The sequence below is a fragment of the Hyperoodon ampullatus genome (assembly GCF_949752795.1).
Source record: "Hyperoodon ampullatus genome assembly, chromosome: 5".
Classification (NCBI taxonomy): Eukaryota; Metazoa; Chordata; class Mammalia; order Artiodactyla; family Ziphiidae; genus Hyperoodon; species Hyperoodon ampullatus.
The window spans coordinates 61979219-62267576 of record NC_136918.1 but is presented as its reverse complement, the minus strand read 5'-3'; the positions used below and the strand labels follow the sequence as shown (position 1 = coordinate 62267576).

Genomic DNA, 288358 nt, shown 5'->3' with positions numbered 1-288358 from the left:
AAAACTATTTGTGTAAGTTAGTCAGCGCCATTAGGTTTAAAGCATCTTGAGAAGGAACACCTTTTCCTTATTGTTTTGGTGATCCTTGGTGTCTAGTACAGGGCCTTATATACAGTAGATCCTCAGCAAATATTTTTTAAACTGCACTGATGAAGACATCAGGCTGTGAGAACCATGAAGTGACCCTGCCTCTCCATTTTTTATTACATTGCTATCTGAGAATACCAGTGCAATTTCTTTGCTCCTTTGCCTAGTAGAAGCAATAATAAATATTCTGAATCTATTCCTTTCCCTATGTTTGAGCCTTCTGAGTTGTATAGCACTATAAGGAAAAATATCCATATTCATAATGTTCTTGCAGGACTGCTATTACAACGCATTATAGCAATTTGGTAGGTAATACCCTTGAACCAAATTGTACAAATTTGTTTATTATATTTAAGAAATAATTCCAAACTATTGGCTGTTTATACACTCATTCTTCTTAATTTCTCATATTTTCTAAATGTCCCAAATTTATGAACCAGAAGCAATAAAAACTCTTTAATAGTCATTATTTTAACTTTTGTGAAAATTTATCTTTTAAATTATAAATAGGTTTGTTATTATTACCAAAATCTTTCTTTTTCTAGTTATTAAAAGAAATGTCATTTTAAATTTGAAGTTCTACTACATCAGGGACATTCACAAAAATAGGTTTTTACATCTTATTTCTGCTTGCTGAATTTTATCTGTTAGATACTTTTTGTAGCAATACTTACAATGTATGATCACCCAAAAATTCAAGAGCTCCTTTAAGTAACCAACAAGAATTACAAATAGCCTGGAACACGGCAGCTATCAAGTCAAAAAGGAAAACTATAATAAATTTAAGTTCCAGAGCTTTGACATAGAGCATGTTCCACTGGAGAAGTTTAGGTACAATCTAAAGACTCATATGACTACTTCAGTCACTGTCATTAGCAGATCAATACTCTATTGCAAGAAAGAAAGATACTGTATCTGTAATAGGCATGTTTAGTTCTGCTTCCCAGTTTGCATGTATATGATCAAACTGGCACATACCCTAGTTGTTACAAACAAATGACTTATTGGTCTTAGGGTTGGGATGCAGAAATGAGGAAAGAGAACACTGAAAGTTCATTCAGCAGCTGGAGGAACCAGAATAAATCACAAATGGGGAAAACAGGGGATCCAAGAACCAAGCACCCAACACAGGAGGGCAATAAAGAAAATCACTAAGAACACAAAAGGAAAATCCAGGATGACAGCTTGGCTGCAGACTAGGCAGTACTAGGTCAGATAAGTGAAGAAAAGCTTCTGGGATATCACCAGGAAAAAGAAAATTGAGACTGATAAATTATGAGACAAGTTTGGCTTTGTGGAAATCTGGCATAAGAGCAATGTCAAGCAAAGAAAACAAAAGAGCCAATTACTTGCTGACAACAATACAAAATTCTTCAGGAAAGGAAATAAACTCGTAGAATACTGCTTGACTCAGCAATAAAATCAAAACAAAACAAAACAAAAGATATGTCTTCTCGATGATGAAAACCTCTCAACATGGAATTAACCAAAAGTGAGTTACAACTGTATTTCAAGGATAGAGGAGGGGACATATGTTTGGAGGCGATGGATGATAAAAGAGAACTAAATTCTAAACTCTAATTCCTAAATAGTTTTAATATTATGGAAAATTTCTAAAACTGAAAAATTAAGAAATAGCATAATCATTTTAAAGAATAATAATGTAAATAAAGGAGTAATAAATTTAAGAAGTGCAAATGATTGTCAATGGAAATTGGGCTAGGAGGGAACCATTGTCTTTCTTTATATGAACTACTGTTTCCTTTTTAGCACTCAGAAGAGCTTAAAAATAAATAAAATTTAAATATAAACAAGTTTATCAAAATAACCAGACACATGGACACATTCAGCTCATTCATGTCTGTGGATATCTGCCCTCCCAGAGTTCATGGTGCACACATTCTAATGCTATCAACACACGCCCTAAACCCAACAACAGTTATCTGTTCAGAGTTGTCTGCTCTCTGAACAGAGTTATTTATCTGTTTAGACCACCAGCGTCTGTGACTGTGGAAAACTTGGTTAAAAGAAACCCTTAGAAATTAGGCATGGCAGGGCTTCCCTGGTAGCGCAGTGGTTGAGAGTCCGCCTGCCGATGCAGGGGACGCGGGTTCGTGCCCCGGTCCGGGAAGATCCCACATGACTCGGAGCGGCTGGGCCTGTGAGCCATGGCCACTGAGCCTGCGTGTCCGGAGCCTGTGCTCCGCAACGGGAGAGGCCACAACAGTGAGAGGCCTGCGTACCGCAAAAAAAAAAAAAAAAAAAAAAGAAAGAAATTAGGCATGGCAGAGTTTGGGATTGACATATATACACTAATAGGTATAAAAAAGATAACTAATAAGAACTTGCTGTGTAAAAAAACACATTAGGCACGGCAGAGAAATCTGTCATCCAAGTTATCACTTTCATAATTTGACACTTGAATGAGGGCAATTCACCAGATCCTCCTCATAATGTAGATGATATTATTCCCATTTTCCAGATAGCCTAGATGAGGCTGAAGAGATTAACCGATTTGCCTAAAGCCACACCGTTGGGAAAGAATAGTCAGAAAGCTCAACTGAGGTCTGGTACCAAGTTCCTGATTTTGCCTGAACCAAGCATTCTCTCCCCGTGAGGTGGAAGGACCCTTTTACTGTCACTGAGGTCTCCGGTGGTGACTGACACCGGGGATAAAACCCCACGTATTTGTAGAGCTTTACAAAGCGACATTTTGTCTTCACAATAACCTTCAAAATGTGATAAGGAAGGCACTATTGCCTTCGAAATGAGGAAGTTGAGAAGGCTGCCCAAGTTCTCACTGCTGGTTAGAGAGAGTCAAAACTGACACAGATGTTATCCAACTCCAGGGCTGCTCACGCTGGCAAAATCACATCCAGTGTGAGAAAAAGACCCATGGCCCTGAACTGAACCAAACATAACTTGCCCAGATAAAGCAGTAGTTTGGGATTATTATATTTGAAAAGTGCATCTGTTTCAAATTTGGATCAAATTTTAATCTAAGCATTTTCCCTTGTCTTCCCTTGCAATAAAAGGTCAACTTCAAATTCCACTGAAGTGAATTAAGCACGTATTTCTTAGGCAATTGGGCATAAAATATCCCAGTTACTCCTCTGAACAGTTCTGTGGGACCAGCATTGTCAAATGGAGGTATGGAGGGGTTAATTGACTTTCCCTTTACATTTCCAATAAACTCATGGCATTGGGATTGCCATGGTTTATAATCTGAACGTTTATTAGTCTATAACATCATGTGCTTTATACAGAGATCTCAAACTGCAAATGGAAAAGGAATAAATACAATGTGTTAAAGAGCTCAAGCAACTTAGATTTGTGTCCCACCAGTTTAAGACATAAACTACCTCCTTCTTCAAAAAGACAATGATAGACTTGTCAATCATCTGAAGTTTCTAGCTTATGTCCTTATGTAGTTTATGGTAATAAATAGAGTATATACAATATGCCAGGCACAATTCCAAGAAATTTATGTCTATCAATTTACTTAGTCATTATAACAATCCTATGATATAGCTACTAATGCTTTATACAAGAAGAAACTGAGTCACAATTACAGGGGAATTAGGGAATTTGCCCAGATCCTCACAGCAGCAGGTAGCAAAAGGATTCAGACCCAGTTTTCAGGAACAAAGCTTTTAACCACTACCCTCTACTAATTTTCTATGTAGAGTGTGATAAGCACACATCAACAAAATAGCATCCTAACTGCTTTTTGTACTTCTTTTGTGTACCAATTTCCCTTTATTGAGGTGCTTCTATGGTGCAGCTAAGGGAAACATCTTTTTTTAAAACACAGATATGAACATATAACTCAATTGTACAAAAGTAATTGAATAGCTCCACACTAACTCACTCTTTAGTACGTAAAAAAATTTCTTTCACAATCTATCCCACTCTCCCTTTGTCATGCTCCATCCCTTTAAGACATAGTGCTACTCGATGTTCCAGGACCACCTGAAGGCAGTAGAAGGTTACAGGCCCAGGGCACTGAGGATCTATTTTGTTCCAGTGCTGGGCTACGGACTTAGAGATCCGGACATAAATAGAGCTCTGAATCTAATCCCAGCTCTGAAACTTCATTTTGATTATGTTTCAAGGAAAATCACACAGCCAACCTATTTCTTCCACCAGGGCAACGGTTTGCTGTTTCTACATAATGCAATTCAAGATCCTAATGATTTTTTTAAAATTTAGATTAACTTCCAAAATTAGCCAGACCCATGCAACCAGTTACAGATAAGGTTTCCTCTTGGATGTTTCCATAAACTGTATGTGTATGTCTGTGTGTGTGTGTGTCTGCATGTGCATGTGTGTGTCTGCATGTGCATGTGTGTACACATGCGTGTTTGTGTTTGAGAAAGAGTCCAGTTAACTATGGAGTACTGATTGCATTCCCAGTACCCTGCTAAGGTTTTACTTATTCTATGCTTTCACAGCCACCCAGTGAAGTAGATATCAGTGTCCCCATTTTGTAGATGAACAAAGTAAAGCTCTGAGTACCTGAGATGACAGAGAAGACAAAAATGATACATGCCAAAGGGCTGAAAAATCTTGACAGTCTCTGTATTTTTATTGTACATAGATACCTTGGTGATGACTAAAAGTGTCAGATAATAAGTTATTAGCAGCTAACAGTGAGATTTTCATTCATATTAAAGTAAACATCTCTATCACACAATTCAAGTTTAAGAGTGTAGTTTTAAGGCAGCAATACATCTAAACAGAAGGCATCTGAAGATGCTGAATTAAACATCTGTATTTTAGGCAACCTTGAGATTTGCCATTAATAAATGACAAAAGAAGTCATTTTACTGTTCAATAATTTAATTTAGAGTGCATTTCTGGTTTTGGATTTTTATACTTTGTCACACAGTTCTGGAATCTTTTAAAGACTTCCATTGAAACTATTTCTGTTCATGCGATAGGCATAGGGTTTTTCAAAATGTGTAAGGGAAAGCACTCCCCTACCTGTTATTTAAACCAGTGTGTCCTAAAGCACCTCTCATTCTCTTTGATGCTACACTGCAATGTGTCTCATAGAACAACCTTTTTAAAAACATTCAATTTCTTTGGTCAGAGATTAGGGCATTTGATGTCATATATAGACAATAAAATCCTTTTTATCTCAGTGGTATTTCATTATACCTTGTGACTTAGAAACAAAACAGATTTAAAGTCAAGCCAAGGCACATCTTTAAGATTGCTATGATAATGCTAATATGCCTTTTAAAATTGAGACCAGCTGGGAAATTGAAAGGGTGACAAGTGGAACCAACTTGCATCTAACTGGCATGACACCAGACATTGGCATAGCCTAAGTGACAGCTGCAGCATCTGGAGGGAGCTTGATAAGAAAATCCTGTTATAATACTGAGCTGGTTTTCCTTAAATTACATCTTATATGATTTCATAGGTGCCATATTTTATTTTAGAACAAAATTCATTTCTTTTTGAAACTGAAACTCTCTTGTCCTTAATCAAAGGTGAAGGAAGTGGTATTTGGCTGTCCTTTGGCAAAAGGAAGACTCATGTATATTTAATTAGGCCCTTTACCTGAGGGATTTTCATTATGAGAACAGTGTCAGACTATAATTCTGGTGGCACCATAAATGCTATCAGAGCATTCAGAGCAGAGTTCAACAAAAGATCTGCTGTCTGTTACAGTTGTTGCAATGCACAGAGAAGTCCCGGACTGCAAGTGATGAAGTAGAACCAAGTCTCATTTTCACTCCCAGTTGAGCATTTTCTTTGGACAGAAAGTCAATGGGTAACTACTCAGGTGTCTTGCTCCAGCTTATGGACCACCCCCGTGAGCCTCTTTTCATTGCAGTGGGAAATACTCTAGGCAAAGACTATTCCATCACCATCTCAGCCTATAGCTTCAGGCTGTGAATCTGCACCGAAGGAGATGGCTCCTTTTAGCAAAATGCCTCTCCTTCTGGGGACCAAAAGGACCAGTGGTCTCTCTTCTCTTCTTCATTTATTCCATGTGAGTTTATTAAACAACTATTCTATGACAGGCACTGTGATTCTGTGATTTGGACTCCTGAAATATAAAATTAATATAATATGGACTCTCCCCCTCAGCTCATACTGCAGAAAACAGTCAGCTATATAAACAGACAATTGCAATGTGATTGATGGGAGCATCAGTAGAAGCAGGTACAAAGAATTCCCACCACTGCAGCCCTTCTTGGCTTTCCCACCATGCAGAAGGTACACACTCTGGTTTTTGAAGTTTTCAAATCGCTTCTCCTAATTTCAGGGAGACTCTTCTCTAAAATGTGTGAGCATTCTATGACCCTTTTGAATTTTGACTGATCCTTTGTAAACATTAATAGTTCATCTGTCACTTCAATGAAACAGTTCAAACTCAAAAATTAGAAAGTATACAATCTAAAAATAAAATGAAAATGAGGCTGGAAAATTTCTAGTAAGTGATATGACATATTTTACATTTTTTAAAAAGCACAAACCTAAGTCATAAGAAGGAAGTAATAGTGTTTGGAATATGTAAATTTATTACATTAGTTTCTTAAATCTTTTCTGAAATAAGGTGGAGTATACAAAGGAAACAATGAATACAGGATTGAGATATAATCAGTGCATGCATAGAAAGATGATAAAAAGGGAAAATAATGTAATAGAACAGACAGCTAAAAATAAATATTTACAGATGGCATATCTGATATTGGCAATAAATTATCAGCTGGCAGCAGTTCACCTCAAAACCAGAATTGACAATGATCTCCGATATACATATAATAATATTTAATAGCATCGATAGATATCATAAGCATATAATCTTCCACAGAATCATAAGTGGAGGTAGTTGGTGTCATGTGGGTGATTTATCATTAAGTCTCAGTGAGGATCCTAGGAAATGCTAGCTTCGGAGATGAGCACCATCTTCCCTTCCCACTCTACATTCTGGACTCTACCACCTTGGCAAACCTTATGCCAATGTTCAAACACTTCTGTTCCATGTGCTCTATGTCCTCTATTTCAAGGACGTTTAATGATGCTTGTTCAATTAGCTAGTTGATCCAAAAATATAGCACAGGAATTAGAACCAACATAGAAGGTAACTGCCTCCCACTAATATGTGAAATGTTGCCCCTCTGCATTGTAATTTTCAGATTCACAAAAGAAAAGGGGGCATTTTCTAGACACTTGGCTCACAGGCCTAATATTTTAACCTATTTCACTTGACTGTTGACTATGAATACTCCTCTATAAAGTATTTATCACCTACTGCAGGAATTTATTCATCTTAGTATGTCATGAATGTATTACAATTATATGTTTTTCTTTTTACTAATACTCTTTGTTTCTACCCTGTGGTTCTGAAAGAGAGAGAGCTCACTAGAGAGAGAGAAATAGAGAGGCTTCTTGTCATCCCAATTTTCATAAATTCCTGACTATAAATTTTGCTTCTGACTTTAAAGTGTCTTGTAGTTCTCACATTCTGTCAACTAGCATGGACGTCCCAGCTCTCTGCCACTAGAGGATCACAATGCATCCCAGTTCTTGCATTAAAATACATGCAGAGCAAATGAAATTCCTGGCACCGGAAGTTTTCCCCTGCTCTCTCCGTTCCCTCTTTTTTTCCCTTTGTTATATTTATTTTATTTTTATAGTAGAATCATCTTGCTATATCACCAATGGGACTGCTACACTGTAGCAACAAAAGAAGTATCTGTCAAATAATGTACACTGGCTAAGAATGAAAAAAAAACATCAGCTAAGTTGGGGGTATTATCCAGATCCTTTACGGTGACCTAGTCTCATTCATTGTTTTGTCCTGAGCCAATTATTCTCTGCCTGAGCTTATGACCAACTTCCTCTCTTGACCAATGCATATTGCATGACTCCAACCAATTTTAGTTGGTTGTGTCCCCAGGCAAATCCACATATTGTTTGTTCCTTTGGATGAATGGTCATTCAGCAACCATTACTCAGTGCTTTAGTAGTGCCTCAGGATAGGAATCATATCCAGAAATAAGTGTTGACATCCCACACACTGCCAGCTGTTTATTCACTACATGATTACAAGACTGTGTGTTCTAATCCACCATGCCAATTCTAAAAGAGTTTAGTCATATCAGTGTGGGGGAGAAAATACCTCATTGGTGATGGATACAGAGATATAAATATAAAGATAGAGATGAGATAGACGTAGAGATAGAGATAGGGATAGGGATAGGATACATAGAGATAGAGATATAGAGATAGAGATAGAGATAATTATTGCCTAATCAACAGCCATTCCCAATTCTCTCCCTAACAGACCCAGATCCACTCTTGTTATCAAGTATCCATGATCTTAGTAGAGTTGAAGGACCCCCAATTCCCAAGACCCAAGATGAGAATTTGATTGGCTTGTGTCAGTTGTGGTGACTTCAGTTACCTTAATTAATTGTGAATAGTTGAGTCGTGGGCATGAGACCCAATTCTGGTTAGTGGACACCAAGGGAGTTTCTGTGGGACTTCTGGGAAAGGATAGCTCGTTTAAAAAGGAGATGTATAAGAGGAAAATCTTCTCTTCTAAAATATGTCATCAAGTCTGCATATGGTGCCTGGAAGTGCTACAGCCATCCTGTAGCTATGAGGGGAAGCTCACTGACATGCTGAACAAATCAGAGTAGAAACATGGATGTGGGTCCCTGATGAGGTTCTTCAACTTCTGAATGAACCAATCATGGATACTGCTTACCTCTAGTTTTATTATCATGTAAAAATTTAAATGGCCTAATTTTTGTAAGTGATAAAAAGTGGGTAAATATGCCACTTTTAGTTGGATTTTCTAGAACTTGTAGCTGGAAACCTTCTAGCAGGCACAGCCTGCATATCTAATTTACAATACTCTTTCTTCTCCTATTATCAAAATGTCAAAGTTAACCCATTCTCAGTGTAGTGGGAGTTAAGGATGAGCAATTGCCTACTTCTCTAAATTTTATTAACCAAATATTATATCTGTGTCTCCTCTCCTATTATGACAGCTAGATTAAAAATGAAACTCTTACCTTTGATAACACTGTATGAAATTAGAGTCTGAAAACTAGAATAAGTCACTAAGAAAGATGCCGACAGTGGGCAGAAAAAATGATCCAAAATAAGTCAGCCTGTACAAGAACATATGAAGCTCTTGCTAAAGAAGGAAACCCTAAGAGGCTGAGAGAAGCCAGTAATAATGAGGAATAGCAAGGTGGAATTGGAAAATTTCACAGTAGGTGGAACACAATGAGTGCTTTTATACACGTGGGGAGGAACTGGGCTGGATTAACTACATAATTTGTGGTTCCCAGCGAAAAGTAAAAATGCTGGTCCCTTTGTTCAGAAATCATTAAGAATTTTAAGATGAGATAGCAGAGCACTAAACAAAGCATAGAGTTCTAGAAGGATTCTTAGAAAGAGTGGGGCCCTAAGCAACTGCAGGGGTGGCACATCCATGAAGCCAACCTGAAACCTGGATACACCTAAGAGGTATGGTTCTTTCCAGCCTGTGTAAAGGTATTGGGATGGGGTGGACATGGTAATGAGGTTGTTGGCACAAAGTGGGAGTGAGCCCCAGAAAAACTTTCTTAGGCAGAGTTGATTTCCAGCCCAGAGTTAGGAATCAAGAGGCGGGTGGTACATAAACAGTTCTAGAGTTAAACCTACCATAGATTCTTTATGAAAATCATAAAGTTAAATGCTATTTAAATGAGAGGGAAATACTTGATTACAATGTTAGCAAAGGTAGCCAGATATAAAAGTATATGACTATATCTGTATTTGTGGGGTGTGTATCTTAATAGACTCAAATAAGTACACCAAAATATATTAATAGTGTGTGTATTTGTTTACTAATGTACCGTAAAAAGTACCACAAACTGAGTGGCTTAAAAACATAAATGTATTTTCTCATAGTTCTGGAGGCTAGAAGTCTGAAATCAAGACATTCATAAGGTTGGTTTCTTCTGAGGGCTGTGAAGAAGAATCTGTTCAGGCCTCTCTCCTTAGCTTGTAGTTGGTTGTCTTTATGTTCACACGGCATTCTCTCTGTATGCATGTCTGTCTCCAATTTTCCCCTTTTTATGAAGACACCAGTCATACTGGATTCGGGCCCATGCTAATGAGCTCATTTTGCCTTGATTACTTCAGTAAAGACCCTACCCCCAATAAGGTCCATTCGACATTACTGGGAGTTAGAACTTCAGCATATGAATTTTTGAGGGACACAGTTTAACCTGTGTTTTAGGTTAACCATATGAAAGAATATCACTTCTTCTTTATGTATTTTCATAGCTTTCACAGATTGTTAAATCAGTTTTTAAATGAGAAGAAAAGTTATGAAAATATGCATCTTAACAATGTTCTAAATAACAGACTAAATAAAATATCACTAATAAGATATTGACTGATTAAGAGTCTTGGTGAGGAATATGGAGAACTAACAAATGATGCATAAGAAAAAACTATCATGTAGGGTGAATCAATCTGTAGTACCTATACAGGTAATTCATTAGAGTAGAGGACTTCTATGAAAATAATCTTACACCCTTAAGAATAACAATCTCAAGTCTCAACTTTTACCTTTTACCCTCTTCCATACTTCTTCCACCACTATGTTGATCCAAGAGTCCGGCTCTACATATCAAACCACACCATACACCTATCCATTCCAACTTCCAGAATCCCAAACCAAGTGCATCTAGCACATTCTAAGGAACAATCTCAAACTCTGATTAGATTGAAATTGCAGGACAAGCATCTATTCAGAAATATATTTTACTCTTTAGTATGCTTTAGGAGTGCAACAAGCCCACATTCTCATAGACCTTAATCACTTTGGAGTTGTGGATTCATAGTAACTACTTTGTAAAGTCATTGTAACAATCACTATTAGTTATTATTTTCATTTTTTTATTGTCTGTCAATATTTTTATTCAAAACTCATAGTGTATACAACACAATGTAGGATATATTTGTTCATGGTTTTTTGAATGGAGCAATCTATGAATATATTTAAGGCAATGGCTCAATTGTTAGGGGAACTAATTAAGCTTTGCTGTATTCCATTCATACAGACTCAACCCCCAAATCCCCATTTGACTACGTGGTATCTTACAGGAAACAAACAACATTGTCCAAGAATATAAACTAACCAATATAATCCCAAGGAGGAATTACACACACACACACACACACACACACACACACACACACATCAAACATATAAAATTTCAGCAAATGCCAAGATTACTAAAAAACATTTTGGAAACACTTCAAAGGAAGTTACAAGAACATGTCACCCATCAAAATCAAAACTCTTAGCTGTCACTGAAATTTCACAAGACAAATTGAAGCTGCCAAAATCTTCTAGAAATCCCATTCACTTCAAAGATTAATATAGTCTTTGCATTGCTTCTTAATAACAACAAAAATATAGATGGAAACTATAAACATAAAGTTAGACTCTTCTAAGGGCTAAATTGCTTAACATTATGATTTTCTAGATACTATCATATATTTTAGCTGACATTAACAACGGTTTTCTTCAAATTAACATTCATAATATAAAGCAGCAATTATAGCTAGAGATATCATCTATTAAATCATACCCTGACAATGCCAAGTTGTTTTTTGTTTGCCATTATGGAAAATAACATTCTCTTGTTAACATTTATTTTTTACAAATATGATAACAAAATATCAAATATATATTTCCATAGCAATGTGAAAATATAGAAGTTGACATGCCTTCTACATAGGGTTTCAATATTCAAAGTCAGGAAATACTACTGTCTTCAGAGTCTGAATTTGGATAACATCATCATGTTGAATCAATGTCATTTACTTTTCAATGGAGGTTGAAATGGCTACCATGTGTAAATTCCTGTTACATATTTTGTGTGAGTTAAAAATATACAGCCCCATCTCCATTCTTCAACAAAATCACAGTCTAGTAGAAGTTATAAGGCATAGGAAAATTACATTACCAGGAAACACAATCGCTTTGTAATTGATACAAATAAATAACTATGAAGATTTAAATGATGGAGAACACTTTTCTGTGCAGCATGATCATGAAAACTTTCAAACAGAAATGCTGAGTCTTAAGAGATGGGAAGGATTTCCATAGGAGTCCATGACTAAGAAGGAACTCCTGAAAAATGGAATATTTTCAGCCAATTCATAGAGAGAGCAAAGTACAAGAGGTATTTGAGAAACAGCCAGAATTATAGTTGGACTAGAAGGAAAGCAGGCTGATAATTAGGAGGACCAGCATCATAGGATGGGAAAAGGAGAGAGAAGGCAAAAGACCAAGGGATGGCTGAAGCAAAGAGGGGAAAAAATGCATCTTCCAAGAGTATATTTCATTTTAATATTTGGCATTTTGTCTCTTGTTTTTCAAGTGGGGCTGGCCTTGGTTGCAGAAAGTACTGTCAACAAGCAATTCAGATTTCTGAAATTTCAAAAGTTATGATTTCTTTTTTTCCTGATGAAAATACTTTATAACAAAGGAATATTTTATGTATTATTGATCATCTTGGTGAAAGTGAGTTTACCAGTCATGGGAGTTTGAGCTAGAATAGAATAAGAGATAATGACTAAAATAGCATAACTGAAAACAACTGCTCACTTTCATTAGTTCAGGTTTTAGAGAGAAACTCATGTCTAATCACCTGGACTCAGAATTTTGATTTTTTAGTAGATTAATCAATTTCATTTTCACACAGGTACATACACACGCGTGCACACAATATCTCTGTTACCATTACTTTTAGCCTTAAGATTGAGCAGGGCTTGATAAATTTGACACAAATCAGCAGGCAGTTCTGAGTTTCAATAGAGAGCCAAAATGTTTGACACTTATTTACTGTACAACATTTAAATCAGCATGACAAAGATTGCCTGTTTTTATGCTAACAGTCAACTCAATATTTAAAAGAGAATAAAAAAATAATAATGGGCACTGTTTTTTCAAAAATGTTTAAATTTTGTCTCATCTCATACATTATCTTGTATTTTTATTAGATATCTCTCCTACTAGATATCTTGTATTCCTAATACTATAATTTCATCCCTCCAGTACCAAATTAGTTATTTACAAATAGCTCTATGACCTTGGGAAGTTACATAAGTTTTTTTGAGCCTATGCTTTCCTATTTAAAAAAAAAAGTTATACTATTTAAATGAACCATTCCATGCATCATTCCACGATTCTGAATTTCTACATTTTACCTTCCTTCTGTGAAAAATGACAGTCTCAGTTGCCCCTTTGAGTACCAGATTGCACCATTTATACATTATGATAATTAAAGTAATGATTAGAGACAAAATTTGCAAGTGCACATTTCGGTCAGAATACATTTCTCAATCCTCCCCTTCTGGCTTGGGAGGACGCACCAGCGTGCTCATGCCAGCCGTTGATCTTAGGATGTGTTCTGCCTGTGAGGAGCCTGGATTTTCACTTCACAATGGCTTTATCAGCTTCCACAGCTGCAGGATAATGCAAGCTCCTAAGAGGCACTAAGAGACGCTTAGACACCTGTCAAACCAGGTGCACAGGGACAGCAGTTGCCCAAGAAATATCTCGGCTGGCATACAGCCAACTCCTTCTCCACCCTAAAAAAAGAGGCTAATATGATCACATTTAACTAAGAGGACCCTTTCCCATCCAGACACTTTTACAGGTACTGAAAATACAGAAAAGTGTGCTTTTTAAAAATCCGAAGCAAGGCTAAGTCGCAATTCAGAAATGAAGCTTACTCAGCCTGTTCTGAAGTATTACCTAGTTGTTAATCATTAATGAGACTCTCAATTTATGAAACCTTGAAGTGAAATGGAAGACTAAGATTTTGGCATCAAGTTTCATTTGAATCAATTTTCTGGAGGAAAAACAGCCCAGTAAGTTGGACTTTAGGCTGCTAGGGCTACCCCAGGGCATCTGGGTTGTTCTGGGGGGCTATATCAACAGCATACATGTGTGTAAGGGAGAAAACACGTTCGACTGTAAGATAATCATCAAGCAGAGAAAATAAAATACTCCCTCAGGCGTCCCATTTGTAATTCCCTTGATTCTATGCTCACAGAGCTTTCTTTCCTGTACAATTTCTCAAGTTAATGCAAATCACCTTATGCAGTCTCTACAAGGCCCCAAATTTCTGAAGTTTCGTAGGGGTAATTTATGGCCTGCTAAAACAAATGCCTTAGAGAGGTCAACAAAAATTGTTCCTATCACACAGTCTTCATCCATTGCACTGGAGGTACCTCGGGTGTCACATCCTGGATGATTGGTTTGCTGTGAAGCCTGACCAGAAAGGAGTCAGCAAATCCTTTGGCTGCAGTAGTTTGAAATGTGTACATATACTTTTTTATTTTTCAGAAACAGAACCCAAATAGGCCTTTGCTGAAGCAAGTCTCTTAATTTCCCTTCTGCAGACATGAAGTACACTGGCACATCTCCCACACTGAATAAGGAAAGACCTCATATCAGAGATCTTTTACCTCAGTTGTTAAAGGAATTGCCAAGTATAGAAATTTGGGCTTTTCCCTGAGATTGTATCTCAACTCAGTGTTCACCAGGAAATAATTTCAAACCTTCCAGTGCATGAATTAATCTCCCTCCACCAGGTATCCACATTCCTGACTCTTGTGTGCATTTATGAGCATGAGGTCACAGTTCCCACCACTATCACCAAAAGAGGAAATTGATCAAAGAAAGAACAGCAATAAAATCTGTGTTTATTATCAGAGGTCTACTGTTATAGGTGTTTATAGTTAGATAGATAGATAGATAGATAAATAGATAGAGGTATAGATATAGATATATACCCCTTAGGCATGTATCTCCATTTTCTAAGAAAGACTTTCCAGATGTTTCTGGAGATGAATTCACTAGTTATGTATGTATTAGACAGAAGAGTTGGCAGGTTTCAGTCTTCTGACTACAAACACGATGTATATTAGTCAGTGTTCTCCAGAGAAACCGAACCAATAAGAGAGAGAGAGAAATTTATTCTGGGAATTGGTTCACAGTGATTATGGAGGTTGAGATATGCCAGGATATGCCATCCGCAAGTTGGAGAACCAGAAAATCTGGGTGTATAATTCATTCTGAGATGTAAGGCCTGAGAACCAGGGTGCTGCTGGTGTAAGTCCTGGAATCCAACAGCCTGAGAACCAAGAGCTTCGATGTCTGAAGGCAGGAGAATATGAACGTCCCAGCTCAAGAAGAGAGAGTGAAAATTTATCCTTCCTCACCTGCTTGTCCTATTCAGGCCCTCAACAAACTGGATGATGCCCACCCACATTGTTAAGGGTGGATCTTCTTTACTCAGTTTATCTAGTCCTACTTAGTGCAAAAGAAAGCAAAGTTATGCATATTCAACATTAGAATGGCTAAAACACAAAAAAACCAACTGAAACACCTGACAATACCAACTGCTGCTGAGGAAGCAAAGCAGCAGGAGCTCTCATTCACTACTGCTGAGAATGCAAGATGGTACAGCCACTTGGAAAGGTATTAGGGCATCTTCTTATGAAACTAAACATAGTCTTATCATACAATCAAGCAATCACATTACTAAATATTTACCCAACTGGTTTGAAAACTGGTGTCCACACCAAAATCTAAATGTGAAAGTTCATATCAGTTTTATTCATAATTGCCCCAAACTAGAAGCAATCAAGATGTCTTTCAGTAGATGACTGGATAAACATGATCCTGTAATGGTGAATACAAAACACTATGCATTTGTCAAAACCTATATAACTGTACAGCATGAAGAGTGAATCTTAATGTATACAAATGTTTAACATCATTTCAGGGATTAGAGGAATCCAAGGATGGAATACAGAAACTGAAAAAAAAAAAAAACCTAACAGTATTAAAAATGTGTAACATACTTTCACTGAACAGGATGGGGAATAGGGTATTAACATAATTAACTAAGGAAATTAATAGTCTGAAAGACTAAAGGCTAAAGAAATGTACATAAGTATTACACTCTAGTTAATAAAGTTGTCTTCCATGGGGATACAGGTTAACAATTCAGATATCACTATACCTTCATGCTGGAATTAAATTAAGTGAATGGATAGTTTCTCATTGCTAGAGTGGAAATTTATAGATAAGCAACAGGTGGAGGTTATAATGATCTAAACGGTGATGGATTAGAGTTGAACAGATCAATATGAAATCATGTTTACCTTAATATTAAGATAGAAATATTTATAGATATTGGGTTAGTATAGACATATATTTCCTTGCTCTGTCAGCTGAGAGATCCTAGAAGTAACTACATCTCAGAACCAATGAGCACTCCTAGTGCTCAGATCTTTTTTTCTAATATCATTTTCCAGTAGGGGGAACTAGGTTTCCTTAGAGAAGTGTCTGATTCTAAGACTAGACAGAAAATACAAAAGATGAGCCAGAAGTATCTTGTAATGCCAGAAAGTAAAGAAGTGCTTAAAAGATTCCCACAGTGATGGAGTTACGTCAAAGGGATGTAGGATCCAAATTTCCAGAGTTACGTCAAAGGGATGTAGGACTCAACTAAAATAGTTTCCAGTGGCCAAATTTGGAAGAATTTAAGCCACAAAATCAATAAAGTAGTATTGGATTATAACCCAAATATCATAAAAATATTTCTCCAAGAGTCCATACTGATATAAATGATTGAATAGATAGGTGAGAACAGACAAATCTCCCAAATAGAATAATTCCAATGTTCAAGACATTCAATGAATGGATTGAAAAAATAGTGCAATGAACTGAATGTTTGTGTCCCACCCAAAATATATATGTTGAAATCCTAACCCCCAAGGTAGGGGCTTTGGAAAGTAATTAGGTCATGAAGGTGGACCTCCATGAATGGGATTAATGCCCTCATAAAAGGGACACCAGAGAGTTCTCTCATCCTGTTTCCACTATGTGAGGATACAGTGAGAAGACGGTCAATAGACAAAGGAGCTGACATTTTTCCAGGGATGATATATAAATGGCCAATAAGCATGTAAAAAGATGTCAAACATCTTAGTTACCAGGGGAAAATAAAACCATGGTAAGATACCACTTCACATCCATTAGGATGTCTAAAATCAAAAAGATAGACAATAACGATGTGGAAAAATTGAAACCCTCATACATTGCTGGTGTGACTGTAAAATGGTTCAGCTACTTTGAAAAATAGTTTAGCTGTTCCTCAAAATGTTAAATGTAGAGTTGCCATCTAAATCTGATTATGTTGTTCTGATAATTTATAATATAAAAAACAAAATAGGGGCTTCCCTGGTGGCGCAGTGGTTGAGAGTCCGCCTGCCGATGCAGGGGACACGGGTTCGTGCCCCGGTCTGGGAGGATCCCACATGCCGCGGAGCGGCTGGGCCCGTGAGCCATGGCCGCTGGGCCTGTGCGTCCGGAGCCTGTGCTCCACAACGGGAGAGGCCACAACAGTGAGAGGCCCACATAACGCAAAAAAAAAAAAAAATAACAAAATAACTTTAAATTATATGTTTCCTAAGTATCTCAATGTTCTCCAGTTTTCATTAACATCACATTACATGCTGGGAAAATATTAAATCAACTTTTGGACTGATATAAGACCATCTTGAAACAAAGCTAGACTATCTATCAATATTGGAATGATTCCTTACATGGAATAGGGAAACCATTATTTTGGTTTAAATGTTCTTTTTCTCCACATTCACCAAGTATTAAATAAATAATGATGCTATTTACAAAATAACAAGAAAAGTAGACTATACGTGTACTTGTACTCTCCATCAGATTTCAGATATATACTTTCAACTAAATGCAGGTTGGACACATTAATATGAGCATCAAATTTTACATATTCAAAACAGAATTCATTATCTTTCTTATGAAATTTGCTTGTCTTGCCATCCTATCTAAATTAAGAGCATAGAATTGGTTTAGACAATTACCCATTTAAGTCACAGAGTTCTAGTTATTTCTTACATGTCTCTTCATCACCTCTGCAGGCAAGAGGTGCAGGGCAGTAGCTATGGAGGTAGGGTAAAGTCATCAGATCCCACACATGATATGTAGGTAGGAATACTTATTTTCTGTATGGATATTTTAAGGAATATCATTTTATTTACATGGCCATGAAAGTTGTGACTATGTAAAACATAGTCATGGATTTTTAAATATCTGATTGGTTTTTGTTTTCTTTACTATATCAACAAGTTTAAATACTCTTCCCATTTCCCCCAGCTATTCATTCTAACAGTTTGATCTGAATAGGTATAGCCCCAGGTACGGCTTATTTTGCTGGCAAGCATTTGTTTTAAAGATCAAATGTGGAGTTTTAAATTTTGTTTTCATGTTCAAAGGCTAAGGTGTTTCCTTTTTTAAATTTTATTCAAAATGTACTGAAAATAACATATCACCTTCAATTTTCTCATTTCAAGTTTCCTCTTATTTTATTGATACTTTTATAATCCCTACAGGGAGTTTAATTTTCTTGATATCAAAAATACTTTCAGGATACTCCTAGTATTCATAATCTCTTTTGGACAGACAACTTACCCATGATTTAATTAATGTTAACCCTCATCTTACAAACTCGAGCATCTAGAAGTTTTCTTCATGTAAAAAAAAAAAAAGAGAGAGAGAGAGAGACATGGCCATTTTCATGATACAAGAAATATTATGTCCTCTAGAAAAGTAGACAAGTATTTTCATCTTTAACAGGGAGACAAATACTACCATATCAAATTTTTTTCTTCACTGAAGTTGTAGCTTAGAGAACTATAAATGGAATAATGTTATTTTAAAATAGTTAGACACCTATAATATTTTCAAAGTAAATATCCAATGAAGTAGACAAGTAAACATATCATTATTAAATTCACAGAGAAGTATGCTCAAGAAAATGATAAGTGAAACTGGGCAATATATAGAGAGCATTTACCATACCAACGCATTGTTCCAGGTATCATTGAGATATAGACAGGATCCGTCACTAAGACAATGTGGAATATGATAAGAATCAAACGAGAAAATACTTAATCATTCAGAACAACTGTAGGAAAGACATCATTTGAAATGAACAGATAAATATTGCTCTAAGAAATAATTGAAGGAAATTATCACTTCAGACTAAGGTCATCAAGGAGAGCGTCAGGAATTTGAATTTGAATCAGGTCTTTGAAACATTGGATTTGTACAAGAACCAAAGAAAACAAGGAAATAGAAATTTAAGAAAAATGATGGTTATATACAAGTATTTAGCAACAAACAGCAATGTAATATGATAGATGTAGAAATGGAGTGAAATGATAAAAAGAAATTTAGGGATGAAAAATTTAGGCATGTACCTGGCTATACACTTTTAAACAACCAAAGTCACTCACTGAGGTGAATGGGTTATTAGGAAATTTAAAGCAAAAATGGACTGAAGAACAAATGTAAAGATAAAAAGCCTTGACTGTTATTAATAACTTTAACAATTTCCAGCCAAATCTTCAACTCATTTCTTCTTTTTCATGCAACACTCACAGATTCAGTGGGATTGTGTTGCCTATGAGAGTGGAGGCTACAGATGGGGGGGGAAATGTAGGCTGCTCTCTACACAATCATTGAATCAGTTGTTCCTCAGCTGATATTTTTCCTCCCTATAGTCTCAGAAATTTATTTCTATACAATTGCATTAATAATACTGTCTATCATTTCAGCAAGGAATCAACAATTTTAATCCTGTTCATACTTCTTTATAAATAAAACAGTAGAGCAGCAAATAGATTTTATAGTTTCACACATCTGGATGTTCCAAAGCTCACTTTTCCTTTGGATATTCCTCTTGGACACTTGATTGGCATCCTTTTCAAGACGGGAACTTATTTTCTCAAGTTTCAAATAATTGGTATTTTGAATCACAGGATACCATAATTCTCAAACTAAATATTGGAAATTCAAATCTACACACTGGTATTGACCTCTGTTGCAATCCCATAGTACAGAATGTTTGTTGAAATTATCTCATAAGTGTAATACTTTGATAATCTGAGCATAACTTTCTTTTTCCTCCAATTTCTTTTTTATTTTTCCAAAGAAATTATGTTTTGTTTTAATAAGATAACATCTCTTACATATGTATTTTAAATTTTCCTAATATGTTGTAGAAAGAAAAATATTGACTCTTAAACATGCTTTGCTTTTTACTAGTTTAAAGAAGTAAATTATCAGCTCAAATTAATATGCAGAATTACTTAGAACAGAATCTCTGATGTATATATCATCACAATGGGCTTAATCTCATACTAAATTCAAAAATCAGTTCAGTTGTGCTGAACTGATCAACTTTAAATAAGTCTATATTTTAAAATACTATTAAATTAAATTCAAAATATACAATTAGGTTGATCATAGTGGATGCCTCAATACTAGTAACTAACATTTGGATATTGGGTTTTGTTTTGTTTTATTTTTATATATAATTTCCAAAGTAACTTCCACAAGATCTGCTTGCATTTTTGCATTCATGTGATATCTTCATCTAAAAGCATCTCATTGAAGAAAATCATCATTTCTTATAGCCTTGATTCTCCTCTACCACCAATATTATAGATTTTAAAATGCCAGAGGCTTTTTTATAAGTCCAGAATTACTCAGCACACTTATTGTGAGATCCCTAATTTATTTGAGTTTTTCACATGGGAAGCAAAGTTCAAATCTCCTTGGACCTATCTGAAAGCAATCATATTATGGACCTTTGGTGGTCTAGGTTTCAGTTCTCCTTCACAAATGTGATGAGTTAAGCCTCTGTGGGTATGTTTTATGGTACTCAATAAATACTTGAAACTGCATTTGTGCTCACAGGCAGTATCAGGAAGGTGAATACATAATAAAATAAAAAATTTAAGAAAGAACTCTCCAAGCTTTTATTGTAAATGATTCCAGTGAAGTGACAAGAGTAAAGACACAGATGTAGAGAACGGACTTGAGGACATGGGGAAGGGGGAAGGGTAAACTGGGACAAAGTGAGAGAGTGGCATGTACATATATACACTACCAAATGTAAAACAGATAGCTAGTGGGATGCAGCCACATAGCACAGGGAGATCAGCTCGGTGCTTTGTGACCACCTGGAGGGGTGGGATAGGGAGGGTGGGAGGGAGATGTAAGAGGGAGGGGATATGGGGATATATGTATACATATAGCTGATTCACTTTGTTACACAGCAGAAACTAACACACCATTGTAAATTAATTATACTTCAATAAAGATGATTAAAAAAAGACATAATGATTTTTAAATGTTTCAAAACAAAAGCCTAGAAACAAAACATTTACCAATGCTTATCTAAATAATTACATCTGGATATAGAATAAATTTCATGGAAAAGAAATATGAACCAAAAAATATATATATAGGGGTGGAAAGCAAAACAATAATTGTCAGGGATTGGGAGTGGAATGAGGGGGTGACTACAAGAAGACAGCATTAGGCAATTTGGGGGGTACATGGAACTATCCTGCATCTGACAGAGATGGACACCTGGGTATATGTATTTGTCAAATCCCACAGGACTCCACCCCATAAATTGTACATTTTATTGTTAAATGAAAAATAAAAATAGTAAAGACAGATTTCTTAAAAGTAGAAAATCTAATGTCCTTTGTTAGTATCAGCTACTATTACATGTATCAAATAAGTCATTCTATTTTTTGTGTTTTGTTCATATTTTTACCCACAGCCTCAGGATACAACACGTTAATTTTGAGTGAAGATAGAAAAGCCTGAATATGAACGTAAGCCAGTGAGATTAAAAATCAAAACCACCATTAAAAAAACCCTGTCTAATCATTCTCTTCATGCATCTATATTAAGTCTCCTGAATATAGTGCAATAATGACATTGTAATAAGTAAGCGATCTACTTATTGCTTTTCTTTTTAAAGTGCTAAAAGTTAGCTCAACTTCAGAATAAAATATGATTAGTTATACTTTGTATAAAAACAAAAACCATTTCAGACTTTCATGTATTTTTGGTTGGAGCATAAAATGGAACAACCATGTTGGACAATACGTTTTTTAAGAAACAATATAGTTTTTTAAAGGGTTAAACAAATATCTATCATATGACTGAGAAACTTTAGCCCTAAATTTACCCAAGAGCAATAAAGTTACCTGTCCACACTAAGACTTATAAACTAATATTCATAGCATCTTTATTTGTAATAAAGAACAATCCAAATACCCACTGATAAGTGAACGAGTAAACAAATTGTGGGCTATTTATACAATATATGATAGAATACTACCCAACAATAAAAAGAACAACTTACTGATACATTATTCTAAAATTACGAATTCTAAAACCATTGAGCTGAGTGAAAACATTCAGATGCAAAAGAGTACATACTATATAACTATACTTATATGAAAGTCTAGAAAATGCAAACTAATCTATAGTGACAGAAGAAGATAAGCAGCTGTCTAGGGACTGGAAGTGGGGAAATTGGCCTTAAAAGAGCAGACGTATTTTGGGAGAGATAATGGAAATATTCTAAATATTGATTTGAGTCATGGTTATATATATATATATATATATATATATATATATATATATATATATATATTTGTCAAAATTCATTGAACTGCATATTTTAAATAGGATCATCTTAGTGTATATACTACACTTCAATAGAGTTAATTTCAAAAGTTCAAAAATTAGATCTTGCAGTTAGATCTTCATTTCTAAATACCATTTTCCAATAAAAGGAAATTATGGCTTATGAAAAAGTGATTGATTTCAGGTTTGGGATATTTTATAGTACCAGAAAATAAGAAAGTTATAAAATGAAAGAAAGGAAGAAAGAAGCATTAAGAACCAACCTTAAGGTATTCACCACAATGATCAAAGTTTGAATTTGAGCAACAAAATAGTAACCTATAGTACTGAATATAACCCAAAGAATTTTTTAAGAAAGAGTCCATACTGATATAAATAAATAATAGACAAATAAATGGAAGATAAGTGGCAACTTTTCCCTACAGAAGAATTCCAATTAATAAATATGGAAGGAATGAGGGAAATAGAAAATATCCGTTAGAGTACCACAGTAATAATTGTTGTAGACAATATATACTGATAAATGCTAAAACGAGTGGGCAAAAGTTCAAGTAGAAACAAGATGTTTACATAGTCTCAAAGTACCTCTCCCAATGTATTTAGTAATTACAAAGGGAAAATTGATAAGCTTATGGCATAGAATCCTGGCAGACACCCCATTAGCCAAAGGATGAAGTATAGCATCAAGAGTATGAGGACATTCTGACATCGTATGCCTTCTGATATAATGCACAAAGAAAGACCCCTCGCCCCTGTGATGTCCTTCCCGATAATACAGAACCTCAATTTAACTATAAGAAAACATCAAACAAGCCCATATTCTGCAAAAGACTGACCAGGACTCACAAAAGTGTCAAAGTAAAACTGAGGAAAGGTCATAGATTTGAAAAGAGTAATGAGACAAGGCAACTAAAGTGTGAGATCCTGAATTGGATCCTGGAACTGAAAAAAGATATTAATAGGAAGACTGGTGAAATCTGAATAAGTGCTGTACTTCAGTTAGTAGTATTGTGCCAAGGTTAATCTGCTAGTTTTGATAATTTTTTTATGGTTATGATAAGATATTAACATAAGGACAAACTGGGTAAAAGCATATGAGAATTCTGTTTTATTTTTATAATTCCTCCAAAAGACTAAAATTACCTTAAAGTGTTTATTGTTAAAAAGCATCAAATATTACTGATGATATTTCATGTTTCTAAAAATACATAGAAAACTAGATCCTTAGCAAATATTCAGTGAATTAGCTTTTCATCTTTGAATAAAATTAATCAATTAAAAATATATATTGAATTCTTACTCTGTTCTAAGTACAGAGCCAGTTTCCTATAGACAAGAAATAAAACATCCCAACTTATAAGATTCCAGTATTGTTCATTTATTCATAGTTACCTAACATCTACTATAAAAAATATACTAGTAAAAATATGTATAGAAAAGCTAACTTAAAATATCAGCAAGTATGACAGGACTTGATGAGTCTCCTGGATATCACTCAAAAGCTATCATAAAAACATTTTTCTTAAAATTTTTCCTTTAAATTGCTTTAAGAAAACTGGTTATAATTTTTTTATAAAATTATGTTATTAAAATTATTATTTTATTCCAAACAAATGCCTGACCATATACATGGTGAAATAATATGAAATCATTATTCTCACCAATTTAGACTACTTGAAAGAGGTTCCATTCTCTAAAAATTAATTTTTAGAAATACCTTTACATTGTACCTAGATTTGGTTAGAGAACATCAAATAAACAACAAAAATAACTACAACTACAGAAGAAAAAAGTAGGACAAAGCTTGTGCATTATTAGCTTTTCTTTAGTTAATAAACTTAAAAGGGCACAGAAACTTGATTGCTTTTAAGGGTTTTTTTTAGTTTTGTCTAAGTGTATTTCTTGTATGCAATATGCAGCTGGGTTTTATTTTTCAACCCAATCTGACAGTCTCTGCCTTTCACTACAGAATTTCAGACTATTTGCATTTAATATAGCAATTAATCTATTTCTTTCAAGTGATAAAACATTTCACACTTTCTTTGTTATTCCTTTTTTTTCCATTTTCCTTATTTTTATAACTCCTTCTTGAATGTGAAATTCCTTGCCAATGAAACATGAATACAATAAAAATGAAAGAAAAGAAGTGAAGAACTACTTTATATCTATGCATCAGATATTGAGAAATTTTGTACAATAAGAAGGTTCATATTAAACAGCCTTGAACTTTACCCCTTGATTTGTCAAAAAAACAAAAGTATCCTCATTAAAGTATCCTATTACATTGGTTATTCTATTATTAAACAAAATAAATAACAGTCAGTGTTAAATTATGTACCATGGAAAAGGTTGAACTCATTTGTAGCTCTGAGCAGAGGAAAAATGATACAACTATGTTCCTGTATAATGCCATCCACTTAAATATCTCTGAAGTTTTTCCCACAACTTTGAAGCAAATTATCAAGGAAGCTGGCATCTCTGCCATTTTCCTGCAGTGGGCAATAAATTGGAACTACTGATTTCTCCCAATGTAGCCACTTCTTGGGTTAGTGCATTGTGTGCTGCTGATGACATCACAAAAGCCTCCCTATTTTAAGAGCTCCTTTTTGAAATTGCAAAGATTGTCAACTTCTTCAATATTGTAATTTTTGTTTATTTTAGCAGTCAAAATTTACTGGAAAATATCCCAGTACTCTGAAGATAAATCTTCTGTGACAACATCTGGCTTTTCTGCTTTGGTAAAGAAAGAAGATTCAAACTTCATTTTTTTTTCTTTTTCCTGTTTCAGGCTTTGGTACCAAAGACTGCCAACATTCCTGAAAGAATGTATTCACTGTGCAGAAAGGATTCAACTTTATCAGAAGCAGGGTCTACACAAATCATCTTTTTGAGTTTTGTCTAGAAAAGAAATCATAGTATGAAGTTAAATACCTACCACACAAAACTGTATCATTAAACTGACCAGAAATGTTATTATAAAGAGAGAAAGAGGAATCTATGCTCAAAATAATATGACAGAGAGAGACTGAGGCATAGCTTCATTTTCTTAGTAAATATTTTATAAGACTTTGGTTGCAAGGTAAATCACTAAATCAAGACTCTTCTGAAACCATTAGAGACATTGAAAAATCATGAGGTTTTTAGCCACATTGTGTTAGATATTGGAGGTAGACAAATCTCAAAAAAGAGTTTCCGGCTAGCTGATGTACAGGGTGACAAATCTATGTCAATTTATCCCCAAGTGGAAATCCATAGAACTTGTAAATGCTGAAGAAATTTTACTTCTGTTCAGAAAAAATTAAAAATTGAAATATGGATTTGTGATTATTTACTGATTGATCTAGATAAGCCACAACAGTGAGACAATCCTTTCCAAACATGATGTCACTGACTTACAAAGAAAATTGTTCAACATAAATCTATGGCTAAGAGTTAAAGTCCAATATTTCTTAATACAAGTCTTCCTTCATTTAGTAAAGTTAGACACATGAAATTTGGGAGCTATTTGTTTTCCTATTTGTATAAGATTTTGCATTAGTACTTAGTATGATTGAAATGCAAAGTTAAAATTTATGTGATTTCAAAGATGTTATGTAAGAGATTGGTCAGTAATTTTTGACTCTCCCACTTTTCCCCATCTCAGGTGTCTCAACCTTCTCTGGTACCTTTGAGGAGTCTGATTTCTCTAATTCCATCTAGGAATTAATTTGCAGTGATACCACAGGCAAAGTATTGCAAAGCCTGATTTATTTTCACTAAAATGTCAAGGTAGTCAATGAGAGAAACAATGGGCCTATAGTATCCCAAAAGTTCTCAAATACACAAACTTGAATTTGCATACTTACACAGTTTTAAAAAACATTCGTTGGGCTTCCCTGGTGGCGCAGTGGTTGAGAGTCCGCCTGCCGATGCAGGGGACGCGGGTTAGTGCCCCGGTCCAGGAGGATCCCCCGTCCCACATCCCACATGCCACAGAGTGGAACAGTGAGAGGCCCGCGTACCGCAACAAAAAAACAAAACAAAACAAAAAAATTGGTTTCTCTTTTGACTTAGATAAGCCACCTCAGTAAAACCATATTTCAATCAGTTCTCCTCTTAACTTGTTACTTCCTTAGGGTGGTAGGTTTCCCTGAGCACCCACGTTTATTCACACTGTCTCTGCATACTCTAAAAGTCCACCTCAAATGATATTTGTATGTCTGTATCTTTGTTACCACATGATTAAAGAAATGAAGAATGGTTTTATGTCTTTGTCTTCTGTTTGACACCTGCACAGTCCCTAATAATGGTAATCCTATAGCTGCTTGATTTTCTTCCCTAAAGCTCTTCGATTTTCTTCCAAGTATGTGAATAGCATATTGTAGTTCCTTAAAATATAACATTCAAATGGAAAGGTTATTTAAATTAAAGATAAATAAATCAATTAAAAGTGTGCTTACAACTGACAAATGATTAATCTCCAAAATTTATAAGCAGCTCATGCAGCTCAATAACAAAAAAACAAACAACCCAATCCAAAAATGGGCAGAAGACCTAAATAGACATTTCTCCACAGAAGATATACAGACTGCCAACAAACACATGAAAGGATGCTCAACATCTTTAATCATTAGAGAAATGCAAATCAAAACTACAATGAGATATCATCTCACACCAGTCAGAATGGCCATCACTAAAAAATCTACCAACAATAAATGCTGGAGAGGGTGTGGAAAAAAGGGAATACTCTTGCACTGCTGGTGGGAATGTGAATTGGTACAGCCACTATGGAGAACAGTGTGGAGGTTCCTTAAAAAACTAAAAATAGAACTACCATATGACCCAGCAATCCCACTACTGGGCATATACCCTGAGAAAACCATAATTCAAAGAGTCATGTACCAAAATGTTCATAGCAGCCCTATTTACAATAGCCCAGAGATGGAAACAACCTAAGTGTCCATCATCGGATGAATGGGTAAAGAAGATGTGGCACATATATACAATGGAATATTACTCAGCCATAAAAGAAACAAAATTGAGCTATTTGTAATGAGGTGGTTGGACCTAGAGTCTGTCATACAGAGTGAAGTAAGTCAGAAAGAGAAAGACAAATACTGTATGCTGACACATATATATGGAATTTAAGAAAAAAAAATGTCATGAAGAACCTAGGGGTAAGACAGGAATAAAGACACAGACCTACTAGAGAATGGACTTGAGGATATGGGGAGGGAGAAGGGTAAGCTGGGACAAAGCGAAAGAGCGGCATGGACATATATACACTACCAAACGTAAGGTAGATAGATAGTGGGAAGCAGCCGCATAGCACAGGGAGATCAGCTCGGTGCTTTGTGACCACCTGGAGGGGTGGGATAGGGAGGGTGGGAGGGAGACGCAAGAGGGAGGGTATATGGAAACATATGTATATGTATAGCTGATTCATTATGTTATAAAGCAGAAACTAACACACCATTGTTAAGCAATTATACTCCAATAAAGATGTAAAAAAAAAAAAAGGGAGGGTATAGAAAAAAAAAGTGTGCTTAGACAGACATTTATTTTTATAATAACACCAACTAGTGTTAAAGTAAGCTAACCATTTTCTTCACTGTCTGATACTTTTCATGCTGTTATTTTGTGCAGACAATAAGTCTGCTTTTTCAGATATAGGAGATGAAAATACATGCCAATATATCATGCTGTTCAAATATACTCCTCATCATTGTCCTGATCCAAAATTTCAAATACTTTTCATGCTAAATAAAAACATCTTTATTATTGTCATTTACTTTTTAATAGAATTAAGTTTGGGTTTTGGCTTATTTTCATAGTTTGAATTTCATCTTATTCAAGAAATTGCAATTATATTTTGCTTGAAAAGTGAGAAAAATTGAATCCTTTGTAAAGATTGTTTTTATACCCTATCTATGTAAAAGGAAATATTTTTTACTTTTTATGAAAACTTTCCACTGAATCTTTTAATTTTACATTTACCATGACAGATTTGTCACTGTTTTTAAAATATATCATTGTAATCCAACCAGTCATCTTATTCTTCTTAGATAAAGTTGACCTGATGTCATGGTATATAATTTTAAAAACAATTTCAGTTACATTATTTCATTTGATATTGACAGTAAACCTACAAGTAATGGGCCAAATTTTCATTGGCTAACTCTTCCAGCTGCCTTCCCCAATTTCCCAATTTTGCAGTTGATGACACAGAATCAATGTGATTATTTATAGATATTTATAAATATTTATATTAGATATTTATATTAGATATTTATATTAGAACTTATTTATAGATACACAGCCACTAAAAAAGGAGTTAAGACTAATGTTTATCCCTCTGGGACGGAATGTTCCCTTTGCCACATCCCTTTTTATTGTGAGAGAGAAAGGAAGAAATGGGGTTCATTATTCATTAATTATCCCAGCATATTAAAGATTTCCCAGAGTGAATAATTTAATTACTTTTAATATTTACTTAACATCTACCAATGTTACAAATGAAGAAACTAAAGGAGTCAACAGACACATTTTGCAATTTTATATAAATCCTAAAGTATTTTATACATGAAATGAAATCCTTTTACTATCCCTGAATATGAAAACTATTTTTCATACAAATTATCAAAATTACATCAAAATCTTTATTACCTCAGCCTACGTATGTGAGTCAGTTGAGATGTTTCAGCCAGAAACATGTCATCATCTAGATAATTTATTTGATTTAAAGAATGTTATTGATTCTCAAACTGTACAAAATCATTGAAGACTAATCCAGAAGATTATTATTAAAAAGTTTCTAAATCTCTATTATCAGAATGTATTCACATTTTGCTTTTTATTATATTTAATAATACTTTGCATCAATATGCAACCTATTCACAGAGGTTATTTTGTCTAATTGTTACAGAAGGATTATTGGTTTGTTTTACTGGTTTGCTTAGTTTTGGAGGTAGAATGGACAGTCAGATGATTATATTGTCTTTGTTACTTACTTTCAGAAAGGCCAACCAGAGGTCAGCAGACTTTTTCTGTAAAGGGTCAGTAGTAAGGATTTTAGGTTTTGAGGATGAAAAAGAAAAATAGAAGATATCATGTGGGTTTTTATATAACCATTTAAATGGAATCATTTACAAATGTAAATAGGAATCTTAGCTTTCAGGGGCAAAAGCCCACACAGAGCTAGATTTGTCCTCAGTCATAGTTTGCTGGCCCACCACTTTAGGAAATTAATTAAATGTCTTTGATTCTCCAGTTTTCTAATCTGTAAAATAAAAGAATGATAAGGGCTCAGTGACAGGAAAGAGGGAATTTGAAAGCAGCATGAGATTCAGGTTTGAATACTACTTGTACCGCTGACTTGCAAAACCACTCTCAATTAGAGACCCCCAGACCCTCCTTGTTTCTAAATCCAGTGTTTGTTTCCAATCCTTGTCTGAGCTCTAGGCAGCCTTTGTCTTCACTGATTAGCCTTTCATCCTTGGAAAGCACTCTTTTCTTGGAGTCTAAGGCTTCATCTTCTCTCTATGTTTTTTCTTCCTACAACCTTAGAAACTCATTTGTAAACCCTACAGTGAACCCCTCTTTCACTATCTAGCCCTTAAGCAGTGGTGTTTCTCCATGTTACTTCCATCCCAGATCTTCTATGTATTTCATTCTTCCTTAGCGATCTCATCTACTCCACACAGATTCCATCATCATCTTTTTGTCTACTAGTGACTTGAAAATTCTGATCTTCAGTCCTGATGCTCCCAAACACCAGATCAAAATGTCCCACAAAGACATCAAGTTCTATCTAGGACTGGGACTTCCCTGGTGGTCCAGTAGTTAGGACTCAGCACTTTCAACACCGAGCCTGGGTTCAATCCCTGGTGGAGGAACTAAGAACCCACAAGCCACGTGGCACAGCCAAAAAAAAAGACTCTAAGACTAAAAGATTGTATATCCCTACCTCCCAAAACACCTCCTTATGCTTTCTTGAATTGGAAATGTTACCCCTTTATTCCATCATGCCTTAATCCTCAAACTCCTTCACCCCTGGTATACAGTTGATCACCACATCTGACGATTCTACTTCTTAAGTTTTACTCCATCTATCTCAAGGTTCCTGGAATCAAGACACACCCTCCTGGTAGCTACGGCTTGGATGCTAACTCATACCTTTTTGTTTTCCAGATTCCTTTTACTTCCCTACAAATTCAGGTCTGTGTTTAAAGGACATTAGTGACATTTTCTCTAGGCTTTCTATGTATTTTGCAGACGGAATATTTTTGTTCCTGTGTTTTTTTCCAGTTTATTTCATATGCCAAAGTGCCTGAAGTAGAATCTCTACACTTATTTCATAATCACTGAAAAGTCAATTTCATTTGTTGTGTATGAACTATCGGCACAGATCTCTTTTTCCTCCTTAACTATTTATTTATTTATTTGTTTAGTAGAGTCATTCAAAGAAGCTCAGTCCTGGGGATTCTCCATAACATTCACTTCGACCTTAGGAAAATTCTCAATCTTTGCCACTGCAACCTGTGGAAGTGCAGGCTTCTCCCACTATTTCCCTCTCATTTCAGGCTACCATTCATTGCAAGACTGTTTCAGCCTGCCTGCAAGATTCAGACACAGGAACTCAGACTACAGGTATACAAGCTGAGCTCTTCCAAAAAATCTCTAGAAATGCACTGACAATAATAAGGAGTGGGTCTGAACAGGAATTTAGAAGAAAAGCATTTTCTGTCTGAACTTCCCCTCATGTGGGTGTGGGTACAGGAAAAGTACCCTATCCCATTCCCCAGAGCACCCTCTGCTCCCAAAAATTTCCTTCAAAGAAATCTGCTCTGGTCTCTGAAATTTTCACCTTCTATTACATAAGCTGCATATGGGGTTCCAGTGATTCCAGATCCACCTTATTATGTTTTACTAAATTATCTCTTACTAAATCCCATGCAGACTCATGACCTCTGGGACTTTGCATTTCCCTTTAAAGGGAGAGTAAAAGTATCTTTATTTGCCATAGGAGAGTTACATCTTGTCAGGCAAGAGCTTAGTGTTATAATTCCTGTTATATTAAAGTTTAAATATCTATAAAGGGGTATTTAAGGATGTTCTGTAGCCAGATATTTGGCCATAGTGGCCATTAATCTATTATTTCTCAGCTCTAAATCCACCCATCTAGACTGTGCTTTGTAAGGTTGGTGACAGGACTCTGCCAACTATATTTTTCTTTGGACTACAGCCGAGGGCACTAGAGGGAAATGAGAAAGCAACAGCAATACTCGACTGCACCCTCCAGCTTCTTTTAAACTCTCAGAACCAGCCTCATTGCCTATGCTGGGCATAGCAGCAGCAGCAGTGGCAGCACCCTTCCTCAAAGGTCTGAGTCCCAGCTTCACTGGCCCTTCCCCCAGGAGTCCAGGTCTGTGCAATCCAATCTGTTCTCTGGGGGTAACAGCTGCTTCCTGCTATTTATACCTCAACATTTCCTTTTTACTTTTTCAGCTCTCCATACCTATGTTCCTATCGTTCCTTCTATCAAAGATCTTTGTTGAAATGTCGAGTGTGGTTTTTATTTTCCTGTCAAAAACCTGTCTGATGTAAAGGACAGGCTAGACTTTAGTTAAATTGAGGTTGTAAAGAGATTATTAATGGAAAATAACAAGATAGTGGTAGGTTTTTTGCTTTTTTGGGGGGGGCGGTGCACGGGCCTCTCACTGTAATTGTCTCTCCCATTGCAGAGCACAGGCTCTGGATGCACAGGCTCAGCGGCCATGGCTCACAGGCCCAGCCACTCCGCGGCATGTGAGATCTTCCTGGACCGGGGCACGAACCCATGTCCCCTGCATCGGCAGGCGGACTCTCAACCACTGCACCACCAGGGAAGCCCCTAGTGGTAGGTTTTTTGAACATAGAGCAGGAGGCATATAGTAATAATCATAATTTCAAAACAGGATCTACACTGTTACATGTCTACTGATGGCTGACATTGGTCTAAGAGTTCTATGTTTATTAAATCTTCACAAAAGTGCCACAAAGTAGGGTCACTATCTCTACTCCACAGGTGAGGAAACTGAGAGTCACAGATTTAAATGATTTGCACAAAATCACGAAACAAGTAAGTGGCAGGGTTAATACTGAAGTCCAGTTCTATCTGATTCCAAATTATATCATTCTACCTCCCAAGGAAGACACCATTAGAAGGACAGACAAAAGGGCTATGAGAGTGCTTAGTAAATAATGCCACATAGCTAAAGAGGGATATGAGAAGAAACAAATGTTGATGAAAAAGTTTGTTTCTTTGCAGTAAATATATGTAATAAGTTTGGAGAAAGCAAGACATGTACCAGTTGGAGACTGTGAGAATAGAAGTCTGCAAATTCAAGAAACACACTTGAGATCAAAAGGGCATGTCCTATTTGGGGACACTTATTTGAGTCAATTTGAAGAAGCAATTTTGATTTTAATATTGACTACCTCAGGCGTATATTCATGTTATGCTACAAAATATTGTAACATAGAAAGAATTAATCTAATTTTTAGGGGATTTCTCCCATTACTTAGAGGCCAGATTTTCTGTAATAGGTCAAAAGAGCTCAATTAATTAAGGGGGGTGGAGGATGTAATTTCAAATCTAGGATCAGGGACTTGGAAGCGAGGGGCAGAAATGGGGCATTAGTTGCGGTGACGATAGTAAGAGAGCCAGCCAGGGTATTGGTTCAGAACAATAATGGCTGTGGAAAAGCCATTGCAGGGCCACTGGAAAGCAAATGGATCAGGGCATTTTTCCATAACAGTAACAGCACTGAGTGATATAAAGTAACAACATTTGTGATATTTAAGCACTTGGTTGTTCTGATGGCTGGTATGAATCATAAGGTATGATAAAAGGTAAGCTATTTAGAGTGTAAAGTCTATTCTGTCACATATCCTACATTCTGGCCATTTTGACCTCTCCCCTAAGTATAAAATGCATCACAGGTTCACCTTAAGCAGTCTCTGAGTAGAATGTTATGAACAAATCCTCCATCTAATAAACATTTACTCATCCTCAATGCCAAATCAAATTTTATCTGTTTGATGAAACTGTTTTAGGAACTATCAGGAAAAATTCATTATTTCTCTGTGTTCCCCGAGCAGTTTGTCAAATTCCTTTAATTCTACTTAAAATGTTGTACATATTTAATTACTTCTATGTCTTCCCCCAACTCTCCAGCTATGGACAGGAAACTTGTTTTCTTCATTTTCTAAATCTATCTAAAATGATGTCTTGCAGAAGATAGTTGGAAAAGAAGACAGAACTCTTCCCTCACCAAGAAATATTTGTTGAACAAATTAATAGCATGAGTTGATAAGTTGATTAAGCACACAACTGCAAGTTGGTTATCTGATTACAAAGAACAAACTATTCTACTGTCAATTAAATATAAAGTCAAGGGGAATGAATAATCACAAAAACCCAGGAACAATTACTCTAAATGCCACAATTTTATAATTTTGAAATATAACCAATTAAAGCAGTGCTATACATTAAAGATATCTGGTAAATTAAGCAACTTGGGTATTCATCCATGCTGTTTAATTACCTGTGTCCTTAAGCATTACCAATTATCTATCTCCTTTATGTGAAAAAAATATGGCTGTAAAGCGTCACTCCTTCTGGACAAGGAAAGTGAGTAGTTAATTAGTGAAGAAGACAAAACTGCTTCCTTTTGGATGAGCAAAGTGACATTCAGGAGCATCTAGAGCATGAACTGAGAAATAAGTAATTTTAGGTAAAAGGGCTCTTGAACTAGTGACTTCCACAAATTAACACCCCAAATGTAGGCTATCGTATACTTTGGCAGGTGGTAGACAATGAAGGAAACTAACAAATACTCAACTAAATGTAGTTTATTTGTATGATTTTTTGCTGCAACTGAATATGCTTTCTCCCAGGTTTTCAATGATACTATAATTAGTGATCAAACGGAAATACTAATGTTACTCCAGGTGACAAATATATTGATATCTGAACCATGAGATTTCTTCAGTGATGCTTGCTCAGGTCATCTTTCTTCTGTTTTGCATATGTTTGTCCTCTTCATGCCTAACAACATTTCCCCCTTTCTTAATAGCACAAAATGTGCAGTTCATCAAAGATCAAAGTTGATCAAGAGGTTTAATGTATAACTTTTTGCTGGAAATTATGTTTTATTTTACCAATCCTTTCTTCCTTGTCATCGTCCTATATCCTAAGTCTTTTGGTTTCTGACTTGGCAATTGAAAAATTTGGATAGTAAGTGTGTTCCTTTCATGGTAATGATGTATAAGTGAATACGTAAATATTCTTTCTGAAAACTGGTTATTTCCTGATGCTAGGCTACAACTATGAGATTCTCAAATACAATTAAACCATCCCCCTTCACACCTGACTAATGATTCATCCATTTATCAACCTTTTTTTGAGCATCTAAAAAGTTTAAAAGGTAGTCCCTACCGGAAGAAGCAGCATGTGTTCAAAAGGAAGAATAAAGTAGCAGAAAGCATCAAATGCGGGCTGAGAACAACGAAGTTATGGAGATATTTAACCTCTCTAATGTTGTTTGTTTCATGTTCTAAAAATGAGGGTATTAACATCAACTTTACAGGGTGTGTTTGAGGGTTAAAGATGATAATGTTTGTAAAACATTTGGCTTGACAGAGATTGTGACTTATTATAGCAGCCATTTTGTTCCGGGCATGCTATATTTCCCAGACTTCTGCAGAGTAAGATGTGGCCACAAGCCTATCTTCCGAGCAATGAAGTTAACTAGAAATGCTATGTGTGGTTAATGGAAAATAGTGCTTCCAAACACTCCTCTTCTTCTTCTCACCTCCTGGTGTCTTGACTGTACCTATGTTGGGTATAACTCAAGCAGCCATCTTGGCTCATGTGGTGGCTTACCAAGAGTGGTAAAGCAACAGTAGAGAATGAATCTAGTTCTCTGTAATCATGATGTTCTACACCCTACTCCTGGACTCCTCCTATGTGCAAGTAATAAAAACTTCTGCCTTTATTTTGCACACACTTATTTGTTTGTTTCCTTGTCCCTATACATTCAGCACAACCTAGCATAAAGTAATACAACTTACAACTCCTATAATCTCAGGTGATTTTAAAAGAACAGAAATTGAAGGCAAAGAGGCCAGATAAGAGACTCTTACACTTGTTAGGACAAAATATCCTAAATGCACAAATAGGAACAGTGGCGATGGGATTGGAGAGTACGTGGCTAAATAAAAAATATTGCAAAGGTAGAGTAAACAGGCACAGCACTGAACTTTGAAGGGGCTAAGATGATGCTATGGAGTAATATATGACTGAGAGTTTACCTGGAGTGTCAGGGAACATATAATGACATTCATTAGAACAGAAAATTAACAGTAATGAAGGTATTGTTGAAGAAAATATTAAGTTTGATTCTAGAGATGTTGAGCTTGGTGTGCTGGCTTAGTATCTTGGTGAAAATGTAAAGTAAATATCACAGTCTTATACTTTTGCATGGTACAAACTTAGGTTGTAGTTGATTTATTATAATTATCCATTAATTCATTCAAAAGTTTTTCTTAAGTGTCTACTTTATTCCAGACATCATTTGGGGCCTTTGGGATACAGTGGTGTCCTTGTTCTCAAGAAGGCTCATTCTAGTAAAAAGCATATTTATCTCTGTTCTAGGACATGAAGAAGGTAACTTCCTTTTACAGAATTCTTTATTGTTAGGGTAGCACAGTAATTGCATTGATACCTTTACATTATCCAATACCTTAGCCCAAATTTTACTTTTTTAATGTAATTTCATTTTGATTGTGTCATACCATGAAGGAGCTAGTTGCTTAACCTTGAAATTTTCAAGTTGAAAGAGTAATAGAAGTAAGGTGCAGGACAGAAATTAAGGGAAAACAGTCTTACACATTCCACAGATTTTAAGCAATAACGTCCTGAGTAAAATCTGGAACAGCACTTTGAAATTGTAGACATTAATAAAGCCCATTTCTTGCCCTTGTTAGCAATTTGGAGCATGTACGTGTATTATTGCAAACATAAATTCAGCTACAGGACCATGTAAACAGCTCTATTAATATTTATTACCTTCTTTCTTTGTTTCATGAGGTTTCAGCAAAGGTCCTTATTTTGGTCATGGGAAAAAAATATTTCAAGGCATATAATCCTGAGATTCCTGAAAAGTAAATGATTATTCTTCAGTTAAATGCAGATGTTTATATTGGTTTTATTGGTTTTTACTGGTTTTACTAATCATCTCTAACAATTTTCACATTCTTTAACTATCTTAGCTATACAGAAGTATCAGTAATACTATGTTGCTGCAATTGTATAACAGAAATATTAAACTATAGGACTAGCTTCTGACTAGATAAATGGTTTTGAACCAAGTCATAAACTCCAGATGACTGAGCAGTTCAGTTCACTAAAATATTTATTTCTGGCTTTAAACATTCCATAAAAACACCAACTTTGGTTCCCTGAACTCTTCTAACATTTTAAAGGTTTACATACCAGTTAGTTTGGGAGGCTTTCGGTAAACTTTTTTGTAAACTTTTTTATAACTACCTAAGTTGCTCATTTTACACACAAACTATGGGTCACAAAGTCACTTGTATCGATATAGCACTGCCTATGCACTTACTAAGTTGTCTGTTGTGGGTTTAAATAATTAAAGGAGAACAATTAGTTTATACATCAAGGTCAATAGACCATACACACTGATTCAGATTGGCTGCCAATCTCATCATTTTTGAAGGACATCACATGATCTTGAGGATAAATATTAATTTTAATTGCAATACTTGCCACTTACAGGACAAACTTATGCTTTTCAAAGTGCTTCATCATTTCTAACCCTACGACATTCTGTGAGGTAACATTTAAAGAGAGCCAACAGTCAACGGATATAACTGAGAACTTCATCTTTATAAAAATGTGAAAATCTTATTTACCATATAATATTTTTACATCACTTATGGAAATAAGTGTGTGGGACCTGTTTTTTGTACTTAAAAGATGTTTTCTTTGATACATTGTTCATGTTATAATGTTTAGTTATGCCCACCTGCTATGTCCATTCAGCAGTTAGTGGCTGTAAGACAAATGCATAAAACCTGCATGGGTAATATTGTTTTTCTTAAAACGTCAAGAAACAAGAACACAAGTTACAAACCATTCATTTATGTATATATTTGTTTTAAATTGATTCGTTTTTTAATAATTTACTGAATTCAAGAGGGTATGATTAGGATAAACTAGATTGTGTATTTTATGAAGTCTGAAGACAAATCAGCAGCCTGCATCAGGACTCGGCTATGATGGCATTGATCAGAGGAGGTGCGAGCTGAAGGGTTGGGCACCTTGGTTCAAGTGCCAGCTTTGCCATTTAATAGATGAATCACCTTGAGCAGTCTTTCCACAGTCAGGAGTATCTGTTTCCTTCTTAGAAAATATATTCTTCCCTACATCACAGGAAGAATATGGCACTCAATTAGGATAATTTATCCCAAAGCACTTTCTATTTCAAGCACATAAAAAAATGCAAGTTATTAATACTGATGCTGGGTAGTTACCACATTTTTGTGGATCACTGGAGAGTAATCAAATGCCACATGTTCCAGAAATGACAGCCAAGGTCACCTCTACTCTATTCAGTTCATTGGGAATTGAAGTTCCTCATCCATGGATCTGATCCTGTTCATCTTCTGTTCACACACTGCTTGTCTGTCTTTATAGTACTTGTCAGGGAGATGATAAGTCAGTTAACTTCGATGGTTCCAAAATAGTGATTCTACCCCAAAACGTCAGTTCTGAGATTTGGGTGATACTCCCTAAGCTGTTCCCTGGAATATATTCCCTAGCATATTATCAAGGAAATAACAAGTATACTGAAAAACTGAATTGGGATTTACAACCCAGCAGTGATTCTGCATCTCCATTTGTCTTTTTCTACCCTCCTCTTATATCTCCATCATTCTTTGATATAGGTCTGTTCTTGAGTTAATCCTGAAGGAAAAGTTAAAGCATTCATAAATTCTGAAGACATTCCACTCACTATCTTCTCACTACTTCTGCTTAAAAGAAAAATAATTTCAATAGAATTGACCAACAGTGTTAAATGATATTTGGTTAACATTATATTTATTAGGAACGTCGTTTTGCCCAGTTTTCTTTTTTTTTTCATCCTTGTGGTTGAGAATATAGAATTTGAGGTCTCACTCAAACATTAAGATCTTAGATCTTTGAATATTTCCCTGTTCAGGCTTTTTCTGAAGCATGGGTTCACCAGTTAATTGTTTAAGAAGAAATTAGTAAACATTGATATAAACAATCAGATAATCTCTCAAATTACATTTTATTGTTCCCTAACAGTGAATCTCTTTTAACCTGTCATGTTTTTTCTGCCTCAAATTTTTTCCTACTGTCAAAAAGTCAAAAGTGTTTTTCAGAACACTTTTCCTGAATCAAGAGCTTTTTAAATTGATTCCACTGCCTCTATTATTATCATTTTCCTTAAGCCTTTTATGCAAGATGGCAATAACCATTTGAAAAATTAATAAAAATGCATACTATATAAAATATTTTCCCTTATTAGCAGTAAAATAATTTGGGAGTGCAGACAGATGATGAAGGGCTGATTCCCAAATTATCAAAGACCTATCTATCTAAATATATGGTCATATTCTTTATCTAAGCATATTATGTTTGCTATATATCCATTTTAACAGAGAGCTAAAAACTATTCATTCAATCTTTTCAAGATATAGTTATGGAACACTTATAGGACTGTATAATATAGGGGCTAAATGGGATATAGCAAAGTTACAAAATATGACCTTTACCATTTGAGAATATACAATATACATGGAGAGAAAATACAAACAGACACACTCACTCATGGAAAATTTTTGTTCATTTTTTGTTCACTACTTCCTTACACGGTGCCTGACACATAGTAAATAGTAAGGACTTTGAATGAGTAAATATACAAATGTCATAACCAAAGGAGCATGTATTCTACAAAGAAAGAAAAAAGGAGATAGTTATATGAGTTGAAGTCAAAAAATACTACATGGAGAAGATAAGACACACAAATAGTATTTGTCTAGGTGCAAAATGGCAAAATGCATTTCAAGTAGAAATTATTTCAGAGTACTAGGAGATGGTGAAGTGTTTCTACCGCTATTTATGTCAGCCAGTGAAGTTGTCACTACTCAGCCTCTTACCACAGCGAAATTCTGAATATCCTCTTTTCTGACCCCATTGCTCCCACTTCCCATTTCCTGAACTTTCCAATGCACTCCCTGGAATTCACAGACAAATCCCTTATATGATTATCAGCTTCTCTGGATGCTCCCTTCACATCCTTGCTCTAACTTATCTGGCTTTCCCCTGAAGATATTATTACCCAGAAACCCTCCTAAGTGTCTCCTGATTTTCTCCCTTCATCACTCATACTATCAAGCTTAGAGATGGGATAAAAATCATCTTTGCTCCTCATTGCTACTTCCAAACCTTCTTCTAGGATTTTAAAAAAAAAAGCATTCAATCTAATGTTTTTACATATTACTACAACCTCTCCTTGTTACAATCACCTACAGACACCTTGGGTCCCATCTATGAAGATTTTAGCTCCAATATCATTGTTTATTTGACATAGTTCTTATAATTATTAGTGATTCTAATATTCATATACATTATATTTCCAGTATGCTGTGTTCTTAGCTCACTGGTCTCTTCTGATAAACAGAATCTTTCCTTTTCTCTTAGCTTCTCACCTCCATTATCATACCCTACACTTTGTCATTAAGAACAAGTTAATTCTTTCATAGTCTCAATTTCCATCATCTCATTTTCTCTTCCATTACTGTCTAATCCTTCTCAGTGTCTTTTCTGATTAATCCTTATCTACTTGCCCAGAGCTTGGTCCACATATATATTATCTTGTCTCTCTACGCTTACTTCCCTGGTGACTTCATCCAATCTCACAGTTTTTAGTACTACTCCAAACTCTAGAATCAAATATCCAAGAGTCTTGACACATTTACATGAAAGTCTAATAGACATCTCAACATCAACATGTCCAGAGCAAGATTCCTAATTTCTTTTTTTTTTTTTTATGTAGCTCCTCTCCTCCAGTGTTTCCTATGTTAATAAATGTCAATCACATCCTTCTGGTTACTCAGGCCAAAAACAGTGCAGTTATTTTTGATTCTTCTCTTTCTTTCGAGCTCCATATTCAAGATACTGAACATTCAAACCATATTATTTATATTACAAAAACTATGTTTCTCTGTTACTACCATCTCGGTCTAAGACAACATTTTTTTCCTGAATTACTCAAATATTTCCTAAATGGTGCCCCAGCCCTGCTTTCACTGCTCTATAAACTAATATCCAGAATGATTCTTTCAAAATTTAAGACAGATCACGCTATTGCTCTACTTTTAAAAATCCATTTCTTTTTCTATTTCACTCAGAATGAAAGCCAAAATTTTTACAAAGGCCTACAGGGCCTTAAATTTAATGGCCCCCTACTATTTATATAACCTAATCAACTCTAGTCCCCTGTCCACTCCATTTCAGCCATAGTGAACTCATTGCTGTTCCCCAACCATGCCAAGCCCGTTTCCGCCTCAGGGCCTTTGGACTTGCTATTTTTTGACCTGAAACACTACTTTCCAGGTAGTCACATATCTCACTCCCACATCTGCTTCAGGTATCTGCACAAAAATCTCCTGAGGATATCTCCACTTCTTGTCAATGAGACCTTCCTTACCAGCAATCTGAAATTCTACTCTCCTAGAACTCCCTAATCCACTTCCCTGCTATTTATTTTCTCCATAAATTTTACCACCATTGACATAATATCTTTATTATTTATTAAATTTATTGTCTTTTTCTTCCCAGTTGGAATGTAAGCATCACAATGGAAGGAAGGTTACCTGGTTTTTTCTCCTGCCATATCCTCAGTGCCTCTTACAGAATCTGGCAACATAATAAATATTCTCTGTTGAATAAATGAATGAATGAGTGAATGAAAAAATAGTGAATAGTAAAAGGCTAGCACTACAACAGGGTAGAAAGGGTCTTTACTACCAGGCTAAAGAACTAAGATTTCATATCTTACAAAACTATCCATGCTGCTACATTTCTGGTGCTTTCATCATTTCTCACTCCTAAGATTGTCTCCAGGCTTCTTTATTTCAACTACCATTAAACTACCAAAGTCATTTTATTTCTAAAAGAAAAATGTGTCTGTGTCATTCACATTCTTAAAGTCTTTCATTTGTTTCCTATTTCCCAGTGGATTAAATCCAAATTCCTTTTGGCACTTCAGGACAGAAATAAGATTTATCTAAGACAGCATCCTGTAAAGATATTTTTACCAAGTTGGACATCAGAATATACCAGAATACCTAATGTATCCATTAGGAAACTCTATCTGGTCTAGTTAACTATATATAGTGCTACCCTAATCTGTTCTTTAACTTAATTATTTATATGCAATACAATTTTATGTGAGATTGGTATTATGGAATGAAATTTCTCTATAATACTATATAGCTAACTGCATAAACAGTTATTTTTATGCAGTTATAAACAACTATTTTTGTTATACAGTGCAGTTCTGATATTAATTATAAGAAATTGATGGAAATGTGGCTGAGGAAAATTTCTATTCTCTTCCTTCCTTCCTTCCTTTTTTTGTCATTTTTCTTCAGTGTGTCCCACTCTCTACTGGTCCCATTGCACCCTGTCTAGAGTCTTTGCTTTCTTTCATTGCCAACTATAAGAATTTTACCATGAATTTAATTTACCACCTCAAACATCTCTTATAATTGCATGATACTGTAGCACTAATTTTTCTCTTCCTAATTTGAAACCATATTTCCCTGTACATACTTTCTTTTTTCTTTCTTTTTTTTTTTTTTTTTTTGTGGTATGCGGGCCTCTCACTGCTGTGGCCTCTCCCACTGCGGAGCACAGGCTCCAGACGTGCAGGCTCAACGACCATGGCTCAGGGGCCCAGCCGCTCCGTGGCATGTGGGATCCTCCCGGACCGGGGCACGAACCCGTGTCTCCTGCATCAGTAGGCGGACCCCCAACCACTGCACCACCAGGGAAGCCCTATACTTTCTTATTATCCTTGATCTAACCTTTGCCTAAGGGACTCTACTCATCTTTTCTAAGACACTGGACACTACTACATTTCATTATCATCACAGGTCTTTTGCTTATTTGTTACTCATAATGTACTTGATCCTTTATTGCCCAATTCCACTGCAAAAAACAATGCTTCGATCAGCTCGGTGCTTTGTGACCGCCTGGAGGGGTGGGATGGGGAGGGTGGGAGGGAGGGAGATGCATGAGGGAAGGGATGTGGGAACAGATGTATATGTATGACTGATTCACTTTGTTATAAAGCAGAAACTAATAAAAAAAAAAACAATGCTTCATACTTAGTTACATCATTCTTACATTTTACCTGTATTACTCAATAACTTTATGTTGGTACTGTTAAGGATTTTGTCTATTAATCTCTGGTGCTTGGCATTATACCAAACACATAAGTACCTCAAAAGTATTTGTTGAATTATCTTGTAGAAAGTAAGGAATGTGGAGTTTCTATTATTTCTAATGGCTGACTATGTAACTGAGACCAACATCCCCACTATGGACAATTAGAAAAGATGTCCAAAAAAGAAAACAAGAAAAAAACTTTTTTAAAAAGTCAAATTAAAAGCAGGAGTGTACTAACTGAGTACCAATGAATTGAGCCAGAGGGTTAGACCTCCATTTTTCCCTGGGGCTATATGGTAATTCAGGAAGGTGAAGCTGATATGTCAAGAAGCTGGGCAGCTTCTTATCTAGTCATGGGACTAAGCCAACTGGAAAGGGTGTATAAGACCTGCCAAGGTGGGTAGAAATGTTCTGGGCAAGGAACTAGAATAGCCAAATCACAAAAGAAATTATTGTTTGCCAATGGGAAAACTAAAAGCACAATGAATTGCCACATTTAATTTGGCCTACCTTTAAGGGTCAAAAGTAAAAACATTGGCAAGAATGTGCAAAATAATAACTTTCACACATGCTGCCTAGGAGAGCAGACTGCTGTAACTACTTTAGAAAAGTTTGGGATTATCCACTCAAGTTGTGTATATGCAGCCCAGTGACCTCAAATATGCTATTCTTATATACCCAACAGAATACGTGTACACAAAGAGACATATAAAAGAATCTACATAGCAATATTATTTATACTGACCTCAAACTAGAAACATCCCTAATATATATTTAGTGTATAGTGGAGAAACAAATTCTCTAGAGTGATAAAATGGACTACTATGTAGTACTGAAAATAAATAAATTACAGAAAAGTGCAACAACAGGGATGAAGCCGACAATGCTGACTGAGAAAAATAGTCACAAAAGAACACATTCTGTATTATTCTATTTATTGAATTTTCAAACAAGCAGGCAAAACAAAATCATAGTATTTAGGAATGCAATCAATGAAATAATAACTGTAAAAGTCAAAATAGTAATTACATTTATAGGTGGGAATTGGGAGTAGAGATTGCAAGTTTGCAAGAGAGAGACTTCTGACATGCAGATACATTTAAAATTTTTGAGCTGATGTTGATTACAAGCTTGTTGGTTACAAGTTAGTTACATGTCTTGTAACAACATTTTTGCTCTGTAAACTCTTTTATACATGTTTTGTCCCCCATCTCAAATAATTATTTGTGAAGTAGAATGTGAGGATCCATTGGAATATTTTATGAAAGGCAATCATATGTTGTGGAGACCAAGAATAGCAGCCTATTTAAAAGACCATTAGCAATGCCCAGGTCATCATGAGAGTAAGGTTCTTGTTTTCTTGGAGAGAAGAAAAATGAAAAGAAGAGGAAGAAAGGAAGGAAGGAAAGAAGGAAAACATATTCTTGAAGTACATGAAAGTCTGTATCTTGTGATCTTAGCCACAAGTGTGACATCAGATGGGAAAAAATGTTATATTCAGAAATGTGTTAGAACAGTCAAAAAAAATATGAGCTACATTGTGAAACAGATGTTATAATTCTGTTTTGTTATGATGATGAAATCGCTATTCTCCCTTAAAAAGGAACTTTTCAAAGAAAAAATTGGTGGTGGGTCTGCATTGTGCCATCTTGTAGAGAAACTAGCCCAGCTGAGTCCAAATTTTCTGTGCCTACCCCCTACACTGACCCACACCTTCCACACAAACTATTCTTTGTAAATGCTGTGCCTATATTTTAAATACAGAATAGTTTCCCTGAGTCTTCCCTGAAATGATCTGCATAACATTTTGGTATGATCTAAATGGTGTAATCGATAGAAAAGTAGCTGGAGCAAAGCAAGAGAGTCAAGTGTTTTGTTAGACAGTCCGTTTTGAAGCAGGAAGTGTGATTGTCACAATAGGATATAATCCATATGATATTTATTCCTCCAAAAACCACATATTCAACAATAGCTAGAAAATTACAAAAATTAAAGAAAAGTATGCAGATATTATTTAATTGATCCTTTCCTTGCTCAGAACACCTCAAGTATTACTGCTTAAAAATAAGTAATTTTATATGTATTTAAAATCAGTACCATGAAAGAATAAAATATAGCACCCATAGAAACTCAGTGATTATCCTGATCTCAATTTCCTTCCACAGTTGTGAAAAATAATACTGCTTTTAGGTAATCCATGTCACAACCACAGCAGGATATCAAAGTCCTTAGTTTTTACTTCTTCTGTCATAGCAGAACTTTAATAATATGAGATAAATTATAATGTTTAAATGCTGATATGCCTCTAATGTAAGTCAGGGGTAGATTAAACTTATTCTTCTCCTTCAGAGCAAAAGCACTATAAGTCTCCCATGGAGAAAAATTACAAATAATGTATGTACATACTCGATCCTTAGAGAAAGAACATAACTGCCCACTCTAAGTGTGGGTTTTGCATAGTGACTTTCTTCCAAAAAGTACAGTATGGAAAGGGGGATGGGGAAAGTAACTTTGCAGCAGAGAAACGCAAATGCGTCTAGCCGTCTGACTAAGGTTGATATCAATGGTTTCATTGACAGTGTGCAACCTTGATATGATAGCATGAGATGGAACTTCACCTTTGTGGTCTCCCTCCCAAAAACATATACTCTCGTCATATTATGAGAAAAACATTAGAAAATTCCCAGTTGAGGGATAGTCTGCAAAATACCTGACTAGTAATCCTCAAAACTGTCAAGGTCATCAAAAACAAAGAACATCTGAAAACCTGTCACAACCAAGATGAGCTCAAGGAGACATGATTAATAAATGTAATGTGGTATCCTGGATAGAGTTTTCAAATAGAAAAAAGTTATGGCAAAACTGACGCAATTTGAACAAAGTATAGAGTTTAGGTAATGACAATGTATTAATATTTTCCGTTAATTGTGACAAATGTACTATATTAACTTAAGAGTTAATAACAGGGAAAATTTGGTGTGGGGTTTAAAGAACTCTTTGAACTATCTTTGCAATAATTCTATAGGCCTAAAATTGTTCTAAAATTAAGATAATTTTTTAAGATAATTTAAAAAATAGGTATAGTTTATCCCAAGTCCAGACTTTTCCCTAGGGCTTTGCCATGTGCAGGAAGTGGAAGTGGTCTTGAGGAGGTGGGGATGAGAAGGATTCACCAAGTCTATCGGCCGTGGTCATCGAAGGTCTTTTCCAAACTCCCTGAAACTTCGAATTTTCTTTCACTGTCCTGAAAATGAGGACACTGAACCAGTGTCTCTATAAGAAATTAAAATATAATTTTATTTTAAAATAAAATAAAAAATATTTTGTAACTCTAATGGCACCTAGTTAGCATTAAGTAGAAGAGCATAAAAAGACAGCAATTCCGTTTGAACTCTCCTTATAGAATGTACTTTACAATTTGACTTTCTCAACTAATTAAAATCTTTTATGGATCCCCAGAGACTCACAGACCTGTCCTAATCTGCTAATTAGGAGGCAGCAATGTGCTGCCTAGGTTTTTTGGAGTGCCTGCCCTGAGCAAGTGTTTAGTACCAAGTGTTTCCCTTGGGGCTGTCTACAAATAAATTTTAATGAACAAGATATTATCTGTAGTGCTCCTATGAAGACCTGATGAGCACTAAGTTAGTTTAAGAAAAAGCACATCAGCTCGGTGCTTTGTGACCACCTAGAGGGGTGGGAGGGAGGGAGACGCAAGAGGGAAGAGTTATGGGAACATATGTATATGTATAACTGATTGACTTTGCTATAAAGCAGAAACTAACACACCATTGTAAAGCAATTATACTCCAATAAAGATGTAAAAAAAACTCCAGTGTACAAAAAAAAAAAAAAAAAGAAGAAGAAAAGAAAAAGCACATTTTCATTGATATCCATTGGCTTGATTTAGAAAAAGGAACAAGAAACTCTGCACTGGGAACTAGGAAATCAAAGGCATCAGCTTAATTCTATGACTACAGACTTTTTATTTTTTTCTCAAAGATTCAGTGTTCTCATCTGTAAAATGAGGGGATTGAACTAAATATTAGCAAACTGGGAGCAAACTGGGAACCCTGAGATCACATGGGTGTCAACTTATAATATTTTACATTTGACAAAGATTTTTTTTTTTTTTCAGTATGTGGGCCTCTCACTGTTGTGGCCTCTCCCGTTGCGGAGCACAGGCTCCGGACGCGCAGACTCAGCGGCCATGGCTCACGGGCCCAGCCGCTCCACGGCATGTGGGATCTTCCCAGACTGGGGCACGAACCTGTGTCCCCTGCATCGGCAGACGGACTCTCAACCACTGCGCCACCAGGGAAGCCCTGACAAAGATTTTAAATTGGTAGATTTAACTCAATAATATAAATTAGACAATTTTCTTGAAACATTGGAAGATATGGTATTATTGGCTTCATTTCTCCATGTGACAACAGCCAGCTGAAATTGGGTAGCAGCACAGAAGGGTTATGATGATGCACTGTTCAGAGTCCCTCTTTGCAGTTGACATAACCATCATACCTCTTCACCCTGCATTCAGTCTCCACTAGGAATGTCAACTGCTGACAGCTCATAGTTGTGTCCCATATTCAGAATTGCCCTTGACCAGCTGCAAGGAACTATCTAACTCAAGACTGTATTCCCTCCCAGTAAGGGCCCTTAGCCATTGACTGGCTCCTTTACATTAGTTGAGGACAATTCTAAGGGGTCATCCCAGCCCCTCAGAACTCTCCATGTAATCAGATGAGATCTTTGCTCAGCCCTGCCTTCCTCATTTTCTTACAAATGCATCTCTTAAGAGCACACCCCTGTGAACCTACATGTCATTCTCTTCCTCAGAGTCTGTTTCCAGGGATCCAATGTAAGGCATGCATCTCCAATTTGCCCAACTTGCCACCACACACTAACTTTTCCTAGTTATAGAAACTAAAGTTCCATTTCTATTTATCAACACTCTCCCACTCTTGTTTTCCTCATAGTAAAAAAATAAAATTAAAATATCCATATTCAAGTTTCTATCACATATGAGAAAATTAAAGGCAAGAGGGTCACAAGACTCTATATTCATCATTCTTCACTCATGCCTAGAAATTTGAATTTATAATTCCGGGAATGGATGTTTTCTCAGATCCTTTCCAGGGCAACTATTCTGTGTTATAAGATCCCATGCCATGTTTTTCTAGCAAGTAAGAGCAATTTTTATACAAAGAGTTGACTGTAACTGTGGAATTTCAAGACTAAGCAAGAGGCAACAGCCTACTTGCAGAGTCAGGTAAGAGCAGAGTAAGAACAGAGTCAAGGTTGAGCAGTAGCATCTAGGATCATAAAGAATAAGCACAGGGGATATTCTATACAACACTTGTTTCAGTACTAATTACATAATGCAGCTGGAACATATTTTCTCTTTCTTCTATATTATATAAGATCAATGAAAATTAATAAATGACCTGGTAATATAGTCCAAAGATAGAGCCCTTGCTATATCCAGTAACTATGTCTCTAACCCATTAGTACTCACCAACATTTTATCAAATAATTTTTTAAATAATTTATTTATCCTATTATTATTATTATTATTTGGCTGTGCTGTGTGGCATGTGGGATCTTAGTTCAACAACCAGGGATCGAATCCAGGCCCCCTGCATTGGGAGCATGGAGTCTTAACCAGTGGGCCACCAGGGAAGTCCCTCAAATAATTTTTAAATATGAATGCACATTACATTTTGACAACAGCCATGTCAGGAAGGTATTTTTAGCCCCACTTACAGATGAAAAATCAGAAGTTCGGAGAAATCAAATCTCTTGTGCAGCTGGTAAGTAGCAAAGCAGGGGCTGGGTGTGCAGATCCCAACCTTATACTATTTGACTCATTCTCAGTCATGAAAAATACAATTCATGGGATGCTAGCATTCATCAGAATCACTTTGGAGTTGTCAGAATTTTCCAGACTCAGTGTCAGTATATGAATGACCAAACTGACATTGTGGCAAATCTTAGACCTTGTGTCTTTGTTTCTTCTCCACGTGTCCAGTCTAGTATATGGGGAAGTTTGGTTGGCCATATGAGATTTTCTTTATAAGTTCTACAGTTCTGTTCAAATATAAGACATTATCATTACCACTCTTTCTAATCTGCTCAAAATAATTACATAAAGCCAGCTCCAAGAAGAGTTTATTCTAGGACTGAACTCATTGCCTAGAAACAGTACTAGTTTCCCCGTATCTTTGGTAAAATTTAGAGAGAAAAAATTGGACCAAAAAAGCTAGAATAAGAAACTCTCTGTACAACAAAACACACACATATATACATATATGTGCTCCAAATAAGTGAATAAATAAATCTATATATAGAGAAATATAGATATCTAAACATATATATATATGTTTGTATATAATATATTATATACATGTTTTGTTATACAGAGAGTTTCTTATTCTGGGTCCAGGCAATGAGTGCCCTCCTAGACTAAACTATTCTTGGAGCTGACTACATTATATATATATATATATATATATATATATATATATATATATATATATATATAGAGAGAGAGAGAGAGAGAGAGAGAGAGAGAGAGAATATTTCAAATTGAATATATGTATCTATTATTATGTATGTATATATTTATATATTTTCATATATGTATGTATATATTTTTACATGTTACCTATGAATATATATGTATATATATAAGATATATATTTGTATATATGTATCTGAATGAGCAAATCAGATTAGATAGTGCTACCCTCAAAAATGTTTATCACAGTTTTATTCAGAGTAGTGAAAAACATAAAATGATCCAAATGTTTGGCATAAGAGAATGAGTTTGTAAATCATGTCACACCCACAAAATAGATTATCATGTAGTTCTTAAAATTATATTTATGAAGAAAACTTCATGACACGAGCAAAGAGAAAATGATGAGAAAAAGAAAACATGAAATTTGTGCAAACTATGTGATTTCAACTTGTTTAAAGAGCAATTAATAAAAAGCTAGAAAGAAATGTACCAATTTCTTGTATACCCTCAGTATCCTTACCTTTAAAGAGTTATAATAACCTATTTCATCAGGCTGCTGAGAGAATTAAAGGAGCCAGGGAGGCAATATGGTGGAGTGGATGTATCTTCAGGGTCCTAACAGGAAACAGATAGCACTTTCAAATTGGGTAATTAGAGATAATTTGAAAAGGAACTATTTACCAAAATGCTTCAAGGGTATAAGAAAACACAAAGGAGGGGCTTCCCTGGTGGCGCAGTGGTTGAGAGTCCACCTGCCGATGCAGGGGACGCGGGTTCGTGCCCCAGTCCGGGAGGATCCCACATGCCGTGGAGCGGCTGGGCCCGTGAGCCATGGCCGCTGAGCCTGGGCGTCCGGAGCCTGTGCTCCGCAATGGGAGAGGCCACAACAGTGAGAGGTCCGCGTGCCGCAAAAAAAAAAAAAAAAAAAAAAAAAAAAAACATGTGGGCGGTCATAGACAAGGCTGAAAACTTTGAAATTATAAATGTTGAGGCTCCCTTGCCAGTTGGGGTATAAACAACCACCCGGTCAGGAGACAATCTTCCATCATTCTCTTGCATTTCCACATGCCTTATGAGCAGAGACACTGACTACCTTTGTTCCAGATTATTTTTCAATGGATATATATATATATATATATATATATATATATATATATATATATATATAGTGAACAGCCTTGGAAGATAGAGATAGTGTTTCCTTTTGGAGAAAAAGGCAGGAATACTTACTATCTTGTATGATAAAGTTAATGTCTCCTGCTAGAGCAAAAGGCAAGCAGGTTTGCTGCTGTGAATGATTTGAGTTCTCAGAACTCACAGTTCTTCTCCTATGCCTCAAACCACTGCTTGAACATGTATCATTTGTTCCTCTTCCCAGCACCAGGGGACTAGAACAAGAAAATGTTAATACTCTGATGATTGTTATTGTTGTGGGTAATAAAGCCTTTTGTGCCTGACACAGGAATCTCCTGTCTTCTGCCCACCTCCATGGGCAGGCAAACTTGTTAGCTTGTAAGTGAGGTAAAATCTCTGACAGTTACCAGTTCTAGATAATTTTATCAACAAAGATGAGATGCTGATAGAGGTATGGCTTTCTAGAAGGGGAAAAACGAGGATCTTTCAAGTCAATAAATGAGATTTGAGGCAAGCCCATGGGGATTGGTAATATTGGGTTGGCCAAAAGTTTCGTTCGGTGTTTTCCATAAGATGGCTGTAGTAGCACTTAGTTGTCTTTAACTTCATTCAAAACAGTTTTTTTTGGGGGGGGGGCCTCTCACTATTGTGGCCTCTCCCGTTGTGGAGCACAGGCTCCGGACGCACAGGCTCAGCGGCCATGGCTCACGGGCCCAGCAGCTCCGCGGCATGTGGGATCCTCCCGGACCAGGGCACGAACCCGTGTCCCCTGCATCGGCAGGTGGACTCCCAACCATTGCGCCACCAGGGAAGCCCCCAAAACAGTTTTGTCAGGTTGTATTGTGACAGCTGTCATACCAGCTTGCATTAAAAAAAAAATCAAAATTGGTGAATTTTTGTGTAGCCATTTTAATATTGAAGGTGGAAGAAAAAAAAGCAATATTTTCAGCATATTATTCTTTATTATTTCAAGAAAGGTAAAAAAGCAACTGAAACATAAAAACAAGATTTGTGCAGTGTATGGAGAAGGTGTCATGACTGATCCAACGTGTCAAAAGTGGTTTGTGAAGTTTCATGCTTGAGATTTCTTGCTGGACAATGCTCCACGGTTGGGTAGACCAGTTGAAGTTGATAGCAATTGAATCGAGACATTAATTGAGAACAATCAATGTTATACAATGGGGGCGATAGCCGACATATTCAAAATATCCAAATCAAGCGTTGAAAATCATTTGCTCTAGCTTGGTTATGTGAATCGCTTTGATGTTTGGGTTCCACATAAGTTAAGGGGAAAAAAACCTTCTTGACCATAGGTCTGCATGCGACCTCTACTTAAACATAATGAAAATGTTCCGTTTTTAAAACAAATTGTGACAGGCGATGAAAAGTGGATATTGTACAATAATGTGGAATGGAAGAGATCGTGGGGCAAGTGAAATGAGCCACCACCAACCACACCAAAGGCAGGTCTTCATCCAAAGAAGGTGATGCTGTGTATATGGTGGGATTGGAAGGGAGTCCTCTATTATGAGCTCCTTCCGGAAAGCCAAACGATTAATTCCAACAAATACTGCTCCCAATTAGACTGAAAGCAGCACTTGACGAGAAACGTCCAGAATTAGTCAACAGAAAACGCATAATCTTCCATCAGGATAGCGCAAGACCAAGTGTTTCTTTGATGACTAGGCAAAAACTGTTACAACTTGGCTGGGAAGTTCTCATTCATCCGCCATATTCACCAGATATTGCAACCTTCGGATTTCCATTTATTTCGGTCTTTACAAAATTCTCTTAATGGAAAAAATTTCAATTCCCTGAAAGACTGTAAAAGGCACCTAGAAGAGTTCTTTGCTCAAAAAGACAAAAAGTTTTGTAAAACCGATAGCTAGTGGGAAGCAGCCACATAGCATAGGGAGATCAGCTCGGTGCTTAGTGACCACCTAGAGGGGTGGGATAGGGAGGGTGGGAGGGAGGGAGACGCAAGAGGGAAGAGATATGGGGATGTATGTACATGTATAGCTGATTCACTTTGTTATAAAGCAGAAACTAACACACCATTGTAAAGCAATTATACTCCAATAAAAGATGTTAAAAAAAAAGTTTTGGGAAGATGGAATTATGAAGTTGCCTGAAAAATGGCAGAAGGTAGTGAACAAAATGGTGAATACATTGTTCAATAAAGTTCTTGGTGGAAATGAAAAATGTGTTTTTTATTTTCACTTAAAAAATTAAGGAAACTTTTGGCTAACCCAACACATATGTTGACCAAATCGTACTGTCAACCAGACAATAACCGTTTTTCCAATTCATTGTTGTAACTGTCCTCCAGGTGGCAGTATTTCCTCACCAATATGGTGGCCAGTCTCAGGACCACCACACTGTAAAAACTAGTACTAACATTTGTCCTGGGGTGGGGGGTCGGACAGAAGTCTCTGACGCCCTTCAGAAAACAGTTACAGAGAAACACACCTAAACTAAGAGTGCATGAAGGGAAATCTATGACCACTACTGGCCGAAGACAGGTGAATCATTAGAACTTTGGTTGGTTTGCCTGAAAGATGAGGGAGTGGAACGTGTAATATAAAGAAGGTAACAGCTAGGTTATTTTAGGATTCAACCCCTCCTGCAGTCTATCCTGTTAACCTTCAATCCACTTGCAGAAGTCAGCAAAAGTTCTCCAACACTTTTACAGTAGATATTGGCTGCTTTAAGAAACCTTTGACCTTCAGATTTCCCTGAGGAAAACCCCCATGGTAAACCATAGATGAGGCACTGAATACTAAGTTCGTACTGCTACGGATTGAGTTTAACTGTAGATGAAGATGACCCACTAGAGAGTGAGAAACTGACTCAAAGAAATCCAGATAAAATTTTGCTGTCAGTCTCACCACCCTGGAAATCTTAGCTTGCCCTTATGTAAAAACTAGGCAATAACTGAAGAGGAAGAGTTGTTCTCATGACAATAGGAAAGAAAACACCTCAGATTTTAAGGTGGACTGTGTTAAAAATAAATAACCACTGTGCCAATCAAACCCATGACAGCCAAATGCGACAAAGCCCAGAGCCCCAGCCAGAAAGCAATGTGACTTTGGCTGCTGAGTCAAAGGGTCCCCAAAGTAATAAAGACCTTGCTGCCCCATATAGAGCTGTGAGTAAACTGAAAATATTGGCAGTTTTTGTGGCTGAGTTGCAAGCAGCAGCAATATTGCTGGAAATCAGATGAAAATATGACTGGTTTACTGGTTAGAGCCCCTCTCTCCCTCTGTCACCCTTTATCCCAAGTTCAGTTAATTTAAGAAGAAAGATGATTAAGGGGCAAGCTGAAGTCTCTTGTACCAAGAGAAACCAGAGACTCTAAGCACCCGTTTGAGTATGCTTGGGAGCTCTGGCGAAGGGAGAAATTGAAACTTAACTTCCCATCACAATATAGTCTGGAGGAACCTTGATTTTCTTGATGTTTAGCATAGTATTTAAGTTTGGACTTTGGACTCAATCAGATCTTTAACTAGCTGTTTGACCTTGAGTAAATATTAAACCCTCTATGTATCACTTTTCCTCCTTGTAAACTGAAAACATTAATAGTACCTATTTTATAGGCTTATCGTGAAGATTAAATGTGATAATGTATATAAAGCTCTTATCATGTTGTCTGGCATACAATATAGTCTCTTTTCAATCATTATTAGCTATTGCTGTCATGTATATAAAATGTGTTATGGATATAGCATCATAATCATTTTGCCATTGATAGTTATGCGAAACAGTCTCCTAACACTGCTATAATAAAAATGCAGTTTGTACTACAAATTATCATGTGTAAAATTAGTATAACTATAAACTCCAAAGATTTAGTGCAGACATTTTGTTAATACTTAAGTTTACATATGAATATAAATTTAGACTCCCTAGGAATGAAAAATTAGGATTTAGATCAATTTATATTCACATATAGACAAAATATTGGAGGAAAAAAGCAAGTTGCCGATTATAATTGATAATATAATAGTATTTATATACATATAGAAAATTATCCTGAGAAAGAGTAAGAGATGATGCAAGTCTGCATGTATATATATGCAGTCTAAAAAGATATGCTGTAGATTTTAACTGGCTATCTCTGGGAATAGAACTAAGAAATATTTGTACTTTCTTTTTTATTGTCTTATAACTGTTTACTTTACAACAAGCATGGCTCATATACCAAAAAATGCAATGCTTTTTTCATTGTGGAAAAAGTAAATTTTTATTTAGTGTACATCTCTCTGAAAATTGAACAGTAAGCGAGATGATAAGTGTACAATATATAATACACCTTTTATTATTTTTCATATATTTCTGCTATATAACTCCCCAAATCCTCTGAATACCCAGGACACGTATAATCCCAATGTAACAGATAAAGAAAGGACTGAGAAATATTTAGATTACACTTTCTTATGTAATCCTCAAAAGAACCTCAAAGATTTTTATTAACATGCACAAGGTCAGGACGAGCACAAGGATTCCTGTTCCTGAATGCTCGTCCAACACTTTTTCCATTACTTCACAAGGATCAGTTTATCAGAAGTTTACATGAAGGTGCAGTGAGAAGAACAGAGGAAACTGACATGTCCAGGTACAGGTTGCTATGTTAACATGTTGTTAAACAGAGAGGAGATTTGGGAAGAAGGAGTCAAATCAGCTGTGACCCACCAACTCCCTTAACTGGTGAGATACTCCTGAGAGAAATAAAAGAAGGCAGGACATCTAGTCTAACGTCCTTGCCAACAATTTTCTGCACCTCTAGGTAAATAGAATGATAATATTTAGTAAAAGGAAGATCTTTGTTCATAGAATATTCTTTACAGGAAGCCCATGGCTTAGGATTGCTTGTAGTTAATAAACCCAGAATCTACAGATTTACGAAGCTTGGACAATATTACATAAGCAATGGTATAAAATGGAGAGAACTAAAATCCTTCTGCTGTGTGAGGGGATAATCTCTCACTTGGAGACCATATCAACCCTGGCCAGAGAGCACATGTCAGAGCACATGTCTTATGCAGGAACAAAAAGGACCTAGGAAGCCACCCTTCATGTCCCAGACTTCTCCCTACTTTGTCTGAGCCTCCCAAATACCTTTAAGATTAATAACAGGCAATATTTTTGGTTCATATGAGTCAGATTCAAAAATAAAATCCTTTGCTTTAGCTCAAAAAGAGTGTTAAAAGAACTAACAAACAAAAATATGTACTTAGCAATACATTTCTCCAAATAACAGGTATGATTTAAAAATGCAAGGGGAAGTGAATATTAACTTACCATGTGCCAGGAGCTTTCCTTATGTTACTTCCCTATACTACCTACCATGTGAGGTAGGTAGAATCATTCCCAACTTCTTATAAAATTAACAAGACATAAAGAATTCTTTTACATGTGCAATTATTCTCAGCTACTAAGTCAGGAATCTGGTGCTCCAACCTAGATCCAACTCTCCTCTACTTACTGCTGCCTCCTAGGAGGAAGTTAAGTCTTTGATTACCCTTTTCATGGGTTGAGTTTAAGAACCAGTTCTCTGGTCTTCCCTGGTGGCGCAGTGGTTGAGAGTCCACCTGCCGATGCAGGGGACACGGGTTCGTGCCCCGGTCCGGGAAGATCCCACATGCCGCGGAGCGGCTGGGCCCGTGAGCTATGGTCGCTGAGCCTGCGCGTCCGGAGCCTGTGCTCCGCAGCGGGAGAGGCCACAACAGTGAGAGGCCCGTGTACCACACACACAAAAAAAGAACCAGTTCTCTACTTTAGAACCTGATGTGAAATCCCAAATATATTAAAAAACAATACTTTCCAGGTTTGGCGGCCCTGTAATTATACCCTTCTAAGCTTCATATGTTCAGTAACTAACTTCATTGCCTTTGCTTAGATGTCCAGCAGTAGGGTCCAAGACTCAGGAAGATGAAACGATTCTTCATCTAATAGAAGTTCCTTTGATGGCACTCAGCACCCTCTCTTGGAAAAGTCACTTTTAATTACACTTTGACATTTATTTTACTTTACACCAAAAAAACTAAATAAATAAACCTCATGACTTTTAATGAAATGGATATGGGTTTTGCCCTGGTAGTAGGTCAAAATTTAAAGAAGTCATCTATGAAACTTTTCAAAGAGTTTGAATGAAATTACTTCATGTTTCTTCAGCTAAAACTAAAGAAACTAAAGTGATACTTCAGTGCTCCACAAATAGAATGTTTTCTTCTTTTTTGACATATGATCCAGGGGGATTTATAATGCTTCTGCAGAAAAATGAATTCTAGAGAGGCTGAGACGATGAATAGTTACAAGTAACAGTGTTTTCCTTTTCATGTTATTCCCAGTTACTCCTAATTCTGCATAAATAAATATTCCTGGGAACAGAAGGGCAGTGAAAGAGTAGGAGCAGGTAGGAGTATGTCACATTCTACAGCTCCAGCATGCATCTGCAAGTAGGCATTATGCCCCGAAACAGAAATCCACAGGTGAGCAGATGGCATCAGTCCACAAGCAAGGTCATTCAGGCCACCTCTCTATAATTACACTTAGAATATATAACTCACAGGGAAACAAAGATAATTTTCTTGTTGCTCCATGATTTTTAATATTTTTCCAGCATTTACAGAGCCTATTTGTGTTTTTAAAAAAAAGAAAGAAAGAAAGAAAGAAAGAAAGAAAGGAAGGAAGGAAGAAAGAAAGAATGAAAGAAAGAAAGAAAAAGAAAGAAAGAAAAAACACACAGTCAACACACACAAATGGCAGAAAATCTAAAGCAGAGGTGATCAAAATATCTAACTTCTGGATGATCTGTTTTAAACCCTTTTGAAAAAATGTGTCTAATATGGTAAAATTGATTATTTTGGCTGCAATTATTGTTTTTGCATAAATTAATAGTGATGTGCAGTTTATCTCATCCAAAGCAAGCTGGTTTAATTATTGGTATGATTTTTCTAGTTTGAAAAGTGGTTAAGAGAAGAATTCCTGGTTCCATGGCTGTCTACCCCAATGAGGGGATGCATTCACATGCTGACAGTTCATTTATAAATACCAAAGTAATTGACTCAATTCATTATCAGGGCATGTAGGACTTGCTTTTATGAAACAAGGAAGAGAGTCCCTCTGAGGTTCAGAAGTTGAGAAGAGCACTATCAGGGCAGATGCACAAGTCTCTGCTTGTAGTAATCCATATTCTGTAGACTTTCCCTTGGTATACACCCTTAAAGTGTGATATTTGCCAAAAAAATTTTCTTTTAATTCATTCGGTATTTATATGCCAAGTTATAAAATGATGAGGGAAGATACATTGCCCATATTTTTCAAATAGACAGATGTGAATTTATGAAATACATATATATTCATTTGTAATATATAATATAAAATATATTATAGATAATAGATAATACATTATATAGAGATATAGAATGTAAAAGAGAGAGAAAGAAAGAGAATCTTGTTCAGTGCTCCCCTTGGTAAACTAAAGAGAATTTAATTCAAGACTGAATGATGTTTTCTTTGAGGCAACGCAGTCAATATCCCCAAATACCTTTTACCTTATTGCCTAACTTTCTTACTGCTTCAGTTCCTATTTGGAACTGAAATTAGTTATGCTACTAAATGTGACTGTCAGTAACCAGATAATCAGGTCTTCCCAGTGCTTTTCTGGGGACCCATTTTAGACCAGAATCTTTTTGCTGTAGAAAATTGATACATGTGCTCAAATAAAGTTCCCATCTGAGTTGACTGGTTTGAAGACAGCAAGTTTGGGAACCATAGAGAGTGGGAACAAAGAAAGAGATAGATAGAAAAGATATTATGTCAAGTCTGAGTAATACTACTTATTTTTTACAAAAGAAAATAAACAAAATACCTTGTTGTTTCTAATACACGAGTCAAAGTAATCTCTCCTCTCTCATTCAAAATCACTCCATTCCCTCTAAGCACCTTTTGTTGAAATTCAGCTGTCTAAAACTGATTTATCTTTCCTCTCTAGCCTACTTCCCCTCCAGTTATCCCAATCCGGTGAAGAACATCACCATTCACTCAGACAGCCAACAGATTTGGAGAACTCCACTTCCTCTCTGATTCCTCTCTCTCCTTCCTGTGTCATATCTAATCACCAACTAAGTCCAGTGCTTCTCTCTCCTGCATGGCTCTGGAGAGTGGCTCAACCACCACTGCATCAACTGTCTTTCAAACCCAAACACTTCTCACCTGGGGAAAAGCAGCCTCTGAACTGGTACTTCTGTATTTCCCTAATCCCTCATACCCTTAGTGGTCAAAATAATTTTTCTAAAATCATATTCTGTTACTTCCTCTTTAAAATTATTTAGAAGTATTGGAGAGCTTGCTGTCTAAAATACAGGTATCTTATATGTTGTACATTATCTTCTGGGCTCTGCCTATGCCTACAGGCCCCATTGCTTGAGGGAAATATCACTCTTAATTGGCTTATCTTTCTAGAAAACGAATTGTGTAAAAAAAGATGTTGACACAATATATGCAAATATTATCCCTTTATTATAGGTCATATGAAATATATTTTATGATGCTAAGACTTTAATGCAGAAGTTATCAGGGATGTGGAAATAATACCTGTGAAGGATGAATTAGGCAGAGGAAGAGGTCAATCTGTGAAGCTGTTGCATCAGAACCTTGGCCAATCCTACAGTGAGTTTTGAAGCTGGAAGTGCCTTCAAAGTTTTCCATAATGGAGGCGAGGGGCCAAGTTTTTATGCCCCCACATGGTCAAGTCATTGAATATTGGCTGTCCCTGGGGAGACACATGCCGGGGTGAAGCAGCTGCCTTCCAGTGAGGTAATTCCTGGTAAAGAATTTACCTTTGAGTCATTAGCTGTCAATACTAGCCAGAGCTGGAGGAATTGGGTACCTAGGTGCCAAAGGGGCTCCTGGGTGGAGCATCCCAATCGCCCTTACATCTTACCAGAACTTCTTTATTTTAGTAGCTATTGTGATTTAAAATTGGTCCTAGCATGACATTAATGAAAGCCAAATTCTAAATTTAAAATGGGGAGAAATGCTAAAGATGATCATCCTGAAACCCTATATAGCTTAAACACGATTTCCAACACAAACAGAAAAATTAAAGTGAAAATAGAAGAAACAATTTGTTCATAACCACTTGTGTTGACTTCAGGATGTGGATTGTTAATAACATGGATTTTTCAGATTTCCTCTCGTCTTAGGATTTTTATAAAAATAGAATGAGAACTCAAGCTTTCAAAGAGCACTTGAGAAAGTCAAATATCCTTGTCCTTTGGTCAGTCTCATTAATATCACATATCTCATTATTGCTGTCTACAAGAGATTTTCTGCAATAGTTGGTGTTACATTTAAATTACAGAAATAGATTAAAATTTCAAAGTTTCTTCTGAATTTATTTTCTGTGCTGAAATATTTTCTGAAAATATATAAATAAATATGCTATTTTAAAAATTATTTATTATTATTATTGTTCCCCATTGAAACAAATGCAATTAGGATTTACGTAGAATTACTACCACTCACATATCTTAAGCCAACCATACCTACAAACCAAAAATGCAGAAAATTCTCTCTAAGTGATTGTGCAAAAGACAGTAGGAATGAACAAAGCCCTTTCCCCAATACATACACACATTCCTCCATGAAGAAGAAATGAACAGTCAGTTGCCCTTACAGTAAGTGCTGTAGGACAAAGGGACACTCCTCAGAGTCTACATGTAAAGACGGCTACTAATGACAGGGAGTGCAATAAACTGCAGCAAGGGAATTGGGGGAAGCAGAATGAGTGTGCAGATTTTTTAAAGCACTGAGATTAGAGCTGACGTGATACTCTCAAATTTTTAAATAAGGACAAGAGATACATCTTTTATTTTTCAACCTCTTCTAAGAATAATATTCACAATGACACCCATATTTCATTAGCAATACATAGCTTCTCTCAGTCCCTCTCAGAGCCTGTTCAGACAAAGCTCACTGAAGCTGTTGAGACAAAGATCACCAATGCTGACCTAACTTGCAAGTCCAATGAACTTTTCTCCACCTTCATCACATTTTACCTTTTATTGAATTCAACACTGTGAATGTATATGTAAACACACATATACACACATACCTGCATACCTACATAGAGTTTGGAATTTTTGTTGTTGTTGTTTTTACAGTTGACATTCGAGCCTTTATTTATTTATACATGGTAAAAATGACTGAATATAACATAATTAAAATCAATTGCATTAAAATATATACATGTATTTTTTGGAAGAACATATAACAAGGAGACATTTAAATTAAATTGTGAAGTATGTCTTAATTCTGAGATTTAAAAAAAAATAAAATAAAAACCAAACAGATAACAAAGCCCAAAAAAGTATGATAAACTCATGTTCTCCTTTGAAGGCTGAGCTGGTTTATTACTCTATTTAGTTTGAGCCGACCCCCACATCTTTCATTACTGGATCAATCTTTCAAAGAAGCCAACACAGTCAGTAAAGAAAAAAGAGAAAGCCACTAGATTTGATGTCATAGACCCAGAAGTTCTTATTCACTCTATGGATCACTGACCAAAGGCCACAAAATTTCCAAATTAAAACAATGAATGAGAAGAAAAGTTAGCCGCTGACTGGGACACCTTTGTCCTGATTCACAGCAGCTCATGGCTCTCGGGTTTGATGTGCATCAGCAGTGTTATTTTGGGTTAGTTACTAGGCAACTCCGTCTATGAGTCATGGGAGAGCACTCAGCAGCACCATCATCCGTGTCATCTTTCAATAGACTTAACACAATAGCTAAACACCAGTCACCTTTTTTCCACAAAGACCCATGTCAGGAATCAGGAAGCTAGGTTGCGTAGGATGGTTTTATATTGTAGCCCTCATAATTGGCTTTCATGTAATTTCAGGAAAAAAATGCCATTAAGACTGTTATGGAAATAAATGGCTTACTAAAAGTCAACCACAAGGAGTACAAGGTAAAAATAAATAAAAATCCCTGAGTTGGGTAGATCAATAAATAAGATACCTTTAGAAGATTATTATCGATTTCAAGTCTCCAGGATTCAGCCTGGGAGAATAGTTACTGTCTTCAGTGCCTTAAAATAATCAACTGGATTCTCTTTCCCAGCGTTTAGCACAATATACCCTGTAATCCTCATGGAGACAAAAGCCTTCTCTTTGTTACTTTTAAGCAGATTCAATTATTCTTTGGTTTAAAATTTTGATTCATCCTAAAATATAAAAGTTACTAGGGATTGTGGATGTGGGACCTGAGAAGGAACAGGTAGGTAATGAAGAAAATAAAAGCAGATTTTTTTCCAGGCAGATATTCAAATGCTCACTGGACACTACCTGATCAAAGTGTCACAAATAACTAAATTTTAGCAGTTCCAACATTTACCTAAGTCTGCTCCTCTCTCTCGATTAGTTTTCTCAACCATAGGTACCTCCCATCTTACCCCTGTGCTGAAAATAACCCTCATCTCCACGCCCTCCCTTCGCCAGGGCTAGCTTCAGGAGTATATGATCTATGCAGGTACAATGGACCCCGTTCAGTGAAGGGCCTCACACTTGATCAAATGCTTCAATGTCACCATTTGAAATTCTTAATCATTCATTAACAATGTGCCCTGTGTTTTCATTTCGCACTGGGCCCCACAAATTATTTAGCCAGCCTTTGCCTTTCATTTGTCATATGAAATTAGCCACCATCCAGTCCATTCTACCTCCTAAGCTAACCTAAAAACCTGCCAGCTCTTTACCCAACTTTTATGGTTCAGGACTTCAGCATCCTAACCCAGGAACCTCACTGTGACAAGTATTTTAGGGAAAGTGTCTCCTTAGAAATGAACAGAGTCTATATGTGTATGTATAGCCGATTCATTTTGCTGTACAGTAGAAACTAATACAACATTGTAAAGCAACTATACTCCAATAAATATTTTTTAAAAAGTAATAAAGTTGCTTAAAAATGAAAAAAAAAAAAAAAGAAATGAACAGAACCATGAGTAGGAGTTAGCCGAGAAGAATAGGGGAAAGAACATTCCAGGCAATAGATAGAGCCCTGGACAGTTTTGAGGAGGGAAAGAGGAGCGCAACTGGATGGAGAGAGGCTCAGAAATCCCAGATGTTCTCCCTTTATTGCTTTTCCTCTTCTCTCAGTCTCCCCCTGCATATTATCCAGGTCTAGGATTCCTGGTTGGAATTCCTCACTCCTAGCCCCATGTACATCTAGATCTAACGTGAGATTTTATTATAGCTGTTTTTAATTTGTGGCACAGTCTTTAAAAAAAAAAATTAGAACTCTCCCTTGGAATCTCTATACATCTAAATACTCCACTGTTAGGACTATCCTACTCCTTCTAGTAAGGGGACAAGGTCAGATAGAGTTTTATCCTTTAGCATTTCTGTGCTCATTACCTGTGATACAACAACAAACTACATGTCTCTGTGCCTTTGCACAGGCTGCTCCCTTGGCCTGTAATTCTCAAACGACACAACTTGCCAAGGAGTTTAACTAGCAAATTTCTAGCCAACCAGTATCTTCCTGGAAAGACTGAACTTCAGGAGAGAATCACCCCCTTCCTTTTCTGTGTTCATGTAGTTGGTTTGTACATGTCTACTATAGAACCAGTTAAATTGTTTATATGGTTAGAAGAAGAAAGGAAGGGAAAGAGGGAGGAAACAAGAGTTCATAACTTCTAAAGAGAGGGTCTGCAAATTAGCAAGCCAAGGCATTTGAAATGGAAACACTATAGCCACCAAAGACAATTCACCTGCTTCTCAATTTCCCCTACATCTCTTCCCTAGGAGAAATCACCACAACTTTCCTAAATGGGTTGACGCTAGTCTGGTTTGTGCCAGCATTTCTCAGGAGAAAAGCCCGAGTGCTCTCCTTCTAGCCTTAAGAGAGAAAGTTAACCAGAAGTCAGCAAGATCAGCCACCCCAGCCTCCTGTATGCCTATCTGCTCCCTGCATGTATAACAGAAGACCTCAAGAGTTGTTCCTTCCTTTCCCACTGGAAGTGACATTGGCATTTATGCTAGTTCGCTGATTCTAAAGGGACAGGATGAGAGAGCCACAACTCCTTCCAATTACCCAGAATAGCTGAACTCAGCAGACAGTAGAAGACTCCCTCCACAGACTCTTTTACAAAGAGCCAGCTATAATCCAGTCATCTATGTATGTACAAAAGACTAAAATAAAAGACTAAGTCATTTTCAAAGAACAAAACACTTAGATCACACATGAAAGACCTCTCACCTTCCTCCTCCTCTCCAAGTAAATAATTTCAACTAGATAAACAGTTCTAGAACTAGGAATTTGGATATACAATTAAATAACACCTTAAAATGTTATAAATATGCTCAATAACAGTCCATGCATACTAGTGCATGACTTTAATATCAAATTGAAATATGAAAGAAAATCATTTTGCATTATTTTTGTACTTTAGTTCCTAGCTTAATGTAGTGTGTGAGAATGTTCATTTTATCCCTAGGGACAATATGGGGAAGAAAAGAAAAGGGAATCACCCCTCTTCATTACCCATTTTATCTTTACTCTGAATTTATAAATATATAATGTGAATAAATCTGGCAAATTAACATTCAATGCCAGGAAAACATTACTTGATTTCTGTTATTTTGCTGTTTAGCTCTTTATTCCTATTACATTTTCAAGTTTTTCCTAAATTTTTTATCTCTTTTGAGTTTAAATTTCTGATTCTAATTTTCTGTTTTCAGTTTGCCTTTTGCAAGATTTTTTTTAAGTTTATACACCATGGCATTCTGTGGCCATTCTGTAGTGGATAAGAATGTATAGTCAGAAGCCAGTTTTATCTTTCAGACATGAAATAACATGCTTATTACCACACACACACAAAAAGACCTTGATGAAATTTTCTTTTGTTTTTATGGTCACACCACCTGTGACAATGCAAAGTGCATTAAAATGCAATTGCATTATGCTACACCATTAATGACTTAATATTAGAAATATATTCCAAAGAAGCAGAAATGCTTTACTTAAGTGCTTTTGATATTCCCTTATACTAGTGACATCTGTGGAGAAAGGATGCACTATATTTAATAGCATGAGCTATTCAAGATGATTGAAATAAGCCCTCCTGCGTCCTTCCATGCTCAGTGCCTAATGGTGTGTGCCTTGTACTGTCTCCAACCTTGTTGCTGTAGTGAAGCATAATGTCTATATTTTCTAAATTCTCCTCCTGTGGATAACTTGATTATAGCTTAAGTTTTTATAGAAATTTAACTCTCATATAGATAAGGTATAAAGTTAGATTTAAAGAACTGAGATGTAAAATGTATATCCTTATTTTCTACTTTACAATTCAATGCAGAAAAATGACCTCAGTATCACTTCTCTCTACTAATTTCCTTATTACTAGTAGACATTCATGCCCATCCACAGTGCCCTAAACCCCCAAACCTATTCATTTTGCTTTTCTTTTACTTAGAATACTAAACTTAATTTTAAACTATGTAGAAATAAGATGAATATGGGACAGGAACTATAACAATAGTAATAATAACAATATAGCAACTAACAGTTATACAGCATTTGCTATGTGCCAAGCATTTAAATAAGCCTTTTATTGGCAATCTGTATGTCTTCTATGGAGAAATGTCTATTTAGGTCTTCCACCCATTTTTGGATTGAGTGGGGTTTTTGTTTTTTTTTTTTTGATATTGAGCTGTTTGTATATTTTGAAGATAAATCCTTTGTCAGTTGCTTCGTTAACAAACATTTTCTCCCATTCTGAGGGTTGTCTTTTCATCTTGTTTATGGTTTCCTTTGCTGTGCAAAAGCTTTTAAGTTTCATTAGGTCCCATTCGTTTATTTTTGTTTTTATTTCCATTTCTCTAGGAGGTGGGTCAAAAAGGATCTTGCTGTGACTTATGTCATAAAGTGTTCTGCCTATGTTTTCCTCTAAGAGTTTTATAGTGTCTGTCCTTACATTTAGGTCTTGAATCCATTTTGAGCTTATTTTTGTGTATGGTGTTAGGAAGTGTTCTAATTTCATTCTTTTATGTGTAGCTGTCCAGTTTTCCCAGCACCACTTATTGAAGAGGCTGTCTTTTCTCCATTGTATATTCTTGCCTCCTTTATCAAAGATAAGGTGACCATATGTGCATGGATTTACCTCTGGGCTTTCTATCCTGTTCCATTGATCTATAGCTCTGATTTTGTGCCAGTACCATACTGTCTTGATTAGGGTTAGGACAGGAATAAAGACTCAGACATAGAGAATGGACTTGAGGACATGGGGAGGGGCAAGGGTAAGCTGGGATGAAGTGGGAGAGTAGCAATGACATATACACACTACTAAATGTAAAATAGATAGCTAGTGGGAAGCAGCTGCATAGCACAGGGAGATCAGCTCGGTGCTCTGTGACCACCTAGAGGGATGGGATAGGGAGGGTGGGAGGGAGACGCAAGAGGGAGGAGATATGGGGATATATTTATATGTATAGCTGATTCACTTTGTTATACAGCAGAAACTAACACAACATTGTAAAGCAATTATATTCCAATAAAGATGTTAAAAAATATATAAATAAATAAATAAGCCTTTTACATATGTTAACTGATTTACTCCTATAAGGTTGGTACTACAGATCTTTATAGAGTTCCCTGTTCAAATTTCATTCTTTGTGAAACAGTTGTGAAACTCACAACATAGGGTCCACTATTTCTTCCATAATCTCACTACTCAAAGCAATGCCTACAATAGACTTCAAATGGCTCTGCAGTTCTGAGAAGGTACCATTCTATCTTGGGCCACAGCAGTGCTCTTTCCTACTAACTAATGGCTAATTCCACTGGCTACTATGCTCACCTTCTATGCATCACTCTCAGTCAATTTCTACTTGTCCTGCTTACAGTTACTTCCACTAAGACTATCACCTCTGCCAGGCAGCAGTGCTGGTTCCATTAGAGCGTTAGCAGGGATATGTCACATGGGACAACATGGACTGCTGAAATTCATATGTTGAATGTGTGTCTAAATATATCTGCATGTATATGACTCTGGCATAGGTTTATTACTTTTACCAAAGGTTAAGAATTATTGCAGAGGTATGTCAAAAAGTGGGTAAAATTCTTTTCTCCTCTTCTGCATTTTACTCCCTTAGCAGGAATCTAAGGCATCATAGTTTGTGCTCCAATATTTTATACAATGTTGATACAAAAAAAAAAGCTTTTATTGGCTTTATTTATTCTTCTTCTTCCTTCCTGCAAACCATAAATATGAGTTCAGGCAGGCCTGAGATGACAGCCATCTGAGGAACAAACTCCCTGTTTTTCCTCTAAAAGCTCCTTTTTGAGATCAAGGATTTCTATATTTGGCCAAATTCGAGGACTTATTCCTTCTTCCCTTAGGATAAGTTCTTTGTCACAAGGCTCAAGGCTCACCTGGAAAACATCATCTCAGGGGACCTATCTCATCAGTTCAGGATGTATGACTAGCCATCTTCATCCAAGAAGTAGATATGAATTAGATTACAGGTAATTTCACTGCATCAGAATAATCATTATTGATTATTAGCAAACTGATTTTCTCAAAAGCAATAGAATCTATAAATAAGAATTAAGGGTTATTAAATTTAACATTTAACCATTATCCATGGCATAAACTTTGGTGCTCACAAAACATACCATGTGATCCTCATTATTCCCTTGCTTTCTTGCATTTAAGCTCAGCCATTTACTTAATTCGGGACAATGGCTGTGAGTGGAAGCCAATGCATAGAAAAGTAATACACAATCTTCCAACTGTTCTTTCTCTGCCATGGCTAAGGTACCATGACACAGATACAAAATGGTAGAACTTTCATGAGCCTGAAATCTTGATTTATAGCATTTGCTAATTTCCTTGGTGTGAATATTCCCAACATGGTTTATTTCAAGCTCTTAACATGAAGTTACTAAATTGGGACTTGGGAAAACATGAGGAGAATTGACTCTCAACCATTACACACCATGTCTAGTACACTCTATAAACTCCAAAAGAAGACATACCTATAATTTAGGGACAGAGGAAGAAAACATTGCCCTGTAAAACCTAAGTAAATAATATTCAATATAGACTTAGTTGAACCTAGACATCTACATAGGTAACAGTAAGGAACTGAGAAGGTATAAATGTGTGTTGCATTTGAGATAGTGAATCTATCAAAGGGAGATGTTTTCTTAAATATATTAAAGATAAAACAGGATGTTTCCTACATCCTGTAAAGGTGATCTGCATGAACTCAGGTTCAATCAACACTTTACTGAATTCACATTATGTGCCAGGAGTAATGCCCCTTGTTTTTACATATGTTATCCCATTTCACCACAGTCTCCTTTGCCTTATCTCTATTTTGCAGATGAGAAAAAACAAGACATAGGCAATTAGCAAGAAATACAAAGGGGATTTGAATCCAAGCACTCTGACTCCAAGCTCAACATGCTGCTTCTGGGATCAGAGTGTCTCTATAGTCTCAAAACAAAAGCAAAAACAACACAACGAAAAGGTGACTAAAATTTAATTGAAGGAAAAAAAGTTCTATTCTGCTCAAGCATATCATAACATTCTGAAGCAAAGGGTGATCACAGCCAAAGAACTTAGAGACCAAAAAAAAAAAAAGGAAAGAAAACATTAGATCTTTTTCATTTCTCTCCCTCACTTTTGTGCAATCAGTAAACATTTAAGAATTTCCTACATGTTACTTTCTCCATGTGAAACAGGGAGTGGATTCTAAAGAACCAATATTCATTATTAATTATAATATCACTAGCATAAAGAATGATTTATTTGCAGTTACTATAGTTTGAGAGAAATATCCCTTAAAAAAAAATTCTAATTTGTTTTTTGTCCATCTGAACTCTTGTGCTCATGGAGTCCTGAGTGTACCGCCCCAACAAAAGGGAGACTTCCTCAGCAAATGTCAAATATTGGTCATCTCCTAAGATATATCTCCCATTACAATAATAATTTGATGCTCTAATTTATAAATCAGTCCCGTTAGGGTGTTTCTGTTGTGTAAGTCATTCAGAAATTGATACTATCTAGAATACTTAAACAAAATAGTTTTGTGGGTTTTTTTGCGGTACGCGGGCCTCTCACTGCTGTGGCCTCTCCTGTTGCAGAGCACAGGCTCCAGACGCGCAGGCTCAGCGGCCGTGGCTCACGGGCCCAGCCGCTCCGTGGCATGTGGGATCTTCCCAGACCGGGGCACAAACCCGTGTCCCCTGCATTGGCAGGCGGACTCTCAACCACTGTGCCACCAGGGAAGCCCTGTTTTTGTTTTTGCTTTTTTTTTATCCTGTTACTTTGGGAGACAGTTTGTGGACCCACGGTGGCCCACCAAAAGTGTCTGACTCTTTCTCTATACATCTCATTAGCAGCAACTGCAGTATAAGCATATTTAACTATAAAGACATGTTAAAAGTTAATTTTAATTTAATTTCCTTACTTTTAAGTTAAACATAGCTAAAGAATTGACTTGACAACTGAATTAAATTTTCTTGAAAAATAGTAGATTTTATTCTCTCATGGTATTAGAGACATTTTTCACAATGTCTACTAAGAGCATCATTTTACAATTTGCGGAACTGCCTTGAATTAGTTTTATTTTCAAAGGCAAACAGAAGTTTTCTTATTCCCAAAACTCTTTTTAACTTCAGCATGCCAAATAGCAAATTAGTCTTACCTGTGCGTAAGAAGACAGGATGAGCAGTGAAAAGTTCATTAGATTGTTCTTTTTGAAGTTCTTTGAGGTGAAGATTATATAAGGCTGCCTGAAGATGGTATAACTTGGCATAACGTCTAAAATGCATTTAGCAAATGACTATAAAATGCCTCTTCTGTCTATTCGGTGTTTATATCGGATGTTGTTGCTTTTCTGAGCTATCCCCAGTTTTTCTCAGGCTTTGAGCGTGCCCACATATAATGACTTTCAGAAGGTTACTGTCCTTACTAAATATTTTATTTTTGAATGACTATTCAAAATAGACTTATATTCTGTCTATATGTTTCCCTCTGGGACTTCTCAGACTGATAAAAAATTGGTGTAGAACAAGACTGACATTCAGCCTCTTAGGTCCCTAGTCAAATACATTTTAATATCTCCTTATCCCATACAGAGGGTTTCACTCCTTAAATAGCTTTGAATAATACCTAACTGCCATCAGAGCAATAATTCTGCTACTGTCAATGTTCCCTAGAAGGTTATGTATGAATGAGAACATATACTTCCCAAATGGAGTTGAAGTCTTGAGATTATTGGAAATATTAGGATTTATAATCAGGAGTTCTTCATTTTTAGACTCACCTTTGCCACCATTTTTTCTGAGTTTATGCAAGTCATTCTTCCTTCCAGCACTGTTTCCTGACATGTAAAATAAGAAGATTGAACTGAAGTTCTTTTTGTATCTAAAATGCTAGCAGTTAAAAAATTGATGAAGCAGAAACAGATGATGTTTCTAGGCGTAAACAAGTCCAAAGAATTCTAGCTATTTTAACAACTGAGAAAGAACAACAGCTACCAGTCTGCTCTTCGTCCATGTACACTTCAGAAAATCTACCTATCAATACATTCCATTTACTCACACCAAGCTTACAGTCCCCCTCACATTTGGTGGAAAGGCCCAATAGAGAAACAAATCATCACGCTGCAGAGGAAAATCTCACACATACTATTCAAACTGATTCATCATAATCATAACAGACCACAAAGAGATCACTGGACATTTGAAGAAAATCTGTATCATGTTAGTGAAAGGCTGAGATGAACAAACAACACAATTCATGACACTGAAGGAAACAATGCTAATTTAGGGAGCAGAAGAAGATTTTCATGAATTTTAGTTTAATGGATTTAAAGATATTAGAGGTAATATTCTATTGACAAAAGCAAAAAAATTTTTTAAGGATATTATATATAAAAGAAAAAAATTTTTAAAGAAGAGAATCACTTTCTCCCTCTCTTCCACCTCCCCACTCCCCAAACTAATTCTTTTCTACCTGTTTTGAATATTTGATGTGTCTTAAATCCTTACTTGATATCAATGTCCAGAGGTTTTGCCAGACATTGTTTTACCTCATCTTCTATCTCTAACCCCAGCATGCAGCAAAAATTTAATCTATAATGGGAAAAAAGTAAACATTCAATAAATGTTAATTAAATAATTTAAGAAAAATGTTCAGAGCCAAAAAAGGACAAAAGTGTTCAGATTGATTAAACCCACCTAGTACCAAGCAGAATAAATGAGGAAAACAACAACAAAAACAAAATTATACCAGGAAATTTTCTGGTAAAATTTCATAATCCAAAGTACAAAAAAGTTTTTTTTTTTAAATAATTAACTGACTTTATTGGATATCCCATTAATAACATTCAAAATGATACATAAGATCATCTTATGTCACTAGAATTCTATACCAGGGAAATTATCAAGTATGCATGAGGGCATTATCAGGAATGCAAAAATAATCCTAAAATTCCTTACAAAATAAATTGTTCAAAGAGATGTTCCAGAATAAGAGCAAGGAATCTAGAAATCGGAATGCCATAAGACATAAGAAGCAGTGGCAATATGACACTGAAGAACTGTAGAAAGTTTCATTTCTTTGAGATTTTTTTTTCCTGATCAACAGATTCTATTAGAACAACAGTTAGAATATTATTTTGAAGAAAAAGAATTAATAGTACAAGAATTTATTTTCTTACATCTGTGTCTACTTGTTCTACTACAGTGTTATAATATTTATATAATCATAAATTGCAAAGGAGGTATTGGGGTTTTGTGTTTAGAATCTACCTATTGACAAAGGAATGGATGATGAGTTAGAATTACAGAACGTAATGCATTGTCTTCAGCTCTGACCATGTAAAAATAATAACAGAAACAAGAATGGGAAGCAGAAGAGGCAGAAAAAAAGGTAGATGTGCTAATTTCCTTGTTTCAGAACAGGAGTCAATAAATAGTGCCTACATTTGTTAAGTCAAGACACATAGATTCAAGAAAGTTCAGATAAACAACCACAAAAGAACCCCTAAAACTAAAAATATAATTATTAAAAATTATGTAATGAAGAAGAGAACAGGATATAAAATAATGATACCAAATTTCTTATACTTCATGATGAGCAGTCAATAGATATGATGGCAATTGATCAATTTAGGTGTAGGTATAGTGTCAAATTGACGATAATTACTAGAAAAACCAAATTCAGAAATCCTCAGTGGTTGCCTCTGGGCACTGGGGAAGAGGACTCGTGAGTGGGACAGTGGGGAGCGAGATCATTTTAATTTATACAACTTTACATCACTTGATATTTCTTTAACATACATTATTTCATAGTATTTTTCATGAATACCTTGTTATAGAAAAAGTCTAAAGTGATGTAGATAATATTAATAGCTTATATTGGTGAATTACTTAGTTTATAAAAATATATTCTTATTAATTGTCTTATCTGTGCCTAACAATACTTAAGAAAGTAAGGTTCTGGTCACCAATTCCAGTGTGTGGGGGTTTTCCCTACAACACCAAGAATTCTCTTTAACACCAGTTGGCTGTCTTACAATTGAACTCAGTTCTGACACACTGTACCAAGAGATAGCATCAGATATCTCAGTCTAGGGCTCAGAGCTACAAGACTCCTCCTCCCCAACTCCAGCCACCAATTACAAATCCAGGTTGTCACTTGTGCAGCTACAGATAGAAGATTCCAATGACTCCCTCCTTGGTTTGATTAATTTGCTAGAGCAGCTCACACAACTCAAGAAACCAGTTTACTCACTAGATGAACAACCAAGGACACAAATCAGCAGCCAGATGAAGAGATACAGAAGGCAAGGTCCCGAACAAAGGAGCTTCTGTCCGCCTGGGGTTTGGGACCTGGCACAGTGGTACATGGAAGCAGTCTGCTTTGGAAGCTCTCCAAACCCCCTCCTTTTGGGTTTTTCTGGAGGCTTTATTATGCACGGGCACTATTGATGAAATAATTGGCCATTGGTGACTGATTCAACCTCCAGCCCTTCTTCCCCACCCTGAAAGCAGGTGTGGCACTGAAAGTTCCAACCTTCTATTCAAGGTCGGTTCCCCTGGCAACCAGCTCCCACCCTTAGGTGCTTTCCCAGTCAGCTCATTAACGTAACAAAAGGCACCTTTATTGCTCTCAGCACAGGAAGTTCCAAGACTTTTAGGAGCTCTGAACCAGAAACAGAGACAAAAAACCAAATACACAAATATATTACTATAAATCACAATGTCAAAGAAAGATTCTGTTATTCTTACATAAGATTGAAGAAAAAAAAAAGGTAACAATTGTTGGTGAAGATATGGAGAAATTGGAACACTTGTAGACCATTGATGGGAATGTAAAATGATGCAGCTGTATGATCCAGCAATCTCATCCCTGGGTATACATCCAAAGGAACTGAAATAAGTATCTCAAAGAGATATGTGCAGTCTCATGTTCACAGCAGCATTATTCACAATAGCCAAGGCATGGAAACAGCAAGGGATGGATGGATAAACCAAGTGTGGTCTATAAGCACAACAGAATACTATTCAGCCTTTTAAAAGAAAGAAAACCTGCTATATACAACAACATGGATGAATCTATAGGACACTATGCTAAGTGAAATAAGTCCGATACAGAAAAACAAATACTGCATGATTCCACTGATACGAGGAAGCTAAAATAGTCAAACTCATAGTAACAGAGAGTAGAATGGCAGTTACTGAGAGCTGTGGGGAGGGGGAAATGGGAGTTGCTGTTCAAAAAATATAGTTTTGGGCTTCCCTGGTGGCACAGTGGTTAAGAATCCAACTGCCAATGCAAGGGACACGGGTTCAAGCCCTGGTCCGGGAAGATCCCACATGCAGCGGAGCAGCTAAGCCTGCGCTCTAGGGCCACGAGCCACAACTACTGAAGCCCACGTGCCTAGAGCCCGTGCTCCACAACAAGAGAAGCCACCGCAATGAGAAGCCTGCGCACCGCAACGAAGAGTAGCCTCCACTCGCCGCAACTAGAGAAAGCCCACGTGCAGCAACGAAGACCCAATGCAGCCAAAAATAAATAAAATAAATAAATTTATTTAAATATATATATATATATAGTTTCAGTTATGGAAGATGAATAAATTCTAGAGATCTGCCCTTCAACACTGTGCCTATAGTTAACAACACTGTATTATGTACAAATTTGTTAAGAGGGTAAATCTCATGTTGTGTTCTTACCACAGCGAAAATAATAATAATAACAATAAACTAAAAGGAGAATAAAGGCATGGGGAAAAAGTTTAGAGAAAAAAATCATTGACTTGCCCAAAGTCACACAGCTATTAAATGACAAGACTGAAGTCTCCTGATGTCAATTATTTTTTGAAATTTTAATATTAAGCCAACTAAGTGCCATTTAACTGAGTTGTTTTATTGTTTTTGTTTTTTTTTTTTTAATTTACAACATAATTTGTAATAACTCTGTCTTATTCAGGTTCCCCCAGAACCAGATTCTGAGACAAGGATTCAAGTACAAGTAGTTTCTTAGAGAGGAAATATCAGAAAACAGTAGTACTGTGGAGCAGTGCTGAGATGGGGGAAAGAATGAAGAAAATAAAAGATGTGTTAACTAGCAAGTTACCACTGCAGAAGACTGGAGTGGGTTCCTTGGAGACCCAGGAAAGAGTGTGAAATACACACCTCAGAGTACTCCATCAATGGGCAAAGGAGTCTGAGTATTTAAGTACTAAATGCTCCTGGGGGCGGTGGTGGGGAGGGTGGAGATAGGTTGGAGATGTTTATTACTTGGCATTTCCAGTTGGCCCTGCAAATAGGGCAGGTTTCTGTGGTTTCCATTGGGAGTTGGACCTGCAAAGTACAGAAATGGCTGTGCTAAGGACATATGTGTAGGACTCTGCTACAAACTCCCAGCTAAATTATAACATTCCTTGTAAGCAGAACCTATATCTTGCTCTTTATTTCTACCAGGTAACATGGGACTAACGTTGAATAAATATGTTACAATTCATTTGAGTTGAGAATACTCAAGCACTTTGAACACATGACTGGCTTAGCAGACAGTCTTATTTTCCCCAAAGTGAGAAGAGTTTTGTACATATTCTGCCACCAAATGCAAAGATTTTCCCTATGGCATCAATTCCCAGATGTTGTTTTATAGATGAGTGCTGGTCTAGAACAAAGTTTTTACCAGTACATGGTAAAAGAAGAAAAAAATGATAATTTCATACTTGTGTGAGATTTATAAAAATTGGATTCAAGAACTATAATTTGAAATTATCTCTGTCCTGTATTTTTGGTATTAAAATATCATTTTTCTTATGAAATTATAGTGTGAACAAATGATACTTTATTTTTCCCTTTCAATGCCTATGTGTTCTCTTTATTTCCCCGGACAAAATTTTAAGTGTGGTTATATGTTGTATAAATCAATTTTTAATTAAAATCATACTACTCTATAATATAAAAAAATCTGGAAATATATAGGCTATTCCTTAATAAGATTTTGTGTACTCATATTATCCTATCAGTTATTTTTCAAACCTAAAATAGCCTTAAAGCCATTGATGTGATTTCATCATCAGCACTTTCAAAAATGATAAATATAAAATTTGTTTACTTATAAAGAAACAAAAGTATGAACATCTGATTGGCTATTTTAAGATTACATGGTTAAAAATTAATGCTGTTTACTTTGTAATTAATTACCTTTATTGTATATTATGTAAATTAAATGCTTCATTTTAAACATGTTATATATGGATTTATTGAGCAAATGATTTACAAAGTAAAACAAAGGAAAATGATATTTGACACAAAGTCTTGTTTAAAACTCGTATATATAAGATTATAATAGCCATATTTTACATGTATAAGAAGACATTCTGTGGTCATAAATATGGTTCTGAGATCACATCCTCCTTGACTTTAAAACAATAACTCTTTGTAGCCCAAAATGTTTTGTACACATTTATAGATCTTCCTATATACATATTTGAATTCCTGTATAATTCCTTTTTATTTATGGAATGTTGAATATGACATAAATAATTTGATTGGAAGATTTGAATAAGTGGTTAGCAACAATCTGCATGATATTTGGGGATCTGGCAGGGCCCTCTCTAGTAAATGATGGAGCAAGGGCCACCTGGAAACAGATCACATTGCAAGGCTCTAGCCAAACAAATGCAGACAGAAACAGGTTAAAGTGAACAAACATACACACAAACACACACACAGAGACACACACAAAACTTTGAAGGAAAAAGAAAGCCACCATAAGGCAATTTATAGCTTGGGAATATGTCTTAAAAGGAGGCTCCATCTTTGTGTTTGTAAAGGAACATACTCAAAATCCCTTTTCCATTCATGGATATTAGTCTTGATTCACTATTTAGCATACATTCCAGGCTTCCTTGTCTTTAGGCAGTTCTGTTTCGAACTTACCAGATATGTCCTTATTCAATTTCTCCTATGTTTTATATGTTAACTCACTCATGAGGCAGTGAGCAGAGCCTATCAGGCAGAGTTTGAAGATGTATGGTGACTTGGCATCACCTCTGTTTATTTTTTTCAGACATGTGGCACTCCTTTTCCTCATAGTTAGTATTTCTTATGAATCCACTGGAGTATGTCAGAGTCTGAGAAAAAGTTCACCAAACCTGTCTCTAAGTAACTTCCACATATTAATGTGAACTTATAACTCCATGTATGGCCTCGTTTGCATGAGGGCACAGAGATTGCTATTATTATTACTCCTATACTAATTGTCAAAGTCATCTAAAAGATTTAATTATCCTCCTAATACATAACTTACTGCCAAAGATTAAAAATTTAGAACCCATTTAGTTTTGAAATAATGAATTTTTAAACCCACAAAAGGTACTTGAATAGATATTTCTTATGAATATTCTAATAAGAAATTATGTTAATAGCAACTGCTAAAGCTAAAAATTGTTGAGATTAATTACTTATAATATGCCATGAGCAACATGAGACAAAAATAGATAATTCTTCAATCTTTAATGCTCAAGAATTTTATTGATATATTCTTGATAAGAAAAGAAACAATGATTAACCTTCAGAAGTTTAGAAAAATATTTTAAGAAGAAACAAAAAAATTTTCAATATGTGTTTAAATGTTATAGCTTAACTTCAGCAAGTGCTATACAATCTATGAGATGCTTTTGTAAAAACTAATGACTTGGTTGTAAACCACTAACATTAAGAAGAAACAGAGGACTTACTCCACCGGCTATTAAGATTTATTATAAAACTAAAGTAATATGTGTGGCATTGTTGCAAAATAGATAAATAGGCCAGTGGAACAATAAAGAAGGTCCAACAACTGACACACATATATAGATAGATGATTAATGACAAAGCCTATACTTGATTGAAAAGGAAACGACAAAAAATGACCTTTTCAAAAGATGGTATTGGGTCAATTATACACCCACATGTAAAAGAAAAAAATAAAATTGACTCCTACTTTCAAACATGCTCAAAAATTAATTCCAGGTGGATTGTTACTCTAAATGTAATGTACAAAACATTAAATCTTCCAGAAGTTAGGAGGGAAGAATATTTTCATGAACTCAAGATAGGTAAGAATCATTTTTCATTATCACTAACCATAACAGAAAAAATTGATAATTGGATTACATTGTCAGAACATCTGTTCAACTAAAAACACTATTTTTAAGAAAGAGAAGATACAAGCCACAGAATGGAGAAAACATTTTCAACACATAAAAGTAACAAAGGGCTTGTATATAGTATATATATGTATACATATATAGGAGGAAAAAAAGCTCTTACAAGTCAATTTTTTTTAAATGGCAGATAATCCAATAAAATGGGTGGCTGGGCTGCACCCTGCAGGCTTGCAAGCCCTATACTTGTCCATCTTCAAGACACAAGGAAGAGCCTGAGTCAGTAACAGAGACATCAATGGCTTAATGGATAGGGGGATCTTACATGTCTGAAGCAAGGTTCTGGAGCAATACCCCTCAGTGCAGATGGCTAGCAGGATGAGAGGGAGGGGAAGGTTACCAGTTATAGAGGGAATTGACATCTGGTTGGCTCATCTGTTACCAGGGAAACAAGCAGAGGGGCATGCCTCTTTGATAAAATATCATCGTAGAGATAGTTCTGACCTAAAGATTAGAACAATCACTAGCTGGGGCCCAGGGCAAGTATGTAAGCATTTACTGATTAGGCTCTATGATTAAGAGGAAAGGTCAGTCAGCTGAGTAAGGTGTGGGCAAGGCAGGGACTGGTCAGCAGGGGATGTACCAAGAGCAAGAAAGCAGCCATCTTGAGTGGCCTGTATGTAAACAATAGCACTATATAGTTCTATAGGGAAGAAATGGAAGTACACTGTTGACAGGTTCTTGTATTGGGTTGGATAGTGTTCCCCAAGTTTTCATGTTCTTCCTGGAGCTTCAGAATATGACCATGTTTGGAAGTAAGGCTGTTACACATTTAATTAGTTAAGATAAAATGAGATCATACTGGAGTAAGTAGGGTGGGTGGGATCTTAACTTAGTATGACTTCTGTCTTCACGAGAAGAGCAGAAGAGCCACAGAGATAGACAAACAAAAGAAAAATGAATGTGACAACAGAGGCAGAAACTGGAATGAGACAGCTATAAGCAAGGAACACCAAGGACTGCCAGGCACCACCAGAAGCCAAGGACAGGCAAGGAAAGATTCTACCTGGAGTCAGAGGGAGCATGACCCTGCTGACACCTTAATTTTGGACTTCTAGCTTCTAGAACTGTGAAAGAAGAAATTTCTGTTGTTTAAAGTCAAACAGTTTATGGTACCGTTACAACAGCCCTGGAAAATAAAATATAGTTCTTACACTACATGTGAAATGTTATATCACTCCAAAGTAGTCTGTGATAAGTTAAAGATGCATACCATAAATCCTAAAGCTACCACTAGAAAATGCACTTGACAAAATCTAACATTCATTCCTGTTAAAAACAGACAGAAAGCTAGGAATAGGAGAAAACTTCCTCAGTCTAATATCAATAAAATTCATCTGTGATCAACCTAATACTAACATCTCACCATGAAAAGTTTCCCCCTAAGATTAGGAACACAGTAAAGATACCTACTATCACACTTCTAGTCCACATTGTGCTAGGGGGTCTAGCCAGTATAATAGGGCAAGAAATAAAAATAAAATACCCTATTTATATAATAAAGACAGAATTTAGAATGTCTTTATTCATAGACAACATGATAATGTATGTGGAAAAATTGATTAAAAAACTACCCAAAAAATGCTATTCATACTAATAAGTGAGTTTAGTAATAGTTACTTAGCAAGGTTCATTGAGCTTCTTGCTTCCAGATACAAGATCAATATACAAAATTTACCTGCATTTCTATATACTAATAATGAACAATTGGAAACTGAAGTTAAAAGCAACAATAATGCCATTAAAAATAGCACCAAAAATATGAAATACTTAGAGACAAAGATCTGTATAGTAAAAACTACAAAATACTGCTGAGAGAAATTAAAAACTTAAGTAAATGGAGAGACATACCTGCTCACAGGGTATATCTCAATGTTAATGTTAATATTAATTACATTGATATAATGAATATTTGAGTCAGTTTTCCCCAAATTAACTATAGATTTGTTATATTCCCAATAAAAAGTCAAGAAGTGCTCTATTAGCATAAAGATAGATGTTTGGCATCCAAAAGATCAAAGAAACAATATAGAGTGTCTAGAGATAGACCTAAACATATGCAATCAACCAATTTCTGACCATCCAAGAGAGGCAATTCAGTGAAGAAAAGATAGAGCTTTTTTCTTTTTAACAAATGGTGCTGGAATAATTGTATCTGCATATGCCAAAAAATGACTTTGATTCGTACCTCACCCCACATAAAAAATTTTAACTCAAAGTTGACCATAGTCTTAAATAAAAAATGAAACCACACAACTTCTAAAGGAAAATATAAGATAAAATCCTTGTGAACTTGGGTTAGATACAACAAACACAATCTATAAAAGAAAATAAGTGTTGAATAGTATTACAACAAATTTAAAACTTCTGCTCTCCAAAAGACACTATTAAGAGACTCTTGTGTCCCGCAGAGAGGGAAAAAATATTTTCAAAGCCTATATCTAAAAAATGATTTCTTTCTAGAGTATATAAAGAACTTTAAGAACTCAATCCTAAGAAAAGACAACCTAACTTTAAACAAAAAATGGACAAAAAAAAAAAGTAGACACCTCATGAAAGAAGGTATACTGATGACAAATATACACATAATAAATGCTCAAAAACATTCATCATTAAGGAAGGGCAAATTAAAACCATAATGAAATATCACTATATACTTATTACGGATGTCACTACATATTTCTGTTAAAAGACTAACATTAAAGACACTGGCAAGTTTGTGAAGCAACTGAAACTCTCGTGCACAACTTCTCCTGAGAATGTATATTGACACAACTGTTTTGGAAAACACTTTGGCACTTTTTTTTTTTTTAATTGATCATCCATTTTATACACATCAGTGTTTACATGTCAATCCCAATCTCCCCATTCATCACACCACCACCCCCACCCCTGACCGCTTTCCCTCGTTGGTGTCCATACGTTTGTGCTCTACATCTGTGTCTCTATTTCTGCGCTGCAAACTGGTTCATCTGTACCATTTTTCTAGGTTCCACATATATGCGTTAATATGCGATATTTGTTTTTCTCTTTTGGACTTACTTCACTCTGTATGACAGTCTCCAGATCCATCCACGTCTCAACAAATGACCCAATTTTGTTCCTTTTTATGGCTGAGTAATATTCCATTGTATATATGTACCACAACTTTTTTATCCATTCATCTGTTGATGGGCATTTAGGTTGCTTCCATGACCTGGCAATTGTAAATAATGATGCAATGAACACTGGGGTGCATATGTTTTTTGTTTTTTATTTTCCCTGCAGTACGTGGGCTTCTCACTGTTGTGGCCTCTCCCGTTGCAGAGCACAGGCATTGGACACGCAGGTTCAGTGGCCATGGCTCACGGGCCCAGCCACTCCGTGGCATGTGGGATCTTCCCAGACCGTGGCACAAACCTGTGTCCCCTGCATTGGCAGGCAGACTCTCAACCACTGCACCACCAGGGAAGCCCCATATGTCTTTCTGAGTTTTGGTATTCTCTGCATATATGCCCAGTAGTGGGATTGCTGGATCATATGGTAATTCTATTTTTAGTTTTTTAAGGAACCTCCATACTGTTCTCCATAGTGGCTATATCAATTTACATTCACACCAACAGTGCAAGAGGGTTCCCTTTTCTCCACATCTTCTCCAACATTTACTGTTTGTAGATTTTCTGATGATGCCCATTCTTACCGGTGTGACGTGATACCTCATTGTAGTTTTGATTTGCATTTCTCTAATAATTAGTGATGTTCAGCAGCTTTTCATGTGCTTCTTGTCCATCTGTATGTCTTCTTTGGATAAATGTCTATTTAAGTCTTCTGCCCATTTTTGGATTGGGTTGTTTGTTTTTTTAATATTGAGCTGCATGAGCTGTTTATATATTTTGGAGATTAATCATTTGTCTGTTGATTCATTTGCAAATATCTTCTCCCATTCTGAGGGCTGTCTTTTCATCTGTTTGTAGTTTCCTTTGTTGTGCAAAAGCTTTGAAGTTTCATTAGGTCCCATTTGTTTATTTTTGTTTTTATTTCCATTATTCTAGGAGGTGGATCAAAAAAGATCTTGCTGTGATTTATGTCAAAGAGTGTTCTTCCTATGTTTTCCCCTAAGAGTTTCATAGTGTTCAGTCTTACATTTAGGTCTTGAATCCATTTTGAGTTTATTTTTGTGTATGGTGTTAGGGAGTGTTCTAATTTCATTCTTTTACATGTAGCTGTCCAGTTTTCCCAGCACCACTTATGGAAGAGACTGTCTTTTCTCAATTGTATATCCTTGCCTCTTTTGTCATAGATTAGTTGACCATAGGTGCGTGGGTTTATCTTTGGGCTTTCTATCTTGTTCCATTGATCTATGTTTCTGTTTTTGTGCCAGTACCATATTGTCTTGATTACTGTAGATTTGTAGTATAGTCTGAAGGCAGGGAGTCAGATTCCTTCAGCTATATTTTTTTCCCTCAAGACTGATTTGGCTATTCGGGGTCTTTTTTGTCTCCATACAAATTTTAAGATTTTTTTGTTCTAGTTCCATAAAAAACGCCATTGGTAATTTGATAGGAATTGCATTGAATCTGTAGATTGCTTTGGGTAGTATAGTCATTTTCACAATATTGATTCTTCCAATCCAAGAACATAGTATATCTCTCTATCTGTTCGTATCATCTTTAATTTCTTTCATCAGTGTCTTGTAGTTTTCTGCATACAGGTCTTTTGTCTCCCTAAGTAAGTTTATTCCTAGGTATTTTATTCATCTTTTTGCAATGGTAAATGGGAATGTTTCCTTAATTTCTCTTTCAGATTTTTCATCATTAGTGTATAGGAATGCAAGAGACTTCTGTGCATTAATTTTTTATCCTGCAACTTTACCAGATTCATTGATTAGCTCTAGTAGTTTTCTGGTGGCATCTTTAGGATTCTGTATGTACAGTATCATGTCATCTGCAGAGCGACCCTTTTACTTCTTCTTTTCCAATTTGCATTCTTTTTATTTCTTTTTCTTCTCTTATTGCCATGGCTAGGACTTCCAAACCTATGTTAAATAATAGTGATGAGAGTGGACATCCTTTTCTTGTTCCTGATCTTAGAGGAAATGCTTTCAGTTTTTCACCATTGAGAATGATGTTTGCTGTGGGTTTGTCATATATGGCTTTTATTATGTTGAGGTATGTTCCCTCTTTGCCCACTTTCTGGAGAGCTTTTATCATAAATGGGTGTTAAATTTTGTTGAAAGCTTTTTCTCCATCTATTGAGATGATCATACAGTTTCTATTCTTCAATTTGTAAATATGTTTATCACACTGATTGATTTACGTACATTGAAGAATCCTTGCATCCCTGGGATAAATCCCACTTGATCATGATGTATGATCCTTTTAATGTGTTGTTGGATTCTGTTTGCTAGTATTTGGTTGAGGATTTTTGCATCTATATTCATCAGTGATATTGGTCTGTAATTTTCTTTTTTTGTAGTATCTTTGTCTGGTTTTGGTATCATGGTGATAGTGGCTTCATAGAATGAGTTTGGGAGTGTTCCTTCCTCTGCAGTTTTTTGGAACAGTTTGAGAAGGATGGGGGTTAGCTCTTCTCTAAATGTTTGATAGAATTCACCTGTGAAGCCATTTGGTCCTGGACTTTTGTTTGTTGGAAGATTTTTAATCACAGTTTCAATTTCATTACTTGTGATTGGTCTGTTCATATTTTCTATTTCTTCCTGGTTCAGTCTTGGAAGGTTATACCTTTCTAAGAATTTGTCCATTTCTTCCAGGTTGTCTGTTTTATTGGCATAGTGTTGCTTGTAGTAGTCTCTTAGGATGCTTTGTATTTCTGTGGTGTCTGTTGTAACTTCTCCTTTTTCATTTCTAATTTTATTGATTTGAGTCCTCTCCCTTTTTCTTGATAAGTCTGGCTAATGGATTATCAATTTTGTTTATCTTCTCCAAGAACCAGCTTTTAGTTTTATTGATCTTTGCTATTGTTTTCTTTGTTTCTAATTCATTTATTTCTGATCTGATCTTTATGATTTCTTTCCTTCTGCTAACTTTGGGCTTGGTTGTTCCTCTTTCTCTAGTTCCTTTAGGTGTAAGGTTAGATTGTTTATTTGAGATTTTTCTTGTTTCTTGAGGTAGGCTTGTATAGCTATAAACTTCCCTTTTAGAACTGCTTTTGCTGCATCCCATAGGTTTTGGATCATCGTGTTTTCATTGTCATTTGTCTCTAGGTATTTTTTGATTTCCTCTTTGATTTCCTCAGTGATCTCTTGGTTATTTAGTAACGTATTGTTTAGCCTCCATGTGTTTCTGTATTTTACGTTTTTTTCCCTGTAACTCGTTTCTAATCTCATAGTGTTGTGGTCAGAAAAGATGCTTGATATGATTTCAATTTTCTCAAATTTACTGTGGCTTGATTTGTGACCCAAGATGTGATCTATCCTGGAGAATGTTCCATGTGCACTTGAGAAGAAAGTGTAATCTGCTGTTTGGGTAGGGAATGTCCTATAAATATCAATTAAATCTATCTGGTCTATGGTGTCATTTAAAGCTTCTGTTTCCTTATTTATTTTCATTTTGGATGATCTGTCCATTGGTGTAAGTGAGGTGTTAAAGTCCCTCACTATTATTGTGTTACTGTCAATTTCCTCTTTTATAGATGTTAGCAGTTGCCTTATGTATTGAGGTGCTCCTACGTTGGGTGCATATATATTTATAATTGTTATATCTTCTTCTTGGACTGATCCCTTGATCATTATGTAGTGTCCTTCTTTGTCTCTTGTAATAGTCTTTATTTTAAAGTCTATTTTTTCTGGTATGAGTATTGCTACTCCAGCTTTCTTTTGATTTCCATTTGCATGGAATATCTTTTTCCATCCCCTCACTTTCAGTCTGTATGTGTCCCTAGGTCTGAAGTGGGTCTTTTTGTAGACAACATATATATGGGTCATGTTGTTGTATCCATTCAGCAAGCCTGTTTCTTTTGCTTGGAGCATTTAACCCATTTACCTTTAAGGTAATTATCGATATGTATGTTCCTATGACCATTTTCTTAATTGTTTTGGGTTTGTTTTTGTAGGTTCTTTTCTCCTCTTGTGTTTCCCACTTAGAGAAGTTCCTTTAGCATTTGTTGTAGAGCTGGTTTGGTGGTGCTGAATTCTCTTAGCTTTTGCTTGTCTGTAAAGCTTTTGATTTCTCCATTGAATCTGAACGAGATCCTTGCCAGGTAGAGTAATCTTGGTTGTATGTTCTCCCCTTTCATCACTTCAATTATGTCATGCCACTCCCTTCCGGCTTGTAGAGTTTCTGCTGAGAAATAAGCTGTTAACCTTATGGGAGTTCCTTTGTATGCTATTTGTTGTTTTCCCCTTGCTGCTTTCAATAATTTTTATTTGTCTTTAATTTTTGCCAGTTTGATTACTATGGGTCTCAGCGTGTTTCTCCTTGGGTTTTTCCTGTATGGGACTCTCTGCACTTCCTGGACTTCGGTGGCTATTTCCTTTCCCATGTTAGGGACGTTTTCGACTATAATCTCTTCAAATATTTTCTCCGGTCCTTTCTCTCTCTCTTCTCTTTCTGGGACCCCTATAATGCAAATGTTGTGTTTAATGGTTTCCCAGAGGTCTCTTAGGCTGTCTTCATTTCTTTTCATTCTTTTTTCTTTATTCTGATCCACAGCAGTGGATTCACCATTCTGTCTTCCAGGTCACTTATCCATTCTTCTGCCTCAGTTATTCTGCTATTGATTCCTTCTAATGTAGTTTTCACTTCAGTTATTGTATTATTCATCTCTGTTTGTTTGTTCTTTAATTCTTCTAGGTCTTTGTTAAACATTTCTGGCATCTTCTCGATCTTTACCTCCATTGTTTTTCTGAGGTCCTGGATCATCTTCACTATCATTATTCTGAATTCTTTTTCTGGAAGGTTGCCTATCTCCACTTCATTTAGTTGTTTTTCTGGGGTTTTATCTTGTTCCTTCATCTGGTACATAGCCCTCTGCCTTTTCATTTGTCTATCTTTCTGTGAATGTGGCTTTTGTTCCACAGGCTCCTGAAGCCTATTTTTGAACATCTCTGAGGATGATGTCTTTTCCTGGCTCCTTAGGCGACACTGTCACCAGCTGTGGCTCATTAGATGTGCTGGTTTTCTGAAGTCAGGCTCTGTGCGGGTGAAAGATCCCATGGGATCCTGCTTTCTGCTTCCCAGTCTGTCCTCCTCTTTGCTAATCAAAATTATCTCCTTCCCTCAAGTCCAGCTCAAGTGCAGAAAGTTCTTCTGACCTTCTAGAGGAGGGGAGAGGCTGCTAGTGTTGGAGGGTCTCCTGCAGAGTTGGGGGGTGGCTCTGTCTCACCATGAGGACAAGGATACTGGCAGCAGAAGTTCTGGGAAGTACTCCTTGGCATGAGCCATGCCAAAGTCTACTTTGGCACTTTCTTAAAAATTAAACATATGACTACTTCTTGACCCAGCCATTTCTCTCCTAGGGTATTTCTTTACCTAAGAGAAATGAAATCATATATTCATACAAAGACATACACAAATATTCATAGACACTTTATTAGTAGCACATCCAAAAGTAGAAACAACTCAAATATCAATTAATAGGTGAATGAAGAAACAAATCATGGTGTATCTATACAATGGAATACTACTCAGTAACAAACAGTGATGAAAGTGATGAAATATCAATTCATACTACAATGTAGATGAATCTCAAATAACTATGCTAAATTTTTAAAAGGCAAAAAAGAGTGCATATCCTATTATTCCATTTATATGATATTCTAGAAAGTGCAAACTACTTTTTAATGACAGAGAGCAGACTAGCAGTTGCCTAGTTGGCAGAGGGGGAGGAGGAAGAGATTACAAAAGAGCAAAGAAGCATGAGATAACTTTTGGTGGTGATCAGCTTGTTTACTATCCTTACTGTGGTGATGGCTTTATGGGCTATACATAAGTCAAAACATATTAAATTCCATAATTGAAACATGTACAATTTGGTGTATACCAGTTATATCTCAATTTTAAAGTCTTTGTAGCTTACTAAGTTATGTCTCTGTAATATTTGCAAATATATTCTAGAGGACTGATTGTTTACCAGGACCATATCTTTTGAGACTACATATTCAGTGGCAGAAGATTACCTTGTTATTTATAACACTCCTTTTCAATCAATAAAGAGTAGCCTCTCTCTCCAATCAGAGCTACTGCTAAAAGTATGTTCTTTTCAAATATATGTAACTTAAATATTTGGATTAAGAATGTTATTATTGGGCTCCTCATTCCCTTTTATCAACATTTATACAAATTTTCTACTCTTTCCTCTCAATGAGAATATATTATTCATTATGAGAGACAGCCTGGGTGACAGAATGAATGTCACATCAGACAGCCAGAATTCCCCATTTCCTCAGTTTCATTTATTAAGTGACCATGGGCAGTCCCTTAACCTCCCTGAGCCTTGGTTACCTACTAGAAATATCAGGACATTAATTCCTCCCAGAACTACTGCTACAGCAGATGATTTGTTAGGGGCACTTCTAGTTCAAACAGCCATGACACTGCATATACTACCAAAATTTTAATCAGACTTTTTAATAAGTCAAGGTCATACAATGATTTTTTTAGAATAACATAATAAACATCAAAATTATGTAAGAATCCATAGAAAATTCTTTCTACTTAGGAAATATCCTTCTTTGAAAGATGACCATTTCTCCTAATGTTTATTTTATGCACCTTTCAATGAAGTCATACAGAGAATACAGGCATTTTAAAAATATTGATTTTAAAATTCTCCTTGGTAATATTTCTAAAAATTACCATTCTAACCAGAAAACACACACAGACACACATATTTAGCACTTTCAGCTGATATTCATAGAGTTTTGTAGCACTTTAGGGCAGTAAAGGACTTGAGAGATCATGATGTTTTAACCTTCTCATTTTAAAGTAGAAGAAAAAAACAAAAAATACTGAATCCCAGAAGTGTTAAGTGACAAATCAGAAGCACTCTGCTATATAGCCGAATTTGGTGTGATGCTCTCTTCTACAGAGAATTCCTAGGGCAACAAAAACCCTATTTGTCCCGAGGAAATGTTCAGATAAAGATGTTCAATTCTTACTTTCTAAAAATAAAGAATTGTCTTATTGAAATTATCAAAATAGACTTGATCCAGTGGCCATATTTGTCCATTCAATAGGGATTCACTTTTAAAATGTATGATTTGTTGTTATATTTGACCAAAGATAGCTGGAATGTTCTAAAGGTGTCTTCACTTTTGTCATTGTGAATAGCATGTTTCATCGATTGTTATCTATGAGAACAAAGAGATATCTCCCATATGGATCCCATATAGGCAGATAATCTTTTAAACTAATGCTCTAACTTTGTATCCAATACTACTTCATGTGTTTCCTGGAAGCTCTTAGTAATTACAGTATTTTATTCTGTCCCTTTAGGAAAAGCATGTAATGCCAACACTAGACATAAAATACTAGGATTGATAGCTAGTTAGATTTTTCCAAGATATACTTATATTTCTGATTAATACCTCTAAGCTGACTAGTATTTAATGCCTTGTTGGGATGAACAGAGATAAAGTAATCATATAATCATTCATTGTTTTGTTGCTTTCAAGAAATAGAAAATTCAAGTTCCTTGAATTCCTGCTTCTCATAAATTTTGTTCAGTCAAAAAAGTCTAGCACAAATTCAGTACATAATGCAAGGCCATTTTTTAAATATAAATGTTACATATTTCTTAATCCCTTAAAAATGTTGTTATCCATCAAAATTGGGTAATGTAGCACGTATTGTGTCTTTCCATTACTCTGTGCAAAGATTTCAAAATGTAACTTTCCCTAGCCTAGTCTGTTTCTTTCTGTTCAGCTTCAACAAGAGGAAATGTTCTGATGTTACAAAAAGATGTAATAGTGTTCTCTTGAGTTTCTTGAAGATCATCTGCTCTGTCAGGCATGACGTAATTCATCAATGATTACTGTAAAGTCCACTGCAATGAAACAACATTCACCAACAGCCATGTTGTATCAGTATGTTGCAGGAAAGAGAGTGGGGCACGAGAGGATGGTCATGTCCCAGGTCTCAAGCACGTCCCTGGGATGGCTGCCAAGTGTGGGTTCTTGGCTTTGCACAGGAAAGAATTCAAGAGAGAGCCATAGTAAAGTGAAAGAAGGTTTATTCAGGGAGAAACACATGCCACAGACAGAGTGTGGACCATCTCGGAAGGTGAGAGTGGCACCAGGGTATAGGGTTGTCAGTTTTTATAGGGGTGGGTAATTTCATAGGCTAATGAGTGGGAAGAATATTCCAGCTACTTTGGGGAAAGGGTGGGGATTTCCAGGAATTGGGCTGCTGCCCACTTTTTGACCTTTTGTGGTCAGCCTTGGAACTGTCATGGCGCCTGTGGGTGTGTCATGCTGATGTGTTACAATGTTGTTGTGTTACAATGAGTATACTGAGGCTCAAGGTCTAGTGGAAGTCGACTTGTCCACTATTTTGGACCTAGTTGTTTCTAACCAGTTTATGTTGTGTCCTCAGGCTATGTCATTATTTTAAAGGTTGTGCCATGCCCCCTTCCTATCTCAAGTAGGCAAACAAGCCACACAGCAACCATAACCTGAGTCTACAAAAAGCTTAGATTTCAACATCAAATCAAATGTAAAGATAATTAACATAATGTGCATTGACATTTTTCAAAAAGAGTAAATACATTTCATGTTGACATTGTTTCACCAGTGTGCAAAAGGATTTCTTAGGCCAGATGGGCAGTTTTTCTTTGTCTATTATTCTTTTGTGGTAATATTCTATCCCAGCCTGAATTAATACAAAAGTCAAGGTTATAACTTTTCTCTTCCCTTAGTTTATTTTTCAGTGTTTATATACCATATCAGAATAAACAGATTTCTCTAATGCAAGTCTGTTTGCTTTTTTTTTTTAATCCTCTATACAGCAACGTATGTGCAAATTTACAGGTGTTAAACTGCATACGCCTTTATTTCTAAGAACTATGATTCCCAATCAGGCTGAGTTTCCTCAGGCTTTATCACATTTTCCCTTTGTTTTCTTCTGTTGTTCATACTTGTGTGGTCTTGGCTAAATACGTTCACCTCTTTCCTGCTCCCCTATTACTTTGCAAAAGAACCAACCTTATTTTCCTTGGAATCTGTAAATGCCTAGGTTTCTATTGAGAGGTGGGAAAGAAAGAGCTTCTGGAGGAAGGAAGGAGTAACCCCACCCAGATACACTGGTTTGGAAGGAGAAAGAACTTCCTGACATTTGGGAGAAAACAGGAACCTTTCAGATAAGAAGAAATATACTTCTTCATGTCTCAATTACTGGGACCTTGAATTAGTGGTAGCCTACAACAGTTCCCAGTAAAAGACCTTCATCCACCTAGAAAAAGATACATACTCTTACCTTGAGTGGAAATAACTCCTCTTAGAAAACTATTGATTATATGGAGGGAATAATATTAGAATGCTAGGGGGAAAGGGTAGGGATGAAATGAAAAAAAAATTTTATTTATAAATTAGTGATATCACTGGTCTCTAGCCAAGACTAGAATATGCAACAGTTAACAGAATAGAAATTCACAAGGTACCATTTTTAATGCATTTTATTTAAAATTTTCAAGGTATATGTACACACTTTGAAAAATGCATATCATGTCACTGTGGGTTCAGTCATACTCAAATAATTCTTTAGTTTTGCATATTTCCCAAATCCTTGATGTATTACTACTGGTAGATATCAGGACGGAATGCTTATCACCTAAAAATATAGGATTCTGGCACTCAGAACAGGAAAAGACAGGTAAAGGAAACCCCCAAACTTAAAAGCAAATGAAAATGGTATTTAAAGGAGTTTTCTATTCATGAATTATTCAAACGGGAAACTTAAAAAATTACTTATGCAAAGGCACGAATCAGTTCTGCAATATCCTGCCTCACTCAGAGGGTCACTGATTTGTTGAACCATAGAAAAAAAGTCACCAGAAATGGCAAAATCTATGACAATTTTAAACAATTGTTTTATCAAACGACGGTCCATGAACTACTTGCATGAGAACCATTGGTGTGCTTTAAAAAAAAAAAAATACAGAGTCTTAGGCCTCATCCCCAGAGATTTGATGTCTACCCAGGAAGAGGCTCAGGAATCTGTTATTTTATCCAGCTCTTCAGCCTATTTTTCAGCTACCTTAAAACTTAAAAATCTGTGCCCACCACCCAGTTCAGAGGTCTCCCTGTGAAAATATAGAAAGCATCCTCTATTCTAGGACCCTACAACCTCAGGGACATGTCTTTTAAAAAACTATCAAAACCAGTCTCCCAACTCTATCCCCATCCCCAACTCTGTAACCTAGTATTCTCTTTTTCTTCCTCCAGAGTAATTATTCTTATCACATTTTTTCTAACTAAAAGCTGAGGTCCATGAGAACAGAGATATGCCTGACTTAGTCACCTCTATCCCCAGTGCCCGTAACATAGGTACTCAAAAGTTAGTTGTGGATTTAACCGATGGATGAATAAATAAACAAAAAAGGCAAAAGGATCCATTGATCGTAACTGAAATGACACTTTAGTGATATGCTTTTTTTTTTTTTCGGTACGCGGGCCTCTCACTGTTGTGGCCTCTCCCGTTGCGGAGCACAGGCTCCGGACGCACAGGCTCAGCAGTCATGGCTCACGGGCCCAGCCGCTCCACGTAGCACGTGGGATCTTCCTGGACCGAGGCACGAACCCGCGTCCCCGGCAGCTGCAGGCGGACTCTCAACCACTGCGCCACCAGGGAAGCCCTAGTAATATGGATTTTATTATGGAGTTAAACTAGATGTTAGTAATGTGTGTGTGTCCAATTACAAATGAAGTCTTCCCTTTGTGGGTGAGAAAACTGAAGTACAAAAGCCTTGTGCAGTTAATTCCAGTTTATCCTGTGAAGATGGCAACATTTGGGGTGCCATCTCCACTGCGGATCTGTTATGCAATCAACTCCCTGATCATCACTCATAACATCAGGAATAAGGATGCCCTTGGTGCCCCTTTCACACCAGATTCAGAAACAGAAATATGAAAGTTTGGTAACTTATGAAAGAAACATAATCAGCAAACAACAGAGAAATAAAGAATACACATTTCACATGGTGATCAAATGGTCTTCATTCTCCAAACACTAGCATAACTCCTCATTAATTCATGGAACCATTTTGCAGGGCTCCAGCACTGCTGTGAAATCCTACTACATTTTCTTTCTGTAGCATCAATATGACAATTATACACTTTCTGCCGTATACTGTTGTTATTTAACATAGGGTGTTCCCCATAAATAAACCTTGAGCTGCTTTAGAGGTGAAACAGTGTATCTTACTTATTGGAATGTTAATTTCCCTACCCACAAAGAGTTTAAAACAGTGTTAAGTTTGTAGTTAGCTTTCAAGAAATATTTGTTGAACAAATAAATTAATAACTGGACTGCACTGGGTTGAGTCAGACAAAAAGAAACACAAACCACTGAGCAGATTGTCCAGAAAAAGAGCTATTAAAATTGAGAAAGAGCTCTATTTCTTTGCAGTTAAATTATTCAATTAAATCAGGGTAATTAATTATAATTAGACAGAAAAACTATTCAAAACTGTACTTTACTTTGTTTTAATTTTTCTATGTTAATACTTTATAAATAAAAGCTCTCCTTCTTGACTGCAGTAAATTTAGAGACCATATGTAAAATGTCTCATATTCACAGAACTTGGTCATAATAATAATTAATTCTCTCCACATTTCTAAAATTCACACTTTCACTATTTCCATAGAGAACATTTTTAAATAAAGTTTCTTAAGAGCTGATATGGTTTATATTAAGTTAAATAGAAAAGGCCCAAGGCCTCAGACACAAAGTAAAACTCATCTCTGTAAAAGAAGAAGATGTGTCTGTCCACATTTCTTTACACAGAAAAATAATCTAAAACAGAGTTAAAATACATTTGGGGCCAAGGAGAGTTTCTTCACCAAATGCTGTGAGTGTGAACATTTTACTATAAGGCTTTGGGCCTTCATTTTTGGTTGTCATGAGCCACTTTAAAAGGATCTATTGAAAATTACAGATTTCTCCAAGGCAAACCACACCTATACACAAAATCTTTATACAATTAGGAGACATTGCTCAAGTCAAGACCCACACCCCACCTTAGGAAAGCCATTCATTTGTAATTGCTAAATAAGCATGTTTCTACATACTCTGTTGGAGGCTATAATAGGCCCTATTTTGAGGTTTCTCTTTTCTCTGTTAGCCTGTTCCCACCTGCACAGCCTGCTTTGCATTGCTGCAAGGCTGCCACCTCAACTTTGAACTGCATCTCATTCATGGTATTTATCTGTATGTCTTGGTTTCCACTCACTAAAATCCTCCTTTTCTTCCATCATTGCTCATGGTCCCACATGATCCAGCTGCACGAATTTATATTCACTATGACAAATTATTCACCTTGGAAATTGTAATATCTTATTATTTTTCATTTTTAGAACTAAGGTAACATGCTAATGACTGATGAATGGACATATGCCAAAGTTCTCTGGTGCAAAGTCCTAATGTAAACCATGTAGCATAGCCAAAATAGAAATTTCTACTTCATTTGAAAAAATTGTCCCCATTGTGCAACCATAACATTCTAAAGGGGATACACATTGAATAACATGAGAGTAAGGAAGCATTTCCCTAACTAACCACAGCAGAAAATATTAGAGATGGAAGGGGGTGTCAAGAGCAGATTCTCTTCAGAACTTTTTTTTTAATTCTATTTAATTTTCTTTTTATTTTTTTATTTTATTTTTAACATCTTTATTGGAGTATAATTGCTTTACAATGGTGTGTTAGTTTCTGCTTTATAGCAAAGTGAATCAGTTATACATATACATATGTTCCCATATCTCTTCTCTCTTGCGTCTCCCTCCCTCCCACACTCCCTATCCCACCCCTCTAGGTGGTCACAAAGTACAGAGCTGATCTCCCTGTGCTATGCGGCTGCTTCCCACTAGCTATCTATTTTATGTTTGGTAGTGTATATATGTCCATGCCACTCTCTCACTTTGTCACAGCTTACCCTTCCCCCTCCCCATATCCTCAAGTCCATTCTCTAGTAGGTCTGTGTCTTTATTCCCATCTTGCCTCTAGGTTCTTTATGACCTTTTTTTTTCTCTTAGATTCCATATATATGTGTTAGCATACGGTATTTGTTTTTCTCTTTCTGACTTACTTCACTCTGTATGAAAGGTTCTAGGTCCATCCACCTCACTACAAATAACTCAATTTCATTTCTTTTTATGGCTGAGAAATATTCCATTGTATATATTTGCCACATCTTCTTTATTCATTCATCTGTTGATGGACACTTAGGTTGCTTCCATGTCCTGGCTACTGTAAATAGAACTGCAATGAACATTTTGGTACATGACTTTTTTTTTTTTTTTTTTTTTTTTTTTTTTGCGGTACGCGGGCCTCTCACTGTTGTGGCCTCTCCCGTTGCGGAGCACAGGCTCCGGACGCGCAGGCCCAGCGGCCATGGCTCACGGGCCCAGCCGCTCCACGGCATGTGGGATCTTCCCGTACCGGGGCATGAACCTGTGTCCCCTGCATCGGCAGGCGGACTCCCAACCACTGCGCCACCAGGGAAGCCCACATGACTCTTTTTGAATTATGGTCTTCTCAGGGTATATGTCCAGTAGTGGGATTGCTGGGTCATATGATAGTTCTATTTTTAGTTTTTTAAGGAACCTCCATACTGTTCTGCATAGTGGCTGTATCAATTTACATTCCCACCAACAGTGCAAGAGGGTTCCTTTTTCTCCACACCCTTTCCAGCATTTATTGTTTGTAGATTTTTTGATGATGGCCATTCTGACCAGAGTGAGATAATATCTCACTGTAGTTTTGATTTGCATTTCCCTAATGATTAATGATATTGAGCATTTTTTCATGTGTTTGTTGGCAAAACGTATATCTTCTTTGGAGAAATGTCTATTTAGGTCTTCTGCCCATTTCTGGACTGGGATGTTTGTTTTTTTGATATTGAGCTGCATGAGCTGCTTGTAAGTTTTGGAGATTAATCCTTTGTCAGTTGCTTCATTTGCAAATATGTTCTCCCATTCTGAGGGTTGTCTTTTCATCTTGTTTATGGTTTCCCTTGCTGCGCAAAAGCTTTGAAGTTTCATTAGGTCCCATTTGTTTATCTTTGTTTTTATTTCCATTTCTCTAGGAGGTGGGTCAAAAAGAATTTTGCTGTGATTTATGTCATAGAGTGTTCTGCCTATATTTTCCTCTAAGAGTTTGATAGTGTCTGGTCTTTTATTTAGGTCTTTAATCCATTTTGAGTTTATTTTTGTGTATGGTGTTGGGGAGTGTTCTAATTTCATACTTTTACATGTACTTGTCCAGTTTTCCCAGCACCACTTATTGAAGAGGCAGTCTTTTCTCCACTGTATAGTCTTGCCTCCTTTATCAAACATAAGGTGACCATATATGCATGGGTATATCTCTGGGCTTTCTATCCTGTTCCATTGATCTATATTTTTGTTTTTGTGGCTGTACCATACTCTCTTGATTACTGTAGCTTTGTAGTATAGTCTGAAGTCAGGGAGCCTAATTCCTCCAGCTCCATTTTGCTTTCTCAAGATTGCTTTGGCTATTTGGGGTCTTTTGTGTTTCCATACAAATTGTGAAATTTTTTGTTCTAGTTCTGTGAAAAATGTCAGTGGTAGTTTGATAAGGATTGCATTGAATCTGTAGATTGCTTTGGGTAGTAGAGTCATTTTCAAAATGTTGATTCTTCCAATGCAAGAACATGTCTCCATCTATTTGTATCATCTTTCATTTCTTTCATCAGTGTCTTATAATTTTCTGCACACAGATCCTTTGTCTCCTCAGGTAGGTTTATACCTAGATATTTTATTCTTTTTGTTGCAGTGGTAAATGGGAGTGTTTTCTTGATTTCCCTTTCAGATTTTTCATCATTAGTGTATAGGAATGCTAGAAATTTCTGTGCATTAATTTTGTATCCTGCTACTTTACCAAATTCATTGATTAGCTCTAGTAGTTATCTGGTAGCATCTTTAGGATTCTCTATGTATACTATCATGTCATCTGCAAAGAGTGACAGCTTTCTTTCTTCTTTTCCGATTTGGATTCCTTTTATTTCTTTTTCTTCTCTGATTGCTGTGGCTAAAACTTCCAAAACTATGTTGAATAATAGTGGTGAGAGTGCGCAACCTTGTTTTGTTCCTGATCTTAGTGGAAATGGTTTCAGTTTTTCATCATTGAGGATGATGTTGGCTGTGGGTTTGTCATATATGGCCTTTATTATGTTGACGAAAGTTCCCTCTATGCCTGCTTTCTGGAGGGTTTTTATCATAAATGGGTGTTGAATTTTGTTGAAAGCTTTCTCTGAATCTACTGAGCTGATCATATGGTTTTTCTCCTTCATTTTGTTAATATGGCGTACCACACTGATTGAGTATATTGAAGAATCCTTGCATTCCTGGGATAAACCCCACTTGATCATGATGTATGATCCATTTAATGTGCTGTTGGATTCTGTTGCTAGTATTTTGTTGAGGATTTTTGCATCTATGTTCATCAGCAATATTGGCCTGTACTTTTCTTTCTTTGTGACATCTTTGTCTGGTTTTGGTATCAGGGTGATGATGGCCTCGTAGAATGAGTTTGGGAATGTTCCACCCTCTGCTATATTTTGGAAGAGATAGAGAAGGATAGATGTTAACTCTTCTCTAAGTGTTTGATAGAATTTGCCTGTGAGCCACCTGGTCCTGGGCTTTTGTTTGTTTTTTAATCACAGTTTCAATTTCAGTGCTTGTGATTGGACTGTTCATATTTTCTATTTCTTCCTGGTTCAGTCTCAGAAGGTTGTGCATTTCTAAGAATTTGTCCATTTCTTCCAGGTTGTCCATTTTATTGGCATAGAGTTGCTTGTAGTAATCTCTCATGATCCTTTGTATTTCGGCAGTGTCAGTTGTTACTTCTTTTTCATTTCTAATTCTATTGATTTAAGTCTTCTCCTTTTTTTTCTTGATGAGTCTGGCTAATCATTTATCAATTTTGTTTATCTTCTCAAAGAACCAGCTTTTAGTTTTATTGATCTTTGCTATCATTTCCTTCATTTCTTTTTATTTCTGATCAGATCTTTATGATTTCTTTCCTTTTGCTAACTTCGGGGGTTTTTTGTTCTTCTCTCTCTAATTGCTTTAGGTATAAGGTTAGGTTGTTTATTTGAAATGTTTCGTGTTTCTTAAGGTAGGATTGTATTGCTATAAACTTCCCTCTTAGAATGCTTTTTCTGCATCCCATAGGTTTTGGATCATCGTGTTTTCATTGTCATTTGTTTCTAGATATTTTTTGATTTCCTCTTTGATTTCTTCAGTGATCTCTTGATTATTAAGTAGTGTATTGTTTAGCCTCCATGTGTTAGTATTTTTTACAGATTTTTTCCTGTAATTGATATCTAGTCTCATAGCATTTTGGTCGGAAAAGATACTTGATACAATTTCAATATTCTTAAATTTACCAAGGCTTGATTTGTGGCCCAAGATATGATCTATCCTAGAGAATGTTCCCTGAGCACTTCAGAAGAATGTGTATTCTGTTGTTTTTGGATGGAATGTCTTATAAATATCAATTAAGTCCATCTGGTTTAATTTATTATTAAAGATTGTGTTTCCTTATTTATTTTCATTTTGGATGATCTGTCCATTGGTGAAAGTGCGGTGTTAAAGTCCCCTACTTTGATTGTGTTACTGTCTATTTCCCCTTTTATGGCTGTTAGTATTTACCTTATGTATTGAGGTGCTCCTATGTTGGGTGCATAAATATCTACAATTGTTATATCTTCTTCTTGGATCGATCCCTTGATCATTATTTAGTGTCCTTCTTTGTCTCTTGTAATAGTCTTTATTTTAAAGTCTATTTTGTCTTATATGAGAATTACTACTCCAGCTTTCTTTTGATTTCCATTTGCATAGAATATCTTTTTCCATCCCCTCACTTTCAGTCTGTATATGTCCCTAGGTCTGAAGTGAGTCTCTTGTAGACAGCATATATATGGGTCTTGTTTTTGTATCCATTCAGCCAGTCTATGTATTTTGGTTGGAGCATTTAATCCATTTACATTTAAGGTAATTATCGATATGTATGTTCCTATTACCATTTTCTTAATTGTTTTGGGTTTGTTATTGTAGTTCTTTACCTTCTCTTGTGTTTCCTGCCTAGAGAAGTTCCTTTAGCATTTGTTGTAAAGCTGATTTGGTGGTGCTGAATTCTCTTAGCTTTTGCTTGTCTGTAAACGTTTTAATTTCTCCATCAAATCTGAATGAGATCCTTGCTGGGTAGAGTAATCTTGGTTGTAGGTTTTTCTCCTTCCTCACTTTAAATATGTCCTGCCACTCCCTTCTGGCTTGCAGAATTTCTGCTGAAAGATCAACTGTTAACCTTATGGGGATTCCCTTGTGTGTTATTTTTTGTTTTTCCCTTGCTGCTTTTAATATGTTTTCTTTGTATGTAATTTTTGATAGTTTGATTAATATGTCTTGGTGTTTCTTCTTGGATTTATCCTGTATGGACTCTCTGTGTTTCCTGGACTTGATTAACTATTTCCTTTCCCAAATTAGGGAAATTCTCAACTATAATCTCTTCAAATATTTTCTCATACCCTTTCATTTTCTCTTCTTCTTCTGGGACCCCTATAATTTGAATGTTGGTGCGTTTAATGTTGTGCCAGAGGTCTCTGAGACTGTCCTCAATTCTTTTCATTCTTTTTTCTTTATTATTCTCTGCAGTCATTATTTCCACTATTTTATCTTCCAGGTCACTTATCCATTCTTCTGCCTCAGTTATTCTGCTATTGATCCCTTCTAGAGAATTTTTAATTTCATTTATTGTGTTGTTCATCACTGTTTGTTTGCTCTTTAGTTCTTCTAGGTCCTTGTTAAACGTTTCTTGTATTTTCTCCATTCTATTTCCAAGATTTTGGATCATCTTTACTATCATTATTCTGAATTCTTTTTCAGGTAGACTGCCTATTTCCTCTTTATTTGTTAGGTCTGGTGTGTTTCTGCCTTGCTCCTTCATCTGCTGGGTGTTTTTCTGTCTTCTCATTTTGCTTAACTTTCTGTGTTTGGGGTCTCCTTTTCACAGGCTGCAGGTTCATAGTTTACGTTGTTTTTGTTGTCTGTCCCCAGTGGCTAAGTTTGGTTCAGTGGGTTGTGTAGGTTTCCTGGTGGAGGGGCCTAGTGCGTGTGTTCTGGTGGATGAGGCTGGATCTTGTCTTTCTGGTGGGCAGCACCACGTCTGGTGGTGTGTTTTAGGGTGTCTGTGGCCTTATTATGATTTTAGGCAGCCTCTCTGCTAATGCATGGGGTTGTGTTCCTGTCTTGCTAGTTGTTTGGCATAGGATGTCCAGCACTGTAGCTTGCTGGTCATTGAGTGAAACTGGGTCTTGGCATTGAGATGGAGATCTCTGGGAGATTTTCGCCATCTGATACTACATGGAGCTGGGAGGTCTCTTGTGGACCAGTGTCCTGAGCTTGGCTCTCCCACCTCAGAGCCACAGCCCTGATGCCTGGCTGGAACACCAAGAGCCTTTCATCCACACGACTCAGAATAAAAGGGAGAAAAAGTAGGAAGAAAGAAAGGGGATAAAATAAAATAAAATAAAATAAAATAAAGTAAAATAAAGTTATTAAAATAGAAAATAAAAAATTATTATGAAAAAAAGGTTTTAAGTAAAAAAAAAACAAAGAACAGCAGACAGAACCGTAGGACAAATGGTAAAAGCAAAGCTGTACAGACAAAATCACACACAGAAGCATACACATACACACTCACAAAAAGAGAAAAAGGGGGAATATTTATATATCTTTGCTCCCAAAGTCAACCTCCTCAATTTGGGATGATTCGTTTTCTATTCAGGTATTCCACGGATGCAGAGTACATCAAGTTGATTGTGGAGATTTAATCTGCTGCTCTTGAGGCTGCTGGGAGAGATTTCTCTTTCTCTTCTTTGTTCGCACAGCTCCCGGTGTTCAGCTTTGGATTTGGCCCTGCCTCTGCATGTAGGTCGCCTGAGCACGTCTGTTCTTCGTTCAGACAGGACGGGGTTAAAGGAGCAGCTGCTTCGCGGGCTCCGGCTCACTCAGGCCGGAGGGAGGGAGGGGTACAGAGCGCGGGGCGAGCCTGCGGCGGCAGAGGCTGGCATGACGTTGCACCAGCTTGAGGCGCGCCGTGTGTTCTCCCGGGGAACTTGTCCCTGGATCCCGGGACCCTGGCAGTGGGGGCCTGCACAGGCTCCGGGAGGGGCAGTGTGGAGAGTGACTTGTGCTTGCACACAGGCTTCCTGGTGGCGGTGGCAGCAGCAGCAGCCTTAGTGTCTCATGCCCGTCTCTGGGGTCCGCGCTTTTAGTCGCGGCTCGCGCCCGTCTCTGGAGCTCCTTTAAGCAGCGCTCTTAATCCCCTCTCCTCCCGCACCAGGAGACAAAGAGGGAAGAAAAAGTCTCATGCCTCTTCGGCAGGTCCAGACTTTTCCCTGGACTCCCTCCAGGCTAGCCGTGGCGCACTAACCCCCTGCAGGCTGTGTTCACGCTGCCAGCCCCAGTCCTCTCCCTGCGCTCCGACCGAAGCCCGAGCCTCAGCTCCCAGCCCCACCCGCCCCGGCGGCCGAGCAGGCAAGCCTCTCGGGCTGGTGAGTGCCTGAGGGCACCGATCCTCTGTGTGGGAATCTCTCCGCTTTGCCCTCCGCACCCCTGTTGCTGTGCTCTCCTCCGCAGCCCCGAAGCTCCCCCACTCCGTCACCCACAGTCTCTGCCTGCAAAGGGGCTTCCTAGTGTGTGGAAACCTTTCCTCCTTCACGGCTCCCTCCCACTGGTGCAGGTCCCGTCCCTATGCTTTTGTCTCTGTTTATTCTTTTTTCTTTTGCCCTACCCAGGTACGTGGGGAGTTTCTTACCTTTTGGGAGGTCTGAGGTCTTCTGCCAGCGTTCAGTAGGTGTTCTGTAGGAGTTGTTCCACACGTGGATGTATTTCTGATGTATTTGTGGGGAGGAAGGTGATCTCCGCGTCTTACTCTTCCGCCATCTTGAAGCTCCTCCTTTTTCTTGATTTTCAAAAAGACGTCGTTTCCTTTAATTGACACTGAGAACAACATTCATGCCTTTAAATTACCAGTTTTTCCCTGATAGCAAAATGAATCATCAAAGAAAATTAATTGTTGCACTATCAATGTCTTATTTCATTTATTTTACTATTGGAAATCTCATATTTTAAAAAAATAAACAGCTTATACTAAAACATAATGATGAATCCTTGGTGTTAAAATATTCCTGCCTTTGCTATCAAGTGGTTTGTGATTACTGGAAGATAACTTTGTTTATTTTTCCCAAGCCTCTGTCTCTCAGATTAAAAAAAAAATGATAGTATTGAGTGTCAAAGATATTGTATTTTGATTTTCTTCTATGTCAATTTTATTGATGAATAAACATGGAAACATTCATGATGAGGAAAGAATCCTAAACCACTGATACAGAGAAGGGAAAAATGAAGGGGTTCCGAGCACAGGAAAGTTGACATCTATCTCTTATGTAACCTGCATGGGAAAATTCATTTCTTTTCTTGCTTTGGGACACTGAAATTCTAAGCAGATCAAGTACCAAACCAAAAAAAAGACATTTGGTACATCTGTTCAGCTGCTAGGCTTCAGCTTCTTGACCTGCAGGATAGGAATGTTCCAGGAGCCAGCTACCCAATGTGCAGTCTGCAAATCAGCACCATGGGCATTACCTGAAAGCTGGTTGGAAACAGGGACATTCAGGCCTCCACCCTCCAGAGACTTTCAGAATCAGAGCATATCTTGTAATAAGATCCCCAGGTGATTGTTTGGTACATTCCAGTTTGACAAGCATTGATCACGATAGTTTTTCCCCAAGACCTGAAGGAAACCGTACTGAAAACAAACAAACAAAAAATAGATGGAAACTTTCCCTCTGCATTTTAAAATCTCCCAAATATTTCACAGAAGTAATTATAGCCCCAGGTTGTCTGTCTCTGGGAAAGCACATGTGGCCACTTGTGAGTTCAGTTAAGAAATAAAAGACATGGTTTTATAATCAAAAATTGTATAGAAAACGTAAAGAAAAAGAAAGAGCGAGACTGAGTAAGGTTCTTTGAAAATTTGCCCATTTGTTTTCTGTGACAGGAGAAGATGAAAATAGATTGACTTCTGCAGAAAGATAATAGGGAAAATTTGCCTAAGAGCATGCTATTGAAAATAAGATACAGATGCAGTGAAGGAGAGCATTGACAGGTAACAAGAAAACAAGCACAGTGTAAGAAGGATGTTTATTGTAATGCCTGGGTATATGTAACACTGTCATGAATCCCAAAGTCGATTTTCCTTTCTTCTGAGGCAATGGTAACTTGAATAAAACAAAATAAAAAGGAAGAGAACACTCATAGTCCAAAGCTGGAATGAGATGCAGAAGCAGCACTACTTGGCAACCGTGTTGCTTAATGATATTAGGACAATATCACTTGAAGGGAGAAATATGCTCTTTCCACTTGCTGAGTCTCTGAAATGTCTATAAGGGTATAAAATGTGAGTAATAATGGAGCAGATGCATCTGAATTTGTCAGAGAAAATGCCCCACTGCACATAGCTCAGAAAATTAGAGCTATATTTTCCTCAAATGTTTCAAATAAGAAAATCCAGTTGAATGCTGTGGTTTGCTTAGTAATTTTTCAGTGTAAGTTTGGTTTTTTTCCCCCCATTTTTTGGCTGTATACAGCCTATGGTTTTTTGAAAGAAATAACATTGCCAGAGGAATACAAACAAAGTGAGAGGAAAGCCATTCTCGGTAAAGCAAAGGAAAAAGGGTGCTTTTTATAAGCACTGATAATGTTCTCCATCAACAAATGTGTCTGTGATAGATGGATACAAAATACTTTATCCTGAAAAAAAAAAAAAAAAAAAAAAAAACTTTATCCTGGGACTGCATGGTAGGTTTTTGCTTCCCTTGCCTAAGCTGAGAAGTTCGGTATGTCTTTTTTTCATGATATCAGCAATATGAGCAAATCAAAAAATTTGGATTAAGTTTTAATAAAAGTAAAGAGACTGGGGGAAAACCAGATCTGTCACATTCAGGACAGGCTTATCCCAAGTAGATACCTAAGCAGCTCAAAAATAGCAATGAAAATTAAACTACACAATGATATTTTGGGAATAGTGATTGTGAATGTCTAACAAGTTTCTAACATCCCCAGGGCAATGCTTCATTTTCTAATATGTTCAAGTTACTTTTTGGAAGTCTTTTTAAGAATGGCACAAGCTGTTTGCATATGCAGAGGATTCTAAGACATTATGTCTATTAGCAGGAGCTCCAGGATTCTGTGAGGAGGTCATTCTGAAGAGTGTTTAAAAGGCACACAGAAAGAGTGAAGGCAGCATGTCTTAGCCCCTTTGAAGAGTAAGTAAATTTGGAACAACTTTACGCAAATCATGGTACAGACCCTGGAAACCAATTATCGAAAATACATAAACTTAAAGCAACAATGCTTTCTTGTAAAAAGCAAATCTTCATTAAGTCTTTTGGCATTGATTACTTTCACATGATTCATTTTGAACTCTTCTTAATAATGTGAATTTAATGCATAATTTCTTTGTAATGACATTTTTTAATTACCACATAATCACGGGTGAAAAAAAGTATCTTCTATTTGGTCCATTTTATGAGGCTAAGCAAATAAATCTATAAAATAATTTATTCTGCTAGTGGCTTGGAAACCTTATTGTTGATATGACAACTATAGCATAATAAATCAAATTACCACTTTCTTTCATTTGCATGTAGAAATCATACAATTTCAGAAGAAAAGTGTTCTTTCGTTTTGCTGTGCTACAGTGACATCTACAGAAAGAAAAATCGAAAGGAAAGAGCTTTCTTTCTTTTTTTTTTAATATTCTAACATAAAGTACATTAAAATTCCCAGCTTTAAGAAATAAGTTTAATGTTTCCAATACAAAATCTTTTTTATAAGTACCATAAAAATCTCAGTGGGCCTAATTTATAGAAGCTTGTAACTTGTGCTTCCTGAAAAATCTAGCTAATAGCAATTTTCCAAGCAAAGTTAGTCATGTTAATTGCAAATAGAAGACATTATTTCCTTCATGAGGATCAGTGAATACTTGAATTTTTAGAAAATCAGCATTTGTAATCAAGTATAAATAATCACTTGTCTTCACAGCTTTTTTCAAAATGTCTCATTCTACATGCTGCAATCCATTACTACAGATTACTATAGTTTTTTTTTTTAATTCCCTGTCCACTTTAAAATAATTTGAACAAGTAACCCTCTGGGCTTAGAGCTGGGGGGAGAGCAGGGATAAGTCCTGATCTCCATATCAAATAAATTATAAATGAGACCTTCTTTTATTTCTCATTCAACCAAATATCTATCTTCTCTGACTACAAAGAGTGATGGAGAGGAAAAAGATCTTAATTTCTATGTTCTAGCGTCCATAAGTTATTCCACCTACACCTCATTAAAAGGAACATGAATGGAAATAATTCTCCTTTTTTGTCAGGGTCACTACCACGCAGCGATGTTCAAAAGAAAAATGTCATTTTGAGAGGAACCTATTGAAACAGCCCCCTTTCCTCCAGGGCTTCAACATGTCCCACAATGACAGATCTCAGTGTAACTTCGAAGAGGTAGTAAAGTTATGTAAAGCAGTACAACAAAAGTTTTTGTATTAGTGGAAAGGAATCTTTCAAAGATCCTGTGTTATGAATACTTTCTCATTGTCTGTACTTCCCTTATAAAACAGATCAAGGGGAAAGGAGATTATGACATTGTCATTGTCATCATCATGATCATCATCATCATCATCATCATCACCACCACCACCACCATCACCATCATGTTGTTTTGTATGGGGGAGAATGTAACTGCATGCTATGGTCCTGTTTGATAGGGTAGTAAGGAGTCTAGCAAGTGTTGGGGGAATCATTTGAGAAAGAAAGGCATTTCAGTTCAAGAAAACAAATTAAATTATTTCAGCTGACACTTACAAAGCACCTGCTATGTACCATGCTCTGTGTTCACTGGCAAAGGCACAAAAGAATGTAGAAGTGAGATAGCCATAAACATGGAAATTATTCCTTGGAATGGTGATGTCCTAAAGGGCTCAGTAGAGATTTGTCTTAAAAATAGCTAGATGGGCTCCCCTGGTGGTGCAGTGGTTGAGAGTCCGCCTGCCGATGCAGGGGACACAGGTTCGTGCCCCGGTCTGGGAGGATCCCACATGCTGTGGAGCGGCTGGGCCCGTGAGCCATGGCCACTGAGCCTGTGCGTCTGGAGCCTGTGCTCCGCAGCGGGAGAGGCCACAACAGTGAGAGGCCCACGTAACGCAAAAAAAAAAAAAAAAAAAAAAAAAAAAAAAAAGCTAGACGTAGATAACTAGATATAGATAGGTAGATAGAGAGAGAGAGAGAGAGATTAGATAGATGATAGATAGATAATAGATGGATAGATAGTTGATAGGTAGATAGAAGAAATATTTACCCTCCACAAAAGACATTACTTTTGGAATTTGGATTTTGTGTTTAGCTTTGCAGGAACAGATTTAATTCTTAGAAATAGGTATGATTCCTCCTGTTGTATTATTTTAAATACACAAAATTGGTGTTTATTAGAGAGGATATTACTTCACCAAAAGCAACACCCTTGCTTTTTTCTGCTCCTGGTATCACACATCTCAAAAGTACATGATTCAATATGTCAGAGGCTCTTTCTTTTGAAGAAAATCCCTTAATCCTGCCTTCATCTAAGAGGCACTGTGCTCATTCCAGTAAACCCCGCTGGAGCATTCTGCACAATATAGAAGGAAGGCCCCTTTCACAGGGCTGCTCCACTCACATTTAGCACTGGTCATAGGAAAGATCCCAGGGCAATCCCAAAGAAAATGCTAAAGAAAATAGTCAGTGAAGCACAAATGACGGAATGCTGATAAATGTTGATGTTAGGGTTGGATTCATGAGGGGTTTGTGATATTACAGTATGCATCTCACTATTGAAATTTATTAAAGGAACATTAACTTCACAACAGTGACTAAGATCCTGATTCTATGACAACTGATCTACCTCACTGTTCACTATAAAATTTAAAACCTATTTGCAGTGAATTTGTATAACTTCCCTTTCAAAGATCACTAGATAATAAATCCAATCTAAGATTCTATGCAAGGTTTATGCCTGTGAGATAGGACCTGGTAAATCATGCAGAAGTTAGGAGTTATCTATGTGATTCAACTTCTCTTTTTTCAATGACTATCACATATAACACAGAAAATGGCTTCTAGGACATGACTGGGATCCTCGGAGCCAGGCTTGGCACAAGTATATGGCAGATCAAGAGCTGGGAAAATCCAACAGATATGACCCAAGGAAACAAGCAAAATCAAAATTTTAAATTTACAAACTTTCCAAAACCTACTTGTGCCTGCCTTTTCCCCACTGACTCTATTTACACCCCTTATTTTCCCACTTCTATTTCCTCTGGCGCCCTGGTTCAACAGTTCTTCTGATACTTGAAACCCCTATTTTATTTCTAGTATGTGACTCATCCTGCATCCTTGCTCATACTTAGATTTTGCTTCCTTAGGGGGTACCTGGGGCCCCCTTCTCTGAACAGCCTCCTCCTGCATTTCTCCAGTCAAAAGCCTGCTTTCTGGGCTCTACTCCAATCCTGGCTCGGGCCAAAGTGGTCGGGCTCTGACAGGCAGCCTTCTCTCTGCGGGGGACTGCATAAGTCAGCAATATGAACTGGCATTGGGGAATCTGATTGTCCTTTCACTTCTACCCTGTACATTACAGTTTTATCTGGCAAAGTCAGCGAATCCCTCTGAGTGTCAGATCTTTAATTGTGATCCAAAAAGTCACATTTTACTGATATTTCATAAATACTCAAAACATAAGAGCTTCAAAAGACATAAAAGCCAATGCAAGTTACCACCTCTACACATTGTATGGAAAGCCACTGCTGAACTAGAGAGTCCATGTTTGGTTTATAGAATGGTTATGGCCTCTGACTTCACTTAGTTATTCTTCAGTTTGAGAATTAAGATATATAAGTACTACGTGACAGTGTGCAGTTATACAAAACACCAGCATATGAAGGTACTCAGATATTATCATCTTGATTTCTGAAACTCATCCATACAGTTAATCAGTAAATACATATTCAGCGCCTTTTATCCACCAGGCCCTGTGGCAAAGCATCCTGGGATGACAAGGTGAGCGTGACAGACAGGGGTCCTGCCTTAATGGAGCTTTCTGTCTTGCACAGAGGAGTGGAAAATAGGTTGTGATAAAATGATCATCAGGTGTACATTTTAAAGTAAAAGTAATTACTATGAAGGAAAATTATAAGAAGCCATAAACCCAGAGTGAGAGGACCTGATTTTTTCTGAGGTCATTTGAAAAGGCTTTTTAGGGAAAGTGACATTTTTGCTGAGATTTGAAAGGTAAGTAGGATTTAATTAGGTAGAGAGAATGATTGTGGGTAAGAGAGAGAGTTTCCTGGCAGGGGAGATTTGCATGTGGAAAGGCATCAAAGAAGCTATATGCCTTTGAGAAATTTAAAGAAGAGCAGGGTGGCCAAAACACTCAAGGGGAAGAGGCTGTCTCATAAGGGATACAAATTCCCAGTCACTGTGGCTGTGAAAACCTGTGAGAGAAGATGTACAGGTTGTATACAACTAGTGACTGTCTATATATAGTTACTAAATTTGTTTATAGCTTTCCTAATACTTAACCCCAGGTTAAATTATGTCACCTAATTTAATTTGTTTATGAGAAAAATAATTTCCTCTTATTCATTTTGTTGATTTCCAAAATCACCTTGAACTGACTGAAGGATGTTCCCCTCTGTTTGCCACTTGATAGTAATCTACAAGTTCTCTAGTTGTCAGTAGCTGGCACCGTTCACTTATCTCCCACAGGTTCCTTGTTTTATTGGCAAGACTTACAGTGTTTTAGTCATTGAAGTAAAACTGGTAATTTTATAGACAAATAAAGTGATACTTACATTAGCTAATGATAATTCATTTCTTACTTTGTGTCAGGAGCTGAAATAAGTACTTTATCTGGTGAACTTACCACAGCCAGAACTGGAACCCACATTTTCTGATGGTCAGCTCAGTGGTCCTACTACCACACCATGCTTCTCTCTCTACCATTAATCGTGAGATACACACTTAGAATTTAATATAGCGGTAACATGTGTGAGACCTAGGGATTTGTTTAGGACCCACTTGAGTGAATGTCAGGTATAAAGCAGAGGACAGGCTTATCCCTGAGGAAGACTTCTTGGGACAGGGCAGCTGGCTATTGTGTTCTATGATTAGGACCAGTGAAGAGAGAAGTTCTAGGGAAAGAAAGGAAATGCATCCTCTGAAAAATAAAATTGAACTTCATTATGGCTGTCAGGATCCCAGGAGTCTTCTCAAGAGATACACTCCTTTTTAAAAGGCAGGAAAAAAAATAATTATTCAGTAAGTTTAAGCATCCTTGCATGCTTCACACTAGGTTGGCCACAAGGGTCTAGGAGGACACAAGCTGAGGTAAACAATTCTTCCAAATAACTTTGCTCTCTCTGAGATCAGGACTCTGGTTACCACTGGCGATATTCTTGCTTTGTAAAGTAAGGCAAGGGATAGGAAAGAAATCAGTGCCATCTGGTCTCTGTAACAAAGGGACCCCACATTTCATTTGGCCTAACAGTGGAGGGGTATATATATTTTCACAACAAGCTACATCTTCCATTGAGGGAAGGTATTTATTATGTCTTGCACAGTTGGTGTCTGAGTTGTTGTGTGTGCTTTAGATATAATCAGCAATAAAATTCCCACAAGACATAACACCAAACATGAAGCATTTTCTATTTCCGCTATATGACACAGTCTGGAAAGAAGGTGAAAATGGGCTGCAGTCTTGTCGCTACACCTACATAAAGCATTTGAAGGGAGAAAGCGTTTTTTTCTAAAGCAGTTCTCTAACGCTGCCTGTAGATTTTAACCGATAAGCAAATAATTTAGCTTCCTCCTTTGTGCTACCTAATTAACCATACATCAATTGGAAAATAAGATTATTCTTAAAGAGATCCTTCCCAAATCATGTTTATTGAATCACCTGCATAATTACTGTCCTATGATCCGTTTCACATTTTATTCAAGCATACCATATTACATATGGTTATATCGATTCATTTTTCAACCAATATTTTTGAGTAACATTGAGTAGGTGGTAAAGACACAGTTCTCACAGAGCCAGAATCTAGAGGAGGCTTAAAGATGTTACTTAAATCATGTAAATGTATTTCAATTCCCATCTATGACAAGTACTTTCAAGTGTTACAAGAGATTTTGAGAAAAGAGATTGACCTTGTTTAGGAAGCCAGAAGAAGCCTTCACCTTGTGTTGTACAAGAGCAGGGAATGAAGCGTTTACAGTGGAGGAGAGAAGGCTGAGAGAAATTATGGACGATGGACGGGGAAGTCAGAGTGATTGGAAAGAAAGAGGAAGTGGTCGGGACAGTCTTGTCACAGATGAGAATGGAGAAGGTAAGAGGAGACCAGACTGGGCTTCAAAAGCCATGGTAATGGGGTTCAGTTTACCCCATGGGAAGCACGTGAATGACATATCAGATTTGCATTTTCAAAATTTAATTTGTCTCGTGTAGAGTATAAGTTAGGTATAGAACAGGGTAGATCACGGAGAACTGTGGCTTGAACGAGATTGGTTCTTCACATGAAAAGAGAATGGAAATCAAAAAGAATTGTGTTTTGGTGACTTATGAATTTCTATAGCATGTTACTCTAAACTAGTATATTATGATCTCTTAGGAACTCTGGAAATATTCCTGAGCCATCACCAGCTTCCCATTTCCATATCAGCTCACTCTGGAACTCTGAGCCCAATGCAGCTGCCCTGAGAACAAAATTTTCTCCTACTTTTTTCCTCACAGAATCTCTGGCTGGTATCATGTAATTCAAGCTGTAGGTGGTATTACTATTTTTGTCCAATCTGGCATGTCACGATCATCACGCCTCTAGTCTTGGAACTCATGTGGTTTGAATTTCCATTACGTGCAACAGTTTTCCTCTAATTCCAGTTACTAGACATACCAGTGTTCCCAGTGTAATTTTGAGAAAGATAAGAGCAGCTAGATTTTAATGTCCCTTGTTGATGATGGACTTTTCTACACTGGCATTGTGTTTCTTTTTATCCTCTGTGTGATCTCTAAGTGCAAAATTTTCTTAAAGTTCTATTGTTGAAAATAATAGATTTCCTTTTTTCTCTGAATTAGATTTGCTCATTTTTTTCTTGGTTAGGAAATACATTTACTAATGATTAATAGTACATAATTCATGTTAAGTGCCTTAATTGTCATTTTTTTCTATATATGTTAGCACCTGATAAGTACCTCCACAAAGGCAGTTTCTGGCAGTAAGTTTACCCCTCCCCACCAAAGCAAATGTTAAGTAAACACTTGTCTCACTAAGGAGTTCAAGAACAATGAAAAAGTCCCTTCATTTTTGAGTTGCAATTGCCATTATGTTCAAATTATTGCCATATAGGATTTACAACTTCTCACTCTCAAATATATATATTTGTTTTAATTTAAATTTATTTTTTTTTAACATGGGACAAGACTGAGTCTTGCCAAAATATTTCAAAAGCATACTTTTTTCTACAATGTTTTGTAATTCATTTACTTAGGAAATCACAGCTCAGATGCAGCATCTGGTTTTCAGTGAGTTCTGGCATTTTCTCCATTTTTCCATCTGGATTGACGAGGTACATGTCAATCAAGTGTGAAGCCAAATGTCTCACAGCAAGCTAGAGTCTGGTCCAGCAATAAAATCCCAGAATTCTCCTTGAAAGCAGTGGACCATGAGCCTTCTTTATATATGGATATTGTTTTACTAATTCTATATTTAAACATGGATTACTGCAGCCCTGCTTCTGTTAAAATTGCACTTTTGACTAAAGATTGCAGTCATAATAGCCATCATTTTAGAACATCTGTCACACCACACGTCCAAGTTAGCAATTTTAATATTCAGCAGCGTGGCTTCCTTTGGTAAGCATACATCCTGTTTGGAAGACTACACTATACAATCTACCACTAAAAAAATGACCAGCAAATAAAAATATATCCTTCATGAAGAAGAAAGTACAAGATTTTGTGGAAGAAGGTCTAAGTTTAAGACTCAGTTTTTTCGCTACCTGACTCTATGATCTGAGCAGAATCTTTAACCCCTTGAGGCATGTTCAGTGTCTTTAAAATGGGTGAAAGTACTTATGTAACTCAAAGTAGTGTTATGAGAGAATAAAATTTAAATGGCAGTTTGCTAATAAACATAGAAATACCTTAAATATCATATCACATAGAGAAGAAAAAAGATCATTGGCTAGTGATTATATCAACTTCCTACTTAAATGGTTACATATAGAGTAAGCTGGGGCCCAGGATATGCTTATTAAAACTTCAATGTGTGTGTGTGGCTTTCCTGTTCTCTGTGACAGAGAAAGCATTGCACATCAAACATTCTATGGACTTTCCCACATTCCTTAGTTTCTTGCAGTCAGGTAGGTCTTTGTGATTAGCTGTGGACAAGGGCTTTCAGTAGACAGGACCCATGTCACATCAAGCTGGAAAGATTTAAGTCCTAGAACTCAATATTCCAGTAACCTCTTCCCTTACTGTATTATTTATTTCTATATAACAAATCACCCCAAGATGTAGTGGCATTAAACAACACACATTTCTTTATCTTCCAGTCTCTGTGGGTCAGGAATCCCCCTTGATGCTGAGTCTTCTGTTTCAGGCTTGTTCACAAGACTGTAGTAAAGATATCAGCTAGGACTGGGATCCCAATTGAAAGCTCAACTTGTGATGGATCCACTACTAATCCCACTAATGTGGTTGCTGGCAAGAAATCAGTTCCTTGAGGGTTGTTGAAATGAAGCCTCAGTCTCTTTCTGCCCATTGGTTGGAGGCCACCCATGTGGATCTCTCAACAGGGTCTCTGGCTTCATCAAAGCCAGGAAGAGAGGGAGTCTACTGGTAATACAAAAGCCACAACTCTTTGTAACCCAATAATGAAAGTGTCATGCCTTCCACATTGTTATAGTCTACTGGTTAGAGGGAAGTTAATCAAGGCGGGGGAGATTTCACGTGGCCATGAATATCAGAAAATGGGTATTCTATCAGGCCATCTTAGAAGCTGCCTGCCACACCTACCAAAAAGTTTATCTAGAAGACAAAATAGCCACCCTCAGCTTGATTCTCCAATGACTGTGTAGAGCAGAGCCTTACTTGTGCTGGATGTGTACCACTGAGATTGCAGGGTATTTTGATACTGTGACTAATATAACATGTATTTAATTTGACCCCTATGGCAATAATCTATAACATAAACTAGGCAAGACATTTCCCAAATGCAGCTAAGAGAATAGACTCAGAAATTAGGTCATTTTTTTCAAGGTAATAAAGCAAGTTATACCAAAACCTATGCACATTGAGGACTTTTGACCTCAAAACTTGTGTTCTTTTCTTTTACACTTTGCTGTAATGATGTGTCAGTTAGAACTCCTCTCACTCCCCATACTGCCACTCCTTTCTTCCCTAAAGAATGAAGTGCAAACTCATAGAATGGCGCAGGTAATTTTGTATTTCTGTTTCTGACTCACCCAAGAAGAGTCACTTGATGTATCCTCTATGCGATCGCAAAGTTTGCTCATACATCTATTTTAGCATTTAATACCCTGAAGTGGTATTTGTGGTATTGTTTATATCTGTACCTCTTCTAGATGGTAAGCTCCGTATGAGCAGAGGACCTAACTTACTCTTTGTATTTCCATAGCAAAACCTATGATGAACCTGGAAAGCACTTTATATCTCATCAATAAAATTTGGGGAATACTACAATTTAGATATTTTACAAATTCTAGGTCAAGTTCAAACAACAGAGTACACCATTTACTAAATTTAAAAATAGCAACACAGATTGGTAGGTCAATCCATGTAGAAAATATAAGCTAGTTAAGAAACTAATAAAGCTCACAATGACTCTTGTCACTGAAAGATTCCAATTGCAATGGAATATTTCAAATATTTCATGGATTTCATATTGTAAAGAGTTCAGATTCCCTTTCTTCTCAGATTAATCTCCCAATAAAATTCCATTGCTCCTGTAGAATTTATGAATCCTTACTCCCTGATGATGGTGATGATGATGATGATTTGGTGACACCATCAACACCTATCCCATGCCAGACATTATTCTGTCTGTAAAATGTGCTATCTTATTTAACCCCTATTAAAAATAAGAAGTACCATTATTTCTCCACTTTATGTCTACAACTTAGAAAAAGGAAGAAAATTGCCCAGGATCAGACTGTTAGGAAGTGGCTGGGCAGAACCTGAGCCCATTGTGGTCAACACCAGAACCAATGTTCTTAATCCCATTCTGTACTGTCACTTCTGCCACATACAGACCAAGACACCACTGCAGCCTATGGGCACCCTTTCCTTCTGACCTGGTACCATAATGGAATCAGCAATTCTACCTAACATGACTACATTCTCCAAACTTAAACCACACCTATTCTAAAACAATGTGGTGGAGTAGCTGAAATTATGACTCTCCAGAATAATCCAAGACATAAGTTTTTATACTCTCATCTTTCTCCCGCAGAGCCTTTGACCTTGTAAAAAGACAAAATGGTTTCCAGCTTTTCTTCCAGGTCTTATTTTAGCCTCTTAACTGTCTAGCGTCAAACCCTACTCTAAAAGAGAGCACAGTCCTAGTTCTCCAAGTGGGCATCCCACAAATTACTGCTCTCAACCAAAAGAGCTCAAAAGACCCCAAGAAAATAATTCTCACAAAAATTTTAAAAGTCATGAGTCTCTCTGGTAGCTTACTTTTGAATGGAAGTACTTTAGGCTAGGATAATAGCATGCACTAGATCCAAGAGATCCATTGTCTCTCTACCTTCTCTAAATCCACACATTGGAATGGCAGTATAAGACTGCTTGATTGTCTTGATAGTTCCAGACATTTAAAATTGTGTCTGTATTACTCAGATAGATTCATTTCTCCCCTTCATCTTGCTTTAAAAACATAGCATTCGAATCTAAACCTTATTTCTCCCAAATGTTCTCAGGCTGGTATGGATCTTAAACAGTCAAATGTTTAAGGCATGTTAATATATACAAAAATGTTTCCTGTCTAAGCACATGTTTTTCCCCACACATCCCTGTCGTGGCCAAGCGCAGAGAGAGGAATGAGTGAAACTGATATTCAGAGGCACTTGACTCAGCTTATTATCCACTCGCAGCAAGAAGGTAAAATGGCTTTGTAGGGCTATCTGGTGCGTTAGCCTGTTCTCAAGCAGAATCAGAGCTTTAAGAATGGTGTATGGCCACCAGCTGACAGATGAGAATCTATCCTACTCTTGAAACTTCCAGCCAAGGAGAGTCCTTCGTGTCCTTCAATACCCTTTAAGGGAAAAGTGCACTATTTACAAAACTGACTGAAATGGGGGCTCATGATTTCCTTTTCAATAACTAGCAACAATGTAATATTGTGCATTCTTTCATAAATGATGATGTGAAAATGTAATAGTAAAATAAAAAGCAATAATGACAGACAACATTTAATGAGTGCTTATTATTTGCAGGCACCATGCAAAGAACTTTACATGTGTTATCTCATTCAGTCTCCATAATGTAAAAAGGAAATGTTCAGAAGAACCCAGACTGAGAAATTAGATAACTTGCTCAAGGTCAAAAACACAGCTTTTTATGGAATTATGATTCAATCTCTGGCTTTCTGATTTTAAGTCTTAAGTTGCTCTGCTATACTTTCTTTTGAGTAAAATATACATTCAAATTTTATGACACTTCCAAACATTTCAGAGCCAGACTAATTTTGTGAATCCAGAGGAGGTCCCATGTTAGAACGAGAGCACAGAGATCATTCTAATTGCTCTCCCTGCTTTCACCATTGCAAATCTATAGCTACTGTCAACTCAGCAGCCAAAATGATCCTTTGAAACATAACTCTGATCATGTCACTCCTCTGGCTTGAATACCTCGAACGTTTTCTCCCTCATACTAAAAGGCAGAATAAAAGCTCTCCCCAGTCTGCTCCACACCGTCTACCCCCTCTCTCTCTGATCCCATCTTCTACCCCTCCCTCCATCCCCCCACAGAGCTATACTCACTCCCCCGTGGTCCCCTGAACACACTCTTCCTCCTCAGGGCCCTTGCATTTGCTATTTCTTCACATTGAAATGCTCTTAGCTTGTGATCACATGGCTTGATCTTTCAACTCCTTGAGGTTTTTGCTCAACTACAATTTTCTAAATGAGACCTTCTCCGACTACCTTTTCATTTATTTATTTATTTATTTATTTATTTTTTTTTGCGGTACGCGGGCCTCTCACTGTTGTGGCCTCTCCCGCTGCGGAGCACAGGCTCTGGACGCGCAGGCTCAGCGGCCATGGCTCACAGGCCCAGCCGCTCCGCAGCATGTGGGATCCTTCCGGACCGGGGCACGAACCCGTGTCCCCTGCATCGGCAGGCGGACTCTCAATCACTTCGCCACCAGGGAAGCCCCGACTACCTTTTTAAAATCACAATCCCCTTCTGACTTCTCTTGGCATTCACTGAACACCTTCCACAGCACTTACAACCATCTGATGTATTATATTTCACTTACCATCTCTCTCTCCATGAGAACTGAGATCTCTGAGAGAAGGGCTTATTTTTGGTCTATTTTGTTTGCTGTCCAAATCTCGAGTGCCTAGAACGGTTCACGACACATATTAGGCACTAAATGAATTCTTGTTAAATAAATAGAAGAGAATAAATGAGTGAATGGTGTTCACAAAGACCACAAGGCACATTATAATACCATTCTTGACTATATTCTATTAGCAAACTGGAAAAACATGTATTTGAACTGTAAATGGGAAATATGATCTACAAACCTAGGTAAAAATAAAGACTAACCTTAAGGTAATTTTAAATTAAAAAGGACAGAAAGATCTCTCAAGAGCACATTTTAAAGTTGTTAAATGGCCAAACTGAGAGTTCACAGAAGAACAAAGACCTAAGATGAACCATGCAGATACTGCGAATAGAAAGTGCTGCAAACAGAGCAACTAATAAAAGTTACCGACACAAAATGTCATGTTCGGAAAAGTCGAGATTACAGTATCATGACTTCATTGTTCCTGTCAATTGAGAAGTGTAGGAAATTAAGTAAAATTTAACCAGGGACACTAGTGAACAGACTGATAAGAAGACAAGGGAATAATAGCTCCACAGTAATGACTCACACACACGTCAATTTGTGCTTGCTCTTTACCAGTTTCACATTAAAACATGATAGAGAAAGATAAGAGGGAAATCCTGCCACACAAGACCTCTATGAGCTTGTCCTATGAACATGAGAGAGATCAGAAGTCAGAGAGAAGAGTGATCCTTAAATAATTTTTGAATGATCATTAATTCCTCACACTGCCAGCCATGGAAAAGAAGGCAAATTAAAAAAGTGAGCTGGGGCTGGGAAAACATTTGTGAAGAAGCATTATATCCCCAAATACTCATTGACTTGCTTTTTAACCATCTTTCCTTGGTACCTAAACCAGCCAAACTTTGTGAACTCGGCTTTCTCACCAGATAGAGTGTTCGCAAGTTCCTCTCTACTACTATCTTCTCGAAGTATAATTGAAAAAGGCAAAAAAAAAAAAAAAAAAGGAAAAGAATTCCAAGAGCTCGGCAGAGGGAACCATTCTTTTTATTTTGGCAGTGATGTGCAGCTCCTTGGCAGGCGGCACTATTAGTTAATGTCATTAGCAGTTTGGAACTGTCTATGACTTTTGTCATGTGTTTAAGCTGATTAGCCCCCTGGGTGACTTTGGCTTTCAAGGCAGCATTTCCTCTGACAGCTTGATGAGGGTACAGATGTCTGGACAACAGATAAAGTTCTTAACCCTTATTTCTGATTTGGTTTCTACTCAACTATTTTGATAGCACCTGCAGACTTATAAACAGAAGGCAATGGTTTGTAATGTTTTAAGATGCTCACTTACGGGCTAACCACTATTGGCTAAGGCAAATTTGCATCAACAGATGCACAGAAAAATGTGACTCTTCTTTCACATTCTAACTTCCTTCACATGCTAAACTGTGTAGATTCGACCTCTGCAATCTCAAATTGGCTCCAGCTTTTTCATTGCCATTACTGCTACCTTTCTCCACCCTGTTTCTTATGCCTGAAAACAGAATTAGCCTTCCACCTCATCCTTCATGATATGAGCTCATTTTCAGATTTATATTCTACTCTTTCCATCCAAACGATCAATGCTCCATCCAAAGTGGAATAATTTCTAATTCCTGATTATACCCACTGCATTCCAGGCTCTGTGCTTTTGTTCATGATTAATCCACTTAATATATTTTTATATAATTCTTTGTTTGAAATCAGTTATTTAGCCACAGCTAGCCATTGTGATATATATTTTCTTTCATAATTTTAAATTTAACATATCAAGTTCTAGTTCTGTTTTTCAAGCACCTCTAATTATTCCTATATATGTTCTCCATCACATTAACCTTACACACTGCTAACAAAATTCATTTTCCTGAAGAACAAATCTTAACTGGCCATAAAATAAAATTCCAACCCACATTGATATAAGCTGTTATCACTATAATAAACTCCTTATTTTCATAATGATTGTGGTACTTGTGTTCTCCTGACTGAACTATGACTGATACAAATCCAAAGTTTAAAAGCACAGATTCTTTGACTCAATTATCTTTTTAATTTACCTATTACAAAAAATATCCATCCAGGTACACAAAGAAAATAGATAGCATTGTTCAATGTTTCACTGTAATCGCAAAAATTAGAAAACATTGAAATATCTATTAATAATGAAGTAGTTAAATGTATTTTGAAACATTCTATGGAATACTAGCAGCAGTTAAAAATATGTCTAGATCTAGGGCTTCCCTGGTGGCGCAGTGGTTGAGAGTCCGCCTGCCAATGCAGGGGACACGGGTTCGTGCCCCGGTCCGGGAGGATCCCACATGCTGCGGAGCGGCTGGGCCCGTGAGCCATGGCCGCTGAGCCTGCGCGTCCGGAGCCTGTGCTCCGCAATGGGAGAGGCCACAACAGTGAGAGGCCCACATACCACAAAAAAAAAAAATATATATGTCTAGATCTAAATGACAATCATCAATATGAAAAATTTATCAATATAAATTGCCAGTGAAAAATAAAAAGTTGCAAAAAACACATACCATGTAAATAATTCTTAATGAAAACAAATGCTTTGAAAAAATTCTGAAAGAATTTGCCATAAATGTTTACTTCTTGAGAACGATGTATGTTTGAGCAATGGGAATAAAAGGACACTTTCTTTTGTACTCACTTTACCTTTATTTGAATTATTTGTTTGAACTATTTCAGAGAAAATTATTTAAGTGCTGTGCATTTATTTTAAACAGTATATAAGAAGGCAAATGTCGGGCTTCCCTGGTGGCGCAGTGGTTGAGAGTCCGCCTGCCGATGCAGGGGACAAGAGTTCGTGCCCCGGTCTGGGAAGATCCCACATGCCGCGGAACGGCTGGGCCCGTGAGCCATGGCCGCTGAGCCTGCGCGTCCAGAGCCTGTGCTCCACAACGGGAGAGGCAAAAGAAGACAAATGTCTGGCCTCACAGTGGATGAAAAATGGAGACCTGTTGTGTTATTTATGTTTGTTTTTTTGTTACTAAACAACCACATCAGAGCCAACAGCTTATTGGAATTATCTACAATACTAACTTAATTTTATAGGGCACTGGCAAAAACAGAAAGACCCTCTCAAGCAGCACTGGTCATCCTGTCTAGGGTATAATCTTCCATTTTGGGTACCACATTTCATGAGGAAAATTAATAACCAGAGTGGCTCTGAAGTGGAATAATCAATGTGGTAGTTAATTTTACATATCAACTTGACTGGACTAATGGATGCCCAGATAGGTTGTAAAATATTATTTCTGGGTATATCTGTGAGGGTGTTTCCAAAGGAACTTAGTATTTGAATTGTTAGACTAAGTAGAAAAGATCCTATTCACCAATGCAACTGGGCTTCATCCAGTCCACTTAGGTTCTGAATAGGAAACAAAAGGCAGAGGAAGGGCAAATTTGCTCTCTGCTTAAGCTAGACCATCCATCTTCTCCTGCTCTCAGATATTCCTGGTTCTTAGGCCATTGGACTCAGATTGGGACATACACAATTGGCCTTCTTGGTTCTCAGGCCCTCAGATTTGGACTAGAGCTATTACTCCACCTTTCCTGGGCCTCCAGCTTGCAGACAGCAGATGGTGGAACTTCTCCACCTCCATAACTGTGTACCAATCCCTCATAATAAATATCTTTCTGCATATCTCTACATATGTATCTTACTGGTCTGTTTCTCTAGAGAACCCTGACTAATACAATGAGGATATAGAACCCATGGGATATGAAAAACTTTAAGCTCTGAGAATATTTACACTGAACAAGAGAAGGTTCTATCATTTAAGATGTGTTTAGCTAGAAAACATCAGACTACTTGCCTAAACAAACTTCCAATATATCAATAACAAGATAGTCCCTGGTAGTCATTTTCAGGATGAGATACTTCGCCAGATCTCTATGATTGTTTTAAATTTTCCACTCATGGTTGCAAAATGACCCCAAGAATCATATGCTTTCATGGAAATACTGAAGGCCAAGAAGAGGGGGAGGGGTCATTTTTCCACTTTCACTGGTTAAGTATAGTCAAACAGAACCTCTGCCTGTTCACACATCAGCCACACCGGAGAAAATGGCCACATGATGATACCATGTGAACTGAAAGCCTGTAGAATTTATTCCAACTCTAAGATTCTAGGTTGTCCAAGTACCTCCATAAATCTACTAATCAACATAGGAGAAGCAGCCATCCAGCACTGTTAGAGAAGTAGAGAAGAGTCTTATTTTTATTTCTTTTTTTTTTCAGTTTTTTAAATTGAAGTATAGTTGATTTACAATGTTGTGTTAGTTTCAGGTGTACAGTAAAGTGATTCAGATATATATTAATATGTATATAGTATAGTATATATAAGTAAATTTTTTCAGATTCTTCTCCCACATAGGTTATTACAAAATACTGATTATAGTTCCCTGTTCTATACAGTAGGTCCTTGTTGGTTATCTATTTTATATATAGTAGTGTGTATTTGTTCATTCCAAACTCCTAATTTATCCCTCCCCCACCTTTCCCCATTGGTAATCATAAGGTTGTTTTCTATGTCTGTGTGTCTATTTCTGTTGACCTTATTTTTAAAGAACCAAAATCCAAAACTTGAAAACAGGTTATCTAGCCAGTAAAAAGAAAAAATAGCAGTTTTCTTAAAAAAAAAACAACGCAAAATATTATACCTTATTTACTAAGCATCTGAAATAGCACTGGTGTCACATTCAGGGCAGAGAAAAAATAATCATTTTACACAGTTATAAATGTCATTTAGAAATCAGAAAATTGCTAAAGTTTTCCCATGTAAATTTTTTAATAAACCAATCTAAATGTACTATTATTGTGCCTTGAGATATAAAGCACATCCTCATAGGAACATTTTTAATTATTATTTTAGAGTCTTATCTTTAAATTCAGTACCATATTCCCAGATTCTGTTATTTCTCCACATGTTCAGCCAATTTTTTCTGTCACCATTATCTACTAAGCCTCCTCACTATGTGAAACTCATCATTATTTCCAATTCACATCCCTGAGAAGATGGATTTAGGAGCTAGGTAGTGATTATACCATAGTAATTTATAAAGGTCTTTTTAGAATTGGTCCATTTTACATGTGCTAATGACCAGCCCACTGAGTTTTACTTTATCCACTATTACTAAACCTGCAGAGATGTTTCCCAGGGTTTCAGCCTCAATAACAATGGAAAAGCAGATGGAAGGACCCATTTATAAAACCTCAACATCTAGTTTATTTACTAAGCAGTAAGTACAGGCCATTATATTGACTCAGTTTCTTTCACTTTACCAAACACCTAAGGCTATTGAATAATTTCTTCATTATTTGCTTATTAATTTTAAATCTAAGTACTAGATTTATGTTGCACTATCATCACCTTTTAAATCTAAAATGCTGTGTTTATATCTCTTTATCTCCTCTCTTGATATATGCCTTATCTATCAGCTATAAATTGTCATTTGATTTCTAATACATACTTTATGATGTTTGACCAGCTTTCTGCTAAAAATGAACACATCCATCTCTCAGATATTAACATTAATCAACAGCTAGCCAATGACAATGGGCTTGATTTTTTTAAAGGATTAATACTCTTTAATTACATTAGTAGATTTTATTCAGTTATATATATATATATTTTCAGATTATATTCCATTATAGTTTGTTACGAGATATTGAATATAGTTTCCTATGCTATATTGTAAATCTTTTTTGCTTATCTATTTTATGTATAGTAGTTTGCTTCTATTAATCCCATACTCCTAATTTATCACTCCCCAACTCCATTTCCCCTTTGATAAACATAAGTCTGTTTTCTATGTCTATGAGTCTGTTTCTGTTTTGTATATAGATTCATTTGTAATATTTTCTAGATTTCACATATAAGTGATATCATATGATAGTTGTCTTTCTCTGTCTAACTTACTTCACTTAGTATGATAACCTCTAAGTCTATGTTGTTGCCAAAAGCAGCATATCATTCTTTTTTATGGCTGAGTAATATTCCATTGTATATACAAACCACATCTTCTTAAGCCAATCTACAGATTTAGTGTGATCCCTAATATCACAATATCCATGACATTTTTCACAGAACTTGAACAAATTAATCCTAAAATTTATATAGAACCATAAAAGACTTAGGATTGTCAAAGCAATCCTGAGGAAAAAGAATAAAACTGAAGCTGTAACCCTTCCAGACTTCAGACAATACTGCAAAGCTACAGTAGTCAAAACAGTGTGATATTGGCACAAAAACAGACATATAGGTCACTGGAACAGAAATACCCACACTTTTGATCAATTAATCTATGACAAAAGAGGCAAGAATATACAATGAAGAAAAGGAAGTCTCTTCAGCAAGTGGTGTTGGGAAAGCTGGTCAGCTAACTGTAAATCAATAAGAATTAGAACACTCCCTCACAACATATATGAAATAAATTCAAAACGGTTTAAAACCTAAATATAAGACATGACACCATAAAACTGTAATTCAAAAAGACACACCATCAAAATGACTAGGAAAAATTAATTCTCCAAATAGAAAATACATAACTTCATAAAAATATATGTATCCCATTTTTTAAAAATCATCATGAAGCTATGATTCTGCATGCTGTGTGTGGTTCATTAAAAGTACATCCTACATTTTAAAGAGAGCTTTCAATAAAGCTAAGATGTAGATACTGAAAATTCTGGAAATTCGCTTTTTTAGCCAGACACTTTCTTTTTTTTTTTTTAAAGAAGATGTTGGGGGTAGGAGTTTATTAATTAATTTATTTATTTTTGCTGTGTTGAGTCTTCATTTCTGTATGAGGGCCCTCCCCAGTTGTGGCAAGCGGGGTCCACTCTTCATCGCAGTGCACAGGCCTCTCACTATCGTGGCCTCTCTTGTTGAGGAGCACAGGTTCCAGACACGCAGGCTTAGTAGTTGTGGCTCACAGGCCTAGTTGCTCCACGGCATGTGGAATCCTCCCAGACCAGGGCTCGAACCTGCGTCCCCTGCATTAGCAGGCAGACTCCCAACCACTGTGCCACCAGGGAAGCCCAGCCAGACACTTTCGATAGCTGAGCTGGGAGAGCTAACAAGAGTGTTACTCTCTACAATTTCAGAGATAGAGGACACAGAGCCATAAAATAGTTTGCTTTTTCACTGGAATATCTATATTTTGAAAACAATCAAAGCACGTGGAGGTTTATATAGCTCCAATATTAAACCACCTATAAAAAGGATTAAGAGTGAAAATTAAGTATGTGAAACTAACTTTCTAGTCTTGTTGAAATGTAGTCAATTAATTAAGGGAGGTAATTCATAAATCTGCATGCTTTTTTCCTAAAAACTGAAACCCAACACTTAAAGAGTCAGCAAGACAAAGATTCTCATCTGAATGACTGAAACACATGACATACACACAAATATATACACATACATGCACGCACACACTCATACACCTCTGTTGAGCAAGTGGAAATGCATTAATATGGTTCCTTAAATTTCCATCATATAGTCATTATCAAGAACCAGTCGGTCATTATTACTTACAATGTCACTTAAAAATGCATAAGATAATCTTGTTTAATTAATTTTTAAATAAAACCAATTATAAATAAAGTCATATATGTTGGGGTAAAATCCCAAACTAGAATAATCCTCCAACTTCTCCTTTGAGGTTGATTACTCTCATTATCTACCACAAATAAAACTATGGTGATAAATAATGAGAGTAACAATATACTTTTTAATTCAGAACGTTTTTGCAGGGACTTCCCTGGTGGTGCAATGGTTAAGAATCTGCCTGCCAGTTCAGGGGACACGGGTTCGAGCTGTGATCCGGGAAGATCCCACATGCTGCTGAGTGACTAAGCCCGTGAGCCACAACTACTGAGCTTGCACACCACAGCTACTGAAGCCTGCATGCCTAGAGCCCGTGCTCCACAACAAGAGAAGCCACCGATGAGAAGCCCGTGCACCACAATGAAGAGTAGCCCCCCGCTAGCTCACCGCAACTAGAGAATGCCCACACACAGCAACGAAGACCCAACACAGCCAAAAATAATTTTTTTTTAAAAGGAATGTTTTTGCTTTATGGACTCCCTATTTCTTTTTTTTTTTTTTTTTCTTTTTCATCCTGAAGTCCAAGAGTGTAATGAATAGTATGATGATTTATACGTACAAATAGCTGGAATGGTATGCTTAATAAATCAAAAAAAATCATCTAGGGCTTCCTTGGTGGCGCAGTGGTTGAGAATCTGCCTGCTAATGCAGGGGACACGGGTTCGAGCCTGGTCTGGGAGGACCCCACATGCCACGGAGCAACTAGGCCCGTGAGCCACAACTACTGAGCCTGAGCGTCTGGAGCCTGTGCTCCGCAGCAAGAGAGGCCGCCATAGTGAGAGGCCCGCGCACCGCAATGAAGAGTGGCCCTCGCTTGCCACAACTAGAGAAAACCCTCGCCCAGAAACGAAGATGCAACACAGCAAAAATAAATTAATTAATTAATAAACTCCTACCCCCAACATCTTCTAAAAAAAATCATCTAAATATGGTCAATATCATTAAAATTATAGAACCAAATATGTCTCAGGAGGAGAAAACTCATCATTCAAAATGCATAGTGAGTAAAGTGATTTTGACTTTCAAAACAGACACATTTCATTCAGCATATAAAATTTAAGTTGGTGATTCTTATCTAATACAGTTAGGAGAATTTTAATTTGTATTTTAAAATGAATTGTACTTGCAAACAAGATTGTAAATTAAAGTCTTGAACATCATAACTGTCTTTTAAATTGTCAGAAATAGGCTTGAGAATTACCCAAATTAATGTGCAACAATTACTTTTATGATAGGTTTTGATCAATTGTACAGCATATTTTCCCAAAATTATCAGTCATAAAGAAAAGCTTTCAGCAAAGATGAAACCTAAAAATAGTTTATTGCATTCACATTTACTCAGAATCTTAAAAAGATGCTCATTTATGTTTTTTGTTCCTCTATTTCAGATGATTTTCTTGACCTCATTTCCTATATTATCTCTAAAGCAATATACCGGAACATTTCTTGATGTTTGACTTAATTTTTGCAACACAAAACTTTTAATGTGGAACCAAGATAGGTAATTATCTAAAAAATATATTTGCATTTATTTGCCAAAATTCATTTTTCAGAAGTGCTTTGTTGTTGCAAACGATAGCTGGTTGGAACACTGTCTCCTTTTAATTAAAGAGCAGTCTGATTTCTGTGAGATTTTATAATTAGCCGAAGCAAAATAAAACTATGTCTCAAACCTTTCTCAGCCAAACTGTAGCAAACACCTAAAACTTTGAAAGATTAAAAATTGTGCCCAAGGAAGAAGGAATCAGTTTTGTAGAGCCTAAAATTTATACAATTGGGGTTGGGGTGGGCTCTAATAAATACAATATTACAGACACGGAATTAGGCCAAGGAAGGAGCTAGTAAGGAGCCCTACAGCTTCCTATTTATTAACTTCATGGCAAACTAACTCTGACTATTCACTAAAAGCATATCTATATACTTATTTTAAACTGGTAAAATCACCTAATCCATATTAAATCTTCTATCACATTTCAACAGATTGAAAATTAAGGATTAAAACCAATTCCAATGTGGAAAACAGGTCAAGTGCTGCCAGAGATAAATATCATGCTGAAAAATAAATCTTTATTATGAACAAAAAAATCACTGAGCATTAAGGTAAAACCTGATCATTACAGAAATCTAACCATCACTTCTCCCTTTGGAATCCTTAGGTTCCGAGAGACCTAATGGCAACTTATTTGTTGTTGTTTGTTTTCTTTTAAATCTAGCCAAAGAAATTAAACTCTAATGGCCCCTCCAAGTGTCAAAAAAATGTATGATAATACAGTAAAATCTGAGGTTACACAAGTGTTGAGGAGAAAGAAAAAAAGTCTTGTTTTGGAGCTAAACTTACAGTTAAATTATGACTCTGTCTCTTACTGCCTCTGGAACCTAAGGATATAATTTAATCTTCCTTAGATTGAGTTTTCTCATCTGTAGAAGGCAGACCATAACCCTTACCCGAAAGCAGTGCTGCAGAAATTAGAGCTAATGTATGCAAAATGTTAACCTGTAGGAGATTAAGAAAACAGTAGTTTCTCACCCTGTAATTGTCAGTAATAGTATCCTCTAACCCTGTCTATAGGTAGTTTCACTTTGACCATATGTTTATGCACAACTGACCAAAGCAACTAAAGATATGACTCACTCTTGCTATTAGTATTATAAAGCTATGGACAAATTGTGTGTGGCTATGATTTTGTCCATGATTCAAATCAATCCAGCTAGACAGGTTAACCCCAAAATCACATTCAAATGAAAGCTGAAATTCTACTCAAACATTTACCATATTCTAGAACAAACCAGAGAGATTGGTGACTTCTGTTTAAGATGCAGAAAGCTGAAAAGTGCATTGCTTCTACTGTTATAACAAAAATAACCAAAAACTCAGGTAATCAACAAATCCACAACTTTCTTGAACCCATCAGAGAGCTGTGGTCTCAGAACAAACAACTGACCTGAAATCTAAGGAGAAAACTTGCCTCCAAGAAGAAACAGTATAGGAACACTTGTTTACCCAGGAGACAGTCTACCTGTTGCCAAAGAAGATGGTAAGAAGAATTAAGGTAAAATTGTTAACCCATTTCTAAAGGCCAACTGTAGGCAGGAATGAGAATACAGAATCCCTGGGGGCCAAAACACAAGGGAGAGTTCACATCAGTTCAAAGATTCTTCAAAGACTTCAAATGATGCTTACAAGGAAGACTGGGTAGCAATGACAAGGCCTGAGAAAACCTCCTTCACTGTGAGGGTGTTAAAGAAGATAACAGTAGTGCTGTAGAAAAAGCACAAAGTCCTTCCCCAGACTCTTTTCATCTATCTCTCCTATGGAAAAAGACTTAGACATCTGGGTTTAGGGCAGTAAAGCCTGTTGCCTTTAGAGCTGAAGAACCACTGCAGCTGGGGAAAGGAAACAAAAAAATAACCCTCTAATCCTGGGGCTGTGTGTGTCCTTGGACAATACCATGAGATATCTCAGCAGGCTTTTTTGTTGTTGCTGTAGAAATTCACAAGATGATTTTTAAAAGCAAATAAACTAAATTAGCTAAAAAACTTTAAAAAACAAAACAAAATTTGAGGTTTACAATAACTGATTTCTAACTGTATAACAGCAGTCAGAATAGTTTTGTGTTAGAATAAAGATAAACCTATGGACCAATGGAATTGAATGGAGAGTTCAGAAATAAAAATAGATTTACACATACATGTTCAATTAATTATCAGTAAACGTGCAAGGAATTCAATGGAGAAGGAATAGTTTTTTCAATATATGGTGCTGGAAAAATAGCCTATCCATAGGCAAAACAATATAGAAACTTCATTTAAGCATCTTACCTTATATAAAAAATCAAATAAAAATTGATCATAGAAAAGACCCATTAAAGAACAGATTGATAAATTGAACTTCATCAAACTTTAAAACATCTGCTCTTCAAAAGGCAAGGTTAAACGATAAAAAGGCCATAAACTAGAGAAAATATTTGCAGACCCCTGATAAAAACTGATAAAGGGCTTATATCCAAAATAGATTAAGAACTCTTAAAAGTCAATAATAAGAAATAAAATGGGTAAAAAATTTGAATAGAAATTTCACCGAAGAAGATATAAGGATGTGAAATAAGCACTTTAAATGATGCTCAATATCATTAGTAAATAGAAAAAGGCAAATTAAAACCAAACTGTGGGCTTCCCTGGTGGCACAGTGGTTGAGAGTCCGCCTGCCGATGCAGGGGACACGGGTTCGTGCCCTGGTCCAGGAAAATCCCACATGCCGCGGAGCGGCTAGGCCCGCGAGCCATGGCCGCTGAGCCTGCGTGTCTGGGGTCTGTGCTCCGCAGCGGGAGAGGCCACAGCAGTGAGAGGCCCGCATACCGCAAAAAGGGAAAAAAAAAAAAAAACTGTGATACCACTACACTCATATTATAATGGCTAAACTATAATAGATATAAAGTGCTGGTGAGGATGCAGAGCCACTAGAACTCTCATATCTTTCTGGTAGGAATGCAATAATGGTGAATCACTTTTGAAAATATTTTGGTAGTTTCTTATAAAATGAAGCATACATTTACCATATGACCCAGCAATCTTACTCCTTGGTATTTACCCAAGTGAAATGAAAACATTTTTTCACAAAAAAACTTATACATAATGGAGTGGATGGGCAGAATAGTCAAGAAGGTACCAGTCACATCAAGCACCCAGGTCCTGGACGCCTCCATGGGCATGAGATCCCTCTTGCCCATCCAGAAACATCCAGTGCCCTTGCCTGGGGAAAGCCCTTCTGTCTCCGGAGGAAGCACCAACAAGAATTAGTAGGAGTCCCAGTGGCAATAAATAAACCAAGCAGACCAAAACAACGTGTCAAAGGCTCTATAAATTACACTGTCTTTGGAAACACAGCCCACAATAGGCCAGGACTTAACATGTTAAATACAACAGGGTAACTGCCTGTTAAAAGATTTAAATAGGACCCCAAGTCATTGTCAAAATATTGGTTGTGCTATTGTACTATAGTTTTTCAAAATGTTACTATTAGGGAAAACTCAAAGTCTCTTCATTATTTCCTACAAATTCATGTAAATTTAATAATATCTCAAAACAAAATACAAAAAGAAAATCTATACATAAATGTTTTTATAGCAAATTTATTTGTAATTGTCCTAAACTACATCCAACCCAAATGACCCTCCCCCGGAGAATGGATAAAATAATGGTGGTACATTTATACAATGGGAAACCATAAGCAATAAGAAGGAAAGAATTACCAATGCACACAATAACATTTTAAAATCACAAATGCATTATGCTGAGTGAAATAAGCAAGACTCAAAAAGCTACATATTCTATAATTCCACCTATATAACGTCCTTTCAGAAGCAAAACTATGGGGGAATAAAATCCAAAGATGGGCATGGGAGTAGCAGTTGACTCTTAAGGGCATGATAGAATTTGGGGGAATAGAACTTTATTTTATTTCCTATCTTTTCCTTTTTAATTTTATTTAATTTTATTTTTTTTAACTTTCTGAACTGTTTGCTATAAGGATAGATTTTGTTGTATGTAAACTTTACCTTAAGTAAAGAAAATGCAACAAAGAAGCCACATTAGTTTCCCCTGAATATGCAATACTGATTGTGATCATAAAATGTGGTCCCATTATGAAGCCTATAAAAACATTAAAAGTGCAATTGTAGCATTCTTTAAAATCACCCACAATCCTGCCATCCCAGGATGTTACATTCTTTCATTTTTTCATGTATCACCTATGTTTACTATAATTCTTTAACTGAATTCAACATATACTCTGCTTTTCCCACATAGAAATAAGCATTTTTCAATACAAATATATTCAATATTTATAATCATCATTTTCCATCTGTACATTATTCCATCTAGTTAAATTATAATTGACTTAACCTTTCCTCGGTAGTGGACATTTGGGCTGCATTAAATTTTGTTTAGTATTATAAGCAAAAATCCATTGAACATCTTGATATACATAACCAATTTTTCTTTAGATTTTTTTACCCTCAGGGTAAATGTCAGTGCATGGAATTATATCCATAAGCCCTTAATTTTTCTTCATGAATGTTGCCCATTTTTCATAAAAAGATTTTTACTTATTTTTCCATCCACAGTGGAAATTGAACAATTTTATAATCTCTCATATTCATTGGGGTATATAGATGTTTTATATATATAGATGACACATTATATATTTTATATAGCATAGATTTATGTATAGCATTTTAAACTTAATATGTATGAAATGGGGTATTTTGCTTTAATTTTCATTTTTCTTATGTATTACTGATCAAATTATGTCAAAAGTTTGCTTCAAACTTTTATCCATTTGAGGTATAGTCTATCGATGGCCTTTGTCCATATACATTTTTAATATATAAGCATAGCAATTTTGCCATGAATCAGTAGTCTTTCCCTAAATGTTCCCTTCTGGGTTTTGGTCAAATTACACTGGGAAACTCTACTAAGTAAAATTAAGCTAAGGGCCATGTGTTGCTCATCAGTTACTTGCATAGTGACTGCCATATACCAGATGCTCAAAAAATATTTGTTGAAAAGAAGGAAGGAAGGAGGGGAGGAAAGAAGATAGGAAAGAAGGAAGGAAAGAAGGACTCAAGGAGAAAGCAATTATAAACAAGTACCAATCGTCTTAACAGGCAGGTCTGGGAGAAGTCTTTCTGAGATAAGCCCTAACACTGAAAATTATGTGGTCCTTATTCTCTCATGAGTCCCCTTGGCCTGAATCCCATAATATTTCTATTATGTAGCTACAACTGTATTGCTGCTTTTCTCTGCTTCAGAGGAACAATTACAAAGAGAAGCACAGACTTAATATAAATTACTGACCTCAGTAAATTTTCATTCTAACAGTGAAATATATACAAAAGGGTTTCTCAGCCAACAATATCAATAAAATGAAGCAGATAATTTGGAACTGAAGAATGAAAAAGTAGTACCCACCTTCAAATATATTGCTGATACAGATGGAGGAGTAAAGTCACATTGAGCAGGTGGCCATAGTCACAAAACTTCCTCTAGCTTACCATATGTTGCTGATTTGAGCTTTCTTTTCATTAGAGGAATTAGGATGCCATATTTTCACCCTTTTAAATGTTGACCTACTCAACTTTAAAATGTATTTTTTCTGGTAAGGTGAGCATGAAGTGTCCTCTCTAACTGGAATACTACATTTCTATTCAGCAAAAAGTAACAACTCCAGGTATTTGGCTTTCGGGGTTTTTATTGTTTATTTTGTAGAGAGGAAAAAGTGCTAAAAGTAGGGGATGTTTGCTACTAGACCCAAAATGCTCAGTTTTGTTGCATTTTGTGTTTTAACTTCCACTCTCTTGCCATTATACTGTATATGATACCAGTCTTATTCAGATGAGACATTTTTGTTTGCCAGGTGAGATGACAAATCTAACAATACATTTCCGGCAGAAGGGTGATAATAGTGAGAAAGCTATCTTTGATAAAGAGTAGCAAAATCACAGATTGGTGGCCACATGTGAGAACTGTACTACACAGAAACATCTTCTCCCACCCCACCTCCAGAAGAATAGCTCCTGGGATATTGCTGGTCCATATTGAGTGCTCAGAGCCAATTCTGCTAAATGCAGGAGGATGGTGTGTGCATCAGAGCAAAGCTGGAATAATCCTGACAAGTTAGAAAATGATAATTGGTGACTGACATTGAAGGTTTTCATAAAGGCCAGAATCAAAGAACATCTCTCTTTTTACTATGAATGATGGAGCTTTGCGTTCAACTGTCACACTAAATCCCCTTGTGCTGTAGCTTTGTAAAATGAAAGCAAACATTATTTGGAACATTAGCTATAAGTCATGCAAAATTCTGTAGCTCCAATTTGCATTTGAATAATAAATTGAAATGAGCCCAACAAATACCAAGTCTGCAGCAGACTAATAGTGGAAAATATATTCTTAAGAATATTACCGTTATAAAGCAGAAACTAATAAAAAATTTAAAAAAAAAAAAAGAATATTACCATCCAAGGTCGCAAGGGATACAAATGAATGTTGGAGTTCAGCATAAAACTGTCCAGTATTTCATTCATCAATATTTATGAAAATTTGCAACTGAGTTATGATTTCCATTTCTGGCATTGAATCACAGAACAGGAACTTTTCAAAGAAATGAGTTAATATTGACAATATATTCCATTGTTATAAAAACTGGTAGAATGTCTCAAAGTAGAAAACTAGCACAAGAGAATCCCAGGGATCTCCAGAATGACATACTTTCCAAACTTTACCCCAAAGACAAAGACAATTTGGGATTATAGTAAAAAAAAAATAGAGAAAAAATATGACTGAGGTTAAAGACAGTGTGGTTAAACTCTGTGGGACCAGTGGAACTATTATAAAAGAAATTATTTGGAGGAAAACCTTGTGGGAAGAGACCAAAGAATTTTTTGACACAAGAAAGTAGGGTGGTATTGGGGAAGATTTAGTTTATTTATTTACTCACAGATTCATTTGTCAAAATATTTCTTGAGTATCTAATGCTTCTGATCTGTCTGGTAAGATCTAGAAATAAACAGGTAAATATAAAATATGCATTTAAAAAAGATTTCATAACTCAGTGGGAAGACAACATGGAGAGAGAGAGTAAAACAATGTGAAAGTCCTTCAAGGGAATTATGTACAAGGAAATCATTATTAAGAGCAGCTCTAACCTCTTCTGGTCGACTGTGATGCCTAAACTAAATTTTTTTTTTTTAATTTATTGGGTCTTCATTGCTGCGTGCGGGCTTTCTATAGGTGCAGTGATCAGGGGTTACTCTTCGTTGTGGTGAGCAGTCTTATTGCGGTGGCTTCTCTTGTTGTGGAGCACGGGCTCTAGGCCCACGGGCTTCAGTAGTTGTGGCACATGGGCTCAATAGTTGTGGCTTGTGATCTCTAGAGTGCAGGCTCAGTAGTTGTGGCACACAGGCTTAGTTGCTCCGTGGCCTGTGGGATCTTCCCAGACCAGGGCTCTAACACGTGTCCCCTGCACTGGCAGGCAGATTCTTAACCACTGCGCCACAAGGGAAGCCCCGTAAACTAAATCTTAAAGGATGCATAAATGTTATGTGATCAGCTCAAGAAAAAAAGATCCATAATGTAATTTTAAATGTTCATTATTATGATACTGAGAGTCAGACACACATCTAATATTTATGATAAGAGATATTAAGAATACAAACTATTTCCTCATCCTTATGTTGACTTTGAAGACCTGATGACTTTAACTTTTCATCTCCAACATGGTTTTCCTTTGCTCATTTACTGCCTGGCTGTTTGAGTTAGAATACCTGTGTAAACGAGTCTGATTCTCAGGAATTGCCTGGAGGTCCAGTTGGTGTTTTCACTGCCATGGCCCAGGTTAGAGTCTCCAGGTTAAACAAGACAGTGGTGGAAAAGGTAATGTGTGTGTGCTTTTCTCTATCAGGTGTATAAGGTCAGGGCTGCTGAATTTTGGCAAAAGGCCCTGAAAGACATTGTTGAGGAACCCCTTGAAATTTTAAATGACAAATTAAGAATTTGCTGGACAAAAGTGATTTTCATACTTTACTCTCTCAATCTTATGAAGGTGATTGTTACATGTTTGGATTGAGGGATGTGTTGGAGAATGGGACTAAAATTACAATTAGAAAATTACAATTTGGGAGGTTATAAGATATTTAGAATGTCTGTTTCTTAGAATTAAGTTTGGTCTAGGATATCATCTGATATGCAAATGTCACATTGTGAGTCCAATTAAGTTGCCAGAATTTCTGGCAGGGCAGAGTCCCTGTTCCTATAGTCTCAGATCACATTATTCCAGAAGATTGGAAGTCATAGAAAGGCCTCAGGTTTTAGAGAAGAAAACAGATTTCTGTGATCTGAACACAAGGCAGCCACTTGCAAAAATTTCTCTCTCCATTTTGACATCTAGAGACTCTTTCTTATCCTCACCCCACTTCAGCTTTCTGTATTGAAAGACGTTAACAAGCCCATGAGGAATGTACCATATTCTTCAAAAGTTTCAAAAAGTAAAAACCAACAATTACTTAACCACAATTTTTTTCTTTTTTTTAACCACAATTTTGAAGTATACTAATAAGTGAATGCCAACCACACACACACCCATACCATCCTCCTGAATTCTACATCCCAGAGTAATAACTATAAATAGGTATAAATCTTTCCAGAATATTGTCCATCTTATATAGATATATATGTAATGATATATGATATATAAATATTTGAAAACACTTTTTTTAAAAAAAGACTTTATACTTTAGGGCAGTTTTAGGTTCACAGAAAAATTGAGCATAAGGTATAGAGAGTTCCCAGGTACTCCAAAGTCCATGGTTTACATTAGAATTCACTCTTGTACATGCTATGGGTTTAGACAAATGTATAATGACGTGTCCATCATTATAATAGATACATTTAAAAGATATTTTCTTATTTTACATAGTCATCTGTAATTTCCTTTTTCACTAAATATCTGTTTAGGTCCATATAAATCCACCTTACATTTTTGATAACATTATAGAATTTCATGAACATCTGTACTTTAATTAGAAATACTTTGTTGATAAACATTTAGTTTTTTGGTCTACATTTTTTATCACGAAAAGGGTACAATAAATATTCTTGCTCGTATATATTACCATTTCATGTACAAAGTTCTGGAGATCATATGTATAGCATCTAAGTAGTACAGTAAAAGGATCATTGTCTTTGGAACCATAAATATTTTGCTTTCAATTACAATTACATCATTTGCAATTTAAACAACTTTGACCAAGTGAAACTATAGTTTCATCATCAATAAATTGGTGGTAATGATAATCTCGTCACAGGATTCTGAAGCTAGAATGACATATATAGAGTTTATTTTTGAAACTGAAAATAATGCATATGGTTTTATTGCTAGAGGTTTTGTGCAGTTGTGAGAATATCAACTTGTCAGTTGTTATCACTTATCTGAAGCAAGGCTATTCACTGAAATTCACACCAAAAAGATTTGGGGTGGGGGTGCAGAATAGGGAAATGAGGATGCCAGTGAGCTGGTCAGCCTTTGAAGTGAACTTCAGAACATCCCGGTGCAAAGAGTCTACTGGAGGTTCCTAGACTAGTTACAGGAATTGGGAACTGTACGTCTCTTCATGAAGGCATGGCTCAGTTTGAAAGCAGAGTAGGCAACAGGAAGCATTAGACAGCTCTCAGCATTGTCCTAGAAGCAGTGGCTGCCAAAATAAATATGGTGGTTCCAATGTGACAAATCCTGAAAGGCAGGGGCCTTAAAGAGGTCTGTTGATTTTTTTTTCAACTAAGTTATTAAAATGGAAAACCCAATCCAGAGATCTAGAAGTGTCTCCCCTAGAAGTAAGGGGTAGGGGGAGATCAAACAGATTTTGTCACATCCAGTCTCTGAAGAATAAAGAGAAAGAGGCTGCCTTTGCTGACAAGAAAACACATACTAATTCAAGCTATGTGTGTGATTCCTGCAGAGGAGATAGAAAATTCATAAATTAGGACCCTGCATGGGTTTTGCCACTCTAGGGGAGCTTTTCCCTCCCCATCACCACACTCCTCCATCTTCCTCCATCTCAGCAATATTGGGAAGAGATCTTGTGATCTTGTTGCGAAGGTCTGCATTTACCTCTCCCCAAGAGAGAAGGTGTGGTCTCTTGATTGGTGAAACTGGCACATGGAGCGCAGGGCAGAGCAAGCCCAGTCCACACTGCCTTTCCTTAAGATCCAGTCTGTCCACAGGCCACATGTATTGTTCACTCCTCCACACTGTGAGTAGCTTGTGCAGCAGTGGGAGAGAGACCTGAGTTCTCTGCCTTCTCTGTCTATGACTGTGTGAGTGAATCAATTCATGGAAAAGGAAACAGGACCCCTTTTGATCTCAAGTCCAAGGTTGCTTCCCCAAAATACTTGGTAGAATAAAAGGGATGTCTTGGTCTTAGACTCTTGTGTGTAATTTCTCATCTGGTTCAGAATTTGGAAATGAGTGAGATGTGTATGAAGCTGAACAAACACAAAGAGTGTGGCAATGATCAACCAGGGAGCTGTCAATGACCACATTGTTTAGGCTGAAGCCGAAGAAAGGCAATGACATCATTATCAAACTTGACTGGTTTCCACATATCCTCCAGCACTCATTTCCTTCAGGTGGACATTTTTTTTTACTATTTTGACTGTTGGCTTGGGCTCCACAGAGCAAGGACTGATCTTAGGTAGGAAAGATTTAAGGGAACCTGAGTCTAACCTTTAAGACTAGAGGCAAGTTCACTGTGGAGCTAATGAAGCTCATTCCCTTGCACAGGAACTTCCCAAGGTTTCAGTGGCTTCTCTCTCTGAAACACTGGGAGGAACAAATGACCCTGGCCAAGCACTAGAATTATGGGACACTCCTGCCTTCCTAGAGATTATCCTTTAAGGTACTGGGCAATAGGAAGGGTCAACGAGCTTCTAGCATTATCTCTACTCAGTCCCCAGCAACAACCTGTCCCTGAAGACCTCTTTGAGCAACCAGATTCTATCTTTGACCCCAAGGAATAGAATGTGAATTAGATGCTGTTTGTTCCATGGCAACCTCCTCCCTAAAGAATGACCCAAGATGAGGAGGTGATGGTGTTGAGACAGTTACCAGCAACAAGGACCTGGCTGAGCTGGACCAGTTGTAGAATCAGAGGTAGTTCCAAGGAATAGTGAAGGCCTGAAGTTTCCTGAGGGTTTGCCCTGGTCAAGAACCCCCAGCAACCAACTACAGAAGTTACAAATGTGGGATTACCAATAATGAGATGTGAAAATGATAATAAACACATTTTGATTAACCAAGCAGTAATAAATTTACTTCTCCTCTCAATATTGAAAACAATATTTAAAAAAGCATTGTCAGATGAAGAGGCAATCATACATATGCCAAATAGTGTAAAAATTATATTTTAGAGATGTACCAAGTAGTTAATAAATGTGTCATTTTACTGATTTGTGGCAGTTCTGATTTTGTCAACCTTTTAAAATTTATAGTTTGCTTTGATTTATTTTTTCATGGCTTAATAATCATTTTATCTTTCACATTTCTGTGGGTTTACTGGGCCCAACTGAGTGATTCTTTTGTGCCAGGAAATGTGGGCTGGACTCTAGTCCTAGGAGAGCTTGCTTAGACTGGACCATTGAGATGGCTCATCCCATGGGCACCAACTAGCAGCTCACCTGGCTGGCTTATCAACCAGAGCTCCTTCACGAAGTCTCTCTCTGTGTTCTGAGTTCTCAGTGTGGTGTTCAGAGTCTAAGGAGCATCCTGAAAGTGATATTCTAAGATTAAGAAAGCAGAAATGTCCAGTCTTCATAAAGGCTAGGCCTGGAACTAGCACAGCACCACTTCTGCCATATTGGAAGGGGAAATCTAGTCAACCTCTCAATAGAAAGAGTGACAAATAATTTGTAGACATTTTTAATCCACCATACAAGAATATGGAGTACCAGATTCCCAAAATTTACCATTAAAGTCCCAGATGGTAGTTGTTATGTGAGGTCAGTGGCTCTTAGGTGAATGGTTTTCCTCTTTTGTACATTGGCCCTTGAATTCTGCCTGAAATTGTCCCTATGCTAAAGGACAATCTGACAACCCCTTTTCCTCCTCCCATCTATTTTTCCTGTCTAACAGAGCATTATTTTCCTAATGAGAAAAGAAATCTGTTAAGAATAAAGTTCATCAATATCATTGAATTCAAATTCATTATTAACTCTTAGGTTAATCATTCAAATTGACATGGAGCCTGGCAATAAGAGATTAGTGTTAGTCAATCTGCTTTTGAGTAACTATGAACTGAGAGCTTTCCTTCCTATCTAGAATGAAATAATATGAAGAATCCTCAGAAGAATCATGAATATTCTAAATAACCTGGAGACAAAACACATGCCAAACTAATCCTTTTCCAAATAATATTTTACATAGAAATTCAAGTCACATGGTACTGTTGAAAGTATACATTTAATCAGCATCAGTCTTAATCAGACTGACACTTAATAAAACAAATTTTCTTCCTGGTATATGTAGTAATTCTTATATTGAGAGTCATACCATCTGCTGTGACAATAATATTTTGGAGATTGCCTAGAGAACAAAATCACCATGTATGCTGTTAAAATTGAAGCCTCGTTGGTACCCTTTAAATGCATCAATTCCGATGTTTATAATGGCCTACAGAGAGCCTCAAGCTATCTCTACATTTCGAAGAATCTAAAGCAGTGGTTTCCAATATAAACTAATCAAGAGCTGTCACAGGACTTTACACCATCTTGTATCCCATAAACCCAAGTCTTCACTTAACGTTGAAGTTCAGGAGTTTCACTCTCTCTAGATTAGTTCATTTTGGGATTGCACAGTATATGCAATCAGTAAAAAATGGTACATGCACACTGCAACTCTCGTGGTCTGTCTGAAAGCAATTCTTCAATCATTTCTCTCCCCATTGTTGTTAAAGTTACTATGGCTATAATACATTCTTCCCCACGATGTCAATTACTGTATTCTTCAGCTCTGATGGGTACTTTCTTACAGATTATAACTCAAAGTACCCATGGAGTTCATCCATTCTTCTCCCGTTTGCTGAGCCTCCTTTTGACCATTGCTTTGAACTCTTTATTAGGTAAATTACTTATCTCCATTTCATTTGGATTTTTTTCTGGAGTTTTATTTTGGTTTTTTTTTTGGAACATATTCCTTTGTCTCCTCATTTTGTTAGACTTTTTTTTTTTTTTTTTTTTTTTTTTTTGCGGTATGCGGGCCTCTCATTGTTGTGGCCTCTCCTGTTGTGGAGCACAGGCTCCGGACGCGCAGGCTCAGCGGCCATGGCTCACGGGCCCAGCCGCTCCACGGCATGTGGGATTTTCCCGGACCGGGGCATGAACCTGTGTCCCCTGCATCGGCAGGCGGACTCTCAACCACTGCGTCACCAGGGAAGCCCTAGACTTTCTGTTTAGTTTCTGTGAATTTGGTGAAACAGCTACCTCTCACAGTCTTAAAAGAGTAGACTTCTTTAGGAGCCTCCCCTGTGTAGACTGCATGCATGTACTGGGTGGCTTTGGCCAGCCAGCTAGTTCTAGAGTGGGCCTGGGCTGCAGGAGAGTGTTGGGGTGCTCCTTTCTGTGGTCACCTTGTCGGGATGACTGGACCTAGAGTAAGTGTGACCAGAGGGAGTCCAAGGTGTGCTACACCTAGGCCAGTTTGGCAAGATGGCTGGAGCCGGGGTGGGCACAGGATGGGATCAGTCCTAGGGGTACTCAAACAATGGCACTTGCCTGTTGCCTCCAACCTTGGAGAGAGTCCCAGCAGTTCCCCATGCATCTTGAGAAATATTTTAAGCTTAGTAATTGGATTTCCTTTCCATATAGTCTAGGTGCCCATTCAACTGCTATTTTTTCACTATATCCCAGAGTAGGCAAGTCTGCACTTGGGCCCTTCAGTTATACTCTTACTGCAGGACACTGTGGCAGGGGTGGGTTTCCTGTGGATACCATGTCTACATCTTTCCTATTCATTTCTGTGTGGTCCCTCTATGTTCAGAAGCTGTTCAATCAGCCCTCAGGTCTCCTTCAGGAAAAAGTGCTCTGTATGTAGGTGTAGATCCAGTGTGTCCATGGGAGGAGGTGGTTACAGGGTCTTCCTTTGTTGCCATCTTGGACTCCTCCAAAAATCTCTTTTTTTACACCATTATTTTCTTTGACAGCCTCATGTCATACAAGGGAGTCAAGTAATATCACTAGAGTTTTTGTTTTTTTATATGAGCTGCTATTTTCAAGTTTATCTCAGCTATGTCTATGAAATGATTAATTCTTTAGTATATGTGTAGGGAAATACTTTTAATCATGATTAATTTCATTTCTTGATCTTGAACCATCATTCTAGCCAATTGTCTGTTTTCCACCTTTTTTAAAATTAATTTTCCACTATATTTTTATTTAAAATTGTTTTCTTTCAGTTGTTACTGAGATATAATTGACATATAGCACTGTATACATCTAATGACAGCATAATGACTTGACTGACATATATGGTAAAATGATTACCACAATAATTTTAGTTAACATCCATCATATAGATACAAGAAAAATAAAAATAAATAAATACTTTTTTCCTTGTGATGAGAATTTTTAGGATCTACTCTCTTAGCAACTTTCAAATATACCATACAGCAATGTTAACAATAGTCATCACGTTGTAAGTTACACCCCTAGTACATATTTATTTTATAACTGGAAGTTTCTACCTTTTGGCCACCTTCATCCAATTCCCCCATCCCACATCCCCACCTCTGGTAACCACAAATCTGATCTCTTTAAAAAATAACTTCTTGACTCTTATAAATATGTTATGGTTTTCTACACATCATTATTTCTAATAGAACTGTTTTTACCACAATTAAAGACATTTTTAACAGAAGAAATCTTGCCTGAGCTATCACGGTCAAGACTCATTTATCTAAAGAAGTCTACAAAGGCAAGGTACATTGTTAGATGAAATAAGTAATAAAAATTTTCATCTTTCCATCTCTCAACATGTCATTCTTTGTTCAGTTACCCTAATCAGTCCTACTGAATTACTAATCAAATGGTATCTCTATATTTGCCTCAATCATCTTTACCCAGACTGAGCTGACTTTACAAGACATATATATAAATATGCACCCTTGCACATACACACACAAACACAGATATAAACTAGATGTTTCTCTGCCTTTACCTCTTTGTCATTGTCATTTTTACAAGAGTTAATCTTTTCTCATTCTCCAGGACTGCTGGAGCTGGACGAAGGTAAATGTGTGTGTTTATGATACGAGTCTCGCAGCTCAGTCTGTAAGTACCACATAAGTACCATTGTACTTACAGGCTATTTTATAAAAATCTCATTAATCAACACTGAAGGAATTATTCCCAGGATTCATTGCTTGATAAAAACAGGGCCATTTGAAGGATCACTTCTAGAAGATTGACACTGATTTTTCTATCATATTATTTGAGAATTAGCCAAGACCGAAGAGGGAAGGAAAACATAATAACCCTCTCCAGGCATCTTAGTTATTTGAAGAGGAATGTCCTGGTAGTCTATATCCAGCATTACAGAAACAATTTCTCAGAATCATCCCTATACTTTCCCCTTTCGGTTTGCTGTATTTTTTTACATGTGTCAATGAATGTGGGTAGAGTTTGTATAAGGGCTTTATTAACCCTAAAAAGGCCTCTGTTTCCTTTTCTATTTTATTGTCACAGACACATGGGTATCTAATATAATAATGTAAAAATTTATTTATAATACTCTTGAAACATATTTAGTGTTGTGAAATCAAGAAAATCAACAGTACTATATTTGAAGGTGGCATAGCTCTTTTAAAGGTCAATTAAAAAGTTGTTAGCATAGATCCTGCGACTATTTCAAAAGAAGAAAGTTTTAAAAAATGAAAGCCATAAAATAGTGAGGCTGTGTTTTAGGAGGTGAAAGATTAAGTGGAAAGGGTCTTATGTAAATGGTCCAGTTTATAATTATGACAGGTTTCCAGCCACATGATAGAGATAAAAATACTTATCAGGTCTGAATGGAAACACAAGGCTTTAAAAACCACTGGGCAAAAGCATAACTGGTTTTTGACTTAGGCATTTTGAGCAACTCATTAAAATTTCAGCTGCTGGACTTGTTAATGACATAATGTACCTTCAAAAGTGCCCTACGCCTGTCAGGCAGCCAAGGGTTATCTTTGTTACACAGGATTCAGAAGTTTGGGCAAGTCTTTAATTTGGTTTTAAAAAAATGAAAGTAAAGCCCATTTAGTAGGAATGCATGCAGATTTAATCCTTCTGGAAAGCAATTTAACGGTATTTATTTTAAAACATAAACCTTTTAACATGTTCATTCACTTTGTTTTTATTTGGAGTTTTCTAAAAGCAGAAAGAGAAAGAAAAAACAAATAAATTGGCATGTGATTTCAGGGAAAGCAGGACAGGGAAGCAGGGGAAGCCAATGAAGGGTGAGTTGATGAGCAGGTTACCTCTGTGGATAACTTGGTCCCAAACCCACTGGGAACCATCTGAGAGACTATAAAACACACCTCATGAGTGTACCACTGAGAACTGATGGAGCTGGAAGATCTATCCACCAACTCTCATCCTTTGTTGATTGAAGGTCACTTCAAGGACATGAACTTTCTGGTTCATCTGGCCTTATGTTGCCAAGTAGGCTAACTACAGCATTCAGAGAATACTTTGAAGCAGAAGAACTCAGGAAACCATCAGGCTGTATAGGAATTGTATGCAGGTGACCTCCTGGGTAGACAAAGAGGACAACAGTGGGGCACTGATGCCCTCTGCTATGCCCTTTGACCCAGGGAATCACATGTAGAGACACATTCTTTCATCATGCCTCTCACAGTGAGTAGAGGAATGCTAGCAGTAAAATTTCTAAAAGGTTTTGTTATATGCATATGATTATGATTATGGATGAAACCAGTGGATTTTTTGATGTGTTAGAGTTTATCAAAAAGTCATCTTTTCCTATAATCAATTCAAATTTCCATTGAAACTATGGTCTATTATATTCATTTTACAAATATATAGCTATAATCACAACACATCCTGCTATCATGAGATGGCTAATATGACGAAATGAATATTCTTAGGAGGCTGAAGAGATCCTCCACAGGGTTGCAAGATTTGGCAAATAAAAATATGGGACACCCAGTGTATTTGCTTTCTCAGCAGCCATAACAAAGTGCCACAACCTGGGCACCTTCAAACAACCAAAATGTATTGTCTCACAGTTAGGAGACTAGAAGTTTATAATCACAGATCAGCAGGGCCAGGCTACCTCTGCAGGCTCTAGGGAAGGATCCTTTCTTGATTCTTCCAGCTTCTAGTGGTTGCCGGTACTCCTTGGTGTTCCCTGGCTTGTAGATATGTCACTCCAATCTCTGCTTCCTTCTTCACTTGGCCTTCTTCCCTCTGTGTCTGTGTGTCTGTGTTTCTCCTTATAAGGATATCAGTGATTGGATTTAAGGTCCACCCTCCTCCAATAGGACCTCATCTCAACTTGATTACAACTGCAACAACCCTATTTCCAAACAAGATCATATTCATGGGTTCCAGGTGGCACAAATTTTGGGGGAACACAATGTAACTCAGTACACCCAGTTAAAGTTGAATTTCAGATAAACAATGAATATTGACCCAAAGTATTGCAGGAAGTATACTCACACTAAAAATTACTTGTCTACTTGAAATTAAAATTTAATTGGATGTTCTATATTTTATCTGGAAAAAATACGCCTGGAGGGTATTCAGGCTCTTCAGCATCACCTGACTTCTACCAGTCTTTTGGAGAGACTCAGCTGCACTTGAATTTTAATCCACTTTATCTACATATTTGCATAAGTAACCTTCCTCTCCTTTTGTCACATTTTCTCTTGAAGTCTAAATTCTTGATGAATGCTTCCTAATAAATATCTATTGAGTTATTCACAATATATAAGAATACATGTGAAAAATGAGTATGGGCCCTCAGTCAGATGATAGAAGAAGAGAATTAATATGTGCTCCCTGTCCCCAGAGAACCTACAAGTTAGTTCTAGTGATGAGAAGACACCTCCCCCACAAGTGCTGCAAGACAGAGCATGTACTGCCTAACATATGTAAGCAAAGTGGAAGGAACTTGAACTCATTGCTATCCCACCCATTCTGGAAGGTTCAGGTCAGATTTCATACAAAGGTACCTTTGGAACTGGGCCTTAGAAGATGGAAAAGCTGGAGAGAGTGTCCTAGGTAGAGAGAATAACTTGACCAAAGGAAGGAGTCATTAGCCTGTTTAAGGATGAGTCATTTAATTCAGTGGTCCCTAACTTTGTTGTCTGTCAGAATCCCCTGTGTTCTGCACGTATGTAGTTCATCCCAAAGGGTGCTGATTCAGTAGGCCCAGGATGGTTCAATTTTTAAAAAATCTCCCTAGGAATCACAATGTACAATATAGACCCTAATGTGCAATAGCTCAAACACAACTTAAGTTTATATTTGGTTCACATAACTGTCCAAGGTCCATGTGGTAGACTAGGGTTGGGTTTGGTAAAAGTAGATTGAAAGGGGAAAACTATTTTGTATTTCCAAAGCAGAAGTTATTTTTAGATCTACTCAGTAGTTTGAGTAGAGAATTTTATAGCCAAGAAGATTTTTCATTAATACAAGTCCCTTCTTTCCTTCCTTTCACATATACTAAAACATTCTTCTCATAATTGAGGAAGAGAAGTAAGATGTGCTCCCTGCCCTCAGAGAACCTACAAGTTGGTTCTACTGATGAGAAAGACACCTCCCACATAACAATACGGCATGTACTGTCAAAGATGTATAAGCAAAGTGGAAGGAACTTGAACTCGTTGCTATCCCACCCATTCTGAAATGTTACTCATTCCTCATTAAACGAAGTCAAAGAATAATTCACATTCCAAACTAATTTGTAAATGCCCCATTACTAATGATTTCCAATTAGTAACATAAAATGAAGACTGGATGTTCTCAGTTCTAAACATGAACAAAACTATACTAATTGGTGATTTATTTTACGTTACTGTATAAACGAGTCAGGAGATCCTAAGGTAAAAATTGCACTAAAATAGAGGAAATGGCTAATTTTTCATGTAAACCACCAAAATAGTTGTCTGAAAATAACAGTTTAAATAACTAAAAATAACAGTGTGAGTCAAACTCCAGGAAATGCAGACTGTAGCTTGCTGTGTCTCTGCATTTCAAATAATGTGTATACTAATAATTTTAAAAAAGAACTTATCAAAACAGAAAAATTATGCAACTCTCCACATAGGAACGCAAACTTCTAGAGAGATGTTCCCCTGACAGTATGAGAAATGCTTAAGGTCTTTAACGAGGAAATGTCTGGTTCTCCTTGTTTTAGGGAGGCCTCGCATTTTAAGCACCAAGCACAAATTATGTATTACCTCTTTGAAAAGGTCAACATAGTTCTCATCTACATACCAGTTAACAATTATAAATGACATTTGTGATTGGTGAAGCACCTGGGCTCGCTTGGTGGCATTTGGTCCCTAACAGTTGTGGTGAGGAGGGACAAGGGCTACTGTCAGTGCTACATCTATCATACAGGTTATCAGTGTGAGGCTTAAGGATGTCCTGGAGATAGCCAAGTTCGCATGGCTCCTTAGTTAGAGAAGCAGGGTTGAACCTGATTCACAACCCTGACTAACAGTCTAGTGGTCTTCCTATCATGCTAGGACATTCCAAACTGCTTCAGGAAAAGCTTATCCTCATGAAATAATGTACCAGAGCAGAGAATGGGCAACTGTTCTCTTCGACTCAGATTTGTGAGATTATCAGGATGTGAGTTAAATAGCTGAGAAGGAGATATTGGAGATATGCAACCTTTATTAGGATTTATTGTCTCTGTGATTTTGTTTTAAAATAACTTAGTAAGCTGAACTAATCAACATGATCAAATAATGGTCTATGAAATTCTATTTTAAAGCAAAGCTGTTAGATTAAAGAATCCAAAGATAAAATCTGAAACTAGTAAGCTTCTGCTCATAAGCCCCTTTATCATTTTAACGAAATTCAAACCAAGTCACAATGAAAGCTCAGAAATGAAGGGTTTAAAAAAGAAAATGTGAAAATTGATTCTGCAGGGTTTCATTTCAAATAAAGTCTTAATAGCCATTAAAACCCTGAAAATGGAGGGTCATTTGACAGGACTTTAACTGTTTTAGCAATAAGGAGGTGCCTCTGTAATCAAGCAACATTGTTTGTGGTGGAAAGTGGGATGCCTATTTTACCATTCTTAGTTGAAATAAACCGTCAGTGTTATTTTACCCCAGAAAATCAACCCAATAACTTCTTATTCAGATCATCTTAAGGGACCCATGTTTTCATTAATTCTGAACTTTGAAATTTCCTTAGCAAACAGGAACAAAAGCCGAATATCCAACAATAGGGAACAGTTAATTAAAATATGATGTTTCCCTATGGTGGCATATTAGCTCATCAAGAATTTTTATTGACATGGCAAAATGCTCATGATCTAATATTAACTGTGGAAAAGATGTGATATAAATTGAATTTGCTTATGAGGGCTGCCTTAAAAAAATACCACAGACTGGGTGGCTTAAACAACAGAAATTAATTTTCTCACTGTTCTAGACGGTAGAAGTCCAAGATCAAAATGTTGGCAGCTGGTTTCTCCTGGGGCCTCTCTCCTGGGATTGCAGATGGCTACCTCCTCACCTGGCCTTTCTTCTGTGCATGCTGGCTCCTGGTGTCTCTTCCTCTGCTTATAAGGACACCAGTCATATTGAATTAGGGTCCCATCCTAACAGCTTCATTTTTACTTAATCACCTCTTTAAAAGCTATCTCTAAATAAGGTCACATACTGAGATACTGGGGTTTGGGACTTCATCATATGAATTTTGATGGGACATAATTTAGTCCATTACACCAATCATATGCAGAACGATTTTCCTCTGGCTAAATGTATGTGTATGTTATGACAAAAACAAAAAGGAAATATGACAAAATGTTAACAGAAATAAATGAGTAGGGTAAATGAGGTTAATTTTATTTTCATCCTTATATTCTTCTAAATTTTAAAACAATGCATGTTTATTTAAAGAGAAAGGAACCAAATTATTTGCATGAAATATCAGGGCATCTCCTTAAGGAAGTATTACAGTGGTGAACCAAAGTACTTCTACACTAATCTATCTATGTCAGTGTTTATCTTTTTTTCTTTTTCTTTTCCTTTTTTTAAACTATAAGTTATTTCTTCAGCAAAAGTCTTAGACAGTCACCCAAGGTGTAATGTTGGAAAAAGCAAAACTACTCTAGTTAATGCAAGGCCATTTTCTTTGTATCCTATAAAGAATTCTGTTGCCCATAGTAAATTTTTAAGTACTTTAAGAGCATAGACTAAATCTTATTCATCTTTGAAACTTCTAATCCATAGCATAGTGCCTTCATCTGAACACATACTCAATAAATATATCAAAAGACAAGACACTGAAGTATCTCATAGCTATTTCTTAAATAAGAAGACAACAGAAAATGTATTGGATTTAAGTGCAAGCAATTCAGTTCAAGCACTTGTTCTGCTGCATATCATATGGGTAACTTTCATCAATCCACGTAAGTTCTCTGAGTTTTGGTTTCCTCATGTGGTGGTAATGCAGAAGAAAAATCAATTTTCTTAACAGCTGGTCTAGGTCCAGGGAGAGAATTGCCTTTATTTAGAAAAAGTCTGTGATAAGGCACTTGCAATAGAAATAAGGTCCTGAGAACAGGAACCAAGACAAAAAAAAAAAAAAAAAAGATAGCTTAGTTGTTTCTTTACATGAGAAAATGAGATATATTTGGTTCTTACTTTTAAAGGGACAGTGAGAAGAGGAAGAAAAATCAAGGAGGAAATAGAAGGAGAGAAAGATGACAGCAAGATGGCAAGAGTCTGGGGACACAATATAAGATATCACAAGCATGGGATATTTCTGCAGCGAGGCAGGAGCATGGAATAATATACAATTTTAAGTTGTTAGCTGTGTAAGGTCCAATTTGACCACTCGTCAAATTTTTCAAATTTCAGTGGAAGTTCTATTACACTGAAGAGTAATATAGTTACAGTATATGATAGTTGATGGTAAATAGTCGGGGACACGGAGGGAGAAGGGGTGACTCAATGAGAAAGGGTGAGTCCTCCTCAAGAGTAGAGTGAAGGAGCGAAGGCAACCATGAGAAGGCAAGCCATGATGACTGCAAAAAACTCTAAGAAGAGTGTTGGGCTTCTGCAGCCCCTGATCAATCTCATGAAGATCTTAAGTGGTTTTGAGATCTCAAGTGATATGTGGGTCATATGTTAATGGGATAATCATGTGCTACTGATGACTTTATAGAATTACTGTATTAATCAAATAAGATGATAATAGTTAACATTTATACACAACTTACTGTATGCCAAGCCCTTTGAGGAGCACTCTAGATATTTTTACCCCTTAAGCACTCACAAGAATGGCAGAAAGTTCCTACTGCAAGCTTTGTCTGCATTTTATAGGACAGAAGTAACTATCCCTAGTTCACAGAGCTAATGAGTAATTGGTGGAGCCAGGATTCAAAACCTGTAATAAATACACTATTATAGCCCAGAATAATAATTTATGTAAATTAAAGTATATTGCAAGCAATACAAGGTATCACTCTGGCATTTAGACAGATTAGGGAGTTAGAGTTAGGAAAGGAAAGAGTGGGAAAACTGTGTAGGATTTATCCCATCTCTCTTAAATTAATAACGCCCTCACAGATGTGAGGTCATAGAGTTTTTCCTAGTATGATCTCTCGGCATGGAACATTCTTCTGCTTATGTTGTGGAGGTTGTGCCTGATGTAAGGATTTAGGTGCAGGGAGGAACTGGGGCTGAAATCCAGTCCTGTAGCCATTATTCAAACTATGTGCCCATTGGGCTGCATCTTCCCAAGGAGGACACCTTTTGAAACTTTACACAAAGGTGCTTGTCATCCAGAGTAGGTCCCACTTCCTCCTCTTCTCAACCTAACAATCATCTACTCATCAGTAGACTCCCTTTCCACCCCTAATATGGCCTTCCCCTCAGACTCCTCACTGCATGCCCAAATCTGGCATTCTGCTTGAGTTCACCACACTCTATACCATCCTCCCAGCCCTGCTTGTATGTAAGCCCCTTGAAGCCAAGAGCTTATTGGTTCCTAATTCCAAAATGTCCAGCAAAATGCTAGGAAAACAGTAGGTCCTCAAGAAAAAGGTTTTTTTCAATGAAGGAATAAAAAAACCAAATGGATTTTTCTTGGGAGAGATATGTTAGGAAACCATAAGTCATACATCCTGGAAGAGATTTTGTATGAGAATCCAGAGATAAAATTTAGTTTTAGCTCTGATTCTAATTTGCTCCATGACTTTAGGCAAGTTAGTTAACCTCTTCTGGTCTTCAAGTTTCCCTTATAAAATCATTGGTTTGGGTTAAATTGATCTTTCAGGTCAATTTTAGCTTTAACTTTCTATTAACACTTTCTCCTCTGTCAGAAATATGATTAATGACCAAACACACCTTATAACCTATTGAAAATAGGTAACTTGAAAATTCAGGCAAAATGTCTGCTTTAAATCCTTATTTTATGTTTTCTTGGTCCAAGATCAAATATTTACAGCCCTGAGAATTCACAACTTCTCTTCTGTTATTCTTGCCAAATGTGTTCTTAGCTAGCCCCATGGTCAAACTTGAATATCCTTTTAACTAGTAGCTCTACCTAAATTATGTGGCATTAAAAGAGAATGATTTCTCTATGATAGCTAATTGTTTCAACGTTTCTTTTATGAAGTACTAAAAAAAATTTTAGCAGTAGACAAGAGTGAAATGGCTGGAGATTTTAATGCCTTCAGCACTTTAACCTTCTCCAACCGCTCAGGTTGATCTGCTTTGGCAGACATGCCAACAGGAGGGAACATAGCGGGTGGGAAACAAGATATTAACAGGCTCAAATGTATGCCAATTAGCAGTCCATTATCTCCACATCAGGGCTAGATTGGTTTCCCAACAAGCCTCTGAATTAACCAGCCATCACATTCCATGTAAATCAATTGAAGATATTTATTATATTATTTTCAGACTTCTCATAAGTAAATTGATTCATATTTGTTTAATTCAATGTATTTTTGATCAACTGGCATACCAAAGGTCTTGCTGTTCTGCAGATATGATAGATATCACTTTTGAATGCTATCAAACCACAGAAGAAAACAGTGTGAATCTCAAATTAATCTAATTTCATAGTTTATAAAAGTTAAAAATCATCATTAAATGTGGGAGTAGGTAGTTCTAACTCTGACCAAAAATATACATTTGAGAAATGTTATGGTATAGATTAAATATATAGTAGATTAAATATAGAAATATATAATTATATGAAATGTTCCTTCTGAAGTTTGTCACTTGTCATAACATTCCTGTAAATGTCAGCACCATCTCCCAATTTGACTTAAAACTTGAGAGCCACCTTCCATTACTTTCTCTTATCCGTGACATCCATGTTATTGCCAGTCCAGCCTAATGGTACCTTCTTTCCACCACCAGAGTTATAACATCCTCCACAAAACTTCTATACCCCTTCCTGCCCCACAGAGGGTTTTAAGAAGTCAAGTGGTTTAGAGTCTATATATCTAAACTAGTCCAGGAAAAAGAGTCTAAACCACTCTTCCTCACTTATCTTGCTCTATGATAATAAATTCTCTACAGAGAAGCAAGAGTGAGCTTTTTGAACCCTAAATTCAATCATGTCACTTGACTCCTTAAAGCCGTCCAATGGCCTCCTACTGCAATCAAAATGAAAGGCAACTACCAGCCCACTTTTTCAGCCTCATTTTCAACCACTCTCCTCTACTCTCTGTTATTTTCTGGTGAGACCAATCTTCTGTATGTCCCTAGTGTCAACTGAAAAAAAAAATGTACAACGTGAGAGTTGTACGTTAAATATTATTTGGGGCAAAATGAGGACTATAGCCCAGGAGACAGCATTTCAGGTAGCTCTGAGAAATTGCTCCAAAGAGAAAGCGGGGAAGGTCAGTATATATCTGATTTTGGTGAAGAAGGATTATATGCAATCAAGCACATATTTTTCGCAGAAAGCTACTTCTAGTCATGAGGAGCAGACGTCACCATGAAAGGTTTTAGTGCTTTTCTAGATATGAGTAGGTGCAAACACTGGGTTCATAAAATCTTCTCCTGAAAATACCTATCTGAAGACCTGTTCTGCCAGTTTTTCCCAGAGCACAGAGTGCCTCATTCCTGATCTCCACCCTGAACACCTTTCAGAGGGTGCTGAAGGTCAGCAGCTGCAGTGGCTCATAATTTGATACTGTAGAGGTAGATGGCAAGTGCCAATTTGTAGGTGACACTAGAAAACTCCAAGTTCACTCTTATCCATGTACGTTGTTCTCTCTGACTAGAACTTACTTCCCTTCCTCATTTCATTGTCTTATACAAATAGCTAGCTTTTTCCTTATCCTTCAGATCTCAACTCATATATCACCTCTTCATAAAGGACTTTCTTGACCATTTAATCTAAAGTAGCCCCCCAATCATTCTTTATGTTTCTTTAACCAAGGAAATATGAATGGAAGTGACATGTGTCACTTCTGGTCAAAAGTTTAAAGAGGGCCTATCTGATTGCCTCATCCTCTTTCCCTGTGCCATAGTAACCAATAATATCCCAGATGGGAGAGATGTCATCAGCTTACTCTTCAAACCACAGTGATGTAGAGTAAAGCTTCAGTGAACCAGCGATGGATACACGGCATGAGTTGTATTAATCCACTCATTTTAGGGGGATGTTTGCTATTGCTGCATAACTCAGTCTGTCCTAACTAATGCAATCTCAGAACCCTGCTTATTTCCTTTATCTCTTTAACCACAATCTATAATTAATTATTATTTTTATAGTTGGATTACCCTACTAGAATATAAGTTTCATGAGAGCTGGAACCCGTTATATGCCTACACGGGGTGGATTACATGGTAGTGCTAAATAAGCATTTGATGAATGCAGGAGAGAACCTAGGTCCTGGGAGATGCTGCTCACTGGAAAGGAAGCATACAGATCTCTCCCCTGATGAGCTGGGAGTGGTAGTCTTTGTTAATTGCCCTAAATCTGGCTAGAGAGAATCTTCAGGAAAGACAGAGCTGCATTTTGCCTAATTTCCCCTACCTCCTCTCAAAGCAGAGGTCAGCTAACCCTTTTGGTAGGCTGACTCCCACACACATTCTGCGTCCTTCCCTGTCCTTTTGGGAAGCAGTTTGTTATTCAGATATCTCATCCTCAAGTCTACCTTTACCTCAGTCCAATCTACTCTTGGGTACCATACACCATACAAACTTTTCCACATGTAGACTCCTTTAAAACTCGGAAGAAAGCCATGGACTCTTTCCACAGTACAAAATCATGCAAGTTTACGATTTCATAGGATTCACAAACTCCCTGAAGCTTCTTCAGGGACTCCTTCTCCCATATTTCCAGAGACCTCAAGGTAAGAAATGGACTTCAATCTGATCAAGCCCCCATGTATCTCATTGTTTCTGAGCTCTGTTTTGATGATCTGTTCAACACCCTGCATCTTCTTTTGCTGGGGTTCTGCCTTGATCTTACTCTGTTTACTCTCCTGAATACCAGGTGGGTGGCAGGGGCTCGGCTAATTGCTCCTCCCCTTTATTTCCAGTGTGTCTTCTGTAAGACTGGACCATTCTCCTTGCTTATAGATGGATAATGGTACCTTCCCTGAGACCCAGTGCATGTCCCACCAAGGGAATATGTTTTTAGTCTAGGTCCTGGACCCTTCCAATCTCTTCAGGCCCATCCCGAAAACACTTTCAAACACTCTAAAAGTAGAAAAAAAAATCCTCTGATATTGAATATCTCTTAAATGAAAAGACTTTTAAAATCTCTCTTATTTGTTCAGTTCCTTACAACTATAAATGAATAAAAATAGGTTGTAGAGTCACTTCACACGTTAAGAGGTTATCTCTTAAACTCCTTTCAGCAGAACCAGAGGCTACAGAGTTAAAGTGCTTCTTAAGTTGATAAAAGTACATCATCAGAACAATGACTCAGCTTCTGAGTCAAGCTGAGTTTTTCCAAAACAAGGTGCTCTGTAGTCTTTCTTATGGATTTGTGCATTATGCTGCCCTAAGCATGTACACAGTACTATTCCACTCAATTAGAATAGCACCCATAAGAAGGGCTCCTTTCTCATTACAGCACACTTAGGATTGAGCAATGCTATTTAAATATTTCAGATGAGAAATCTTTGGTGGAGAAAAATCTTACACAAAAAAGTGATAGGGAAAAGACAGAAGTAGAGTTTCTGAACTGAAACGTAAATAGGTGTTGTGACCCTGCCCCCTGATGCCCTCCACCCTGAGAGGTCTTCTTAGAACCACCAGTGCTCCATGGAGCAGAGTTTGAAGCATATTGACATAAAATATTTTCTGTTGAGTTGAATCTAAGCTGCATATGACAATACAGGAGAAACAGTACAGATAATGCTTCCCATCTTCCACAAAATAAAAAAAGGAAGACAGCCCATGACACTGTCAATCATTTTGTTAGATTTTCCTGGTGATGACTATTTTTCCAGGAATTCAAGAAGGCAAATCAGTGCATTGTTGTTCTGCTGAATGACATACTCCTGCCATGTATGGCTGGCTTCAGCTTGTCCCCATGTATCAGTGGAGGTCCCCCTTGCTCTTTTTCCATCCTGTCATCACTACTTAATGTATAAATTGAAAAATAGATTCCATTGTTTCCTGTCCCTTTAGGACAGAATGTCAAATCCCTAGAGCTTAGAAGAATATACTGATCCCTGATGTCAAAACTTAAGATAACCTTAGCACATGAAAATTCAGAATCTTCCATCTTCAAGCTATAAATTGTCTGAATACAGAATGATAATTACTGAACTTATTAATGAGAAACCCCAAAAGGCAACTGTTGCCCTCTATGGGGGCTATTTCTGTCACACAAGTTTGCCCAAGACTGCTGTTCAACCTCTACCCAACTATCTTGGTTGAGCTGACAAAACCTAAATCATTCTCAAGACCCAAACTGAAGATCACTTCATCTGTGAAGATGTCCTTAACACAAATCTCAGAGAAGTGAGGTCAATCTGCATTCATTAGTGCAATTATTCATGTGTGTATCCTCCTGATCAGACCATACATTCCTTGAGGTAGGATTCACACTTTATTCATTTAGCCCCAGAGCCTACTTCAGGGCCTAGCACATAATGGATTGTCAAAAATGTTTAAGTGGATAATACTGACTACTGATATAAATGAGGTGCCTCACAGAATTGTTTTGTAGGCAGGCATACTATGAACCTGAAGATCCAAGTGGTACCTGAACCTACAGCCAAGGACCAAAAGGCCACACACCAGCTTTATCCTTCCCACCAGCCACCTCCTATCCACTGACAAAACTACATACCCCACCTCTGGAAGAAAAATGACCACTATGATACTAAGAGTAAATATTTCCACACATCTAAATTTTGCTATTGATATTTTATTCAACTAAGACCTATTGAGTATTTACTAGGTTCAAGGCAGTGTAGGAGATTTTCTTTATTTTTTTTCCAAGGAAGCACATCTTAAAGAATTAAACTACAACTGACATACAATACAGCTATATTCATATATTTTACTAAGAAAACCCTAAATCCAATCCCAGCACCTGAAGTTAAGATCTGTTCCATAAATCAATAGTAAGCTATTGTTTAAAAGTTTACTAAAGTGGAAAGAAGTACAAAGGAAGTATTGTACATGTTGGCAAGTGTAGAGTCTGGAATCAGGAGGCCTATATTTGTAATCCAACACTCCCACTAGCACAGTAGCCTTGGGGCATGTTATTTAATCATTCTGTGACTCCATTGTTTCATATGCAAAACCGGGATTAACAGTAATATTTACCATGCATTGTTGTTGTGAAGCCATGAAAATGCTTACAATACATTACGAAGCTCAATGTGTTAGGAAGTTGCTATAGAAGGTTTCTCCTATCAACTTCCTTCTCTACAGATCTTTGCAAAGAAAAAAATTTTTATTCAATCAGTAGTCACTAATGAATGATAATATTCACTAATTAATGCTCTTTGTGCCAGATACACGCTGATGACATGGTTATGAATGAGACAGCTTTCAGGGAAATTATATTCTGAGGACATGGGTAAAAAGGTGAGCCAATGCTCTGGTAATAGTGAGAAGAAATTTAATGTACAAGGAGATCGAGTGGCTCCTTTGTATACAGAGACCAGTGAAACTTCTCTGAGAGATATTTGAGGTGAGACCTGAACCTGAAGAGGGAGCTTTGCAAGGATCTAAGGGGAGAGTGTTACAGAAGGGAGAGTGAGTATAATGGTCCTAAAGCTAGAACCTTCTTAAGTTCAAAAAACAGCAATCAGATTGGTGTGGTCAGAGCATGGGGAGCTCAAGGAAGAAGGGCGGGCAGCCAGGCCCTCAAGTGAGGCAGGGGACTGATCATATGAAGCCTTGGTGGACACTGGGAAACTCTGGCTTTAGTTCTAACTGTAATGCGAGGAAGAATTTGAACTGGGGAGGCATGTGATCTTGTCTTCATTTTTGAAAAATAATTCTGGCTGTTTTGTGAAGTAGAGATTTTGGCTCAAGTGTGAGAGGAGTGAATGGGATGGGAGTGGTGGAGGCAGTTGGATGGGGTCATTTTCAGGGTATATTTCAAGACAGAGTTAACAGAAATTACTGCAGAATAGGTATTCACCTGCAAGGAAAAGGAAGACTGAAAGGTAAAGCTCCTAATATCTTTGACCCAAACAATTAGGTAAACAGTGCTGTCACTGAAAAATAAATGAAGAAGACCAAAGGAAGAGCCAGTTTGCAAAGAAAATTCAACAGTTCTGTTTTGGACCTACCAGTATCCTAATCTGGAGTTAAGGGGTGATTTTTTTTTTTTTTTTTTTTTTTTTTTTTTGCAGTATGCGGGTCTCCACTGTTGTGGCCTCTCCCGTTGCAGAGCACAGGCTCCAGATGTGCAGGCTCAGCGGCCATGGCTCATGGGCCCAGCCGCTCAACGGCACGTGGGATCTTCCCGGACCGGGGCACGAACCCGCGTCGCCTGCATGGGCAGGCGGACTCTCAACCACTGCGCCACCAGGGAAGCCCTAAGGGGTGATTTTTAAGGTGAAATTATGAATTTCGAGTTGGAAAGGATCACTTAGGGAGAGTATCGATATAGGAGGGCACAAGATTGTTCCCTGAGCACATCGATATTCAGAAACTGAGAAAAGGAGAAGGAATTTCAGACAACACTGTAAAGCTGCAGTCTGAAAAGAAAAATCGTGAGAATGTTGTGTCCCCAAGGATATGTGAAGAAGAGTTTCATAGAGGTTGGAGGAGTCAACCACATCAAATGGTGCTGAGAGGCTAAGGTGAGCTCTGAGAGATATGGAGGTTGCTATGGACAAGAACACTATGATCAGATGGTGAGAACAAGAGCCTAATTTCATGGGTCAAAGAGAACACAGGGCGTGAGGAAATGGAAGTGTTTACAGACATATCTCTCGAGAAATTTTACTACAGAGGCAGCAAAAGTGATTGTGAGGGGAATGGTTAATGAGGATATGGGTTCAAAGAACTCTGTTTTTCAATGGAACTCACAACAATATGCTGTCCTCTCTCTAAAAAGAACTTTTTTGGGCTTCCCTGGTGGCGCAGTGGTTGAAAGTCCGCCTGCCGATGCAGGGGAGACGGGTTCATGCCCCGGTCCGGGAGGATCCCACATGCCGCGCAGCGGCTGGGCCAGTGAGCCATGGCCGCTGAGCCTGCGCGTCCGGAGCCTGTGCTCCGCAACGGGAGGGGCCACAGCAGTGAGAGGCCCGCGTACTGCAAAAAAAATAAATAAATAAAAATAAAAGAACTTTTTGGATTGAGCAAGAGATGGGATGAATTCTATCTCCTTTATTAACAAATCTCACACCAAATCTGTGGTGGGTATTGAAAAGGGTATTCACTCAAAAAAAAAAAAAAAAGATAGATGCTTAAACTGGATTTAAACTTTGTACAGTTGGGATTCCATGAAGACAATGCAAAAACACTTCTTCTTAAGTATAATTTATGTTGACTGGTGTTGTATAATCAAGTAGAATAATTTCTCTAAATCTAATTGAAAAACTGAAGCACTTCTATTTCTAGACCAGAAAATACCATACAGTGAAAAATTGACCATTTGGTATGATTGTAATCTATCGTTCTTGTTTATAGAAAAATAAAATACAATTTTATCTATTCAAAGAAGTCTCAGTGAGTCAGATACTTTAATTTATGAAAAGATAGGAAATATTTTTTGGAAATATGAAAAATTAAATTCAGACCTTTTTAACTAGCTTTATGTCAAATTTGACTTTTACATAACAGTGCAATGAACCGTTTCACTAATACCAACTAAATATGTTTTTAATGATGTTATAATAAACCTAAAATCTTGAGAGGAGAGTGATGCTGTCAAAGTATAATTGTCTCAAACTTGGAAAATAAACCATTTACCCCTAGTGCAATGTTTATTTGTGGATAAATGGCTCGTTTTCACCTTGGTATTTAGCTGATAACAGGAGGAGACATATCCTTGCTAAAAGTTCTGTCATCATTATTCCTTATTTTAATCACAAGCATCTGGTTGAGGTTTCATTCCTCCTCTATAAAGAAGAAAATGGGGCCATTTAAAAAACCAATAAAGGGGAATCTGTGTGAGACAGGCTGTCAGACTCATCTGGCCCTGGATGGCAGGCAAGCCAAGGGGAGGCACCTGCCACATTTGTACCATTGCTTTTGAGAGCCCGCTGGGACCTCCAGAGAATACTCTGCCCCAAGGGGAATTTGGTGTGAAATTTCCTTTCATATTTGTCAAGTAGATCAGTCCTGGAAATGAAAAAGTGTCTGTGATGAGGACATTAGGGAACAAAATTAGAATGAAGCTCCAGGTTACTCATTTCCAGCAATGGCTTTTTGAGAATAGAGTAATATTTACACTCCAGTCATGTGTGAGAGGATGGCCTGGAGGAGGTCTAGTAAGAGCACCTGCACTTCAGGTTGATGCTGTCTGAGAAGAGGTACCACCTGCACTGTCCCCATACATCAGGGTGATCCTGACATGCCATCAGCCCTTCATACCCTTTACTGTCCTTCTCCTCACACCCACCCCAACTTCTTACATCTCGGTCCTACAAACCTCCTCTCCTTGACTTTGTGTTCCTCCCCTGTGGGTCTTTCAGGGAGGTCTGTGGCCTACCAGACCCACTTCACTTTTTAAAACTGCCTTAAATCATAGCCCTGGGCCTGTTGAGATGCAAAGGCCATGTCACAAGTTGCCCTTCCCTCTCTCCACTCCCTCACTATGGCCTGGCAACAATTGTTTGAGCCTGACCCAGCACTGGGCCCTCCTTAGGCAACCACGTTACCTGGTTTGCAGATATAAACTGGACCAATCTAGCTTCTCTCTCGAGAGAGAAGCTCTCTCTCAGTCTCTCAAGAGACTGAGACTGTTAGCTATCTGAGTAGTGCTGAGAGGGAGGCTGTGAGCAGAATGAGAGGCCTGCATGAACATTAATAAATTAAATCCCTGGGCATAAGCAGAAAGGATGAGTGAACATAAGAAGTCACTCAGTAGGGAGAAACAGTACTAACGTGTCCCTGAAAATCAAGGATCCATGTGTGTCCACGACCATCCTGGTGGAGAACTGTCTCAGGTCCAGGAACCCTAAATCCCTGTGAGGCCAACTCTTCTATAGTTCCTGTTCTTGGATTTCCATACAATTCCACTTCTCATTAAAATAAGCCCGCTTTAAGTATTTTGAGTGGGTTTCCATACATGAGGAAAAAATTCTAACTAGAAGTCAGTTGGCAATACAGGCAGCTAAGGTCGGATAATGTTTGGATACCTTCCAAAGAACTGAGGAGGAGAAACTATCTTCTCTCTGTGGTTCTCTGGGGTCTGGTCTTAAACCAAAGATATAAAAATCCAGTCACATATCTTAACAACATTTAACATTCTGTGACAACATAAATCTCAGAATACCAGCCTGAGGGCCCAGAGACCTTCTAGGACACTAGGCCAAGGATCTCTAACTTTTCTCACAGAATTCTTTCTTCAGTTTTACAAAGAACCTCTTTATATAAAAAAAAATCCAACTACAGATGCTTTTGTTGGGCATCCCCTTGATACTCCCCCACCAGATCAAGAAACGCTAACAGTCCCCAGAACTCAGTTTGAAAGCAATTAACCTCTCATTTTATATGTGGACTATAAAGGATTTAAGCACTGCCCTATGGGAACATAGCCACAAGGCTTTACCTCTGAAACCATCTGTAATCTTTGGCTCTACTGTACAAATATTCAGCAGTCCTATAAGAAGAAATTATTTTATATTTGTTCTCTATGTGTTCTTGTGAAAATTTCCAACATCATAGGTTTCAAAATAGCCTAATATTGGAACATTCATCTGAGATAAATATTTCCTATCACAGTATTTTTAACAGAATGCACTGAAAGTCTTTGCTAAAGCAGATTGGATTTGGGCACCAGCCCAAAGACTGAACTTTTAAGAGACGTGGAATGTGTTTCAAGAAGTCCTAAGGTGAAAACTTGAAGCTGAACAATAATGACGTCTCTGTTTTGTGTAACTCAAGTATGTCTTTCAGACTAAAAAAGAGGTACAGTTTCTGTAAGAAATTGAATGCTATAAGCATAGTAGTGTCTCTTAAATTTGACTTATTTAAATCTCAAAAAGTGGTTTCTACCACATATTTCAAACCACATTAACTTCAAAATCCATATATTCTGAAAGCAAGAAGCTGTGGATCAGTGATGAGAATAACATTCTCTAACAGAGAGGCCAGTTGCCTCAGTATCTACGCTCCCCATCTTCCCTAGCAACACAGCCTGTTTTGAGCAGCAATGTGACCACTTAAGCAGCTACAGTTCCAAGCTCCCTTGCATCTAGACGTGGCTAAGTTCTGGCCAATAAGATGTAAGCGGAAGTGTTGTGTGAGATTTCCAGAAAGGCTGGTTTCAAGCAAGCTGCCTCAGCGAGGAGGTGCCTATATTTCTCTCCCCACTGACGGCCCTCTCGGTGCCTCAAACTCAGATTGTGATGGCCAAAGATCTACAACCTTCCCCTATGATGAGGGGACCTTGAGGATGGAAACAACGTAGTGAGATGTACTGCCTGAGGAGCTCTTGAGTGCCTAATCCCACACTTGACATACAAGGGGAACACACTCCATGTTATTCCACTGTTCTTTGATGTTTCCTATAATATATATATTTCCTATAATATACATATTTATATTATAATATAAAATTAAACCAAATCCTAATTGATTCAGTTGTCTAACTTACAACATATTCTTCCAGGGCTACAGCATAGGAGGTCAGAGGAGAAAGTAGATGTGATGATTACTTTTGAAGAATAAAATGTGCATCTGTATATCTCATGCCTGCACTTGCAGCTCTCTTCTTTTAAGTACAGAAGCTGTTTAAGAACTCTGCCATCGTTTGAATAAACCACAAAACGTTATCCTATAAAAGTATTACAATTACCTAAATAATGTGAAATTATATCCAAACTCACCTTAAAACATCTCTTTCATACTTAACTAATTTTGAATATATAAGGTTTAGTTAATTGTAAATAGGGATAAAATACATTTCCCCTCTTAGAAATCTTTCTAAGCACTTGTATGTAGAATAATGTGTATTTGTTTTCTGGATAGAAAACAATTCACATATTGCTTCCTTCTGGGAGAAACAAGGGCATATAGAAAGCACTTTCACACTGATGTTTCCATAACTGTTATTGTATAATATATGTATCTGAAAAAAAAAACCCACAAGATAATCCCATCAATCAATTCTTTTCATTTTAAACATAACTGTCACCTCATGGAGAATATTAAGAAGATTCTCTCCTTTTTCTTAACTATGAAAGACATTTGCATTAAAAGAAGAGGATCTTTATTTCCTTAGAGTTCATCTATGCCTGCTGGTTATTCCCCAGCTAAAGCCATAATCCTGTTTGCAACATCATAATCATTTACCCAGCAAACAATCAGGGTGTCACTAACAAAGAATTATGACTTTAGGTAGGGGATAAACTACAGGCACAGATGAACTCTGAGGAAATATTGTTTTCATGCAAATGTGGCTAGTAATAAATAACAGGGATGAAAATTATGATGAAACAGAATACTCTATAAAAACAGATTTGGGGAAGTATAAATAGCATGTTTTTAAAATTTCTCCTTTCTGGAAGTATGATGCACAGGGTGTTTATAAAGTACCAGTGCAATTATAATACTCAAAAATTCTGAATTTGCATGATAGAAGAAATCTATAAACACAGGGAAATAATGTTTCAGAAAGATTTTTAACAAAATTAGATATTTAGATTTTAACAATAACACCAGCTTTATACAATATTCAACCTAATTGTCCAACTCACTGAATGCATCCTTCACTTTTGATAGTGAGTGATTTTTATGGATCACTTATGTCAACTTGGTTCTAAATTCACTAATCCATCCTTTAGTTTGTCTGTATATTCCATGATTGTAGGGTAAACTCATGAGAAATGATAATAATAAGCATGGCAGAGCCCTTTACAGTTCCCAAAGGGATTTTGCACTCATTACTGCATTTTATACTCACACCATCTTTTTTTTTTTTTTTTTTAATATGTGCCACGTGGCATGTGGAAGCCTAGTTTTCTGACCGGGGATCGAACCTGTGCCCCCTGCAATGGAAGCACGGAGTCTTAACCACTGGACTGCCAGGGAATTCCCCAAACCATCTTTTGAGCTAAGTCAAGACAGTTTTTTTCTCCAATTCATGAAGAAACACATTCAAATAAGTGATCTGCCGTCTAGTAAACAGTGTAACCTGATAACCTGTGTTTCTTGCACTACATATATCATGCTGTCTCCCCTCAGGAAAAGTTAGGGACTGAGACAGCTTATCAGTTGGATCCTGCACATTCATTCATTCATTCGTTACTAATGACCACCCAATCTCAGTCAGGCACATGATAGGGGCTAAGCTAATAGTGGTGAACAGATATAATCCATGTTCTATAGAAGTGTATCATCTAGTTGAGAGACATACATCAAAAAAACCCACACAAATAAATTAATAATTATACGTGCTACAAGGAAAAAGTAGGATGCTGTGAGAAAGAATAAAAGGAACAAGGGGAATTAATTAACATAGACGTTGGAGAGTCTCTTGAGAAGGTATATTCTGAGACCTTGGAGGTGAGAAATTGCACGTGCCCAAAACCAAGATGAGCTAATCATTGCTCAAGATCTTTCCAACAACTAAAACATAAGGACAAAGAGAACTGGTTTTTCTGAATCAAGGCATTATTTAAAATATTTGAGCACCTTATTTCAGAGATGGAGCCATTGTGTAACATTCATGTGTTTAAGAAAAACTTTCTGTGTACCTCACATATAAAACACAGAATTAGGTAGTCTTAAGGGTGGGGTGTGCCACTGGCCTGTGTTGTGTGACACACTCAGAGTGCACCAGATGTGAATGACTTCAATGAATATCAAACAACATATTAAAACTATCAAATATGATTTAATTTCAATTTGTTTCCATCATGTGTATGGCCAGAGTTATAAAATTACAGAATTTCCTATGGCTATACACCAGAGGCAAATCTTCATATAAACTGCTAAATCCTAACATGCATATAAAATCATATGATCATTTGTCCAATAGTTGCTAGAAGCACACTATACTAACTCTAGAATTAGGAACATGGTTGTGATTCTTCTAGAATGTCTGTCACTCTCTCAATTCCAGAGTCAGAACTAGGTGCATGCCTTTCACAGTGATTTTTAAGCTTGATCTCCAAGATGAGAGAGCACATTGAAGCTGCTTCGGGCAAAGTCCCTAATCTTATTTAGTTTTTATTTCCTCATTAGACTAATGGCAAATGAATTAAGGAACTTTTCTAAATGTCTGGTTATGGGAAGCAAATAAAGGCAGAAGGGGGTCTGCTCTGCCCCAGAGGACCCTCATGTCTAATTTCAATGTCGTATTAAAAGTCAAATGACAAAGTCATTGGTACACTCCTTATTTCAAATTCTGGCCAGAAATGTACTGACGACAACCAATTACCAGCTTAATTTTTATTTCAAAATTCTTATATTGTAAAAGGTAATGGCATCTTATAAAATCTCCTTCTGAGCTAGTTTATAAAAAACTCAAGCTATGGCCAAATACACAGAAGGAATAGTAGTGGTTCTACTTTCCTAATGAGAATAAGATAACATCTCCTGTCGTTTTGTCTGAGAAAAACATTGGAGTTTTATAAATTGTACCCAGAGGAACAATTTTCTTTTCCATCAAAAGGAAAAAGGAAGATGTCTCAGAACAAAGGAGGAGAGGGAAAGCCAAGAAACTTTAAACCTGAGCAGACATGTTAAAAAGAAAAACAGTATCTTTTCCTTTCTGAACAGATGAAGAGGAAATCTCCATTTAAACTTAGATACTAAAATACAGAAAGCTAGCAGCCTCAGGATAAGATGCCAGAAGGGCTTTTGACACAAATGACAAAGATTCAAGGGTGACTCACTGCTGTCTCTCTATGGGATTGCAGTAGAAGTACTAAGAGAACAGTAACAATTACAGAGGAGTCATGCTCTTAATTTTAAGATATTTCTTCTGAAAAATTTTAGTCTGATACTATGATTGGCTTCCCTGATTACTTATTGTTCACTTATGTTAATCACTTTTAATAAATGGCATTTTTATGCTAAAAGACATAGAAAGGGCTATAGGTTCTCTTCACCATCATTTTCTATCCTGTCAGTAGATGATGTTTGTGAATGTCAGTACAATTTTTTGATGCTGTGAAAAAAGTATCCAAGATCGATTTACACTAAACAAGCATCAGTCTTGTGTAAGGGGTTTCTACCCAGAATCTCAGAATTTACAATCTTGGAGTACTACTCAGAAGAAGGGTTTGAACCCTGAGATATGACTATGCTGTGGTGATAGCATAACCAACCTGTAGGGATGTTCTTCTGATAGGTCAACAAACTCCTTAAGGGGAAAGTGTCCTAAAGTGTCATAAAGAGACATCCATAAAACTATCCTCCCATGTCGTCTTCTGCTCTTTTTTAAGCCCTTGCATTATAAAATTACGTAAAACCTTGAACACCTACCAACCCCAAGATCCACTACCACTCAAGACTAGCAAAACACTTCCAAATGTGTTATTTTCTTTGGCTACCACAACAGTCCTTCAAACTGACTATGTTTGAATTAGTCAGGGTTCTCCAGAGAAACAGAACCAACTGTGATGGCTAGCAAATTCAAAATCTATAGGGCAGGCCAGCAGGCTGGAGGCCAGGGAAGAGTTGATGTTGCACCTTGAACCTGAAGTTGGTCTGAAGGCAGAATTCTCTCTTCCTTAGAGGACTTCTGTCTTCTTTCTCTTAAGACTTTCGAACGATTGGGTGAGACCCACACACACTATGGATGGTAACCTGCTTTACTCAAAATCTATTGATTTAAATGTTAATCTCATCTAAAAAATACCTTCATAGAAACATCTAAAATGAAGTGTGACTAAATATCTGAGTACCTTAGCCTGGCCAAGTTGACACAAAAAATTAACCATCACAATGACCCTCCCCAAATAAGATACTCAGGGGATCTTTTCTGTGTTTTACTAGGACAGAGAATGGCAAGTGTTATGTCCATTTTATTTTAGGTCCCTTTTTTCTCTTCCAGCAGAAACTTTTGATGTTACCAGAACTTCTATAAATGTCAAAAATACCAATAGAAAAAAAAAAAAAGCTGTAATCACCAAAGTAAAAAATGGATTCCAGGCTCAATTAATGATACTGCCAAGTATAACTTGGCCATCAAATGTACATTGATGACATAATTATTTAAAATGTAATTTAACAATTAGTTTTACTTTAAAGATAATCATGTACTAATTTATATAATATTATACATCAAATGTACTTCAATAAAAATAAATTAGTTAATTTTAAAAAGATAATCATGTACTATCTTATGATAAGTTCTTAGAGACATAGCTATAACTTACTTTTTATCAATTTCCTTTTTTTAAATTTAATTTTATTTTTTTATACAGCAGGTTCTTATTAGTTATCTATTTTATACATATTAGTGTATATATGTCAACCCCAATCTCCCAATTCATCACACCACCACCACGCCCCGCCACTTACTTTTTAAATTTCACTAAATTTTACTAATATGATCTGCAATATAGATTAGTATTTGACATACAATATACCATTTGGAAGAAAAAGCCTTTAAACTTGTAATTTCACGAACATTTATTAGTCTCCAAACCTTGAAGTATCAGAGACAATAATCAAAATCTCCAGCACCTGGACACGTAATCACTTGATTACTTTTTTCAGTTGTTCGATTTATTCTGGGAACAAAATGGAAACAGTAATGAACAAATGATCATTAGGCACTCTTTGACCACGGGAGTGTAATGACATGTTGCTCGTCAAGAAAATCTTCTTCCTCCTCATCCGTACTGCTTTCAGAAACTGTCAGCCAGGACTGGGTTTCAGTATCTCTTTCAGAAGAGCTGGAAACACATTAAAAGATCAATACACAATATACAGAACCAGGTTTCAGCTCTTCATTTATCTTCTGATCAATACTACACACGCTGAAGTCATCGAAGGCAGGCAGACGTGAGGGGGCCGTCTTAGACTGAGACCATAATTTTCAATGTGCCCAATACACCAAGCCTCCTTGTAGTGAGAGATCCCCATCATTCTCCCTGTCCCAAGAAATAAAGCCACAGTGGAACCGAGGAGAGAAGATTTTATGGTCTCTTGTTGTGTCGTTCACTGATGATTCAGAAGGTACTTCACAAACTTACAGAGCCTCCGGGTCATCGTTAAGAACATTCATCATTACATTGGCTCTTTAACAGAATCCCGGTGAATAGACTGCCAGATAAATCACCTCTTTTGTGTACAGTAAATTAGGACTATGTGGATAGCCAGTCAAGATATGCCAAAGCCAAAATTCAGAACAGCAATTTTATAGTTATTTTGTTGCATTTTATGGTGGAAAGGAACTCGTGGAAACTCTAGTGTGTTGCTGTCTGAGATTTGGGGAGAGACGTAGAATGGGGGAACAGAGAGGAGCCTGCATAGTTCAGATATTTTGGTCCAAGTTATCCAGAATTTCAGCCGATGTATGCTACTAAATAATATCCAATAGTTCACCCTGTGACAGAGAGAACTCTTCTTTGGATTTTATGCCCAACACAGGCTAAACCAGCATTTCCTAAACTGTTGTCGGTGGATCAGTTCATATCTAACTATGATTTTAAAAAAAAATAGTTTTCACTGGTCTGAGAAAAGAAGGACAAGGTAATAACTTTTTCATGAAATTTTTAATTTTAAAGAACTGTGCTTTATTCTATTAGTATATTCTCTTTATATTCAGTACTAAATGTCTTTCCTTTTATGAAATGATGGTGAGAGCATGAAGTTGGTTTAGTTACTTTGTTCTTAATGACTTTTTTAGGGAAAAAATAGCAAGTTTATATTGATGCCTTAAAAAAAATATTCGTGGTGTTAGAAATGCAAAAATCCTCAGACCACAGCTAAATGATTTCCTCCTTCAGAAAGACAAAGTAATGGACTCTTGATTCCCTTTTACTGCAATATTAGACTTCAACCAATCAAAGGAATTTACAATTCAAGGGACTTTTATTTTACATTTATCTCAGTCTTTTTAGAAGAATCCCTCTTCTTTTTTCAGGGAATTCCAGTATGTCAAAAGTAGCCTGACATGATAGATTACTTTTCTGAAGATTTATTAGTATAACCCATGTTCCTTATAAACAGATCGCCATCTCTAAATAAATGTTCTTATGTAAGGAAACAATGAAGTTATACAGATTAAAATATGCTACCATTAATGATCTAGGCTTGATTTCAAGGAGACTTCTCAATATTCTATTCTATACATTGAGTAAGAGGCTATTAATGCAAAGTGTTGAAATTCAGTAAGTTAATGAATGCAAGCAAGGCAATTGTTTTTCAATATAAGAAGAAATGCTGAAGGATTATTAAATTCCAAATGCTTTTTCATTTTCCTGACACACATTGTGCAGCAGAGAATTATCTCTTCACGTTAAAGTAAGAACTTCATAAGCCTTTCACTAAATCCTGATAATAGGTCAGCAAAGGACCTAAACATTTTACAAAGAATGGCCATATAAAGTACACACATGAGGACAACCTTTCTTTTTGTTGTAAAGATAACTAGTTGGGGCTTGTCAAAAATTTTATTATGCACTGTCTGTACATATAAGCTGCAGATTTAACCTACCTCTGTTCCTCAACTCCACATGGGCCCCTCACACGTGAGCTCTTACGGAAATTCCAGGTAGTCTGACTTGTATTCAGTGAATGGTTGTTGAAGGCTGGTAATTCTTCTAAGGTTAGGCTGTAAAGTTTTTCTGAAGGATCTGAAATATTTTATTTCATGCATTGTCAACACATAAATTCAAGAAACAAATGTACAGCATATGGTGCTGGAAGTTTACTCAAAGTAAACTACAAGCAGTACAAAGATGGTCAGTACAGATTTTCAATCATCTCAATTTTTTAGTGTTGGTGGGGTGGACTGAATGTGAGGTACGTTTGATCTGAGATTCCAAATGAGGGCATGGGTATCGTCACTTTAATCACACTGATTTATTTTTAGCAAATTCCCCAATTTTTTCAGCTTTGTTGAGATACAATTGACATGTAACATTGTGTAAGTTTAAGGTATACAATGTGTTGATTAGAGACACATATATTGTAAAATGATTACTACCATAGTGTTAGTTTATACCTCCATCATTCCACATGACTACCATTTCTTTTTTGTGGTGAGAACATTTAAGATCTTCTCTCCTAGCAACTTTCAAGTATAAAATACAGTATTACTAACTATAATCACTATGCTGTATATTAGATCCCCAGAAGTTATTCATCTTATAACTTATTCATCTTATAAGTTTATACTGTTTGACTAACATCTCCCCATTTCTCCCACTCTCCTCTCCTGGTAACCACCACTTTTCTCTGTTTCTATGATTTTGGCCTATTCAGAGTCCCCATAGAAGTGATATTTGTATAGTATTTGTATAGTGTAGTATAGACAGTATTTGTCTTCCTCTATCTGACTTATTATCCAGCCACATTGATTTTTTAGTATACAAATTTTGATTTTTTGACATTTTAAGTGTCAAATGCCCTGAAAATTCCCAAAATTCCAAAGAAAATCAAGTGAGCCTCTTTAAAGTTACAATACTGGGCAACTCCTAAACTTGCCTGAATGTTAAATACTTTATCATATCTTTTTATCTTCTAAGAATTAAAAGGTTTGCCCACACACAGTCTGAGGCAATGGTTAGTCTTGGAAAAGCTACCCTTTCTTTTTAGACTTCCTTGCTTTGTTTGGGTAGGTAATAGCCATGTGTATGTGAAAGGGGTGAAGCCTTAAATCTTCTTCCTTTTCATGAATCTGGCCGGTGATTCAGCCTGAGTAAGGACAAATAGTGCAAGCTAAATAAGCAAACGTATAAGCAAACACATCTTTATATGAACTACCAAAAAGTCAAGTATAGAAATAAATACAATTGCTATGTTAGGTCATAATGCCCTCGTTTTGTCATTGATAAAGTTGTAAGAGCCATCTAACTCATACATGAGGTTATGTTATGCAGACTTTTAAACTATTAAAACTACTGGCTGCTGTTCCTCCCTTCACTCTTATGAAAGCGCCAAGATCAGAAGGACCAAACACCAAATTGCGAGTATTATACACTTGACAAATGATACTTTTGTGGTGGGGGGCTGGTTAGAAATAACTTGAAGTTTTTAAGCAAGCAGAGCTTCCCCTACAGAAGGTAACTTAGATTATACCTCCTGCAAGATAGAGCTCAATACATTTACGACTGGAAATGTCCTTAAAATCCCAGTGACTTCTAAATTACGATACGTGGAGAAATTCAGTAGGCTGAGGGATAAGGCTGCGGCTCCCACCACCACCCCAAAGCAAGCCCGACAGCTTTCCCTGGTCTCGTTTATGTTTGGGAACTCTCTATTTGATTAATTTTGAGAAAAACAAAAGATTCCTCAGCTAAAATTTTTGTCCCATCCCCACTTGCTGGAGATTAGGAAATTGAGGGCCCTCCGGGGATTGATAACTTATTCAAAGTCATGTAACTACATAACAGAAGAACTGGAACTCAAACTAAGCTCTTTTAGCTCACCGAAATAATAAATCACTATGTTCCAGAATCTAATTCTTTAGCATTAGGCTACTATCTTCTCTCCTGTTTTTCCACAAGATGAAAGAAAACAGGCAGGCAAGGTCCCTTCACATACTCCGGTGACAGAGAATGTTACCCGTGGGAAAGCAGTCAATTCAGAATTTGGAATTGGTAGAACCACAGTGCTAAAACCCAATGGTGATACTTAGATCTAAGAAATCCCACCGGGAGAGATATTCAACCTCTGTTAGGCATTTGAGTCCTAACTGAATGAGTGCAGAGCTAATTCAAATTGTGAAAATAGGATGAGACTATTTTTGTAAAATTATTCATTCTCACAATTATATTTCAGAATACCTTGTGAAGTTAGCAGGAACAAAGGTGACATCACTTGACTTTCAAGGCAGAGAAAAATAAAACTGCTAACAAAAACCCTACTGCAGGTTAGCATTAAAACCTAAGAGGTCAACCGTACAAAAACCTAAGTCTTCTGATTTTCCTCATACAGGACCAAGGAAGACTGCATTGATGTTTACATTGGAGATTTTACTTTATAACTGTCAAGTCAGCTGATTGTTGAGGAGTGGACTGAAATTAAATCTTTTCTATCCCTGGAGTAAGAGTGTATGTTCTCTGATCACTGAAGAATCTCTTAAATGCAATAATAAAGAATGGCCAAGGAGGAAAATTGACTAAATACAAAGTTCTACAGTGTATTTCTAAAACTCAGGTCATTTAAAACATGTACATAAAACTTTATTCTACGGGGAAATAAACACATATGGATATGGGGATATATGTATACATATAGCTGATTCACTTTGTTATACAGCAGCAACTAACAAAACAATGTAAAGCAATTATACTGCAATAAAGCTGTTAAAAAAAAAAAAAAGAAATGAAGTAAAGAAGAAAGGCAGGACCAAAGAAACAGGTTAAAAACTTCAAAGAACAAAAACAAAGCAGACAGGCTATTTCCCAATAAGGAATTCATCATGAACAACAAAAACAAGAACTAGATTCACATACAAAGGGCACCCCAATGTTCGGGAGGTGTGACAACCAGGACCCTCGCCCTGTAACCTGTGAGCCTGTGTCCAGCCCGCCAGCGTCTTCCTCCTCACCCACTGTCTTGCCTTCTTTATCCTCCATCCCTTCTCTCCTTTGCCTTCACTCTGCCTACACCCTCTCCCTCTCAAGTGATCACAATAGTGATTTGAAGGAAGGATTTCACACTGTTTAAGTGGCACTGTGGTCTGGTGGTAAAACAAAGGAATGTGGGGCAGACTTGCCTGGGTTTGTGCCTGGGGACTTCTGAGCACCCAGGGGAGGCAGTTACTGCACCATCCAGAGCCTCGGTTACTGTAGCCACAGAGGGGGGACTAAAAGCAGCACCGGCCCCATCTACCTCATGCCCCATCTACCTCACGGGGTAGCTGTGAAGATCAAATGGAGCAACATTTCATGGAAGAATAAACAGTGATTATTACTACTCACTGAATGGTTTCATATTCCTTACATCAGAATGTATTTAATACGTTGACTTTCACTTTTATGTGTCAATTTTTTTTTCCCGAAAGTCAGATGCCCTAAAGCAAACAGATTGCCATTCTAACCCAACTTAACCTGACTGTCTTTACAAGGGTTATCTAGTTAATTAGCTAACTATAAATCCTGATTAGCCCTTTTACAGTTTAATATCTTACTTGATGGTCAACCTTCTAATTACTCAGGAAACTACTGCCTCACTCTTTTACTTCACAGGCAGTATGGCTACATCTGCTAGTATCAGGTAGATTTTTATTCTTTCTTGTTTAAGAAAAAGTCTTTTCCTCTCTTTAATTACTTGGCTCAGTACCTTTGGGCTCAAACAAGTATAAGATTGCCATGGAAATGTAAGCACCACAAAAACTCTTAAACCACAAATCAGAATGAGTTTAAAACAAATGAATCATTTTTAACTATTGAAAAGATGAATGCTTTACTGTGTATTATTACTGATACTTTCCCGTAATGCGTATCTTCTGATATTTCCAAATTCTTCAGGCTATAACAATATCCAAAAACTGAAAAAGTGCCTTGGTAAGTAAATTATACTGATATGTTGAGTTCATTAAGGGAGTGACTATAGTTTTATTTACAAAGATATTTGTGGAGGGAGTAAAAATATGGCCTGAACTATAGCTAACTATAATCCTCAAAGTGCCCAGAAAAAAACATAGTTCTAGAACAGAAACAGCTTTTATATGTTTTTGACTAAAAATTGGACTTGTCAAGTGCACCATACCTTACTGTATGTCAAAAGCACCACCCATTTGTTTCTTATATAATTTAACAGTATTTTCAGGACAGACTACGTGCTGGGCACTTAAATGTTAAAATGCATGTGTGTGTGCATGTGTGTGTGTGGAGAGAGAAAATTTTTATAAATATAATATTTAATATATACCTGTACTCAAATTCAATCATTGAACAATTTTATGATAGGGCCTATTATCATACTCATCTTTCATACATGGAAACTGATGCAGCGTGAGTTTAAGATAGTAATTTGCCCAATGTCAAGAAGGTAGGAATTGGTGGTTCTAAGTTTCAGAGCTGGACCCCTGGCCCCAGAGCCTGATTCTCAATCACCCTGCCTTGCTGCCCCTTGTCTCCTGATTCAGCAGGAAGTTGTATCTGCAACCCGCATACACGTGCCTGCAAACACACACACACACACGTGTGCACACGCGCACATCCCTAGCCCCCTGCCGGCCCCACCTCCTTTTGAAATGGCTCTACTGTCAGCTTCAGCAATCAGAGTCAAAGGAGAAACTACTCAATGTATTATAGTTATTTTCTGTCTTTTCTTCTCTAGGCTCCTTGGCTCTTTTCCTAGAGCTTAGAGGAAATGGATGTATCTATCCTAGGGCTAACAGAAAACAAGTCAGAAGGTTTGCTGCTCACAAAAATGCAGGTTTCACAGGGATGCGAACTCATATATATTTGCTTAAGAGTCCAATTGTGTAGCTGTGTCTGTGTGAGACCAAACCTCATGAAGTTTTTCCAGAATGCACCATGAGTAGTGACATGTATGTGGAATTTTTCTGCCCAGTGATGCTGAACAGAACACAAAAGCCTGTGCTGAATCAGTGAATTTTCTAGAATAAGGCCTGATTGCACCACAGCATCTGTCCCCTCACTGACTGTTGGGACGATTCAGCTGATGTGCTGTCCTCTTCTTCCTCAGCTCCAGGTGAGTGTCTCCAAAGCTGTGCACTCATCCAAGGCCAATCTTCCCAGATAGAAAGAGAGCTGTTCCTGGGTAGAGCGTGTATAAGTGATTGCATTCTGCTCCTGAACTATCAGAAAGGCCTGGCAGTTCACAGGCTACGTAGTGGGTGCTTCCTTTTATATATGAAAAGTTATGTATTCTAGTGAAAATATTGGTGCTGGAGTATGAGGAAATAAGTGACATGGAGAAAAAGTGAAGCACGTAAGGACAAACCTGACAGAGGAAATGGAAAAGCTGAGAGGTTAGAAACAAAAAAAGACTACTGTTTATAAAATATTTCATTTGTAAATAATGGAACTTATCAAGTTATCAAAATAAAAAACCTTTCACCTTCTGATTTAAAATTGTATGATTATCCTTTTGATTCAGTTCAGACCTGACATGCTTCATTTTAGAATTGGCTTTTAATGTGAGAATTACCTCCAAGGATATTTCCATTTGACTTTTAGTAATGTGGAGTCAAGCAAATGAATGACGGGTAAAGATGGATCACAGTCTCTCCTCCTCCAATCCATAATGAAATGAATGGAAAAAGCAGAAAAATAAAAAATAAAATAAAATCGTAAAAAGAACGAAAGAAAGAGGTACAAGTTCACATAATAAACTTTGACAAGGGACAACCAAAGGAATAAACAGAAGATTCATTAAGGTATAGCTGGGGGCTACTGCTGTCCACCCCCTCCCCTCCCCACCCAGTAAGCACACAAACTAGTAACAGGAAAAGGAGAGTCATCTAAGGTGCTGACAAGTCTCACCAATACCACACGAATTTAGAGAAATGTGTGTGAAGGGGAAGTAAGGAGAAAACATTATAAATATTTTTAAGCCCTAAAACATCCACCAGAAGATCTCAGCAGAGGCAAGAAAATTGCAAACTCGCAGGTGTCCCCCCAGGGACAGAACACAATTGAAATCAGGTCCAGTAAAATTTGGTGTTTAATAAAATCCAGAAAAAAAGACAAAAGAGCCCAGATCCTCCAACGAAAGAGGTTAAACTCCCCAGTCCTTCATATATCCTTCCTGTGCCTTTGAGCCAGCAGGATACAGAAAAGAGTGCAACAGTCAACCCCCAAATAATAGCTCCAAAGAGAAGATTAACACATCTCAGTACAGGTGGAGAGAGTTTCAGGGAGAATGCGGTCTCACTATATCAGAAAAGACAGAAGATATGAGCAAAGACACCCACAATGCATGTGAGCAAGTAAGATACATGGAACTGACAGCAACTAATTATGCAAACAAACTGGAATCCAAGAATCCATAGCACACAAAGAATGATTAAATGAAAGACCAATCTGATAGATAACAGATCAAGACTATAACAAAATTCCCCCATAAGTCCTTGCGCTACAGAAGAAATAATGAAAATGACATTTTTTAAAAAGAATAAAACTAATATCAAAGATCAAACAACAGCATGTCAGACATCAAAAAGGATAATAAATTAAATGATCACTTTTTCCTGGACTGGATCTTGCACCAGAAAAAAACAAGCTATAATGAACATCACTGAGACGATTTAAAAAAATTAGATATGCACTGTGGATTAGAGAATTATAGTGTATCATTGTTAAATTTCCTGATTTTGATCATTGTACCATGGTTATATAAGAAAATGCTATTGTTTGTGGAAAATACACTGAAGTATTTTTTGGAAAAGGGTCATGATGTTTATAACTTCTTCTCAAATGGTTCAGAAAAAGTGTTGTGTTTGTGTGTGTGTGTGTGTGTACATATATGCAAATGAGGTAAAAGACAAACAGGTGGTGAACTGGGTAAAGTGTATATGGCAGTTCCTTGTACTATCCTTGCGTTCTTGCAAATTATCTGTAAATCTGAAATTATATCAAAGTAAAAATTACCAAAAAAAGTCAAAGCAATACCTTTAAAGGGCTAATTTATTAAGTCAATCAATAAAGAATGGAATAAAACCAGCTGAAAATTGAAATTCTGACATAGAAGATGTCAGTAAATGCAAAGGAAGATAAAAACAGGTTAAAACAGTTGAAGAAAATGTAAGAAGATCCAACATAAACAAAACAGGTCTCAGCAGGAGAAAGCCAAATGGAACAGAAAAGCAACTCAAATATACAATAGCAGACAATTTCTCTGAAAATAAGGAGGAACTTAAGTGCTTTAAGAATGCTGAATTACTGACACTGAAACATAATCCTGGTCCAGTAACTAAATTTCAAAGATTAAGAAAAAAATTCTTCTAACATCCAGTCAGGAAAGAAGCAAGTCACATGCAAGAGAGAGGGTGAAGTAAAAAATTGGAGACCTCAGACTATTTCACAGCAAATTCAGACCCAGGAGACAATGAACCAGTATGTTCAAGGTTGAAGAGAAAAGTGACCCAAGGAAATTACCCGCAGTCAATTTGCCATTCAAATACAAAGGTAGCAGGCATTCTCAAACATGACAGGACTCCAGTAATAGAGCTACCATGAGCTCTACCTGAGGGACAGAAGTATTTGACAATTAAATTCAACCAAACAAAAGTTAAATGGAAAAACCACACCAAAGGACTAACTAGCACCATATCCAGGGACAGAGGACACTGGAGAAATGTCTACTGAGTTCAGAGGAGAAAAGCTGTGATCCACTAAATTAATCTAGCTAATTTGCCAATTGACCATAAAGATAAAACTCAGACATTCTCCAGAATGCCACAATCAAAACTTCTAGAAATGAATCAAAATAAAAGGTTCAAAATTGGGAAGTCTTATAAAAATGCAGAATCTCAGGCCCCATCCCAGACATAAGAATCAGAATCTGCATTTTAACAAGGCCCCTGGGGGATCTGCGTACACATTGAAACTTGAGAAACATTGCTTCAAAAGATCAAACAGGGCTTCCCTGGTGGTGCAGTGGTTGAGAGTCCGCCTGCCGATGCAGGGGATGCGGGTTGGTGCCCCGGTCCAGGAAGATCCCACATGCCGTGGAGCGGCTGGGCCCATGAGCCATGGCCACTAAGCCTGCGCATCCGGAGCCTGTGCTCCGCAACGGGAGAGGCCACAGCAGTGAGAGGCCCGCGTACCGGAAAAAAAAAAAAAGATCGAACAGCTCACTTCTCAAAGTGTGTTGGGCAATGGCTTTTATAAAGCAACAGAGATTAGCCACTCACTGAGTTTGTAGGAAGGAGAAAAAAAAAATTTTTTCTGTCCGCATGAAGGATGAAGGTCCTTAAGCCACAATTTAACTGTGTATTATGTGAGCTAAGGGGACTACCTCTGATATGGCTGGGCACCCACATGTTTTATAACATTTTCAGGGTGACATCGGGGGATAGTCAAGAAAACAGACACAAAGCTTGATGGTTAAAAGAGAAGGGAAAGGCTAGTTTTCTTGGAGCATGATATGAAGAATCAGGTAGAAGGCAGAGTTAATGTTGTCTATGGTGAAAAAATAGCATTACCTGCAGGATTTCTCAGTGCATTTAATTCTTTTTCCAAACTGTCTAAGTTTTGTTGATCAGAAGTGTCATCTAAGAAAGGCTCGTCATGGTCAGTATCATCAATATATTCAATTTCTGAAATTTCAGAAGCAGCTCTAGAGAGTGATCGAGCAGCTGTATTTCTTGACTGGGGATGAGAAGAAGAAAGGCAGCTGGAACTTCTTTTCACAGAGTTGCAAAGTGGTAAATTTGCTGTTGAAGGTTTCTGTGATGTCCAGCCTAAAATTTAAAAAAACAATTTTTAAATCAACTGTTTTTAAAATTCTGAATGAGTGCTTAAAGATACAAAAGACCAGTCCCCTGAACTTAGAACAGTTAAATTCATGCAACAGAGTTTATGAGAAAATGAACTTTAGATTATCATCCATTTTGGTTTACCTCAATTTGTGAATCCCAAATTACTTTCCCTATGTCATAAAGAACACTTCTGGGTTATTCTTCCCTAATTTTTTCTACATTCAGAGAAAGGCAAGCTAATTTTAATATTAACTAAAACAAAACATCTGTAAACCCAGTCAATTCCACAACAATTCAACACCCCAATCTTATCATCTACCCCATAGCCAACCACTGTGCCCTGTATCTTAAATTCTAGGACAATGCCACACTGTGCCTTGTAAGAGGATAGGGTAAACATGGTGCCTAGTGAACCAATTTTATTTGATGGTGTGTAACATTCTTCCATTAAAACAGATATGGAGACAAAATAGACCAGTATGCAAAATCTTTTAGAAAAACATAGGCTTTAAAGAAATTGAGAGCACATCTCTAATTTTGCTAAATATGAGTTCACTCTCAGCCACTTTATAGGGCGCTTCAGTGGAAAAGTTCCAGAAGCACAGATCTGAGTCAGGTTATCACTTTGTTCCAGTAGGATAGTGACCACTTTATCTTGATCTATTTCAAAGGTTGACTTAGTTGGTTTCTTCAATATGTGTGTTTCTTTCATAGTAGGAAAATATAATCCATTCAAAACATACTAACAGAACATAACTATATATATCATTTGGTACTGCTCACAAGGTTCTTTAAAAAAGGCCAAGGGAATGAATATTCAAGGCATAAATTTGGAAATGCATAGTGCAGGTATATTTTTAATATCCTGAATCATTGTTCTGATTTAGATAAATATATATTAAATGTAAATAATTTATAAGATAATCTTGCATTCCCTTAATATAAATTGCCTTTGTGTAAAATATTGGATTCTTTAAAGAAGTGCTATTGTCATTATCATAAAAGTCATGATTTGACTTAACATGTGCCATATAACATTATGCCCACTCTATTGACTCAAAGGAAAATGTAAGATTTAGAAGGGTGGCTACAGGCAATTGTCATGTATTAAACGGTTAATGATTATTGAGTCTGCCTTTTATTTTTAACTTAAAAGATCTATTTTGAAGGTAGCTAGTACCCTAAGAAGAATCTTAATGCAGTATGTAATTACTTAAGCAATTAAAACTGACTAAGGTAAGTCCCAAAGGGCACCAATTTTAATGAACATTTCAGAAATCAATTTTGAAAACAATTTTTGTGGGAGTGAAATTGTGAATAAATTAAGATTCTGACCTTTTTGTGTCTGTGCTCAGAGACAATTCTGAAGAAACATAACTGACAAAAACGTGCCTATGTTTTTTTTTAAAAAAATGTAAATATCCCTAATATTTATTTTAATGACTAGAATTTGGAAATGATTTTACCTGTAATATGTAAGGAATCAATATTTTATTTATAGCCGTCAAGAAAAGCAAACTTGCCATTCCCAAGAGTGAAGTAGTAGTAGGAACAGTAAGGGTGGAAGTAAAGGTCAGAGAGTATAACAGTAATTCAGCTATATAAATAGAAACTTCTAGATCTATGGAGAAAACCACACCCTTCTATTTGTATTGTGCTATGTCTCAGTCAAAATTAAAAGGAATTTAAAACTCGTTAAAATAAACAAACAAGGACACCAAGGGGGGAAATCGGGGGGGGTGATGGTGGTGGGCTGAATTGGGAGATTGGGATTGACATGTTTACACTGATGTGTATAACATGGATGACTAATAAGAAAAATAAATAAATAAATAAATATTAAAAAATTTAAAAATAAACAAACAAAAGAAGTTATTAGGAAGAACTGGACTTCTGCTAACACAGGCAAACATGAGGTGAGAAAAATTTAACACAGAGTACAGATGCTTGCTGAACTCTTATAACAACATCTGGCTGCTACAGTATTAGAGGTTAATTGATCCCAGCTGAGAAAAAAATAGTACACTGGGGTTGGATCAGACTTATGCTTAGCACACAACAAAGAGACAGACCATCTTTCTTACTGGACATATACTCAAAAGTGTAATTTAAAGTACCTAAAACATAGAAAGACAGTGAGACTTCAGGTTGGTCCTTGATTTTATTTATTTTGTTCATTTAGGTACATCATTTCCTCTGGTGTTTCCTGTATAAGCTTATTAATGTTATTGCTAGGGTTAAGATTAGAGAACCAGTTAAGATGGGCACTAATGAAAAATGCCACGACTAAAGGGATCATCCCATATTTTTTTAAAAGTCCAGTTTGTAGATTATAAAACATAAGAAATTCCTTTTGGAAGTAACTTATGCTGTCACTGGCAATATAAATAATATTCCCATATATGTTTCAAGAACTCTTAGAAAATACATTTTTTAATGTATAAATTCTCAGTAATTTACACAGTGGAGCAAGAATATCAAAAGACAATAATGTTTTGCGACCCTTATCCAGGGAAAAAATATTGAGTCCTTTGGTCAGAATGTCACTTGTTATTGAAACAGTATGCAAAAAGCATGTTGCTCTGCTTATGTTTCATCCAATTCTAATGTTTTATTTAGAATAGTGATAATTACTATTATATTAAAGACTCTTCAGTGAGTGATTAATATTTTTTATATATCGGCATTCTTATGCCCATTAATGTAACCCAAAGCACCATTTTACATTATTTCCCCAATATTTTACTGGTCTTATTAGTAATCATAGCCTATATTCTTGAGCTAATACCAAGGACAATTTCTTCTGTTATACTTATAGTATATTTGTGGTCAGTGTTAATCTATAATTTCCTCAGATTACAGAGATAGGAAGTCGGAGTCGGGGAGCAGTAGGTTTGGGCAGCGGGTGGGGAGAAGCAATGGACTTTCTGCTCAACACACATGTATTTCATAGCTATCATGTTTTTATATTCACAAACTTAAAAATCTTACAGGAAGAGGCATTCCTTTATATACTGGCATCAGTTCAGAACATAAAACTTCTGTAACTTGTGGCATAGTCAGGAAAATTTCATTATTATTTCAGGCCACTACCTCTGTCCAGAAAGCCATCTCTTTCCACCTCTAACTGGGAAGTCTTAATAATGCTTTAAGATTTGGCTGAAATGTCACCTACTCTCTAACATCTTAAATATCAACATGTTTCAATGGCAAAGCAATTATTTTACTATCTCCATTCCTAAAAGACTGCACATGCATCTACCTCTATTATAACTGATCATATGTACTATTATTAGTTACCTATCAGTCTCCAGAAGCATGTTACTCATGGTTCTTTCATAAACCTTTTATTATTAATACATATGGTACAATTTATGTATTTACATGTCTATATAGCAGTTTTCTCAAAGTATGATTTTTGGACTATCTACATCAGCATGACATGGAATTGTTGATAAAATAAATGCAAATTCCTGGACCTTATCTCAGCCTTAATGAATCAGAATCTCTAAGAGTGACAATGAAAAATCCTCATTGCAACAGGTTTCCCAGGTGATTATGCTCATGCTCACATTCGAGAGCCTTTGAACTGGACTCTAAGCTCTCGGGCTTCTGGGAAGAAGGCTTACTTTATATCACCAGCACCAGGCCTCAAATAGGTGCTCCTTCAAATGTTTTTTATAGTAAATTATTGATTTCAACTGATCACTCTAAGTTGATATTTAAAGGCATTTGGCTACTTACATATAAAGATTTATTTTAGTAACAAATTCTCATAGCATGAATGTGAACTTGTTTTTAATCGATATGTAGTGACTTTAAAAAGTATCTTTGACTGCCTCAGAAGGAAGCAGCCAGAATATTTAAAGCTGCCCTAGACTTTGATGTGAGAATAGGTATCTAATTATAGAGTCAAAAAACATTTATCATAAATGAATGGATTTTCCACTAAAAAAAAACCTTTTAAAATCTGACAGGTTCTCAACATAAATGCACATGGAAAGAATCTGAGCTAGCCAAGTAGTTTTAATCACAGGATTTAGGGCAAGAGAGACATATAAACCTTACATATTTGGGCAAATCATATGTAATTAAATTTCTAGCTTGAAGGTGGCCTTCAGACGAAGGCAAACAGTCCCCTTTTTCAAGTGTTTCTCCTAAACCATGGGCTCCCGAAGACCAGGGAACATGCCTTATGCAACCATTTTCTCCCAGGGCCCAGCATGGTGCTGTCATACTCAACATGTGTATTGAATTGCCTTAATTCCTCAGTCATCTATTACAACTTCATATGAAATTCAGCACAAAGCAAACCTACTTTAGAAGGTATTTTAGGATAACAATAATGATCTAATAATACTATTGATTTTAATCATGCCAAAATTCTCTGCATACCCTCACTAGGAAAATACTGCAATGAGCATTCAATATGTCGAAAGAGTTATCCTATAGAAAATCTTGAAATTATTTTGGCTAGAAAATAGAGTTAATGAACTGAAATTAAGATTCCAGGGCCAAAATATTAAGCATCAGGTTTAAAGTAGAAGTTTCTTAACCACAGCAGCAAGTAGCAATCTTATGGCTTTGTGTGATCATAATACAAATCAAGAAGAGGAGTATGCAAAATCTAGTATAGATATACTCTTTCCTGAAAGTGTAATGAAACCCAGCATGTATTTTATAAGAGTTGTTCAAAATATATGCCATATCCTGAGCTACATTTTAAAAATATTATTTTCTAATACATTGTCACAGAAAGGAGCTAAGACTGTAAAATTTATGTTTTTGAGAAGAATAAAGACTACTCTTGGTTTTTTGGTTTTGGAAGAAAAGCCCAGGACAGTTTAAATGAGTAAGTTTAAATTAAGTAACTGCAAAAACTAATTTTCAGGTGCCTAGTAAACTGCTAAGAGACAAACTAATAAATGAAGTGAGCCACCAATATGGCACTGCAGCCTTACAGCCAATCTTACCAGTCTTTTGCTGTGTTCTCCTTGATGATGGGTTCTGGGCTGTCTTCAGAACACCCAAGGCAACTGCATTATCAGCATAGGCACTTACGCTATGGTCTGGGATCCATTCTCTGTCTCCTAAAAATGGAAAAATGGTAAAATTATATAAAGTTGAAAAAGAGGAGACATCCATATTTTTGCTTTATTATATGTATTGCCTTACTGGATAATATTTAGCTAAATAAAAAACATTTTTTAACAGTGAGGTATATATTATGAAACAAAACAAAAGGAATAAATTCTAAATTGCAAAGATATTGCACACACATACAAGTTTGAACAGAAACAAATATTTTAAAAAGTATACAGCAATATAACATAAAATATAATCATTTGTATGTGAAAAAATATATTTGAATACATAGGAAATTTAAGAATACAGGAGACACCAAGACATGGCTTTAAAAGGAAATTATGGATATGTCTCAGAAATCTCACAGATCCTAAGATTTTAAGATGGCATTTAAGAATTATTGTATAATACTTAACATTGATTGACTGATAGTCAATCAAGTGAGTTGAAGAATTACTATTAATTTATTAAGGACCACACTTTTAAAATACAAAAATAATCTCTCTCAGTCTCATTATAGCCATGTTTTCTGACAATAGCCTTAAATATAAATATATGGCAACTCACACAGGGTTAATAATTCCAGCCAGAAAAGAAGAAAATGATTTATTTGTTGAACAGAATTGCCCAGTATTTCCTAAGATGTTGACAAACTGTTTTAAAAAAAGGTGTCAGAAAACTGTTAGCTTGGTCCACAGGCCGTCTGATTTTATGTCTGAATTTACCTGCAATTGTAATCCTAGTACTGGAGTAGCTGCATTCTAAGCTATGAGAAGGAAGTAAGTTGAGTCTTTCATTTTTATCAGAAACAAAGAATCTTTCAAGTCCTTGATATTTTTCAGTTATGGGCTTACTTCTGAGGGCTATTTCTTGTAATAACTAGGAAACAAAATATTCAACAAAGTTAAGTTTATTTTATCTCATCCACACAAACCAGCACATTCATTCGCTGAGCACCTACTATGTTCTTGGCATGGATTCTGCCCACATCAAGTTTAGGTTCTAGTTGTGGAGATATAAGTAATAACACATTTATATAGAGTAAATTCAGAAAAATGCATAAACCACAATTACAGTAATAATCTGAAAGTTGCCATCAAATCTAAGGAGGACAGAAGTTCATGAAAAAAAAGTAAAGTTTTCCTATCTCTTTCCTTTCCTTTATTTTCTTCCCTCAGTGTCTTTGCACATAAATTACTCTGGAAAATAGAGTCTCTCTCATATGCTGTGCTTTTGTACTAGTAGTGTCTTTGTCTATAAATAAAATAAATTCAGAGACAAAAGTAAAATACTGATGGAAACAAATCTGATCTGATCATGGTCACAGAGAAAATCCAAGTTAACAAAACATTCACCATGAATAAAATACACAAGTAGGAAACTGAGGCAAGGGTGAGCTAAGTAATTTGTGAAGTTTATACAGGTAGAAACTAGCAGACCTAGATTTTGAATATATAGATCTGGCTGATCTGAAGCCTAGGCTTACTCCACCACCCTATGAATTCATATTTTGATATGCTTTCATCCTAGGGAAGAATATAAATATGGAATTAAAAAAGTACATGGGTCTAGTAGGAAACAAATTAGAGATGTACCAGTGAGAGCTCTGGATGGACTTAAAATACAATCAGAGTGGCTATCAGTATTTAACAGTTCCCTAAAGCATCTAACTAATGCCCAGATGCAGTCTGTTTCAAGGTGGTAATCACACAAAGAAAATTACGATAACTCTATTCAAATGTATAAATCATATAAATGATATTACAAAACCAAGCTAGTGACCAATAAAGCACTTCCTTCAAAGAAAAGTCCAAGTCCACCCTACTCATGATGTCTTCACTGGCTCTCTCAGACACTGATCAAAAATTCACAGGACCCCTTCAGCTCTAGTGGAGCTCATATTTGGATCAGACAATTGAAAATATGGAAGTTTCTTTTAAAGCCTAGGCTAACAGAGAACAACGAGATTGAATTTGCTTGTTTGCCCAATGTCACCAAGTTAACTATTGGAAGTTTCAGATTCAAAACAAAGAGCCCCTGCCTAGTTCATGTTCTTCCTGGCACATGCCCCTACCTCATTGCTGCTGTTTTACAACTTAGTACTCAATTCCACACCTTTATGAAGAACTCAATTTCTGGAAACTGAAGTGCAAAATGTACTGTCTTATACTCCATTTTGAAGTCAAGTAATGCCACTGCTTAAAATGCCCCTACTGTCCACTCCTGAATTTTCTACTGGAGCATAACTGATTTCTAAATAGTTTCTGCTCAGGGAATGGTTTCTACTAGGGCAGGGGAAGAGTAAAAGCAGTTCATGTAGAGTCATTAGGGATGAAAAGAAAGTAGATTCTACCACTAAGTGTAAAGCACTGTGGTTCTATGATATAATCATTTACCACTTATTTTTTTTACAATAGTAGTATAAGAGATCAAAATTAGTAGTTTTTTAACATTTCAATTTTAATGCTGAAATACTTTAAATATATAGATATGTACAGCACATAATATAACTTTCTCACACAATATCAGTAATCTAAAAGACTTGCTTCAAATATCTATACCAAAAATATATATTAGACTTTATAAGTAGAATTTATTGTATTATTGTATTGAAGTTGACATACACTATTACAATGTAAGTTTTTGACTATTATTTCATCTGAGTGTATCCATAAGAAGTTCTAATTATCTTAAATGTTTCCAAAAATGCTATCAGACTTATATATACTCTATGTATCCTTTCATATTTAAATTTTAATATCACATTTTTGAGATGTATCCATGTTAATAAAAGTAGCTATGTTTCATTCATTTTAATTGTTACATTGCTTTCCATTATGTGAATTACCACAAATTATGTACCTGTGAGTTTTGCCAAATGTCTTTTATTAGGTTACAGAAAATAATGTCCCCCCCAGGACACAGGTCAGGCAGGCTGACACCCAGTATAAAAGAACTGGGCTCTATATGCTCAAAATTCCTCTCTTATAACACAGCACACAGCATGTGCAGGTGTCACCTAGCCCTCCACATGATGCCCTGTGGAAACTGGAAAATCAGAGTCCTTGTTTGTTCTGTTTGCAGAAATTCATTCTATGATTAATTGTTTTCTTCATTGGGGGAAAGGGAGAAGCTCAGCTGCCATGGGCATTGATTTGGGGAATCTGTTATTGGCTAAATTGTGGGAATGTCTTCCTAGAAGGGATTGGGGTTTACTTTTGCCAGATACATCAGGGCATCAATAGACATGGATCAACATTAGTGTTAATTTATTGGCTTGCAGATTCCAAGTAAGGAATGTACATTCAAACTCTAAACCAAAGCTGGATTAAAGTCCAAGATTTCCATTTTTCAGATAAGATATTTATTGACTTGGGCCAGATCCCCTGCAAAAATCAGTTTCCTTTCATCTTGTTGTACCTGTGAGTATGTCTCCTTGTGTACTCCTTCAGAGACTGAGCAGACTTTTAGGGACCTAAGGTTTTTGCAGAGGTCTCAATTCTAATTTCTCACTTTGAAAAGGAAAAAGACCTGTCACTAAGTGGGCATAGAAATCCAAACCCCTAAGCAGAAGTAGCAGCAACTCAATATTCATTCTTCAACTTTTTTGGTACCTCCTTCAGTTTAGGCACCATGGAGATTCATTACAAATGACTGTAAAGTCTTGTTAAAGTATTTGACTTCCTCAGTTTCCAAATAATTTAACATTTGACTTGTCCAATTTCTAAATAACTTATTATTAATAATCATAATTACTTAAGATTTTTAGTACATAGAACAGAGATTCAAATATAGTTTTTAAATTTGGCAATAATGCAATAATGAACCGCTTTATCTTTTTTTCTCTAAGAAGAAACAAAAACTACACCCCTATTTCTTTATTAGCCATATTCCTGAAGAATTACCTTTTCAACCTTATATTTACATTAAGGCACAAAAACTGGTTTTATCTACAAAACTGCATTTATTTTTTCATTTTAACCAGTGACTATAGAGTAGAAAGCTAGAAAGGATTTATTACAGTTAATTATTCATAATAATGAATTTCATTTAGAAAAGTAGCAGCACTCTTACTATAGTGCATGAGGTGGGCCTTAAATTATTTGTCATAGAAAATCATTTCTTATAATGGCATTTACCATATTAGAATTTGTTCTGCAAGTCATTTATATTCTTTTTCATGTGAGTTACTCTTCAACTATAATGTCGCACACTTTAAATTCAATAGGAAGTAACATTTAAGAATATATTGTGTCAATATGAATTTTTTATGTTTATTTTAAATTTTTTAATACAATAAACATAATTGATATTTACCAGTGGTGACTCTGTAGTTTTAGAATCTTCAGAGTTTGGCCTCTCATGCAGATTGCTAAATTCCAAGGATTCCTTGTCCTCTTGAGATAATTTCCCCTTAATGGAGGCTTTTTCTATATCTGTACTTGGCAAAGAATCCTTGCTCTCAAGTGATATGCAGGAATCATCATACTTTTGACTACTTTCTATATCTATGCTGTCTTCTTTGAAATTTCTCTCAAAAAAGCTGTTTTCCTCTAATTTTTCAACAGCAGGAGAGTAAGCATCAGGATTCACAATGTCACCAAAATCTGCACTTGAAGTTCCTGAGGTTGAAAACACATATTTACAAAAGTTAAATAAATAAATATAAACAAATAAATTGATTAAACTGTTCACTAACCAAAAGTTCTGTGCTATAAACTTTTATCATTAAACACTATTTTTTTAACCAATGCTTCTCTACTGAGTTCTCAGTGTTAAAATACTTTTACATGGCTCATGTTCATAAATGATAATTATATATATATATATATTCAAGCCTAAATTATTTAGAGTAATGGAGGGAGACAAGATATTGTTTTGTAATGCAGTCTTGAAATTGATGCAAATTTTCATTTCAGCCTGTGGTTCAATTCCCACTTTCCTACTCTCTCTCCCACTCAAGTTTTATATCAGCAATTTATGAGAAACAATACAGAGGAAACCTTATTTCCCACATTTTACCTCTTTTGCTTAGCATGACTAGTGATGAGGAGAGGGCAAAGGGAAATCTGTCAGATGAAAGAACAGCAGCATTTAGGGGCACAGAAATGTTTAAGCTGGGACACCTGCCTCTGAAAAACTACAAAATGAGCAAAATTATGTTAGTCTCCCACCTCATTATGTCTGCTTTAAAAAATCACTTGGTTTAGATCACTGATTTTCAACCTGGCTGCACAATGGAATCATCTGAAGGTACTCTTTAAAACTGTCAGTGTATGGGCCTGACCCCAAACCTATTAAATCAAACACTGACAGTGGGACTTAAGCACTGTTTTTTGTTTTTTTCCCCCTCCACCAAGTTCTCCAGGTGATTATAATGTGCAACCAGGATTATGAAACATTGTTCTAGATTTTCTTAAGAATAAAAATTCTTTAAAAAGCTTTGTACCATACTGCTTTCATTCTCTCTCTCTCTCTCTCTCTCTCTCTCTCTCACACACACACACACACACACACACACACACACACATATTTATCCAGACTGAATATAGCTTCATCTGATTATCCCTTATTCTCTTTCCAATATACATGTCTTATCTCTATAAATAGACTGTGAAAACAGTAGAGGCTACGACTAAAATAGTCTCCAGTGATACAAACTCTGCCTTACAGCCCAAAGGACTTACTTGTTGCAATCAAATGTTTATACAATTCAGCAATTACACACAGTACTTAGAACTTCCACTTCCAATATCACCTCTTAAATTGCACAAGTACTGTGAGAAATGCAATAAGTTGTATGTCAGAGAAATATTTTATAGAAAAACTTTATAAAAGCTATTCAATTTAATGAAACTTTCATGGTAATGCTGTACTTTCCTACTAAACTTGAAAAGAAATTATCTGAATCTAATATTTTTGCGGATAGAGCTGCCATTTCCTAGGTACAAATGTCTACAACGAACCTCTACAATATTTTTGCAAGATTGTAAAATTCCATTATTAGGATTTATTGCTGCTAAGAAGGTGAGAACACAGCCTCTTAATAATGTTTAAAATGCAATACAGAAAGTACAGATATGATTTAATTTAGTCTCATTAGAAGACCTTTTAAGTCATAAAAAATAGATGTCTTGGTTCAACATTCAAAAATCAATTATTCTAACCTGTCACATCAACAGGATAAAGAAGAAAAATCACAGGATCATATCAATAGATGCAGAAAAAGCATTCAACAAAATCCAACACTCATTCATGATAAAAACTCTCAGCATACTATAAATAAAGGGGAATTTCCTCAACTTAATAAAGACTACCTAAAAAAAAACTACAGTTAATATCATAATTAATGATAAGAAACTAAAAGCTTTATTTCTAATATCAGGAACGAGATAAAGATGTCCACTCTTACCACTTCTTTTCAACATTGTACTGGAAGCCCTAGCTAATTCAATAAGACAAGAAAAGGAAGTAAAAGGTGTACAGATTGGGAAGGAAGAAATAAATCTGATTTTGTTCACAGATTAGATGATTGTCTATGTATAGATCCAAAAGAGTTGACCAAAAACTTCTGGAATTACTAAGTGATTATTGAATGGTTGCAGGATATAAGGTCAACATACAAAAGTCAATTGCTTTCCTACACACCAACATGAACAAGTGGAATTTAAAATTAATAACACAATACCATTTACATTAGCACACAAAAAACTGAAATACTTAGGTATAAATCTAAAAAAAAATGTAAGATCTACATGAGGAAAACTAGAAATCTCTGATGAAAGAAATCAAAAAACTAAATAAGTGAAGGGCTAGTTCATATTCATGGATAAGAAGACTCAATTTGTCAAGATGTCAGTTCTTCCCAATTTCATCTAAAGATTCAATACAATCCCAATCAAAATCCCAGCAAGTTATTTTGTATATATTGACAAAGTGATTTTAAAATTTATATGGAGAGGCAAAAGACCCAGAATAGGCAACACAATATTGAAGGATTGACACTATACAACTTTGAAAATTATCACACAGCTATAGTAATCAAGACAAAGTGGTATTAGCAAAAATATAAAAATAGATCAATGGAACAGAATGGAGAATCCATAAATAGATTCACTTAAATATAGGCAACTGATCCTTGACAAAAGAGTAAAAGCAATATAGTGGAGAAAAGATAGTCTTTTCAACAAATGGTGTTGGAACAAGTGGACATCCATACGTCCCCAAATAAATCTGGACACAGACCTTACACTCTTCACAAAAATTAACTCAAAATGAATGATAAACCTAAATGTAAAATGCAAAACTATAAAACTCCTAGAAGATAGGAGAAAATCCAGATAATCTTGGTTATGGTAATGACATTTTAAAATACAACACAAAAGGCAGGATCCATGGAAGAAATAATTGATAAGCTGGACTTCATTAAAATTAAAGACTTCTGTGAAAGACACTGCTAAGAGAATGAGAAGACAAGCCAAATATTTGGAGAAAATATTTGCAAAACACATACATAAAATACTATTATCCAAAATATACAAAAGAACTCTAAAATTTTCAACAGTAAGAAAACAGACAACCCAATTAAAAAATGGGCAAAAGGCCTTAACAGACACCTCATCAAATGAGATATATATGGCAAATAAGCATATGAAAAGATGCTCAACATCATACATCATTAGAGAATTTCAAATTAAAACGAGATACCACTATACAATTATTAGGTTGGCAAAAATCCAAAACACTGACAATGCCAAATATTGGCAAGGGTTTGAAAAACAGGAAGACTCATTCACTGTTGGTGGGAATGAAAAGTGGTAAAGTCAATTTGAAAGACAGTTTGGTGGTTTCTTACAAAATTAAACATACTCTTACCAACAGTTGTGCTCCTTGGTATTTATTGAAATGAGTTAAAAACTTATGTCCAAACAAAAACTCAAACATGGATTTTTATAACAGCTTTATTCATAATCGCCAAAACTTGAAAGCAACCATGATGTCCTTTAATAAGTGAATGTATAAATAAATTGTGGTACATTCAGACAATGGAATATTATTCAGCACTAAAAAGAAGTGAGCTATCCAAGCCATGAAAACACATGGGGGCACCTTTAAATACATATTATTAAGTAAAAGAAGCCAATCTGAAAAGACTATTGTATGATTTCAGCTATATTACATTCTGGAAAAGGCAAAACTGGAGACAGTAAAAAGATCGGTAGTTGCCAAGGGTTAGCAGGGAAGTTTGTGTGAAAAGACAGAGCACAGAGGATTTTTAGGGCACTGAAACTACTTTGTATTATTCTATAATGTTGGATACAAGTCATTATACATTTGTCCAAACCCAGAGAACGTACAACACCAAGAGTGAACCCTAATGTAAACTGTGGACTCTGGGTAAAAATGATGTGTCTATGTTCATTGATTTTAACAAAGTATTGTTAAGTAATTTGTACTACTCTGGTTTGGGATGCTGATAGTGGAAGAAGCTATGAGTTTGTGGAGTCTGAGGGTATATGGGAAGTCTGTACTTTATGCTTAATTTTCCTATGAACCTAAAACTGCTCTAAAACATAAAGTCTATTCAAATAAACTAAGTATCTTTAAAGTAACACTTAATGGGCATTTGTATTCAGCATTTTCCCAAAGGCAGGTGGAACTCCAAGCTCCAGGTAGGTTAAAAATACCTTCTGGCTTAGACCTGGAGCCCTGTAAAGTCCTAAATTCCCATGTGGGTATAGTTCATTGTCATATGATTTAAAGGCTTCATAGCTGAAAATGTTAAAACCAGCATGATTACTACAAATCATTGTTCTCTACCATCTGTTTCCCAATGAAAAGGTAATCAACAGTTTTACAACTAGTCACTTTAAATAATGATCTCCGACATCTCTCAAATTCTTCACATAAGATATATTTATTGGTTTTTCTGAGAATCCTAAGTAGATAAAATAAAATCCTAAGTAGATAAAAGCAGATTAGAAATAATCTAGTTCCCATATTTTAGTTTTGGAAAGTGAGATCTAAGAAAGGAAGTGACATATTCAAGGTCACATAGCAATTTAAGGCAGAAATGAAAACAAAATCTGACTCGCAAGCCAGGATACTTTGCTATGACTGTCTTTAAATGATTATCTCAGCATCTAGAAATTAAAACCAGACATTAGCACACAGTATTCTAATCTATAGATTCCAAGGGTACTACTAGTAATAACAATGTAGATATATAAACAGATGATTTGCTTTGGTTTTATCACTAATGTAAACTTTACACAAACTTAAATACTTTAGGAAAAGATTTAGTGCAAGGGAGGGAGGACAAAAGAGTGTCAATCAGACTTTTGTCACTAAAAGCCCATCTATTCAATCCTTTAAATGCTAGCTCAGTCCATGACTTTTAGAGTAGTCCTATACCGGCTGCTTTTTCCTCTGAATACAAATACCATTGTCCATTGACCAAAAAGAGTATTTGATAGAAAATTATATATTTTCAACCAATTTTCTCCTGAGGACTAAATCTTCTGGGTTTAAAATGAACAGCAAAATAGGCAAAGCTTTTATATACTGCAATACCTATTGGTTTTATTAAGTTACTAACATTCAACATTAATAATATTAAGCAACAACAAAAAAAGTTACCTTTTGAGTTATCTTTACAATAAGAAGTGTTGTTGCTCAGATGAAGATGTAAGAGGTGTGTTTTTCCCTTGGTGAAAATATGATGTTGATGGATGTCATTTTCATATAAAAAAGTATTCTGATAATCATGAAATGTGCAACTTTCATGTCTAGGGACAAGCAAAAGAATAGAGTTGAAAGAAATTATATATAAAAAAGTTAAAAGACCCAGCTTATTAAAATAAATACAGTAAAACCTTAAGGGAATAGGGTTATTCACATTAATTTAATATTTGCTTCAACGTACTGTGGACAATTCTAAACTACAAGTAACTAAACAGTATTATGAATTTAAAGGAAATAGGCAACTGGGACAAACCTGATTTAACTATAAATTTTTAATTGACAGTTTCTTGTTAAAAGTATTCTGAAATAAGTTTGGTTTCTCATGGTCTTTCTTCTAAAAATGGAGAGTTATCTTTCAATCTTATCAAGCTCATGAAATCAAGGTTTTATTGCTTAAATAAACTTTTTATTTGTTCATCATGAACTATATGAGTTCAAAAGCCTTATGTGGTATTTATATCTCAATTTTAATGAAGATTACCATGTACAAGCATAATTACAATTGAATAACAATTCTATGAATGGAATAATATATTTAATAATACTTGATATTTATGTAAGCTCTACATAGTACCACATAAAAACTCATGGATTATACTTAACCAAAAAGGTCCTCTTGTGTCACTTATGATGCTTTATGACTCTTAGAAAAGAAGCTCTACGGGTACCTCCAAACCCAAGATGCAAAACTATTGCCAAACTGTAATCAGTAACTTTCTCTGCCTTGTCTAACATGGAGGTCAAAGCAAAGACTTGTGATAAGATATATAAAAGAATCAAGTTAGAGAGTAGAAATCCATTTCCTTAGGGATATAGTAGTGCATATAAACCTCTTATATACTGACCAGAAGTTTGTCTCCTGCCAAAAGCACATTTGCTGCTAAATATCTGGGTCTATGTGTCCAAAGTGGGGCTTTTGGGGTCTGAGGGCATCACTTAGGCCCACTGCTGCTCCAAAATGCTGACAGGGGCCTAAGATGATCTGAATATATAAACAAAGAATCGGTGTAGGGGCTACTTAATAGGAACTTCATTCTGCTGTTTACCCAACTTAATGCTTTGTAGTCAAAACATGTGAAATCCTAGCTAAAGTTTCAACAGCAAAGAGGACTTAGAATAATTTTTAGCATTACTAACAGATATAGCTAGGTATTATTTTTCATTTGGAAATGACAAAATTCTAAAAAAAATTTACAAGCTGAATCATTATAATTCATTATTTAATTTATCACACAGTAAAATCTACCTAGGAAGTAATCTATAGTTTGGGGGCTTTTCTTGTCTCTCAACTTATTAATGCACCTGTTTTTATTTAGGGTTCATAACAAACTGAAGAAAAATCCAAAGAGTATCTTTGGAGAAAGTAAGGAAGTTCATATGAAATATATGACTTGGGAGGCCATTTCAAATAATAACAATCCCTAAATTCAGAAGCATCTATTAAATAATCCAGATATTAGGTAAGAGTATAAACATATCATTATAGATAATTTTCTAATTACTGAATGCTGATAAATATTAGCAATATTGTACCCAAATTTAAAAATGGTTTAAATAAAATATATTCTAACATTAAAGTCACATTTTTTATGTTGTGAATTTCTCAAGAGATAGTTAATTTTTTGTCAGTTTTTAATAAGTATCAAAAGTGAATTAGAAAGATCTTACCTTTGTTGACTGTCTGCATCTGCTAACTCAACTTTATAAGGCACGACATTTCCCGGTTCTTCAAATTCTGCTTCATCAGTCTTATTAAACACATGTTGTATAATATCAGTATGTTCAACAAATTTATAATACATTAACCAGCTAATTTGTGCATAATATTTAGAGAATTCTTTTTCTCACAAAGAAATGTCATGAGCTCTCTGACTATATGCCACAGAGCATTAGTTCTAGGAGAACTAAACAAATTCAACAGATATTTGCTGAGGGTTTTTGCTGTGTCAGTACAGTTATCACTACTATCACACCCAGAACCAAATATAACAACTTAGGTTTTATTTTGCATCTACAAAGTGCCAAGTAGATAAGTGACTAAGATGTTTTTCATTCTCTGGCCAGCATGTCATACCATATGCATCAACAATTTAATGAAGAGCACACACAAATACACATGCATATATGTATTTATTTGTTCAGAATCTTCAATTTATCCAGAGCAGAGATAAAAATGTTGCCAGGCATACACACACACACACACACACACACAGTAGAAGCTATTAACCTCAAGAAGAAAGTAGTACTTAAAAAGGTACTTCCTCATTGTAGTCTTTCTCTGTGACAACCATAGTAAGAGAAACATTGAGGACAGGGGTATACTCAGCTACTAGAGGACTAGAAAGTCAGAAATGCACTGAGTTTATCACAACTTAACCCTTCAGCCTGGAGCTCTAGCTCTGACTGACTCTAGCTCCAGCTTATTCTACCTGGTGTCTTCTAGAGGTTTGTATTCAATTTATTATTATACTAAATCCCTTAAATTTTTTTTTGGGGGGGCGGGGGGTATGTGGGCCTCTCACTGCTGTGGCCTCTCCCGCTGCAGAGCACAGGCTCTGGACGCGCAGGCTCAGCGGCCATGGCTCACGGGCCCAGCCGCTCCGCGGCATGTGGGATCTTCCCGGACCAGGGCACGAACCCGCGTCCCCTGCATTGGCAGGCGGACTCTCAACCACTGCGCCACCAGGGAAGCCCAGTCCCTTAAATCTTAATACTATTTTTCCTTTAAATAGAAAATATTAAATGACATTCAACAAACTAAATTTATACAAATTTTATTAAATAAATATCATATAATGAGAATAGTCTTTGTTAAAAAGCCTGATAACACAGAGAACTAAATAAAACAAACACTAAACTACATTTCTACAAGTTAAAAGAGTGAAATGTCTTCTCATCTCCCATACTATGACACAATATCAATTTAGCTCACAAATTTACTGTCTACATTAAAATAATAGTCTGCTGTATTCCTGTCAGCGTATTTAAATTCAAATACTTGTAAATTTATAATACTTGTTATATACTTGTAAATTTATTGCAACAAGAAATCTTGTTGAAAATAACATGTAGTTGTAACTGTACATTATGAATTTCCTGTTTGTTAAGTAATATGAGTGGTCATTATGAACTTACATCATCCAGTTCGACTATTTTTAGAGATGGTTCAGGTCTCTCTCTGTTTAATTCTTCTACTGGCAGAAAAAGAGCTGGGGGTTGTATTTTGATATCTTCAACTAGAAAATAAGATTAAAAATAATATCATCAAAACATATACCTTACCTGATAATTCATCTTCAAATAACATAGGCAACAATAGAAGAAGAATGTTCTCCTGTGCATCCACACAAAGGAATAAATACTGTCAATTTTCCCAGTTCAAGTAAAATACACATTTACTTAACATTCGATTTTTAAATGAAACTATTTAAACTAAGGGAAAGTAAATCTAGAGAATGGCAAGGAGAGTCTGCATGATTTTGATCTGGAGATAAAGTGTACACAGTGCAGTTGAGAATGATACAGTAAAGAAAATGAAAAGCAGATGCTGATTAATGCTCAGTGTATATAATTTGAAATAGTAAATGTGAAAATATCTAATTAAGGCTGAACTAACCATCACTATCTTCATCATTTTCATTCTGAGAACACTGTGCCTCACTACTGGTTTTACACTGAGGTATAAAGGTGTCCAGTAGCATGTTTTGAAGTTGCTCCTGTGGAGTTCTACAAAACAAGAAAAAAGCAATTAAAAGCCTAAAGTACATTATCTGAAATTTCTCCAGACAAGATCTTAATTTATTTCACAAACAAGTAAGTCTACAAAATTAATAATGAAAACCATAGCCATACCTCTAATTCACAGAAGAAAAGTACAACTGTATAACGTAATCTTAATCCACTAAAATAATTTTGTAAATCAAATTAACATCACACAAGGTTTTTAATTTCATATCTTATTGTTTTTCCTTTAGGACGAAAATCAAAGTTATGATAGAATTTGGTATTTTTGCAAAAAAAACACATGGAATCCATGAAACATATCACACTGTTTAAAAAGCTAATTTACAAATGTGTGTTGTATCTCACAGACTTGGCATTATGTTGATAAGTTCTAAGAGAACTGAAGACATTTTTCTGAACTTCCACCAAGCCAGTTGGGTAATAAAATAGGCTTCCACTATAAGAATGTGAGGTGTTCCAGCTGTAGCATCTATTATCTAATTAACAATGAGGTCTGATGTGGCCTGTCTCACATACAAGGCGATGAAGCACAGGAATTCTTAGAGGTCTTGTGCATTTGGTTCCGAAGGATAGTCCCGAACAATGGGGAAGGGAGTCACTTTTTAACTGCCCTTAAACCGCACAGCTCTTCTAGGTTATGCATGCTCGCTGAGCCCCCATATAAAAGTCAGGGCCTTCTTAATATTAGCTGGTGACAATAACACAAAAAATGTACCAGGCTATGTTCTAAACAATGTGGGGTACTGAATCTTAACAGGAATATTAAATAGGTGCTAATATAATCTAAGTTTGATGAGAAAATTAAAGCACAAAGAAGTAAACCAACTTGTTCAGTCATTCAGGTAGTAAATGCAGCAACGACAATTTGAACTCAAGCAGTCTGCCTCCCTAAGCCCATGTTCTTAATCATTACTCTATATTGTCTCTCTCACAATTTGCAAAGGTACTAAATATTTAATGATCTCCTGGCAAACTGTGACTATGTGCATTTCCCCAGTATATGTAATGTATATATCAGAACACTCCAAAATATTTATATATTATCCAGCTTTGAAGAGCATGTCATCTTACATCCATAATTTAATTAAATGATGGAAAAGATTAAAGAGTAAAGGTCAAAGACAAACTGGCATCTGGTCACCAGAAACCTCTTTCCAGTTTGACATAGATATACTGTACTAAAAGTTCAATCACTGATACACATAAATGTACTAATATCCAGATACGCCTTCATGAAGTGAAAACTTACCTAATTTTAGGAGGAAAGCCCTGAACCAAAGATCAGTTAATAGAGCAGTGGAGCTGAAGGGGTCCCTTAGATTATTTATTCCAAACTCAATGTTTTTCAGGTGATAAAATTTGGACCAAGAGAATTAAAGTGATTTGCCCATGAACAAACAACTAGTTAGTCAATAAACTAACTCTACATTCTGGATTGGGACCCTAACACAATTGCTTTGTCAAAAGATCATGCCACATAAATAAAAGATGACATATGCTTTAGAATAGGATTACCTCACCAGATTTTCCTCTTTTAAAATTTAAACAAATATGTATTGAGCATTGACCAATTCATTTGGGGAAACCAAATTGACCAAATCATTCTTGTGATGAGTGGTTCTAACACCGTGAATCAGTGTTAGGCTGTTTGCATCAGAATCACCGGAGAAGATCTTTTTGAATGCAGAATCTCATACCCATCCTTAAAAACACTGATTTTTAGGTCTCTCTGGGGCCGGGAGGAGAAATCAGCATTCTAAAAACCTCCCCCTATGTTTCTGATGATCAGCTAGAACTGAGAAGTACATATAATAAAAAAGAGTAGGGGAGGGCTTCCCTGGTGGCGCAGTGGTTGAGAGTCCGCCTGCCGATGCGGGAGACACGGGTTCGTGCCCCGGTCTGGGAGGATCCCACGTGCCGCGGAGCGGCTGGGCCCGTGAGCCATGGCCGCTGAGCCTGCGCGTCCGGAGCCTGTGCTCCGCAATGGGAGAGGCCACAACAGTGAGAGGCCCGCGTACCGCAAAAAAAAAAAAAAAAAAAAAAAAAAAAAAGAGTAGGGGAACTGGAGTAGAAATACCAGCTAATTTTTAATATCCACCCTTAAAATACTCTAAATCCAAATTGTATGATCTCTTTCATGAAACTTTCTTAGCATTTAAAAGATCCACTAGAAAAAAAAGAGAAAATAAACCAGTGGGACTACATCAAACTAAAAAGCGTCTGCACAGCAAAGGAGACCATCAACAAAATGAAAAGACAGCCTACCAAATCAGAAGATATTTGCAAATCATATATTTAATAAGAAACTAATATCTAAGTAATATTTAAGATATATAAATCAACAACAAAAAACCCAAAGAACCCAATTAAAAATCGGCAGAGGATCTGAATAGACATTTTTCCAAAGAAGACATACAGATGGCCAACAGGCACATGAAAAGATGCTCAACATCACTAATCATCAGGGAAATGCAAATGAAAACCACAATGAGATATCACCTCACATCTGCTAGAATGGCTATCATCACAAAGATAAGAAATAGCAAATGTTGGAGACGATATGGAGAAAAGGGAACTTTATACACTGTTGGTGGGAATGTAATTTGGTGTAGCTGCTATGGAAAACAGTATGGAGATTTCTCAAAAACTTAAGAATAGAACTACCATATGATCTAGCTATTCCATTTCTGGGTATTTATCTGAAGAAAATGAAAATAATAGTTTGAAAAGATATATGTACCCCTTTGCAGCTTTATTTACAGTAGCCAGGATATAGAAACAACCTCAGTGCCCAGCAACAGATGAATGGATAAAAATGTGGTTTTATACACACACACACACACATACACACACACACACAAACACACACACACACACTATGGAATACTACTTAGCTATAAGCAAACATAAAATCTTGACATTTGTGATAACATAGATAGACCTTGATAGTATAAGTGAAAAATGTCAGAGAAAGACAAATGATTTCACTCATAAGTGAAATATAAAAAAAATAAATAAACAAACAAAACAAAACAAAAACAAATACATTAATACAGAGAACAGATTAGTGGTTACCGGAGGGGAAGGGGAGTAGAAGAGGGCGAAATGAGTAAAGGTGGTCAACTGCACAGTAATGAACGGAAACTAAACTTTTGGTCGTGAGCAGGTTGCAGTGTATACGTGAGCAGGTTGCAGTGTGAAATATAATCTGCACACATGAAACATATATATAATGTTATAAACCAATGTTATCTCAACTACAACAAAAAGAACCACTGGAGATATTAAGATTGCTATTAAGGTCTAACAACACTTACGTATTGGCAGGTAAAATACAAAAATCATTACTATCCAAATCAGAAAAGCAATATAAAAACAAAATGCAATAGAACATATATTTATAAGCCTGTTAAGCCTTTTATAACATATGACAATTATAGGCAGAAATGAAGTCAGTCATTTAACAAAAGTGTTCTTCTTTTACTGTATAGGAAACTCAGTGTGAAGGGCCTTGAAAGGCAGCCACTAAAAAAGATAAGTGACCTTGGGATTACTTTTATGTACTAATTCCTAAGCTAGAAAGAGGCAACTGACAGATATACACTACTAAGTTTCACACCTGAAAGACTGTTATGGACATAATACTTTAAAAGAGATATAGACAACTTGGACAATAGTTACATAGGAATAACCAGAATAGTCTATGTATGAACTTAAAACCCTGCTACGTAAACCACAATGGGATATAACTACACACCTATTAAAACAACCATCAAAAGAAAAAATAACCTGAGAATACCAGGCACTGGCAAGGATGTGGAGCAACTAGAACTCTCACACATTGCAGAAAAAAATGCAAAACTATTTAGTCACTTTGGAAACAGTTTGGCAGTTTCTCATCAAGATAAACATATATTTATCATATAACTCAGCCACTGGTCCAGGTATTTACCCAGGGAATTAAAAACTTATATTCAAACAAAAAACTATATGCAAATGTTTATAATAGATTTAGTCATAATTTCCCAAAAATAGAAACCAGCAGGATGTTGTTTAACAGATGAATGGATAAAATATATACCATGATTATGAAATACTACTCTACCATAAAAAGGAACAGACTTTGATTCACTCAAGAACATGGCTGAATCTTAAATGCATTTTGCTAAATGAAGGATGCAAAAAGCTACATATTTTATGATTTAATTTACATGACATTCAGAAAAAGGCAAATGTATAAGGATGGAAACAGACCAATAGTTGCCATGGGTTGAGGAAGAAGGGTTGACTAAAGAAAGAGGAAGCATGAGGGATTATGGGGTGATGGAACTGTATTCTTCAGTACTGTGGTGAACACATGGCTCTAGGCATTGGCAAAAGCCCATAGAACTGTACACAAGTTTATTCAAATTTTAAAAAGTACCCAGGATATGGGCATACCCCAAAGAATGGTAGAACCACTCTAAAGGAGACGGGAAAGTAATGAGTGCCATGGCCTAAGCAACTTTGGAAAACAAGATTTTGACTGGATACTGTAGAAAGCACTATACACAGTGTACTCTAATTGGTAAATTTGTTTCTCACAGTGATATTAGTTAGAGATTCTGAAACTGCTTTACACATATATTAAGGGTGATAAATTAATAAATATATTATAGATACTGAGAGCCAGGATTCTCACTGCAGGTGAAAGAAACCACAAATAAGCAAAGGGAGAATGTAAATGAACCAGTTGATGTTGGTTTGGATGTATGAATATGAACTCATGCTTACTTTAATAGATATCCAGGTAGACAGGTACAGAAGTAAATTTAGTTGTGTGTGTATCCTGGGTTAGTATATATACATGTATCTCCTAGATGTTCTCTGAGAAAACCTAGGATCTGTGACTCCTGAGTAGCAAGGTGCACACCTAAGTTGAGATCTTGGTTTCTGAATAACAGTCTCCAGTAAAAGGAATCAGGTTTCCTTGGAAAAATGATTCCCGGGTTAGGATAGGAAAATGAATCTCAGGTGCTAGAAAAATAAAGAGATGTTCAACGCAAACCAACCAACAAACAAAAAATGGCAAGAACGTGTTCAAAGGAGCAAGAAGTCAACCTGAAAGAGCTCTCAATGATCAAAGCAGGAACCTGAGTCAAAAAATAAATGACAATCGTATTGGCTATTAATCCAAAATAAAATAAATATCCATGAGTCCACATAAATAAACAATTGAATAAATAAACCAAAGTGGGAAAAGAGATATTCTTCCTTGAAGAATTCCAATTAATAAATGTAGAAGGAATAGAGGAAATAGAAAATCCCCACTAGAGCAGCAGAGTAATAACTGCTACAGGCAAAATCCACTGACAAATGCTAAAATTAGTAGATGAAAGTTTAAAGAAAAACAGAATTTTGCATCATCTCAAAGTATCTCCCCTAAAGTATTTATTACTATGATGTGATTAAGTCTCCCCCCACCCAATTCATATGTTAAAATTCTAACACTCAGTGTGATGGTATTAAGAGATGAGGCCTTTGGGAGGTGATCAGGTCATGAAGGCAGAGTTCCCACATGGGATTAGCACCTTTATAGAAGAGGCCCACGAGAACCCTGTGAAGACACCATGAAAAGATTTCTCCTACGAACCAGGAAGCAGGCCATCACCAGACTCTGAATCTGCTGGTATCTTGATCTGGGACTTCCTAACCGCAGGAACACTGAGAAATAAATGTTTGTTTTTTATAAGCTGCCCAGTCTATGGTATTCTGTTATAACATCCCAAATGGACAAAGACAGAAATGGGTACCAGAAGTGGGGTGCTGCTATAAAATTCCTTAAAATGTGAAAGCAGCTTTGGAGCTGGCTAATTAGTAAAGGCTGGAAGAGGTCTGAAGTTCATGCTAGGAAAAGGCTACATTGCTATTAATAGACCTTTAAAGACAATTCTGGTAAGGGATCAAAAAAAAAGAGAGAGCTGTAGAAAAAGTTTCAATAGTCTTAAAGAATACCGAAGTAATCCTGAATAGAATGTCAGTAGTAATATGGATGGTAAATGCCATTTTGATGAGGTATCAGATGGAAGTAAGGAACAATTTATCATACAGTGGAGGAAAGGCAATCCTTGCTAATAAAGTGGCAAAGAGCTTAGCTGAATTGTATTCATGTCCTAGTGTTTTATGGAAGGTAGAACTTGTGAGTAATGAAATTAGACATATGGCTGAGGCAATTTCTAAGCAAAGTGTTGAAGGAGAGGCCTGGTTTCTCATGACTGCTCATAACAAAACGCAAGGAAGAGAGAAATGAATTAAAGACAGAATTAATCAAAAGAGAAGCAAAACTTAAAGATTTGGAACATTCTCAGCCTATTTATATTTATATTGAAAAGTATGACACAACCTGTACAGGAGAGAATAGGAAGTATATGGCCAAAGGATCATCTCACAGAGAGATCAGTTAGCCATCTAAACAGAAGATATGACCTATTATCCAAGACAATGGAAGAATGATCCTGAAGGCAATTCAGAAATCATCAGGACTATCTCTCCCATCACAGAGAGCCCCCATTAGAGCAACAGCCCAGTAAATCCCTGGGGGCAAGGCTGCCCTTGTGACCCCAGACTAGAACAGCCACACAATTCAAGCCCAGGGGAGTCACAGGCATGTCACCGAGCTCAGAGTCATCTTAGGAATGGGGCCACTCAAAGCCACAGGGCAGAACCAACCAGAGCCTTGGGGGCCCAGCCCCTGCCAGGCAAAGCTCAGGGCAGAACTGCTGCCTCAGTGTGTCCAGAAGTGGGGCTTCTATCCCAGTGGGCCTGGACAGCAGAGGATACTCTCAAGATTTAAGGTCTAATAGCATTTGCCTCATTAGGTTTCAGACTTGCTCAGGACCTGTTATTTCTTTTTTATTTCCAATTTCTCCCTTTTAGAATGGGAATATCTATCCTATGGCTGTCCCACTTTTGTATTTTGGAAGCACAGAACATGTTTGATTTCATACATTCACAGTTAGAGAGCAATTTGTCTCAGAATGAATCATACATTGAATCTCACCCATATCTGATTTAGATGATACTTAGATAAGACTTTAGAATTTTGAGTTGATCATGGAAGGAGTTAAGACTTTTGGAGCTACTGGGATAGAATGAACATATTTTGCAGGTGAGCAGGACATAAACTGGTGGAGGTTAAGGAGCAGAAAGCTCTCTTCTGAATGTTTGTGTCCCCACAAAATTCATATGTTGAAATTCTAACATCCAAGCTGATGGTATTAGGTGGTGAGCCTTTGGGAGGTGATTAGATCAAGAGGGTAGCACCCCCATGAATGGGATTAGTCTCTCCCCAAGAGAGAACTCTAACCCCTTCTGCCCTGTGAGGACACAGTGAGAAGACAGCCCTCTATAAACCAGGATGCTGGGTCTCTCCAGTCACCAAGTCTGCTGGCACCTTGATCTTGGACTTCCCACCCCTAAGAACTGTGAAAAATAAATGTGTGTTGTTTATAAGCCACCCAGTCTATGGTACTCTGACAACCTGAACAGACCACAATGTTAATTATGAAAGGAAAAGAGTGGTTTTGCAGCAGGGAACCTTGGTGAGTACCACATTAACCATGTGTTCAAGGTTAACATCCAGGTGATGAGATATACTGATAGTATGATCGGGTGATATCATGAGAAGGGTACATCCTCTCTGTGGCATTCTTCCTCAAAATGCACAACCTCAATCTAATTATGAAAAAACACCAGATAGACCCACACTGAGTATATTCTATGAAATACCCAGCAAGTACTCATGTCCAGGTCATGAAGACAAGGGAAGACTGAGGAATTGCAATGGATAAGAAGATAGGACAAAACTGCAATGTGAGATCCTGAATTGAATCCTGAAACAGAATAAGGACGTTAGTGACAAAAACTGGTGAAATCCAAATAAAGTGTGTAGTTTAGTGATTTATATTGTACTAATGTTAATTTCTTGGTGTTGATACATGCACTATGATTATATAAGATGTTACCATTAGAAAAGCTGAATGAATGGCAAGTGGAAATTCTTCATGTTGTTTTGCAACTCTTGATTCCATGTCTTATTTCAAAATTTAAAAAAAAATTAAAAGAAAAGAAATCTTCCCATGAAAAACAGTTGAAGGGGTGTGGGGGCAGATGGTAACCTGTCAAACAGAAGCTTCAAGGGAGTCATGAGGGTGATTTTTAAAAATATGAAGGGATACCATGAAGAGGAGAAATTCAATTCGCTCAGTATTGGTTTAATTGGTAGAATTAGGACCAAGTTAGCAATTAGTCAGAAAAAATTACAGCTCACTAGGAGATATCATAGGAGGCAGAATGTTCCAAGGATGGAGTGGGCTATCTCGGGAGATGGTTTTGTACGGAACCATACTGGAAGTGAAGCAAGGACTCGAAAACCACTCCTCAGGTACATTCTAGACAGGTTTTGTAACACCCTGCTCCTCAAAACGTGGTTCAGAGACTAGCATTATGCACGGCAGTATCACATGGGAGCTATCAGAAATTCAGAAATGCAAGATCTCAGGCTCTACCCATACCTAATGAAGAAGAATCTGTATTTTGCCATAGTCTCTAGCTGATTCATAGGCACAATGAAGTGTGAGTAGCACTGCTGTAGGGCAAACTGAGCCCATGGCCTTTAAAGGTGCCTCCCAATGTGGTTCTTATATCATGGTAAAATTATGAATGACTCCAACATGTACTCAGTCATCATTTTGGTTTGATATTCAGCTTTTAAACCATTTACGAAATGCTACATCTAATGATATGGTCTTTGAATAAAATATATTTGAATACTATTAATAAAACTATAAAATCAAAGGTCTGCTTAACTTAAAAGTAACTTAAGAAGTAACTTAAAAGTTTCTGAAGAGTACAGCCTCAAAAATTACCTCTCCAAAGTAAGCTTTCATTTATCACATTATTTTTGCTATTATTTTTAAATTCTTTACCATATTTGTGCCTTGTTTCCCATGTACACATTTCCATTTCTCAAGGCAAACCCTAAATCAATCACACATTACATACATAAATAGAATTAAAATTCTTATCAGAACGGTAGAAGCTTCACAGGGGTTTAATATTGCTTTAAAATTATTTATGCAAATGTGAAGTGCATAAATAACATTGCTACAAAAAAGCATGTCACACACGGATCGTAAATAGCTTTTACATTTCTTATTAATAATGCAAAAAATCAGAAAATACCTTCTGTATTTTTTAAGCCATAATTTTTCCATGTAGGATAGACTGTCTTCTTTAAATTCAATCCTAAGTGGTTCTGTCCAAATTCTCAGATTAGTTTGTACTTCACATTCTTCCAATGACTCTATAAAAATAAACATAATATGCATAATTAAGGTAACCTAGTCTACAAATTACCACATCTTCTCTCAAGATATAGAACTCACCATTTTGGAGGCAAATGTGCTTTGACATTTGTCTGTATAATCAATAGTTCTAGGCTTAAATGATGCAAAAGTGTTAAATATTGATGATTTATTATATTACTGTATAGATAGTTTTCTTCAATAATTTCTTGAAATGAAAAAAATCTTATGATTCACAAGGTTGTTTAAAGCAACTAATTATTTTACACGATAAAGATAAATACAAATAGATTCATTACATATTCCATAAACGCACACACACATAAAGGTATGTGTTAGAGCCACTGACAATAATATTTACACATTATGGGAAACAGAAAATAAATAACTCAAAATGGCACCTGGAGGAGACAACTGTCCTCATGAATTTATATCTACATGGCAACTTACTTCCAGATGCTTAAGATGTTTCTGAAGTACTACTAAATTAAAACCACCATTCAAAGATATTTAAAACTGATGGAGATTTCTGGGAAAGAAAGCAGCATAAATACAGAGTTACTAGTCTCTCCACCCTCCTAGATATTAGCCCTCTCTCCATAATGACCACAACAGGAGGAAAAATGTGGGAGAAGATAGAGAAGTAGTGAAGAGGGGAACAATTATTTTTTTATAGATGGAAACTAGAGAATAATCCCAAGCTCATACTGCAGCCTTTAATAAATAGCTTTTAGAAACAGCCAAATGCCAGCAATAGAAATAAACCAAAAGAATGTAAGTCATCCACTCCTATTCTTCCCAAAGTGTACAGCAGTGTTGAAGAAAGCAACTGGAGGATGTTCTGAGAACCACCATCAGATCGCATGAACTGAAAGAGTAGGAGTCAAGGACAAGAGCAAGTCATAGAAAAAAGGAGAGCCCTCCACTGTGAGTCCTCCTTTTCATAAGAAAACAAAATATTTCCGGCAGGGAAACTGAAAGAGAAAAAAAATGAGCACTCACTTTTTTTTCTGTCCAGGTCATGGAGAAGAGTCACTTGGCTTGAGAGATAACCCCCAAGTCTAGAAGAGTGATGAGGAGGAAGGAGATGAAGCAGCTGACCTGTGACCCACTCTTCTCCCATCACCAATGGCACATTCCCAGGAAATAAAGATGGCAGGTGGCCTGGGTTAACGTGCTTGTGAATATGCTAATAACTAGACTTTCTGGCAAACAGATTAATGATATTTTCTAGAAAGAGAGTCTTTAGCTACATAATTCATTCAGCAGGATAACCTTTGTTTCAAATTGCTTACATAAAACAAATAGAACACGTGGATTCATGAGTCATGTCTCCCTGAACAATGCCACACAAGCTATGGAACTGAGGTTTTGGTTTGCTCCCTTGTTTAATGGTTCCCTAGCTACCTTTTGTGTGAAGTTGTGTAAGACGTCCCATTGTTCATATTGAAGGGATGATGGGTATTTTCCTTAATAGACAATGCTTTTAAAAGTCTTAAGGTAAATTTGCCCAAGGTATTTAAGGAACAGCCAGGAGGCCAGTGTGGCTGAAACAGAACAAGCCAGGGAGAGAGTAATAGGAAGTTAGATCACAGAGATAGGGACTTCAGATTACATTGAACCTTCTAGGCCATTGTAAGTATTTGCCTTTCACACTGAAGGAAATGAAATTTTACAGTTCACTAAAATGTAATCAAGTTAGAAATCAATAACAGAAATCACTAGAACACTCGAAGATTCAAAGCTAATGGCCAAGAAACACAGGAAAACATACTCAATGTCATTTGTAATGAGGTACACAAATGAAATATACAATTTCATCTCTATCAGACCAGCAAAAATTTTTAAAAACTGACAGTTAAAGTGTTGGTGATAATGGGAAGCAGCCAAACCATTTATATACTGCAGAGAGGAGTATAAAGTAACATAAATACTTTGGTAAAAAAATTCAGGTTTACCTAGTATAGTTAAAGACACAGACACCCTATGACCCAGTTATTCTGCTCCCAGGAAGAGACACCTAGAAATGTGTACACATGTGTATTAGGAAACCTGTGCAAGAATATTCAAAACAGCAGTGTTTGCTGGGTAGGGTTAAGAGAATAAGTGATGTTGAAGCACTCAGAAACTAAAAATAATGGAATGCTGTTACCAACCCTAGGCTTGAGAGGACCAAGTAGGAGAAATTTGTAAGAAGTCATTGAAAGCAAGGGCTGTGGATGAAAGGTCATCTAAGTGCTGCTCTGTAACATAAGTAGAAAATGCAGTCACTGCAAAATCTCAGCACATCAAGGAAAGGAAAAGTAAGTACCTCTACCTCTTTCTTGCCCCAAATGGGAGTCAACCTAAACAAACATCAATATTTAAACAGGTAAACAGTGGTGTAGTCATATAAAGAAGACTTTTAAGCATAAGACTCTTAAGCAGGGAAAATGAATGAAATACAACTATGCACATCTTTATGGGTAAATCTCAGTAAATTATGTTGAATAAGTTAAACAGGTTGAAAAAGAGTACATATACTAGTTTTCCATTTACACAATGTTTAAATACATGCAAATTTAACAATATATTGTTCAGAGATACACACATGCAGTAAACTGCAAGGAAATCAAGGGAATGAAAAAATACAAATCCAGGCTAGTGATAATCACTTAGAGGGGAGGGAAGAGGAAGAGAACAGGTTCTTATTGTTTTGTTTTTCTCCATAAGGTATATAAATTTTATAAATGTTCTTTTTATCTACTTAATATCTTAGGGGAAGGAAAATATTTACGAACACATACATATAATATACACGCACATAAACAATCACATTTATAATACTCTGAGGCAAAATAAAATCACATATTATAACAGAAGTCCTCATCTTAATGATTTCTCCATGGCAACCACACTGTTGACCTCATTTCTTTACTTAAAAACACTGTCCTCCATGGGTTTTTATGATAATACACTTCACCAACTTTCCTCCTATATCTATGCCACTCTTTGTCTTGTTTGTAGCCTTGTCTTTCCAAGCCACTAAATGTAATTCCTCTCTAGATTGTTGTGCTACAACCTTGCTCTCTGAGGTCCAGCCATGCACATCTACCTTCAGTTCCATTAACACAATATGCTCTCTTCATCATGGAGCCTTTGTACATTCTAATTTGTCTCCACTCTCCAGCTCATTTTCTAGACTTGAACTTGAATCTTGGCTTCTTAGAAATCCCTTTTTAATTATCAATCAGGGTACTGACAGGAAAGAAAAAACTCAAAGGGGTAATTTGAAGAAGATCAAATGAAGGAACTAACTTATAATCATGTTAAGGTTAAGGGAACAAGTGATGTTGAAGCACTCAGAGACTAAAAATAGTGGAGAGCTGTTACTAACCCTAGGCTTGAGAGGACAAAGTAAGGCAAGTGTTGTAAGTAGTCATGGAAAACAATGGCTGTGGATGAAAGGTCATCTGAGTGGAGCTAATGATATATGCAGACAAAGCAGTAACTGCAAAATCTCAGCACATAAAGGAGAGGGAGAGTGAATACCTCTACCTCTTTCTTCTCACCCTTCAATGTTCTGCTAGTGTCTCCAACTGGTCAAACCCAGCCAGAAGCCAGAAAACAAGGGAGTTCACGTGATGCAGCCTCTAAAGATCAACCTCTAGGGGCACAGAGTAGGGCAGAAATGGGAAAGAACGGATCTGGAGAGACAGAGTCTTCTTAGTTTGCATCTAAGCATCCATTTGTCTGTCTGTCTCTTCCTCTGAAAACCAAACCAAACAAAACAAAACTAACTCATGTCTAAAGCACAGGGAACACAAAGTTCTAGAGCCACTATGTATCACAGGGAGATTTCAATTTAGTGATACTCCCAACTAAATTTAAATGTTAGATACCAGTAGTATGTGTCATATTATGTATCAGGAAAAAGAAAGGCGAAAAAAACCCCAATTACTCATAAATAAATAAAACTTAGCTGCCATGGTTCTTCATTTTGTAGTTGGTTTTGAAGCCTACCTTGATTTGTTTACCATAGTTTCCTTCTCTCACCACCCATTCTGTTTACCTTACTGTCTGCCAACCCCTTTTACCTGGTAGAGTGACTAAAATCTTCATTCTCAAAAGATTCAAGACCATAGAAGCCCTCTTTTCATTGGCTTGCCACATTTTTCCAATGAACATTATTACTGGACACAGAAAAATTAAGTATGCCACTGAATGGTTTGCAGATGAAGTCTATCTTTTCTTTATTGTATGATAACAATCTAATTGTTCCTTCATACTTGTGCTCAAACAACATGGTCAGTACAGTGACCCTTCCTGGCTATTAACTCAGTGCTGATGAGCCCCAAATGGCAGTGGGTAGTCTCAGCTTCCTGTTTAATGGAAGTTTTGCTGGAGTTTCATGTAATATAGAGCCCCTTGTAGGAAAAGCACCCCAAACTCACAAGATGTTGTTTCTCAGCTGGAACCAATACTGAACCTTCAGCAGGCCATTCCACAAAACTATCAAGCTAGCTGGATAGTGCTGCACATGGTAAGATGAGTGAATTCCATGAGTATGAGCCTATTCCTATACCTTTTTCATAATAAAATGAGTGTCTTGATCTAAGACACTCATTGTGTAAGACACCACAGTGACAAATAAAGCTTCTGCTGGCAGATACACTAACAGGAAGAGAAGGCAAATCCTTTTCTGAAATATGTAGCTTTTCCCATGAGGACAAATTACTGCCCTACCCATGATGGAAAGGGTCCAATATAATCATTCTGTAACAGATACTCCCTGTTCACAAAATCCACTTAGCATCATGCCATCAATCTAACGGGCAAACATTATCTTCTGTGCAATAGCAAGACAATCAAGGTTCTTTGGGACTATATAATGCTAGAAAGCTGGAGAGTTAATGTAGGGCTGAAGCAAGACTGTGAAGGTATACTGTAACCTCTGTCATATGATATCAAACTATCTCTGACTATATTTATTAATAGAAATAGAAAAGAATAAATTTGATATGTCAAGGAGCAGTAAACTATAGCCCTTGGGCCAAATCTGGCCCACTGCTTTTGTATGGCTTTCAAGCTAAGAATGGTTTCTACATATTTTAATGGCTGAAAAAAAAAATCAAAAGAAGGATAATATATTGTGACATGTGAAAATTATGTAAAATTTAAATTTGTATCCATAAACAAGGTTTTATTAGAAAATAGTCACACTCGTTTGTTTATATATTGTCTTTCATGATACAGTGGCAGAGTTGTATGGCTCTTCTGAATGGACCTCAAAGCTTAAAATATTTACTATCTGTCACTTTACAGAAAAATCAACCCCTAGGCTAGGTCAATAGCTGTCTCCGTCCTCCAACCATGGAGAATGTGTTGGTTTTCTCCAGCAAAGACACTACATCCAGAAAAGCAACTGTGACCTGTATCATCATCATCGGATCAAGTTTACTCTAATCTGTAGTTATTTTCCAAGATCATTGGCTTTTGTACCAAATAACTAAGTTAAATGGAAATATAATAAAAAGCAGTATTCCTGCATCTTTCAGGTCTTTGATGCTGGCATTAATCTTTGCAATCCCCAGGTATTGCTTCTGGCATGGTATTTTATTAGCATGGACATTGGCAAGGGAGGGAGACAGTTCTAGGGTCTTCTACTTACATACTACCATAACAACCTTCATGCCACAGGTCAGACCATCAACATAGGCATTATTCCTGTTACTAAGTATATCTGTTCCCAAGAATCAAGACTGGGAAAATAACCACATAATGGTCCCACAGTCCCAATGCACTATGAGACAGAATAAAGACAAGATTCTACCTATCATTCCACTTCCATAAATCTCTAAGACTGACTGGTGGATTATGGTGGTACTTAGGGTCTCCAGGGTCTCTAACTGTCAGTTCAGACCCAGAATCTAATAACCCCTCTGAAGGTCTGGGCATTGCCTTTCCTCAGTGCATGTTTATCCTGGTAAATAGCCATAAGTTCTGTAGTGAAAGCTTAGAGGAAGATTCATAGTGTACCCTGTGACCACACTACAAAATCCTGCAAAGGGACCCAGACTCTACCTCAAGGGACTTCAGATTTGTGGTCTGGCTTAGGGCTGAGAACTTTATAATAAACTCTGAATCCTCAGTATGGTAGCTCAAGTTGGGTCTCTGTGCATCAGGATGGAAATCTTCTACTCAGATAGGAAAAACAGGAGTCTATACAAACTTTTTAATTCTTATATACTCCAATTAGTACCACAGATCTCTATGAATTGAAACAATCTAATTACTAGTCTTCCTTGCCCCTTATTTTGGTAATTTTTCCACTATAACTTTGATAATTATATGCCAACATCTGGCCTCTACTATTCCAGGTTTCCATGATTCCTTTGAAATCAGGCAGTTCAATTCCATTTAAGCATCTTTATCCACAATCTTCAGCCTATAGAGGAAAGCTACAACATATCAGTTCTTCTATTATTTTTAAATACTATGTCTTCAAAGTGGACAATCAAAAAGGTATTTCTATAGAAGACTTAATCCTTTTCAGTGTAAAAAAGTAAAAAATACATCAAAATGTGAAAGCACAAATAAAAGAGCACATAAAATAACATAGTCAATGAGAGTTATGTTTATGTACATGCTAAAACAGGGTATACAAATAAAGTCTTGGAAGTATTAACAAAATTGATGTATCATGAACAAATGTAGGAAAAATATTTGAAAGAGAGAACATTATTTAGTAAAAAATCAGATTTTAATTGGGAATAAGGTGTGTGATATCTTGACATTAGGAATTACACTATGTTACAAAAGAGGACTAATCAGGAGAGGTCCTTCACTGGGAAAAAAATGAAATAACAATCATAAAATTGAATGCTGTCAACTAAGTTACATGATTTAAGTTTATTATCTAATATTTTATTTTTAATGAAACACAATTGGAAGCCTCAACAAGATTCTGAGTAATAAATTAATAAACTGAATACTTCTAAAGGTATGATTTCCCTCAAAATGTACTGGGAAACAAAGAAAAGATACTGTACACTTCGGTCATCCAGATCTTCAATGTCTAGAATATGGGTGTGAAAATTACCAAGGGAAAATAAAAACAAATATTTCTTCAAAAAGAAAGAAAAACAAAAGACAAATTAATTATCCCCCTGAACTCCACAGCAGTCCCTGAAATATATTTCTCAAGACACATACAAGAAAATTTTCTATTCCTCTCATCTCATAGATCCTCCTGTTTTATGTGTTGTAATTACAGTTCAATAAAGGAATAGTTGTTCTGACAAAACTTTCTTCTAGAAGAGGAGCAGAGAGTCTAATTCTCTATTCATTTGACAGCCTGAATTTACGTAGGAAACAAAGGCAAATATATCCCCAATGCCCAATTCAGGGGGTTATAAATATTAAACCACTAAACCAATGGTCAGAGTGACTACTCCTTTGAAGAGTTATATCAAACTACTATCCCAATGTTTCAGTGTTTCTGAACACTGCATTTATATTCACAGAGAATGGAGATAAAATAAATTCAGCTTTATTTTAAAGCATTCATTTTATTTAAAAAAAAAAAAAGCGGTACCTGGTTTTGCTGCATGTAACTTCTGTTTCTCATTGTCATCATGATGCCCATTTCTCCACTGATTTAGAACTTCTTGAAAGGATTGGGCAGAAGCTTCTTCAACAAATGGCCCTTCACACAAGAGCCTGTCTCTTGGATTTGCACATTCTTCTTTTTTTGTTGTTGAAAGTTCTACCTAAAACAATTAATAGTGTATCTAATTATGCTTTACTAAATGTTCTGTATCTTACAATACAGGTAGCATTAATTACTGAGCATTGTGAATCACACATTATTTTTAAACTTAGAATAGAATGTTTTTAAGTTGCACTTATTTATGTGCTTTACTGATTTCTTTAAAACTATAGACAGTTTTAAACGGTCTCTTCAGAAAGTACTAAAACTAGAGCCTACAGGACTGAGGGTTTAGCATTATGTTATCCACCAGTGTTTTCCCTGGAAAGCAGTGATAGCCTTGTATCTAATCCTACTTCTCCAGTCGCCTGTTCCCTGCAACCTCCCCACAGCAGAAAGAAGTTTCTTAACATGTAAATCTGATGTCACTTCTCTGCTCCAAACCCTCCAATGACTCTCTGTGAAACCCTCAGTTCCTACTAGGACTTACAAGGCTGTACACAACCTTGTACCCCCCCTGCCTTTCACTTCACTTCCTTTAATTCTCCCCTTCATTCAATCTGCTCCAGCTAAACTTATCTTCTTTCAGTTCTAGGAACCCATCAAGCATATTCCACTCGAGGGCCTTGTGCTAGCTATATCCAATGCCTGGAATGGTCCCTCTTCATATCTTCACACAGCCATTCCACTCATTTAATTCGGTCTTGGCTCAAACGTCACCTACTCAGAGAATAGGTGATGACGCTACTGATGACCCTAAAAACAAAGTCCCTTTCTCCCCAACTTTCCAATCCTTATCTGTTTTATTTTTCTCTCAATAACTTATCTCCATAGGAATTTACTCTACATGTTTGTTTATTGCTGGTCTCTCCCCATTAGAATGTAATAGGATCAGGAATGTTGTCTGTTTCCTCAGTGCCAAGAGTAGTGCCTGGCACAAAGTAGGTGCTCATTAAAAGTTAACTGAATGGGGCCTCCCTGGTGGCGCAGTGGTTGAGAGTCCGCCTGCTGATGCAGGGGATACGGGTTCGTGCCCCGGTCTGGGAGGATCCCATATGCCGCGGAGCGGCTGGGCCCGTGAGCCATGGCCGCTGAGCCTGCGCGTCCGGAGCCTGTGCTCCGCAACGGGAGAGGCCACAACAGTGAGAGGCCCGCGTACCGCAAAAAAAAAAAAAAAAAAAAAAAAAAAAAAAAAAAAAAAGTTAACTGAATGAATGGACAAATTAATTAATGCAGATGAAAAACTGCCTGCTTCTCAATGTAATGACGGGGGGAAAGGATGAATTCCATACAAAATATAGATCCACTGTGAACACACAGAAGAAAATAAAGGTAGGATTTGGCAGTTATCCAGTGAATCAGAGAAAACCGCCAAATTAGGAAACTAAAGCAAAGTAAGTTCCACATCAATGCTGAATTATCAAATGTGGATTACCTACACTGATAAAATTGCTAAATCTCCATTGTGTATCTTCTAGATACAATAGTAGAGTCCTCTACGTTCAGCCCTTAATTGCAAATAACCAGGCAGATTGTCAGAGGACAATTGAGAGAAAATCGTTAAATATATGCACATATAAAATTCAGTATAAACAAAAAGCATCTGGAACCTACAGACACTATGCTAGTCGTTGACACAGAAACACAGAAATAGAAATAGGAGAAAAGAGCAGGAATTTAACTCAGATAAACAAGAATCCTATGGACAAAAAGTGGCAGGGGCAGTATTCCGGAGTGAGAGAATGGTATATATGTTAAGGCATGGAGTTAAAGAACACAGTGGCATGGAACTGTATGCAGTTGTGTTGCTATAGCAAAAAGTGGGATATGAGAAAATATAAAGGGTGGAAAGACAAGTAGGGGCAGATTGTAAAGGATCCTGCCTGCCATCCAGAGAAAATTACACTTAAACATATTGGAAATGCAGACCTACTTAAGAGTCCCACACAGTAGTGTGGGAGAGAAAGAAATTGGAGAACAGTGAGTTTGGATGCAAGGAAACCAACTAAAATTTACATCCATTTCTCAATATCTATCAAAATTACAAATGCAAAACCCTCTTCACCTAAGAATTTTAGGATTTTATCATATGGATATACTCATATATATGCAAAACAATATTTTTCAAAATTATTTTTTATACTATAGTTTATACTGGCAAAAGATTAAAACAGTATAAATGCTGATCAGAGAAAACATAGTTTAAAAGTTATTTTAGGGCTTCCCTGGTGGATCAGTGGTTGAGAGTCCGCCTGCCAATGCAGGGGACACGGGTTCGTGTTCCGGTCTGGGAAGATCCCGCATGCCGCGGCGCGGCTAGGCCCGCGAGCCATGGCCGCTGAGCCTGTGCTCCGCAATGGGAGAGGCCACAACAGTGAGAAGCCCGCGTACCGCAGAAAAAAAAAAAAAAGTTATTTTATATCCAATACATGGAATATTTTACAACCACTATATAGTATGAGAAGGCTGTGGAATACACTTATATGGATAACAAAACTACTGTTTAGTGTAAAAAGCATGTTTGCAGAGTAGTATACAACATACTAATATTTGTGTTAAGAAATACATACAGGGGCTTCCCTGGTGGCGCAGTGGTTGAAAATCTGCCTGCCAATGCAGGGGACACAAGTTCGAGCCCTGGTCTGGGAAGATCCCACATGCCGCGGAGCAACTAGCCCCGTGAGCCACAATTACTGAGCCTGCGCGTCTGGAGCCTGTGCTCCGCAACAAGAGAGGCCGCGATAGTGAGAGGCCCGTGCACCGCGATGAGGAGTGGCCCCCACTTGCCGCAACTAGAGAAAGCCCTCGCACAGAAACGAAGAGCCAACACAGCAATCAATCAATCAATCAATCAATAAAAATTAAAAAAAAAAAAAAAAACTTAAAAAAAAAAAAAAGAAATACATACATACAAAAGTAGAATAATTATTAACTTCTAGAAGGGGAGAGAAGAAAATGCACTTTAAGCAAAAGCTAATTTCAGTATTTGGAATAGCAATAAGAATAGAAGTGACCAAATGTTCATGAGTTTTCAGATAGTTTTAAGATGAGATGTGGTAACTGATTGGATATGCAAAGGAGAAAGAGAAATGACTATAGAAAATAAATGTTCCTGGGCTTCCCTGGTGGCGCAGTGGTTGAGAGTCCGCCTGCCGATGCAGGGGACACGGGTTCATGCCCCGGTCCAGGAAGATCCCACATGCCGCAGAGCAGCTAGGCCCGTGAGCCATGGCCGCTGAGCCTGTGCGTCCGGAGCCTATGCTCCACAATGGGAGAGGCCACAACAGTGAGAGGCCCGCGTACCGCAAAAAATAATAATAATAAATGTTCCTGCTGGCTTGGAAAGCTAGAAGAGAGGCTGCCACCAACAGTAACATCCATAGGTTTTGGAGAAGACATGATGAATCTCGTTTGGAAATACTGAGTCTTAGAAGTATGTGGGAAGGTATTTACAGGTATTCAGTAAGCAATATGTGAATGTGTGGGTATATGTATGCTGCACTCATGAAGATGCACTGAAAACTCAGTGCTTAATACAAAATGAGTCAAGTATTCTGGTGATTCTAGCAGCTTTCCAGGGCAGCTCCTTTCTAAGCAATGAATCAGAGACATAAGACATTTGCATTTTACAGCTGTGCCTATGGAATACTTGGCTTCCATGCAGCAGTGGCAAGATAGGAAAAAGCCAGAGGATAGTACATTGGCTCTTAAATGTTTCAGCTCAGAACTGTCACATGTCACGTCCACTCAGAGCACATCAGGACCCTGCCCGATTCTACAGGGGCTAGGAAATTTGAAGAAGCACATGGAATCCAATGCTGTGCATCCATTACCCCTCTAGGCTACATGATACCCCACAAAATACGTTTTAATATCCCCACTTTCCAGAAAAGGAAACAGAGGATCAAAAGGCTAAAGTAAACTGCCCGATGTTACAAAGCTAGAAAACCAGAGTCAGGATTTCAAACCCAGGTTTCAGTCTCTAAAATGAAAGTTCTTTCATGAACTGCACCCATTTCCATGGATATCCACTGGCTTGAATCCATAAGAAAAGTCCTAAGACAGATATCAGGCTTTAGCACCATTTTGACTCTTCCAGGCATTCAAATTGCTTGTTAAGCCAATTAAAAATCAGATTCCTGGGCCCAATCTAGATGTAAAAGAAATCGAAGTTTGAGTCGCAGGCCAGGAATGCACATTTTTTACAAACTTACCCAGTGATTCTGATGCTTATTGCAGTTGGAGAACCTCTGCTCTTCAGCACAGAGTAGTACCAAGCATATGAGGGGGATACTTCTTTAGTGTGTGCACTGTGTACAGGTGCACACCTGAGGGTCGACAGGAGGGATGCCCAACCAGGACTACTCACCAGAATGACTGAGCAGGTGTTAAAACCACATGTCTGGACCCACCCAGAGAGATGCTAAACTCAGTCATGTGTGTTTCTCTAATGTTTCTCCAGTTGATTATAATGTGCATTCCTGGATGAAACCACTGAATTAATGGCTTTAAATTAAGACCAGGGATGGAGGGTCTATACAGCATACACAGTTACCGATGGGGACAAGAGGCAGCATTTATTTTAGGGATTAAAAGAGCAGGCAAAAGAGTAGCTCTATAGCTTTCTAGTAGAGCTAGTTACTTAAATCCTCTCTGGCTTTCTCATCTGTTAAGTGAGATAATAATAATGTAAAACTTATATGGTTATTTTGATTATTGGATAAGATAAAGCAATTAAAGGATTAAGCCTAGCATACAGTGTTTAATAAATGTTAGCTGTTGATTTATCACTATTTTTATTGGTAGGATAAATTAGATAAAATGGCAGGCATGAAGGAGAAACCCTTAAAACCACAGCCTCTGGGTAATGGTTAAAAGCAGGTAATTTGGGATCATAAGGCCTGGGTTCAAACTGAAGTTCCACTATCAATGATATCTTGGGCAATTTAAAAAAACTGCTTTGCCACTATTTTCTCATCTGAAAAAAAGAAAAAAATTTGAATGGTAAAAAGAGATAATACACATAAAATATGTAGGATGGTGTCTGGCACATAGTCGGTCCTCAGTACATTATTATTCTAATAAGACTGTAACTCACTCAGTGATTATTCACAAGCACCCTTGGCAGGTCTATTAGTGAAATTCATGCCAAACTGCTAACCTTCCTGGACAATTCAAGTATAGTTTCTCCACTGTAAAGAGGTCCTACTACCATAGAGCATGTTTTCTTTTATGTTCTCTGAGCAAGGGTTAGGAACTCACGGGACTGAAGTTCAAGTCTGATTCTGTCACAAAGTAACAAGCTGTGTGACTCTGGCCAAGTTACTATTTCTGAACTACAGTGAAAAGGCAAGTGGCATCTAAAAGAATGAGGATTATTAATTACAAGGATCAAAATTTGAGGAAGTTTCTTTCTTGCTAAAGAATCAATACAACAAGTCTATTATTAAAACACAAACATGAGCTGATGAAAGCTTACCTAGTACATCACAGGATCAGTAATCAATCTGAATGATCACACAATTTGGTATAAATCTGATTTTAAATAACTGTGAAATTGCCTGTCACCTAAAACACTTGGCAAGGTTTTTTATTTTTAGCCTCTCTGAGATCCTGATTAATATAAAATTGTTATATTGCATTGTGGTTTTTTTTTTATATTTCTCCCAAATATTCATTTCCTGATGTGGTGAAAATGCCTGGAAAGCAATATGATCAAAGGATCATTCATCAAAAAACTAGTAGCCAGAGAAATCAATCTCTTTAAAAGGATTTTTACAGTGAAAGTGTTTCTGATTAATAAAAAAACAAATTCATATTAACCAACAATGTGATCAAATTATCTCCAAAACTCTACAGCTCTAGTTGAGTATATGAATGACAGTTTCCATGATCATGTATGACAGAAAATGTCTACTATATTTTCCTCAGCTTACCTCAGAGCTGCTCCCCTGAAGAAGAAATTTGGTTTTATGCTGACTTTTACTAATCTCTTCTGTAGAATGATTCTCCCCTTTGGGTTCATCTGGATTAACTTTCTTTATAAACTGATGGGCAACATCCAATACACTGGATAATTGAGATTTTGCCTATAAATAAACAAAATAGGAATAAAAAGCCTAATATGTCAGCTTAAGTAATTTAGATATATTAAATCATGTTTTCATTATTCTATGACTAATAAAATTCAATGCATTTTATTTAATATTTAAAAATACAAATTGCCATTTACATCAACCATATAATAGTGACAGTTGCCATCTACTGAAGGGCTAGTTTGAGCTCATACTATCCTAAGTATCTTAAAAACATGTCATTTAATCCTCAACTCTAAAGCATAACTATTTTTATCATTGTTTTAGGGATAAAGAAAGGAAAGTTTTGAGGGTTTAAATAACTTGCCCTTGGTCACATGGTGAGTGGGTGGCAGAGCTGGGAAGTGACCCCAGGTGTGTATTATTCTAATGACTCCTAGTCCTTCCACTATATCGACCCTAAATAGGTAGGTGTGCTGTTTTGTACACATCATGGCTAAAGAACTAAATATAATCTAGAGGGAGCCTGAATAAGTAGTAATCAGTATTTTGTTGGTGATAAAACATCTTTAGAAGGTATCAACTACTCAAAAGTGCACATCCAGAAGTGCCCTAGCAAACTCCAAGTTGTTCTTCTCGCCATGCCTTTGCTCATGAGTTTCACTTACCAGGAAGGCCCTCCATCCTCTATTATCTTCTTTGCCGGGCACACTCCTACCTCACCTTCTAGATTCACCCCAAGTTACTCCCATGGGTCCAGGCACCTCTCCCTGCCGCCCTCCCACAGATGCATGAGGCACCCATTCTCTGCACCCTCTTCCTACGCTGAGGAGATCCCTACCAGCCCACACAGTATTGATTTTATATCATCTTTTGATGTCTGTCTACACCATAAAAGTTCACAGAAGAAAAACATCATGTCTTCTTCAATCTTTGTGTGGCTACCACAGTGCCTGGTAAATAGCATATGGCAAAATAACATAAAAATAAGGTGTTGGGGGAGGGAGAGGGAGAATTACAGAATTAAAATAACTGGGAAACAAGAATTTAAAAAGCCTTTTCAAGTGCCTTCAGAGTGGCCGGAAAAGAACAGGCAAATCCAGGAAGGCCCTATTTTCTAAAGGACTTCCCATCAGCAATAAGCCTGGTTTGCCCAAGGAGACCCTGCAGGATTCTGGATCCCATCTGAGCTTGAACCAAACAAACTCCAGAGGGAAGATGCAGGCACTTCAGAGACTCTCTGAAAACCTGACATTAGGAACACAAGTAGTAGGTCTTACTTCTTAGCAAATGTTCTCAAGATAGAGGAAAACTTCAGCAGGGATCAGAAATGATTATTTTATACTCTCCCATGAAAATGTGCCTATTTTAAAATTTTTATCTAGCTACCTATTTAAATAGCTAAGACTACTTTCCAGTTATGATCTTTAGTAAATCTATTAAGATTCACTGCAATCTGATTCTGGAATAAATCAGTGAACATCAAACTAACTAGTGTTACTTCATACTGAATTAATAAACTTATCTATGAAAAATGACTAAAATGACCTATGCACACATATTGCTGTCCATATACAAACCTATGGCATCTGCTCCAAATTTTCCCAAAGATCATCAAAAAGCCTTTACAGACCTAAGCAGTCTTTATTTTTAAAAGAAGTTCATATTTATAATACAAAATTGTTGTCTATATTCATTATACTGTGCCTTAGATCTCCATGGCTTATTTACTACTTGTTGCAAGTGTGTACCCTTAAACAACATCAGTCTTATCCCCTTCATGGCCCCATCCCCTGTAAACACCATTTTGCTGTTTTTTATGAGTCTGACTTTTTGGATTCTACATATAAGGTATATCATACAGTATTTTTCTTTCTCTGTCTGACATATCTCACTTAGCATAATGTGTTCAAGGTCGATCCATGTTGTCTCAAATGGCAAAAGGATATCCTCCGTTCTCAGGGCTGAATGATATTTCATTGTGCATATATACCACATCTTTTTTATCCATTCACCTATTGATGGGCATTTAGGTTGTTTCCATATCTTAGATATTGTGAATGATGCTATATAGGAGTGTATCTATCTCTTCAAAATCCTGTTTTAATTTCCTTTGGCTATATATCCAGAACTGGAACTGCTGAATCGTATGGTAGATCTATTTTTAATTTCTTGAGGAAACTCCATATTGTTTTCCATAGTGGCTGCACCAATTTACATCCCCACCAACAGTGTACGAGGGTTCCCTTTCCACCACATTCTTGCCAGCACCTGTTGTCTTCTTGAGGACATTACTTGGTTTGGGGTTAGTGGAGATTATAAAGAGGCACAAAGGAACATTTGGGGAGTGATAGAAATACTGTGTATTTATTTATACTGAAGGTTACACAAGTGTATTGTAATGTATTTTCAGAACTAATCAAGCTGCATACTTCAAAGGAGTGCATTTTACACAACAATGTGAACATACTTATCATTGCGGAACTTAAAAATGGTTAAGATGGTTATGTTTATATTTTTTGTATTTTACCACAATTTTTAAACAATGTGGACACAGAAATAATGTGTGATTTTATTGTTCATAAATTAAACCTGAATAAACTTGATTTATCAAGAAAAAAAAGGAAATTAAGCCAATGGTAAAGTTTCATTTTTCCAGAAACATCTGCATTTTAACAAATATTTTTTTAAGAGAAGTAATCCAATTTAACCTGATTTTAAATTCCCTAGAATAAAATACTATTGACTTCAAAGGTAGTTAAAATTTCTAGTATATATTTTATATTTTAAAAAATATCAAAAAACAATAGTATTTTATATAAAATTATCAAGATAGAATTAACAAATATATATATACATATTTAAATAGCACAGAACAAAGATTATTTCTGTCCTCAAATGAATCTTGCTATCAATGATTCAGTAATTTTTATAACAGTTTTAGGTAGCATATTAAGAGACCCTTAAATGGCCAAAAAAATGAGTTTATTCTTAAGTTAAATTTAGTGGGCTTCCCTGGTGGTGCAGTGGTTAAGAATCTGCCTGCCAATGCAAGGAACATGGGTTCGAGCCCTGGCCCAGGAAGATCCCACATGTCACAGAGCAACTAAGCCCGTGCGCCACAGCTACTGAGCCTGTGCTCAAGAGCCTGCAAGCCACAACTACTGAGCCCACATGCCACAACTACTGAAGCCTGAGCGCCTATAACCCGTGCTCTGCAACAAGAGAAGCCACGACAATGAGAAGCCCGTGCACCGCAAGGAAGAGTAGCCCCCGCTCACCACAACTAGAGAAGGCCCGCACTCAGCAACAAAGACCCAACACAGCCAAAAATAAAAACAAACAAATAAATAAATTTAGTGCTAAAAAATTAGATAAATATCATGAATAACTGATAAATTGGAATCCTATATCTAAATGTCTTAAGATCCCATTAATTCAACATAAATAAAATGTCAATAAATGTGAATTTCTTTTCCCATGACACCTTACATTTAAATATTACTCTTCTTGGTTGTTAGAGTGTATATGTATACTCTATTTTTCTCATTCTTAAAAGAATTTTACAAGGAAAGTGAACAGAATTGTGATCCCCATTACTTAGACAAGAAAACCCAAGCTCATAAAGCTTAGGTCAAAGCCAAGTGGATACAAAACGCTGCGGCCTGAGTTAGAATCAAGGTCTTCCTTCCAGCCTTATCCCTTTTCCCTACCAAATTATGTTAACACAGAAAATGTGTTTTACTTTTGACTTTCTGAAACTTAAAATTATTCAATTGTATCTCTAATAATGGATATGAACATTGTTCCTTCCATTTAACAAAACAAAACTACATATATCGTGAAATGTTTACCACAATAAGTTTAGTGAACATCCATTACCTCATAGAGATACAAAATTAAAGAAATAGGAAAAAAATTTTTCCTTATGATGAGAACTCTTATGATTTACTCTCTTAACTTTCATATATAACATTGATATATACAACTGCTTGTGCAGAGATTAGATTGTTGAGTTCTTGTTTTTAATTACATTTAGTGTGCTTATTTATTTTCATTTGACCAAGCGCTAGCACATTGAAGGGAGGAATAGAGATACTCCTTTCACTCATCTCACCTACATATTGCAGGAGAGAGGGGAATTGGAGGGCTACATGAACTTTGAAAAAACAAAACTTTTGAGCAACAAAGTTAAAAATATTCTATAAGAGTAGAATTATACAACAAACTTAAGCCATCTATCCCCTAACTAAGAGGTGTAAAATTTAACAGAATCATTAAGATTAGAAATTCACCACAATACTATAACATGCTATTTTATAATACTTAAAAGTTCCTACGTATGTGAAAAATATATCACTCATATGTTATTTTTAACAATGTTAATTCTTCCAATGATTGCAGAATATCTTTCCATTTGTTTGTGTCTTCTTCAATTTCTTTCAGCAATATTGTTAATAGTTTTCATGCACAGGTCTTTCACCTCCTTGGTTAAATTTATTCCTAGATATTTTATTTTTTTATTGCAATAGTAAATGAATTGTTTCCTTAATATATCTCTCTTCTAATTTGTTGCTAGTGTATAGAAACACAATCTTTTTAATATTGATTGCAAATTTATAGTTTTTGTTTATTATTCTAATAGCTTTTCAATGAAGTCTTTATGGTTTTCTGTAAATAAAATCATGTCACCCACAAATAGTGACAGTTTAACTTCTTCCTTTCCAATTTAGATGCTTTTTATTTCTTTTTCTTACCTAACTGCTCTGGCTAGGACTTCCACTACTATATTAAATAAGAGTAGTAAGAGTGGGCATCTTTGTCTTGTTCCTGATCTTAGAGGGATAGCTTTCAGGTTTTCATCATTGAGTATGATGTTAGCTGTGAATCTGTCATATATGGCCCTTATTACTTTGAAGTATATTACTTATATACACATTTTATTGAGAGTTTTTATCATAAATGGGTGTTGAATATTGTCAAGTCCTTTTTCTGCATCTTTTGAGATGACTACTTGATTTTCTCCTTCATTTTGTTAATGTGGTGTATCATGTTGACTGATTTGTGAATGTTGAATCATTTTGTATCCCTGGAATAAATTCCACCTGATCATTGTGCATGATCCTTTAAATGTATTATATCTGGTTTGCTAATATTTTGTTGTGAATTTTTACATCTATGTTCATCAGAGATATTGGCCTGTAATTTTATTTTTTTGTGCTGTCCTTGTTTGGTTTTTGGTAATAAGGTAATGTTGGTCTTGTAAAATAAACATTCCCAACTCTTCAAATTTTTGGAAGAGTTTGAGAAGGATAGGTATTAAATCTTCTCTGAATGTTTGGTAGAATTCACTCATGAAGCTGTCTAGGCCTGGACTTTTGCTTTTTGGAGGGTTTGTGATTACTGTTACAATCTCCTTACTAGTGATTGGTCTATTCAGATTTTCTATTTTTTCATCATTCAGTCTTGGAAGATTGTTTGATTCTAAGAATTTGTCCATTTCTGCTAGGTTATACTATTGTTGGTGTATATCTATTTGTAACATTCTCTTATGATCCTTTGTATTTCTGTAATATCCATTGTAGTTTTTAGTCTTTTGTTTCTAATTTTATTTATCTGAACCTCCTCTCTTTATTAGTGAATCTAGCTAAAAGTGTGTCAACTGTATCTTTTCAAAGAATGAGCTCTGTTTAATTGATCTTTTCTATTGCCTAAAGTCTCTATTTCATTTATTTCCACTCTGATTTTTATTATTTCCTTTCTTCTACTGACTTTGGGCTTCATTTGTTCTTCTTTTTCTAGTTCCTTTAGGTGTAAGGTTAGAATGTTTGAGAGGTTTTTTGTTTCTCGAGTCAGGCCTGTAATGCTACAAACTTCTCTCATAGTACCACTTTTGCTGCATCCCATAGATTTTGGTAGGTTGTATTTTCATTTTTATTTGTCTTCAGGTATTTTTTTATTTCTCCTTTGACTTCTTCATTGACCCAACAGTTGTTCATTGGCAAGCTGTTTAGTCTTCATACATTTGTGCCTTTTCCAGCTTTCTTCTTATAATTAATTTCTATTTTCATACCACTGTCATCAGAAAAGGTGCTTGATATGATTTCAATTGTCTTAAATTTATTGATATTTGTTTTGTGCCGAAACATATGGTCTATTCTTGAGAAAGTTCCATGTGCATTTGAGAAGAATGTGTACTCTGCTGCATTTGGATGGAATGATCTGTACAAATTTATCAAATTTGTCTGGTCTAATGTTTCATTTAAGGTTGCTGTCTCCTTGTTGACTTTCTGACTGGGATGATCTATTCACTGATGTAAGCAGCGTGTTAAAGTTCCTGACTATTAACTCTTTTTGTGTTGCTGTCAATTCCTCCCTTTAGGTTTGTTAATAATTGCTTTATATATTTTGGTGCTCCTATGTTAGGTGCAAATATATTAATAAATGTTATATATTCTTGATAAATTGTTCCCTTTATCATTATATAATGTCCATATTTGTCTCTTGTTACTTTTTTTAGCTTGAGGTTTATTTTAACTGATGTGTTTACAATCACTTTCCTGTGGCTACCATTTTCTTAGAATATCATCTCCCATCCCTTTACTTTAAGCTTATGTCTGCTTTTAGAGCTGAGATGAGTCTCCTGAGGCAACATGGAGTTGGTTCTTGTTTTTTAATCCATCCAGCCACTCTGTGTCTTTTGACTGTTGAGTTCAATCTATTCATATTTAGGATGATTATTGACAGATGAGGACTTAGTACTGCCATTTTATCTTGTTTTCTGGTTGCTCTATATCTCCATTGTTTCTTTTTCCTTGCGTTTCTGTCTGCCACTTTACTTTGGTAGTTTTCTGCAATGTTTTTCACAGTTTCCTCTTGTTTTATATTTTATGCCTCTGCTCTAGATTTATGTTTTGTGGTTACCATGAGGTTTATATAAAAGTCTCATAGATAAAATAGTCCTTTTTCTGTTGATAGCATATTATCTTCATTTGCCTATTCAAGTTCCATTCTTGTCCTCTTCCCCTTTATATGTTTTTGTTGTCTAAAATTATCCATTTTTATGTTGTGAGTTTGTAACCAAATTGAAGTGTCTATACTTATTTTTACTGCTTTTTCCCCTTTTACCTCTAAGCTATAATTGTTTAACAACCTAATTAATTTATCATTTTTGGTAAGGCAGGTCTAATGGTGATGAACTTCCTCAGCTTTTGTTTGTCTGGTAAGTGCTTTATTTCTCCTTCATATCTGAAAAATAACTTTGCCGGGTAGAGTATTCTTGGCTGACAGTTTTTATCTTTCAATATTTTGAGAATGTCATTCCACTCTGTTCTGGCATGTAGAGTTTCTGCTGATAGCCTGATGGGGGTTCCTTTGTAAGTTACTATCTTTTTTCTCCTGGTTGCCTTAAAAATTCTTTATCATTACCTTTTGACAGTTCTAATATAATGTGTCTTAGAGAAGGTCTTTTTGCACTGAGATAATAATGTGTTCTCTTAATTTCCTGGACTGGTATCTCCAGATCCTTCAGATTTGGGAAGTTCTCAGCTATTATTTCTTTAAATAAACTCTCTGCTCCCTTCTCCCTCTTTTCTCCTTCTAGGATACCCATTATCCTTATGCTGCCTTTCCTAATGGAGTTGGATATCTCTCATAGAATTTCTTCATTTTTAAAAGATCTTAGTTCTCTCTTCTCTTCTACCTGAATCACTTCTATATTTATATCTTTGAGTTCACTAGTTTTTCCATATGGTCTCTATTTCCAGTACTTTCTAATGCCTTCTTCATCTCATTTATTGAGTTCTTCAGCTCTAGATTTTCTGTTTTTTCTGTTTTTCAGAGTTTCAGTTTTGTTAAAGTATTCCCTCTGTTCATTAATTTTATTCCTGAGCTCATTTGAACGGTCTTTCTGAGTTTTCTTGTAACTCACTGAGTTTCCTCATGACAGCTATTTTGAATTCTCTATCAGTTAGATTGTACTATTCTATGACTTTAAGTTCGATTTCTAGAGAATTGTCATTTTCTTTTTGTGATACTGTGTTATCGTGGTTTTTCATGGTGCTTGAGGAGTTGTTCCTCTGCCAGCTCATTTGAAGTAGCAAACACCTGTCTTATTTAGATAAAGCTTTTTAGCTTTGATTCTAACAGTTAAACAAGTTAGTATATATTAGAAGCCTTTCTTTTGTTTTTCAGTAGGTGGCACTACAGCACAAGTTTTTGGTTTCTCTTACCTGAGCTGCCTCTGGCTATGTTTGAGAATGGGCACTTTCCACCCTCCACTGCCTCTGTCAGAAGTGTCCTCAGTATCCAAGTTGTCACTGTTTGGGTCTCTGGGGTTGCTGGTGCCTTGCTGTGCCAGTGTCACCGCTGTTGCTAGCATTGCCACTGGGGGCACCAGGGTAGTGGGCACCACACCGCATCCAAGGTCACCCGGATTGTGGGGAGAGTAGCATGGGTCATGAGCACCCCTGCTGCATCTGGGGTTGTCAGGTTCAAGGATGCCACTGCCAAAGGTAGGGGGAGGCCAGAATCACAGGCACCCACCATGGATGGAGGGACCATGGTTGTGGGCCCTTGTCGCCAGCACTGCTGCCTGGTCCCCTGTGGCCATGGGTGCCACTGCAGTTGGGATTCTGGAGTTATGTGCTCTGCTACTGGGTTCTCTGGGGCTGTGGGATCACCTGCCATGGTCAGCAGGCTGGGATCATGGGTACCACCTCCACTGTTCCAACAGTTCTGCCTCTTCTGTGTGTTCCAGTCCACTCACTTCCAGATGTACAGATGTGTGGAACTCTCTGGCATCCTAGTGTGTTGGACAGAGGAAGCTTTGCTGAGTTATGGATGTTTTACTAGTTGTAGACTGAAGGAGACAGAGCATCTCATGCTACCATGATGTTGACATCACTCCAAAAGCAAACTGTTTATCCTTTTGAGATGATGTTTTCTTCCTTAACTAACCACAGCAAAAAAAACCCTCACGTCTTCTGGGTGCTCTTATAACTCCCAGCTTACATCTATGCTGGATCTTTGCTTTTCAGTGTGATCCATATATCAACAGTATCATCATCACCTGAAAACTTGCTAAAAATATGAAATCTATGTCCCACTCAGACTCACTGAATCAGAATCTGCAGTTTAATATCTAATTTAACATACATTAAGGTTTGAGAATCACTATGTCAAAACACTTAGTCAACTGCGTTACAGTTGTTTGAAAATATCTATCTTCTCTTTTGTGATGATGAATTCCTTGATTCCTTGAGAGAGGGGACCATGTCATATATATAAATGTGTACACACACACATATATATATATAATTATCCTCCTTGCAGCCCTGTCCTTCATGCTTTGCAACTAGAACATTGTTTGATGCTGGTAAGTACTTGAGAAATATTGGTTGAATCTAATCTAACTGACTTACTGAGATAAAAATGACTAAAAATTCCATTTGAACATTCATTCCTTATACCCAAGCTATCTGAGTCAATGTCAACACAGGCAAAATAAGTGGCACTATTAATAACAGCACAAAAGGGCAAATCATTTACCTCTCTAAGCCTAAATGTTTACACCTGTAAAATGAAGACAATCTCTACCTTGCAGGGCTGTTGTGAATACATATCTTTTATGAAAAACACCTAGCAGAGTGATGACATAAAGAAATGCATTCAAATGACTGCTATCATTTTATCTAGATCACGATAGCATACTATTTCTCTGTAAATAAGATAAATAGTTTAAATATCCAGAAAATAGAATTCCTGCCAAATTCAATAGACCTCTGACTACGGTATAATGAAGAGGTCAGTAAATAATTCTATCACCATAAAACAAATGCTAAACTGGATAAATTTGTTAAAAACCATTTCAGAACTCTGGAAACCAACCAAAAGCAAACAAATTAAGAAATATTTATTCAAGAAAAACTACGCTGAAATTAATGAAGAACAGTAAAAGTGTAAGGCTTCCCTGCATGGGGCTACTCTTATATTAAATGTCCCTTCCCAAGTCTGTCAATTACTAAGGCAAGACTGGCCTTGCTGAACAGGGAGTGTGCCTGATTCCCAGGGGAGGACAGAGTCTTGAAGTTACATTGGCATTATCAGTGAACTAGAAAATTTGGTTATAAATGAATGGGGAAAACCTTCGGTTCTGACAGCCTGAGGTTTTGGTCCCAGTTAAGAAGAGCAGTGGACCAGACAAACACTTAATGGAATGATCCTGAAAATGAGATCTATATAAGTGCTGATTAAAAAATGGAAATCACAGAAAAAACCCAAGTGAAAATTCTTGAGTATGACTTATATAAACTAACAATAGGTTTGAAATGAAAGGAAGAAGATTCAATCAACTTGAAGACAGACCAAGATAAATCATCTAAATTGAAAAGAAAAATGTAAAAGATTAAAGAAAATGAACACAGCTTTAAAGACTTATGGGACAGCATCAAGCATCCAACATACATTTAGTGGGAATATCAGAGGGAGAGAAATGAGCATAAAAAATATGAAGAAATGAGGGCCCCAAATATTCATATTTGATGAAAAATTATCACTTCAAAAATCCACAAAGCTAAACAGGTCCCAAGAAAGATAAACATATAGAGATCCACATCAAAACATATCATAATCAAATTACTGAAAGCCAAAGACAAATAGAAAAATTTGAAAGGAAAAAGGGAAAAATGACTCACTACATATAAGGCTACATCAGTATGAATAACAAGCTGATTTCACATCTGAAAAAATGGAGACCCAGAAGGTAATGGAATGATACAAAATGCTGAAAGGAAAAACTGCCAAAGATAATTTTATATACAGAAAGAGGATCATTCATTTCTAGCATATCAGCCTTACAAGAAATACTAAAGAAAGGTTTTAAGGCTGAAAGGTATTAAATCTACCAGAAGAAAGATAGAGGCCTGGAAGCATAAATACATGAGTAAATAGAAAAGATGCTTAAGTATTTATTTTCTCTTTTATTTTCTTAATTTCTTTTAAAAGCATAAAATCATATATAGCAACATCATTAGCATTATCATTAACACTATGGCCTTACTGATTTTCTGCCTAGCTGTTCCATTAGAAATTTCAATACCTCCTTCTCAGAAATTAATGAAACAGCTAGGCAGAAAATCAGTAAGGCCATGGAAAACTTTAACGACACCAAGTAACTTGACCTAAATAACATTTAAAGAACCCTCAACCTCACAACATCAGATTACGAATTCTTTTCAAGATCACATGGAATATTCTCCAAGACAGACATATGCGCCACATAAAATAAGTATTAATAAATTCATAAGAATTGAAATCATAGGAAGTATGCTCTCTGATCTCAACAAAAATATATAAATCAGGAACAAACAGTTTTGGGAAATAATAAAATATTTAGAAGTTGAACAACCCATTTCTAAATCACCTTTGGATGAAAAATAAGTCACAAGGAAAATTAGAAAATTGACTGGAAATAAAAACACAACATATAGAAATGTATGGTATGCAGTAAAAGCAGTGGTTAAAGTGACAGTTATAGCTTTCAGTGCTATTTTGGAAAGGAAGAAAAATCTCAAATCATAATCTAAGCTTCACTTCAAGAAGGCAGAAAAAGAAAAGAAAAAAGTTCAAAAGGAGGTAGAATTCACAAAATAAGGATCAGAGTAGAATCAATGAAATAAAAACAACTGCAAAAAAATCAAGGCAACTAAAATTGGAAAGACTTAAAAATTTATAAACTTTTAGCTAAACAGACCAAGAAAAAAAACAGAGTAAAATACAAATTAACAAAATCAATAATGAATAAAAATCATCACTATAGACCTACAGTAATTTCTGGATTATAGTGGAATTTGAAACATTTATGCCAACAAATGGACAACTTAGATTGAATGGACAAATTCAATGAAAGACATAAATTACCAAAATTGACTCAAGAAAAAGAAGAAAAGTAGAATAATAAGGTAAAGAAATTGAATTAGTAATTGAACATTTTCCCATGAAAAAAATCCCAGACTCAGACTGCTTCACTGGCAAATTCTATCCAACATTTAAGGAAGAAATTAAACCAATCCAATACAAACACTTACAGAAAATAGACAAGGAAATACCTCTAAATGAATTTTATAAAGCTAATACAACCCTGATACCAAAGTAGATAACCATATTTCAGGAAAACAAATCCACAGCTTAATGTTCCACATGAATGTAGATACAAAGTTCCTTCCCAAAATATTAACAAATTCAATCCACCAACATGTAAATTATGCATCATGACCAACTGAAATTATACCCCAGTAATTCAATCATAACATCTGAAAATCAAGTACTGTAATAAGCCATGTTAATAAAGGACAAACAGCATGATTATTTCAGTAAGAGCAGGAAACACACACAACAAACAGGAAATACAAAGGAACTTCCTCAAACGGATAAGAGCATCTACAATAAAACCTATAACTAACATCAGAAATGGTGAAAGACTGTATGCTTTGCCCTTAATCAGAAACAAAGCCAGGAAGTAAACACTTACTACTTCTTTTTAACATTTACTGGCAGCTCTAGCTAACACATTAAGACAAGAAAAAGAAATAAAAGGCATCTAGGTTGGAAAGGAAAAAGTAAAACTACTTTTATTTGTAGAGGATACAATCCTTTATGTAGAAAATCCCAAGGTACCTAAAATAATAACTATTATAATAAGTGAGTTCATCAAGGTCACAGGACTCAGGATCAACATTCAAAAATCGATTTTATTTCTATATACTAGCAATTAACAACCTGAAAATAAAATTAAGAAAAGAATTACATACATAGTAACTTCAAAAAGAATAAAATACTTGGGAAAACATTTAACAGAAAAGCACAAGAACTTAAGACTAAAAACCACAAAACATTGACAAAGGAAATTAAATAAGATCTAAATAAATGAAACAAAATCATGTTCATAGACTGAAAGACAATATTGTTAAGTGGCAATTTTCCCCAAACTGATTTGTGGACTCCATAAAATCCTTATCAAATTCCCATGAAGATTTTTCTTTGTAGCAATTGACAAACTTATCCTATTATGTATATGGACACAGTGAGATATCATCTCATACCCATTAGGATAGCTACTATCAAAACAACAGAGGATAGCAAGTGTTGGTGAGGATGTGGAGAAATTGGAACACTCGTGCACTATTAATTGGAATGTAAAATGGTTCAGCAGCTATGGAAAATGAGGGTTTCTCAAAAAATTAAGTATAGAATTACCATATGATCCAGCAATTCCATTTCTTGGTATATATCCAAAATATCTTGAAGAGATATTTTCATACCCATGTTTATAGCAGCATTGTTTCTACCTCTTGGCAGTAGCCAAGAGGTAGAAATAATGCAAATGTCCATCAGTGGATGAATGGATAAATAAAATGTGGTATATAGATACAGTGAAATATTATCAACCTTAGAAAAGAAGGAAAACTGATATGCCACAACATGGATGAACTTGAGAAAATTATGCTAAAGGAAATAAGTCAGTCACCAAAAGACAAATATTGTATGATTCCACTTATATTAGGTATCTAGAATAGTCAAAGTCATAGAAACAAAGCATAATGTTGTTTAATGGGGATGAAGTTTTAGTTTTGCAAGAAAAAGTTCTGGAGATTGATTGCACAATAATGTGAACATACTGAGTTATACACTTAAAAATGATTAAGATGGTAGAATTTATGTTATGTATGTTTTACCACAATTTAAAATTTTTAATGTATATGGAATGTAGAAGATCTGGAATAGCCAAAATAATTTTAAACAGAAGAAAAAAACTGGAGAACTTATACCACCTGATCTCAAAACTTCTTATAAAGCTACAGTAATCAAGACAGTGTAGTATTGGCATAAGGCTACGTAAATAGATCAAAAGAACAGAATACAGAGTCCAGGAATAAGACCTTATGTTCAAATGACTTTTAACAAAGATGCCAAGGAAATTCAATGGGAAATAATAGTCTTTGTAACAAATAGTACTGGGCCAATTAGAGGGCAATATGCATAAATATGAACTTACAGACACTTACCTCACACCATATACAAAATAAAATGCATTGTAGCTCTAAATCCAAGGGCTAAAATTGTCAATCTTATGAAATAAAATATAGGGGAAAACTTTAAGGACCTTGGATCAGGCAAAATTTTTAAAGATGACACTTAAAACATGACCCATGAAAGAAAGATAAATGAAGGCTTTGTTATGAAACTTGATCAATGAAACTTGATCTGAGAACGTCATATATTCTATACCAAAATTCCATCAGGTTTTGTGTTTGTTTGTTTGTTTTTGTAGTAATTGACAATCTTATCCTAAAATTGACAATCTTATTCTAAAATGTATATGGAAATGTAAAAGACCTAGAATTTGAATTTTTCAATTTGCATTAAAAAATAAAGTTGAGCCATAGACTAGGAGAATATATTTGAAAATCATATATCTGATAAAGACATATATCTAGAATACATAAAGAACTCAAACCTCAATAAACAAAGACAAATAACCCAATTTTAAAATGGTCAAAAGATATGCATAAACGTTTCACCAAAGATATATAAATGGCTAATAATAAAAAGATGTTCAACATCATTAGTTATTAGAGAAATGCAAATTAAAACCACAATAAGATATCATTACACACATAGTAGAACAGCTATAATGCAAAATACTGACAGTACCAAGCTTTGGCAAAAATGTGGAGAAAATAAAACCCTCATATGTTACTGGTGAGAAATGTAAAATGGCAGACTTCCCTGGTTGTGCAGTGATTAAGAATCCACCTGTCAATGCAGGGAACACGGTTTGAGTCCTGGTCCGGGAAGATCCCACATGCCGTGGAGCAACTAAGCCCATACACCACAACTACTGAGCCTGAGCTATAGAGCCTGCACGCCACAATTACTGAGTCCACGTCCCACACTACTGAAGCCTGCGTGCCCTACAGCCCGTGCTCCACAACAAGAAAAGCCACTGCAATGAGAAGCCAGCGCACTGCAACGAAGAGTAGCCCCCGCTCACCGCAACTAGAGAAAGCCCGCACGCAGCAATGAAAACCCAACACAGCTCTCCCCAAAAAACAAAAAAGAAATGTTAAATGGCACAGACACTTTGGAAAATAGTTTGATAGTTTCTTGAAAAGTTAACAAGTACTAACCTTGGGACTCAACAATTCCACTCCTAGGTACCTACACAAGAGCAGTAAAAATATGTCTTCACAAGGACCTGTACACAAAGAAATATCCCTAGCATCATTATCCTAACAGCCAAAAGTCTTTTTAAAAAATCTATATGTCCATCAATTGATGATTGAATAAACAAAATATGATATATCCATACAATGGAATATTATTCATCATTGGAAAGCAATAAACCACTACAATGAACATGCAACACTGTGGAAGAACCTCAGAAATCTTATGCTAAGTGAAATAAGTCAGACACAAAAGATTGCACAGGAATGATTCCACTTAAATGAAATTTCTAGAAAAGACAAATCTATAGCAACAGATAACGGACCAGTGGTTGCCCGGGACTGGAAATGGTAGCAAGGATTGATTGCAAAAAAGTACCAGGAAATTTTTGGTGTGATAGAAATGTTCTAAAACTCAATTGTAGTGATTATTACACGGGTTTGTAAATTTACTTTAAAAATCATTGAATTGGTATTTCCCTGGGGTGCAGCGGTTAAGAATCCACCTGCCAATGCAGGGGACACGGGTTCGAGCCCTGGCCCAGGAAGATCCCACATGCCATGGAGCAACTAAACCCGTGCACCACAACTACTGAGCCTGCGCTCTAGAGCCCACTAGCCACAACTACTGAGCCTGCATGCCACAACTACTGAAGCCCGTGCACCTAGAGCCTGTGCTCCACATCAAGAGAAGCCACCACAATGAGAAGCCTGCGCACTGCAATGAAGAGTAGCCCTCGCTCATGGCAACTAGAGAAAGCCCATGTGCAGCAATGAAAAACAAACCCAACGCAGCCAAAAAATAAACAAATAAATAGATCTATTTTTTAAAAATCATCGAATTGTACAGCTATAATGTGAATTTCAGAGTATGTAAATTAAACCTCAATAAAAGGAATTTAGACTAAACAATAAAACAATAGACAAGACTAGGCTGACTGCAGCAGAGACTTGTATTAGGGTGAATGCTCAGTCTCTTGTCATGTCCCCTTCTATCATAATTTCTTCCTGACCCACAGCAGTGCTCATCCTCACCAGCCCCACCATGGAAAATACAACTGCTCAACTTATTTCTGCCCTCTGGGCCACGGTTCGCTGGACAATAAGTGGGCACCAGGTTGAGCTCATGAAGATTTAGATTTGAAATCAAGAAAGCAACATTGGTCTCTCTGTCATTGATCCTCTATTATGTAACTTCATAATTTGTTAATTACAAGAAAAAGAAGTAGATATACAGGAAAAAATAATAAAAGTGGAAGAAGGAGTCTGCCTAGTCTTTCAACAATTTCCAAAATCCAGTCCTGGTTCTTACCATGATTCAGTTACATGACCTCTACTCTCATACAATGAGACATCTGTGAGGTCTTTAATAACAAGAAAAAATTCTTTTTGACCAAGTTAGTGTAAAGGGTCCTAACTAATGCAAGGATCAGTGCTTCCCAATTGAGGCAAGGAAACCTGAAGATGTGGGGAGGTGTTTTGTGTTTTCACAAGCATTGGAGAGCATTATTGACATTTAATGGATGATAACCAGGTTTAATACATATTCTGAAATGTGAGGAATGGTCCACCTCAAGAAAAGTTCCTGCCCCAAACACTCAAGAGATTCCCATTGAGGAATAGTAACACAGACCTAGACTTACACTAGCAACATTTTTTAAAAAATTACAGAAACCCAGTGAAAATAAATCATCATGCCATCATACTAAAAAGTAAGAAATAGAGGTTCCTTCCAATTCATGAATACTACTTCTCACGGGTAACCACTATTAACAGTTTGGTGTATATCCCTGCAGCCTTTTGTCTTTGCTTAGAAGAACACATCTAGATTTTCAACACAAAACACATTATCTTTCACTTAAAAATATATCAACTATCATTTTAAGTAATAAGTAACCAATGAACAAGAATGTAAAGGTGGGCCTCCCTGGTGGTGCAGTGGTTGAGAGTCCGCCTGCCGATACAGGGGATACGGGTTCGTGCCCCGGTCTGGGAGCATCCCATATGCCGCGGAGCGGCTGGGCCCGTGAGCCATGGCTGCTGAGCCTGCGCATCCGGAGCCTGTGCTCCGCAACGGGAGAGGCCACAACAGTGAGAGGCCCGCGTACCACAAAAAAAAAAAAAAAAAAGAATGTAAAGGTTATTGTTATAAAATACTTAAAATAGATAACTATAAATGTTGTGTCATAACACTGTCTGATATGTATTATAAGATATTTTCAAATTTTAAAACTCAAATATTTATGTCAAAGACTGTTCTGCCTATGTTTTCCTCTAAGAGTTTTATATTGTTCAGCCTTACATTTAGGTCTTTAATCCATTTTGAGTTTATTTTTGTGTATGGTGTTAGGGAGTGTCCTAATTTCATTCTTTCACATGTAGCTGTCCAGTTTTCCCAGCACCACTTACTGAAGAGACTGTCTTTTTTCCTTTTATATTCTTGCTTCCTTTGTCAGAGATTGGGTGACCATAGGTGCGTGGGTTTACCTCTGGGCTTTCTATCCTGTTCCATTGATCTATATTTCTGTTTTTGTGCCAATACCATACTGTCTTGATTACTGTAGCTTTGTAGTATAGTCTGAAGTCAGGGAACCTTATTCCTCCAGCTCCATTTTTCTTTCTCCAGATTGCTCTGGCCATTTGGGGTCTTTTGTGTTTTCATACAAATTGTAAAACTTTTTGTTCTAGTTCTGTAAAAAAATGCCATTGGTAATTAGATAGGGATTGCACTGATTCTGTAGATTGCTTTGGGTAGTATACTCATTTTCACAATGCTGATTCTTCCAATCCAAGAACATGGTATATCTCTCCATCTATTTGTGTCATATTTGATTTCTTTCACCAGTGTCTTGTAGTTTTCTGCATATAGGTCTTTTGCCTCCTTAGGTAGGTTTATTCCTAGGTATTTTATTCTTCTGTTGCAATGGTAAATGTGTATAGCACAGGAAAAAAAAAAAAGAAGGTACAATCTGTTTGCAGGACATTTATTAAGTTAACCTTAGAAATACATTTCAATACACATTAGGTGCAGACAAATACTGTTTGGTTCCACTTATACAAGGTACCTAGAATAGTCAGATTCATAGAGTTAGAAAGTACACTGGTCGATGCCAGGGGCCGAGGGGTGGGGGTGGGGTGGGGTTGAAGAGGAAGAATGGGAAGTTAGTGTTTAAAGGGGACAGAGTTTCACTTTCAGGAAGGTTAAAAATTCAGGAGATGGATGATGGTAAGAGTTGCACAACAATGTGAATGTACTTAGTGCCACTGAACTGCACAGTTAAATATGGTTAAAATAGTATGTTTTATATTATGTGACTTTTACCACAATAAAAAAAACATTAAAAAAAAACTCGAAGATAATTTTATTTCCATCTTCATGAAAATTTACATATAGCAGTACTCATAGGTAGCAACTAATAGGAGGCGGAGGGGACTAAAATTGAATAAAATTACCTGTGCAACTTCTCTACATGCCAAAAATGTTTAAAAAACAAAACAGCCTTCAGGGCACATAGTAAATCATATATCTCACTGTAAGAGTGAGGCTTAAACTAAAGCCAAAGAATGTGATTTACTACTGGCATTTCCAGAGTCCCCCACAGCCTTCACTACACTGCATGATGGTAGGATTTCATCTGGTAACTGTTCTAACTTCTCGCCTGAACTTTTTTTTTCTCCCTAGAATGATATTATCTTTCAAATTACACTCTAGAAGAATTCATCACTCTGACAATGTATCATTAATCAAAGTAAAGAGGGTTGATATTTTATAGCATTTTGGAATGGATGGCACCTTATAGAAGTTAAGGTCCAACAGTAAAAGTTTTAGCTTAGTTAGAAAAATGATATACTTTATGGTGGTGTCAGTGTTTCAAAACTCTAGCACCATCATCCCAAACCCTGGCTATCCAGCAACATTAATAATCATGTTGACATAACCATGCATCCTTATATGATCCAGAAGTTCCAGCTCAAAGAAGTTCACATGTGATTTAGACCGACGTTACTTCCTAAGTTAGAAAAAAAATGTTGAAATGTCTCTTTTCATGGTCCTAACTTTCACTGATTTTCCAGTTGCAAAATTTTAGAAGGGATTTACTGCAACCACAGCCTTGTATTAAAGGCGGAAAACTCTACTGATGTGTATAAAATGGATGACTAATAAAAAAATAAATAAATAGACAAACATTTTTTAAAAAATGGAAAACTCTAATTCCTGTAGAAGAGTTTTGTTATTTCATTGGTACTTGCTAGGCAAATAGATAATAGAGGTAGAGACAGAGGTGTACACATATACACATACACAGAAAAAATTGTGTTACATGTACACAGAACCCAAGAAACATTATGAATTCACTGGTTACAATAACTGTTGAACACAGTTGGAATTTGGATAGCTTTTAACTATAAAAATCATTTCAGGAAGATGAAATTATGCACTAATGGAATTTTTTTAAAAGGAATATATATATGTATATATATATGTGTGTGTATGTATATAGGGTTTTTTGGCCTTACTTTTGAGAAAACACTTCTCCCCCATATAGAGAATATTTTCCCAAGTACAGTTTTTTCTGGTTTCTTTGATGTGAATTAACTCATATGCAATTGGTAAATAGGGGAATGATGTCAGTATAAAACTATGGAGTTTTATTGATTCTTAAGTTTTTCTTTTCCAGCACATTACTGTTTTGAGGCAATTGGGGGCAAGCTGTCTCACAATTAAAGCCAAAATCTTAACAATATATAAAGATCTTAGGGGGAAAAAAAAAGCTGAAAATCTATAAAAAATGTCTCCCCACAGTGCAAGTACAGACTAATGACTTTAATGACCATGCATTCCACTAAGTTAAGCTATCTGGAAAAAATGGGAGTGCAGATAAAGAATTAATAAAGATACTCTCTGATTTAAAACAATGGATTAATAAAGGAGGCAACAGTTTGATTCAGAGTTTTCATTTTGACAAAAATGACGTCATTAGAAGTGAATTACTACCAGGACCTATATCACAGAGAAGGAAACACAAGTCCTCAAGGAACATGTGCCAGTCGTTTTATAAGGATGGTTAACTGTTTTTGTTAAGGCTCTGATTACAAAGTGCCATGGGATTTGAGTGGCCTTCCCCTAACCCTAATTTTTCCTGGAGCCCTATTAGATAGGTAGGGGATTATCCAGAATGGGAAGTTTTTCAGAAATTGTATATTGTTACGGCAGTAATACATGTACACTAAAGAACTGTGCTTTAATTTATAGTAAAATATACTTTTTTATTAAAACTCATCAAAACATTTGCTCAAGGTATATTTATCCAAAGAAACCTCCGCAGATTATTTTGCTAGCATATTTCTATTTATATATTTAAATATATATATATTAAATACAGTGCATGATGATAATGTAAGGATCCTGTTAACTAAAATCAACAATAACAAACCAGACTAAATCTCTCTGAGTTGGAAGCTACATAGGAAAGAAGGAACACTAAACATAACAAGCAGATAAATTTTCTCAAATTATCATGTATCTATGGTAAGATGCAATAAGCCCATGAAATTTCCACCTAGTAAAACTATCTTTGCAGAGCAAAAATTATTTATAAAAATACATAACTATGAACATCCTAACTCAATAAACAAGAATGAAAAAGACTGAGGTAAGAGGTGGACGGGCTGGACAGATGGTATTTGTCAAGCGGAGTAAAATTGGAGCTTTGTTTTCCCTAGACACTTCAAGGACCAGGTTAATGACAGGAGCTGAGCTCTGCTGGAGTAAAGAGATAAAATGACCACTCTTGAGGTCAAGGAGACCTCCCCAACTGCACATATGCAGAAAGGCTCCTTGGGGGTCCAAAGGGCGGGGCGCCACCCCATAATAGGTGCTGTCAAACCTCCCACTAGCCTCTGTGCTGGAATCCAATTGGTAAAACGCAACATGCGCAGGCATGTTGGGGAGTGTCCTAGAACAGGTCAGATGTGGGAAGAGAAGTGAGATAATTGGTCAAAGGTAAACAAAGACCCGGACTAACTGCCCTGTACAAATGATTTAACCATCTCTTTACTACACTCCTCCTCATTAGGGAGGACGCCTACACCCTTTCTCTCCAGGTGTGTATTTCTGCCTTCTGTCTTAAATAAAAAAACAGTTTCTCTGTTTTGTCCCCCACATGCTGCACTGTGTCTCTAATAATAATCTTTGTACCTGTTTTTACAGTTTTTGCCTCCTTAAGAAATTGCTTTTTCAAATGGGGCAAGAGCCAGGGGAACTTTGCTTCTAGCCTCTAGCCCCTTGTAGCTAGGATTCCTGGTTTTCATTCGGGCTACACAGGTTCGATTCCTGGGAAGGGAACTAAGACCCTGCTGCTGTCTCTCTGAGATCAAGATAGAGCTTCATCTCTCAATTTTTTCACATTATTAAAATATATACTCTATTCTTAGAGCAAATTGTTATTTTGCTTTTCTGATGAATCCACCTTTACAGATAGTCTTAGTACAAATTTATTCCCTAAAAATAGGCTTTACCATAGGGTCAACTCTGAATTTTCCATGAAAGTTGAAGTAAAAGGTATCCATAAATAAAGGACTTGACCAAAGTTTTCGTCTACTGTTAGGATCAAAAGAAAGAAAGAAAAAAGTCAACTTCAGGGCAGCTGAAAGGTAAAGAAACAAAGGACAGGAATTTCCATATAGCAGACACCAGAAAGAAAAAGAGTTTGACTAAAAGTCCCCATATAAATACATGAAGAAACAGGAGAAAACTAAATATTTATAGGATGAAAGAAAATTGCAACAGAGAAACTCACAACAGAATCATGTTTCAAATCCAGTTCTGCTCATCATATTTCTAAAAACAGATATGAAATTTGCATGAGTAGTACAAAAATGTCAATGGTATAAAGAACTACTTATTGCAAGCTAGTTAGGAATCAAATCCTGGAAGTGTGAAATTCATTTGACTAAAGTTGATTGCTTATTCCAGCATCATTTCAATATAACTTTAAGTAGAACTTAAAGGACCCTTAGATTTACCTTTCCTCTAAAGGTCTAATGGAAACCACAGGTTTTATTAATCAAAGATTTGTGTTATTATTCCTCCTTGACACATAAGGGATAATAAAAAAATAAGCAAGTACCTGGACACAGGCCTCGGATTATAAATGCAATTGACTATTCAATAGACAGTAAATGTCAAATAAAAGTAATCTGGACTCAATATTTAGTACTATCATAAAGTAACTTGAGAGTAACAAAATAAAACACACTTAATGCCATTAAACTATTTAAAAATAAGATAATATAGCATATAAATGTAATAGCTAAAAAATAATATATTGTCAAAATTTTTAAATCACTTGATATTAAGAAAAATAACAAAATGTGATCTCAGCCTTTCAAATTTTATTACAACCTTAAAAATTCGATTTAGAGAGCAATCTTAAAAGTGAGCCAGAATAGCAACAAGAAAACAACGTAGGAAATTCATACCTGCAATCTGCTTTCTATTTGCAGTTTTGATGTCATATAATTATGCACTATATTAATTAACTTAGCAAGTACTTACTACTGTTTTCAACTAATATTACATGTATAATGCATCCAGATGAGTTAGCTGCTTTTAGCAATTATGCATATTTGAGATACATGAAGAAGAAATGATTTAATATGCAATGATTTGAATAACAGATTTTTAGGCATAGCAGAATAAACTCACTAATAAATAACAATCAGTAGTTTTTCATTCATTTTCTTATACATAGTAATGCTACTACTATGTATAAGTAGTACATCACAATTGACAATTTTTATCCCATAAATACCAATGAACATAAAATATAGTAAAAAAAAAAGAAAAAACTACTGTAAAATTTGTCAGACTCCATGAAAAACCTGTAAGATAATATGGGTAGCACCTGTAAATTATAAAGACTCCTCAAATAATCAGCATCAGTGTGACTGATTAAAGGTTCAGACATGTGGTTAGACTAATGATTTTTTTTTAAACAACACACATTTATTATCTCATGAGTTCCATGAGTCAGAGTCTAGTTCCAGCTTAACTGGATGCTCTGCTCAAGATCTTAGAAGGCTGCAGGCAAGGTGTGGGCCAGGCTGCATTCGTTCCTGAGTTTGGGGTTCTCTTCCAAGCTCACAAGGTTGTTCATAGAATTCAGTTCCTGAGGCTGCAGGACTGAAGTTCTGGTTTTCTTGCTTGCTGCCAGCCTGAGGCTGTTCTCAGTTCCTAGAGGCTGCCCACACTTTCTTGCTATGTGGCCCTCTCCCTCTCCCAGGCCCTCTCACTACAGGGCAGGTTACTTCTTTAAAGCCAACTAGAGGATCTCTCTGACCTCAGGGAGGGCCTCAGTCTCCCTTTTAAGAGCTTTCATGTGATTAAGCCAGGTCCACCCAGAATCAGCTCCTTTTTGATAACTCAAAATCAACTTATTTGGAACCATAATTACATCTGCAAAACCCCTTGACCTTTGTCACATTCTACTGGCAAGTCACGGGTTCTCAGACTAATGATCTTTATGGTCCCCTCTAATATTGAGCTTCTATTATTTTCTATTTGGATAAGGAAGAAGTCTGTATTTTTCTAAAATTTTACCTCACTGTATTTTCACAGAAGTCTTCCAAAATATGTACTACTATAACACTTTTTTAAAATCCTTAAAACCAAAAGTAACCATTTCATTAATTCTTTAGAGTCATTATCATTAAAATACTTTGTTTTCTAGATTCTAAATTTAGATGGTCTAAGAACTGCATTGAATTTTTACAAATACTATATCCTGACTAATAAAACCTAATGCATGGAGCACCTGCTATGAGCAGAATACGTTTATATTTGTTGTCATTTAATCAGATCCTCACAACATCTCTGCAAGCTTCTGAGCTTGCATATATGAGTTTTATCTTAAAGATTCTTTTAGCATAAATATTACAGAAACACCCTCTTTTCCCTTTGAGATGAATTCAGGCCACCTCTGCATTAAACCCTAGCACTGCATCTTCCTTCTCCACTGCATCTGCAACTCTGTCACTTGATTCTGTAATATACTCCCTGAACCACTAATGTTCCTCCAGTTCTTCACTGGTGGTAACAGAAGCCCTGTTCTTACTTTTCCACACACTTTTCAAATGTGGTCTTTTCCCTTTCCCTAGCTTTTCCTAGTACTGGCATCTAAAAATATCATCATCACAGATATGGTTTCACTGAAGTGCAGGTTATTAAAATGTCCCATATTTAAAATATGTCTCACATCTTGAAACTGTCTTCTCGAAAATCCTTATCAACATTTCTCCAAGGAAGATGTAAAATTGCCATAAGCACATGAAAAGATGTTCAACATAATTAGTAATCGGGAAAATGCAAATGAAAACCGTAATGAGATACTACTTCACGCCCACTAGGTCAAAAAGTGAGATTAATAACTGTTGGCTAGGGCATCGAGAAATCAGAACTTTCATATTCTGTTGATAGATGTGAAATGGAGCAGCCACTTTGGAAAACACTCTGGCAGTTCCTCAAACAATTAAATATTAGAGTTACCATACAACCCAGCAAGTCCACTACTAGAGATACAGCAATGAAAAATTAAAACATATGCCCACAAAAACCTGTCCATAAATATTCACAGCAGCATTATTCATAACGGCCGAAAGGTGAAAACAGCCAAATGTCCATCAGACAATGAATGGATAAACAAAATGTGATATATCCATACAATGGAATGTTATTTGGCCATAAATAAATGAAGCACAGATACATGCCACAACATGGATGAAACTTGAAAACATTATACTAAGTAAAGGCAGCTAGTCAAAAAGACCACATATTGTATGATTCCATTTATATTAAATATCTAGAATGGGCTAATCCATAGAGACAGAAAGTAGATAAGTCGTTGCCAGGGGATTACAGGGAGGATGGTAGGGGGGATGGGAATAGTAGCAAAATGGTAGAGGATTTCTTTTTGAAGTGATAAAAATGTTCTAAAATTAACTGTGGTGGTAGTTGCACATATCTGTGAATATACTAAAATCTATTGAATTATAAACTTTAAATGGATAAGTTGTATAGTATGTGAGTTATATCTTAATAAAACTGTTTTTAAAAAATTCTTGTCTATGATGCCTCTATAAGTGCTCTTGATCTATCTTTTGGGTAAGCCATCATTCTGTCTTTAGAAATTTTAGTTAATCAAAGACTTAATTGCAATGCCCTCCAAGGAGTCTACCTGGGTAAACTAAACTTTCAGACTCACCAGGCTGTCAGCAAACCACTCTTAGAAACAGTCTGCTCACAAGGATAAGAACAAGAACAACAGTTTACCAATGGGATGGCATCAGTTGTTATTCTTGGGAGTCTTGCAATAGTTCACGCAAAAGTACAGCTCAGATAGATGAGGGACAGACCTGGTTTAGAAGCCTTATTTCCCACCAGAGTCAATCCCCATCTGCAGGTTTCCAGAGCCCCACAGCCCACGTGCCAGCTACAAAGCTCGCCATGTTCAGGGAGCTGTGGCTTACCCCAAGTATTTATAGTCCTCCCATTAGATGCAATTTGCCAATGAGGAGTCATGTTTACCGTGAATATGTTGTCTAGGAACACAGGTGACATTAGGACCTTTATCTGTTTCCCAGGAAAAGAGCTAGAAAGTTAACTAAAGGTCAAATTCTCAGACACAAGAGGAAAAGCTTTTCTTAACCCTTCACCAACATAACATATTAACATACCATACGTTCTTTTAATTGTCCAATCTTTGGTTTTCAAAATTTAGAGAGAAACTTTGCCACTTAAAATGTAATTTTAAATTATTTCACGAGCTTGATCATATCATTCAGGTTTTATTCATGCTTTCACTCATTCAAAAATGAGATTTTTACATGCCAGGTACAATGTTAAGCACTAAGAATACAGTGATGAACATGACAGAAACAGTTCCTCTCCTTACAAGATTTGAAATTTATCAGAAGAGATAAAAGAGTAAAAAGTCAATAACAATATAGTTTTAAAAATCCTTTGACAGGGCTTCCCTGGTGGCGCAGTGGTTGAGAGTCCACCTGCCGATGCAGGGGACACGGGCTCATGCCCCGGTCCAGGAAGATCCCACATGCCGCGGAGCGGCTGGGCCCGTGAGCCAAGGCCGCTGAGCCTGCGCGTCCGGAGCCTGTGCTCCGCAACAGGAGAGGCCACAGCAGTGAGAGGCCCGTGTGCCGCAAAAAAAAAAAAAAATCCTTTGACAGAAGTTCAAAGTTATAATCATATTGAATCATACAGAATTATTTATATTTAAGAAAGAAAAGCATGCCAATACTCAGTTGTTTATATATATTTTAAATATTTTATTTTTTCTTATGTGTAATACTAATATTTATAAATAGCAAATTTATAAATTTTTTAGGATATTGCCATTACCTAGACTCTAAAGTCATGTGAATTTATGGTAATTCCTTTTTGGGGGAACATTTACTCCCCATCCTTATATTTCTATCTTATTTGTGAGACTTTGGGAGAAGAAAGTGAGTATGCTGACCTCTGCCCTTCCTGGGTTCTCCAAGGGCTACCTGTCCAGAGAGGGATGTATTCCAGTCTAGATCTCCATTAAGGAGTTTTTCTGGGTAGGTCCTGCCCTGTCAAAGGGAAAAGTCTATAACATTGGGGTGGGGGGGAGGGCAAAAAGTTCAGTTCCAGGAAATATCAGGAAGCTGATCTGTCTGAACACCCATGCTACAACCACCAATTCTGATTGTATCAATAATAAAACTGATATTTTGATTTCTACCTTATGACTCTAATACCTATTTCTCAATTGGTTTAGAACATGGAAAGTGAAGAAAGAGATGTTATATATTGCCCTTCAAAAATTGCAGTACACTCTAAAACTGGCCAACAATTATCTATACTGTAATCTCATTCTGAATTACATATTGTCACAAGTCAGGTTGGCCAAGAAACAAATTCTGAGATTTGCCTGCCTGACTTTTACTGGGGAGTTCTCTGAGAAGAACACCTGTGGGCGAGTGAAGGAAGCAGAACTGGGCAAAGAAGAGAGTTGAATTTGATGCAATTGCCAATCCCAAGGGAGGAGCTGTGATGGCCTATCGGAGTTGTCACCAACTGAGGCAAGAGGTAGCTGGGAATTTGTACCCTAACATAGACCAGATATTGGCCCAGAGGATGGGCTGCCTACAGGGATGGAGTGTAGGCTTGAAGGTGGCAGTTCTCTTTGGGCAAAGGCAATTCCAGGGGAGAGACTCAACTATGATACAAATGCAGGCAACATTCCAGGCAGCTAGGGTAGTGAGTATCTCATTTCTAAGGAGGAAGATCTGGGTGGCACACATAGCATCTACATTATGTGTGTACACAGCATTTAAAACGGGTACATTAGGATCATCCAAGTAAGCAACCACGATATTATCCAAATGACCAGCTATGGCCTAAAATTACTGTATTATCCTGAACATTAACAGAATAATGGTAGTGTGAGCCTAAAAGCTGATACTGGTCATTGTCAAATGAAAGAAAAAAAATCTATCATTTTTCTACCAAAGTCGGAAAGCATAAATAGTATTATGATAACTGAGGTTCTGCCTGGTAATTATTTTCCTGTAGGTATGTTCAAGCAAACAAATATTCCCACTTATAATCCACATTTATGTAGGTATACCTTACTTCGTAGATAAAAAAGTGAAGAGGCTGCATATAGATGTCTCATATTAGAAAACATAGAAATTCCACCTCAGTTATCTCTTCTCTCATTACTAACCACCCCTCTTCCCAAGGTCTCTCCTTTCCAGTTAAGAAAATCTCCATTCTAATTAAGAAAATATATATACCAGAATCTATTAATGATTTTCTTAATCCAGCCTCCCCTTGGGCATGTCATACTTCACAATGAAATGCCTTTTGTTTGTCCCCCCACCCCCGTTTTCCCTTATCTCTGATTAACCTTGTCTCTTCTTTGATCTTTTGTTGTTAAAAGGAAATAGGAATTCCTGATATATTGAGGCCTTATTTTTCACCAATGTGAGGCTTACCAAGTGAAAAAACCTTTTGTTTTACCTTTAGTGTTGAAAATCATTCTAAATACAGAAGTAGAATTTTCATCCTTAGTAATTCCCCTCATGAATTTACACATCATTTTTCAGATAATTAACTATTTCACAGAGGTTAGAGAAGGTTAAAAAAAAAAAAAAACTTGTGCTGAAATCACTTCCAAGTATTAATCAATCATAAATAAAAAGAAAGACCCTTTGAAATTATGTTAGTCAACATGGAAATGGTAATAGTTTGTCTTCAATTTTTCAGAGATTTATCTCTTAAGTGAAACAAGATATGCCAGGACAAAATGGTCCTTACTGACTGTGAACTTTGTAAACACTTACTGGTATGTAGGCTGGGGGTTGAAATGATTAACGACACTCAAAATAAGCTATTCTTCCTAATAACCAGAAATGCCAACATAGGTTAAATAATATAAAGTATAGCAGTCATTAGCCTAGAATGCTTGTTTTTTATATAGTAATGCTTAATATTCAGATATAGGATGTCTACTCTAACTTCTCAGATTAGGTATGAATTCAACAGTCAACAAAAAAAAATCTCATGACTTCTTTTTCTTTGTCTTCACAGTTTGCATATTTTTAAAATTGAGATACAGTTGCTCTACAATATTATAAAGTTACGGGTGTACAAAAAAAAAAAAATCTCATGACTTTAACAGTTACCAAAGTGGTGGAAAACTAAAAATGCTATGGCTGGTTAATAAGGGCTAAACAGAAAGAGGTATCCACTCGCTGCTGAACAATGGCCATCAAGCCAAGACACAACAGCATCAAGAACCTTACCTTAATGCACAGGGAAGAATGATGGAAACAAGAAGAAAAAAAGCAAGATGACTGAAAAAAAAAGGGCTAAATAGTGCACAGAAATAATAAGAAAATGGCATATAGCTAATGGCACAATGGATTAAATTCAAGATGGGATGGCAGAGAATGGGTAAGGCCATGATAGAGGAGCAAAAATAAAGTACTAACCGGAAGAACAAATCTCTGAGGATGAATGTGTAGCAACACACATTACATCAGCTAGCTGAGACCTCCTATTAACTGTTATAACAGCTACTGGTCAAAATAATGGGCAGGAGTCACCAATATATAGTGAGACTCTGTCCACTGTACACTTTACTAAGATCGGAGGGAGTAGGTTATATATTCTGAAATAGCTTCCTTTAAAAAAAACTATTTTTTTAATTTTAAAATTTTAGTTGAATAAAATAAAGGGTCAAATTTACTTGAATTATCCAAAAAAAGATCGCTCCTTCAAAGTATTTCATTACTTAGCAATCTGGGTACATAAAATGATGTTATATACAAAGAGAGTAGTAACCATGTATGTTTAGCTCCCAATACAGGTGGTCTCTGTTTGCTCTTTTCTAAGGGTCAGCCTCACAATCTGACTTCCCCAGCAGACAATGAAATTCTCAGGAAAATCCTCAAGATAGCACTAAGTAGCAACTTTGGTCTCCACAGACTAGAGGGCAATCCAGAGGAGTAACATAAATATAGAAGATATATAGTTATTTATCATTATTTAACTTTAAAATATATACATAAGAGAATCCCTGTATTTGAAAAAAACTCTCAAGGATTCATTATTACTTGCTATGCTCTTTGATTTGTATACATATTATGAAATTCATTTATGTTAATTTCTAGAGATGAATGCATCTTCTACAATTAGAAATTCACTAGGAACTTAAATACCATTCTGCTATTTCTGGCTTACCAACCTTTCCTTCCCTGCAACCAAAACTAGAAAATGTGATGCTGGGATGAGAAGAAGCTTATACTCAGTAAGTATTAATTCTCTCACTTCAGCATCAATTCCACATTTAGAATTTTATAAGAATAAAATTTACAAAAATCATGTTCTTCTATATTAAGATATCGAATATATCCATTTTAATGACATGGAATAGAAAAACTCAACGTTTACTATACATATGCTATGTCACATTACTTTTAGTAAGCATGATTTGGCCCATGTCATATCTGCCTCTGGATTACAATAAACCATATCATGGCAAAGTCTGACTGTGTTTTGAAATTGAATGTGGGCGGGGGGGAGGACTGAGAGAGAGAAGCAGAAAGGGACAGAGGTCTGGAAGAGAGAGGGGAAGGAAGGGAGAGAGAAAAGAGAATCAGACTTAGATAAATCTTGAAGGTCAAATACTGAAGTTGAGGGAAGGAGCCATGTCTGATTCTTCTTTGTACCCTCCACACCAGCTAGCACAGTGCCTAAATTCACTGAGCGGTAATTCAGAAAATGTGCTGAATAAATCACTGAATGGAAAATTCTGACAAGAATTCACAGTGGGATAATTACACTCCTTACCCTTACAATGGAGTGCCTTTAGTTAAATTCTATATTATTAGCATATTAACAATTACACTCACTTTTGTATACATTAATTTTCACTTCCTATGACTGTCCAGTCTTAGGATACTTCCTGAGGCAGGGGAGTAGTTGGTGGATTTCTTTTTGTTTTCCCTCCATCACTTCTGCCAGAAGGCTCTAAACACTGACTAGCCACTCAAAAGTTAACAGACTTCGGTAAATACCGATAAAAAAGTAAGGTCAGGGCTTCCCTGGTGGCGCAGTGGTTGGGAGTCTGCCTGCCAGTGCAGGGCACACGGGTTCGTGCCCCGGTCCGGGAGGATTCCACATGCCGCGGAGTGGCTGGGCCCGTGCGCCATGGCCGCTGGGCCTGCGCGTCCGGAGCCTGTGCTCCGCGGCGGGAGAGGCCACAGCGGTGAGGGGCCCGCGTACCGCAAAAAAAAAAAAAAAAAAAAAAAAAAAAAAAAAAAAAAAAAAAAAAAGTAAGGTCAGTTTTATGCTTTGTGGTTATCGTGACGTGGGTCATCAGCATCTGTGAGAGCTACCAATATTTATATATGTTAAAGCAACATGTAAAGATTGAAGTCTACCAGTAATCTTTATAAATACAGATAATATCAATATTAAAATTTACAAGATAATATTTAATCCTTCAATCATTATACAAGGTACTCGACTCTCACTTTTATTTCCAGGTCCTTAAGAGGAGGATCCTAGTGTTATTCATCTGTGTAGGGTCACTGCCTAGCACTGACCCTGCACAATGAATGAAATCTATGACAAAACAATGCATCATCAAACGTAACTGGTATAATGTTATATCAATATTTAACCATATTTATTGTTTAAGTATTAGAATCTTAAAGCCATCTGACAGGGTTTGAGTTTAGGCATTTCAAAAAACAACAACTATATGAGGATAAATAAAAGTTTGTGATATGTAGGAGGAAAAGTAGAAACCTGAAAGATAAGCTTATTTAAAAAATAGTGGGGGAGGACAAATAAAAGACAAATTTTTAAAAAATAAACATGAGAAGAAAACAAGAGATTTCTATTTATAAACTAGATAGAAGTAATACTTAAAACAAATCATGTGTTCGTATGAAACCACAACAGATAAAAATATTGTCTAATTTTTAAATGTCAAGTTCACAGATAGAATGTGTAATGTAAAAACTCTAATCAAGCTAAGTGTTCCAGAAGCTATATTAAAGCACAGTTTAAACAGCAAAATAAAATCCAGATTAGCATTCAGTAAAATAATTTTAAGTTATATGTAAAGACTGTAGATAATAGAATTTTCCAATTAATGCAAATCATCCTAAATTCTAGACAATTAAACATGTGTTATATGTCTTTGTGTTGAAACATTTTATAAATACACTACAAGTAAAGAGTTTTAAAAAGTCATACCTGTAAAAGAGTTGTTCTGTGGAGTTTCAGTGCCCCCTTTTGATGAATTTTAGCAAAGCATCCTGAACAATAATCTTCTCCACATTCCAGGCATACCTTAAAAGATATTGAAAAATCACACAATCTTATAAAATATGACTTTGAGAAAATACTTGCACAAAAAATTCATTGCTCTCATCTTTACTTCTCCAATTACACACCTAGATGTCAGCAGAATTGAGAAGCCCAAGGAAACGGGACAACATTTGTCCCAGTTAAGATGTAACCTTGAGAAAAATTAACTTGTAAACTTTAATTACTCTCATAGCAAAATAAATATAATAGCTGTAAGTAGGTTTTAGATATATGTGTTAGGTGCATGTATGTATGTACAATTTCTGAATAAATCACTAAAAAAACGGCAACCTCAGATCAAACTTCTTAACCTGGTAAAAATTAACAGCAATATCTCTGGGTCAAAACTATTTCATTATGAGTTCTTTTATCTTTCTGTATGGATTTACATGACACAATTAGTTTCAAAGGATGTGTATACTATTTGTGTCCAAAATTCCCCACAGTCTTCTTTGAACGGCACTACTTCACTGGTGATTCTCAAAATGTGGTTTTAAAAGCATTCTTAGAAGATTCCTCAAAGGAAAAAAGTATAAGAAAAAAAACTGGATGGATCTTCATCAACATGTCAGCAATGTTTATGACTGGTGAAATGATTACAGACAAGTGTATATTTGTCTTGCAAGTTCTCTATGGTGCTAAAATGTCATTCTTTAAATTTGCGGATAAGTTGGAAAATGTGATATACCTCTACCTGTGATGGTGCCAAGCAAGGGTGAAAGTGAGAAAAGGAAATGGAATTTTTACTGCAAGAGTAATTACTACTGTGCAGACGTACAGCCACTCTAACACCCTTTACAGTATGATAAAAAATAGTGCAAATGGCTAGTAGCCCCCCTTTTCTTGAGTTTGGCCTAGGTTGAGAACATCCAGTAGTACAAATAAGAAAGCATGAGGCCTGGAGAGAGAGTGTCAGAAAGTCTGTGCCAAGGAGCTCACACTCCCTTTAGCTCTCTTTCATTTCCTCCCCGTTTAGGGTGCCCACCACCCTTCTCCCCCTCCTTCCTCTCCCCTCTCTCAGGGTATAATAAGCATAAAGCAGCTGGGGCAGACTGGGGAGAGACAGACCAGGTTCTTCTGCCTTGTACGGGTCACTGGTGACCTGATGCGTAATTCAGTGACACTTCTCAAACTGTACCATGCATATAAATCTCCTGGGATTTCCTTACAGTGCACACGCAGGTTTGGGAAGTCTGGAATGGGACCCAAGATACTGCATTCTAACAAGATCCCAGGTGACCATGCAGCTGCTGGGTGCAGACCACACAGGGAGTAAGAAGGCACTAGAGTGTACTGGATGAAGAAAAGGAGACTAAACTTAGAGGCGTATAAATTAGGAGTTTGGGATTAACAGATACACACTACTATATATAAAATAGATAACCAACAAGGACCTACTGTATAGCATAGAGAACTATTCTCAATATTTTTAATAACCTATAAGGGAAAAGAATCTGAAAAAGAGTATATATACAGGGCTTCCCTGGTGGCGCAGTGGTTGAGAATCTGCCTGCCAATGCAGGGGACACGGGTTCGTGCCCTGGTCTGGGAAGATCCCACATGCCGCAGAGCAACTGGCCCTGTGAGCCACAACTACTGAGACTGCGCGTCTGGAGCCTGTGCTCCGCAACGGTAGAGGCCGCGATAGTGAGAGGCCCATGCACCGCGATGAAGAGTGGCTCCCACTTGCCGCAACTAGAGACAGCCCTCGCACAGAAACGAAGACCCAACACAGCCAAAAATAAATTAATTTTTTTAAAAAGAATATATATACATATATATATATCTTTGCTGTGTACCTGAAATTAACACAACATTGTAACTCAACTATACTTCAATAAAAATTAAATAAAACTCAGTAAGAGTCCATTAATTTTTTTAAATTGTATGGCAAGTTCCCACATGATGATGCAGTTACCTACAATAATGTAGCCATGTTTATTAAATATGAAATGATTAGGACAACACTCCAAAAATAGGTTAAAAGAGTAGGAAGTTGTACATAACTAAACTGAAACTAAAAAGGAAGGGTCAAATAACAATAACAATATCCACAACATTCAGGGAGCACTTACTCATTGTTCTAAGGGTTTCGTATGTTCCATCTCATTTAATTCTCACAATAACCCCATAAGGTTAGCATGACCATTGTACCTCCATTGTGAAGATGAGGCAACAAAGGAACATAATGATTGAGAATTTGTCCAGTCATACAGCTAATGGAGTCAGGATTTCAACCCCAGAGTCTGGTTCAAAGCTTAAGCTCTTACTCAAGACCCACATTACTAATAATCATTGACCATTAATTTCAGTATTAATCATTTATTAGAAAACCTTCATAAAATCTTCAATAAAATAAATCCAAAATGTCAAATGATTGCATGGTCTGGTATTTATCAAAATCCAAATGTATTTTTCAAATGTGATTATAGCTACACAGAACTGGATTTATAATTTTAGTGGAAGAAAAATAAATACTATCCCTAGTATGGGAACTAATCCTAGCCTTTCAACTCCTGTTTCAAGAGCTATAGTCTCTTAGAGAAATGATGATACAAACATAATCTAAATCCATAATTTTTAAGTGAAAAATTAAAAGCTATAATTTCACATACACATATGGAAGTATTATTGCATTAACGTAGACTTCAAAATGTATTCTACAACATGTCAGCTAATATTTTAATGAATTTCTCATAAATGTTCGGTACCATTTTTACAATGTAATATAGAGGACTGAGAGTCAGTTTCAGCATATAATTCTAAGCCAAATATTTGCTAACAATAGACTTTCAATGAAAGTAGCCAAACGGATGTTATACTGGAAGATCAAAGCTGGAGTCACAGAGTAAGCTTATATATTTTGTTATACAAGCATATTTGGATTTAACTTGGGTTAAAATGACCGCCAACTGGAAAATCTTTTTAGGTAGTTTGTATAACTGGCAGGAACATACTAAAAATGTAGATAAGGACGCCATTCCACCACAGATGCTTCTTTGACGATGGAATACTAAAGTACTGTTTTAGCAAATATCTTTTTAATTTGTTCAAGGCTAGATCACTTATGCTAAGCCTTCAGAATCCGTCTGAGTTTAATTAAATTATCCACATTTGCCAAATTAATATGTAATTTTTAACTATCCATTTCACTTTTGTTATGTAGAAACAGCCTAAAGCCACTGGAATTTCTTTTAAAAATAAGAAATCTGCAAATTTGGGGTTTTATTTTTACCACCAACATATATGAATGCAACATATATAAAATGTGCCAACAACAAAAGGCATACAATTTACTATCTCTTCTCAATGTGCTAGGCACAATGCTAAATACTTCACATGCAGTAACCATTATCCTCATTAACTTTGAGGTCGTTATACTACTGTTACCCGTTTTGTCCCATTTTACAAATGAGAAGACAGAAACAAAAGAATTAAGTCATTTGCTGAAGTTCACATAGCTAACAACAGGTAAAGTTGAGATTCAAACCCCCAAAATGTAAGCTCTTACTCCCCACCTCCCATCCCTGTACAATTTTCCCTGATTAAGGTCCTGTCATAAGATATAGAAAGGTTGACTCTGATTATCCAGTCAGCATGACCATCTAGAATGATGGAAGCTAAGAACACAAGGTAACCTCAGAGTTCAACACTATAGAGTTCATTACATCTACCGAGCTTGAATTTTTAAATAATTTTTGTGCTTTTAACAAGTATCATGGGATATTATTTTCATTTCAAATCAAAGAACATCCTTTCTTAAAATCTTAGTAAATTCTTTAAGAATGGTTAGGGCCTAAACCCTGACTTCTATTTACAACAGTTTTCAGGCAAATCAGTTTTGTAATCACTGCACACTTCATCACTCTCATCTGCTTTCCAGCCAAGGCACATGCCATTTATATTGCCCGGGAATGTCCTTTGCTTGCTTTTCCTTCTCTCTGGAAAAACAGATCCTTTATTTCCAAGTCAAATCTTATCTACATATGCCATATTGTTTGAATTCCATGGCCTTTAAAAAGTGCTCAACATGGAAGAGGATTAATAAGAAATATTGACTCATAGCTCCTATGATTTTTCAGATCATGAACAGTGGACTGCAACAATTCAATTCTGCCATAAGACCCTTTTAGCTTTCATACTTCAAACTTCAGGAATATTAGCATTTGTTTATATTTTCTAAACTTTTCTGGATAGGTATAACTTGTTAAAATTCCACCAACATATCAAGTAAGGAGAAAAGTAGTATGATGTATGATGTAAAAGTAAGAGCATTATACCAAGAGACAGGGTTTTACATTTAATATTATTAGTGCTTTATTAGACTTAAAGCACTGTAACTCTCTGAGCTCAGTTAAAACTGCCATGAAATAAGGCTTGTAATACAATCTTAAACCAGAAGTGATTATAACTAAATTCTCTGAAATTTAATAAATATTAGTTATAGTGATCCACAAACATTAATTATAATCATTAAATTCTTTTGGGGAAAACTGCTTCCTAGGTATGTATAATTTTTTTTTTTTTTTTTTTTGTGGTACACGGGCCTCTCACTGTTGTGGCCTCTCCCGTTGTGGAGCACAGGCTCCGGACGCGCAGGCTCAGCGGCCATGGCTCACAGGCCCAGCCACTCCACGGCATGTGGGATCTTCCTGGACCGGGGCACGAACCCGTGTCCCCTGCATCGGCAGGCGGACTCTCAACCACTGCGCCACCAGGGAAGCCCTGTATAATATTTTAATTGCTAAATACATTGGATATCTTCCTTTCAGTTAGTTTCAATGATAACAGTGTTTTCAATAACAGAAAGGCTTTAAAGAAATGACTCATTCAACAAACATTTGTTGAGTACCTATTAAATTGCAGGCATAATTCAAGGTGGTAAGCACACAGCAGGGAACAAAAGTAAATCCCTAAACTCATGAAATTTACATTGTGGGTGAGTGGAAAATAAACAAATAAACATACACTAAAGGGTGATAAATGTTATGTAGATGAATGAGGCAGCTTCACAAAACTATAGAGTCATCTCAGCTGTTGCTATTTTATAAAGAGCTGTCAGGACAGGTAATGTTTGAGTTGACCTTTATTGGTATGAGGAGACCTTGGGGGGAGAAAATTTGATGGGTAAATATTAAGAGTTGAATTTTGAACACACTAGATTAATGATTTTGGTTAGACATCCAAGTAGAAGTGTTGATTAGGCAGTCTGAGTTGAAAGTTCAGGGGAGAGATATGAGTTAAAGATGTAAATTTGGGAACCATCAAAATAAAGATGGGCTTTAAAGCCAAGAGAGTAGATGAAACTACCTAAAGAACAAGTATAAACAGACTAGAGAAGAGGCCTGAGGACTAAGGCCTGTGGCACTCCAACATTAAGGGGTCAAGAATACAGAAAAACAACAGAGCCCTACACAGAAAAATACATAGCATACGATTCCATTTATATAAATTTCAATAGGTTTAGCACCACTACATGTATGCTGCTAAAAATCAGAATAGTAGTTGGCTTTGTAGTGAGAGTTAATTGGAAAAGGCGCAAGGGAACCTTCTGGGGTATTCTATTATCTTGATGGGGGTGTATACATTTAAGATTTGTCCATTTCGCAGTAGGTAAATTATACCTCGATAAAAAAAGAGAGAGAGAGAGAGAGAGAGAGAATAGGAGGAGATAATGTGATGACAGCAAGTGTAGACAACTCTTTAGAAATGTTACTAAAAGGGGTACAGGGGGAGATGTGGGGATCAAAGAAGAATTTCTGTTCCAGTTTTGGTTCGAGAAATACTGCAGCATATTCTTGTGCTGATAGGCACAATCCAAGGGAGAGAGGACAAAAGTTAGGTGGTGTCTTTAAACAAGAATGAGATGATGAGATTCAGGGTATCGTGTAGCATTGGCCTTTCCTGGCAGCCTGCACACTTCACCCTTAGTAATGGTCATGAAGGAAGAGACATGGCTACCAAGCAGGTTAAGTCAGGACAGGTGTATGAGCCCATGTGAAAGTCTGATCTTATTCCAGTGTACGTACTAGCAGAGCGGCTTTGTTCTCACACTGCCCACAAACCTTCCATTTTATCTTGGGTTTTTCATGTTCAGAAGAATTTGCCATTTTATAATTAGACGGTTGTTTCACTGGCTCTGAAAGGGAAAAAAAAGACCAATCACGTTAAAATACGATGTTCAGTTTTCTGATTGATAAAGGAAATTATGCACATTTCTAAATTCTCAAACAGTATATAAATATTAGTTGCCCAATAAGAACGGCATGTAGCCAAGTCTAATCTTCCCAGTAGACTAGGGAGCCCACAGTCCCCCTCCCACCCCCTGTGACCACAGGGCCCCACATATCCACCCATATCCATTCTGCTGTAAACTCAGTTGAACTGGACATGTAAAATTACAGAATGTTAAAAACTATGCTTTGGATAGAATTCCCATAGCGTTCTGCCCCATCTCTGGATCAAACTAAGGCCCACACAGAACAACTTCTATAATAAATGTTATATATATTTCTATAATTTGTTCTATCAAATTATCTTAACTATACAAATTAAATGTTTATCCCCTATTTTAAAAATCTTATTTCTTTTAGAATTACTGTAAATTCAAAATTGATTTTTGTTTTTTGCTGTTTTCAAATAATGTATTAAAATATAAAGCAATTTTCAATATTCTTTTAATTTCCCAGAGTAAAATTTCAATCTATAATTTTATACTGCTAACATTTTCTTCCTAGAGTTTAAGGAACAATGCTATGAAAGTCCTCACTTTTCAAAAATACTATTATTATGATCATATCCTAAGTTGATGTTTGACATAAAATAAGCACCCCTCCCCAAAATACAGATAAAATATATTTTGAGTATCAAAGATAAAGAGTCACCATTTTTGGGTTTAGAATCTTTATGCTGCATGAACAGTTCTAGCACTTAAATTTTCTATGTAATTCAAATGTAAAAAAAAGAAATTATACCTTCAGCATCTAATAATACAATGGTAAACTGTTTACCTTGAAGCTTCTCCTTCAGTAATTTTAATTTCACTTTTCCAGCAGAAAGCTGTATTAATAAAATAGATATTGTATGTCAGGTATACAAACTCAAATAAAGTTTAAGTTACTAATAAAAATATTATAAAGCCATAACATTTTGGTACATCTTGAACAAAACAAACATTTTGAAAGAATAATATGAGATCTTTAATGCATATATAGGAATTTTAATTAAATCAAGAGAAAATTCATAAAAGAAAAATATATTTTGGAAATATATATAAACCAGTTTTTTTAAAAAACATGTCACAAATTATCTTTAAACAAAAATTACATATCACCATGAAATGATTTTAGGAAAGCACTAGCATTCAAATATTGTAAAGGCTCAGTAAGCCTTTTCTATCTCTGATCTTTCTGAAACACACAAAGCCTAATATTTGTGTAGACTGAATCTAAGCTGAATTCTGACTAAGCTATTCTGCTCACATAACTGTAGAAGCTAATATTATTATCTTAATTGCCCAAATTAGAGAACCACATGTTTAAGTGTCATAGGCATAACCTTCAAATATATTATTTGTGATCCCTGACTTTCCCAAGTTGTAGCCAAAAAAATTGAGTAAGTAACAATTATGGATAGGTATTTCAAATAAATGATCACTTAAAATCCTTGGATCTTAAGAGCTTAAGAAACGAAACAGACTCGCCAATTGCACATACTTGCCTTGGTCTTATTAAAACCAACATCTGAAGTACACAGACATTCACGGAGCATGGCGCACACTTACACACACACTGTCGATTCATGCCTCATTTTCAATTTTCAATTTTCATGCTCAATTGCCCAATTTGTACATGAGAATATGAGAATAATGGTTGCCTCTATGTCTATGGTTGTACCAACTGCAGTCATCTTTGAAAATTTAGGCCTAATTATTTTCAGTGAATCTAGTGGTTTTGCTTCAAAAGGGCATTTGTTTGTTCCCATTCTTTAAGGAGCTGCTCAGATGTTATGTACCAAACACAGCAGACAAGAAAATAGAATTGAAATAATCAGTTTTTATGTGAACCACACTTTTATTTTTAAACTGGCAGTGTTGTACAAGTTGCAGATAATTTAATCCTATTTTTTATAACCAAATTATGCAATAGTATTACCTTAATGATACATCTGAATTGCAACATGATCTATGTGTTTATAGGCTACCTGGGCAGAATGCATATACCAAAGCAAAATGAATTCATTATTAGGGACATGTTATACTTTGTTCTTGTTATTGTGAATAATATTTTTCTGCTCTATGAATATAGCCGTATTTACTTCCAATGAATCAAACAGCATACAAATATTTCAATGAACAAACTGCTAGCTTACTATTTTTAGGCAAATAGAATTTCCTCCTAAGTCTGATTTTTATCTGTTGGGGAAAGAGATGAGGGTGGAGTAGGGTTGGACCAGGGATACACACACACACAGGCAAACACCATAAAGATATATGTATATGGATATGCATATGTGTGTATATATAAAACACCAGGAATTCAATATACTGAAGCCTATACCTTATTAACCCACTTATGACTCCACCAGGAGATGCTGAAGGGGTCCTATCAGGAGTCAGGGCAGCTTAGTGTCTCTACCACACAGACATATCATCTGGGCCCTTGGGGTCAGACTACGTTGTATTAATCGGCCTCGCTGGCATTCACAAATGCCTCCATCCTGCCACTAATGTCCTAATCCACTGTGCTGGGCCCACACTCCTTCCACAAGCCACCTTTTCAATATCCTCATTCTCAGTCCAATTAGCTACCTAACCTTTGCCATTCTCCACTACTTGTCCTTCCGTCCAGGCTGCTCTGCCCTTCCATGAAGCCCTTATTAAAGAGTCCTTTAACTATCTTATGCCTTAAAATTTTCCTTAAAATATCTCTTCCAAAAGTTCACAGTAACTGGACCCACCTTTCCTCACACACAACCTTCTCCACAGAACTCTCCAGAGGAAAGAGCTCCATTTCTACCCCCTTTCACTCACCAGGAGAGAAGGAAAATGTTCTCCCTGTTTGTTCCCCAGTGCTGCTTCCAGAATACTCTTCCGCTGTCACCATTAGGTGAAGTTGCCTCTACTGAAGGTCCCCACCATCCACTTACTGCCTTTATCAATACCCTGGATCCTCTTCCACCTGAAACCTCAGCAGTCTGTTCAGTATTTCTCTCCAGTACATTTCTGGGTGATGATCGTGGAGACTTTACTGTCCATGTTCACCTGACATCCTGATGCTGAAAACCCTCCGACATGCTGACTACTATGAACATCTAAGTGCCTCCTCAGCCACCTGACCATGATGACCAAACCTTGGACCTAAGCAGCAATCTGAATGGTTATACTTTCAAAATCCCAAACTCAGAGTTTCTCAGTGCAAACCGCAATCTCCTTACCTCCTTCCTCTTAGACCTCCCATTATCTACCAACCATCGTGATGAAATAATAGCAACTGGCTCCCCTACAAATCCATGCTGAATAAGCCCCATGGGCTCTTATGGCTCTTCAGCAATCCATTCATTCATTTGCTACTAAACCTCAAACATGATTCTCACATGATTTGGCTACTCCAAATCTTCTCCATTCCAAAAAACTCAGATCCACTCCATTTCTTTTCCTTAATCTGAACAGATGATCTTGCCTTCAAACTAAGAATGTCAAGGTCTTCCTATTATTATTTTTCCATAGCTTCCTGCCTCACCACCTGTCAAAAACAACCTCTAAAAATGTACCTTTACTGCCACTTGTTTTCTCTTCCATTTTTCTTGTCTCAGAGAAAATGTGCCCTCCTTCCCTTGGTCAGGCCCTCCTCAAGGAGCTACCTCTTCAAAGCCCTCAGCAACTGGCACCTCTCTCATTTGAATTTTCAATCTTTCTTCCACTAGTGGATCTATCCCTCAGCTACAAATTGGCTCACATCTTCCCCCTGATTCTAAATATATATATATATATATACACACAGTATTTATATATATAGTATTTGTTTATATATTTTTGTATTATATGTATAAAGTCTCCTTGATCCTATTAAAGCCTTCAGAGATCACCCTCTGTTCTCACATTTACTGAAACTTTAGCCTTTACTCATTGCCACCTGCCTTTCTTTTTCAACCACTTGAAATATATTTTTACATCTGATAACAATCCAACCATCAAATCAAATATATTGCTTTTAAAAATTCTCATTCTCCGTAAATAAACATTTTAATGTGATTTTCAGTTAATATTACAATTGGTTTCACACATATTATCTCACACCTTGCTCAAAACTCTGTGAAGTAGTCAGCAAGTACTGTTACGCGTGTTTACAAATATGGTAACAGAAGCCCAAGAAAGGTTACATCATTTGTCTAAAATCACAAAGCTCATGAGATGAGTCAGGATTTTAATCTATATAGTCTAGCAAAGGGTTTCTTGTTCTTGGTACCACTGACATTTTAGGCCAAATAATTCTTTGTTGTGGGGTCTGCCCAGTGCATTGTAGAATGTTCAGCGGCACCCCTGGCTTGTAGCCACTACACACCATTAGCCAAAAAAAATCCCTCTCAGTGGTGATAACTAAAAATGTGTCCAGACATTGCCAAATGTCTCCTGGGGGACAAAATTGCCCCCGGTTGAGAAACACTGCTAAAACTAAACCCAACTTTTTCATTATGAATACATCAATCAAGGTTGACTTCTCCATTTTTTTTCTAAAAATGTCCTCCTTTACTTTCATCTCCTATGAAATTACATTACTTTGACTCTATTTCTCCCATTATTTCTCTTCTCAGGCTCCCTTTACTGGAGAGCTGGCAAATTATCTTAGAACTAGCCTGAAAGCCTGCGTTTCAAATCTTGGCCCTGACCCTTGACGTGAGCAAGTTATTTAACTTTTTTGATGTTAAATTACTTCATTTGTGGAACTGGAAAAAATAACAACTGCCTCTTAAGAGTGATATAAGCACTTAAAGAGATATAACAGGAAAAGCACTGTTGACTGGTATAAAACAGATAGTGAATAAATATTCAAGTTCTCTTTGCCTCCATATTCTCTGGGCTTTATCCTTCATACCTGCCCTTTATCCTTTACACCTTTCTTATCCTTTTTATAAATTCTTAGGTAGCACATTTACTCTCTCAGCTTCAACTAACACATGAGAATGCAAACAAAACTCTAAAAGCTTTGAAATTTGCTAAGAGAGTAGAACTTAAATGTTTCTATTAAAAAAAAAACAAGGTAAATATGGATGTGTTAATTAACTCGATAGAGGGAATTCACTCACAATGTATATGTATATCAAATCATCATGTTGTACACTTTAAATATCTTACAATTTTACTTGCCAATTATACAATAAAGCTGGGAAAAGAAAGTAAGAGAAGGAGGGTAGAAGGGAGGGAGAGAAGGAGGAAGCCAACTATCTACCTCTAAATCTAAACACCAGAACTTTTTTTTCCAGCTCCTTTATTTATTCTATCTTCTAAACAATTCATCCTGGACTATCAGTTATATATTTGACTTCTTCTTTTCCTTTCTCACTGTTTTGGGTCCATGTTTCCTTTATATTTCTTCTGCTACGTTCTCATTCAGACTCTTCTCATCTGACCTTTTAATAGACTTGTAAATAGTCTCTCTGCTTCTATATCAGTGGCCTCCAAAGTAGCATGTATGCATGCCTGAGGGAGCTCAGAAAAGATCAAAGAGAAGAAAAGAAGCATCTATTCATGTTTATATCATCCTTGATTAATTTCCATATTTTGTTTTACAATGAACATGACATATTAGTAAATTAGTATGTATATAAATAAATTATATTTATAAGTAAATAAAAAATTCATGGATAGAAAGTCCATGCTCAAAATATATTCTTTATTGCAGTGGTACATGATCAAAAGAGTTTGAATATCATTTGCTCTATACTCTACTTATATAAACTTCAAATGCACTGGATATTAACAAGATCAACCATCATACATCATTACCTTAAACTTGCTACTCTCCTGCTTCAAAGTTGTCAGGGAATTCTATTCACCCAGTGAAAAAGTCAACACTCCTGAGTCTGGTATTCAGGCCTCCTACCCTCCTGCCCTATCTTATTTCTACTCCCACATTCTGTAACTCCCCAACCCCCCATGCTTTCATCCTCAATTATGAGGTTTATGGGAATGGGCATTATGACTTATTCATCACTTTTCCTTACAAATATATCTAGTACACTCTCAAATACTTGTAGAGCTAAACTATTATTTCCCAAGCACAAATGATTCATACACTACATGGCAAAAATTACATAGTGATTTTTCCTATAAATATTTTCATATGTGCATAATCTTTTACATTAGGTAAGGATATTCTTGAGAACAAGGATAATTCACTATAAGACAAAGAAGGCACTTAATAAATTCTACTGAATAAATAAATCAATAATCACAAACAGTCAGCACTTTTAATATATTATATTTACAACAACATCTAAAGTATGGAACACTGTCTCAGAAAGATAATGAAAAATGCAAAGTGAATTATAAAACTTTTAATGCAAAAATGAAAGAAACATGTCTCAGTAAGAGAATGACACTAAAGAATAAAATGCCTTTTCTAAGCCAAAAAGGTTAGAAGTGCCAAGATGTCTGTAGATGCCAACTGACCCAATGAAAGTTTAATGATAGGCATATAAAAAAGAAAAAGCTATATAAGTTAAAACTTACAAAGTCACAGATTTTGTACTAAAGAATCCAGAAGCAAAACAGTTTTCTTTACATAAGGACACTCATTTGCCTTTAACCTTAAATATTATGTAATGTTATATTTTACAATACACAGTAAAGATAAAGCAATTCTATAGCTGGGAAATTTTAAAGCATTTTCCCTTGGGTATCTTCACATATAGAATCAACAGTTTATGAATAATTATTATTCAAGCAGAACATAAATACATTAAATAAATGTGATATAATAAAAAGGCAGAAAAAAGTCTGTCCTTTGTTTTATCAAGTAATTTCGCTTTCACCTTAATATAGAACTACATAGTTCTATTTCACATACTTAAAACCAGAACTGAATGGAAAAATTCAGTTTAGAAAATTCACCTGAAAATGAATTTTTAAAAATCAACTTTCAGATGAAAAACAAAAACATATCTGAGGGCTTCCCTGGTGGCGCAGTGGTTGTGAGTCTGCCTGCCGATGCGGGGGACGCGGGTTCGTGCCCCGGTCTGGGAGGATCCCGCATGCCGCGGAGCGGCTGGGCCCGTGAGCCATGGCCGCTGGGCCTGCGCGTCCGGAGCCTGTGCCCCGCAATGGGAGAGGCCACAGCAGTGAGAGGCCCGCATACAGCAAAAAAAAAAAAAAAAAAAACATATCTGAATAGTGAAAGTTGCATATTAGCCCATAAAATATAATTGAAATCCAATAACATGCAAAGTTGTTAAAACAAGAATAAGAGTTTCTTAAGTATGGAAGGGAATGAAAGATCTGAAAAAATAATTTATATCTTCTCAGCAAACTGCCTAAGAATCAAATGGTATTTTCTTACCTTAATAACATTTCCTTTATTTTGTGACATCATGCATGATTGATTACCCAATCTGCCCACTTGTCCAGATTTCCAGCGACATCCACTTGACCTTCAATATATATGAACAGAAGACAAAATGTAATTACTAAATATATTTCTCCTTTTAATGAAAACAAATATTTATTTCCCTGTTTCAGAAAATGGAAATTCAGTTGTTAACATTTAACAGACCACCACAAAATGAAAATGAAATATCAATAATGCCACAATATCCTCAGTAATTCTAAAATATAGCTCTATTACATTTGGAACTTTTGAGAAGAAATGAATAAAAGTGAAATGTCCAAACACAGATGAAGAATTTCATTTTTTAGACATTTACAATGACTAAAGATAGCTTTACTGATTTATAGGAAATTTTACAGATTGTCATGCAGTTTTAAAAGCTAAGTGTTCACAAATGTAAAGAGAAAAAGGAAGCAAAACAAGACCTCCCCAAATTCAGCAGATCTACTATGTGATGAATTCCTTATTAAGACTTCAAATTAGCTCCCACAGCAAAAGGTACCAGAACTTGCAAAGAAGGCAAACTGTTTCGTTTTACAGTTTTCAAAGCACTTTTATTTGAGCCTCACAAAATCTTTTGAAGTCAACAGAGCAGGGAGGCCAATTCCCATTTTAAACAATAATGAGAGAAAAACTTGCCCAAAGCCACAGAAATAATAAGTCATAAAACCAAGATTGGAAAACCGGACTTTCCATCTTCCTGACCAGTGACTGGCAGGTTCTCATTCTGGCTGTGACATTTACTATCTGTGTGACCTTAGAAAGGCATTTAACTATTCTGAAAACCCAGTCAAGCTTTAGAACATTTTTGAAAACATCTAGAAAAGGTTCCTCAACTAATGAAAACTTACTCGTGGGGGCTGATTTCAGGAATTCTGATTCACAGATATATTCATGATCCACTGAGAAGCCCAAACTAAATCCAAATTAGTGAAGGTTTAAAAAAATAAGAGGGCTTCCCTGGTGGCGCAGTTGTTGAGAGTCCGCCTGCTGATGCAGGGGACACAGGTTCGTGCCCCAGTCCGGGAAGATCCCACATGCCGCGGAGCAGCTAGGCCCGTGAGCCATGGCCGCTGAGCCTGCACGTCCCGAGCCTGTGCTCCGCAACGGGAGAGGCCACAACAGTGAGAGGCTCGCATACCGCAAAAAAAAAATAAATAAGAAAAAGAAAGAAAAGGAAAAACCAAAAAAACACAATAAAAAAAGAGAACTGGCCATTGGATCATTAGGATAAGAGCAGCAAGATATAGAATAAACTTTGTCACCTGGGATGTACTACATTGAGATGACTTTGATTAAACCAATACTCTGGTTATTAGAAAGGTTGTGTGTATAGCTCATGAATACTTTTTCAAAGAGTTAATCTCTAAAGATAAACATTACTAAAACTATAATAAACCTTTGAATTTTCTTTAATGGTTCAGAAGGTACTTTATAGATATTTGATAATCATCATTTTGAATACTAAACAAAAGCAAATTTAATACACAAAGAGTCTGGTAATATTTAGTACCACCAAAAGCATATGAAATATGCCCACTCATTCTCTGTAGGAGAAAGTTATACACTTTTGAAGTCTATTTGAAAGAAGTTGTCCAATGTCTACCAAAATGTAAACTGCCATATACTTTGACCTAAAATTACATGGGTGGAAATTTATCCCATAGATACTCTTATATAAGTAAGCAAAAATATATGTAGAAGCATATTCATGGCAGCATATATAATCACAAAATACTGAAAACTTAATAAAGATATGAAAAGTAAATGCTATTATAGCCACACAAAGAAATACTAGGCAGCCACTAAAAGAATGAGATCACTGTGCACTGACGTGGCAAGAGCACTAAGATATATCAAGTAGAAAAGTAGAATGTGACTCCATCCACAGACTTTCATAGATGAACTCATTTGAAAAATGTAAAAGACATCTCAGATACAAACCTACACACACACACATTCAAACATTTATATATACATAGGCTTGCACAGAGACAAGAAATTTGTGGGAAGAAACATTTTAATTGTTAAAAGTGGTACTACAAAATGGGCTGGAAGTCAGCCTAAAGTGAAGAAGAGATAATTTTCATTATATAACTATCAGTTATACTTGATTTTAATTATATTTATGTATTATTTTTACAACAAAGCAAAATGCTCAGTAAAATTAGTACAGATATACAAGCATAATGAGAAGTCTCATTAATAAAATTTCAGCTAAAGCACATTTGCTAAAAATATTTCAAACATATGTGAGGGTCTGAATGATTCTTATCTATATGCATGTTAACCCCTGCCCCCCAAAAGTCTTTTAATAAATAAAAATGCCCTACACATAAACTGGCAATCTCTTATTGATGGCAATTTTATGGGAGCAAAGGGCAAGTTCTGCATTGCTGTCCTCAACATTCCAGACTATAACTGGTTCAGAAGAGGAATGTAAGAAGAGAAATAAGAACATGTAAGACCAAATAAGTTTCAGAGGAAAGGGACACAAATAGAAAAAGTAGGGGAAATTTAATATTGCTTGTTCATCAGGGAAAGCCAGAAATGATTCATTCAGGACAGATAGTCATTGGAATGACAATAATATGTAAAATAGTTCTTGACATAAGGACTTCAGTTTATAATAAAATTCATTTTATTCCTCTAAAATCCTCTAAAAATGTCACCCACCCTCTTTCTTCCTTTTCTTTGCTCCTTGTTGCTTGGAATTCTTGTAGTTTTCTTTCCACCTCTTTGTTCTCCAACTCTAACTGCACTTTCTCCATTCTCAGTTCTTGAGCATTTCTGAAAAAGATTTAAATGCAAAATGTTCATTTGGGGTAAACAAACAAACCTCCCAAAAAGAAAAAAAAAAGGCAAAATAAGTTTATATTATGGTTTGCCCTTAATTAAAATTATGAATAATAAATATGTGAAAAACTATTTTAACTACTTCCTTTGCAGTCTTTGAAATATGGTTTCTAAAGTTAGCATTTGCCTTCAATTAATATTCTCCTGAAGCAAGGTATCGCTTCAAATCTTAGACTTTTGTTTTATTACATTGTTAGAGGTCTCAAATCATAATTCATGTTATACATGAGCTATGTCTTTATATATGTACAGATATCCATGACACACAAATAGAAAATAAAATAAAAATTATTTTCTAATTTTCATACTGTCTTTAAAGGATTCAGGTATTAATACTTTGAATCATAGTGTTTAAAATAACTATTCTGTATGGGCAGAATACACATTTTTGCTAAATTAATCATCTTGGAAAACTTCGATAAATTTCCACCTTTATGCCATGTATCTATAATACTAAAAGAGAAAGAGAGAGAGAGAAAGAGAGAAAAGGGCCTGCTTGGAGCCTATTAGGAAGAAAACACCTATCAAGTGTTTTGGAACAGGAGCCATCAAAGGGATAAATGGGAACTGAGCCAAGCATCACCTATTGTTTCCATTGAAGGAAAACAATAAGAAGAAAAGTTTCTGAGGACAAGGTAGAGCCCCCTTACACGTTCCTGTACAAGAGCTTTCATAATAATATCTGAAGTTCATCAAGCTTTTGACACAAGCTATTTTCTTCATTCTACAATTCTGGTCCCTTGTCAGCATTAGCCACTGAGTCTCTCTTTCATAGAAGTAAACCAACCTAGTTCTCTAGCTTTCATTCTCTATCATGAGTTTAAATCTCTTCCTTCGTTATTTCATTAGTGTCTTATTATAATCAAGTAGTGTGGGCTACTTGGGTATGTGTGCCATGGCAAGGAACCAAAATAAGAATAATGAAGATAAGAGAGGGAAATAATTGAGAGGGGGTGAGCAATCCACCAAAGAGCAAGCGGGCCAAAGATATGTCCCCAAGTGGACAGTCCAGGAAGATTTATGGAAAGTGACAGGAGGCGAAAACTGTCTAGAGCGTTCAGAGAAGCTGGTGAAGATATTGAGAGAGAGAGGCATTATTTTCATTATATCTGTTCCACAAGGAGTAATTCAGCCCCTATTACAAACAAGCACTGTCATAAGTGATAGGATGTGAGACCCAATGGAGTTTCCATTATAGAAAGGAACGTAGACAAGCGTGAAGATAATTGAAGTATAGTATAATGGTGTTTTCAGGTACAGGGAGATACCTGAGCACACAGAAAGGGCACATACTCAGCCCCTGGGGCCGTAGGAATAGTACCTGGTGGAAGTGAAGACTAAGCTGAGTTCCAAGGGATGAAAGGACTTAGCCAGTCAAAGGGAAGTGGTGAGAGCAGTGTTCCAGGAAGAAAGAAAAGTGTGGGTACAAGTAGAAGAGAGTGATGTGTGGGTCCAGGAACTAGAAGTTCCATGTGCCCAGGCATTAAGTGCAGGATGGGGAGAGTGGCAAGAACTGGAACTGCTGAGGTGGACAGTGGCCAGATTATGAAGAGCTGTGTAGGCCATGATGAGGAATTGGGATTTGTATTCTATGAGCAATAAGAATTTGTAAAGGTTTTAAGAGAATTGAGACTTGATAATACTTTCACTTTAGAAAGATCACTCTGGCTGTATAATGGAATATTAATCAGAGGGTGTAAGGCTGAGAGCAAGGCAGCCAGTTAGGAGACTATCTCAGTAATCCTAATAACAGAGAGACTGTGCTGGTCTGACTGGACAGAGACAGTGGAGAGAAAAATGGGAAAATTTGAGAAATATAAGAAAATAGACTTAACTGAACTTGGAGACTGACCAGAAGTAGGTGACTGACCAAGGAAGGGACAAGGAAGGAACCTGAGGTAATCCCAAGAGCAACCAAGAGGCCAGTGATGCCATTTCCTGAACTAATTCACTCTGGGGTGGGCTGGGGACACAGTTCAGGATTAGTGGCCCAAAGTCTCAGTGGCCCACAACACTTTCCACATGGCCTCCAGAGGAAGAGTTCAAAAGCACACATGTGATTCTGTCACTTGTTTGCTTATAAAACTTTTGATGTTTAGAAAGTCCCCGCTACGGTAGAGGAAGGGGGTGCAACTGAAGAAAAGCAACTGGCCTACTGACCAAGTGGTCAAGTTGATGGTGCCATTCCGTGGTCTGGAGCAAGACAAAAGATTCTTCCTGGAGACATCCTTAGACACAGAGCCAGAAGGGCAACTAAAGTTGACCCCACAGGGACCGTGTCAACACAACAAATCCAAGAGGCAGAAACAGCCCACAGAAATGGTGTGGAGGTTGGAAAAGAGTAGAGAGGAATTGGAGAACACCAAAACGTAAGACAACATTAAGACAATTGTTGAGACAATTGTCAAATAAGAAAGACTTGGAACAAGGAAAGGGCAAGAAAAGAAACTCCAGAGTAATTACCATAAAATGGGTGTTCCTGCCCTAGTTTCTATGGGTTGTGATTCATGGATGGACCAGGGAGACATGCAGGCCAGGGAACAGTGATTCCCCCTCATCTCCAAGATAAATCCCAAACTCCTTAGTGTGGCATACAAGTTAATTTATTAGCTACATGACTTGCCATTCTCACCAATTTTGTTCTATAAATCTTAGTGAACTGGATATGTCTGAAAGTCCCCAGACTACGTGTCTGTGTGCCTTTGAACAAGTTTCACCCAGTAACTACCCAACTAACTGCATCTTTCAGGCAAAGCTTAGAGACCTCCTCACCTCTGGCCTAGCAGTTTGGGCCATGTTCTCATAGCTACCTGTGCTTTAATATCACACCATGTTTCACACTACTTTGTAAATGTAATTTTACTTATTCACATCCTCCACAAGCTACCTGAGGGCAAAGATTGTGACTTTCTTCTTTTGTACCCATTGTTCCTTAGCACAGAGTATAGACTATGTGTACTTAACAAATGTTTGTTGGGTGAATGTTTATAGGTATATACACACAGACTTAAAACTTATCACCAAAATGCATTGTCCCTTCTCTTTTTGCATTAAAAAAGTAAAAGTGGTAATACTAGCAATTGGATAGCTCCCCTCCCTACCAAAAACTAGTAAACCTAATAATGATAATGCCATATAAATTTTTCCAGTTGACAAAATGCTTTTCCACACAGTATCTCAAAAGTAAAGGGAGAATTAGGAAAGCTATGAAGACACTGAGTAACCACAGGACTATTTATCTGGATCAGGGAACTCAGAAACTAAAATTAAACATTGACAGTCTGCCCCCAACCCATGATGGCTGGCCCTGAATCATATTTGAGAGGAAGGCCTTGGGAATTCCCAGTGGCTCTAGATGATCTCAAAGGGAAATGGTATATTGAACCTTCTGGTACCCCTACCATGTCCTGAAATTTCTAGGATACCCAGAATTGCTTGACTCAGGCCGAATGCATCTCCAAAGCAACCTAGGACAGAAGGTACCTGTCCTGGGAAAGGTGAATTAAACATAAAGTCCTTTAACGATGCAAAGTGCAAAGGTAGTTAGTGATTTCTATTCCCTGTTGAAAGGTCTCGTCTCTCACTTTAACAGTCTCCCTAAATTTCAATTTCTTTCAGTTTCTTCAGGGTGATTCTTTTCTAATTTTGTATAAGTGTTACAAAAATATTTGTAACTTTCTGTTGTATTGCTTCAATAGTTGATGAACCCAATTCGCATAGATTCTTGTGTCATAAGTATTTTTAGTCCTCATTTTTAAACCATTATAGATTTATAATATTTCAAACCTACTCTCTTAAAATAGAACAATGTGAAGAAAATGGAGATGAGAATTCACAAAATTTTATCTCAACTCTAAACAGCCTCATATGAAAAGAATACTTTAAATTATAAAATACAGAAACTTTAGCAACTATTCTATTTAAGTAATAAACACATATGCACTTACTTATATTTTAGCTTTAAAGAATTTCCAGGTTTTCCCCATGGAAGAACCACAAAATCTTTGGTGTTCATGATTAATGTCTTAGTATTGTCTAAAAATTATCGTGATTTGCGAAAACTTCTGAAAAAGTAACAGGCAAAAGAATTATGTCAACATAAAGTGGTTAACGTTACAAATTTGAAAATACATATAACTCAGGAAAATTTTTAAACAAGAAAACATTATGAGGGAAAAAATCGAATCAATGGTTAAACAACAAGAAATTATAAATGATAAATGCATTATGTTATACAAATATTTATATGCTAATATAGTTATAACTATAACATATCTGATGGAACCAAAATTTTACCAATAATTATATAGCAAAAGACTGTGGAAACTGAAAGTGACGAATGAATTCCTTAAGACAAATAGAACACATATCCTGGCTCTTTCTATGATTAAGATGATAACAATATATATCAGGTATTTGTTCCCAGCCAAAAATAATATCCAAAGCTAGGTTGGCAGTGAAAAGAACCTTAGAAACACAATCCAAACTTGAAAACCTTTTTTTTTACATATACAGTAATGTAAAATGAGAATTAAGGTATGCAGTAATTACCCAAAGGCATTCAAGTATAGTCATTTATCAAAGAAAAATTTAATGATGCTCTTTGCCTAAGATCAAAAATTAGCATATTTTGAAAGAATTTTTCAACAAGAAATGAAACAAAAAAGATTTTTTGCCTAACTCCAAGTTAGCCAGAAAATTAAATTATTCAGAACACCCTATTTCCTAAGTATCCCAATTACTCACAGTTCTATAATAATTTACTCTGTAATGCTGAACTGCTGAATCACGTGCACAACTATTAGATTTTTATATGAATAAAAATTTCCAAACACTCTTAAATATGAGGCAATATAATAGAGCCCATAGTCATAAATGCCCAAACCATTTGATACCGTCATTTTATATATGTGCTCCCATGTGCTCATAACCCCTATAAATATTTATTAAGGCTCTGCTATATGCACAGCACTGTACTGAGAGACATGAAGGAGTCAAGGCCCAAGGAGATCTGTTCTCTGGGCTCAAATAGTGTAGAGTCAAATAGGGCATATAAGACCTATTTATCAAAGCCATAAAACAAGGTAGGAATTACAAAGGCTATAAAACTTACAGATATAAGAGGGGAGCAAAAGAAGAGAATTCAAGCTGGCTAGCATTTAAAGTGGGGCTTTAAGGTGAAGGGGGGCTAATATATATAAAGATATGGATGGGATGAACTTTCCTCACTGCTAGAAGAAAACAGCTCTTGAATGGAGGGGGAAAAGTAGGTGTAAACTTGGAAATGTAGGCTGAGGCCCAATAATAGGTGACGTTAAATCCCAAGTTAAAGCATTTGGAATGTGTTCTGTAGCTAATGAGAATCACTGAAACTTTTAGAAGGAAGAACAGGAAATAAGCCTAGAAGGTATGCTCAAAGACTTAAGCAGAGAAGACATCAGAACAGGAGTAATCAAGTGTTAAGTGTACTGTGACATTAAAGTCAACACAATCGAATGAATCGAATCTCTGGGAGATTATTTTACAATTCCAGTGATGCAACCACTGATCAAAACATTTTTGGAATGCCTCTTTTGAGACTGTCTGCAGAGTCCATCATATATCCAACAAACACACAAATCCACTTTGCTATACCTCATTCAAAACTAAAAATGATGGTGGCCAGCAGAAGCAACTACTTTGTTCACTCAAATCTAGTTTCAAATTACTCTACCTCCAGAAATCAGATTTAGCCTGAAAGGGTAGATTTTTAATTCCTTAGAGGAAATTCTAAGGGAATTTATTCTCTGAAGAGAATTCCAAAATGGAATTATACAAAATAATTTTATACTGTAAGTAATGTAATGGCTGCATCATAGGACAAAGTATATTTGTGCCTTCAATCAACAGTTATTTAGCTGTTCCTTTGTGAGCCCTATTGTGGGTACTGAAGTCACAATGGTAAATAAGACATGGTGTCTTCCCTCAAAGGACTCACAGTCAAGGGGAAATAAAGACAATACCGTGAGACATTCTGAAAGAAGAAAGTACTTAGGAGAGACGTCTAAGTCAGATTCATTTCTCAACCACCAAGTCCTGTCTCTCAAAGCTAAAATCAGTGTCAAAGATGCCACAGGAATGAAAAACAAAATTTGGTTTGCTTCTGCCCCTTCTTTGTAGGTAAAACCTTCGTCTCATTTCTATCAGAGACTACAAAAGGCACCTTTTAGAAACTTCTAGGACATAGAGTAACAGAGAGTCTATGTATCCCTTTTTGATCTAAATCAGGAAATCCAACAGCTGGACACTCATCTACTGTCAGTTAAGTTTTTCTTGAAAAGTTCCATAATGTTATCATTACCATTATCATCAAAAAGTAAAATAAAAGAATCCCCAAAGTTAATATGTCTGATTAATTAAAATAACTTAAATTGCCTTAACTTCATTGATGCATTGAGATATACAATTTTAAAGCTGAACTGATACACAAGGACTGAAATGAATGAAAGAAAAATCTGTAAATTTCATTAGGATGAGATGATTCAGATTTATAGCTCTGCTGATAATGTGATTTAGCCAATAAATAGCCTTATTCAGGGGGCATTTCACTTCACTGAATGCAATTAGTAAGGCTTCTTCTCAATTAAATGTTTTATCAAGACACAAACAAAGGCCAATTTTCTTGCATGAAGAAAAAAAGGAAGATTATAATTGTGAGTCACGCTCTTCTGCCTGTTTCCTTTCCTGAAACCAACAGAGAATTAGTCACCGTTCTTGGGACAGCAAGGATATAACAATGTCAGCAGGAAGAATAGCAAGGCACAAAACTTTAGGCACTTAATGGAACCATGGAAATACAGATATACTCTCTGTTATGCAAACCTCATAATTCCATGTGTCCTTGATCAATAAATTTTTTCTTATAATTGAATACCAAAAGTTCAGTAGTTATTTGGAAAATTTGCTAGTTACCTGATTTATTAGACTGCATCATTTTTGTCCCCAGCCTTCTTCTTCCCCAGACACATACACACAATATGACCCAGAACTGCCCATGATGGTTTGAATGATCCTTCTACATAAGTTCCCATTTTGGGAAAGCAACCCAAGCATCAAGGCCTGCCGCAACAGAATGGAAACAAGGAATTTATGCTCTATAAATCTAGAAACTCAGAGTATTCAAGAGCTGCCCTAGGCTCAGAGAATTTACCATCACACCATTGGCAGAATGGGATATTTGGGAAACCACTGTTTTCATATAACTGAAAACTTATCTAAGGTTAGTTGATTCTTCTAACAACCCAGATCATCTTAGAGCTGAAAACTTAAAAGCCAATAAATAAGGATTTTTCTTTACTTTAGCACATATTTTCAAGGGGTCTAATAAGCAAGATTTTGGGGATGGGTATTTACCATAGTACTTAGAAATCAAAGGCCTAAGCAAGAAAAGTTAAATGAAAATGAATTTAATTAAAAATAGTTAAATTAATAAAAGAATTTTAAGTTTCTCTGCCTGATATAATCCTTATTTTAAATATATATATGTGTATATATATATATTTTTTTAATCTAAGGAAAGGACTAATCTAATGACACATGGTCCTTAGCATAACATCTTATGCTTGAGTGCCCTACTGAATAAATATATGTCATTTTCTCCTACCATAGACCCTGAAAGTAAATCAGAGATTAACATCCAGCCTGCATTCAATCTTTCAACCAACCAAAATATTTGATAATTAAACACTGCTTCAGGGCACTAAATGGTACCCAAGTCACCCACTTTTTACCTTCTATGTGCCAGTTCCCTTGAGAACAACTGAAAAAGTTTGGCTTTAAATATCAAGGGGCAAGATATCCTTTTAAGATAATTTCCGACTAAAAATGATAAGTAGTTCCATGGAGAATAACAATGAAATATTACTCAGCCCTGAAAAAGAATGAAATAAGGCCATTTGTAGCAACATGGATCGACATGAGATTATCATACTAAGTGAAGTAAGTCAGAGAAAGACAAATACCACATGATACTGCTTATATGTGGAATCTAAAAAAATGACACAAATGAACTTATTTACAAAACAGAAATAGACTCACAGACATTGAAAACAAACTTGCGTTTACCAAAGGAGAAAGGGTGGGGGAAGGGATAAATTAGGAGTTTGGGATTAAAGTATACACACTACTATATACAAAATAGATAACCAACAAGGACCTACTATATAGCACAGGGAACTATACTCAATATCTTGTAATAACCTATAATCAAAAAGAATATATATATATATATATATAACTGAATTACTTTGCTGTACACCTGAAACCAATAAAACATTTTAAATGAACCATATTTCAATAAAAATTGTTTTAAATAAAATAAAAATGATAGGTGATATTAAAAGATTCTGGGTTTAAGTTCAGAAGATCTTTGTGTCAGAGGGTCTCTGAGCTTCAGTTTGTTTATCCAGTATAAAAAGGTAGGGATCTCCCCCTCCCTAATTTGCAGAATACTGAACAAAAGGTCTCTGATTCGTGGCCTATAAAGGGCTTCAGAGAGTTCAGGGTTAGAGAAGGGGGCAGCTTAGAAACTACCTTGAGAAGCAAATGAGAGGAGCATCAAGGCTCTGCTTTACCCACAGCTGCCCTGATTTCATCTATTTTTACATAATGAGCCCCTGGGTCAGACTTAAGAAACTCTTCTAGAGCTTAAAAAAGTTTGAAAGGCACAATAATAAAGTAATATATAATTATTATTCTGTATCAACTAAAAACTTTATATGATTATAAAAAATACAAGTTTTAGGGCCTTCTCTGGTGACGCAGTGGTTGAGAGTCCGCCTGCTGATGCAGGGGACATGGGTTCGTGCCCCGGTCCGGGAAGATCCCACATGCCACGCAGCGGCTGGGCCAGTGAGCCATGGCCGCTGAGCCTGCACGTCCAGAGCCTGTGCTCCACAACGGGAGAGGCCACAGCAGTGAGAGGCCCGTGTACCGCAAAAAAAAAAAAAAAAAAATGTTTTAAATTTATAAATCATACCTTTTAGAAACCTAAGTCCTTTTATATATTTATAGTTTATTTCTCCCATCCATTCTCATACAATCTACTGTTATCCTAGGTGCTCTTTTGTGAATATTTTAGGCATGGGAAAATTAAGGCACCCATCCAAGATTGGTGGCAAAGCCAGAAATTACAATTTTATTCTCAGTCCTGTTAGCTCCTCTTAGGATTTAAAACCTAAATTGTTCTACATACTTAAAATAACTAATTCATATCATTCAGATTCTCCCCCCCTTTCATACTCTTAACCTATCATAAAAAGGAAATTTAGAGTAAGAACTGTTTTACCAAAACTATTTTCTAAATTTTACAGCAATTTACTTAAACACCATTGAAACCCTTTTGAGTGTCAGATTGCTCTGAATTTTGCCTCTAAATAGTTCCCCCTAAACACAGGAAAAAAAATACCCAGCTACTCAGCTTGGTACTTAAGATTCTCCATTATCCATTATGCCTTATGCTTTATTTTCCACGTCTCAGCTCACCAAGTTTTATTCTATTCAGGGCCCAGTTCAAAGGCCACCTCTACCATGAAGGTTTCTTCCATCAGAAACGAGCTTCTCTCCTTTAAGGACATAATGTGTATTACACTCACTTGCTACTATATTCTGTCTTGTGTTATTTTTGCTGCTTTGCTTATATACATGTTATTTCCCCAAGTATGGCAGATATTTGAGGGTAGTCCTACCATTGATCTTTGAACCCCTAGCAATTAGTAGAGTATCTACACATAGTGTACTGTCAGTAATAATGTGCTAGGTTTTAGTATTTAATATTTTTCTACTGCTTTGAACTTACTGTATAATCAACTCCATGAAAAAAAATTTAAAACAAACACACCCTCTTTCCCACTTCAACAAATCTTTTTGTTTTCTTTTTTCCATGTGCCAGGTATCAGGTTAAGCACTGAGGAACAAGGTGAACCAGACAGGTACAGTACTAACCCTCACTAAACTTACACTCTGGTGAAGGAAGTAGGAAAAAATTTAAAAGCAAATGAAATAATTGTAGGAAGTATTAAATGTTTTGAAGGAAATAAAGGACCGAGATTCTTTCAAATAATTAATTTGTAATACAACTGGCAATATTATGGGAGGTCAGGGCAGACCTCTAGTAGCCTCTAAGATAAGGTGCTAGAGGGAAGTAGAGGTGTGTGCGTTGTGTGTTTTCTCATCTTCCATAAGCATACAGTTTACATAGTTTTAATCCTGGGTAGGCATCAACTTTATAGGATTTATTTTTAATGAGTCTTGATAACTCCACAAATAAAAAATACATAACTAAACCTATACAGTATATCTAAGCTCCTCTAATGCTGATGGGAGGAAGAATAAAAAACTTCCACAGCTTCAGATTTCTCAGGAATCTGGCACCCCTCACCGTGACCTTTAGGGAGGAGTGGACTTCTAGAATGAAGTGTATGCATGTGGCCGCCCAGGCAGAAAGAAGGCTACAAAAGAAGGTGTGATAATAGTTTGTCAGGGAACCAAATTTTTCAAATAAGACTCAAAAAGACTTCATTCGAGGGTTTCCCTGGTGGCGCAGTGGTTGAGGGTCCGCCTGCCGATGCAGGGGACGCAGGTTCGTGTCCCGGTCTGAGAGGATCCCACATGCCGCGGAGCAGCTGAGCCCGTGAGCCATGGCCGCTGAGCCTGCGCGTCCGGAGCCTGTGCTCCGCAACGGAAGAGGCCACAACAGTGAGAGGCCCGCGTACCTCAAAAAAAAGACTTCATTCGAAAAGGCTGGGTTGTAGAAAGGGTACAAGTGATGTGACGAAGGCCCGGGTTTCCCTGTTTAGGGTTCACCCTCGTTCATGTCTCCATTAGCATCAAGGGCTGGGAAGTCTTTGCTTTGGAAAAAAAGAAGACTCCCAACTCCGGGAGTCTAGGCCGCTTCCTGCAGCCCGCGGGCCTGGTACTGTGTCGGGCACAAGCCAGGAGCTCAACAAACACCCGCTGGGCCGGCGCCCCCAGCTCCCCTGGGGCCCAGTCTCCGTTCCCGCCTTCCGGCCCGCTCCCCGCACCACCCAGACCCGGCGTGCTGCCCGCTACGCCGACTGCGAGGCCCGCCGCCACCGCAGCCAGCCGACCCACCTGGAGCCGGGAGACTTGTGCGTCGCCGTCGTCCGCCGCAGCGAGCTGCCTGGAGCTTCCGCCTTGGTCTCCTTGGTTACCGCGTTACCTCGGTACCCATAGCAACCAGAAGGCTTGGTACTGCGGCTCTCGGCCCGCAGAGGGAGCAAGGGAGCCCTGCAGAGAAGCAGGAAGAGGGAGAGGAGGAGAAGAGAAGGAAAGGGCAGGTGCCGGAAGCTTTGTGCTGGAGTGGCTAACACTTGGCTAACACTTACTGAGCCCCTACCATATTTCAGAAAGTTTGAATAACAACCCAAAATTACAAAGCTAGCAAATGGGAGACGCAAGAAGAATTAACCCAAGTAGTTCAGAAGTCCCACATACATACTGTTCAGTCACTCATCAAAGGTCACAATAGGCAAAGTCAGGACTAGAATCTAAGTCTTTGACAAGCCTAGAACTCTCTTTTCCTTATATCAAATACAGGACGCATGGGGGTATGTGAGTTTAAGAGTTGAGAGAGAGAGAGATAAAGGGGGGGGGGAGAGAGAGAGAATATCAACTCACACTTCTCCAACTTTTCCAGAGTGTCACCTGTGGTGAACTTATTTTTGGCTTCCTAAATATGCTGTAGTTTTTAATCTCTGTTTATATATATGCTGCAAGTAGGATGTCTCATTGGTTCTGCAGTCAGTCAGTCAAAAAATATTCTATGCTTCTCCACACTGAATCTATCTTGTTACTGGACTAATAATCTCAAGTATTATAGTTAAGACACTAACTCTTGCACCACTGCTTTCCACATTAATGTGCCTGCCAATACTCATTTAAGAACACATCAAATATTTTCCCTTGGCAGTCAGCTATATAAGATTATAACCAGCATGGATAAGAAAAGACAATGATAGTCATGTGGCTATGACTGGGCTTTGAAATGAAGGCAGACCTGAGTTTGAGTCCTGGTCCTGCCACAACTCACCTACTATGCGACCTTGGGGAAGCTGTAAGACCCAGTTTAATTGATTAAATGAGGTAAGGATATGTTTAGTTCACACATGGTGTAACATGGAAGAGTAAATGAAACAATGTATGGTAAGTCTTTGGCACTAAGCCAGGCCAACAGTATGTGCTAAATATTTGAAAAATATGGTGGTTTTGAGGCTATGGTGGTTATCTTACTGTTCATGGTATAAATTCACCAAGCCTTTCCTTTAAATCTAATACAATGACAACTTTCAAGTGGATGTGTAATACTACTAGAAGTTTCTTGTGCAAGACTGTGTTTCTCAGACAGCTGTGCTCTTTGAATGATCAGGAATGGTATTTCCAGTATGCATCCCTTGATTCACTTATTCAACAAATATTTATTGAGAGTCCACTGTTCCAGGTTCCAAAAATACTGCAGTGAAGAAAACATAGCCCCTCCTGCTGTCCATCTTATAATTTTACTGACAGCAGAAAGACAATAAACAAACATATAATTATAGGTCAGGGGCTTTGAAGAATACGGATCAAGAAATAGAAAATAATTGAGCCCAAATTTAGGTTAGATGGTCAGAGAGGTCTCTGAATGCAGGGATAGAGGAAGACATGGGGCAGTCAGAGCAAGGAACTTTCCAGACAGAGGGAACAGTAAACAAACTTCAATTCTGACTCAATCAAGAGCAGTATGTTGCATAAAAACTCTGATCACTTCTGTACAGTACTTTTTTTACTTCAAAAAAGAATTTTTACAATGCATTGACTGGCACAATAGAAAATTAAACTCATAAAAATATTGTATAAATTATTCTGGCACTTTTCAGAAGCCTTAAATGGACATTATCATACTTATATTTAGGGAAATATCTTAGTTTATGCATACTTATGCAAAACAAAGCAGAGCCAAAAAATAATCCCATGCCAAGTTACATATTAAAGTGAAAAATATGAAGTGCTTGTTTTTCAAGACAATGATTAGTGACAAAATGAAATGAAACATGTAGAAACAGTAACACCTCTAGAGATAAAATATCCTTTCTGCTGAAGCAGAATGCATTTAACTGGCACACCAGCAATTGTGCAAACAGGTTACCACGTCTGTATCAGGAGGACAGTATTCCTGAGAGCTTGGGCAAATCCATGCTTCATTGTGTCAGTCTGAAGACAAGATCTGAATGCAAGTTTTCTGAACTAGAAATTCAATTTAAAGAGATAAAAATCAACCATGAAGAAATTGAGAGCACAGACTTACTGAATTCAAAAACATAACTGCAAGGTCATGCTTAAAAAGACACATTCTCTCTCTCTCTCTCTCTCTCTCACACACACACACACACACACACACACACACACACACTCTTCCATTAAGCAAGCCCAGCTCATCAAGTAACCTTATTTTGTACTTGGCAGACACTACCTGGAGGACAACTGTGGCTGGTCTCAGGACTTCTTTGTCACTCACAGGTAATAAAAGTTCTTAGATGAGTAATAAAAATGTCCAGTCCCACATAATTGTCAAAACTCTGCATGTGACTTAACATTAAGGCTGTTCTGTTTCACAGTGGTTGGGCCTCCTGAATGCAGGGAAGCCTGGAGTCAAGCAACCATTAAGAAAATCTTGGGTTTCCATTCCTCATCATCCATTCATGTTTCAGTCTTATTGATTGCCTATGTTAGGATCACAGGAAAGGATGAGGGTTAAAACAGAACAGTCTTAACTTGCCTGGTATGAGCCTCCCAGGTGTTTAAAGCAGACCATTCTCCAAAGACCACTCCACTCCATCCAGTGGGGACTTCTTACCTGCATTGCTCTGGATGCAGGTGGCACGTTCTCCTCAGACCTTTGCTTACTGAGCCCCTAGGCATCAAGTGATCATTCTCACTTCTCTCTGTAGGATATCAGTGGTCCTCCTGGAGAGAGTTATAAATGACCCACTTTCTCTTACGTTTTTGCATGTCCCATGTCAGACCTATAGAAACGCTCTTTCATCCTTTGCCCTGCCACGCTATGGGAATGCAGGACAGCCACATGCTCACCTCTCTTTGGCTCAAACACCAGCAACCCACCAGCCTAACAATTGTACTTCTGACTCCTCAGATGGAGTAAAAAACCAGCCAACTGTGTCCCCAGCTGCAGGGACCCATTGATGTACATCTTACCAGGCTTGAAATGACAGTCAGGGACTGTCAACAGACATTATCCAAAACCTGGAAATAAGTTAAAGGAATAACTACATGCCTTTTCAGATACACTCTAAGAGCCCACTCAAAGGTTATCTTATCCTCTAGGAAAATGTACCTTTGTGTGATCATCTTTTACTAATCATAAAGCTCTGTTTCTGTGAAGTTACATGTTAATCGGTAGGGTTTTTTTCATCTACAATTTTCACATCATTTGCATCTAGATTTTTGAACCATCCTGGTAGTTCCATCCTTAATGAATAAAAGAAACATGTAAATTCTATATTTATAGAACATCATGTTCTTAACTCTTGAAATTATATTTTGATAGTAGGTACCAAGCCTTCCTCTTCTGAAGGGAGATGGGACACAAGGCAGACCAGAAACTGGCCCAAAACACTCTTTCAATCTTCACTCCACTCTTGGCTTCTCAAACTTTTTTATAGTTAGAAGTTGATGGCCAGTTCAAGATTGTAAAACAGGTTTTCCACAATCTCCCTTTTACACGTCCTGAAATTTAGCTTTACTTTGAAGTGGAGCATCTACTTTCTTCATGCCCTGGCAGACACTGACTATGTGTCCTATTACATATGTATGGGATTTTTCAAATTGTCAAGGATAGCCAAGCTTTAGAGGCAACATAAAATTACAAAAAGATCTCTCAAAATGTAAATTAGTATGATATAAATATATTTAAATATACCTTAAGGACTAAACTTAAAAAGGGAAAAGAAGAAACTTGTAGTTAGGAGGTAAGATTGTCCTTTTAAAATTTTTCTCAGCATTGTAATTTCTGGCTGTCACCTATGACACAGAATTCTTCAGCAAATAAATTTCCATAACACAAGGTAATGATCACTGATGTTTCAAAAGTGGAGGAAAATCATCAGGGCACATGATAAATTCCTGCTTCCTGCAATGTGCAGTCCTTTCCCAGTTGAAAAATAAATGTATAAGCTTTTTGGATGGGCATAGTGTTTTTAACCAGCATTTATTCAACACCAGCTCTATTGCAGACACTGCCCTAAGAGGGACACAAATAGGAACAAAGACTGTATCTCTGCCCTTGAGGAACCCATTGTCTATTGAGGGAAGTGAGAGATAACAAATAATTAATATGTAATATAGCAAGTATTATATTCACAAAGTATGGGAGCAAGACGTGTGTGGCATGGCCAGAAGTTCTGGGTGGTTCAAACATAGCATGTGTGGCAGGGAGATAGGATAAAAAGCTGTGCTGGGGTCAAATTTAAAAGCACCTCAGACATTACACTGTTCACAATGGAAATTACAAAATTGTTTTAAAACAGAAATTAATCATCTCAGTATGCTTATAACAGCATCTTTTAAAGATAATTCTGGTGGTAATGTAAAAATAGAGCCAAAGGAGAAAATGGAGACAAAGAGACACGTTTAAAATATGGTTATATTAGTCTGAGATAGAAATGATGAGTCTGGAATAAATCAATGCAGAGGGCACAGGCCAAAGATAATAGATTCAAGGGGATTTCATAAACTCCAACAGGATTTGAAGACTGAAGAAACATGGTTGTCGAAGAACAGGGAAGAGTTCACAGAGTGAGGGTTGAAGAGATGGCACAGAAATGAGTTCAGTTTTGAAGTTTTTACTTTTGAGATAGCAATTGGAAATAATAAAAAGTAAAATATAGGTCAAGTTGTTGGGAAAGTGATGGGGTTGGCCATGTATATTACAGTGTCATCAGCATATATAGAGTAACCAAAGCTAAAGGAGGAGTTTTGAAAACGTCCCGGGAACCTTCAAAAAACTATGGAGGAGGGCTTCCCTGGTGGCGCAGTGGTTGAGAGTCTGCCTGCTGATGCAGGGGACATGGGTTCGTGCCCCAGTCCGGGAGGATCCCACATGCCGCGGAGCGGCTGGGCCCGTGAGCCATGGCCGCTGGGCCTGCGCGTCTGGAGCCTGTGCTCAGCAACGGGGGAAGCCACAACAGTGAGAGGCCCACGTACAGCAAAAAAAAAATAAAATAAAATAAAATAAATAAAAAAATAAGGGGAAAAAAAAAAAAAACTACGGAGGAGGTGGTTTTGAGAGAGACATTCATCCGACATTGCTAAAACAGATGGGTATGAAACTCATACTTGGACTTTTTTATCCAGCAGTGTTCATTGCAAGGTCCTCACAAATGAGCATGACACCCTGAATGAATTTATTAATGTGATCCTCAGTTATTCTCACTGTCATTCATGTATTTACTGCTGAGAAGCATGGACTACATAAGTGGTAAAAAAAAAAAAAAAAGAACTGGCATTGGTCCCTGAAACATGTGTTGCCAATACAAATACACCTACATACAACTTAGGTAAACAGGTTCAGAGTAGATGAAGATAGAACTCCAGGTGAGCCAGAAAGACACTTTATTTGAACATAACATTATGTTCTTTCTTTTTTTTTTTTTTACTATATCTTCTAATTTAATATGAGGTTAGTATTTCTTGGTTCCATCCACAGATGAATAAACACCTATAGTGCACCAATAATCTGCCCCTCGTTTCCCTCCCCTTTGCCTGGCAACAATCTGTGAGCTTTGGCAGCCATGTTTTCCTGCACTACCCAGCCCATTCTTGTAATGATTTAGTGGACAGAGTCCATAAATACGTGAATAAATTCAAACAAGATTCTTTCTCGTGAGAATGTGTATTTGAGACTGAGAGAGTGATTCTTGGGTTAACAATATTCTGCCATGTCGACTAGAGAAAGAAAAAAAAACGGAAGAAAGGACAAAAGGAATTTTAAAAAGTTAGAAGGGAGGGAATTTTATGGAAGCTTTCCCTTTCCTGAGGACTAGCTACATTCTAGCTTTTGGGTTCCATGATATACTCTTATATCCTTAAAATAAATTCCCCTTTGTTACTTAAACTGGCATGGCTTGATTTCAGTTGTACAGAAAAAAGAATCTTGACTAAGATGACTGTCAGAATTGTAATACTAAAGTAACTTCCTTTATAAGGCAAGTCCAAAGTTAGATTCCCAGAGAATTATTTTAAACAACGGTTGAACATTAATCTATGTCTCTCATAATGTTAAATTAATATTCCTATATATACAAAGATAGGAAGGTCATTTGGCATTCTTTTGAAGCCATTCTATCAAAAAAAGGGTAAAATCTCTTGTTTATTTTTTAATCAGTTTAATTTCTTAGTTTATTTACTTTAAGTGTAGCTGTGCTAGTTTTGCTAGCAGACAATTATTTATAATTGATGTAGCTTTAGGGAAAAGCTAAACTTAAAAATAAAAAAGCTGGCATTTCAGAGAAAAAGACATTCATTTTGATCCTTGCCAAGTTTTAATAAGCGTATCTTACTGTCTTCTTGAGATTTATGCACTGTTAGCTGTACTTCATTTGGAAAATTTGCATTTTTTCTCTTATGCACTCAAGCTGGGAGGCACAAAACAAGAGTTATAAGGTTTGTTTGACATGAGATGTCTAACAGTAAATTTCATCAACTTTATTCTACAGCTCTGATCCCCAAGGGCAGATTTTTCATCATATTTTGTGAAATATTTTATAACAGCCTTACCTTTTGCAGAAGTTGCTCCCAAAATATTCCAAAGGAGCTGTTACAACTCTCTCCACTATAGAACAAACTAAATTTACCATTCTTATGCCCACTGTGAGTTAACATGACCTATGTATCCATCTTCACATTAATTCAGAAAACCATATACATCTAATGTAGCCAGCTTTCATGAAGGTGTAGACATTCACCAAATACTTCTTGAGGACCTATTATGTCCCAGTTACTTGGATAAATAATGGCTATAATGATGAACAAGACAGATTTGTATTCTATCCTTGCAGAAAAGACAGTTTAGATGGGAGGTACAGACAAGAAACTCAGAATATTAACTACTAAAACTGTATGAGAAATAACACTCTAGAAGCACAGAGGAAGGAAACTAACCCAACAGCTGAGGTTCAAGAAAGGCTTCTTAGCCTAAGTGATGCCCTATCTGGTTTTGGCCCAGTTGTTTAGTAGGAGCTCCAGACTGGTTTGGGGAAATGGGTGAAATTAGGGAGTATTCTGGGTAGAAAAAAAAGTATATGCAAACATCCCCACGATGAGTTAGGATATGGTTAAGTTTAGAGAATCTAAAAATGTCCATCATTACTGAAACTTGAAAGGGACTTAGGAGAAGTGGGCAAGAGGGAGAAAAGAAGTGACAGTCACACAACTCTGGCAAAGGGGAGAATAAAAGCCCATTGCTACAGTCAGGCAGATACTAGTGGCCTAGGACAAGATAGCATGATTAAAAGAAAGTTTAAGGATTCAATATTTATATGAAAAATTCATCAGTGGACTTGGAATTGATTAGATGAGAGGCTGAGGAATAAAGGGTGATCCCTAGTATATATGGACCTGAAGATAGGCTTTTTGTATTTATGTTCATGAGAGATATTGGTCTGTAGTTTTCTTTTCCTGTAATGTCTTTTTCTGGTTTTGTTATAAGGACAATGCTGATCTCATAGAATGAATTAGGAAGTATTCCCTCTGCTTCTATCTTCTGAAAATAATTGTACATGATTGGTATAATTCCTTCCTTAAATGTTTGGTGGAATTCACCAGTGTATCCATTTGGGCCTGGTGCTTTCTGTTTTAAAAGCTTATTAATTATTGGTTCAGTTTATTTAATAGATATAGGCCTGTTCTGATAGTCTATCTCTTCATATGTATTGGCAAGTTGTGTCTTTCAAGAAATCAGTCAGTTTCATCTAGGTTATCAAATCTGTGGACATAGAGTTGTTCTCTCATTTTGCCTTAGGTGGCTTGGATAGAGGCTTATTGATTTTATTGATCATTTCAAAGAACCAGCTATTTGTTTCATTTCTCTATTGATTTCCTGTTTTCAATATTATTGATTTCTGCTCTAATTCTTATTTTTTCTTTTCTTCTGCTAACTTTGGATTTAATTTTATCTTATTTTTCTAGTTTTCTAAGGTAGAAACTTAGGTGATTGATTTTAGATCTTTTCTTCTAATGTATGTATTCAGTACTATAAATTTCTCACTTTAGCACTGCTTTCACCATGTCCCACAAATATTGATAAATTATGTCTTCTTTTTTATTTTGTTCAAAATATTTTTTCATTTCTCTTATATTTCTTCTTTGACCCTTGTGTTATTTAGAAGTGTGTTGTTTAATCTTCAAGTATTTGGAGACTTTCCAGCAATCATCCTGTTATTGATTTCTAGTTTAGTTTCATTATAATCTGAGAGCAGACACTATATGATTTCTATTCTTTTTGTTACTGTGTGTTTTATGGCCTAGAATGTGATCTATCTTGGTGAAAATCCATGTGAGCTTTATAAGAATGTATATTCTGCTCTTGTTGGATAAAGTAGTCTATTGATGTACTTTATATCCAGTTGATTGATGGCATTGATGACTTCAACTCTGTCCTTACTGATTTTCTGCCTGTTGGACTTGTCCATTTCCGATAGAGGAGTGTTGAAGTCTGCAACTATAATAATGAACTTATATATTTCTGCTGGCAAGCAGAAAGTTCTTCCAGTTTTTGCCTCACATATTTGAACACTGTTGTTAAATATAATATATAAATATTAAGAACTGTTATGTCTTCTTGGAGAACTGATCCCTTTATCATAAGGCAATGTCCCTCTTTATTCCTGATAACTTTCCTTGCTCTGAAGTCTGCTCTGTCTGAAATTAATATTACTTCTGCTTTCTTTTGATTAGTGTTAGCATGGTTTATATTTCTCCATCCTTTTACTTTTTTGTATATGGGTCTTTATTTTAAAGTGAGTTTCTTTTAGACAATGTATAGTTGGATTTTTGTTTTTGATCCACACTGACACTCTTTTAATTGGTCCATTTAGACCATTGGTATTCAAAGTAATTATTGATATAGTTAAATTAATGTCTACAAATTTGTTACTTTTCCTTTTTTTTTTTTGCTCTTGTTCTTTGTTGTTATTTTTATCTTCCACTTTTTTCTACTTTTTCTGGTTTTAATTGAACACTTTACATGATTCCATTTTCTCTCTTCTCTTAGTATGTTAGTTTACCTTTTTTAAAATGCTTTTTAGTTGTTGTCCTAGTATTTATCATATACATTTAGAACTAATCCAAGTCCACCTTCAAATAACACTGAACTGCTTCATAGATAGTATGAGTACCTTATAATAACAAAATAATCCTAATTCTCCCCTCACCTCCATTATATCACCACTATCATTCACTTCATTATATATACATATGAATATATATATATATATACAATATTGAATACATTGTTGCTATTATCATTTTGAACAAACTGTTGTCTGTTAGCTCAATTGAGAATAAGAAACATAAAAGTTTTTCTTTTATCTTCACTTATTCCTTCTCCAGTGTTCTTCCTTTCTTTGTGTAGATCTGTTTCTGACCTATACCTTTTTCCTTCTCTCTAAAGAACTTTTTTAAAACATTTATTTCAAGAAAGTCTACTGAGAACTTCCGGGTAAGATGGCGGAAGAGTAAGACGCGGAGATCACCTTCCTCCTCACGGATACACCAGAAATACAGCTACACGTGGAACAACTCCTACAGAACACCTACTGAACGCTGGCAGAAGACCCCAGACCTCCCAAAAGGCAAGAAACTCCCCACATACCTGGGTAGGGCAAAGCGGAGAGATTCCCGCACAGAGGATCGGTGCCGAGCGGCACTCACCAGCCCGAGAGGCTTGTCTGCTCGCCCGCCGGGGCGGGCGGCGCTGGAAGCTGAGGCTCGGGCTTCGGTCAGAGCGCAGGGAGAGGACTGGGGCTGGCGGCGAGAACTCAGCCTGAAGGGGGCTAATGTGCCACAGCTAGCCGGGAGGGAGTCCGGGAAAACTCTGGAGCTGCCGAAGAGGCAAGAGACTTGTTCTTCCCTCTTGGTTTCCTGCTGCGCGAGGAGAGGGGATTAAGAGCGCTGCTTAAAGGGGCTCCACAGACGGGCGCGAGTCGCGACTGAAAGCGCGGAGCCCAGTGACGGGCGTGGGACGCTGGGGCTGCTGCTGCCGCCGCCAAGAAGCCCGTGTGCGAGCGCAGGTCACTGTCCACACCGCCCTTCCGGGAGCCTGAGCAGCCCGCCACTGCCGGGGTCCCGGGATCCAGGGGCGGCTTCCCTGGGAGAACGCACGGCGCGCCTCGGGCTGGTGCAACGTCACGCCGACCTCTGCCGCTGCAGGCTCGCCCCGCACGCCGTGCCCCTCCCTCCCGCCCGGCCTGAGTGAGCCAGAGTTCCCGAAGAGGCTGCTCCTTTAACCCTTTCCTGTCTGAGTGAAGAACAGACGCCCTCCGGCGACCTACACGCAGAGGCGGGGCCAAATCCAAAGCTGAGACCCGGGAGCTGTGAGAACAAAGAAGAGAAAGGGAAACCTCTCCCAGCAGCCTCAGAAGCAGCGGATTAAAGCTCCACAATCAACTTGATGTACCCTGCATCTGTGGAATACATGAATAGACAACAAATCATCCCAAATTGAGGAGCCAGGAGTCAGTACTGTGCCTCTGAGGTGGGAGAGCCAACTTCAGGACACTGGTCCACAAGAGACCTCCCAGCTCCACATAATATCAAACGGCGAAAATCTTCCAGAGATCTCCATCTCAACACCAGCACCCAGCTTCACTCAACGACCAGCAAGCTACAGTGCTGGACACCCTATGCCAAACAACTAGCAAGACAGGAACACAACGCCACCCATTAGCAGAGAGGTGGCCTAAAATCATAAAAAGTCTGCAGACACCCCAAAACACACCACCAGACGTGGACCTGCCCACCAGAAAGACAAGATCCAGCCTCATCCACCAGAACACAGGCACTAGTCCCCTCGACCAGGAAACCTACACAACCCACTAAACCAACCTTAGCCACTGGGGACAGACACCAAAAACAACAGGAACTACGAACCTGCAGCCGGCAAAAAGGAGACCCCAAACACAGTAACATAAGCAAAATGAGAAGACAGAAAAACACACAGCAGGAGAAGGAGCAAGATAAAAACCCACCAGACCTAACAAATGAAGAGGTAATAGGCAGTCTATCTGAAAAAGAATTCAGAATAATGATAGTAAAGATGATCCAAAATCTTGGAAATAGAATAGACAAAATGCAAGAAACAGTTAACAAGGACCTAGTAGAACTAAAGATGAATCAAGCATCGATTAAAAACACAATAAATGAAATGAAAAATACTCTAGATGGGATCAATAGCAGAATAACTGAGGCAGAAGAACGGATAAGTGAGGTGGAAGATAAAATAGTGGAAATAACTAATGCAGAGCAAAATAAAGAGAAAAGAATGAAAAGAACAGAGGACAATATCAGAGACCTCTGGGACAACATTAAACGCACCAACATTCGAATTATAGGGGTTCCAGAAGAAGAAGAGAAAAAGAAAGGGACTGAGAAAATATTTGAAGAGATTATAGTTGAAAACTTCCCTAATATGGGAAAGGAAATAGTTAATCAAGTCCAGGAGGCACAGAGAGTCCCATACAGAATAAATCCAAGAAGAAATACGCCAAGACACATATTAATCAAACTGTCAAAAATTAAACACAAAGAAATCATATTAAAAGCAGCAAGGCAAAAACAACAAATAACACACAAGGGAATCCCCATCAGGATAACAGCTGATCTCTCAGCAGAAACTCTACAAGCCAGAAGGGAGTGGCAGGACATAATTAAAGTGATGAAGGAGAGAAACCTGCAACCAAGATTACT

General features: G+C 36.6%; 1 protein-coding gene across 2 annotated transcripts; it reads right to left on the bottom strand.

Annotated features, from left to right (window-relative positions):
• Nucleotides 1-164135: 164135 nt before the first annotated feature.
• On the bottom strand, nucleotides 164136-269357 carry ZBBX (zinc finger B-box domain containing; the record flags this gene model as incomplete). Of its 2 annotated transcripts, none has more annotated exons than XM_079704403.1 (19): nucleotides 164136-164413; nucleotides 166180-166318; nucleotides 174811-175068; nucleotides 180060-180176; nucleotides 180897-181050; nucleotides 184489-184793; nucleotides 189811-189959; nucleotides 191584-191663; nucleotides 193051-193151; nucleotides 193532-193641; nucleotides 202882-203002; nucleotides 210580-210754; nucleotides 216630-216782; nucleotides 248769-248864; nucleotides 254912-255021; nucleotides 255893-255941; nucleotides 262439-262529; nucleotides 265163-265276; nucleotides 269290-269357. In XM_079704403.1, 19 exons carry the CDS (start codon nucleotides 269355-269357, stop codon nucleotides 164287-164289), a joined length of 2517 nt encoding a protein of 838 aa, XP_079560529.1. In that variant the 3' UTR covers nucleotides 164136-164286. The 2 variants fall into 2 exon arrangements, with proteins under 2 accessions (XP_079560529.1, XP_079560530.1); XM_079704404.1 differs by having other exon boundaries at nucleotides 189811-189950.
• Between the last annotated feature and the right edge of the window lie 19001 nt (nucleotides 269358-288358).